Source organism: Mustela putorius, unplaced genomic scaffold (assembly GCF_011764305.1).
Source record: "Mustela putorius furo isolate JIRA1106 unplaced genomic scaffold, ASM1176430v1.1 tig00000450_pilon_pilon_pilon, whole genome shotgun sequence".
Taxonomy (NCBI): Eukaryota; Metazoa; Chordata; class Mammalia; order Carnivora; family Mustelidae; genus Mustela; species Mustela putorius.
In genome coordinates, this window is record NW_025421385.1 from 26,521,089 (window position 1) to 26,809,446 (window position 288,358).

At 37.7% G+C, this 288,358-nt stretch overlaps 1 protein-coding gene, 1 long non-coding RNA gene and 1 pseudogene across 7 annotated transcripts; all 3 read left to right on the forward strand.

Annotated features, from left to right (window-relative positions):
• The first annotated feature begins 37,060 nt into the window (after nt 1–37,060).
• Nucleotides 37,061–154,291, forward strand: HACE1 (HECT domain and ankyrin repeat containing E3 ubiquitin protein ligase 1). 6 transcript variants are annotated; one of them, XM_045080269.1, is made up of 24 exons: nt 37,061–37,286; nt 43,809–43,863; nt 45,088–45,177; nt 45,922–46,026; nt 51,376–51,451; nt 63,194–63,325; nt 73,975–74,057; nt 82,674–82,770; nt 83,769–83,870; nt 84,936–85,042; nt 91,182–91,332; nt 98,977–99,311; nt 99,967–100,035; nt 100,298–100,385; nt 122,306–122,417; nt 122,510–122,607; nt 122,788–122,875; nt 126,414–126,563; nt 127,083–127,279; nt 136,302–136,433; nt 144,009–144,107; nt 144,386–144,456; nt 145,901–145,964; nt 152,641–152,754. In XM_045080269.1, exons 1-23 carry the CDS (start codon nt 37,211–37,213, stop codon nt 145,941–145,943), a joined length of 2,556 nt encoding a protein of 851 aa, XP_044936204.1. In that variant the 5' UTR covers nt 37,061–37,210; the 3' UTR covers nt 145,944–145,964; nt 152,641–152,754. The 6 variants fall into 6 exon arrangements, with proteins under 6 accessions (XP_044936204.1, XP_044936203.1, XP_044936202.1 ...); XM_045080265.1 differs by lacking the exon at nt 145,901–145,964 and adding an exon at nt 153,309–154,291 and having other exon boundaries at nt 37,064–37,286; XM_045080266.1 differs by lacking the exons at nt 37,061–37,286; nt 145,901–145,964 and adding exons at nt 43,620–43,640; nt 153,309–154,291.
• Nucleotides 154,292–154,900: 609 nt separating this feature from the next.
• Nucleotides 154,901–158,978, forward strand: LOC101688285 (annotated as a pseudogene).
• Nucleotides 158,979–169,759: 10,781 nt separating this feature from the next.
• On the forward strand, nt 169,760–240,439 carry LOC106004242. Its single transcript, XR_001177168.2, has 3 exons — nt 169,760–169,970; nt 238,421–238,594; nt 240,381–240,439. It is a non-coding gene; the product is annotated as an uncharacterized LOC106004242 (long non-coding RNA).
• The last annotated feature ends 47,919 nt before the right edge of the window (nt 240,440–288,358 follow it).

The window sequence follows — 288,358 nt, forward strand, 5'->3', positions numbered from 1 at the left end:
TCTCAGGAATTTTGTAGCCATGTAACCTACACAGCCATTATTAAATACTAAATTATATAAACTTATACTGAAATAAATTATACTAATAATGAAGGTAATCACTTTCGCTTCCCGCCAAGATGAAGTAATAGGAAACAGATTTACTTGTCCACCTGGGAAAAAAAATACGTGAAACAATTTTCTAGCCACTGGACATCAAGTAACAAAAGACAGTGATCTCTAAGAGATGAGAAACAGTTGCCCCCAGCTCACCTCCTTGAGAAAGGAGCAAAGGGGAAAAATGTGCGCAGAGCCCAAGATTCTCTAAGCTGAGGAGACAGAGCTAAGAGTCCCGAAAGACCAAGGCGGCTAAAGTTCTCAGGACAGTACCAGAAAGGAGAGAGCTGCAGAGAGAAAACATCTGAGAGTTCTGTTGGGTGTTCTGCAGAGTACTGTCAACACATGCAGTAAGGAAGTCTCTTGAGGCCTGCCAATTAACTATCTGAAAGGAGTAGAGGAAATGGTATTCTGGGCTCACAGATAATCTGAAAGAGTGTCTGTTCCCACAAGCTGGAAAAATTCATAATTTGGGTACAATACTCAGAGGGATCTTGCCTCAGGAGTGGGGAATAATTAATTCTAGACTAAATGCCGCTGTGACCCTACCCTAAGAAATCTGAAAATTGAGACCCCAAAGATAACAAACTGTTTTCAAGTAAAACCTACTTATCAGAAATAGCTCAAAAAAATTACAGAGGAGTATAAAAATATGCTGCACTCAACAAAGTAAAATTTCCAGCATCCAATCTAAGATTACCAGGAATGCAAAGCAGGAAAGAAGGAGCCATTAAAAGAGAAATCAATCCACTAAACCTACTCAGAACAGATACAAAGGTTACAATTAAGGAGTATTTATTTTAACTATATTATTTACTTATTTTTAGCTATATTGTTTAAACTATATTCCATGTATTCAACATATAAGTAGAAACTTGGGAGAACTAAAAAAACACCCATACACAATTTCTAGGGATGAGAACTACAATGTCAGAGAGGAAAAAACACTCTAGATTGTATTAACAGCTGATTAGACATGACAGAACACTGGCAAACTTCATTCAACATGTAGCAATAGAAACTCTATCACGAACCCCAAAGAGTAAAAAGACTTCCTTTCTTTTTCTTTGCAATAAAATATTTCTTTTATTCATGTTAGAGAAGGGGGCTTACAACAAGGAACTGAATAACCTGTATGATAATTAACCTCAGGTAATCTTTTATTTCAAATTCAGTATTTCTTTTTTTGGTTTCTTAGCATCCTAGAAGAGCATAATGGCCTCACATATTAAAGCTATGATTGGACTGATTTAACCTGGTTTAACTGTTTCTCCCCCCCCCCCCAGTTTTTATTTACATTTCAATTAACATACAGTGTAAATTTAGTTCTGGTGTACAATATAGTGACTCAACACTTCTACACATCACCTGCTGCTAATCACAGGTGCCCTCCTTAATCCCTATTCCCTATTTAACCCTTCTACACACCCACTTCTCCTCTGGTAACCCATCAATTTGTTCTCTGTCATTGAAAGTCTGTTTCTTGGTTTGCCTCTCTTTTTTCCCCTCCTGTTCATCTGTTTCATTTCTTAAATTTGACTTTGGAGTAAAATCATATGGTATTTTCTTTCTCTGACTTATTTCACTTAGCATAATACTCTCTAGCTCCATCCACATTGTTGCAAAAAGCAAGATTTTGTTCATTTTTATGGCTGAGTAATATTAATTTTGTGGACTGTTTCCTTCACTGTGCAGATTTTTTTTTTTTAATACAAAGAACATCACTGAACTTTGGGATAGAAACAACCCAAACACCCATCAACAGATGGGTGGAGGGGTGCCTGCCTGGGTGAGTCAGTTAATTGTCTGCCTTCAGCTCAGGTCATGATGCCAGGGTCCTGAGATCGAGTCCTACATCGGGCTCCTAGCTCAGCGGGGAGTCTGCATCTCCCTTTCCCCACTGCTTATATTCCCTCTCTCTCAAATAAATAAATAAAATCTAAAAAAAAAAATTGATGTGTGGATAAACAAATTATGGTATATTCATACAATGGAATACTGTTCAGCAATAAAAAGGAATAAACTATTGACATATACAACATGGATATATCTCCAAATATTCGGCCATAAAGGAAGCAAGATAACAAAAGACACATAGTTATGATTCTACTTAGATAAAGTTCTATAAAATCCAAATTAAGGGAACCTGGGTGGCTCAGTGGGTTAAGCCGCTGCCTTCCGCTCAGGTCATGATCTCAGGGTCCTGGGATTGAGTCCCGCATCGGGCTCTCCGCTCAGCAGAGAGCCTGCTTCCTCCTCTCTCTCTCTGCCTGCCTCTCTGCCTACTTGTGATCTCTCTGTCAAATAAATAAATAAAATCTTTAAAAAAGAAATCCAAATTAATCTGTAGTTGACAGAAAGCAGATAGTGGTTGCGTAGGGGATAGAGGACAAGAGGAATAGGAAAGGGATGATTACAAAAGGACACAAAGAAACTTGGAGATGATATGTTCTCCATCTTGATTTTGTTGATGGTTTCATGGATGGTTTCATGTTGAAAATTATCAGAGTGTACATTTTATTTTTTTAAGAGTTTTTTTTTTTTTTAAGTAATCTACACGGGGCTTGAACTTATACCCCCCAAGATCTAGAGTCACATGCTACACTGAATGTGCCAGCCAGGCACCCACCCCCACAGTGTACACTTCAAATAGTACTGGTTTTTTTTTTAAGATATTTATTTATTTATTTGAGAGAGAGGGCATGAGCCAATGGAGAGGCAGAGGGACAAGCAGACTCCACGCTGAGTGTGGAGCCTGACACAGTACTCAACGCAGGGCTCGATCCCAGGGCCCTAAGATCATGACCTGAGCCAAAATTAGACACGTAACTGATTGAGCCACCCAGGCACCCCTAAATATGTACTGTTTATTCTGTCAGTTATACCTCAATGGAGAAAAAAAAAAACAAAAACTGAATACCACCGGAAGAATATTTGAAATCTGGTTTTTACCAGAATATCCATATAAGCTAATTCCTCAGTCTTCACCATCCTGTGGGTACAAATGGACTTAAATAAATGATCGATCAAATTTCACATTCCTGACCCCATCTTCCCCCACCTCCGCTATCACAGGGCTTCCAGCCTCTCTCAAACTTCCCAGGGCATGCCTCGCATCAGCTTGGGAAGCCCTCTTATATGCTCTGAAACTCTGGTCACCTGGTTAATGTGCTGCCTAAGAAAGGAAGCCGCCAGAAGTGATGCTTTCCTTTGTTGCCCACACCCAATATAATACTGGATCTGTTTAGGGGTGCCTGGGTGGCTCAGTGGGTTAAGCCGCTGCCTTCGGCTCAGGTCATGATCTCAGGGTCCTGGGATCGAGCCCCGCATGGGGCTCTCTGCTCTGCAGGGAGCCTGCTTCCCTCTGTCTCTCTCTGCCTGCCTCTCCATCTACTTGTGATTTCTCTGTCAAATAAATAAATAAAATCTTAAAAAAAAAAAAAAATACTGGATCTGTTTAAAGTGCCATCTTTCTTTGTTTTCAGAGCTGCCAAATATGATGCCAGGTCACGCTGTACTGTGAGAAAACGTGGAAAATGCCCCCTTCCTTGCTTATATCCAGCTGTGTTCCCTTGGCATCTAGAGTGCCATATAAAGTATTCCTTGGGATTCTTTTTGTAACTTCTCTTTCTGGAGGGTTCCACTAGGAATTAATGGAGCTGAGCTAGAGGACAAGTATCCAAGGCATAATGTACTATTGGGGTGTGACTTGGATGACTGGGGGTGGGGTGGTGCTGAGCAGGGTGGGTTGTGCTGGTGTAGGAAATGACAGGGGAGAAAAGAAAAAAAGCAAGTTAAAAATCAGGTCAAGGGACACCTGGGTGGCTCAGTCAGTTAAGCATCTGCCTTCAGCTCAGGTCATGATCCCAAGGTCCTGGGATCAAGTCCCAAGTCGGGCTCCCTGCTCAACGAGGAGCCTGCTTCTCCCTCTGCGTGCTCTGCCTGCCACTCCCCCTTCTTGTGCTCTCCTTCTCTCTCTCTCTCTCTCTGATAAATAAAATCTTAAAAATTCAGGTCCAGACATGTCTAAATGGTTTTTTTTTTCTTAAGGATTTAACTTTATTTATTTAAGTAATCTCTACACTCAATGTAGGGCTCGAGCTCATGACCCCAAGATCAAGAGCTGCATGCTTTTCCAACTGAGCCAGCCAGGTGCCCCTACATGCTGGTTCTGACTCATTAAGTGCCTACTTCGTGCAGTCATGTGAGTAACCTTCAGTTATTCCTACAGTGGGAAAAACTGGCCTTATTTAAACTGTCTAATCTAATTCTTATTACAAAGATGAGATATAAGGCAGCACATACAGAGATGGTCTTTGGTTGCCTAAGAAAATTAAAACAAGTGTTGACCCATATTGCCCAATAGCATAACTTTATTTTTTTCTTTTCTTTTTTTGTTTTTTTAATATGGTCACTGATCTTTCTCATTCTATCACTGCATCTGGTATTTTTATTTTTGTGAAGATTGAGAAGGATGCATTTGAAAGGCAAGGAGTAGTGCAAAATAAAGAACGATGTCCTTTTCCTTCTTTAAGATAACTTTACCATTAACTGAGGCCTAGATGCTAGCATGTGAAATCCATTTCATAAAGAGAAAAATGAGGCACTGCGGGGTTAAATGTCTTATTTCACAAAGCTCCCCTTTTCTAAAAGTTTTTTTTTTTTTAATTTATTCGTCAGACAGAGAGCACACAAGGAGGGGGAGCCACAGGCAGAGGGAGAAGCAGGCCCCCCGCTGAGCAAAGAGCCAACACAGGAGACTCGATCCCAGGACCCCAGGATCATAGCTGAGGAAGGCAAACTCTCCACTGACTGAGCCACCCAGGTGTCCCTTCACAAAGACCCTAGAGGCAGAAATGAACTAAGGTCTGTGTCTTTTAACTCCTAGGTCAGAAATCCTCTGTGTTTGCTGCCTGTCACCTTATATTATCTACTAAAATTATAAAAAATTCCTACCTGCTGATAATGTTATGGAGGACCATCTTAATGCTACATTTTGATACTTGTTCATGACTGCACTGCATGTAGTTGTTGGAAGGTTTCATGTGCAGAGCATTTCTACAATGGGCATTAAGGAAATCATGAAAGCCTTACAGAATTGGGAGGGGGGTGTTCCTGGATGGCTTGGTCGTTAAGCATCTGCCTTCAGCTCAGGTCATGATCCAAGTGTCCTTGGATTGAGCCCCCCTCATTGGGCTCCCACCTCGGTGGGAAGCAGGTTACTCCCTTCCCCAGTCCCCCAACTTGTGTTCCCTCTCTTGCTGTCTTTTTCTCTTTCAAATAAATAAATAAAATCTTTTTTTTTTTTTTTTGTTAAAGCCTTACAGAATGGGAGGCTCTTTTGCCAAATTATAAACCTCTAGGAATGTAGTTTTGTTAGTGTGTTTTTATATCTCTTATAATTCTTCAGAACATGATTATATTTATATCTCTTAAAATTCTTGAAGAAGACTAGCAAATATATGAGCATTAAAAACTCTAAGTTTTGGGACGCCTGGGTGGCTCAGTTGGTTGGACAACTGCCTTCGGCTCAGGTCATGATCCTGGAGTCCCGGGATCGAGTCCCGCATCGGACTCCCAGCTCCATGGGGAGTCTGCTTCTCTCTCTGACCTTCTCCTCGTTCATGCTCTCTCTCACTGTCTCTCTCTCAAGTAAATAAATAAAATCTTAAAAAAAAAAAAAAAAAAAAAACTCTAAGTTTTTAAAACCACCCTTTAAGTTCCAAAACTGCAGAAGCAATTGGATGATTTAGTTCAGGCAGGGGGGTTGTAGGGCTTGGTTCTAATATTAGACAAATCAGTTCACTCATCTCTAGCTGACCTATTTGCTCATCCATCCAAGTCATTACCCTAATCTCTCTATAGCTTCCGTGTTCTGTAAGGTAATTAGCACATGAGAATCATTTGTAGCAGGCAGTGTCCCCTCCTTGACAATTTCTTTTCATTTTACGTTTTTTTTTTTTCACATGGGCTTGAACTCACAACCCTGAGGTCAGACCTCAGCTGAGATCAAGAGTTGGATGCTTAACTGACTGAGCCACCCAGGCGCCCCTCCTTGGCAGTAAATTTAATCTAAATACATACATGTATGAAAAACTTCCTCTTATAAGAGGAGCAGCTGATCAGTTAATGGAAATGGATGTGATGTACCTTGGCCATGGCTGTCAAGCAAGTGTATGTAGAGCCCTCATCACTCTAGATATGAGTACTGCTCTGTAAGATGAAAATGACACTGGAGGGGCGCCTGGGTGGCTCAGTCAGTTAAGCATCTACCTTCGGCTCTGGTCATGATCTCAGGGCCCTGGGATGGAGTCCTGTGTGGGGCTCCCTGCTCAATGCGGAGCCTATTTCTCCATCTCCCTCTGCCCCCCGACCCCCACTCCCACACCTCCACTCAAACTTGCTTGCTCACATTCTTTCCTGGACACTCTCTCTCTCTCAAATAAATAAAATCTTAAAAAAAAATAAAATGACACTGGAGACCTCTTTGCTATAGGAGGGTGTATATCCTGTACCTTATGGGCACTGGAGGCAATTATTGACAAAACTAGTTAACTAGATGGCTGAGCAAGGACCGCTCCTACTCACTCAATTATACTTTATTAGTTCCCTTACATACCTTTTGCAGTTATGAAAGCTGTGTTCTGCAAAAGTAGGACCTGTGAATTAGGTAAAATATAGAAATGTGTTTTATACATATGTATTTATTACATATGCATATTTTATAAATTCATTATTACATAATGAATTACTATGTTACATCTATTACATATGTAATACATACACACATTACATATTACATATGTAAACATGCACATACATTGTCTCTATTTCCTAAATATATACACACACATCACATACAGTTATTTTCTACATAATATGGAAAGAAAGTTTTCTTTCAAATTGTTGCGTAGGGGCACCTGGGTGGCTCAGTTGGTTAAACGTCTGGCTTCGGCTCATGTCCTGATCTCAGGGTCCTGGGATGGAGTTCCACATCGGGCTCCCTGCTCAGCAGGGGAGTGTGCTTCTTTTTTTCCCTCTGTCCCTCACCCCCATTCGTTCTCTCTCTCTCTCTCTCTCAAATAAATAAATAAATAAAATCTATAAAAACAAAACAAAGACAAATTGTTGCTTAAATAGCTGATATGCAGAAGAAAATCGCTGATATGAGGTAGTGAATATTCCACCTGAGTTTGTCAGAAGTGTGTCCTAGTTTACTCCTATGAACATCGTTGCTTATGTGGAATGGACAAACCATATCCTTTTCCAAGGGGCAGATTAGTTTTAGTTGTCCAAACCAAAACATAGATGGCATTCCTTTGAAAAAAAAATCACTTTTTTTCTTTTTTTTTTTTTTTGGAAAGTTATTTATGTTATTTATGTTCCATTGATGCACCTTCATCCTAGTCCCTTCTTTAGGTCAGGTAACTCTAATCTGCTCACCTTTTTCCTTGCAGAAGATGGTAAACTAGATCTTATGAGTCAAATCTAGTTTGAGGTCTGTTTAAACTAAGAATGTTTATATATACAAATAATTTTTTTTTTTTTGACACAGAGAGAGAGAGAGCACAAGTGGAAGAGTGGTAGGCCGAGGGAAAAGGAGAAGCAGGCCCTCTGCAGAACAAGGAGCCCAATGCAGGACTTGATTTCAGGACCTTGGGATAATGACCTGAGCCAAATGCAGATGCTTAACCAACTAAACTAAACAGGTGCCTTGTTTTTAATATTTTTTTAATTGTTAAGAAAGTTTATTTTTTAATTTTTATTTATTTATTTTTTTAAGATTTTATTTATTTATTTGACAGAGAAAGACACAATGAGAGAGGGAACACAAGCAGGGAGAGTGGGAGATGGAGAAGTAGGCTTTCTGCCAAGCAGCAAGCCTGATATGGGGCTCGATCCCAGGACCCTGAGACCATGTCCTGAGCTGATGGCAGACACTTGACAACTGAGCCACCCAGGCGCCCCTATTAAGAAAGTTTAAAAAAGGGGTGCCTGGGTAGCTCAGTGGGTTAAGCCTCTGCCTTTGGCTCAGGTCATGATCCCAGGGTGCTTGGGATCAAGCCCCGCATCGGGCTCTCTGCTCAGCAGGGAGCCTGCTTCATCCTCTCTCTCTGCCTGCCTCTCTGCCTACTTGTGATCTTGCTGTCCAATAAATAAATAAAATCTTAAAAAAAAGAAAGTTTAAAAAAGAAAAGATATTATGTGATCAAGAAAAATATGTGGCCCACAAAGGCCTAAAATATTTCCTATGTGGTCCTTTACAGAAAAAGTTTGCTGACCCCTATTCTAGAAGTTCACTCAAAGCCCCTAATCACAGTATCCACAGAAGAAAAACCATATGGTCCAAGTGTGGCCCTTGATCTTCCTAGATATTAGGCAAGACCTGAACATGCTTTAAGCAGAAATGTAGTTTTTTGTACATTTCTGAACAAAGAATAAGTCTCTTATCTAGGAAGTTATTCCATAACCAACAAAACATAAATTTGGAAAAAGTACATATGGAGCATTGAAGAAGTTTGAGAACATTCACATTGTCACATCGTATCAAATCTATTGCAAAGGCTGGTGAAGAGACTTACCTTAGTGCCAGGTGACGTTTGCACCCATGATAATGATGCAAGTGATGCAGCAAAATCAAGTAGATATGTGGTCTTCCACTACTTCTGCTTGCGTATTTGCCACTCTCGAACTTCTCTTTACAATTTCTTCCCACTGAGCAGCATTGTCAGTCTCTGAGAAAGGGATCTCTGATGTTAAGATCTTACCCACTGTATTCTTGGACAGATTCATTAGAATCTGTCCTTTATCTGTCATATATATGACAACTGCATTCCAGTTGTCATATATATATATATATATATATATATATATATATAAAAGATTTTATTTATTTATTTGACAGAGAGAGAGGTCACAAGTAGGCTGAGAGAGAGAAGGGGAAGCAGACTCCCTGCCAAGCAGAGAGCCCGATGTGGGCCTTGATCCCAGGACTCTGAGATCATGACCTGAGCCGAAAGCAGAGGCTTAACCCACTGAGCCACCCAGGCACTCTCCTTAGTATATTTAAAAAGAGAGTGTAAGGAGTCTCTTATTCTTAAGTAAGTGGCGCTTTTCTTCTTAACTTCTTACTTAGTTGTCTATTTTTCTCAGTTGTGTTGGTACCCCTTCATCTGTTTGGATAAAATCAAAACAAAATTTCTCAATTTTTACACACATGTACACATACACACAAACACACATGTGGTTTTCTTCCTAAAGGAGGTCTATATAAAGTCATTGTTTGTCTAGAGAAATTGAAAAAAAAAAGTGTTATGATGAAACACCTAATACGAGGGTGGGGATAATGGTGTCAGTACTCCTCAGTTTCCCCTTCCGCAATGACCTCATTCTTCTTTCATTCTGTTTTCTTTATCTTCTCTGAATTGGTGCTAAAGAATTGACAGTGAACTAAGGTACTGTTTCCAGATGTCAAGATCTTGAGGCTGCAGAAGATCTTGAGACTCCAGAAGACCTAGGCCAGAGGTATAATCAGTAGCATCTGTTCAATCTTGTTTATACCTCTGACCAGTGAAAATCTGTTAGCTCTTATCTCTCCACACCAAGATTACTGCGTAAAACCATTGTCTCACTATTGGTGTGCACTGAATGCTTGTGGATTTGAATTCATTTGAATTGAATTGAATTCAGATCCAAAGGCAAGAACACCTCAGTCTTGTATAGACCTTGTTGCCTGTTTCTATACTTGAAAGTGCTGTTTCTAGTCCTCATCTTTGAATGCTTTCCCTTTTCCATTATATTTGGCCTTAGCTTATACTCCAGTCCTTTTTTTTACCTCAAATTTGACTTTTCATTTCCCTGAGTGTGATTCCTGCATTTCTGTCTTCAGACTTTAAGGCCTTTACCATGCCTGGGCTCTGTTGATGCTAGACTGGCTTCTGCATTTGGTCTCTGAACCTTGTCTGTGCCCTAGCTCTAGCCACTCCGAATATACAGTAACAGATGCCTTCCTGGAGGAGCAAACTACCACAGGAATGATAAGGGAGGCGAGAACACCACTGTCCATGGTTCTGAATCACCATTGTACTGAAACACCATGTGATTACATTCCATTCAACTTGCTAACCAGCCTGATGCATGGTCTTGATCTCTGAGTTCTACTCTGCCTTGCATAAAAGAACACTATTTTAACTTGCAAAGCACTCCAGGAGGACGCTATATGGAGTCACTGAAATAGTGAACTGGGCTTACATCTGCCACCTGACTTGTTTTCATTTAACCAAAAGATGCTTAAGACCAAAGATCATGAAAGAAAATGTTAAATGTGGAAAAACTTTTAGGTCATTTCTTGAAATTATTTTCTTTTCTAATTCCCTCTATTTTACTCAACTCTTTGCCTGTCAGTGCATACTGATAGCTTTAAATACACAATTATCATTGTAGTTCTTTGCACAGGATTTTTATATTTTTGAATTGTCACAGGGACAGAGAAAATCTTAGGGGATTTAGGTTTTAAATAAGTTTGCCCCAGTTACTTGTGGAACTCTGATAAATAACCATGTTATTAATGGAAGTTGATTCTAAAGGTTAATTAAAGTCATAGAGAATGGTGAATGGACCAGAATCCAGATATTTATGAAATCTCTTCTTCATCTTTAGATAAAGATGATTACAAAGAAAAAGAAGTTATATGAGTGGAGAAAGCAAAGTTTTCACTTAAGAAAACCTGTCTGGCCATAAATTAATAATAATTGAAACTGGGTTATAGATACTTGGGGGTTTCTTATATATATGTTATCTAGTTTTGTTTTGGGGAAACTCCATAATAAAAAGTTTTTAGGACACATGGGTGGCTCAGTCAGTTAAGTGTCTGCCTTCAGCTCAGGTCATGATCCCAGGGTCCTGGGATCAAATCCTGAGTTGGGCTCCCTGCTCAGCAGGGAGTCTGCTTCTCCTTCTACCCCTCCCTACTTCTTGTGATCTCTCTCTCTTTCTGTCTCTCTCAAATAAATAAATAATTTTAAAAGTTTTAAAAATTGTTTTAAACAACTGGAAACAAAAGACTTATGAATAAAATTATACTGTATCTGTATAATAAAATACTAGAAACATTAAATTGTTTCTAGACTGTGTTATATAAACATGCTCATAATGTAATTGTTTCATAGTATCAGAGCTATTAAGGGCATAGGAAATTTTATCTTGCCTGAATCAAATTCTGCTCTACCAAGTCACAAGATTTTTGTTGTTATTTTAACTGGCAAAGTTAATAATACAACTTGGGATATTTTTGGCAAAACTTTAAAAAATACAGAGACATATAAAGTGTAAATTGCTGTGTGACCTTAATTTTTCTTCTCTCAATGTGATGTCTCTCCTCAAAAGTGATGCCATTATGAGGTTTATGGGTATTATCCTTGTGACTTTTAAAAAATGAATTAATGTTGATGTATGAAAGTATGAATATGTAATTATATTATGTACATATATGTTATGTTATACAATGTTTTTCTGCCAACTGATTTTTTTTTAAAGATTTTTTATTTATTTATCAGAGACAGAGGGAGAGAGAGTGAGCGAGCACAGGCAGACCGAGAGGCAGGCAGAGGCAGAGGGAGAAGCAGGCTCCCTGCCGAGCAAGGAGCCCGATGTGGGACTCGATCCCAGGACCCTGGGATCATGACCTGAGCCGAAGGCAGCTGCTTAACCAACTGAGCCACCCAGGCGTGCCCCCAACTGATTTTTTTTTAAAGATTTTTATTTATTTATTTGACAGAAGGAGAGAGATCACAGGTAGGCAGAGAGGCAGGCAGAGAAGGGGGGGAAGCAGGCTCCCTGCTGAACAAAGAGCCCGATTCAGGGCTCGATCCCAGGACCCTGAGATCATGACCTGAGCTGAAGGCAGAGGTTTAACCCACTGAGCCACCCAGGTGCCCCCTGCCAATTGATTTTTAAATTTAACTGCATATGAGACCTAGTAATAGTCATTAAGTAAGTATTTACTTCTCTATTTAAAATTTCTGTTATATCTGTTAAATAACAAAATTCAGTCAAGTAAATTTGAAGATTTAAGGCAAATCTAATTTGCTTTATTTTACTTTTTTTAAAGATTTTAATTATTTTTTTGACAGACAGAGATCACAAGTAGGCAGAGAGGCAGGCAGAGAGAGTGGGGGGAGCAGGCTCCCTGCTGAGCAGAGAACCTGATGCAGGGCTCGATCCCAGGACCCTGGGATCATGACCTGCGCCAAAGGCAGAGGCTTAACCCACTGAGCCACCCAGGTGCCACCTCTAATTTGCTTTATTAAGTGAATTTATGAATCAGGCAACACCCCATCTAGGAAGTAGAGAGGTGCTACAAGGAGTTGTACAAAATGGAAGGTTTGTATAGAAGGAGAATAGAGGCAAGAAAGTTATTAGCAAAAGAAAAGCATTGTCCCAGGTTAGGCCACTTTTAGGAGGGAAAGCAAAGTGTTAATTGTCTTATACAGATTACTTCATTTTTTCTGGGAAGTTATGAGGACCCAGGTGGCAGATTCATGGATGCAAGTTGAAAAATTCCAGATTGGCCAGTTAAGAGTACATTTCTGGAGGAAGTTGAAATTGCAATTAGATTATATGTTAAGCATTTGTTTGGGAACTTTGTCTAAGTGACACCATATTAAGTCTGTGTTTTTTTGGGGGGGGTGTTTGTTTAAACACATAAGGACTATGTGTTTTAGGACTATATCTGTTGTCTCATTCTAATGAGAAGCTTCTGAGTCTTCCTGGTATAGCGAACAAAGGATAAAATGCCAAAGATAAAAGAAAATATGTACAGCCTATTATAACTACAGTCCATGTAGATATGATAATCTGTTAACCTGAGGTTATAAAACCCCTGAGACACTAGCGATTTGGAAATACTTCTTTAATTTTCCAGGAGCTATGGTACTGAGGTATAATTAGACTTCCAGTCATGGTGGATTCTGCTCTGATCCTATCATTATAGCCTCACACAAAAAATCTAACAACTTTACTCTGGGTCATCTAAATGCTCATGGCTGCCTGTCAGTTGCTTTCTGTTACTTTTATTTTACTTATTTTATTTATTTATATACTTATTTATTTATCTATTAAGGTAATCTCTATACCCAATGTGGGGCTCACATTCAGAACCCCAAGATCAAGAACCTCATTCTCTACCAACTGAGCTGGCCAGGCACCACTCTGTTACTTTTACTGAACAACTACTACAATTACAGCATCTAAGCACTGGAGAGAATCAGTGATCTGATTTGCTTAATAAGAGTGATGGAACAAAGCCACACTATTTACTGACATGTCGATACTTTCAAACTTTACCTGCTTCCTTAAAACCCAGATTTTTTTCTTTGCATCAGCTTATTTCCTCTTTATTGAGATGTAATTGACACATAACATTGTGTAACTTTACAGGTGTTGATTTGAGGTTTTTCTAAATTACAAAATGATTACCACCATAGTATTAGCTACCACTTCCATTCCATCACATAGTTAACCATTTCTCTTTTGCGATGAGAATATTTAAGATCTACTCTCTCACCAGTGTTCAAGTATAGGATATAGTATTAGATCCACAAAGTTGTTAGTCTTATAACTGGAAGTTTGTACCCTTTGACAGGTGTCTTTTCAATTTCCCCACACTCCAATGTAATGTCTCTTCCAATCAGATGAGGACCCCCAAAATGTAGGGTGACCCTATCATGTGGAAGCTGGAGGCACGGGCAATGAAAGGATTCATGGAGGCAGAACAAAGGAGATAGTTTATTAAATACATTTTAAGGGAGCTGTGGGCAGGATGGCAAGGGAGAGACTGTCACAAGGCAGTAGGTAGGGGTTGTTTTTAAGCGGGAAGGTAAGGTGGTAGGTATGGAGATGAGTAGAATTTTCCCTTATTTGGAAACTGCCTGGTTTCCATTGGTTAGTTAGGATCTATGGGTATTTTGAGGTGGGCTGCCTGATGGGCCTGGCTGCATTCAGCCAGGGGGCCCACTGTTGGCTTTTTCTACTCTCCATTCTCAAGCCTGTTGCCTAAAAGAGGCATCTACATCCAAATTGGTAACCATCACTCTAGTCTCTGTCTCTCTGACTTTGTCTTTTTTAGATTACACTTAAGTGTTATACAGTACTTGCCTTTTTTGAAAACCCAGATTTTGCCTTAACATAAGCACCATCATTTCAAACATTTCTAAGGCACGTCAGCTGACTATGTTATAAGATAATGACTTTTAAGTACTTTATGTTGGAAAGAATTTCTATGTATACGAAATTAATACAATTTAGGCAACTTTTCCTGAGATGCTATATAGCCTCTTATTCGTAAGAGTTGCTTCTGGGGGGGGCGGTTGCGGGTGTATGGGTGGCTCAGTGGGTTAAAGCCTCTTTCTTCGGCTCAGGTCATGATCCCAGAGTCCTGGGATCAAGCCCCACATTGGGCTCTCTGCTCAGCGAGGAGCCTGCTTCCCTTCCTCTATCTCTGCCTGCCTCTCTGCCTACTTGTGATCTCTGTCAAATAAATAAATAAAATCTTAAAAAAAAAAAAAAGCAATATACCTTTTAGAAGAGAAGTTGTAGTAGAGTAGAATGAGTAATGTATTAAGAATTCTATTTTGGGGAAGGGTTGCCTGGCTGTCTCAGTCTGAAGAGCAGTTGACTCTTGTTCTTAGAGTCATGTGTTCTAGCCCCAAGGTGGGCATAGAGATTACTAAAAAAATAATAATAATAAAATTAGAAAAACAGAATTGGGGTGTCTGGGTGGCTCAGTTGTTTAAGCCTCTGACTATTGATTTCCACTCAGGTCATGATCTCAGGGTTGTGAGAAAAAGCTCCACACTGGGTATGGAGCCTGCTTAAGATTCTCTCTCTCCCTCCCCCACTGCCTCCCCCTTCTGCCCCCCCACAACTCTCTAAAAACAACAGCAGTAACAAAGAATTCTATTTGGGGCATCTGATTGGCACAGTTGGTAGAACATGAGACTCTTGATCTCAGGGTCATGAGTTCAAGGCTCATGTTGGGGTTAGAGATTATTTAAAAAAAAATCTGTTTTTAGTTTTGCTATAACTAGCTATATAGCTTTGGATAACTCATCTAATCCACTTAGATCTCAGTTTCATCTGCCCAATAGAAATTCTTTTCTGCTTCCAGTGATAATTTTTGTTCCATCACCAAATATTTATTGAATATTTAAGACAGTGAGGATATAAAGAGAGCAAGAATTTACCTCAAAGAAATCACTAGTAAGGGAGACAGTCAGTAAAGTAACCTATCACATAGTGATTAAGCTGATATATGTGTATAGAATAAGCTATGTGATCAGAGAGGGTGGGCCCCTCACTCATCTAGGGGAGGCATGAGCTGAGTCTTGAAGAAAAATAGTCCTTAAGCAAGTAAATGAGATTGGAAGGACATTCCAGGGAGAAACAATAGTATATGCATAGATATGTATGAAAACAAGTATTTTGTCATGATTGAAGTGAAGGATTCATATAGCAGAATGTTGAAAGAAGATGAAGCTGAAGATGGGGCCTCAAAAGGGCCTTGCGAGCCATACCAATAGTCTGAGCTTTATTCTGAATGTGATGAAGGCCACTTGACAGACTTTAACTAGGGGACTGATATGATTGAATATTAGAAAGACATTTGTGTAATAACAACATGAAAGACTGAACTGGAGTAAAGGCCTGGCTCAGGGTGACCAAGTAGGACACTATAGCAAATATCCAAGGAGGATATTGCAGAGGAAATGATGAAAGTTCAATTGCGGCCATGGTAATGGGGATAGAGGGAAAAGGCAGATAAAAGAAATGCTTGGTGGGGGGCAGGGAGATGGTGAAGATGGTCAAAAAGTACAAACTTCCTTTACTCGAAAAAAACTTCAAGGTTATAATGTATAGCAGGGTGACTATAGTAAACAATACTGTATTATATAGTTTAAAGTTGCTAAGACAGTAGATCTTTAAAGGTTTTCATCAGAAGTAAAACATTGTAACTATGTAAGATGATGGTTGTTTTAGTAATCGTTTTGCAATATGCATGTCTATCACATCATTATGTTGTACACTTTGTACTAGTGCATGCAATACATCTTTTTTTTGTTGTTTTTAAATTAACCTAGAGGGAAAGAAGAAAGGCTTAAGGGGTGGGTGTCAGGGACATGCAATGAGACCTACTGGTATAGAGGTGAACAACTCAAAGATGCTGCCATGATTTCTGGCTTATCCGTTTGGATGCATATAGATAAAGACTGAGATAAGGAACACAGCTAAATAGCCAAATAGTGGACATTTCTTGTGTTTGTGGCTTCCCATCATCAGAACTCCCTTCTTTGCGGGAGGTAATTCCCCATAATAAAGCCTCAGCTATAGTCAGAGCTCACTTTCCAACATAGAAGCAAAAATGACATACTCTCTTAGCCTTCTCTGCAGCTTGGGCAGGACCACATATCCTAGGCTCACCCAATGAGATGCTCCAGCCCCAGAGTTTAAACTGGAAACCTCTGATATTAAGGATTGATTCTCTAATCCTTTCTTATGGGTGTAGTGGCTGTAGCCAAAAATTCTGCTGTGGCAGCCAGTATTTGCTCGCAACTGCTAACAGCTGAGAGTAGTTATGTGGCCATGGTACCTGGCATTCATCAGCAGTCATGTCAGACTTGTTCTGTGGAATGATCCTGGTTGTAACTCTGGTTGCTGTTCAGAACTCCTTGCCTGGTTTTCAAGCCTGGCTGTATGCCTCCTAATGACTCTTCAGCATAAATCAGTGAGAGTAAGATTCTGAGGCTTGCAATTAAGGTCTTTGCTGGATACTAACAAATTTGGAGGTAAGATGATGGGGGGTGCAGAGAAAATATTTTTAGGTTTCTGCACAGCCAAGACTTGCTGAACAAATGTTACTGAAACATGGTTCCGGCAAGCACTGAAAGGTAACTTGACTAATTAGATAATGAGAGACTTCCAGAGAGATTTGCCTCACAGAGGCATGTTTTTATAATTGTGTGTTTATGGGGGTGTGAAAGCCAGAACCAGAGCCAGAACCAGAGGACCAGAGTTGAGGACAATGATCTTATCTTTCTCCTGAGAGATTATTTATAAGAGAATCCAGGATCATCTCCATCCCATCTCCAAGGATACTTCGGATAGGAAAAGAGACAGCTGCCTGTCTCTTTTATATAAATGTCCAGATTCTTTGTGTGGGGGGGGATTACTCTTCTATAATATAAGCCCCGTATTTGTAGAGCCATATCTGGCTTTTGTTGTATCATTGCAGGGGAAAGAATTGAGACATGGAACACTATAGGGGGTTATTTACTTTTAAGTGAGTAATAACAATCTGTGTCTATTCTAGGAACCTAGTGTATGTGCATTCAGGATAATATTAGTAAACACACAGAGAGAGGAAGAAATAGTCAATATGTTCATATATCTTGGGCACAACTGAAGTAGCAGTTTTCAGGATATCATTGAGGAAGGACAGGGGAGTATGAATTTAAAGTGGTGGCAACAGATAAGAAATTGGATCAAATTTGCATTAAGGAAAAAGTTGTGCTGGGGCACCTAGGTGGCTCAGTGGTTTAAGCCTCTGCCTTCAGCTCAGGTCATGATCTCAGGGTCCTGGGATCGAGCCCCACATTGGGCTCTCTGTTTAGGGGGGAGCCTGCTTCCCCTTCTCTCTCTGCCTGCCTCTCTGCCTACTTGTGATCTCTCTCTGTCTATCAAATAAATAAATAAAAATCTTTAAAAAAAAAAAGTTGTGCTGATCAAGAACTGGTGTTTGGGAAAAAATAGGAGCAAAGGACTAAGGGCTCAACATCTAGAAAATGGTACAGCCTCAGGGTCAGGGTCTAATCCATTAACGAGGAAATTAGAATAGGAGTGCTTTTCCCCTTGAAACTCATTCTTGCCAACAACGATTGTGCTCCTACACAATATTGCGCCAAGTGTTGTATAGGTTCTGAAGCTGAGGCTATAGCAAAGAACAAAAATAAACAAATCTCCTACCCTCGAGGAGCATACATTCCAATGGGGGAGGGAGTTAAATAAACAACTATATGGGTCAGGTGGAGATAAATATACTGAGAAAAAATGAAACAGGATAAAGGATCTAGAAAATGGTATGAGGGGTTGCATGGGTATTGTTAAAAGATAAACTGAAGTGTGTTATAATTTTAAGCTTTATTTGAGCAAAAATCTATTCAAATTGGGCAGCATCCAACTGGAGGTGACTAGTAGTGCTCCACTAACAGGAATTAGGGACAAGACTTTTATAGAGAAGATGTAGAAGCAAAGCAAGGAAATTTGATTGGCTATAGCTTAAATGGTTACCAAATTTGGGACAGCCTAGTTGGCTGTTGATGATTGGTTGTCCTTAAGTTTTGATTTCTTAAGTTAAGTTTTGATTTCTTAACCTTGAGACATTTACAGCCTTAGTATGTGATTTTCTTCCACAGGCTGCTAAGGCATAAGAACCACCTCAGTCTAATGGCCTTCTTGTTTAATTAATTTAACAATTAATTTTATATAAGATGGTGGTCCTAGAAACAGAAAGTAGAAGAGTGTTGCCAGGGGCCAGAGATAAGGGGGATGGGGAATTACCGTTTAATGGGTACTGAGTTTCAGTTTTGTAAGATGAAAAATGTTCTGGAAATGGACGGTGGTGATGGTTGCACAACAAGGTGGATATACTTAATTGCACTGAACCATTCACTTAAATATGGTTAGGGTGGTAAATTTTGTTACATAAATGTTACCATAATCATTAAAAACTACCTTTACATATCTACAGGATTAATTCCAAGTTGAATTGCTAGGTCAAAGACATCTGCACTTAAATTTGGCTAGCTATTGCCACACTGTCCTTTAAATGACTTATATGAACACCATCTTCAGCAATATATAGGACAGATGTTCTAGTTTCCATTAAACCCATTCCAGTCAGGTTTCCCACTAGTCACTCCAGGGAAACTACACTTACCGAGAACACAAACAACTTCTCTGCTGCCTCATTCAGTGGTCAATTTTCAGACTTTTTTCTCTCTCAGGTTCACTTGAAATACTTTCTTCATTTTGACTTCCAGTCTACCAACTCTCACTGCTGCTTCTTAGACTGCTTTGTTAGATCTATCTATACCTTCCTATCTGTACATGTTGTGTAGTTTATTACCTTAAATTTCTCTATCTACAGTCATTTCCTTTAGGGTCTCATTCAGTTCTGTGGTTTTGATACTACAATGCTGATGAGATAGGTAATATAAATATGGTAAAAAATGGAATGTATCTAGTATTGACCTCTTTCCTCAAGTCAGACTCATTTTCTTTCTTTATTTCTTTCTTTTTTTTTTTTTTAATTTATTTGACAGAGAGAGATCACAGGTAGGCAGAGAGGCAGGCATAGAGAGAGGGGTAAGCAGGCTCCCTGCTGAGAAGAGAGCCTGATGCAGGGCTTGATCCCAGGACCCTGAGATTATGACCTGAGCCGAAGGCAGAGGCTTTAACCCACTAAGCCACCCACATGCCCCATGTCAGACTCATCTATTTAGCCTTCTACTTGACATTTCCTCTTAGATGTCTAATAACCATCTCAAACATAAAGGACTCTTGATTCTTCTCCACCACAACTAGCTCCTTCTCTAGTGTCCTCCATATCAATAAATAGCAGTTTCAGTCACCCAGTAACTTGGGCCAAAGTCCTTGGACTCAAATATTAGACTCTGAACTTTGTTCTTTGTCTTAAACCTCTCATTCTATGCACCAGCAAAATCTCAAAAAAACATATATCTCACCACTTTCAACAAAATACTCTTGGTTCAAGCCACCACTGTTCCTCTGCTGAGTTATTACAACAGTCTCCTAACTGACCTCCTAGCCTGTGGTCTTGCATTTCTACACTTTGTTCTCTACTCAGTAGCTAGGCAAATATTTTAAAAATATACATGAGATTTTACCGCTTCATTTGTTCAAAGCATTTGGTTCATCAGACTATGTCTACCTACCCCAATATCTCTTTGACCTTATTTCCTACACTTTCTCCTAAACCCACTATATTCTAGTTAAACTGGGCTTTGTGCTATTCCTCAAACATCCCAAGCTCTTTTCCACTTAATGACTTTTTTACTTGTTCCTTCTGCCTTTTCCCCACAAAACTTTTATAGAGCCAATATCATACTATTTATTTTTATTTTCATATTTTAAGTTTCTTCTACTATAGTACTATAGTGTAAACCCAAAAGGATAGGACTATAATCTGTCTCGTTTATTGCTATATCCCCACTACCTTGAGCAGTACCCGAAATGGAACTGATACACAATAAAAATGTGTTCAGTGAATTAAAATGTGTATATCTTAATCTGTTTTCTGCCATGTATCTGACTTCTCTCCTATATCCACCACCAGTTCTCACTTGTTATTTTTTTTATAGATTAGGACAACACTTGTATTGATCATGATTTCTTTTAGTGTGAAACACAAGGCTCTGTACGCTGTTCATCTGTTGAATACATGATGAAATAGGGATTTGGAGAAATAAGGAGGTGTCAAAAGGACGAAAGGCTATATCTTTTAGCCTTACAGTCTGATGATATCTTCCAAAAGTGTTTGAAGTTATAATCAACCCAATTATAAAAAGCTATTCAGAATAGACTAGCTACAGCATGGAGGTTCCTCAAAATGTTGAAAATAGAACTGCCCTATGACCCAGCAATTGCACTACTGGGTATTTACCCTAAAGATACAAACGTAGTGATCCGAAGGGGCACGTGCACCCGAATGTTTATAGCAGCAATGTCCACAATAGCCAAACTATGGAAAGAACCTAGATGTCCATCAACAGATGAATGGATCAAGAAGATGTGGTATATATACACAACGGAATACTATGCAGCCATCAAAAGAAATGAAATCTTGCCATTTGCGATGACATGGATGGAACTAGAGGGTATTATGTTTAGCGAAATAAGTCAAGCGGAGAAAGACAACTATCATATGATCTCCCTGATATGAGGAAGTGGTGATGCAACATGGGGGCTTAAGTGGGTAAGAGAAGAATAAATGAAACAAGATGGGATTGGGAGGGAGACAAACCATAAGTGACTCTTAATCTCACAAAACAAACTGAGGGTTGCTGGGGGGGGCAGGGAGGTTGGGAGAAGGGGGGGTGGGGTTATGGACGTTGGGGAGGGTATGTGCTTTGGTGAGTGCTGTGAAGTGTGTAAACCTGGCAATTCACAGACCTGTACCCCTGGGGATAAAAATATATGTTTATTAAAAATAAAAAATTATTAAATTATTGCTTTTTAAATTAAATTTAAATTATTTTAATTTAAATTATCAAATTATAAAATTATTAAATTATTGCTACTATACTAACTATAGTATTATAGTATATAGTAGCTATAGTATTATATAGTATAGTAGCTATTTTAATAGCTATAACAGAATAGTGCCTGCCCAGTGGCACTTATCTGAGTATCACTGTAAGTAGCACATGGCCATGTAGGTCCCTCAGTGAGAATCAGACCTAGTTCCACCTTCAATGCTCTTGGGAACAACTCCTTCCCAAAATGAGGGAGTCGGGACCATGTAATCCTCTAACAGGAAGCTCTTCCAAGTATCACTGAGTCTGAACATAGGAATACAGATGATCTCCCGCTCCCCCCTCCCCACCACTATTTCTCAGGTACCTGATCTAGAGTACCCACTTCCCCCTTTACCTGCCTTCTGCCCCCATCCTACCAAACCTTTCTCTGTAATGACCCAGGAACTATAACTGGATCTAGTGTATTGAAATTCTGAAAGACTAAAGATTCTTCATAGATTTTTTTAGGAATATGAAAAAAAATCATCTGTCTCCAATTGATATAGTGATCAGCTAAGAAAGTACCATTAAGCATCAAAGATTTGCTACATTCTATTTCTACAGGTATCCACATTTTAGGCAATTATGAAGAAAAGATAGATCCAATTATCTTCATTTTTTTTCTGCCAGGATTTCCATATGAAGCCATGCCCTGCCTTTGTGAATGCTATAGGCATACTAAGTTATAGATATAATTTGAAGAACCAGTGCCTAAGATGTTGAAATGTAGGGGTAAAGGGACACCTGGATGGCTCACTCGTTAAGTGTCTACCTTCAGCTTAGATCATGATCCTGGGTCCTGGGACTGAGCCCTGCATCATGCTCCCTGTTTGGCAGGAAGCCTGCTTCTCCTGCTCCCACTCCCCCTGCTTGTGTTCCTTCTCTTGCTCTCTCTCTCTCTCTCTGTCAAATGAATAAAAATCTTAAAAAAGAAAAGAAAATAAAAGAAAAGAAATGTAGGGGTTAAACTGTAATTATGAGATTAGGTAGGAAGCAGGTTGGGACACAGAAGTCAGTAGTGAATTAGGTAGAGCTGAGGTTAGATAAGGACTTTGGAGCTGTGATATGTGTCCAGGTAAAATAAAGCTATAAAATCAAGTTTGTTCTTCCCTTAATAACATGAAATCTATCACCTCCAGGGCTCAGAGTGGAAAGGCAGATCGAGTATTCTTGACCCTGTCCCAAATGGCCAGTTGGTCAAGAGAATGATGACAGGGCACAGTCTTCCACAGTGGCTATTGTGAAGAAGAGATCTGTTAGATCAGTTTAGTGTATCTGTTTTCCTAAAGGCAACAAGTGCTAAGATACTAAATGAATCGAGAATTCCTGGGGTCATGATAATGCCAAAAATGAAGAAGCATTCAAGAGATAAATGCAAGGCTAGAAGTACAAAAACAAAACAAAACAAAACATTTACAGAATAGATGGAGAATAGATGTCAAGGATGTGCCAAAAAATGTCCTTAGACACAGACTTTTAGAGTTGAATAAATAAATCCACATCCTCTGTCTTGGCCAAATTATCTTGCATCTCTCTGCTCCTATTTTTGGGGGAACTATATCTTCCATGCATATGGTTCCTAAGAGAGTAGCCTATTAAAATAGCTTGACCCTGCACTCCGGTCCGAGACTGGGCCATCAAGGAAAGCTTTAAGATGTGAAACTATGTTTCCTACTATGAAATACAGAATGAAGTGAGTGAAATAAGACAGATACTGTAATAATTCCTATCTTGCAAATCATGAAAACGAAGTCTTCCCAGGGTTAGAGAGGTTTTTTCCAAGATACACAGTTAGTAGGGATTGGCCGAAGTGAGTGAAATAAGACAGATACTGTAATAATTCCTATCTTGCAAATCATGAAAACGAAGTCTTCCCAGGGTTAGAGAGGTTTTTTCCAAGATACACAGTTAGTAGGGATTGGCCCATGAATTCTTATCCCAGCTTGTTTCCTCTCTAGGACAAATCCTCGTTGCAATAAGTGCTCAATAAATGCAGACAATTACTAAAAGAAGACTGAAAAGGTGGTTTGAAAACAGATTGTGTCAGGTTTGCATAGCATGCTTAGGAGTTTAGACTTTAAATTATGGAGAATGGGGGAGACTGCATAGATTCTGGGGCAGAAAGCGAAATGTTTCAAGTTGTTCTCTAGAAAGATAAACCTGACAGAGACCAGAGAGAGTTCTAATGATACTTCCTCCCTTGGGTGTCCATAAGCCATCCTATTGTATTAATAAATTCTTTATTTAACATAAGCTGTCTGAAGTCATATTTCTGTCACTTGCAATTGAACAAGTCCTGATTAAGAAATCTCAACTTGCAGATGAAGATACTGGAACCCGGACAGTTTGAAGGAATCACCATGTTCTGGTGTCCGTGTCAGCACTAGAATGCCCACATCTCCAACCCCAGTCCTAAATCACTCTACTCTGGTGGCAAATTCGACCACTTACTTTTTCATGCCACGATGTGGCTTGAAGAAAAAGGAAACAAATCCAATTCTTATTCATGGTGATTTAAGGTGATTTTATGTAAATTAAACACAACTGACATGTGGATGTGGAAAACCAGTACTCAGATCACAGATGCACTTATTAAATGTGTTTTTAGAGCATCCTGTACTCAGACTCAGCCTTGAAAAGGCTCTTCAGAGTCTGCAATCTAATGATTTAGAGCTAGAGATACAGCATGTGCACATGAATAGTAAGAAACATGGTAACATGTGTTTGTCAATAAGTCCACTGCACCAAGTGGAATGGAGCCAGAACTGAACATATCTAATACTAACTTAGAATGCCGGAGACCTAGCTTTATGAGAAATGGATGACTGGAATTTAAAATAATTGTCACCTTTCATGAAAATCGGTTTAAAAGTTTTTAACAACTTTTTTTTAAAAAAGATTTTATTTTTAAGTAATCTCTACACCCAATGTGGAGCTTAAATTTACAACCTGGAGATCAAGAGTTGCACCCATTACCGTCTGTGCCCTACAGGTGCCCTACTTTTAACTTCTGAACAAGCTTTGCTCCCTCAGAAAGACTTACTCCTGATTCCTACTCACTTTGAAGTCATCTTTAACTCTTCCCCATCTAGTCTGCTGCCCCTCTGCATTCTAGATTCTGCCTCCTGTCAAGCCTCTGTATCCACATCCATCTTTTTTCCTTACCTAATAGTGTTTTATTTCCACTCACCTGTGTAATTAGGGCCTGTTAACTCGGTCACTTGTTGCCACTCTCTTCAAATACTAATTACGTTGCTCCTCACTTGCCGAACTGGCCTCAAACTCATACACACAGCATCAAGGCTAACTAAACTCTAACACAGGTTAGCCTTCATTCTCCAACTGCCCGTAAGCTTCAGCTCAATCAGCTATTAATGCTCAACAATTATCAGCTGTTATTATTTGTTAATCAGATTGTCCTGCTTGTTTTTATTCCCCATATGTTAATGTGACCTCCTTTGGGGCATGAAAATTTCCTTGATTCCATTCCCTCCCTGCTGTGAAGTGATCATTGCCTCCTCACATCTCCAGGGTTTTTGGCACAACTTGAAGTAATCTCCACAGTTTGTCATGTATTACCAATGTATTTGTACATGTCAGAACTTTGTTGAAGTTGAACTCCTTGCATAAAATAAAAAAGGTTTATTCTTTTTTGCATGTCCACCTTCATCTTGCTTTGTTTGCATCGAATTTGTGACTAAGTTGCTGATGATGACACGAACTCACCAACATCTTTTATCCAACCCAAACTGCATGTTTAAAAAAGGCAGAATTTTACTGAAATGGGAAAAAACAATATGTATAAAATTATATAAATATACTCAAATTCAATGATACTAGTTTTCTTGACACTATTATTTTTTGGTAGGAAACATGATCTTTCACACTCTCAAGTGATCATTAAGGCCATTAAACTTACTACAAAATTCATAAAATTCTTTCATAGGACTAATTACTGATTTCATTTATTTATGAAATTCAGAGACTTCTACAAATGCTTTGAAATTTTAAAATTCTCAGAATGAGTCTCATTTTGGAGGTTGCTTAATCTCTATTTACGTTATAATGTCCCACTTTGGAAGACATAAGACTGCTTTTAATATTAGCATAAACCACGACATTTTTGCTTTTAATATTAGCATAAACCATGAAATTTTACAACAGTTATATGAAGGTTTTAAACATCAAAATTATTTTTGCCATAGCCAAGAGCTTCTACTTTACACAGCCACAATTTATTTATGGGCTTTGTGGAAATCCCATGATTTACATCTCTCCCAAGAGTGAATACATTTCTTTAGGGGCGCCTGGGTGGCTCAGTGGGTTAAAGCCTCTGCCTTTGGCTCAGGTCATGATCCCAGGGTTCTGGAATCAAGCCCCACATCAGGCTCTCTGCTCCGGAGGAAGCCTGCTTCCTCCTCCCTCTTCTTACCTCTCTGCCTACTTGTGATCTCCGTCTGTCAAATAAATAAATAAAATCTTAAAAAAAAAAAAAAGAATGAATACATTTTTTTTTTAAAGATTTTTTTTTTTTTTTTTTAAAAAAACAGAAAGCACAGGAATACAGAGTGGCAGGCTAGAGGCTTAGAATTTGCCAAGCAAGGAGCCCGATGTGGGACTCGATCCCAGGACGCTGGGATCATGACCTGAGCCGAAGGCAGCCGCTTAACCAACTGAGCCACCCAGGCGTCCCATGAATACATTTTTTAATCTTAAATTTCATGTAGGCTTGTAATAATCTACTCCTGAGAAAGTTCTAGTGTTTTGCAATTTGTATCCAGGAGGAATTGCTATTGTTGGCATGTACTTAACATGTTTGATATGTGGAGAAGAGAATTGGTATCTATAGTGCTTTGAATTAATAGAATTAGGTATAGATTTTTAATATATATGTCCTCAATATTTGTAGTGTGTTATCTCAGAACTAAAAAAATTTTTTTTACTACATAGATTTTTACAGGACTAATTCTTTCCCACATATTAAGCACGAATGTTGTCTGGAAAGGAGAACATCTTCTACCCTATTCCTGTATTATTTCATTTTAGTCTTAGAGAAGAAGCCTCCTACTTTATTAATGAATACTAACTTTGTATGTCATAAAAGTATTAAACTGTGTTTCTTTCTCAGGGGTGACATATTTTCTGGAAATTCTATAGCCCAAATATCTCCAATTTATTAGGTCATTTTTTATTTCTTGATTAAAAAAAACAAAACAAAACAAAACAAAACATTTCTTTTAAGCAAACTCTATGCCCAAAATGGGGCTTGAACTCACCATCTGAGATCAGAAATTTTATGTTCTACTGCCTGAGCCAGGCAGGCATCCCTATTGGGTTGTCTTTTAAATGGTAGAAGTTTTTCAAATAGAAAAAAAATTTTAAAGCTTTTATTGATTTATTTGTGAGAGAGAGAAAGAGAGCATGGACGGCGTGGAGGGGCAGAGGGAGAGGAAGAAGCAGACTCCCTGCTGAGCTAGGGGCTTGATCCAGGACCTGGATATCATGATCTGAGCTGAGGCAGACATTTAACCATCTGAGCCACCCAGGGGCCCTGAAAAATATTATTTAAGATATATGGTACAGTGCTTGGATCATGGGACTTACTCAATACATACCTCTGAATGAATAAATGAATATATTTATTTTTAGTTTAAAAAAAATTTTTCAAGAGACTATTTATTTGAGAGAGACAGAGAGAGAGTAGGAGCAGAAGGAGGGACAGAGGCAGAGGGAGAGAGACAAGCAGACCCACTGTTGCATGCAGAGCCCGGGGCTCAGTTCAAAGACCCTGAGAGATCAGGACCTGAGCTAAAGGCAGACACTTAACTGACTGAGCCACCCAGACATCCCTGAATATATTTACTTTTACATCTTTGTCTTTACTTCAGGTAATTTCTTGAGCTATATTCCCAGAAGGTGAAATGAATGGATTAAAATGTGCACAACCTTTTTTTTTTTTTTTAATTGACTTAAAACAACATTTATTATCTCAGTTTCTCTAGGCTAGGAGTCAGGGTGGAACTTAAATGAGTCCTCTGCTTCAGTGTCTTTCACAAACCTGCAAAGTATCAACCAAGGCAGTGGTCAACAGAAAGCTTGACTGGAGAAGCATCTGCTCTTGAGCTCACTCAAGGGGTTGTTGGCAGGATTTTCCATTCCTTGCTGGCCTGAGGCTGGCCTCAGTTCCTTACCACACTGACCTCTTCATAGGGCTAAAACTATGCACAACCATTTTTATGTGGTTTTCAATAGATGGACAATCAGATGTATTCATAAATGATGAAACATTCTCCCCAAAAGATCCCATTAATGAATCACAGAGAATCTAGGAGAAGTTTTAAGTGGCAATTCTAAGTAAGTTTTTCTTCAATCGCCTCGTGTTTTTGCACTTCTTTTAGCTTAAATCTCTATAAAGGCAAGTTTGTCAAATCTGCACAGGATATACATCATGGGAGGATATTAAACACCTGTGTAGTAGATGCAGGATCCAAAAAGATCTTTGCAGGTATAATAATGGCTTCAGTATTCCAAGATGAAATCCAATAAGGCAAGTGCAGGATCCTAAAGTTTTTTGTTTGTTTGTTTGTTTGTTTGTTTGTTTTAAGATTTTTCATTTATTCATTGAGAGAGAGAGAAAGACAGAGTGAGAGCACAAGCAAATGGGAAAGCCAGAGGGAGAGGGAGAAGCGGACTCCCGGTTAAGCAGGGAGCCTGACTCAGGGCTTGACCCCAGGACCCTGAGATCATTACCTGAGCTGAAGGCAGACACTTCACTGATGAGCCACCCAGATGCCCCAGATCCCCAAATTTAAAAATTCTGGGGGTGTGCCTGGGTGGCTCAGATGGTGAGCCAGATTGTAAGTCAATCTTAAAAATAATAATATAAATAATAATAAGATAAAATAAAAATTCTGTTGCCTCTAGAGGTGACTCTTTTCCCTCTCTCAGATAGATAGAATCTTTAAAAAAATAAATAAAAATAAAAATGTGCTGCTTGTATATTGAATGAGAGAGTGGTTTAATGAGACCTGTAGCTGCGTCTTTCGGTTAAGCTCCAGTTAGTTCTTCTGGTTCCTATGTCCCCTGCCCTCCTTGACTCGCAGCCTTCTTTGTTTTCCTTTGATAGCTGCCTCTGTCCACTCCATTCCTTGGGGTTACTATCCTACCCTAGCCTGGCTTTTCTCATGGTCTCCTTAGTTGCCCCAGTTCACACTGCTTGGAAGACAAGTACTACTGCCCTTTGTGCTTTTGTAGATGTAACTTAGGTACTTCAAAAGAATGTGTACTCCTCTGTTAGGGGAGTGAGTGTTTCACACATGCCCTTGATGAGGCTTGTATTTCAATTTTCTAAATCTTTATTCTCCTTACCTTTTTTTTCTAGCTCTATCAGTTTCAGAGTGAAGGGTATTAAAAATCTACTGTTTGGGGAGTCTGCTTGGGATTCTCTCTCCCTCTCCCCCCATTAAAATAAAGAAATAAATCTTTAAAAAAAATCGTTTGTGGTGGGGAGGTGACTGGGTGGCTCAGTTGAGTGTCTGACTCTTGATTTCAGGGTCATGGGATGGAGCCTTGTGTTGGGCTCTGAGCTTGGCAGGGAGTCTGCTTGGGATTCTCTCTCTCCCTTTCCCTCTGCCCTTCCCCCCTCTCAAATAAATAAATGTCTTTTTTTTTTTTTAGACTTTTTATTTATTTATTTGAGAGAGAGAGAGAGAGAGAGTGAAAAGCGTATGAGCAGGGCAGAGGGAGAATCAGATTTCCTGCTGAGCAGGGAGCCCAATTCAGGGCTCAGGTCCCAGGACCTCAGGATCATGACCTGAGCTGAAACCAGATGCTTAGCCAACTGAGCCACCCAGGTGCCCCAATAAATAAATCTTTTAAAAAATCTACTCTTGGTGGTAGAACTTATTTTTGTGATTCTGTCAAGTGTAGATATATTTTTAGTCTGTGTTGTCAGGCATAGATTCAGGGCTATTACAAACTTCTTGGTGACTCTCTGACTCTAATAATGTTTTTTGCTCTAAAGTTTATTTTGCCAATATTAATAGTGTTTGTAATGGTTCACTTTATGTGTCCATTTGGAGGATCTTTGTGGATGAGATTAACATTTAAATCAGTGAACTCTGAGTAAAGCAGGCTACCCTTCATAATTTTTTTTGTATTTTAATATATATTTTTAATTTTTAAATTTTTTATAAACATATAATATATTTTTAACCCCCAGGGTACAGGTATGTGAATCGCCAGGTTTACACACTTCACAGCACTCACCAAAGCACATACCCTCCCCAATGTCCATAACCCCACCCCCCTTCTCCCAACCCCCCTCCCCCCCAGCAACCCTCAGTTTGTTTTGTGAGATTAAGAGTCACTTATGGATTGTCTCCCTCCCAATCCCATCTTGTTTCATTTATTCTTCTCTTACCCACTTAAGCCCCCATGTTGCATCACCACTTCCTCATATCAGGGAGATCATATGATAGTTGTCTTTCTCCGCTTGACTTATTTCGCTAAACATAATACCCTCTAGTTCCATCCATGTCATCGCAAATGGCAAGATTTCATTTCTTTTGATGGCTGCATAGTATTCCGTTGTGTATATATACCACATCTTCTTGATCCATTCATCTGTTGATGGACATCTAGGTTCTTTCCATAGTTTGGCTATTGTGGACATTGCTGCTATAAACATTCGGGTGCACGTGCCCCTTCGGATCACTACGTTTGTATCTTTAGGGTAAATACCCAGTAGTGCAATTGCTGGGTCATAGGGCAGTTCTATTTTCAACATTTTGAGGAACCTCCATGCTGTTTTCCAGAGTGGTTGCACCAGCTTGCATTCCCACCAACAGTGTAGGAGGGTTCCCCTTTCTCTGCATCCTAGCCACCAACTGTCATTTCCTGACTTGTTAATTTTAGCCATTTTGACTGGTGTGAGGTGGTATCTCATTGTGGTTTTGATTTGTATTTCCCTGATGCCAAGTGATATGAGCACTTTTTCATGTGTCTGTTGGCCATCTGGATGTCTTCTTTGCAGAAATGTCTGTTCATGTCCTCTGCCCATTTCTTGATTGGATTATTTGTTCTTTGGGTGTTGAGTTTGCTAAGTTCTTTATAGATTTTGGACACTAGCCCTTTATCTGATATGTCACTTGCAAATATCTTCTCCCATTCTGTCAGTTGTCTTTTGGTTTTGTTAACTGTTTCCTTTGCTGTGCAAAAGCTTTTGATCTTGATGAAATCCCAATAGTTCATTTTTGCCCTTGCTTCCCTTGCCTTTGGCGATGTTCCTAGGAAGATGTTGCTGCGGCTGAGGTCAAAGAGGTTGCTGCCTGTGTTCTCCTCAAGGATTTTGATGGATTCCTTTCTCACATTGAGCTCCTTCATCCATTTTGAGTCTATTTTGGGGTGTGGTGTAAGGAAATGGTCCAATTTCATTTTTCTGCATGTGGCTGTCCAATTTTCCCAGCACCATTTATTGAAGAGGCTGTCTTTTTTCCATTGGACATTCTTTCCTGCTTTGTCAAAGATTAGTTGATCATAGAGTTGAGGGTCTATTTCTGGGCTCTTATTCTGTTCCATTGATCTATGTGTCTGTTTTTGTTCCAGTACCATGCTGTCTTGATGATGACAGCTTTGTAACAGAGCTTGAAGTCTGGAATTGTGATGCCACCAACTTTGGCTTTCTTTTTCAATATTCCTTTGGCTGTTCGAGGTCTTTTCTGGTTCCATATAAATTTTAGGATTATTTGTTCATTTTCTTTGAAAAAGATGGATGGTACTTTGATAGGAATTGCATTAAATGTGTAGATTGCTTTAGGTAGCATAGACATTTTCACAATATTTATTCTTCCAATCCAGGAGCATGGAACATTTTTTCATTTCTTTGTGTCTTCCTCAATTTCTTTCATGAGTACTTTATAGTTTTCTGAGTATAGATTCTTAGCCTCTTTAGTTAGGTTTATTCCTAGGTATCTTATGGTTTTGGGTGCAATTGCAAATGGGACTGACTCCTTAATTTCTCTTTCTTCTGTATTGTTGGTGTAGAGAAATGCAACTGATTTCTGCACATTGATTTTATATCCTGATACTTTACTGAATTCCTGTACAAGTTCTAGCAGTTTTGGAGTGGAGTCTTTTGGGTTTTCCATATATAGTATCATATCAGTTTGACTTCTTTGCCGATTTGGATGCCTTTAATTTCCTTTTGTTGTCTGATTGCTGAGGCTAGGACTTCTAGTACTATGTTGAATAGCAGTGGTGATAATGGACATCCCTGCCGTGTTCCTGACCCTAGCGAAAAAGCTTTCAGTTTTTCTCCATTGAGAATGGTATTTGTGGTGGGTTTTTCATAGATGGCTTTGATGATATTGAGGTATGTGCCCTCTATCCCTACACTTTGAAGAGTTTTGATCAGGAAGGGATGCTGGACTTTGTCAAATGCTTTTTCAGCATCTATTGAGAGTATCATATGGCTCTTGTTCTTTCTTTTATTGATGTGTTGTATCACATTGATTAATTTGCGGATGTTGAACCAAACTTGCAGCCCTGGAATAAATCCCACGTGGTCGTGGTGAATAATCCTTTTAATGTACTGTTGAATCCTATTGGCTAGTATTTTGGTGAGAATTTTCGCATCTGTGTTCATCAAGGATATTGGTCTGTAGTTCTCTTTTTTGATGGGATCCTTTTCTGGTTTTGGGATCAAGGTGATGCTGGCCTCATAAAATGAGTTTGGAAGTTTTCCTTCCATTTCTATTTTTTGGAATAGTTTCAGGAGAATAGGAATTAGTTCTTCTTTAAGTGTTTGGTAGAATTCCCCCGGGAAGCCGTCTGGCCCTGGGCTTTTGTTGTTTGGAGATTTTTGATGACTGTTTCAATCTCCTTGCTGGTTATGGGCCTGTTCAGGCTTTCTATTTCTTCCTGGTTCAGTTGTGGTAGTTTACATGTCTCTAGGAATGCATCCATTTCTTCCAGATTGTCAAATTTGTTGGCGTAAAGTTGCTCATAGTATGTTCTTATAATGGTCCTTATTTCTTTGGTGTTAGTTGTGATCTCTCCTCTTTCATTCATGATTTTATTTATTTGGGTCCTTTCTCTTTTCTTTTTGATAAGTCTGGCCAGGGGTTTAGCAATCTTATTAATTCTTTCAAAGAACCAGCTCCTACTTTCGTTGATTTGTTCTATTTACCCTTCATAATTTGAGTGGACTTCATCCAGTCTCTTGAAAGCCTGAATAGAATGAAAAGACTGGCAAGAGGGAATTCTTTGGCAGGCTCCCTTTAGATTTGATTTGTACCATCTGCTCTGTTGGGTCTCCAGCCTCCCTGCCCACACTGCAGATTTTCAGTTGGACAGCTTCCATGATCACATGTGCCAATACATTATAATAGATCTCTTTCTATATATGTGTACACATCCTATGGGTTCTGTTTCTCTGGAGAACCTGGACTAATACATAACAATACCAGTTCTTTAAAACTTATTAGGTATATCTTTTTTCCCATTTACTCTTGGAAATGGTGGTCTCCTACAAATGGTGGGCTTTTGTTTTTTTATTTTTATTTTTTAAAGATTTTATTTATTTGAGAGAGAAAGAGAGATTGAGAGCACGAGCTGGGTGGAGAGGGGGAGGGGAGAGGGAGAGGGAGATGCAGACTTCCTTCTGAGCAGGGAGACCAATGTGAGGCTCAGAGGCTCAATCCCAGGACCCTGGGATCATGACCTGAGCCAAAGGCAGATGCTTAACTGACTGAGCTACCTGGGCACCCCAAATGGCTGTCTTTTAGAAATAGCAAATATGTATTTTGTGTTACATTTTCATGCAATCCAAGACTTCTGTCTTTTAACCATTAAATTTCCTCTGTTTATAGTTTCTGTGACTATGGCCATGGATATATTTCGATGGATTTCTACCGTCTTATTTTTGTGTTTTGTTTTTATAATGATGTTCCTTGTTCTTTTTTTTTCTTTTTCCGTTCCCCCTGCTCTCTGCTTTTTGTCAAATTGATTGTTTTCTTATTTCAAATGGAGAAACTTAAGCTTTGGTATCTCCAATAAAGCCAATTTCCAAGGAGAAAAAAATATTCAGAAATAGAAAACAGAAAGTTAAAATGGGGCCATAGAATATTCTTGCATTTTTTTTTCTTTTTTCTTTTTAAGAGAGAGTGTGGGGAGAAGAGTGGGGGAGAAGGAGAGGAAAAGAGAGAATCTTAAGCAGGCTCCGGATCCTTTGCAAAGCCTGATGCAGGATTCGATCCCACATGCCTGAGATCATGACCTGAGCCAAAATCTGATACCATGCTGACCAACTGAACCACCCAGTACCCCCCAAAATCTGGATTCTTTTTTAATTTTTTATTTTTTTGCCTCAAGAAAAAAAAAAACTGGACTCTTATAAGTGGAAAAACTCTATGCTTTAATAATAGAACTTTTGATAAAAATAACCTTTTAAACTTTTTCATTTATTATTCTTGGTATTGACTTCCACAGGACAAGTAAGAGAATTTTCAGTTCTTCAGCTAATTTGATTTTTCTGTTGTTGTTATCTGTTTTGTTCCTGGTGTGATAGCTGCCCTATTCAATATGGTAGCCACAAGGTAGATGTGGCTATTTAATTTCAATTAATTTAATTAATTACATTTAAATACATTTTTAAACAATTTTATTTATTTATTTGAGAGAGAGAGAGAGAACATGCACAAGAGCAGGTAGAGGTAAGGGGCAGAGGGGTAGGAAGAAGTAGACTACCTGCTGAGCAGGGAGTCCCATGCAGGGCTCAACCCCAGGACTCCGGGATCATGACCTGAGCCGAAAGCAAATGCTTTTACCAGCTGGGTCACCCAGGTGCCCCTTAAATATGTATTTAAAATTCACTTGCACTAGCCGTATTGCATGCATTCAGTACCTCCACTTGGTTAGTGGCTACTATTTGACCCTGCCAGGAATGGCCAGCAATCCCTGTACTGATGGATGAAAGATTAGTCCAAACTTTGCTGTGAAAGACAGAAGGCAAGGGGGTCATTGCTCAGTGATGAAGACCCTTTGCTCCTCTTTGCTTCTGCTTTTATCGGTCCTTCAGGATAATCACAAAACCTGATCGCCATTTCCCAAGCATGCGATGTGTGACAGGGGTCTTTCTGGAACTAGGAGAATCTGTTTAATGGGGAAAAAGACGATATGCTAATCTCCATCATCTATGAGCTCAGCTAAACACAGCCTGAGGAACAATGCACAGGTCTCAGATCACAGGGTGGCTGTTTGGGCTAAGAAAGCTTTAGGGAAGGCAATTTCCTGAGGCATTCCAACTGCAGAGTGGTCAAGCAGGCCTCAGCATTCCAAAGGCCTATGTCCTCTGAAACCTTCCGTCGCCCCCAGTGGCCTCTGTGTTACATTTTTGAACAAGCCAGGGATTATGGCTGATTTCATGCTCTACATTAACTCCAACATTAGACAATGCAGATTATAGAACATTTCAATCTTTGCTTTTTAAATTTATTTTTTTGGGGGAGGGGCAAAGGGATGGAGGAGAGAGAGAATCTTAAGCAGGATTCACACACAGCGTGGAACAACAACCCTGAGATCATGACCTGAGCCCAAGTCAAGAGTCAAATGCATAACTGACTGAGCCCCCCAAGCACCCTGAACATTTCTATCTCTGTAGAATGTTCTGTTGGATAGGAGGTGATAAGCCTGTGATAGTACTATAGCTTCATACCCCTTGGAGCTATTTAGGAGACTGCATCACATTGCAGAATTTAGACCTGACAATCTATAGCAGCATTCTTCCAGCATCTTCTGCTCCTATGTAGAGCAGTGACCGACATAGGGAGCAATGTTCCCTATGGAGACTACTGAGTAATCCTGCCCCTGTACTCAGACTTTCAGGCTTGATGCCCACAGGACACTGGAAATAATTTATATGGAGTAACAGCTTAGGGAGTGGTACTGATAACAGGGGCTGAGCTATTAACTTCTGTACAGTAGTGGTCTTGATCTAAATGGTAATGGGAAGGCCAAGAAAGGCTGAAGCATTTCTAGTTGAAACCAAGTTGCAAAGGGTGGGGCATGACCCAGACTGGGCTGTAGCATTTGGGTTTCCTTTGAAGCTTTGACTTCCCAATCCTGTTAGACTGGTTTAGGTCTCATCTGAACCAACTAGTTAGGAGGTCTGCCTTGAGCCTATTGCATCATTGACAAAAGTGATCAAGAGTTGCTGGGTTTTTTTGTTTTATTTATTTATATTTTATTTATTTACTTGAGAGAGAACAAGAGAGCGAGAGACAGAGAGAGAGAGCACGAGAGGGGAGAGGGTCAGAGGGAGAAGCAGACTCCCTGCTGAGAAGGGAGCCCGATGTGAGACTCCATCCTGGATCATAACCTGAGCTGAAGGCAGTCACTTAACCAACTGAGCCACCCGGGGGGCCCCCAACAGTTGCAGTTTGAAACTGATTTAGGCTGGATTTGGTAGGGAACACCACGCCTGCTACCATCTACCCCTGCATATCCTGGATGGGCAGGTGAGACTCAGTTGGTCAGCCAACAAACATCATCAACACACATGTGCCCCATTCATTGCAGGAACAGCTTTGCTGCCTTTTTTGGGGGAACAGCTTTGCTTCTTTGAAGGAGAAGTTGAGAAAGTCCAAGCTCTTTACTTCTTTATTACTTTAGCATCCAAGAAAATTCCTCCCATAACTTTTCATTGTCAGTTGTGTAGCCAGGTTTGTATTTACCTGGATTGGATTCTTTCAAGTTTCAGTGCTCAAATTCCTGTTTTTACCTTGGCTTGCGCTCAGCTTCTGGGCAGAGCTGACAAGTTGGATTTTTCCCTGCTGGTTTCCTCATAATTCATTTCTTCCACACTTTGTTCGTATTGTCAAATTTTTTTGCAACTCACAAAATCAAAGTCTGGATTCCCCACTGGGATTTGCCGTCACCTTGACGCTTCAGCACTGTACCAAAGAAACGAAAATTTTCTTTCATTATGTCATCATTGAGATTTTCCTTAAAGTTCCTTCTTTCTGTCAGGTGGTAAGTATAGGAGTATAAGACACAAGATAGAGTGGTGTTTCGCCCTCATGAAGTCGCCCCAAAGGGGAGACAAATAATTAAGCTACCTGCATTGATAGGAAACGTGTATTCTATTTTGCATTTGAGTTTATTCTAAGTTTGACACATAAAAATATACTATTTCAGCAGTTCATGCATCTGCAAAACAAACGTACCAAAACTAAAATGAGGAGGAGGATGGACTTAAGAACTGTGCAAAACTCCAATCCGCCATATAGGAGAGTGACAGAAATGAAAGAAGCGCTGCTCTCCCGTACAACTTTGGCTGGCCGGAGAGGGCGTGGGGCCACAGAGCAAGTCTCTCCAGGAACTTCGGGGTGCGCCCAGGGCCGGCCTCGCCTCCCGCACTCACCCCTGTACCACGGCGTCTGCGTAGTCTGGGCGTGGAGTCACCCGCGCACCCAGCGTGGCTCCGCCTCAGGCGCGCGAGGCGGTCGGCTCGGAACTACTGTTCCCAGAAGGCTGTGCGAAACCGGGAGGGAAGCGGCGGCCGTGGCAGGAAGGGCGCGAGCGGCCGCCTCGGTGTCCCGTCAGTGGCGGGTCCGGCAGTCCACGGGCCCCCGGCGGAGGAGGCGGCCTCTAGCGGCCCTGCAAACGGGCACCGGGGCGGGATGTAGGGCGCTGGGTGCGGAGGCCGCCGGCGCGGCGGGGTGGGCGCGGAGGGCGCGCCGAGGATGGAGAGAGCGATGGAGCAGCTCAACCGCCTGACGCGCTCGCTGCGCCGCGCGCGCACCGTCGAGCTACCCGACGGTGAGCGGGGCAGGGGGTTCGGGGTGTCCAGGGCAGCCGTGTGGTGGCGGGGGCGGGGCTCGCGCTGAGGCGAGGTCGGGTGGATAAACTAACCCAAAGCGGAGAAAACGCCCACATTTACTTTCCTTAGCTGGGAGGGGCCGGGCTGGAACCCCCGACTACCCCTCGACCGCTGCTCCCACCCAGGCAGGTGGGAGTTTGGGGGAGGGTCTGGGTTCTGTGGGCGCTGGTGCTGGAAGAAGCAAGACAGAAGTCTCCCGACCGTCGATTTGGGGTTTTGGCAAAGGGGCAAAAATATCAGTAGGATGGCCGAGACCCGGATTCAGAAAACATTACAGTTGTGGGTCATTTTAGTGTCGTTGCTAGCTGGGGGTAAAGAGATGCACCAAAATAGTATTTTTTTTTTTTTATTATTATTTTTTTTTATTTTAAGCTGCAGAGCGGGAATTAAGTAGCCTTTCTTTTCTTTTCGGAAATGGAGAGTACTGTATTTTGATCTTTTGGCAGACAAAAGCGTGTTAAATATCAAATATGTACCCTTAAAGTACTGTGCGCGTGTGTGTACACACTTTGAAACGATGCCTGCCTGTCTTCATTCTTCATTTATTCATCAGATGTTAAGTGTGTCTTGGGGACCTTTTACAAAGAGGAATAAGGCACGATCCTCGTAGTTGAGGAATTTTAGTTCATCGTGCCAGGGTTTCTTTAGGTAAAGAAAGCACTAGCAATAAGGAAGGTGAGGATTGAAGCTGTTGTGTTTGCAGCCTCACGAATTCCTACGTTTCAGTGGCAGTGGGAGGTGGCAGTCCTGCCTCTGTGGCCCAGGGAGAGGCGGGTTAGGAGGCAGGAGCTGGTGATTTTTTTTTTTTTAATGTATTAGTGTATCTTTCATTTTTCAAAACTTTCTTTGAATTGCTGCTGGAGAGGTGATTTGTAGGTTATAGGAGACATCGGGAGGGAGTCACGTAATAATAAATGTGGGACTGGGAACTTTGGGGATAATTTTCATGAAAAAAATCCCTCCCTAGGCTCTGTTTAAGATTAAGAATAGGGTTGATTTGTTTGACTTTCTGAAAAATAATTTTCTGCTTGGTGCTTTGCTAGTATGAAGTGTTTGACTGAAAATAATTATGATTTTAGTAACTGGACTTCCAGCTTGAGCTCCTACTTTCCATGTTTTCTTTCCAACTTTTACCTTCGAATCCATTTCTTAAGTGCTGTCCTCATTCATTTCCCACAAATTACTGGTATAGGTTAGTGAAGAACATAGCATGCAGAGTTTCACTGACTTGGCAATTCTGTTGCTTAGTTTATATCCCACTATATTTTACACAAATATGATTTAGAAGACTTTGATAATGTTTCCTGGTCTTAAAACTAAGTAATATATTTCCATTGTAGAACATCTCAAGAAAGAAAAATTCAAAAATTTGTTGTTCTGCCATTCAGTAATTAACGGTATTTTCTTTATTTCCTTCTATTATCTTTTCTGTCATTCTCTACCAAATTAAGATCATACTGTATATAGTCTTTTATTTTGCTTTTAGAAAACATCACTTTTTAAAATATCTTTAAATATGCCTAGTGACCTTGCAGCTTTTCATAGGATACATGTAACAAATACTGAATTTAATTTTTGTTTTGATAATAGCATTTATGAGGAGTAGCTTTGTAGTTTTTAAGTCTTAGTCTTCTTTTAAGTCTTTCCTTATGATTAGAAGTAGAAGAAGATTTGTAGATCTAATTAAATCAACATTTTTAAAGCTCTGAGTATCAGCCTCTGAGCTTACTTTTTAGAATGTTCCACCAACAGTCTTGAGAGCCCCTGGAAACTAGAGTAGTAGTAAAAATGAAACATTTTCCCGTGTTGCTAGGCAAAAGTGAAGTCTTGGCTTTCATTTTTTTTTTTCATTATGATGAATGGTGCTCATCTTGTTCCTTTAATTTGTCTTCGTCCTTAAGTTCTGATGGATCTTTCTTTTTGAATTCTCTGAGATTGGCTCTTTCAAGTACATATGTATATGTGTTATAAAAATCCGGATTGTTGTGTTTGCATTGTAAAGACTGGACAGAAGTTCTGAGATTGCTCTGTATTTGGAAAATATTCAGATACTTATTTTGCCTTGTTAGAGTTCAATGATTAATAAGCACCTAATTGGAACACATTACTAAGGTTGGAAAGTTTTTAATCAGCTTTTATTCTGAAATTAACTTTGTTGCATAGGGTTAAACTGCAGATTTGATTTACTGAACTGGATTCTGGTAGAGCACTTTTATTGTTTCTTTGGGATGATGAAAACCTGAGTATTACCTCTAAATATTATCACTAAATAATGGAGTGCAGGTTGTTGAGTCATCCTGGACAGGGCTAACATAAGAATATTCTTGCGAGAGGGGAAATGAAGAATAAGCTATTACTCTAGGGATATAAATTCTCAGTGGACTTTAAAAAATTGGTATATAGTGTTTGATTCTGTGGAAAAAATAGTCTTTACTGAATTTACAGTGACTATAGCTTGTTTTGTAAAATAATGGAACATGAGCCCATATTAGCATATATTTGAATGATGATTAGGATGATAATCAGTATTTTATAGAATTTATTATTTTTTTAAAAAGATTTTATTTATTTATTTAAAAGACAGAGATCACAAGTAGGCAGAAAGGCAGGCAGAGAGAGAGGAAGGGAAGCAGGTTCCCTGCTGAGCAGAGAGCCCGATGTGGGGTTCCATCCCAGGACACTGGGATCATGACCTGAGCTGAAGGCAGAGGCTTTAACCCACTGAGCCACTCATGCGCCCCTGATATTTTAAAAATTACTCCCATTTGGGCTGCCTGGGTAGCTCAGTCCTTAAGCGTCTGCCTTTGGCTCAGGTTATGGTCCTGGGGTCCTGGGTTGGAGCCCTGCATCGGGCTCCTTGCTCAGCGGGGAGCCTGCTTCTCCCTCTCCCCCTCCCCCTTCTTGTGTTTCCTCTCTCACTGTCTCTCTCTCTGTAAAATAAATAAATGAAATCTAAAAAATAAATAAATCAATCAATAAAAATTTCTCCGATTTGATAGTTTAAAGAGAAATAGTGTATAATGAATCTGAGCTCCCTGTTCTTTAAGGTTCTCCTTTTAGTTGTGGAGTTCTGGAACTTTATCAGCTAATCAGAATGGCCAACATATCTAAAAAAGTGAGAGATTTTTTTTTAATCAATCTGAAAACTTTAATTATATACCTATTTCTTAAGGTGTCTTCCTGAGCACGTGAGAACAAATTTTATTGTTCTTCCATAGTGTAGTATTTCCCGGGTAGGCTCCTTCTACCATCATAGTTGTGGTTATATTTATTTCCTCATACCATTTAGTGTATGTGAACTATACTTTTATAAGGTTATATGTGAATTAAAAAGTGAGATCTAGGGACGCCTGGGTGGCTCAGTTGGTTAAGCAGCTGCCTTCGGCTCAGGTCATGATTCCAGCATCCTGGGATCGAGTCCCACATCGGGCTCCTTGCTCAGCAGGGAGCCTGCTTCTGCCTCTGCCTGTGCCTGCCATTCTGTCTGCCTGTGTGCTCGCTCTCTCTCTCTCTCTCTGATAAATAAAAAAATTAAAAAAAAAAAGTGAGATCTATATATAAATTTTGTCTAAACAAACACCCTGTTAAATAAAACCCATGTGAACCTTATGAAGCTTATGCTTACTTAAAATTAGGTATGAACTTGATTTTTAAGTTTAAACATGAGGGTACTTCCTGTTTATGACTGTGCTTATTATGGAGAGACTTAATGAAATTGTCATGGTTTGGAAGTTCAGATGTTTATTGGGGCGTGTATCATATGAGAGATAAAGTATGTTGCCACGCCCAGGGAGGCGTAATGCAGTATTTTTCAGCTGCTGGTGGTGACTCACTAGTAGTTAATGAGAGCAATTTATTGCAGTCAGCATTTTAAAAAATGAAATAGAAGAGAATAAAACAATTTAGAATGTATTGCACATAAACAACTAAGTATTGTATTGTAGACCTTTTGGTTACTGTATGTAGTATACTGGGTATACTGTAAGATTTTTATTGTGTGTCCTCTGCAATCAGACAGGTTTGAATTCAAGCTTAATAACCTAATGTCATCATCACATGCTTATTACTTACTTTGGTGCTCAGTTTTTTTGTTTGTAAAATGGGGATAATAATAGTACCTACTTCATAAAAGTGGTTGTGACGAATAGAGAGATGATGTATGTAAAGTGTTTAGAACAGTGCCTTTAAGATAATGGTTTAAAACATGTGGGCTGTTAGGACTAGGATTTTTGGTATTATTATTTTTTTTGTAGTGAAAGAATTGTTGCATTTTCATGCTGAACTTGTGAATAGTCCTGACTAGGACCAAATTGCTTTTCATGGATATACTTAAAATTAGTGAAATAATGAACGAAGATGTGAAGAAATGGTGATATTTTTTTTCTTTCTCTGCGGTATACATTTCTTCAATATATATTTCTAAATATGTAAACAGCTTTATTTAAACATAATCACAATACTGTTGGTAGAGCCAACACAAATGACAATAATTTTTCTTATCATCAAGTCCCTATTAAGTTTTTTTCTCTCAGAAACATCCTCCTAGGGGCACCTGGGTAGCTCAGTGGGTTAAAGTCTCTGCCTTCGGCGCAGGTCATGATCCCAGAGTCCTGGGATCGAGCCCTGCATGGGGCTCTCTGTTTAGCGGGGAGCCTGCTTCCTTTCCTTTCTCTCTGCCTGCCTCCCTGCCTATTTGTAACCTCTGTCTGTCAAATAAATAAGAAAAATCTTAAAAAACAAAAAACAAAAACATCCTCTTACAGTTGGTTTTTTGGATCAATATCCAGAGTCCACATATTATATTTGGTTGATCATCTCTTAAGACTCTTTCAATGATAACAATTCCACTTTTTCCTTCTTTTGTTAAAACTTTATTTTTAAGTAATTTAAGACTTACAGAAAAGTTGCATAAATAGTACAGGTTCCCCTCTCTCCCAATTTCCCATAATGTTCACATCTTGTTACAACCGTAGTACACTTATCAAAACTAAGGAATTAACATTGGCACAATACGGTTAACGGCATTACAGACTTTATTAGAATTTCGTGAGTTTTATCAATATCAATGTCCTTTTTCTCACTTAGCATCCAATCAAAGATACTACCTTGCATTAAGTTGTCCATGTTTCCTTAGCCTCCCCAAACTGTAATAGCCTTCAAACTTCTCTTGTATTTAATGGCCTTGAGACTTTTTAAGAGGACTGCTTGGGTATTTTGTAGAATTCCCCTTAATTTGGGCTTGTCTGATCTTTATTTATACTGTGTTGTTTTTAGTGGATCATTGTATCAGTGGCTACATGATATTACATGATATCAATATGTATTATATCTGATGATATTACCCTTTATCAGTTGATCAAGGTGGTATCTGCTGGGCTCTCCAATGTAAATTTTCCTTCATAATTAGTCAGTATTTTGGGGAAATACTTTGATACTATGCAAAAACCCTTTTTCCTTCTGAAAGTTTAACTCTTTAATTTTAGTATTGGCATTAATGTTTTAAGAGTTGTCAGGATTACTTCTCTGTAAATAACTTAGAAAAAAACCATAAACCTCTAAAATGCATTGAATTGAGATGACCATTGGTAATATATAAAAATAAATCCAAACAAGGCTGAAATTTACATGAGTATAGTCTAATATCATAAATATTGTTGACTTTTAACCTTTTCTTTTGGATCTTATCTCTGTGAACTTATTCTATAAAAGTTATAAGTGAAAATGTGAAAAATCAGATTTTTAATGCTGTTTTGTAAAAGCTTCTAAAATAATTTCTTTTGTTATAATATTGGCATGAAGCAAGTACTATGTATATTTAATGTTTAAAAATTATTTTAGCATTTATATCTTTAATGCCCATGTATCTATAATACCCATATATGCTTAAAATTCCCCCAACCTACATATAAGTTTGATAAAACATGAAGTTGGTAAACACTTCTTTGGAAGTAAAAGAAATTTCTGTTGTTAAAGCTACAGAAAATATTAGGTCTTATTTTCCCCATCACATCCAGAAGCTAAGCACTTTGGTGGTGATGTAAAGAGGCGTAACATTAAGATAAGAAATTTTGCAAATTTTGAAATGCCTCTGGTATTCTATACTATCTTTATTTATTTATTTATTTTTAAAATTTTATTTATCTATTTGACAGAGAGAGATTACAAGTAGGCAGAGAGAGAGAGGAGGAAGCAGGCTCCCTGCTGAGCAGAGAGCCCGATGCGGGACTCTATCCCAGGACCCTGAGATCATGACCTGAGCCGAAGGCAGCAGCTTAACCCACTGAGCCACCCAGGTGCCCCTACACTATCTTTAATCTTCTTTCCTGTCTTCTCACTTTTTATATGGAATTAGGAAAACTCTGAGGCAATTTTAAGGATCACCCTTTGGAAAAAAATAGGACAAAAATTAATTCTTTCTCTGTTTTTTGTTTAGTTTTTGTTTTGTTTTGTTTTTTACTCAGATAATGAAACTGCTGTTTATACATTAATGCCAATGGTTATGGCTGATCAGCACAGGTGAGTGCCTATTTCAGATTTAATCTTTTTTGTATAAATATGCAAAAGAAGGGCGCCTGGGTGGCTTGGTTGATTAAGTGTCTAACTGTTGATCTCAGCTCAGAACTTGGTCTCAGGATCCTGAGACCCAATACCTGTATTGGGCTCCACACTGCACGTGGAGCCTACTTTAAAAAAGAAAGAAACAAACAAAACCCTCTAAAAACTTAAAAAATATAAATTTACCTGTGTTGTGTACACATACATGCATGCACACACAGTTTGGACATAGATGTTGTCTTGGGACGTGTTACTTAACCTCTGTCATAGGTTATTGTCTGTGAAATAAAAACCAAGATTTTCCAAGGTCCATCTCCGCTATAAAATTGTATAGTAAGAGATGTTCTGAATGAATTATCAAATATTAAGTCAGTTATTTATTTGGCTGGTCACTGACAATTAGAAAAACATTGTGATGGTTTCAACTAGAGATCACTACTGATATTTATTGCAAAAGGTTAGGGTTGATGGACAACTTAACTTTCTAATGTTCTACTTTCATGTTCTTTTAATTGATGTGTTGTGGACACTTTTTACAGGAGGCATATGAGATCTAGTTATCTGCCGGTGTGATAAGATGTTTATATTTGTAGCAGACAGCTCTGCTGTGCTTAGCCATTCGGTAGTTGATGTATAAAGGTGACAAGGAAACTATTTTGAAACAAATTTAAAATATAATTTTTTGCTTTAAACTCCTTTTGTGCTACAACTAAAACATATTTAAATCTGATTTTCTTATTTGGCCAAAATTAATATAGATAGGCTATGTCTTTTTTAGATGAGCAGATGAGGAAACCTTCAACACTAGTTTTTAGGTTACTGCAGTTGCCTTTTTTTTTTTTTTTTTTTAAGATTTTGTTTATTTAAGAGACACAAGCTGGGGGAGAGGTTGAGGGAGAGGGAGAAGTAAACCCTCCACTGAGCAGGAATTTTTCCCAGTGTGGGGCTCCATCCCAGGATCCTGGGATCATGACCTGAGCCACCCAGGTGCCCCAGTGCAGTTTTTTGGATGAAACTGCTGGCTACCATGCTATGCTTAGAGGATAGTGCTTTGTATTTTGGTTGATGTGGGACAGAACTTTTTGGATAATTGGTTAGAGTAACTAAAGGACTATTAACTTGCATTACTATGTTTTTAAACAGTTTTATTTTCAGCATCGACTCCTTTATTTTCTTTTGGCTTAGGTCTGTTTCTGAGCTACTATCAAATTCAAAGTTTGATGTCAATTACGCGTTTGGACGTGTGAAAAGAAGCTTGCTTCACATTGCGGCAAAGTAAGAAAGATATTTTGGATTAAAGTCTGGTCTAGCACAGTGATCAGTAAGCTTTGGATCAGTGTTGTCCCACAGTAGTTATGGGAAGAGATGAGAACAGACTGCTGAATGGTTCCTTATTGTGTTGAAAGCATAGTGTGCTGTGTTTGCATTCTTTTTCTTGATACCTTAAGATCAGACTCAAGTCTCCCATATACTGTCTTAGCTTGTTCTAGATCAGATCAGTAGGTTGTCTTTCCTGGATATACTTGAGAGGGTATATTCACTGAAATTTTTCTCTCATTCTACCAGTATGAAATTTTGTTAACTGCACATGAAGCCATTGGCTTTATATTTTTTACTGAGGTGTGCAAATGATTCTTATCCATAATCTTCAAGTATGTAATCAATTATCAGTTAGTTGATATCTAACTTCCTTTCAGTACTTAGATATGTTAAAATTAGTTTTTCATAATAAATTTGGCTTCTGAAAGGTCAAAGCATTGAGAGTACTATGTGTTTTTTTTATGTATTAATACTTTATTTTGCTTTATTTGAGTATCTCAAATACTTCATAGCTTTCATAGTAGAATGTACTTTCTTGAAAGTAATGGATATTTACTATTTGTGATGGAAGTTAAATTGTAGGTTATTAATGGACCTCAAAAATAATGTGTTTAATAGGGCTTTTTGTTTTTTTAATTGAGGTATGTCAGCTGTGACTGTTTGTTGAATGTATCTGAATTGTCTTTAATATTGTTTTAGTTGTGGATCGGTGGAATGCTTGGTCCTGCTATTAAAGAAAGGAGCGAATCCTAACTATCAAGATATTTCAGGCTGTACACCCCTTCATTTGGCAGCTAGAAATGGGTAAATATTTTGTCTCCTTGAGTAGCTTAAGCTGTACTATCTGTTAGGACTGACAGTATTCAAGGCACTCTTTGGTGATTTTTTTTGTCCAATATTTGCCTTGGGAAGAGGATCGTGGGTCATTATATTCAGTATTTAAATAACTGTCATATTTAACAATTTATTAAATTGTTTACTATTATTTTTTCTTGAGAATATACTTGAAGTTTATTTTTATTTGTATTATAATGATATTTTATTTTTAAAAAAGATTATTTATTTTTTTGACAGAGAGAGGTCACAAGTAGGCAGAGAGGCAGGCAGAGAAAGAGGAGGAAGCGGGCTCTCCGCACAGAGAACCCGATGCGGGTCTTGATCCCAGGACCCTGAGATCACGACCTCAGCCAAAGGCCGAGGCTTAACCCACTGAGCCACCCAGGCGCCCCTGATACTTTATTTTTTAAAAAGCATCATTGTTACCTCTTTGTTTTGGTGTCCTTTTTCCTGCTGATTCTTTTCTACATCTATTTCCATATCTTATTGTCCAAATCGCTTGTTCAGTTAATTTTATTAATGGAATTAAAGACAGAGTAAATATACCCAGCTTAGCTTATCTTTTTGAAAATGGGCTATACCATAGTAAGCTTTCTAAATTAGGGTAGCTTACTCCTCTCAGTGCCAAAACTTACTTTTCCTTTCTAAATGAATAATGTCTTTACTACCCTTCCTTTTGAAATTTTTTATTAAATAATTTTTCCCCTTATAAAAATAGTATTTCCAAAATGTAAATTTATTTTTCCTTTTCTTAATAATTCTGGTCTTCATTATGAACATGTTTATGTTATTGCATGCTGTTTTATTCCTTTAAAGATTTATTTGAGAGAGAGAAAGAGAGAAAGAGAGGTACTTGAGAGGTAGAGTGGGGGCAGGGGCAGAGAGAGAGAATATCAAGCAGACTCCCTGTTGAGCATGGGGCCCTACAATATGGGGCTCCATCTCAGGACCCTGAGATCATGACCTGAGTCAGAACCAAGAATCAGACACTTAACCAGCTGAGCCTCCCAGGTGCCCCCATTGTGTGCTACTTAAAACCCTACTATACTTTTTATGACTTTCTTTCTTCCTTTTCTGTGGAGAATTTCAGGTGTCATATATCTGTATCTGCCTCTGCTTACCACTATTTTTTATGTCTTAAAATTTGTTGGACTGAGGGGTGCCTGGGTACCCAGGCTTAGTTGGTTAAGCATCTGATTCTTGATTTCGGCTCAGATCATGATCTCAGAGTCCTGTGATTGAGCCTCACATTGGGCTCCACACTCATCAGGGAGCCTGCTTGAGATTATCTCTCTGTCTCCCCTCACCCCCTGTTAGCCCTCTCCCCCTCCGACCCCCGCTCTTGTGCAGGAATGTGTATGTGCATGCACACTGTCTCTAAAATAAGTAAATCTTTAAAAAAAAATTCTGTTGGACTGAGAAACCATACCAAATAGCTGGAATTATGTTTAAAATGAAAAAAAAAAAGCAGTTTTGATTCAGGGCTTGAAGAACTATGTTTATAAACATGCTCCAAATGATATAAAACTTCTGTATAAAAGTATATTCTTGGGACACTGGAGTGGCTCAGTTGGTTAAGCTTCAAATTCTTGATCTCAGCTCAGGTCATGGTTTCAGGGTCGTGAGATCTGGTTCTGTGTTGGGCTCTCTGCTGGATATGGAACCTGCTTAAGATTCGCTCTCTCCATCTCCCTTTGCCTCTACCCCGTCTTTCCTCCTCACCCCCCAAAAGAATAAAAGGCATATTCCTGTGCGTCCTTTTTTTGTTCTTTTTTTTTTTTCTTAAGGTTTTTATTTTTTTTTTTTACTTGTTTGAGAGAGAGAAAGCGAGCATGAGTGTCAGGGAGAGAAGGGCTGAGGGAGAGGGAGAAGCAGACTCTCTGCTGAGCAGGGAGCCTGATGGGGCTCAATCCTGGGACCCCAGGATCGTGGCCTGTCTTGAAGGCAGATGCTTAACTGAATGAGCCACCCAGACGTCCCTCTTTTTTTGATTACTCTTAAAATTATTTTTGTTTCCTGTTTTGACCTGGGATTCTAGGTAGTTGTGGTAGACGCCTAGCTGAGATACGGGGCTAAAATTGTGTACTGCATCATTCTGAGACCAAATTTTTGTATACAGGGATTAAAGTGGAACCAAAAATGTAAAAATTATAGTGATATCTAGGTTGGACAATGGAAAGGTATACTCCTTTGACCCTGTTTGGTCTGATCCAGTTCTTGATTTAGCATGTGAACCAGTTGTCCACTGTTGCAATATGTAAAAAGGTAAAAATGTTCTGATTACCAATCATTTTTATAGTAATTAGTAACACTGGTTATATTTGTAGTTTGTCACACCTAAGTTCATACATCTTGCTGAATTCACTCCTTGCTGAATTGTTCTCAGGTTAGGTACATTATCGGATAGTGACAAAGCTCTTTCAAAAAATTACACATAGAAAAATATCTCAGTACTCTAGATTAACAACTGTAAGTGAAAGGAGAGATTGGCGCACAGTGGGGTTAAAATGTCTATTGCCCTTGTAGTCAGAGACTTAAGATCATTACCTTTTTTTTTCCCTAGCTTTGTTGAAAGTATAACCAACAAAATTGTAAGATTGTTAAAGTGTACATCATTATGATTTGATAGACATATACACTGTGAAAGAATTCCTTTCATTTAGTTAGTAAACACATCCATCACTATCACCTTACATGTTTATCTTTTTTGGTTGGGGGTGTGAGAACATTTAAGTTGGAGACTGTTACATTTAAAGGTGAAGAAATATGACAGAACCCACTTGATTCACATGGCAAGTCAGTGAAAAGAGAAGGAGTAAGAATAGTTTATAACCCTACCATAACATCTAATTTGGATACCCTTTCTGTTTCTATAAAGATTAATTTTGATATTTGAAACTAGTTTTTATTACTTAATGGCTTGTACAACTTAAAGTTGCTCCATAACTATTTGCTGAGTGGTTTGAGTGCATGTTATTTCTGATGTTTTCAGAAATTGCTTTTTAGGGACACCTGAATGGCTCTGCCTGCTGCTTTCCCTGCTTGTGCACGTGCTCTCTCTCTCTCTCTGACAAATAAAAAAAGAAAGAAAGAAAGAAATAGCTTTTTATTATAATATCTTTATGAGTTTATATTTGTCTAGACTGAAGCAGAAGTCAGGGGGACTTCTGCCCCTTTTCCTTGTCCATCAGTTTTTGGGAGTTTATTTTTTGTTTTGTTCCCATAGTTATTGTTAGATGAGTATTACAATTCTTCTGGCCCGCTCTACATTCCTCTCATTAATGGTTAGTGCTGGGTACGTTGGTACTGAATTGCCCTCCTTTCCAGTAGAAGGCCTGTTAAGCTACCACAGAGCAGCACTAGGATGATTTGCCCTTGTGTCATTTAGGTTACCATAAGCTTCCCATAATTGTTGCAATATCTGAGCAGGAAAATAGTTACTTCCTGTACAGGAGGATCCAGTGTTCTTCATGATTATATGAGATTTAAAAAAAAAAAAAAAAAAAAAGACTTCAAAATTGTTGTGTGTTCTTAGGTTGCTTGTTGGTCACATTTGAAACATGAATTTTTTTTCTTAATTTTTTGGGCGAAGTTTTGACTTTGTAAAGGGAACAGCCCATATGTTAATTAATATTTTAGCTCTAATTCCTGGCAAAATAAGTGCTCATTTAGTGGATTGTTTTGACCTACTGAGATTCTATAAAGTATTAATAATGATTTTTAAATGAGAGAAAAAGGATACATTTCTCTAATATTGCTGTCTTTTACAATTCATTATTTGTTTGGGGAGCATTATGGATTTCTACTTTTTTTTTTTTTTAAAGATTTTATTTATTTACTTGAGAGAGAGACAGTGAGAGAGAGCATGAATGAGGAGAAGGTCAGAGAGAGAAGCAGACTCCCCATGGAGCCGGGAGTCCGATGCGGGACTCGATCCCGGGACTCCAGGATCATGACCCGAGCCGAAGGCAGTCGTCCAACCAACTGAGCCACCCAGGCGTCCCTCTACTTTTTTTTTAAGTTATTTATTTATGACAGAGATTACAAGTAGGCAGAGAGGCAGGTGTAGAGGGCAGAGGGCGGGGTGGGGGCAGGGTGGGGGGGAAGCAGGCACCCCACTGAGCAGAGAGCCCGATGTGGGGCCCGATCCCAGGACCCTGAGATCATGACCCGAGCTGAAGGCAGAGGTTTAATCCACTGAGCCACCCAGGTGCCCCAATTTCTGCTTTTCTTCAGCCACTCCCTAAACACCTCCTTAGGACTATTTTCCTGGCCCATTCCACCTAAGTGTTTATTTTGGCAATAGGCTAGTGGTCTAAAACAGGCTTTTGAAGATCTTTTCAAAATCCAGCAATATGGGTATAGGCACACATACACGTTTTAAACAATGTATTCAGGGCGCCTGGGTGGCTCAGTGGGTTAAGCCGCTGCCTTCGGCTCAGGTCATGATCTCAGGGTCGTGGGATCGAGTCCCGCATCGGGCTCTCTGCTCAGCAGGGAGCCTGCTTCTCTCTCTCTCTGCCTGCCTCTCCATCTACTTGTGATTTCTCTCTGTCAAATAAATAAATAAAATCTTTAAAAAAAAAAAAAATAAATAAATAAACAATGTATTCATTTTTTAATAGGGCTGTCTGTTCTGTTGTCTCAGGATTATTGAAGATTTATTTCCTATGGTTTTCAGAACAGTGTATTAGATGAGCTTTGTAAATGTTGAACTTACAAGTTTACTCATAACTTTTTCTTTCTTTTCTTTGATTATAATGCCAATTTTAAGTATTTAATTTCATTTCAGGTACAAAAACCAAAGGTAGAAAAGTAATTTGTTTCCTTTTAAAAAGATTTTTTCAGTTAATAAAAATTTTAGCTGTAAGTTAGAAGATTGAATAATTAATAATCAGTCAATAAAGTTTTATTGAGTTTCACTGAGAGTACCTAACTATGCTTAATACTAAGTTTATTAAAGAAATATACAGTTCATGGCATGAAGAAATTTAGGATCTGATTGAGTAAATGGTAACATGTACACATGTATACTATTTATTCTATATATTGCATATATAGTACTATATATGTATATCCATGTTAATACTGTATATGTTACATGGTACATAATATGGTATTATATATACACTGTTACATATTTTTATATGTCACAATTTTTCGATTTATTTCAAATGTTATAACGTTTGTTTAAAAAAACCTATAGATTGATACTTGCCATCAGCTAATGTTGAGTGTAGTCAATATTTCAGTAAAATAATTGTCATTTGCCTATTTTTCTCATGCCAGTTATCTGTGTCTCTTTTTTCTCTTCAGGCAGAAGAAATGCATGAGTAAATTATTAGAATACAGTGCTGATGTCAACATTTGTAATAATGAAGGCCTTACAGCAGTAAGTGCTAAGAATTCTATGTGAGTTTTAAAATACTTTTTTGAAAATCATATTGAAGGTGATAGTAATGCAAAGTGCAGTGCAAGTGTTTCTGCAGGTTACTTCTTTGTGTAGTTAAGAAGATGCAGAAAGATCTAGTTCTAGTTCTGTACTATATTTATTAAGAGAAGTTATGGGTTCACTTATGTTTCTCCTTTCTGCTTTTTGTTTGTGACCTTTCATTTATTTTGAAGGCTTATTCCTCTAGCTTTGTCATTGAATTTCAGGGGATGTTTTAGGAGCATGTCTGCTGTATTATGAGTTCATTATAGGAGAGCTACTTTTTTACTATGTTCTTTAAAACTATTTTAATACGTACATTTCAGAAAAATTGAATGGCTAGGCGGAAAGGAAAAAAGTAATGGAATGATCACTCACTGTATCCTCTGCACTCAGAGATAATCACTGTTAATATTTTGGTCTGTATCCTTCAGACTTGTTATATCTTACCTAAACTAGTATTTTTATCCATTTTGCTATGTCACTTTCTTTCAAAAACAAGTTAATATATTTTTGATCCATATTGATGTTATTTGTAGGTAGTGTGGGATATTTCTGAAAAGATTGTTGAAGTCCAAAGATTTTTTAAAATTTATTTTTATTTTAATTCTAATAAAGTTAATATACAGTATTACATTAGTTTCAGATGTACAATATATGATTCAACAGTTCTGTACATGAAATCTAAAAATTTTAATTGTTGTCACTATTTAATGGAACATTATTCACCTTAGAAGTAGAGATAAAATAGAATTATGTGATTATGGAGAAATTATTTATTTATTTATTTATTTATTTATTTTTAAAGATTTTATTTATTTGACAGAGAGAGATCACAAGCAGGCAGAGAGGCAGGCAGAGAGAGAGGAGGAAGCAGGCTCCCTGCCGAGCAGAGAGCCCGATGCGGGCCTCGATCCCAGGACCCTGAGATCATGACCTGAGCCGAAGGCAGCGGCTTAACCCACTGAGCCACCCAGGCGCCCTGGAGAAATTATTTAGAAGTTGGGACAGAAGATGTTAAATTTTATATATTAAATTTTATCTTCCCATATGTGAAATTATGCATGTATGAATTAAGTGGATGGTGAGGATCCTTTCAGATGTCTGTCAAATCAATATTGTATACTTTAAATATCCTACAGTTTTATTTGTCAATTATACCTCACTAAAGCTGAAAAAATTTATTAAAATTTTTAATCCTAATTCCAGTATAGTTAACATACAGTGTTTTATTAGTTTCAAGTGTATACTATAGTGATTCAGTGATTCTATAAATTGTTCAGTATTCATCATGATAAGTATACTCTTAATCCCCTACACCTATTTCACCCATCCCCCAACCGCCTTCCCTCTTATAACTGTTAGTTTGTCCTCTCTAGTTAAGATTCTTTTTCTAGGTTTAAAAAAAAAAATTTTTTTTTTTTACCTTTCTTGGTAGTATTTGTAGATTCTGAATCTTTTAACTTGTGGATGAAGAATATTATTTACTTACCATGCCAGTTTTCAAGACTTTCTGAATAAAAAATTTTTTGAAGGTGGGGTGCTGAGCATTAAAAAACAGCTTACCTAAGATTTGCTTTATTCTGTATGAATGACTTATTAAAGATAAAGAATAAGCTCCATCATGATTATTATATGGAACCTACAATTCCTGTGATAATCTAGATTTTGTTTATATATATGTATATTACATAGGCACACATAATATATTTTTTTGAAGATTTTATTTATTTATTTGAGACACTGAGAGAGAGCAAGAGCCAGGGTGCAGAGAGAGGGAGAAGCAGACTCCCTGCTGAGCAGGGAGCCGGGAGTCTCACTCGGGTCTCAATCCCAACACCTTGGGATCATGATTTGAGCTGAAAGCAGACGCTTAACCAACTAAGCCACCCAGGCTCCCCAATTTTCTCCTATATGTATATATTTTAAAAGACTTTACTTATTTGACACAGAGAAAGAGCACAAGCAGGGGGAGCAGCAAGTAAAGGGAGAAGGAGAGGTAGGCTTCCTGCCAAGCAGGGAGCGAGATGTGGGGCTCAATCCCAGGACCCTGAGATCATGACCTGAGCCCACGGCAGATGTTTAACTGACTGAGCCACCCAGGCGCCCAATTTTGTCCTGTATTAACAGCATACTGCTATCTACTCTCTAAAGAAGAACTGTGGAATGAATATCTGCAAGATGCCCAATGATGCTATAAAACTGTGCAACTGACAGACCCTATCTTTTGAACACTATCTAGTGTAGGCAAGATAAGATGTTCAGTATTAACATAAATTTTTACTGCTGATTACTCCCGTTCACTCCTGAACTTTAGGGGAAGTAGAGAAAAGTTTTAAAAATAAAATTTTTACTTAAAATGTTATTAATACATCTATTTAAAGAGTCAGATGATTCTACAAAACTTATTATAGAAAAACAGTCTATGCACTCTTTATGCTTGACCAACCTTGGTGTTTTTCTCCTTTGGCCTGAATGGTATAATGTGCCTCCTCCTCTTAGAAACTATTCTGGCAACCAACATGATTCTTCCTAGTCCCAGACCACCATGAAGGAATTAATTCAACAGCTGGGCCATTGACCCCATCAGCTGAAGGAAGCTGGGATTGTGAAAATGTGTTGCTGCAGAACTGAATAGTTGTCACCAAACATGTGGGACAGTAAAGCCAATGGCTCCTGAGTTGGAAGAAGCCTTCATTGAGGAGCCAAGAGTCCTAGGATTTTTCTTACAAAAAGAGAGAACTGTTGACTGCATGCTTTCTAGGCTGGTTATTCTCCCAAAGGACTCCTCGTATTTCTTCCTTCATTTGTTTCAACAGGACTTTCTTGTATACTTACTATGTGCTAGGCACTTTGCTGTTGTGGGATAGAGCCATGAATATGGTCCTTGTTGTGCCCAAACTTAAAAGGAAGACAGGAAAGTTTTTTTTTTCTTCCAAGTCTTTATTAAAGTTCAAGTTAGTTAACATTTAGTGCATTATTGGTTTCAGGAGTAGAATTTAGTGATTCATCACTTACATAAAACATCCAGTGTTCATCACAAGTGCTCTCCTTAAAGCCCATCACCCATATAGCATCTCCTCCCCACTCGCCCCCCTAGTTTGTTCTCTGTAGTTAAGAGTCTTTTCGATTTGCCTCCTGCCATGTTTTTATCTTACTTTTCCTTACAGGAAGACTGGTGGTTAATAGGCAGTAGTAACATGGTGTAATGAATGTCAGTATAGGAGGAGAGTCTGTGAAAGTCTAGCAGGGGACCCGTCCTCACCTAGGGCATTAGAAGAAGTATCCCAGGGATATAGCACATGGGCTGAGGCCAGAAGGACAAATGGAAGTTAGACTGGTGGGGCGCCTGGGTGGCTCAGTGGGTTAAAGCCTCTGCCTTCGGCTCAGGTCGTGATCCCAGGGTCCTGGGATTACGCCCCACATCTGGCTCTCTGCTCAGCGAGGAGCCTGCTTCCCTTCCTCTCTCTGCCCGCCTCTCTGCCTGCTTGTGATCCCTGTCTATCAAATAAATTAAAAAAAAAAAAAAAGGAAGTTTGACTGGTGAAAGTGGTGGTTGTGGGGTTGGGAGAGGGGTGGGGAATAGTTTTGGTTTTACGGAATAGATTTGTGAAGGCACAGAGGTGAAAGAGAGCATTTAACTGCTGTTTAGGTATCTCGGGGGTTCATGGAGACTTCCCAAAAGTCTTTGGCATGGATAGTTATGGGGATCACTTTCCAGATCTTTAGCTTCTGGATGTGCATTTTTTCTTCAAAATGATTCATGTGGTAGAGAGCCTGCCCTTCACACTTTCACCTTCAAAATCACTCTCCTCCCACTTTTTTTTCCTTAAAGATTTTTTTTTATTTGATGAGAGAGAGAGAGAGAAAGCACAAGCAGGGGGAGCAGCAGAAGGAGAGGGAGAAGCAGGCTCTCATTTGGGCAGGGAGTCTGACGTGGTGCTCGATCCCAGGACCCTGGGATTACAACCTGAGCCAAAGGCAGACGCTTAACCAACTGAACCACCCAGGTGCCTTCTCCTACTACTTTTTGAATGAAGTACATTTTATGCTCACCCATCCTGAGTATTACTAAGTAAAGGATGGCCTGGAGATAGTGACAAGCAGAAGAACAATTCAAAGTATTGGTGTCTGCAAAGGCTGTCATTTAGCACCATAAACCACAAAATCATGGTAGGATTTCATAGACTTTTCCCTGCCTTATACATACTGCTATCAAGGGTGAGATAATTAAACTTAAATTGGTTTGTTCTAAACTTAGCAAAATTATAAAAGTGAAGCAATAGGAGCGATGGAATATTTGTTTGATGATGCTGCCTATATCATTCCCCAACGACTGTTCGGAGAATTCATTGCCTCTAACAGAGATCTGTGAGAACAAAGAAAAAGAACATCAGTAATAAATACTGAAGGCAATGTTGACTTACATTATGCAGGTGTAAAATTAGGGTGAGACATGTGTCTTACCTATCCATCTCAGGACAAGGGAGAAAATAGGCAGTGACTGCTAATGGTACTGGGTTTCTTTTTGGGGAAATGAAAATGTTTTAAAATTGGTTGTGGTGATGATTGCACAACTGTAACTATACCAAAAGCCCTAAGGTGTCTACTTCAAATAGATGGATAGTAGCATGCTACTATTGCTCTTTTTTTGATTTTTTAGTTTTAGGCATCATCAATTGACTTTATGGAAGATATGGCTATTTGCTCTCTTTTTCAGCCCCACCTCCAGGTACAAGCACATTTCTCTCACACCTTTTCTTTTTTTCTTTCTTTCTTTCTTTTTTTTTTTTTTTTAAACATTTTATTTATTTATTTGACAGACAGAGATCACAAGTAGGCAGAGCAGCAGGCGGCGGGGCTCCCTGCTGAGCAGAGAGCCCAGTGTGGGGCTATATCCCAGGACCCTGAGATATTACCTGAGCCAAAGGCAGAGGCTTTAACCCACTGAGCCACCCAGGCACCCCACACCTTTTCAATATAGTTGTGATTTTAATTAGATCATTTTTTTCAGTATTTTGATTTTTAAAAATTATATACATACTATTCATATTTAGGCCAAATAGTTTGCTATAGTTATTTTTATTACATACCATTTTGATTTTCATAGAGTTATAATTGCATTCTAAAAGAATTGAGATAATTATACATTCATATATATCTGTAAGAAATAATACAGAAGAATGCTCTCTATATATTGCCCAGTTTCCTTCAGTGGTAACATTTTACAAAATGGTAGTATAATATCATCATATATACTGATAAAATTTTTCTTGTTGCTATTGCCCCAGTTTTACTTGTTTATTTGTACTCAGTTTTATCAGTGTGCGTGTATATTTATAGTAAGTTCTATACATTTTTATTACCTGTGTAGGTCCATTTGTTCATTACTAAAGTTAATATTCTGAACATTTCCAAGTCTACAAAGATGTTTTATGTTGCTCTTTTGTAACTACACCTTTCCTCCCCTTCATTCCATGCCTGACCCTTGGCAACCACTAATCTGTTCTCCATTTCTAAAATTAGGTCTTTCTGAGAATGTTACATAATTGGAATCATATTGTATAGAACCTTTTACGATTGGCTTTTGTAAGTTCATCATATTCTGTGGAGATTGACCTAGGTTGTTGTATTTATCAGTAGTTTGTTCCTTTATGTTGCTGACTGGTTTTCCTTGGTGTAGATGTACCATTGTTTGTTCAACCATATGCCTGTTGAAGGACATCTGGATCATTTCCTATTTGAGGCTATCTTGAATAAAGCTGCTATAAACATAAACATTAATGTACAAAAGTTTTGTGTGGACATAAAACTTTTCATTTCTCTAGAATAAATGTCCAAGAATGCAATTGCTGGGTTGTATGGTAGTTTCATGTTTAGTTTTTTTTTCTTTCTTTAAGATATTTTATTCATTTATTTGATAGAAATCACAAGTAGGCAGAGAGGTAGGCAGAGAGAGAGAGGGGGAAGCAGGCTCCCTGCTGAGCAGAGAGCCCAATGTGGGGCTCTATCCCAGGACCCTGGGATCATGACCTGAGCGGAAGGCAGAGGCTTTAACCCACTGAGCCACCCAGGCACCCCTCATGTTTAGTTTTAAAGTGCACTGCCTAACTTTTCCAGAGTGCCTGGAACATTTTGTACCCTCAGCTGCAATATATGAGTCATCTAGTTTTTCAGCATCCTCACCAGCATTTGATGTTGTCACTCTTTTTAATTTTAGCTATAATAATACATGTATAGTTGCTAACTCATTGTGGTTTTAATTTGCGTTTGCCTAGGTGACATCTTTTCATGTGTTTTTTTGCTATCTGTATATATTTTTTTCTTTTTTAAAGTTTTTATTTAAATTTCAGTTAGTTAATCTACAGTTTTATATTAGTTTCAGGTGTACAATGTAGTGATTCAGTGCTCATTACAACAAGTGCACTCCTTAATCCCCATCACCTGTTTAACTCATTCGCTTAGCCACCTCCCCTCTGGTTAACTTTCAGTTTGTTTCTGAGTCTGTTTCTTGGTTTGCCTCTCCCCTCTCCCTCCTCACCTTCCCCCCTTTATTTTTGTTTCTTAAATTCCACATATAAGTGAAATCATAAATATTTGTCTTTCTCTGAATGATTTATTTCACTTAGCATTGTACTTTCTAGTTCCATCTATGTCATTGCATATGGCAAGATTTCATTCTTTCTGGCTGAATAATATTCTCTCGTGTATATATATCACATCTTTATCCATTCATCAGTCGATGGACACTTAGGCTGTTTCCATAGTTTGGCTGTTGTAGATAATGCTGCTATAAATATTGTGGAGCATGTATCCCTTTGAATTAATATTTTTGTATTCTTCGAGTAATTTTGCTGTCTCTATATCTTTCTATGTGAAATGTTGTCGATTCATGTCATTTGCCCATTTTTAAATTGGATTACTTTTAAACCTTGAGCTGTGAGAGTGCTTTATAAACGAAGATACTGGTCCTTTATCAAGTATGTGATGTGTAAATATTTTCTCCTAATCTCTAGTTTGCCGTTTTAATTCTTTAAAAAAAAAAAAAGATTTTATTTATTTGAGATAGAGAGAGAGTGAGCAAGTGCAATGGGGAGCAGCAGGCAGAGGGAGAAGCAGACTCCCTGCTGAGCAGGGAGCCCAGTGTGTTGCTCAATCCCAGTACTCTGGGATCATGACCTGAGCTGAAGGCAGACACTCAACGGACTGAGCCATTCAGGTGCCCTTACTGTTTTAATTCTTAACAGATCTTTTATATAAAAGTTTGCAGTTTTGATGAAGGCCACTCTCAGTTTTTCCTTTTATGGATTATGCTTTTGTTACCAAGTTTAAGAACTCTCCCTAACTCCAGATCTTCAAGACTTCTTAGATCTTTTTTCTAAATTTTTATTATTTTATATTTTACATCTAAATCGGTGATATATTTTGAGCTAATATTCGTGTAAGATGTAATGCTTAAGTTGGGGTTCATTTTTTTTTTTAAGATTTTATTTATTTTATTGTCAGGGTGAAATGGAGAGAGCACAAACAGTGGGAGTGGCAGGCAGTAGCAGGCACAGACTCCTCAGCAAGGAGCCTGGTACAGCACTCAATCTCAGGACCATGGGATCATGACCTGAGCCAGAGGCAGACGCTTAAACCAGCTGAGTCACCCAAGCATCCTATTTTTTTTGCTCAAGTCCAATTACTTGAGCACTGTTTGTTGAAAAACTATTCTTCCTGCGTGAATTTCATTTTGCATCTTTCTCAAAATCTATGGGACATAATTATATGGACTTTTTTCTGGGTTTCATGGATCTATGTGGTTGTCCCTTTGCCAATACCACACTGTCTTGATTACTGTAGATACATACTAAATAGTAAGCCTTAATATCTGGTTGAGTAATGCCTCCCATTTTATTTTTCTATGTTAGGATTGTCTTAGTTATTCTGGTCTCTTTGCCAGAAATTTATAGATAGAATAAATGTATTTATATAATAAGCTTGACTATGACAAAAAAACCTTGCTGGGATATTTAATGAGATTATATTAAATGTATAGATCTGTTTGAGAATTGTTACCTTTATTGTAAACATGGTATGTTTCCTCATTTATTTAGGTCTTTGATTTCTTTTTGTAAATGAAATTTTACCTCTTGTACTGTTTACCATACAGATCTCGTGCATGTTTTAAGTATATACGTGTAACTAAGTTTCATTTTCTTTAAAGCAATACTAAATGGTATTGTTTTTAATATCAGTTTCTGCATGTTCACTGATAGTATGTAGAAATACAATTCCTTTTTTGTGTGTTGATATTGTATTCTTGTGACCTTGTTGAACTCACTTATTAGTTCTAGGAGTTTTTGGTAGATTCCTTGGGGTTTTCTATGTAGATGGTCATGTCATCTGCAAGTAGAGACAATTTTATCTTTTCCTTTCCAATCTCTTTGTCTTTGTTTTTTGTCTTATTGCAGCTTAAGATTAAAACACACACACACACACACACACACACACTTTTCTGAGTACTTATCAATTTGTTGTGAAGCTTTCCCTGAGTTTTGTAAATATCCTCATGATAAGTATTCAGTGTCTTTCATCTTCTTGATTAACTTTAAAGGAGTCTTTTATGGAGACTTCTGTCCTCTCTAAGCTGGTTTGGGAGATTTCTAGGCTTCCTTCACAGTTGTTTGGAATGTCTCTTCACCATCATTCTGGAGATTCCTTTTGCCTTTCTCTTGTTTCAGATTCTTTTTTTATATGGATTCTCTGTCTTTGCAGATAACTATTCTGTCACTTTGCTGAAACACATTTTCTAGTAGTTAACTGAGAAATAGTTAATGGAAAATAAATTTGTTGATACTTTGCATTACTTTAATTTTGAGTCTGATTAATATTCATCATTAATAATTAGTAATTGAGCTGGCATTAAAATTCTGGGCTGGACATTGTTTTCCCTTAGAATTTTGAAAGCACTGCTTCATTGTCTTCTAGCTTTCAAGTTTTGAAGTTTGATGCTGTTTGCTTGTTTAGATTCTCTCTCTCTCTCTTTTTTTTTTTAAGATTTATGAGAGAAAAGTTTGCATGGTGTGGGAGAAGGGCAGAGGAGTAGGGAGAGAGAGCCTTTTTTTTTTTTTTTTTAAGATTTTATTTATTTGACAGAGAGGGAGAGAGCATTAGCGGGGCTGGGGAAGCAGGCAGAGGGAGAGGGGGAAGCAGGATCCTAGATGAGCAGGGAGCCCAATGCCCAATGCAGGGCTCCATCTGAGGACCCTTGGGGTTATGACCTGGGCCACACAGGTGCCTGAAGGAGAGAGACTCTTATATGGACTCCTCACTGAGCACAGAGAATGATGTGGGGCTGGATCTCTCAACTCTGAGATCAGGACCCAAGCCAAAACCAAGAGTCAGACGTTTAACCAACGGTACCACCCAGGTACCCCACCATTTAAATTCTTGACTCTAGAAACTTAAGTGAACCACTTTGTCTTTAGAGTTTTAGAATTTCAGGATTATAGGTCTGGGTTTGGTTTAATTATATCCGTTTGGCTGGGTAATACTGAGGCATTATCATCCTGGAAACTTATGTAATGGGAACTCAGGAAAATTTTCATAAAATACTTTGATAATTTCACTCCTCTATTTTCCCTGTTCTCTCCTTTTTGGGTTCCTGTTATTTGAATATTGGACCTCTTGGGCTAATCTTTTAATTTTCTTAACTTTCTTGTTTTTCTACTTTTGTCTTTTTGTGCTTCTTGGGAGGCTTCCTCTATGTTATCTTCTAAGTCTGTTGAATTTGCATGTTTCTATCACAATATTAATTTCCAGAAGTTTGTTTTTCATTGTCCTTTAAAAAAAATCCTGTTCTTGTTTGAAGGATGCAGTCAGTATGTTTTTCTGAGAGTATTAAATACAGCTTCTTCTTCTTTTTTTTTTTTTTTTTTAGATTTTATTTATTTATTTGACAGAGACAAAGCAAGAGGGGAGGTAACAGGAAGGGAGAAACAGGTTTCCCGCTGAGGAGGGAGCCCAATGTGGAGCTCTATGTGGGGCTTGATCCAAGGACCCTGGGATCTTGACTGGAGCCTAAGGCAGATGCTTAATGACTAAGCCACCCAGGCGCCCTAGCTTTTTTTTTAAAGGTTTTTTTGTTTGTTTGTTTTGTTTTGTTTTTTAAAATATTAATGGTTCTTTGTCTGCTCTTTGTATGGTTTTGTTTTGTTTTTTGTATTTTTGTCTTTCAAACCCCCATTTGAATGAATGAGGTTTATTCACCATGCACTTCAGCATAGGGTAATCTCTAGGGCATTTGCCTTTAGGATCCTTCCTGATAGCAATTTCTTTCTTTCTTTTTTTTTTTTTTAAGATTTTATTTATTTATTTGACAGAGATCACAAGTAGGCAGAGAGGCAGGCAGAGAGAAGGGGGAAGTGGGGAGCAGGCTCCATGCTCTATGACCTGAGCGGAAGGCAGAGGCTTTAACCCGCTGAACCACCCAGGCGCCCCATGATAGCAATTTCTTTAGGCATTTATTCTCAAACTGGTTAGATTCTTCAGGGTAAACTCTAACAATTGCCCGGAGGGAGTTAGCATTCTGGATCTTAGGTAGGGGAGAATTCTTTGGGATTTCAGTATTTGGTATATAAAATTGACCTGCCTCCCTTTTTCAATGTGATATTCTTGCTTCATTGTGCTTGGTGTCACCTGTGTAGAGATTGTTTTCAAGTCTCTTGGGTTCTCTTAGATTGAGAAGGGGCAGTTATTGGCCTGGAAGAGTTGGGGAGGGTTGGGGATATAAGGGTCTAAATCCACCAGTTCATCCCTACTTAAAGATCCTTGGCTTTTTCTATTACTGGTTTAGGATTCAGCTTTTTGTTCTGACCAATCAGAACTTGGTCAGTTCTTTTACTGACTTTTTAACTTGCAAAACTTTTTGCTAGTTTTTTAGCAAAAGCTTTTAACTTGCAAAACTTTTTGCTTTTGCAAGTTAAAGCTTTTAACTTGCAAAACTTGTTGCTATTATAATCTTGTTTTTCTTTATTTTTTTCTTTATTGTAATGGGTCTGTCTTTGAAGAAAAGGTATTCTTTATTGTCCTTTCGGTGGTGTTTGGAGAAGAAATAGAAGTTGATGCATGTGTTTAAGCTGCCATTTTAAAACAAGTTTCATGACATATTTTTTAACAGAAAACAATCAATTGAAAAAATGCATGGGTAGCATAGTCCAAAGTTTTAACATTGATTATCTTTGAGTGGTAGAGTTTTAAGTATTTTATCCTCCCTATGTATTATTATTTATGTATGATAATGAGTTACTTGGAAAATGCAAGAAGAAGAGAATATGATGTCTATTGTGTTAATGACCTCTTTACTAATACTTGCTTCTGGGGAAGGAAAGGTATCCAGTACCTTTTCTTTAGAGACAAGCTGTGCTTAGAGTCCAGGATCATCTAAGAAGCAGGGTATTTGGTGATCCTAAGTATAGGATATTTAACTGTGTGATCCATGAAATGCTTGCTTTTGAAGTACATGGTGGTGTAACCTACATGTTGATGCATGTTTTTCCCCATATAAAAAATAGGAAAAATATAGGAAAATATATGGGCTTTTATTTTAATCTTTAGCCTGTGTATCATGCTCACATTTGAGAAATAAATGACATTATTTATCTGCTGTTTTTATGAAAAACTCCATGCATAAATGTTAAGTAACTAAATGCTGTACAGATTCACTGGCTGGCTGTGAATGGACGGACAGAACTACTCCATGACCTTGTACAACACGTCAGTGACGTCGATGTTGAGGATGCGATGGGACAGACAGCACTGCATGTGGCCTGCCAGAATGGTCACAAGACGGTAAATTCAGCCATGAGGACTTTCAATTGCATGTATTTGTTTTTGAAAATTTTGAATTCGTGAAAAGATTTTCACTGTGCGTAATTGGGAACATGAAGCATCGCAGCAAAATCTTAAAACATTTTCTGCATCATATGGACTTATTAAATATATATTCTTTGTGGATAAAAGGAATAGAAAATAGTGCTTTTAAATCTGTTTAAAGTATTTGGATTTCAAATTTATTTGTAATTCATAGATTTTGATAGCTGAATATACTAAAATTTTAAATGTATGTTCACATGTAATTCTAACTAGCAATGTTCTTTTTTTTTTTTTAAAGATTTTATTTATTTATTTGACAGAGATCACAAGCAGGTAGAGAGGCAGGCAGAGAGAGAGAGGAGGAAGCAGGCTCCCTGCCGAGCAGAGAGCCCGATGTGGGACTCGATCTCAGGACTCTGAGATCATGACCTGAGCCGAAGGCAGAGGCTTAACCCTTTGAGCCACCCAGGCGCCCCTAAGTAGCAGTGTTCTTATTCTCAATCTTATTGTCACATAACTTTTTTGTATTTTATTTTTTACCATTAAGCCTCAATTACTGGGATTAGATAGTAAGAAAGTGAGCACTGACATTGCTTAAATATTTCAGCTTGGATTATCATATTTTTCTTTTGTCTTAGAATATGATGTAAGACTAGAGTGCTGGGTTTTTTCTTCCTTACTTAGATATCTAAAATCATGCATTTGTTTTATGTTAGTACTTTCCTGTTACTTCCATGTACAAACATTTAACTTTAAAAGTTGCTAATAGGGGACGCCTGGGTGGCTCAGCTGGTTAAGCGGCTGCCTTCTGCTCAGGTCATGATCCCAGCATCCTGGGATCGAGTCCTGCATCAGGCTCCTTGCTCAGCCTGGGAGCCTGCTTCTCCCTCTGCCTCTGCTTACCACTCTGTCTGCTTGTGCTCACTCTCGCTCCTCTCTCTCTGACAAATAAATAAATAAAATCTTTAAAAAAAAAAAAAGTTGCTAATAGGAGACTGCTGTCTTATATAAAAATTGTTAGATTAAAATCTGCTTTGTTATAGTTTCCTATCCTGGTTACTTTTGAATTTTTTTTTCACATTTAACATTGTTGATAAGAGAAATTTATTTACTTGTTAACCATAACAGTAACAACAAAAAACAGCCAGAAACAAAAAATCATCACCAATAACTGCAAAGATAAAAAAATTTGTATTTAATATGTTTTTTTTTTTTAAGATTTTATTTATTTGACAGAGAGAGGGAGAGCACAAGCAGTTGGAGCAGCAGGCAAAGGGAGAGGGAAAAACAGGCTCTCCACTGAGCAGGGAGCACCAGGCAATGTCAGGGCTCAATGTAGGGCTTGAGCCTAGGACCTTGGGATCATGACCTGAACCAAAGGCAGAGCTTAACCTACTGAGCCATCCAGGCACTCAATATGTATTATTTGGACACACTCTCTCTGAGTCTTATCTTCCTGTTGTGAGAATTCCTACTGCAGTCTTGATTTTCATTTCTGCAAATACTTTTTTCCTAATCTGGGTTTAGGATGTAAGATGCTAGATGTTTAGTTGGCTTTATGTATGACTATAATTCACAGAGTATTGTACTTCTTTAGGATAGTGAGGCCAAGAGTAACATTGTCTTATGTTTAAGGTGTTGGATAAGAGGAGGGATATAGACTTTTTTTTCCTTTCCTGGAATTTCTTCTGAATACTAGTTCATTTTTTTTATTTTTATTTTTGTCTTTCATCATCTGAAAAGTAACCCAGTGTTTTGAAGGAGTATTTCCTTCTCACTAGTTTTTACTTTCCGAGAGTCAGCACTATTAATTTAAAAAGTATTCTGTGTGAAAAAAAATTTATCTGAAATGTCTTAATCTTGAATGGCCCAGGCTTTAAACAATGGTTTTGTATTAGCAATACTAATAACAATACTGCTTGTAGTTGTTATAGGACAGAAAAGCACACACTTCAATATAGAAGAGTAGAGTGTCCTATACTAAGATTATAAACCCTACCTGTTGCTAAAGAGCTATTGTACAAAAAGCTGGGATACAGATCAGAAGTGATCTACAAAAGCTATTTTTAGCTGCCTTGAGCCAATGAAGAAACAAGAATTACTAAGAAAACCCTATTTCAAAACATGTGCATTACAGGCTGCATTAAAAATTTAGAATTGCCTTCTGAAGTTATTGAAGAATAGTTAGTATGAGTATAATATAGTCCATATGGTTTACAACCCAAAGCAGGTGTGGTGAAGTAAGGGAGAATTCCTCATACTCAAATGCCTTTGAAGAATTATATTCTCAGAAGATTTATAAGGGGGCCTGACTTCACTGTGATGATGAGTTTCACAGAGATTTTGCAGATATAGTAGAGGAGGAAGCTAAATGTTGACTTGTGGTTGATTGTATTGGTGAGTGGGATTCCATTCTATTATAGTTGGTCAATTTTAGTTATCTGCAAGGATCATGAACAGATAAAGAGTATGTTTAGTGTTTTATGAATCATTTTATGCATCTTTAATTCTTCCTCAAGGCAAGAAGGAATCTTGAAAAAACTAGTCTTTTGGCTTCCAGGCTGAATTATACCCCTAAAAATCTTTGTTCGTAGTTGTGTTAATATCACCCATGTCTTACAATTACTTCTGTATTTCTGGGACATGTTCAAATCTCAGTGGATGAGCATATGATATAAATTATTACAGGGTAGGGATTATTGATTTTTGTTAACTCTTTGTATATCTTTCCATAAGTTGAACACTGAGTTCAAAATGCTTTGTCTGTTATCCTGCTGACTTAACTTTAGCAGCAAGTAAAAACGGCCTTTTCATTGTCTCAAAGTAGTCAGTTCATGTATAAATTCATTAAAAGGTGTTTAAAACTTGGCTCCATGTAGATATATAGCAGTGCATATAGGCTTCAAGGTTTATTTTTAAGCTTAAATCTTGCATATTGATTATATATTTTTTACAAAATAAAATAGGAAACTTTCAGGGGAGAAAAAAACTCCATTTAAAAAATATTTTTAAAAGAGGAGCGTGTGGGTGGCAGTCGGTTAAGCATCTGACTTTAGCTCAGGTCATGATCTCACCATCCTGGGATTAAGCCCAGTGTAGTTGGGCTCCCTGAACAGGAGGGAGTCTGCTTGTCCCTCTCCTCCCTCTGCTCCTGCCCTGCCCTTGTTCTTTCTGTCTCTCTGAAATAAATAAAAAATCTTAAAATATTTTTAAAAGGTATTAGTAGCACTTTTCAAATTAAAGAAATACGATAAATCCTCTGAAATTTACTTTCTAATCTCACTTCATAGTAAATCTAAGGACTGCATGAAAAGATTTTTGATCAACTGGCTAAGACCCCTAAAGCTTTGTAGAATTTGTAATTGAATTTTTGCTTTGATAGCAAGAGTGCTGTTCAGATTTACATTATTTTTTTAAAAGGCAAAGATTTAGAAGACAAATTCCATTTTGTTGTAACTAAGAAATTGAATAATCTTTGCTGATTTCATATAGATGTTCTCATATAGATTTCATATAGATGCCTTGGTTTTATTAGAGGTAAACCAAGATAAAGGCCTTATTTAAAGGAATTGTTTGGGTTGTTGAGAATGAATTTTGACCATTTCTTGTCCTTGCAGTGTAATAGTACTATGGGTTTTTTGGCTTTTGTTGGGAGTGGGGAGAGAGTTGGGAGGGGCAGAGGGAGAAGAGAGAGAATCTTGAGCAGCCTGCATGCCTAGTACAGAGCCCAACACTGGCTGGATCTAACAACCCTGAGATCATGACCTGAACCAAAGTTAAGAGTTGGACCCTTAACCAACTGGGCCATCCAGGTGCCCCAGTAGATTTTAAACTACTCTGTTCCTGTTTAAAAATGATCAGATGAAAGAAATGAGCTTAACAACTTCTCAGTAATTTAATTTTTTGTAATTTTCCTTAGGTCAGCTCTTATTAGCTTTCAATAGCAAAATAATGGTTTGTCTTGGGATATTGATTTTAAAAATCATTTCAGAGTTTGGTTATTCAGCTGGGCTATTATACAGTCTTTGGCAAATTTTTTCCCCCCTGCCCTTACCTCCCCCCTTTGGTATATTCTGTTCACTGTTTATGTAATTAAAGTGTTGTGAACACTCTGGAAGATACTTAAGAGCAATAATCATATTGGTACCCTTCCTTCCTTCCTTCCTTCCTTCCTTCTATCATTATTAAGGTGTATGATGTAATTCTGCAAGGAAAGTACAGAGAGCACTATCCTGGACCCTTAATTTGTTTAGCCTCTGCAGTGAACTAGGACCAGTGTGTTACTTGATTTTTTTTTTTAAATAAAAATTTGATTTATTAGCATATTTGCAATTTTTGTGTTACTTGACTTTTGATCTCATTTTTAGAAAGTATGGTAAAACCTAATATTATTCTACTTGGATATAATTGACTCCAATTTTTTTGGCCATAAACTGAGTTACTTTTTGGTGACTTTTTTCTTTTTTATTCGTTCTTTAAGATTTATTATTGTGTTAAATTGCCACAGACAGTTGGTTATTGTTTTTGTAGAATAACTTGGATTAAAAACCCTAGTGACTGTCAAATGGTTTTGTCACAATTTATATTTATGAGAGTACACAGCGGAATTAGTTTATGAACTAATTTCACTTCACTTAAAAAATAAATTTTATTTTTATCAGAATAAACTTTATGTTGCTGAATTTATATAGCTAACTATGAAGCTTCACAAACAATATAAAATGACAGTTGAATCCTGGTTAGAATAGATTTAAGCTTCTGAAACTTAAAAGCGTTGTTTGACACTGGTATTATATAGACTGTCTTTGATAGAACTGACTGCATGTTTTACTGAAGTTGTAGGCTTGGTAAGGAATAGTGCTTACCTACGTTCCGTCAGCTCTCCCTGGTACCTTTTAGCTAACTTTCAAGCTTTTCATTCAGAGAATTACGGGAGAACCATGCAAACTTAATTGAAAGCTTTTGCAAAAACATTCATTGGATTCAGCCTTGAGGCACAAAGGTAGATAGACTAACATTTTGGATTGTATTTTTAGGTTCAGAGTAATATTATTTATTCTAATGTTGGAATTCTTCTTTAATCACTTCTGGGAAATGTGACCTAAAATAGTTCTGTTACTACAATTTTCAAACACAATTGGATAATCATTTTTACTACATGTTACATAATCAAAGTTTTGAAAGGTTTAGGTGGACAGGTTTCTATTGAAAAATCTATATAAACCTGTCATTGGTTAGTGAGTTGGCCATGTTTCTTAGTGGATAAGTAATTTGTGCATTGCTGTCAAGTTGTATCATCAGAATTATTCTTACTAAGAGGTAAAGATGCTGTTTTGGTTGTTTTGTCTTTTAGGAAATAGAAATATCACAGCTCAGATTTTTACTTACAATTTTAATATTGAACATCTATTCCTTTTTTACTTTGATCAGTATTATTTAGAGTTGACATTGATAAAGTAGAGCTGCCTTGGATTTCTTGCTTTGTAATTTTTCAGTGTATTGGGCACAGGTGGTCTTGGTTAGTCACTGCCTTCAATTAAATGACTTTTGAGATTGACCCGAACATTAGCTTTGTGCATTAGTTTTCCACTCAGAATATTGTTTTATCACTTGAAAGGTCATGAAGTCTGTTGAAAGTGTGTTGTTTCTTCTCAAGGATTTCTTGAAGCCTTATGAAAATCTCCGTTCAATGCTTTTCTTTCAGGAATCTTTACTAGCAGTTTCTTATACTGTAAGAAGGAAAGAGCCTCCCCCCACTTGTAGATTATCTAGGAATAAGAGAATAGTTTATTTTTTGTTGTTTTTGTTTTTTTGCTGGGGGAGTATTGGACAGTTTCCTACTTTAAAAGTAGAATATCAGTTGCCTCCCAGGATTTATTAAATTTACTAGCATAGTGTCCAGGTACATGTTAAGGTTACTCGTATTATTATATCATTATGTATTTTAAACAACTATATAATATTTGTAAATGTATAGTATGTTTTGTTAATAATTTATTTCTGCTTCTGGGACAACTGGCTGGCTCGATCAGTGAAGTATGCTACTCTTTTTTTTTTATTTTTTTTTTAAGATTTTATTTATTTATTTGACAGAGAGAGATCACAAGTAGGCAGACAGAGAGAGAGAGGAGGAAGCAGGCTCCCTGCTGAGCAGAGCCCGATGCGGGACTCGATCCCAGGACCCTGAGATCATGACCTGAGCCGAAGGCAGCGGCTTAACCCACTGACTTTTTTTTTTTATTTTTATTTTTTAAATAAGATTTTTATATATTTCACAGAGAGAGAAACACAGCAAGAGAGGGAACACAAGCAGGGGGAGTGGGAGAGAGAGAAGCAGGTTTCCAGTTGAGCAGGGAGCCCGATGTGGGGCTCAATTCCAGGACCCTAGGATCATGACTGAATGGAAGTCAGACACTTAACGACTGAGCCACCCAGGCACCCCAGTATGCAACTCTTGATCTAGCTGTTGTGAGTTCAGGGCCCATGTTGTGTGTAGAGATTACTTAAAAAAACTAAAGTCTTTAAGATAATAATAGCAACAATAATAATAATTTATTTTGCTTCTTTGTGAATTGCTTGGTTTTAGTTGCATATTAATATATATTTTCAATGTATATATTGCTTTCATCTCTCCTGAGCCTTTTGAATTGTGGCTTTTTGTCTAATTTCTACAATAACTAATGAACGTTATTGCTGCTGTCCATCTCATTCTTGTTTTGGGCCATATAGACACAGCTTTTTTTTTTTTTTTAAGATTTTATTTATTTATTTGACAGAGACAGTGAGAGAGGGAACAAGGAGTAGGAGAAGTAGGAGAGGGAGAAGCAGGCTTCCCACTGAGCAGGGACCTGATGTGGGGTTTGATCCTGAACTGAAGGCAGATGCTTAACAACTGAGCCACCCAGGCAACTGTAAACACAGCTTCTAGGTCAAAACTCGGAAAGAAGATGAAAGAAAGAAAGAAGCCATGATCAAAAGGCTCAAGTAGGCCTTGTCTTATAAAATAATGACCTAAATGCTTATTTTTCTTATATTTGAAAGATGTGCTTGACCACTTGTTCCTCAGTTTAAAGGAGTTCTATAGCTGATAAAATTTTATGTAAATGTTTCTATTCCTCTTGGATTAGAAGTGAATTCCAATAGTAATGCATAAATACTCTATCTTAAAATATTTTACTTTTATCAGAATCTTTGCAGTAAACATGGTAGCCCCTTAAAACGACTTTTTTTGTCCAGTCATGAACACCAGGCAACAATTTTCAGCTCTTAGTTTTCCTTCTGGTATCTATTTCCAAATAATATGCTTTTGTTGCTCTTCCTCAACTTTCAGATGACACTGAATCATTTCTTGTCCTGCTGAGTGAGGACTTAACTCATTTAAATACTCTTCCCATGCCTTCTTCCCCATTTCTAAAATTGAATTGTAAATTTTGACAGAAAAGATTAGGTGTATATATAGTTAGGTAATTATTGTTTAATTATTGTTTACTGAGTCAAGTAATGAATTATAATAACATTTTCTGTCTAGGGTGACTGTTTTTCTTAAAGTTAATAATTGGCTGTGTTCCATTTTCTTTTTATGAATTAGTAATTCTTCCCATATGCTCCTACAGAATCAGAATATCACGGGACTATTTTCTACAAAGACAAATTGATTAGATAATATCAGGTCCAATTTTTTTTAACTTAGGAATTTCTTAGTTTCTCCTGTGTTCAATGCCCAATAATCTGGGTTCCATATCATCTATATTTTGATGTATTCCTTTGTTTAGTAGCTTCTTGAGAAAAGCTACACTGGATGTAATTTTTTTTTTTAGATTATTTATTTATTTATTTGACAGAGATCACAAGTAGTCAGAGAGGCAGGCAGAGAAAGGAAGGGAAGCAGGCTCCCCGCTGAGCAGAAAGCCCAATGCAGGGATCAATCCCAGGACCCCGGGTTCATGACCTGAGCAGAAGGCAGAGGCTTCAATCCACTGAGCCACACAGGCGCCCCTAATTTTTTTTTTAATATTACATAGCTAAGCATGTTTTTAATTTAAAACCATGTATTTGAATGATAGTGTGGTTGGCTATAGTTTTACATTGGAAGTCATTTACCTTACAATTTTGAAGGCATTTAATGTTTTAAATTTCACTGTGGTGTTGAGAAGTTTTGTGCTAATCCCATATATGTTTATCTGGAATCTTCTATTCCCAGTATTATGAAATTTCACTTCGATGTGCCTTGTTCAAAGCCTTTTAATTTATTATACCAGACAGTTTTTGAGCCTTTTCAGTCTGGCACTGCATGTCTTTCAGTTACAAAATTTTTTGGTATTATTTCTTGATTACTTCCCTTTGGTCTACCACCCCCTTCATTTTCTTTGTTCTTGATTTCTACAGTGTCTCCCTGGATTGATCTACTAACTTCCTGTTCTTCCTGTTTTCTTTGTCTCTTTGTTTTAGTTTCTTTCTTGTGGAGTTTTCAACATTGTCTTTCTAAACTTCTGTTGAATTTGTGGAGTGCCTCGCTGGCTCAGAAAGATACATGTGACTCTTTTTCTTGGGGTTGTGAGTTGAAGCCTCATGTTGGTTGTGGAGATTATTTAAATAAATAAATAAAAATAAACTTAAAAATATTTTTAAACTCATATTGAATTTTTGCTTCTTCCATCACATTTTTGATTTCTTATTCTTTGAATATTTTTCTCCCAGAATCTTATTCTTGTCCTATGGATATAATATCTTCTGTTTCAGGGTAATGTCTTTTCTAAGTTTTGTTTTTTTTCTTTAGTTCCCTTTATTATCTTTATTTTTCTGACTTCCATTTTCTTCTTGTTCTGGCTTTTGTTTTTCAGGTTAGAGACCTGCTTTTAGTCAAGTTAGTTGTCTCTTAAATATTGTCTGTCCATTTGTAATATAGTGATGAGGCACTAAAATGTTGGCTGAAAGTATCATGTACATGGGCTGGGTTTGTCTGACATCACAGAATGCTATGGTTTCTCAATCTTGCCACTATTGATGTTTTGGAACTGAAAATTCTTTCTTATGGGGGCTCTCTGTAGATTGTAGGATGTTTAGACCTATCCCTGACCTCTGCCCATTAGCTGCCAGTTGCACACGCTTCCCCAGTCATGGAAAAGAAAATCTCCCAGCATTGCCAGGTGTCCCCTAGGGGTGACTGGGCTATTTCATGGCCACTCTGTAATGCCAGTATTTGTAGGTATCTTCTCTGGTGCCAGTCTGCAGAGGAGGCTTTCAGTCTAGCCTGACTACTGGATTTCTGGGAGTCTAGTGGAATGTAGGGGCTGGAAGTTTTTACTTAATTGTGTTCTTCATGGCTCCTGTTCTCTGCTTTACCTATATGTATCTTGCCTGTCAGTCTTGAGCCTCCCTATTCACTTTGTCCAGACAATAAATCTCTCTATTTTGAGACAGTGTAGGGAGAGATAGTGGCTAACTGTATGTATGGGGAGGAAGGGTCCTGTGGTAAGGTCCAGGTGTTTCTTTTGTAGGATTTTGCTACAATTCCTGTTCAGAACTCTGTGTAACTGTTCCTATCTTCCAAGGTACTTGGTACTCCCAACTCCTGTGTTTTGTATGTGTGTTCGACAGGGAGAATTTGGTGGTTTGTTGGAATCCACGTTTGCAGGTGCTTAGACTTAAGCTGCCTTTGATCTGCTAAGTCGGCTTCTATTCCTCCACTTGCTTGCCACTTTCCCGAAACTTACTGACTTGTGTAGCATGCGGTTGTGTTCTTTCCTATTCTTCCTTGGGAGTTTATAGTCTTACTATTTTACTGACCTTGTACTAGGTCTTAGAGCTATAATGAACGTGTGTGTTCAGTCTAAAGGTAATATTAAATAAACAGTAATTCCAAAAACTTTTAGGTAGTGGCAGGAGAAACCCAAATGAAGATCAAAAGAATAAAACCAGAAGAGTTTCTTTTTTTTCTTTTTAAGTTTTCAGGCGATCCACATTCTATATCTAGTAACCGAATTATGTGTTTTTAAGATTTTACATTAACTTGCTCTTTCTTAGTATAACTCAGATGATTGCAGAAGTAGAGCTTAACAGAGTATGTATGAATGAGACTGGCAGAGAAAGAGTATTGGTTACTGTTAATAGCAAAAGGACTTCTTAGCTTTTTAACATTTTGAACTTTAATAATTATGTTTAGTAATTGTTTGAGTTTAAGAAAGTGATAATTCTGGTACCTATTTTTTGTTTTTAGAGGCAAAAATTCTGGTTTCTAAAACAAATATCTAGAGTAGCACTGTCAATTTCACTAACCATATGTGGCTATTTAAACTTAATTATTATTAAAAAAAATAAAAAATTCAGTTCCTCAGTTATTCTAGCCATTTTTCAAGTCTTTGGTAGCTACATGTGTCAGCAATGTTCTAGAGCCTTTCTGGGTTAACATAAGTTATATTGCATTGGTAATTCCACATATATTGTTTCAAAAGGACTAACCAAAAAGTTGAGGTAGTTAAGCTATCATAATTATCATGTTCCGACTTATTCTACTTTAAAATTTCAGGTAGTGGCAAGAGCATTTCTTATACCTGTTTAAATTGTGATAATTGTGTCTTTGTTTGACTTCTCTGGCTTTACTTTTTAATTGTTTCTTTTCCCTCCAGACAGTGCAGTGCTTGCTAGACAGCGGTGCTGATATTAACAGACCAAATGTATCTGGAGCTACTCCATTGTATTTTGCTTGCAGGTAGGATATTTTATATTTGCTGATGCTCTCATTAATGTACTTATTACATTTCCAAAGACAAGCATTTTTGTATATTTTCTGAAGTTCTCGTTTTCCCACAAATGCTGTGCTTACTGAACTGCACAAGTAAAAGCGTTTTCTATTATATTGCCAGTGTTTTTATGTGGTGTAGGTGGGAGCTTTTGATTTACTTGATTATTTAAATTTTAGACTAATTACTTAATAAATAATGAAAAAAGATTCCTCTATAATTCAGTAATTTCCATAGTTTTCTTTGTTAAGTACTAGATCTATTCCAGAGGGATGGCTATTAAAGTATGTGTTGGATCAGAGAGCCGTGTCTTTGCTTTCTATGGAGTTGTAACTTAAAAAAAAAAAATCTTTGAATTTGTCTTGTTAGATATTAAATTGTGCATTAAGTTATTTTTGTACTTCTATTTTGGTTCATTTTCTTGAAGCGTACATTTTGTTCATTTGTTCATTCATGTAATAAGCAAATGTTTAGTTAGCACTCATTGTGTGCCATATATTAGAGTATTAGTGATATAGTAATAAATCTAAGTCCTTAAGGAGCTAACAACATAACAATTACACACATATTCCACCCTGTACCTACATACCCACATACATACATACTATGTTATAAAAATGTAGTTTCTTTCTTTTTTTTTTTTTTTTTTTTTAAGATTTTATTTATTATTTGTTTGACAGAGAGAGACACAGGGAGAGAAGGAACACAAGCAGGGGGAGTGAGAGAGGGAGAACCAGGCTTCCTGCCGACCAGGGAGCCTGATGCGGGGCTTGATCCCAGGACCATGGGATCATGACCTGAGCCAAAGGCAGATGCTTAACGACTGAGCCACTCAGGCCCCCTAAATGGAGTTTCCAATTAGAACCAGTTTACAGTAAACCAGTGTTTCTTGTCTTTGGTTTATTTAGATTATATGAAGTACAGTATTTATTTAGGCTCTTAAATGCAGATATGGAGTTATCCAGAAAGTTCCTCTTTTCTTACCCTTTTTTCTGTTACATATCATTTTACTGGATGTTTGTTTTATTATTTTTTAAATTATTATTATTATTTTTTAAAAGATTTTATTTATTTATTTGACAGACAGAGTTTTCATGTAGACAGAGAGAGAGAGAGAGAGTGGGAAGCAGGCTCACTGCTGAGCAGAGAGCCCGATTCGGGGCTTGATCCCAGGACCCTGAGATCATGACCTGAGCCATAGGCAGAGGCTTTAACCCACCGAGCCACCCAGGCACCCCTGGATGTTTGTTTTAGACTGAAAGACCTACTTTTGTTCTTGTTTAGCTTTTCTTTAGAGTCTCTCATGTTGCTTTTATCAGACTGATTCAAATCATCATTGATGACCTTGAGTTAGAATACAAGGACTTTCAAATCTCTGGACTTCTATATGCTATCTGAATCCAGCCATTTTCTTAAAGTATATTTATGTTTTGGTTGCTTGGCTAGCAAACCAGTTCTTTCCATGGCATCCTGAATTTATGAACAATGTCATTGTTTAATTCCCTGAAATTATATCCTATCTTGAGGCGTTATCTCTAATCAGTCCTTTCTTTGAAGCTTCAGATTTGATGGCCACCTGCCTGATTTACATCATCACTCGCAAGTCATACAAAATCTCAGATGTCAACATGTCCAAAACAAAGCTTCTGATTTTCCTTCTCAAATCTTTCGTTTGCCTTTTCTCATCTCAGTCATTGGAACTGTTGTCCTTTCAGTTGTTTAAACAGAAACTAGATCATTATTTTTTATTACTCTCTCTGTCTCTCTTTGACCCTGAACTTGGAATTTATTAGTTAGTTCTATAAATTCTACCTTCAGAATATATTCTGAATCTCTTCTCCAGCTCACTGAAGTGACTTTAGTTAATGTTGTTAGCGCTTGTCTAGACTGCTGTAGTCGTCTCTTAACTGGTCTGTCTGATTTCTCTGTTGTTTCCTTCCCATCTGTCTTTTCCTCAGCAGCCAGAGGGATCTATAAAAAAAAAAAAAAAAAAAAAAAAAAAGGAATCGGCTTGGGGTGCTTGAGTGACTCAGCCAATTGATTTGACTCTTGATTTCAGCTCAGGTCATGGTCCCATGGTTGTGGGAAGGAGTCCTGAGCCAGGCTCCATGCTCAGCAGGGAGTCTGCATAGGATTCTTTCTTTCTCTCCATTTGCCTCCCCACCCTTTTCAAGATAAATCTTTAAAAAAAAGATCAGCTTTTGTCACTGTGTTTAAACTTTGTCTTTAAAACTTCTCAGTGTCTGTGCATCATTTCAAATAAAATACAGGCTCTTCCTTTGCCTATGAGACCTGCATGGTCTGACCCCAGCTTTCGTCACTGTGCTTCTGTCACATTGGCTCCTCTGAGTTCACCAACTGCAAGGGACTCTTTCCAGCCGGCTTTCTGCATACTGTTTTCCCTGAAATGCTCTTAACTTGGCTTTTTATGTGGCTGACTCTTTATGTTGCTGCTTAACTGTTACTTTTTAGGAAGGTAGTTCTTAACCAGTCTGAGTAGGCCTCCCCCCAAATTTTCTTTCACAGAAGCATCACAGTCTTTTTTTTTTTTTGAAGTAGTCTCACACCCATCCTGGAACCAGCACAGAGTTTGACCTTAGGACCCTGAAATCAAGACCTGAGCTTAAGATAAAGAGTCCCACACTTAAGCTTAATGGACTGAGCCACCCAGGTGCACAAGCACTTGTATTTTGTAATTGTTATTTACTTGTTTATAGTTATCTCTCCTACTAGACTGAAAGCTCAATAAAAGCAAGAATTTTATTCACCACTTTGTATTCAATGTGTGGTTACAGTGCTTTGCATTTAGATGCTTAGTAAATGTTTTTGAATGAATTAATTGCTATAATTACATGTTTGAGAAAAATCTTCTATAACAATGGCATGTTAAATATAGGTATATTAGTGTTATGCAGAACGTGGATAGTCTTATAGTTATGGCATAGAGGTATGATAAAAGAGTCTTTTAGAAGTACTTTCTGTTAGTATATGCCCATCATTAACTTTTATTTCTTTAATTTTAAAAAAAATTTCTTTATTTGATAGAGATCATAAGTAGGCAGAGATGTAGAGAGAGAGGGAGAAGCAGGCTCCCTACTGGGGAGAGCCTGATGTGGGGCTTGGTCCCAGGACCTTGAGATCATGCCCTGAGCTGAAGACAGAGTAACCCCCTGAGCCACCCAGGTGCCCATCTTTAATTTTTTTTAAGATTCAATTTTTAAGTGCTCTCTACACCCAACAGGGGGCTCAAATTCACAGCCTCAAGATCAAGTTGCTTGCTCTACCCACTTAGCCAGCCAAGTGCTCCTCCCATCATTAACTTTTATTCTAGCAAATACTAGACCATCTAGCCCATCTCCCACCCACCTCCCTCTGTGCACCCTGTTTGTTCTCCATCTTTAAGTCTCTTATGGTTTGTTTTCCTTTCTCACTTCCCTCCGCCATATGTTCATCTATATTGTCTCTTAAATTCCACGTATGAGTGAAATCATAAGGTGCTTGTAGGCATACTTTTAATTTTTTTTTTGCGATATCTAGATATAGGTATACATTAAACATATAAATTATTCCAGTGTATCCTCTCTGATAAATTAAAAGGGAAAGGAATGTGGGAAACAGAACAAGTTGACCTTTTAGACAAACTAAGTTAAAAAAAATTAATGCAAGTTTTTATTGGTTGAGAGGTATTACTAGGTATGTCATCATATGCTTTTTAAAAATTTTGAATTACATTTGAGAAGTATTGAGATATACAGGAGAAGGATCCGTGGAAGCAGGGTTCGAATCTTAGCCTCAAAACTGTGCAACTTCAGTCAGGTTTCTTGACCTCTGAAGCTTTTGTCTCTTTGTTTAGGAAATGGAAATGTTCTATCTGGCTTGTGGGACTAGAGTGAGAATTAAATGAGATGGCATATAGAAAGCGTTTGCCAGTGTATTTTGCACTTAGTAGTTAGTAAGTGCCCACTAAACTAGCACACTTCTCCACTCCTCAGCACAAAGTAGGGTTGTCCTCAGTCGGTTTTATTGCTGTATAAGATTTTCATTCTGAGAAATAGGATTCTTCTTTCACTAAAAAGACCTTTTCTTTTTTTTTTTTTTCTTTGTTATACTTAGGTTCTCATTCTGACCCATATTTAATTATGTAGTGCTTCTGTGAGTGAGTCATTTTCAAACTTATTTTGACCTAAAATTATGACAGGCACTGTTTCCCATCCATTTTTTTCCTCTAGTTATTTTGCACAAGACATAATTCATTACCTTTCTTTCTTGTGTACTGTAGGCACACAGTGATTCCTCCCCCATTCCACCCCCATTTTTAGACAACTTTGTTTTTAGGACTTTTTTTTAAGGGAGGCAGAGGGAGAGGGGGAGACAGTCTTTTTTTTTTTTTTTTTTTTTTTTTAAAGATTTTTAATTATTTGACAGTGAGAGAGAGCACGAGAGGAGAGAGGGAGAAGGAGAAACAGACTCCCCACTGAGGAGAGGGCCAGAAGCTAGGCTTGATCGATCCTAGGATGCTGGGATCATGACCAGACCCTAAGGCAGAAGCTTAATGCTTAACCGACTGAGCCACCCAGGTGCCCTGAGGGAGAAAGAGTCTTAACAGACTCCGCACTCAGTGCAGAGCTAGATTAGTACTTGATCCCTCAACCCTGAGATCAGGACCTGAGCCAAACCAAGAGTTGGTTGTGCAACCAGCTGTACCACCCAGCCATCCCTAGTACTTACATGTAGTACTTACAAGTGCCTCAAGTCCTTCAATTGCTAGATTGGTTTTATTTTCAGTTGTATGCTTCCCATTCCCTTAACTGAATTCTTTAAATAAAGCTTTGGATGTGTATCTTCTGTATCTGGGATAACTTTTTTCTATTAGGAAAAGTGAGGCTTAGCTGGGGTTGTATAGATAAAGTAAATTAGTGAGATGTTTATGTAATTATAGATGTGTGCAATAGAGAAATAGAAAAAGGTGTGATTCTGAACTTGGATTTGTAGCTACTACCAAGCGACTCTTTTCACTTCACAATCACAGCCATATAAAACAGGCCAAAGACTCAAAATTATAAACTTTAGAAAGACCTTTAGAAACTATGGTCTCTTTGTTTTATAAGTTATTCCAAAAAATACTGGAATATATGTACTATATGCACTTTAGCCAAGTTTTCAGATCAATTGCTTGAAAGCCTAAAATCAGGAGACTGAAAGTGCTTGAAAAATCAATTCTAAGTATGTTAGAAGTACTGTAGCTTGTTTTCTTTCTTTCTTTTTCTTTTTCTTTCTCTCTCTCTCTTTTTTTTTTTTAAGATTTTATTTATTACAGAGAGACCGAGAGAGAGGGAACACAAGCAGTGGGGAGTGTGAGAGGGAGAAACGGGCTTCTTGCTGAGAGGGAGCCCATGGAGGGCTTCGCTCCCAGGACCCTGGGATCATGACTTGAGCTGAAGGCAGATGCTTAATGACTCAGCCACCAAGGAGCCCCAGTACTAGCACTTTCTTATTAAACCTTTGCCAACTTAGTTTCCAGAAAATGCATTGGCATTTCCTTGAAGGGGCTATTATCTCAATCAATATTTTAAAAAAAATAGTTGAATTGTAAAGAATACTTGTTCATTGAGCACATTTTTGCAGTTATTTGAACTGAAAAATCTTTTATGCAACACTTTGAGGAGTTTGTTAGAGGTTAGTCTTAATGTCGTACAATATTATAGGTGAGGTACTTGAAAGCCCTAATTGGGTAAGGCAGATTTTGTATATTATTAGCTCTTGTTTCTTGCTTTTATTTTTGAAATGAAATGTTATGTGATTGTTGATGAGATTTTAATGTAGTTTTAGAAATTACTCCAGTTTTCTAAAAATGTCAAAATGGTATTTTTTTCTTCATGCTAATTATCCTTTTTGCTATATATGATGAATAAAATTTTTTGGAGACTTTCAAAACCACATATATTCAACAGTGTTGCATTTGTACATGCTGATCTTGTCTGTCCATTGTGTGAGATCCCCATTGTATTTTTCTCATAGCATATATCCCCTTGCACCTTGTACCACACTCCCTTGAGTACTAAATTGTTTACTCTTAAAGCTTACTCTTAAAACTCTTTAAACTTTGTTTATTCATCTTGGTGGAGTAATATATAGATGGAAGATTTTGGGATCAGACTGATCTAGATTCAGATTCTCTATGATGTAATTGTGATCTTGAGTAACTCCAGGGTTTTCTCAAGTCATGGTTTTTTTCAATTGAAAAATGGAATGAATTCTCTTTTTATGTTAGTGTCAGGATTAAGTCAGACTTTGTAAAAAGACCTGAGCATTATGCTTGTCACTTAGTAGAACCTAAATAAACTGTGATTTGGTTCTTTTTTTGTTACTTTCTATAGTACCACTACCTTATATAATACTTATTTGTCAAATGAGTGGTACCTGAAGTTAAAAACTATAATACAATTCAAGGGGTGCCTTGGGTGGCTCAGTGGGTTAAGGCCTCTGCCTTCAGCTCAGGTCATGATCCCAGGGTCCTGGGATCGAGCCCCACGTTGGGCTCTCTGCTTGGTGGGGAGCCTGCTTCTCCCTCTCTCTCTTTGCCTGGCTCTCTGCCTGCTTGTGATCTCTGTCGAATAAATAAATAAAATCCTTAAAAAAACCCAATAACACAATTCAGCATATGTATTGATACATATGTAAGCTAACTACTATGCTTGGTGCTCTGGAACAAATATATTGTGAAGAAGTTTATAGTTTAAATTGGAGTGATTGGACACATGAATATTAAATAATTATAGAAGAAATGTCATTAAAGTTGAACTTACTAGCATTGCAAAATTAGGTTTTTCAGAACCAAGGGTAGTAGCAAAGATACCACTATCTCTCTAAATAAATTAATGTTGAGTTAGTTTCTTTTCACTTAGCTTTCATTTTTAGGTATTACAAAGAACAGAATAGTGTCAATTGTAACCTCTTTGTTATTAGCTGTAATATATAATGTGTTGGCTAGTATACCCAGCTAAATGACAAATGATGCTTGATGAAGACTTTTCTTGATGTACAATAGTAAAACACGTATTGTTGCTTTTGGAGAGATTGCTGATTTATCGGGTTTCTTGGTTTTCTGGAATAAATTAGATATTATTCTTTTTTTTTCCTAGATTTTATTTATTTGACAGACAGAGATCACAAGTAGGCAGAGAGACAGGCAGAGAGAGGCGGGGCTCAGTCCCAGGACCCTGGGATCATGACCTGAGCCAGAGGCAGAGGCAGAGGCAGAGGCAGAGGCTTTAATCCATTGAGCTACTCAGGGCCCCCTAGATATTGTTATTCAGTCATTTTTGGCCTCCTGATACTTTTCTTAAGCTAAGTAATCAGTATTACAATAAAGTATTGAGAGAGTGATATATCTGTAGTATCTGCCATCAAATTCATAGTAGGGTTTATTAAATTTTAAAAAATTTTAAATTTTTTAATGCCATTTGATTTTAAAGTATACTTATGTGGTGTCATTTTGTGGAAAAGAATGAGGAAGGGTTTTTTGTTGTTATTGTTTTTTTTTTTTTTTTTTTTTTTTTTTTTAAACTTTCTGAGAAGTCTGTGTGTCTTTCTCTTTGGGAAATGACATACTGGTTTGGGTGTGATGGTATCATAGAAAGAGTCTTGTTTTGGAAGACAGGGTTCTGAGTTCTAGTGTCACCTATGCTTGAGTTAGTAGCTCTTGTCGTCTACAAAATAGAAATTTTTGATCAGATACTTTTCCAAACCAGATGACTTCCTTGGGCGTTTTATAAAATTATCTTTAAACTTTAATGTCTGTGAATTGTAAATTTATTTTTTATTGTCTTGAGTATCTTGGATCAGATTAGCTCACTAAATAATGAGACTTGGAGTCTAGTGGTTGCTGTCCCCAAATTAGCTTCTTCCTAGCTGAAAGAATGGTGGTTGCTAATTTTACTCCTACTGGAAAAGAGAACAAATAGAATGGCATGTGGATAAGAGTGTTGTTCATTTTAGATCATATTAAAGAGGTGTCAGCAGAAGCCAAACTGAGTGGGTTGATAAAATGAAGGTTGAAAGCTAGATAGTATTTTGGGGTAGTTAATCCCTGCCCTTCTCCCATTCTCTTATTTTGATATTTGTATTTTCTTCTTTCTTTCTTTTTATTTATTTATTTATTTTCCAAATATAAAGTGCCATAAAATGTAATCTTGTTTTGAATATTGAGGTTTTTTGACTTAAGAAGTCTCTAGACTTGAATGGGTGAGGTAGGAAGAGGGTTGGAAATGATTGAAAGAAAAAAATGGAGCATAAGCCTGAGTAGTAGCTGCTTACACCAAACACCAAAATATTATTATTTATTGTAGGTAATGTTTCCTAATTTAATTCTAAGATTTAATAGGTCAGTTTCTTATCTATGTGGTGAAGGTATGATTTAATACTGAGAAATGTTTTCCTGGATGTTGAGGATGTAATTCAGATCTTCCTCTTAGTTTTTAAAAATTGTTAGTCTTTTGTTGTTTCATATTGACTGTCTATAATTTATATAGAGAAAACTTTAAATTAAAAAGATTATTTTTTAACATGATTTTACTTCTGTACAGTCATGGTCAGAGAGACACAGCACAGATTCTTCTGTTACGAGGAGCTAAGTATCTGTCAGATAAAAATGGAGTAACACCTCTGGATTTATGTGTACAGGTATGTTGTTCATATATATTCCTAGCCCTTTACTTTATAATAGAAATTGAGACTGGTAAAATCACCTTTTTTTCCTCAAACGAGAGGCTGAATGCAAAAATTTTATTCTTTAAAGGATATGATTTTTTTTTTTTAAAGAATATGCTCATTAGAAGGAATTGTGGTATTGTAAGAAATGTATATTGGTCTTCATCTCAGTTCCTGACACAAGAGCTTCTCAGGCACTTGGAATCTCCAGAGTGATAAGAATGTCTTTTTGTACATTAATGAGATGTCTGGTGGCTTAAAGCCTCTGATAGCTTCTGGATGGGTGCTGATTGCCTAGAAAACTGAACATGTGACTCCTGGGGACGTGAGAGGGACTGGAGACTGAGTTCTGTCATCAATGACCAATAATTTAATCAATCATGCCTATGTAATGGAACTTCCATAAAAACCCTGTAAACAGTGGGGTTCTCAGGGAGCTTCAGGGTTGGCGAACACATCAAAGTTGTGAGATGGTAGCATGCCCAGAGAGGGCATGGAAGCTCTGTGTCCCTTCCCACATACCTTACCCTGTGCATCTCTTCCATTTGGCTGTTCCTGAGTTGTATCCTTTATAATAAAAGTTTTCCTGAATTCTGTGAGCTGTTATCAAACAGCAAATAGCAGATTATCAAATCTGAAGGGGGGTTTATGGGAACTCCCGACTTATAGCTGGTTAGTTGGAAGTATGGGTGGCCTGGACTTGTGAATGGTTTCTAAAGTGGGGGCACTTTCACTTTCATGAGGCTGAGCTTCTAACCTGTGTAGTCTGTGTTAACTCTGGACAGTTAGTGTCAGAATTGAATTAAATTGTCTTACACTTAAGTTGGTGTCCACAGAGAGCTGGAGAATTACTTGTGTGGAAAACCCACACATTTAGTATCAGACTGGTATGTAGAGGAAATAAGTTTTTCATTAGGAACATATTTTTTTAAACCTAGATAATTTTAGTTTTTTTCCTATTTTTTTTAAAGGGTGGCTATGGAGAGACTTGTGAAGTATTAATTCAGTATCACCCTAGGCTTTTCCAGACAATTATTCAAATGACACAGAATGAAGATCTCCGAGAAAACATGGTAATGTAGTTGTGCTAGTCACTTGTAAATGAACAAGATTTGTTCATGTTTAGCATATGTGGCGTTTTAAAATGTGCTTAGTGATTTTAGTATTACAGATATTTTAATGATTCAAATTTGCTTATTTGCATTATAGGAAAGTATAAATTATATATATAAACTTTGTGCTAATATTTAACCCTATGAGTCTTCTGCCATCTGGGTCTTTGTTTTGTTTTGTTTTTGAAGATTTTATTTATTTGGGGCACCTGGGTGGCTCAGGCATTAAGCATCTGCCTTCAGGTCAGGTCATAATCCCAGGGTTCTGGGATCAAGCCCCGAGCTGGGCTTCCCGCTCTACAAGAAGCCTGCTTCTTCCTCTCTCACTGCCCCTGCTTGTGTTCCCTCTCTTGCTGTGTCTCTCTCTGTCAAATAAATAAATAAAATCTTAAAAAAAAAAAAGATTGTTATTTATTTATGTATTTGAGTGTATACATATGCATGGTGGGGGCAGGGGGGGAGAGGGTGAGGGAAAGAATCTCAAGCAGAGTCCACAATGAGCCCAGAGCCAACCTGGGGCTTAATCCCACAACCCTGAGATCATGATCTGAGCCGAAACCAAGGGTCAGATGCTTAACCAACTGAACCACTCAGGTGGCCCTGGGTCTTTGGTTTTTGCTTAAAATAATTTGAATTTTCCACATAGGTAGGGGAAAATAATCTAAGGAGGAGTATCCTATCATTGGTAATCATTGGTTTATTGAGCTCTCTTTTGTAATAGCTTTACTCTGAAAAATTACTGAGTTTAAACTACTCATATTTTATAAATTTGGAATTAAGTTTTTGTAAATGAACTTGGTGATTTCTATTTGCATTTTTTTATTGCTTTTTTTACTGGGTGATTTTGAAAAGATTTTATGTCATCTCTATAGTAGCTTTTGAATTTATTCAAGGCAAAATAACTGTAAAGGACTTGATTTCAGCTCATTGGCTCTGGGATACTTTTTAAACTAATAGGTATGTAATTTCTTGATAAAGTTTAATGGATTATTGTATAATCACATTTTTTATTTGTAAAAAATTTAGTTACGGCAAGTTCTGGAACATTTGTCTCAGCAAAGTGAAAGCCAGTACCTAAAGATTCTAACAAGCCTTGCTGAAGTTGCCACAACAAATGGGCATAAACTGCTTAGGTAGGTGTTTCAAAGTATAAGTGAATCAATAGGTAACAGTATCTGTCAGCTTTGTCCTCTTTCAGGCTTTTCTGGGAATAGTTTATTCTGTTGGATGTTTTTGTCAGTGCTAAGATGTCCTAAAAATTTGCTGACTTACTATTGTTTCATTTTAAAGGACCAGGGCAATCAGCTATTACTGGGAGATTTTAGTCTCTCTAGAGAGACTGAAAATAGAGACTTACTTAAGTGGATTTGGACAGGTGTCTAAAATTTTTATAAAATGATAGCTTAGATTAGTCATCTAAGTAATACGTACATGAAGAATAACCAAGAAAGTTTAGGAGTGTTTTTTTTGTTTGTTTTTATCCTTCCCCCAAGAAAATAGTTTAGGAGTGTTGATTACTAATTTATAGAACTCTGTATATGGGCTGCTGTTCAGCCTGTATACCCTCATGTCCCTTATAAAATTTTTGCCCTAAACTGTCCCCTTCCATTCAGTTCTTTATTCTTTCCAGAAGATGCTATGGTTTTAATGGTTCATTGCTATATCCATGGAGATCATGCCTTTATATTACTTGCGTTTATATGTATTGTATTTTCCTGCAACTATACTTCACTGTATATGGTTAGCTACCCCAATTAGGAATAAATAGTCTGAATTAGGAATAAATAGCCATTTAAGGGCACCTGGGTGGCTCAGTTGGTTAAGCATCTGACTTTTGATTTCAGCTCAGGTTGTGATATCAGCATTGTGAGATCGAGCCCTGTGTCAGTCTCCATGCTCTGTGTGTAGTCCACTTCAGATTCCCACTCTTCCTCTCCCTCTGCTTTTCACCCCCACTTGTGCGCACACACACACATATTCTCTCTTTCAAATAAATCTTTAAAAAGGAGTAAAAATAAACTAAAAATCTAAAAAAAAAATCATTTAGAAATAGTAAATGTATTTTTTCTTGGCTTATAAATTTGGCCCACTTCTATTTGGATGCTTTCCCCTTAGCAGTTTTCTTTTCACTTCTCTTAATACACTGACAATCTTAGAATAGGTTTTGGTCTTCTCTCATCTCTGTGGTTGCAACTGGAGTTTCTTCCTTCCAACTCCATGCTTTTTCTAGAAATTGGCTACATTGTTGACTCCATTATGATAGCTGTTTGTTTCTGTCTTCCTTTGGGCTTCAGACCTACTTCAGACTAGAATCACACTCTGTACTGTTTATTTAGAAGGATCTTTGCTAGGCCCCTTACCCTTCATGATACCAAGGTCACCCCCTTGTGTTCTTTTATCCATTAAGTCTTTCTTCAACATTTCTAGTACTGTACAATTTACTAATTTTTTAAATTCAGTTTCTACCTCTGAGACTGCTTAGGTTCTGTTTATGGAATTCATTGAATTTTAGCTTTACATAATTCTCTTATTTAGTCAGTTCTATTAATCCATTTATTTGATCAGGATTTTCTACAGTTCAGACATACTAAATAAAGACTTGGCTTGGGGTTTAAGGTTGGTTTAGGTTTAAATCCAGATATCACTATTTACTGTGTGATCTCAGCAAGTAACAGTTTTGAGTTTCCCTTTATTATCTACCCATATATCTAATACATGTTTCTGAGTGCCTACTATTCACCAGACCATCTGGTAGGTGATTGTAAATAAAACAGATAAGATCTCTCCCTAAATTTAATTTACAATCAGTCAGGATTTTGTTTCCTTGTTGGAAAATGGTATTAAATATCTTCTTAATGAATTGTTGTAAAAATACAATGTTAAGGTACTATAAAGTGCCAGGCATGTTGTCTGGTACATAATAGAGATGATGATGATGATTATATAAATGGAAAATTGCCAGAGATAATAATTATGATTATTATAAATACTCTACATTTCTTTCCCCCCCCTAAGATTTTATTTATTTATTTGAGAGACGCAGAGAGAACACAGGTGGGGGAAAGGGACAGAGGGAGAAGACAGCTCCCCACTGAGCAGGGAGCCTGACGCAGGGCTCGATCCCAGGACCTAAAGGCAGATGCTTAACCAACTGAATCTCCCAGGCGCCCCCAGTACTCCACATTTCTTACATTAGAAAACTTAACCTGTTTTTTTCTTTTTAAATCTTTGTCCTACTTTTTGCTTTTCTACAGTAATGAGAAAGCCCATGTTTTTCTGTACTTATGTTTTTAAATTTACCTTTAACACTTATTAACCAGGCAGTAAGCTAAGGAACATTCAAATATATTATTTCATTTAAACCTCACAGTAAGTTATTTCCATTTGACATAGAAGAAAGCTTAAGTTTAACCATTTACCAAGCTAATACATAGAAGAGCCAGGATTCCTGGTCTCACTAATAGAGGGTAGATTATTGGTTACAATCTAGCTCTTAAAAGTAACAGGGAGATTAGTGGAATGGAAGTAGAGTGGGAAAAAGGGAGCCATGATCATAACAGGTTTTAAAACTGTTTTGCCAACCTGTACTGCCTCACCACTTACAGTGCTACTTTTCATATGCTTTATGAAATCTGTTAATTACGGCCATTTAGAGGGCTCTGAGTATCTTTTTCTTGAGGTTGATAGTGAGTATTGGTTATTAGTATTTTATTAGAATTTATTGTATTGTTTACTATTTTGGGAAATCCTGTGTTTCTCCTTCACTCTCAGACTTCTACCCTGCTGACCAGATATGTGGGTTTTTTTATTCCCCACACCAAGAAATTTTTTTAGACATCAGCTGCTGTACAGTTTAACTCAGCTTTGACAATTGTCCATCCAGAGATACATTAGATCTCACAGGTTAAGAGTTCATTCCTACAAGACTGTTCCCACTTTCAGATGCCAGTTGCAAGTAGTAGGTCCTCAGGTTACCCACACCTGTCTGACTTCACTTCGTTTCAGAGGTTCTCATGACCTCCTTCCTCTTAGATTCGGAAGCTCCCTGAACCCCAGTTTTTTTGGCTTTTTGTGGAGGCTTTATCTTGTAGGCATGTTGGTCATTAACTGCATTTTCAGGCCCTCTCCCCTTTTTGGAGAATGTGGGGTGATGCTGGAAATTCCAAGCTTCTAATCATGGCTTCATCTTTCTCATGACCAGCCTTCATTCAGGAGCCCGCTAAGAGTCACCTCAGTAGAACAAAAGACACTGCTGTCACCCAGGAAATTATAAGGGATTTAGGAACTCTATGTCAGGAAATGGGTCGAAGACCAAATATTAGAACAAAAGATGCTCCTAGTGCTCTTATCACTTAGGAAATTATGCGGGTTTTAGGAAGTCTACCAGCAACCAGGAACAGAGACTAATATATATATTTTCTATTATCTCACAACTGCCAGTATAGAGTCTTAAGAGGATCTCAAATACGAATTACTCCCCTCTGCCAGGTTATGTTTCATGGCACTTTTGCAAAATTGTCTCCCTTTTGTTTACTCATTTGTGAGTCATTTTATGTTTCTTAACCCACAATGTGATATAATTTTGGCTACATACTTTAATAGAAATTTTAATTAAGGAAACTGATTCAAATATGTATTTAATGACAACTGAGATGTTATTTAGCTTACTTTTGAGAAAATTGATAGCCTTTTGTCTAAATGATTCTAGGAATATTTACTAAAGATAAATACTGAAGGTCCTTTTGCATATAATGTGTTTCACTAATTAAGTGAGTTATCTTGCGTTCAGTGTACTTATGATTAAAGATAAAGATAGTTATCAGTGTGCAAATGAAGAGAGAAAGTATAGCTCTTTGCTTAGTGAAACACTGAATGAAAGTATACTCATATAAACCAAAGGTATTGATAGGGCTTTGCATTAAGAAACTAATGTTAAAACTTTTATATTAAGATACCACATGGCTTGGGAGGAAATTATCATTTTATGATCAAATGGAGAAGGATATGATGAAGTTTGGATTTTATGATCTTTTTATTTAATACTAAAGAGATACTTCACGGTTGTAGATTGAAAAATAACATTTTTTAGATCAGGTGAATCAGCTTGGAAGAAGTTTAAACTGGGTACAGTAAATAAAATTATTAGACTATTAATAGTATACTCAGATTCCACTGTGTAAGAAAATACTTCTTTTTTTTTTTTTTAAAGATTTTATTTACTTATTTGACAGATAGAGATCACAGGTAGGCAGAGAGGCAGGCAGAGAGATGGGGAAAGCAGGCTCCCCACTGAGTCGAGAGCCCAGGATTGGGCTCTATCCCAGGACCCTGAGATCATGACCTGAGCTGAAGGCAGAGGCTTAACCCACTGAGCCACCCAGGCGCCCCAAGAAAATACTTCTTAAGATAACTCATGATGTATTTCCTAGATTGGATACTTAAATCTTTATATATATGATAATTTTGCAGAGGAAAGTCAGATTCCCCTCTTTCTCATGGAAGAATTTGAGAGTCATCATAGTTAACTTTTCCGAAGTCATGACACAAAGAAGGAGATAGTTTCAGCCAAACTACATTTCTATTTTGTCAGTCTCAACAATCTTAGGATATAAAATTAGAACACTTCATAAAGACAAATATGTAAAACTCAGTACAAGCTAAAGTAGTAATTCTGTACACATTTGATTCAAAGTTACTAAAACAAAGAGTTTGGCTAATGTGATAGAGCTGTCCCAGTTCAATACAGTATGGGGAGCAGTAACTGTTACATTTTACTAATAACACTTGTAACTAATAGTTCATTTTTATTGACTTTTTAACAATTTAATAATTCTTAGAGTGAAAAACAATATGAATATTGAAGTAAAAATGTCAGAAAATTTTGGGTTCACATGTCACCAGGGTAGAAAATACCCTCTATTTGGCACTTAACACATTCGAAGACTTAGAAGTAGGCACTTGCTATTTCCATATTATTGTGGAATGATGTGTGTTTGACGTACAATGTTATATTGGTTTCAGATGTACAACATACATAGTGACTCAACAATTCTCATCATAAATATAGTCACATATGTATGTCACCATACAATGTTATTACAGTATTATTGAGTATATTCCCTATACTGTACTTTTCATCTCCTTGACTTATTTTTATAACTGGCAGTTTATACTTTCTAATCCCTTTTATCTATTTTGCTCATCTTCCCATCCACCTAATCCTTAACTTTTTTTTTAATGTTAAAGGATACCTAAAAATATAGAGGAAAATTTTAGTGATATGGGTAAAAATACACTTAGGGGAAGATGGGGTAAACTTTGATAATTAATATATATGCAAAGACAGTCATACCATTCTGCCCAAAAGTTTATGTAACTCTTTATTCTGCTTTTGTGCAACTCTTGTAATACAAGATAACTGATGTTAGAGATTTCAAAATAAAGCCACCCCCTGAACAATAGCAAATTTTTTTTATTAAGATCTGTCATTAGATTCAGTACAGATTTAGCCTAACTCCTGCTACGGTTTCTTTGTGGAAGGGTAGTTCATTGATATTTGTGATGATGAACAATCCCCAGGTATTATAAAATTCTGAAGTGCTTTTTGATTTATCAAAGAAGGTTTATATTATATTCAATATTGTGTTAATTGGTTTTGAGGTTTTTTTTCAGGGATGTATATCCTGTATTTATGTAGAGTCCTAACACTACCCATTTTGTAGAGAACCATGCTTGCTGATAGTAACTTTAAGATTATTCAATTTGTAAATTTTCTACTGTATGTTGACAATTGGTTACTATTCTGGGGAGAGATGTGAAAATCCTGTTATGGATAGAAGAGTAGAAGGTTCAGCTTCTGCAGCTGATTTATGGGTTGACTTAAGAGCATAACATTTCTATCATTGTTTCTCTGTGAAATGTTCTCAGAGTTCTAAGACTCAGTGTAATTTACATATATATTTTGAAAGTGAGAGTTTGAGATTGCCTTAAGTTGGTGCCCCAAGAAATTGTTTTACAGTGGTGCTTTTTTTCATATTTTTATGCTTTGATAATTAGTTTTATTCTTGTTGCTTAAACATTAATAATTCATTCATATGCAATTCAAATAATGTGTAGCAACTTCCTATTAAAACATTCCAACCCTGTCATGATAGGAATTTTGCTAGTTGTATTAGGAAACCCATGGTCAATGTGATAAAAAGGTCTTAAGTAATTTAAAATGTAATTTTTATTGTCCACCTAACCTGTTCATATTTTAATTTTTATTTTCAGCCTGTCTAGTAATTATGATGCTCAAATGAAGAGCCTTTTAAGGATTGTGAGGATATTTTGTCATGTCTTTCGAATTGGTCCATCCTCTCCCAGTAATGGAATCGATTTGGGCTACAATGGGAATAAAACTCCAAGAAGCCAGGTGTTCAAGGTCAGAAAAGTACATAATATTGTTAGGAGATAATTGAAAAAGAGATGAATTTGATAAAGCTTGCAGTCATTAGTCGGAAATATCACAAACTAAGTTTATTTATTTTTTACCACTTTCTAAGTTAGGCACACCTTTCTCCTTTAATTTCTGTCTAATCAACAGCAATCTTAAGTGGTGAGTTTTCTATATTTTTCTTACAAATAACATTTTAATTCCATTAGTGTTATATTCTAAAGGGTAAAGATATTTATTATTTAAATCTACATTTTTATTGGATTACAGGTTTTAAATGTGACAATATGCAACCATCATGCTTTTTTTAAAAAAAATTCTTACTCAGAAGGAAAGAAAATATCTAGTTTTTTTTTTTTTTCTTGTGTCCTTTTTTTTTTTAAAGTTTTTATGTTAATTCCAGTTAGTTAACATATGGTGTTAGTGTTAGTTTCAGGTATGCAGTATAGATTCAACAGTTCCATACATTACCCGGTGCTCCTCATGACAAGTGCACTCCTTAATTCCCATTACCTGTTTAACGCATCCCCTCACCCACCTCCCCTCTGAAAGTATCTAGTTTCTGTTTAGAGGTTATTATCTTATGTCTGTGTATGTGTTTTTGAAGTAAGATTACTTTCATTTCCTGCGTTTACTGCCAGTTTTTGAGATCATGTCAAGGAAAAATCATTGAGATATTTTCTTTCTCTCTCTCTCTCTCTCTCTCTTTTTCTTTCTTTAAGATTTTATTAATTTGAGAGGCAGCTGGGTGGTTCAGTGGGTTAAAGCCTCTGCCTTCTGCTCAGGTCAAGATCCCAGGGTCCTGGGATAGAGCCCCGCATTGGGCTCTCTTCTCAGCAGGAAGCCTGCTTCCCCCCCTTCTCTCTGTCTGCCTCTCTGCCTACCTGTGATCTCTGTCTGTCAAATAAATAAATAAAATCTTAAAAAAAAAAGATTTTATTAATTTGAGAGAGAAAGAGAGCATAGGTGGCGGGTGGTAGTGTAGTGGTGAGAGGGCAGAGGGAGAGGGGGAAGCAGGCTTCCCATTGAGCAGAGAGCCCGATGTGGGACTTCATCCCAGGACCCCGAGATCATGACCAGAGCCAAAGGCAGTTGCTTAACTGAGACACCCAGGCATCCCATATTTTCTTAAAATATTTTGTATTGCTTCAGCTGCTTCCTGTAAGACCCAAGACCATGTTGCTACCCAAATTAAATTACAGTTTTATGAATTAAGCAAAATGAACATGGCTGTAATTCTCTTGGTGGGGCTTTTTTGTGGCATTATATTTTTAAATAACTCAGATGTTGGACAAATGTGTAACTTTATAACTGTTTTCATGTTATTTTTTTAAAGGCAATTTTCTTAAGAGATTTTCATAGTATAAAATTTGCTTTTTGGTTCACCAAGGCTTATATTTCTTTAGTCTTTTGAGTACAAATATAGGTTATCAATCTAAAAAGTGATATAAATATTTTAAAGTGTCAGTTCCTCAAAAACTAGTTATGATTGACAGCTTTACTGTCTGTAAAATCTGAAGTAAAACTAATGACTTATGCTAAATGATTTTTTTCTTACATGGAAATTTTTTTTACAGACATTTAATAACTGCTTTGTTAGCATTGTGAGACTAGTAGGTTCTTTAATAATCTAAAATGGGTATGATAGGCTGCTTCACTGTTTTTTAAAGAATTAATGTCGGAAAGAATTTTTAGCTGTGTGTGTGTTCATGTATGTGAGAGAGAAAGAATTTCTTATTTTCCCTTTTTTTCTTTTTTTCCCCTATTGTGCCACCTCCTGGAAGGAGTCAGTTATACATCTTCTTGTAGTTCAGATTTTGGCTTTTCACATACTACTACTTCTTCAACAGTAGTTTGGAGTGATAACTTACTGTCTTTGCAAAATTTGAATCTAATCATTGAGCCACTGTTTTGTCATTGTTGTTTTAAGTGAGCTTTATTGCTTAAACATTCTCATTATATGCAGTTGTTCTTAATGTATTCTGGTATGGCCAGTGCTGTTAGTTTCTGAATCTAGGCTTGATTTGATTTTCTGTTTATTATTTCTGCTTACCTATAATGATGAATAGAAAATCAATTGAGGTGTAGATAGTCACTATTATCCAAATCGCATGTGGATTATATTCACTATTGTCTGATTTTTTTGTTGTTAAATTTTAAGTCAGCCATGTGTTTGCTAATGATATCAGAAAATAAGTAGTGTGTTAATTCATAGCCTCTGTATAGGAATTAAATGCTTGATTTAAAATAGATAGTTTATAGATAGATAGATAGTTTTCTATCTATCCCATCAGTCAGTACAGGTAGAAAAGGGTGTCACTGGTTTTCTTTGAACTTTTCTTTAATGAAATCTAAACTCTGTTTTGATTGTCATATACCAGTGAAGTATATAATAAAAAAGTTATTTTTTTCTATTTTATTTCACTTGCTAGTGTCTTCTTTTTTCTTAAGTTACTGTTTTCTGCATCATTGATAACTGCTTTGCCTCTGACCACTTTTTCTCTTAAATTTTGACCTTTCACTTTGTAAAATGTTTTTATTACAAAACTCACCTATTTTTTTAAACATTAGGTGTTACTATTAAAAACTTATAGTCTCTTTCATATAATTTTATGAATTAAATGTAGAATGAAGGATGAGAAAATGATGTCTTCCAACTTACAAGGATAAAAAATAGAAACTATATTGTCATCTATTTATATAAAGTCTTCTGTTCATTGTGGGGTGATTTACAGTTGTAAAGATCATAACCATTTCCTGAGTTCCTGCAGTGCTAGACTGGATATACCATTTTAATTTTTACCACATTTTTGTCTAAGGTAGCAATTGATCTTTACTTTCCATTTCATTAACTAGGTATCCTAACATGTCACTTTATTGTTAGGATTAACTAATGGGTTTTCCATTAAGAATGAGTGGGTTTTATAGGCCATTTGGTTTTAGGAGGTGAAATTGTTTAACATCCTGTTATTAGTTTTCTGATTTATCTTAGAAATCCTTTAAGTTAATCTTAACAGTTAGCTATTTTTTTTCAGTGTGAAGAGATTTTTATCTAGTGCCTTGGAAACTTTGGGGTATCTGAATGATAAGGTAGTTATGAATATTGAAGCAGTGTGAGCATGGAGTAGACAATTTAGGCTTCCTGAATCTTAATATGCGGGGTGATGTGTGTGTGTGTGTGTGTGTGTGTGTGTGTGTGTAGTAAGATGTGACTATTAATGCTTTGTAGAGTTATAATTGGTAAAATTTGGAAGCCAGGAAAGATTGAGAAACTTCTAAATTTAAAATCTTAATCTTTTGAGTTATAACGTTTGACATTATCAAATTGAGACTAGTTAGACTAACAGAAAACTTCAAGATACTATTAAAGAACGTAAGTTACAATACTTTCCTGTCAAATTTGTGTCTCACTTTGGCAGATGGATCTTAAATTTTTAAAAATTGTCCAAGTTTGAGATTATATGTTATGGTTTTGAAATAGATCTTAAAATGTTTTGAGAACTATGTGTGGTTATCATAACATTGTTACTATGTGTATAATATATTTCTGTAGTGAAGACCATTCAGTAATATGAAATGAAGCACTATTTCACAATGCCAAGATGCCTACTAATGGCTTCTATAGTCATTGACTCATTTCTTTCTTTTTTTTGTTTTTCTTAAGATTTTATTTATTTATTTGACAGAGAGAGATCACAAGTAGACGGAGAGGCAGGCAGAGAGAGAGAGGGGGAAGCAGGCTCCCTGCTGAGCAGAGAGCCCGATGCAGGACTCAATCCCAGGGACCTCAGATCAAGACCTGAGCTGAAGGCAGTGGCTTAACCCACTGAGCCACCCAGGCGCCCAATTGACTCATTTTCTATAGTCATTGTTTTCCGTAGTCATTGACTTATGTTTCAGAAATAGGTGATATATATGTTGCTTTGTATCTTCTCTACAGTTTTCTATCATTATTATTTATGGATATAGAAAGCATCATAGATAAGCTTTGCAGTGGTTTATTTTTAATTTTAAAAATTTACTTTAACCCCTTTTTTAATTTGTGGCTGCTACCACAGTTAGAAATTAAAATTATTTTCACAGTATTTTGGTTATTGAGGCATGAACTTTCTGAACAAACCTTCAAAGGGACACCTCTTTAGGTAAAAATACCGTGAGGTTGAAATTTAGTTTTAATGCATGTGTGAATGAAGAAAGAAAAGAGGAAAAAGCCCAAGATGACTGACTAGTTCTTTTTCCCCCCTCATTCTCTTTTTAATTTTTGCTGTGTTCCTTTACTGACAAGTCTTTCTCGAACTATCATTTTTACACAGATCTGGGTTTAAAAAATTATTTCTGGATTACTCAAAATTTGCCTTTAATTTTTACACATTGTCAGTATTTAAAGATAGGATTGCTGTTGGTTCAGGCTCAGTGCTCTCATCTGTGTGAGCAGCAGGTTATCATTTCTTGCCTTAGGCTTCATCTCTATTCAGTGTGCTGATTTTCTAGGTTTTAGCCCTTCTCATTTGGAGGCCAGTTATTCCTCTTGTCTTTTGTTTCAAGAAGTTTTAAATTACCACACATTCTTTCTATTTTGGAAGTTCATTTTGTGATGTTAAACTGAAAGTTTCACTGACATAAGAAGTGCTTTTTCATCTTTTACAGCGTGTTTAATGTTTTGCTCATGAGAAGAATTAAGACATTTTTGGTGCACCTCAGTGTTTATGGCAGCTGGCGCTTCTTGCCCTTCCTTTAAGCAGCTCAGGGATCCTGAATCTTCCAACTGCTGTGCCTAACCATGGAAAAGCCCTCTTTGTAGGGGACAGGAGTGCTTATTTCAACCTCAGAGAGAGTATAATTAGTTTCTCACTCTGCTTACCTGTTACCTAGTCTTTACTAATTAAATATTTGTTGAATGAAGGAAGTGGGTTTTTGTTGGTGATAGCATGACTTTTTGCTTTTTCTTTTGGTTTAATATTACAATGGAGACTTAGGGTTAATTTAACTATTTTCAAGTTCAGTAAGTCAAATATTTCCAAAAAGTGGATGTTCTGGAAACTTGAAGAAAGACTGAACATATAGCAGAGGAATTTGTTAGAAAATAATTATAAAGAATTTCCTGGAAGAATAGGTTATTTAAATATTTCCTAAACTTTCAAATGTAGTTGATGAATCTGTTTCCACTAAGTAAGATTTTAGTATTTTAATTATTATTATTTTTTTGGTTGAAATATTGTAGGCATGGCTCTTTCTGAAACACATGGTCTAATTTGTAGCATTCTGTGATCCTAAAAGAAACAAAAAGTAAGAGTAACTTTTACATTCATTTGTAGAAAGGCAATTTATATTCTCAATAGGAATATTTCATACCTTGTGGCTCAGCTGGTGAAGCTTCTGCCTTTGGCTCAGGTTATGATCCTGGTGTTAATAGGAATATTTAAAATAGTGTAGAAATGAAGGAGCATTTAACTGCTATCTTTGGCTGTCCTCCCACCCCCTACTGATAACTGTTAATTTTTATTTGGGATTAAAAATGTCCTAGCAGGTCTCCCCCCCCCCCAGTTTTATTGAGATATAACTGACCTGTAACATTGCATAAGCTTAAGGTGTACAATGTGATAATTTGATACATGTGTGTTTTGCAAAATGTTTGTCACAATAAGGTCAGTTAGCATATCCTTCACTGACATTATTTCCATTTTCCTTTGTTACGGTGAGGACATCAAAGCTTTACTCACATAGCATCTTTCAAGTAAACAGTATAGGATTGATAATTTGTCATGGTATTGTATATTGGAGCCCTGGTAACATGTCTTTTATAGTATTTCTCCTTGTTAAAAATTACTAATTATTAGGGATGATACATATATTTCATCTTTAGTACTTAGTCATTTTGTAGCTTTTGTGATTACATAATATTTTGAAAGGGAAATTTTCATTTGCTGTTAATTTACAGAAGACATTTCATTATTCTTAAGAGGCATATTTTAAATAGTATAGAAATAAGAAGTAGTTTACTCTCTCCCCCCCTTTTTCTTTTGCTAGTCAGGGGCACCTGGGTGGCTCAATCAGTTAAGCATCTGCCTTTGGCTCAGGTCATGATCCCAGGGTTCCCGTCCATCTGGCTCCCTGCTCCTTGGGGAGCCTGCTTCTCCTCCTCCTAGTCCTCTGCCTCTGCTTGTGTGCTCTCTCTCTTGTCACTCTCTCTCTCTCTCTCTCTGCTCTTGCTCTTGCTCTGCTCTCTTAAAAAAAGAAAACTTAAAAAAAAATATTTGCTAGTTGGTATTTGATAGTTACTAGTTATTAGAGATGGATTTTGTGTTTTATGTGCATGAAAACTTATGCATGTTTTATATGTGTGTGTGTGTATATATATATATATATATATATATATATATACATTTCTTACCATAAATTTTCAAAATCTGTGAATTGCATGTAAAGAAAAGCACAGTAAACTTTTTTAAAAGTTTATTTTTTTTAATAATCTCTTCCCCTGGGTGCCTGGGTGGCTCAGTGGATTAAAGTCTCTGCCTTCAGCTCAGGTCATGATCCCAGGGTCCTGCAATCGAGGCCCTTGTCATTGGGCTCTCTGCTCAGAGGGGAGCCTCCTTCCCCCCCCTCTCTCTCTCTGCCTGGCTTTCTGCTTACTTGTGATCTCTGCCTGTCAAATAAATAAAGAAAATCTTAAAAAAAAAAAATCTCTACACCTAGTGTTGGACTCCAAACTCACAGCCCTGAGATCAAGTTGCATGTACCACTGACTGAGCCAGGCAGGCACCCCAAAACTATGCTGTTTATTATGCTTTTTAGGAATTCTGTCTTTCTTTTTAAAAAGATTTTATTTATTTATTTGGCAGACAGAGATTACAAGTAGGCAGATAGATAGGCAGAGAGAGAGGAGGAAGCAGACTCTCCGCTGAGCAGAGAGCCCAATGCAGGGCCCCATCCCAGGACCCTGGGATCATGACCGGAGCTAAAGACTGAGGCTTTAACCCACTGGGCCACCCAGGGTCCCCTAGGAATTCTCATTTTTTAAATTGTGAAAAGATTTATAATTGAAAATTGTTAACACATGAATATAGTAAATGTTGGGGGATTGCATATGTAAAAGTAGTATATGTTTGTTTTGTTTTATTTTTTAAAGGTTATTTATTTATTTATTTGACAGAAAGAGATCACAAGTAGGCAGAGGCAGGCAGAGGGAGAGGGGGAAGCAGGCTCCTTGCTGAGCAGAGAGCCCGATGAAGGGCTTGATCCCAGGACCCTGAGACCATGACCTGAGCTGAAGGCAGAGGCTTAACTCACTATGCCACCCAACTGCCCCATAAAAGTAGTATATGTTTTTAAATCTAAATTTTAAAAGATGAAAGATTGCTTATAATTTTTTGTTAGACTTTAGGTTTTACCTTTTTTTATTCCAAGGAATAATTACATGCAAATTAAACTTTGCTATAAACAAAGAAATTGTTATTTATGTGACATTCTTATGATTTTGTTATGACCTTTAGGCATTGCTATCACATTAATTTAGGAAAATAGAAGTATTTAGAATAAATTTTCTCTTTTATGTTATTTGTTTGGCTGTGTGAGTTTTTTTCCCCAGAATTTAAGAATAATGTTTAAAAAGCACTTCTGTTTTTCTCCTAGCCTCTTGAATTGCTTTGGCACTCCTTAGATGAATGGCTAGTTTTAATAGCTACAGAATTGATGAAAAACAAAAAGGACTCAACGGATATTGCTTCTATTTTACTGAAACAAAAAGGCCAAGATCAAGATGGTACTTCCATTCCTCCATTTGAACCTCCAGGACCTGGGAGCTATGAAAATCTATCCACTGGCACAGGGGAATCTAAACCAGATGCTTTTGGAGGAAAACAGGAAGCCAGTGCAGACTGTCAGGATGTTATTTCTATGACAGCTAACCGGCTAAGTGCTGTCATTCAAGCTTTTTACATGTGCTGTTCTTGTCAGATGCCTCCAGGGTAAGACGGTTTCTGCTTATTACTTCCTTTTCTGATAGATGAAGAAAAACTATGATTTTTTTGTAATTTCAGTAACAACAAATAATAATTTGTTAATTTTAGGTTCTGTTTTAATTTTGCTTTAGGATACTTACTGTACTTAATCTTAAAATACTTGAGTTTTAAGCAATATATAAGTTATTAACATGTAGAATAGTGAATGTCACTTTGTATAAGATTATTTAATTATGTATTATTTAAAATGTGTAGAGCAGAGACATTTAAAATTTCAAGGTTTTAAAAAATTCTCTGGGCATATCCTTAGTTAATGAAAAGCTATATATATATATACACACATATACACACACACACACATATATGTGTGTGTATATATATACACACACATATATTCTAATCTCATGTATTGACTGGGCATGCCTCAGTTTCTCAGTTTTTCAAGATTTTAAAACTTCTCTGGGCATATCCTCTGTTAATGAAAAGTTATATATATATATATATATATATATATATATATTCTAATCTTATGTATTGACTGGGCATGCTTCAGTTTCTCAAATTTAGTGCAAACCCAAATCTTGTTTTTTTTTAATAGTTACCAAATTTTACTGTATCGCCAATTTCTGTGTGTTCTCATTGTTTTTTTTAATCCCCACAGAATGACTTCACCTCGTTTCATTGAATTTGTCTGCAAACATGATGAAGTTTTAAAATGCTTTGTTAATAGGTAAGGTATTCTCAGATTCATATATTGTCCTCATAGACTTTTCTTTCTTATAGTTTTTATCTCAACAAAAATAATGTTATTTTTGTTGAGATAAAAATAATGTTATTTTTGTTACTATTCAAAAAATGTTACATGACAAGTAAAAGTATAGTAGGTGTGGATTAATATTTTTCTTTTGTTTCAGTATCTGTATATCTGAATTTGCTTTTCAGTTAGAACTCATTCTTCCTGTCCATTTAAACAAATTATATTTTTCTTTCAGAAATCCCAAAATTATATTTGACCACTTTCACTTTCTCCTTGAATGTCCTGAGTTGATGTCAAGATTCATGCATATCATAAAAGCACAGGTAGAGATTTCTTTTAACCTTGTTTTTATTCTGTCTAATGAAAATTAAGTCTTTTAGTTTGAATACAATTTAGTGAAGTAATTATTATACTTGAGACCTCCTGCTGCAAGAGGAGTGAAATTACTTTATTCTTTACTTTAGTTTGTGGAATTACATTAGTATGTTACTTTAATATGAAGAGCATTTTTTTTTTTTTTGGAAGAGCATTTTTTTTTAATTTTAAAGGAAGTATGTATCAAGTGCCCACTGTGTGCAAAGACAACAGAATACATTGACACATTTTCTGAAATGAGTTTACTGGAGCGTTGGTGCTATAAGGCTGATGGTCCTTGAGAAAAGCATTTTATCCCCAAATGCATTTAGAAAATATAATATCCCTGTTGGAGATTTATAATGCATATCAGCAGCTTGTTAAAAGGCATTGAGAAACCCTCTGCTAAAAATAGTGATTTAACTTTGTTAATCCTTCAAATTTATTTGACCTGAGAGCCTTTTCCCCAGTAAGGTTCATTCTTCATATCTCATGTTTCATGAAATGTGCTAGGGGAAAGCTTGTTTTGCTACATACAGTCTATGTAATTTGGGGCACATTTCCAACATCCTTCAGCCTTGGTTTCTTCATCTATAAAATAGGGATAATGACACCAATCTCACAAAACTACTGTGAAGAATAAATTTTAATTGTAACTGATGTATATGTTCAATAGATGGTAGTTATTTGGAGATAGAAAGCATATGTCTTCTCTCCGAAAAGATGTTGATTCATTCTAGCAGGGGAGATCATAAGTGTACCTATAAAATAGTAGTTACATTATTACGTGATTGTTTAGGAGTTTAAGGGAGGAAGACTTTGCTCCTGCCTGCTGTAGTCAAGGAAGATTTTGAAGGGGAAGTAGAGTTTATGCTGGATATTGAAAAGCATTGCAACATTTTGCTGGAAGTGAATGGGGAAGATAAACATTCTAGCCAAGATACGGGCCAGGGCTTATAAATGGAAAAGTGTGTAAAATTACAGTGGTTGAAGCAGAAATTTTGTGTAGGTGAAGAATGAGATATAATTCTGGAAAGGTAGGTTGGGGTCACACTGTGTTAAGCCTTGATTGCCAGATTGAAGAATCTTCTTTGTTTTTTTGACTATCAGCAACCCCTGGTAACTTGGGACAATGATAGGACCTTGGCAAAATTTTAGGGAATAATTTGTCAAAAGTGCAGGATAGACTGGAGGTTCTGGTTTGGTTAGTAGTCATAAGATAGATACTATAGGTGTTTTTAAAATGTCTCTAGGGACACTGACCCTTTTGGAAATTAAAGAAGCTAAGAACTAATTTTTATAAAATTCTGCACACATACATAAGTATCCTTTGGCATCTGTTAAAAAATAATGTAAAAGAGAAGATAATAATAGTAACTTACATATATTGAATGCTAACGTTAGGTCAGTTACCATATAGATGCTTTACATGGATTATTTCCACAACAATCTTGTGAGATAGGTACTCTTTTAACTGAAGAGATTAAGCAACTTGTCATTTAGGTACTAAGTGGGAGAACCAGAATTTAAGAGTTCTGGAGAGAGAGAGAGAGATCACAAGTGGGCAGAGAAGCAGGCAGAGAGAGAGGGGGAAGCAGCCCCCCCCCACCCAAGCAGAGAGCCCAGTGCGGGGCTCGATCCCAGAACCCCAGGATCATGACCCGAGCCGAAGGCAGAGGCTTTAACCCTCTGAGCCACCCAGGTGCCCCGAGTTTGTCTGTTTTTTAAATTCATTTTCTTAATCTAAACTATTTGACTCCATTCTAGGGCAAATAAGATTATATGTGAAAGAAGCTCTTAGATTTTGAAAGAGATAGTTTGTTATTCGTAATATTATCTCTGCTTTTCACTTGTTTTCCTCTTCCATTCCTGAACAGTTAGTCAAAAGCAATTGCATTAAGCTACCCACCCTTTTTTACCCACAGAGGTTTTGTTGCCTGACCCAGATCAGGAAGTGTTCACATGTGTAGTGGTGGCATAGTGTGGAGTTTGGAGCTTCGGTATGGTAAGGGGTTGCCCTTCGAGGGGGGCCCAGCATAGAGTATGTGAGTTGGAGCAGCATATGGAGGATGTCCAGTATAGAGGATGGTGACAGTTGCTCAGAGTAGACAGCCCAAGTAGGATAGAGGGCATCCATGCAGTAATGTGTCCATGTCAGTGACAGGAGATTGGTTATATACAATGTGGGGTAGTTCATCAAATAACTAAATGTACTTATTATGGGAGCCTGTTTTCTCACTATTGGAGGAAGGAGTTACAAAATGGAGGAGAATAGATTGACGCATGTGCTGTTGGATTGGAATTGGAGATAGCAGTGTGAACTTAAATTTTCAGGGTAGATCAATAGATAAAGCAAACCTGGCACCCAGTTCTCAGCCCCTACACACTGTTCTCAATTAACCGGGGCTCTTTGGATAAATGGCTAATTTCAGGGCTCTGTCAGGGAAAGTACAAATGAGCCTAGAACTTCTTATATGCAAGAAAGTTGTTCAAAGAGTGACAGGATTATGTCAGAATGACACAGAATCAGTTTGAATGAACTCTGCTGGCCAACGCTGAATAATTTGAACATTCAAATAAATTATGATGGCAGAATACTATAAATAAAATTGGAACTCATAAGCCTATACTGAAAAAATTAATAAATGTGAAGTTTGATGAAGGGTGGGGAGTGTTTATAGTCTTAAAGTATCTACTCACAGAATACTTAAGAATTACAAAGATTAAAAACTACAGTGGAAAACTTGGCAGTGATCAAAACAGACGTATCAGCATGCTAGCTGATAGGACATACTGAGGAGAATGTGGGCATCACTTCTAAGATATTCCTGCTAAAGATGTACACCCTGAATTTAATCATGAGAAAAAACATCAGACTAATTTCAGTGGAGGGACATTCTCCACAATAACTGACATACAGGTTTTAAAAGTATCAATCAAGGTCATGAAAATTAAGAACGCACTGAAGAACTGTACCAGAGTGAGAGAGACAGGACAGCTAAGTGCCATTCTCACACTGTGAAGGATAGTATTAGGACATGGGCAGAGCTTGACATGAGGGTCTAAGAATTAGCTGTGTAGAAATGTATCAAGGTTAGTTTCTTGATTTTGATGGTTGTTATTTAGTTATGTAGAATTCTCTTGATTATAAGAAATATACACTGAAGTACTTAAGGGTGACTAGACATCACGTTGGCAGCTTACTCTCATATCAAGGAAAAAATACTTAATTCTCTATTATACTTAGAAATTTTCTGTAACTTGGAAGCATTTTGCAAAAAATCAAGTAGAAAGTGTAAAAGAACAAAAACAATTACCTGTGGTAAGGGATTGACTTCTTCTATTGGTGGCTTTCAGAGGTGGCCTGTAGTTAAAGGGAGAGTCATTTTGCATTGCCGTGCAAATGCTATTAAGAGGAGCCTCTGATCAGTCTTGTTTTGTGAATTATTTAATGAGAAATGCGGTACTTAGAAAGTTTACATACAAAAACATGCCCTTTGACTTTTTAGGTGTATGTAAATATGTGTGGATGTTTTGATCTTACACATCTCTTACTGGCTTCTGAAGGTAACATTGTATATGGTTTAATGTTCCACTTGAATTACTTTAAAAATGCCATTTGCTTTTATTTATTGGTTCACATTTTATAGATAAAGGATATAGTTTAATATCTTAAAATGGTGAATAAGTTTTCTATCACTTTCTGTCATGTCAAACAATTTTAACATTGTTCTGAGTGACAATAAGAAAACTTACTTATTGAGCATTCTGGGTATTGATATTTCTGCATGTTACTTAACCATGGTACTGTTTTTCTCTTTTGTGAAGTAGGGATGATACGAGGCCCTTTTTCTCATAGTGTTTTGAGGATTACATGTGAAAATGCATGTAAAGTGCTGAAAAGAGCACCTGGCATATTTAGGTGCTTTAATAATTGTTAGCTAATTAATTATTATAATTATGATTATTATCTGGATTTGCATTATTTTATTTAATTCTCACAGTTAGCCCTTGAAATATTTCCCCTGTTTTACAGGTAGGAAAACTGAAGTTCTGCAAGGTTAAGTAATTTCCCAAAATCACAAACCTAGTAATTGACAGAGCCAGGATTCCAAGCCATGTTGATCAAACTTCAAAGCCCCTACTTTAATGTATTACTTCTTTTTTTTTTTTTTAAGATTTTATTTATTTATTTGATAGAGATGGCAAGAGAGGGAATACAAGCAGGGGGGAATGGCAGAGGGAGAAGCAGGCTTCCCGTTGAGCAGGGTGCCCAGTGCAGAGCTCAATTCCAGGACCCTGGGATCATGCATGACCTGAGCCGAAGGCAGATGCTTAACAACTGAGCCACCCAGGCACCCCAAAGGCATTACTTCTGCGTAATGGTTTTTTTTTTTTTCCCATCCTTTACCAAAGTTTTAGAAATAATCAGCGTTAAAACTGTAAGCACTTTATATTCTAGTTCACTTATTAAAGATTATATGCCCAGTAGTTATAACAGAAGTGCTTTATTCAGAACTCAAAAGACTATTAGAAGTATGGATAAAATTAGACACTTTTATTTTATTTTTAATTTTTTTTTAAAGTTTATTCAGGTCATCTCTACACCCAACTGGGGCTCTAACTCATTGCCTCAAGATCAAGAATTACATGCCTCTCTGACTGAGCCAGCCAGACATTCCAATACATTTAGCTTTTAAAAAAGAGAACATTTACTCTTTTCTTAACCGAAAGAGAAGATACTAAAAGACATAATTTAATCTCTCACAAGTTACTTTCAATAATAATAGTATTTTTATTAAGAACTAATAAAAAGTGATGTTTAAGCCGTTTGAAGCAAAACTAATATTTAACTCAGATGAATAAATTTACTGGTGTCCTACAAGCTGTCTGAAAGATAACCTCTTTGTGGTCTTGGATATTGATCATATTTATTTCTTGAAATTCCTGGCTTTGTGGAATTACACCATCCTGGTCCTTTGACTTTTATAGCTATGTGTATCATTTGCTATGCAGATTCTCAGTCCTGACCTGTGATCATGAACTCTGTTCTACGTGTTGTTCCCTGTATCTTTAATCTCTCGATCTTAACCTTGTGTCCAACTTCAGCTTTGTTCATGACTATATTTCCAGTGCTTCACCTGTGGCACTTTGTAATATTTATTTCCAAGTTCTTAGTAGTTGCATGCCAGGTAAGCTGAAATTCAGAATATATAAAACCTCATTCAGTATCTTTGGACCTCTGCCTTCTAGGACTGTGGGGGTAGGTTTTGAGGGGAGGGTTTTCTCCCTCTAAGCTGTTTCATTAGATTCTATCCCTAGAGATCTTCTCTTACTTTTCATCTTTGTCAATCTGTTTTTCAGATCTCCTTTTTTTTCCTCTTCATCCTGTGACCAACTCCTTATTATCCAGTACTTAATATTTTAACTGCTGCTTACATCGTCTCGCTTTATACTGGTCCTACTCTCATTTTAATTACTCCATTTATTATGTTATCCCTCTGACCAAACACCCACAATGGTCCCTGTATCCCTCACTTGATTCTCAGGATCCATAATTATGTTCTCAGTATACTTCTACAAACTTATTCCTTCGTTCTATGTAGGGATGGACTCTGATTATGGTGGTTACCTTCCCTGCATCTTCCACGGAGATACAGTTTTACCTCCTCTGCCTTTTTCCTTGACTCCCTTACTGTAGTATGCTCTCTTCTCTACATGCTTGAGCAGGTCTTACCCAGCTTAATGTTCTGGTTCAAACTGTGACCCCCTGAAAGCTTTGTACTCTTCTCATCTGCACAGTCTCTAAATTCTTAATGTGCTATACTTACAGCCCAGTCTGAGCCATCAGAGTGAATGGTGAGGACCTTAGCTGCCTGGCTAGCTGATCTGATAAAAGACCGTTGCAGGGCATGTTATAACCCATTTACATCTAAATGGAATTATAATAGCAAAACTTAATAATTATTTAGGGAGTAGTATGAAATCTGGTCTGTAGCCATTGTCCCAAACTTGAAAGATCCAGCCATGAAAATAGGTCAGTTAAACAGTTATGTCTCATTTCAGGAGACAGTCTTGCAAGTAGATTTCCAAAGTTAGGTCTGTATTTGCGAGAAATTAGGTATTTAATAAGAGGCATTTCTGTGGAAACAAAGGAAAAATAAAGGCTAATGGTCAGAATAAATTATAAACCAAATCTGAATTCTGAGGGCAGGATTTCTGGGTGATAGGCTCAAAGCAGCTTTGTAGTTTGAATTTTTCTAATGATGCTATCAGGTGTTAGGTGAACTTGCTATTGCCCATTCAGCAATAGGCACAAAGATGGTCTGTATGTGAGATGTTGTGATGATTTTTCTGAAGCTGGTTATACCAAGTTGTTCTGTCCTACATCTCATGGCTTTAGGAAAATGGCACTTTTAAGTTCTCAGTGATTCCAAGTCAGAAGGGTGAGAGAAAAAATGGAAGTGTTGGGCACCTGGGTGGCTCAGTGGGTTAAGCCGCTGCCTTCCGCTCAGGTTGTGATCTCAGGATCCTGGGATTGAGTCCTGCATGGGGCTCTCTGCTCAGCGGGGAGCCTGCTTCCTACTCTCTCTCTCTGCCTGCCTCTCTGCCTACTTGTAATCTCTCTCTGTCAAATAAATAAATAAAATCTTAAAAAAAAAAAAAAAAAAGGAAGTGTTAGGGGAGTTGTAGCCAGATACTTGAAGAAACTAATAGAATTCATGATATGGTTCAGTTTACAGGTAAAAAACAAAACCTCAACAACAATTAAAAGCACTAAAATCTGATATCCACAAAGGTGTATAACTGAAACATAATTTGTTTTCTATACAGTCATCCTCATTTCTATCAGAGATAAGGAAAATAAGGCTGAAGTGTTTGTAAAGTAAGTCCACTGTCTTTAAATTTGGCCTGCAGCATGAATAGTGATTGATCATGTAGAGTCTTATAACTCAGCTTTGCTGGAATTTTTCGTAAGGAGTTTCAAATTGAACTTTTGAAAGCTGCTCACGGCTAGGAAGCCAAGCCAAAGACTTGATGTCAGACTTCATCTATAATACCTATACATATGGGTGAATTCCTCATTTTTTGAGGTTCTTGATGTATTCTGATATTCCTGGGCCTGCCAGGCAGTGACCTTCCTTACTCATCTTGTAAGGCTACTGGGAATCCTATAAGGTACCAGACTGATTTTACTCAAGGGGCTTAATTGGTTACATAAAGTCAGCCTTGTTTTTTTTAAAGTTGTCTTGGCATATCTGAATCTATGCATATCTCTCTCAAATATTAATGACATTCCACTCAAAGTCTTGGTAATGTAACCACTGTTTCCAGTTGTGTCCTGGTACAGGGAGAACAGATTCACAATTGAAATTACATAAATAACTATACTGCTGCAAAAATATAAGAATACTCACTGAGAGTTCCCAAATTCTGGAGGGATCAGATGGGGGAAATAAGTGATTGTGTTTCATCTTCATTCAGAAAGGTATGCTTAACCAAAATGCTGTAAGTCATAGCTATCTTAACAGAAAAAAGTTTCCTTAAATCTGAAAAACAAAAAATTAAAGAACCAGCAATGTTTCAAACAAAACTCATAAAAAATTAAAATCATTCTCATCAGTTCATCCAGTCCTTGTGATACTTGATCTTGATCTTCTGTTAGTTTTGTGAATCTAGTTTTTCCTGAGAGTTCTGTCATTTCTTACTCAGTTCAGTATTTGATCTGAAAGTTATCAGAAACCTAGGCTTGTCAGAGTCCTTTCCAGGAATCTCCTTGAAGATGAAGCATTTGTGCAAAAGTGTAAGAGTGAAACACTGTCTCTAAATGATGAAAGACTTAAAAATGCCCATGTTTTAAATTATAACACAACTGAGAAGGAAATTTGACTATTTCTGTGACACTTTTAAAAATTTAATTTTTTTTCAGTGTTCCAAGATTCATTGTTTATGCATCACACTCAGTGCTCCATGTTTGACACACTTTTTTTTTTTTTAAGATTTTATTTATTTATTTGACAGACAGATCACAAGTAGGTGGAGAGGCAGGCAGAGAGAGAGGAGGAAGCAGCCTCCCCGCTGAGCAGAGAGCCTGATAAAGGGCTCCATCCTTGGACCCTGGGATCATGACCTGAGCCAAAGGCAGAGGCTTTAACCCACTGAGCCACCCAGGTGCCCCTGATGTACATTTTAAGATGATAACTGGAATGATGATTGATAATATTCTGTATCAGATTTAGTAATTTGATAGAATTTCTAGAATGCTTATATTAATAGCATATATCCATACAAGGATATTCATAAGGAAGGTTTAGCATTATTTCTTATTTGACAGTACTTCTCATAAAACTTTACCTATCAAATAAGCCTAGTTAATTCAATGTTTCTCTTTTTATAAGGAGAGTGAGCACATCTTTTGAGATGTTCCAGGGTTCTCTAGAAAATCCTAAAATTATTTCCAGGTCAAAAAGACTTTAATTAGAATTTGATTTTGGGAACTTAGTCAAAAACATCAAAAGGTTTTGGACACTTGACTAAGTAGAATCACAGATAATTATGAAACAATACTTAATTATCTACTTAGCTAGAATGACAAAAGATTTTAAAGGCATATACAGAAAATTACATAGTTCTGAGCAAAATTCAGCTCCTTTAATATTGAGAAGACTCAGTTTGCTTAAGTAATCAAAGACCTGATTAAAACCATATGAAACACAGGTTATTTTGATAAAACAGAGAATCTTTTCCTTCTAGCTAGATTACTTAAAAGGTAAAGCAAAACCTTCCATAATCTAGTATCAAGAGCTGACCAATACGCCCAAGAAAACTTTGTCCTTTTAGCAGATGAAAGAAAATTATATAAGCATAGTATTGATATTAAACTTTATAAACAAACAAACAACAAATCCTTATAAGTTTTAGCCAACTCAGCCACACAAGGTAAAATTCTTTCTCTTTCTTCTCAACTTTCTATACCATTTTGTTCTTTATTTTCCTCTTTCCCATTCTGAAATGGCCAGTTTTACTTTAGGACAAATTTACTTTCTTTTCTATTAACAAAAATACATCTTCATTCCTTATACCTTCTCTTAGCTAAAGACACATCCTACTTTCCTTGCATGCAGAAATGTTTCCTAGGTTATTTGTAGTAGTTATAATTACATATATTATTTAGAATTCTTAGCCCTTAGAAACCTTTTCTAACAAAAAGCAAGAAGTAAAATTTTGAAATGTTAAACCAACATTCTTCACACTGGCAAATTTATGAGTGTATTTCATAATTTCTATCAATATACATTTCCTCATAGTAAAGTTTTTCACAAGACATACTTACTACAGACCCAAATATCTTTAGTTCCTTTGTAACAAGAGGTCAAAAGTAGGTAAACTTCAACTTGTTTTGCAATTACTGTTTCAGTATTTTATCTTATTTGGAAATGGTTTAGACATTTGGTGAATTTCCTTCATTTAACTTAGCAAAATTCTAGGGCTGGAAATTAACAAAAATTTTAGAAACTAGTTTTAACTAGATACATCATAATGTATTTATTGCTGAAAAGTTCACCTAGAAACTCTTATACCATTTAACATTTATCTAAATCTCTTGATCACAGCAATCATGTTTGGATGACCCATGAAAAACTTTATTAGGTAGCATCATCCCAAGTTATTTTTCTTACTGACAGATTTTATAATAGAGGTAACATGAATTTGTTTGACTAGTAAATGCTGGTAGAATATGTTTTTTAATCTGCATTTTATTTAACATAATTAGTTATATTAATATGATCTGTTATATTTAGTATATAATATGTATTATATGTGTATAATATTATGTTAGTTATAGGTTATTACATATATATTAATTACATATAATCTGATATATATCTATATATCTGAAGACATACTTTTTTAAATTACACCAGATTTAAACAAGCTTTTACTTCCTAAAGATTATCCCAGATCATGTGAATTTGTTAATATTTGGGTTAGTTTTGGGGGCCTCTGGGGGTACCTGGATGGCTCAGTTGTTTAAACATTTGCCTTTGGCTCAGGTCATGATCCCAGGCCCTGCATCGGGCTTCCTGCTCAGTGGGGAGTCAGCCTTTCCTTCTGCCTACTGCTCCCCCTGCTTGTGCTTTCTCTATCAAATAAATAAATAAAATCTTTTAAAAAAATTTAGGTTAGTTTCAATATTTTTGAGTTTTAGGAATACTTAATTCATAAGTGCTTATTATTAAGCCAATTAAATAGAGTTCTTTTACAAATTTTGACAGTACCATCTGGAGTTTGAGAGAAGAAAATCACATATATTAACATATCCATAGACATACATAAACATGCAGACAGACACAAAGGCCTATAGCTTCAATTCCAGCATCCTCGTCATGAATCAGGTAAAATATAAAACTTACTAGTGTATAAATATCAGCTGAATCCAGATTGGCAGACAGAATAAGCTAAGGTTGCCTGCTCCAGTGGCTAAAAGCTTTTTACTAGTATCTGTGGAGAAGACTTTTAAGATTTGTATTTATCCTTAACAAATAATTCTTAAGGAAGCTGTGGACTAGAGTTTGGGCAAAAGAGCTGTTATAGCATTTTTTATATTTTAAATGGCCTCTTTACCCCTCTTTTTTTTCCCCTTTAGTCTCAGGCAATCATGGGTAGAGTTTTAATTACCTCTTAGGGTGTTTATCTTTCAAAGACATTGAGGATTAACATCTTCAGGGGGCAGAGAAAGGATGGAAGTTTTCTCCTAGGAGTTCTGGTGCTTTTTTCATGGCTTCCGAGGTCATAATAAAATGTAGTAGTGCCATTCTGTAATTATGGGGAGTGCCTTGTAAAAGTAATTCACTAGACTCAAGACCAAATGAGACCTCTTCAGGTTGGAAACGAAGAAGGGGTTATTTGGATTACTATGGTCATGGAAATGATGAATCCAATGGACTGGGAATTTTGAGCAGGAGGATATAGGCTTCCTCTGTGAGCCTTAGCAGTGATCACTGTTGGAAGGATGGGTACAGTGCTAGGCAGCATATATGCAAGTGAGGAAGGGGAGGGACTCCCCATGAGTATCAGTGGCTCTGGGGGCCTTTGTCTTCACAATTCCCTCTTCCTCCTCAGGAGAGGCCTCAATAACCCCCTCAGCTTTTCCCTTGGCAGTAGGAACACCTTGTGAGGTGTGCTTGTAGTTATGCCCCCATTCAGCAGAAAGCTTAGGGGGCTCAGAAAATGTGCTATCTCAGAAGGAATGAGCATTATGGTCCAGATGGATCTTTAAGAAAGTTATGGATTTGGCTGGAGAGAGGCAAGATGGCAGTAGAGTAGCAGACTGGTGTGATGGGTCCCAGGAGTTCAGCTAGATAATTATCAAACCATTCCAAACACCTACAGACTCAACAGAAGATAAAGGGAAGAGCAGGAATTCTAGGAACAGAAAATTGACCACTTTCTGAAAGTTAGGACATGCAGTGAAGTGAATCTGAAGGGACGGGAAGATAGACTGCTGGGGCAGGGGCCAGCTCCCAGCAAGTGGTGGAGCAGTGGAACACAAAATCACAACCTTTAGAAGTCTGCTCCACTGAGGGACATTGCTCCAGAGGCTAAGCAGGGGTGGAACCCTCATGCAGACAGTGTGGTCTCAGGTACTGTGGGGTCACAGAAAGATTGGGGGTGTCTGAGTTTGGCAGAACTCCCAGGTATCGGAGCAGGGAAGCCAATTACAGAGACAGAGCTGAGGAGTGAGCTTTCAGATCGGGGTTACTTAAACTGTGATCCAAGGCACAGTCGGACCACAGTTGTTCAAGCAGGGACCCCACAAGTAACAGATCCGGGGAGACTCACCTTCCTCCTCCTCTGGGAGGAGCAGTGCGGCAGGAATCTCCTGGGTTTGGAGACTCCAAATGGGGCTGTGCACCAGAGATAAAAACACTTGGTCACAGACTGGGTGAGTACAAAGCACGGCCGGAGACCCAGGGAGACAGAAGTGATCAACTGCCTATCTCTGAGGGCACACTGATGAGTGGGGCCCCGAGCTCTCGGCTCCTCTGGGCTGGAGATTGGGAGGCTGCCATTTTCATTCCCATCCTGTAGGGCTCTATGGAAAACATTCAGGGAACAAAAGCTCCTGAAAGCGAACTGGAGCAGATTTCTTAGCCTGACCCCTGGCAAGAGCGGTGCAGTTCTGCCTTGGGCAAAGACATTTGAGACTCACTGCAATAGGCCTCTCCCCAAGAAGATCCATGAGAACATCCAGCCAAGACCAAACTCACCAATCAAGGAGAACATTGGAACTCCAGAGACAGGGAAAAGCAATGCAAAGAACTCATGGCTTTTTCCCCAGGATCCTTTAGTCTTGCAAAGTTAAATTTTTAAAAATTTTATTATTTTTCTTATTCTGTTTTTTTAACTTTTTCTCTTTCCTGTCTTAACGTTTTTTAACTAGTTTATCTTAACAGTACATTTCTAAAAAAAAAAAAATATTTTTCAAGCTTCATTTTAATAGTCCATATTTTATCCTTCATTGTATTTAACCTTACTTTTTGTATACATATAGGTATTTTTTTTTTCTAAAAAATTTTGGGATACAGTTTCTTCTAATAGATCAAAATATACCCTAAATCTAGTACATGGCTTTGTTCTAGTCTCCAGCCTGAGTACATTCTCTCCTCTTTTTTTTTTCTTTTTCCAACCAACTTATCAATTCCTTTTTTAGAATTAAAAAAAAAATTTTTTTTATCTTTACAGTCATATTCCATCCCTTCATTGTGTTTACCCTTATTTTTTCTGTATGTATGTATGTGTGTGTATATATATATATATATGTTTTTCTTTAAAATTTTGGGAGGTAGTTTCTTCTAAGAGATTAAAATATACCCAAAATCAAGTGGGTGGCTTTGTTCTGTTCACCAGTCTAATATATATACACATTTTATTTTCTTTTTATCCCCCCCCCCCCCCAGTTTTGGGTCTCTTCTGATTTAGTTAGTGTACATTTTTTCTGAGGTCTTTGCCACCCTTTTAGTATTTTATTCTTTTGTTCATATATTCTTATCTGGATAAAAATGACAAGGTGGAAAAACTCACCACAAAAAAAACAAAAACAAAAACAAGAGACAATAATGATGGCTAGGGACCTAATCAATATGGACATTGGTAAGATGTCAGAACTAGAGTTCAGAATGATGATTATCAGGGTGCTAGCTAGGCTCAAAAAAGGCATGGAAGATAATGGAGAAACCTTTCTGGAGAAATAAAAACCCTTTCTGGAGAAATAAAAGAACTAAAATCTAACCAAGTTGAAATCAAAAAAGGTATTAATGAAGTGCAATAAAAAATGGAGGCTCTTACTGCCAGGATAAATGAGGCGAAAGAGAGAATTAGTGTATAGAAGACCAAATGATGGAGAATAAAGAAGTTGAGCAAAAGAGAGACAAACAACTACTAGACTATGAGAGGAAAATTAGATAAGTGATACCATAAGATGAAACAATATTAGAATAATTGGGATTCCAGAAGAAGAAGAAAGAGAGGGGCAGAAGGTATATTGAAGCGAAATTTAGTGGAGAATTTCCCTAATATGGCAAAGGGAAGAAGCATCAAAATCCAGGAGGTACAGAGAAACCCCTCTCAAAATCAATAAAAATAGGTCCACACCCCGTCATCTAATAGTAAAATTTACAATCTTAGGGACAAAGAGAAAATTCTGAAAGCAACTCGGGACAAAAGATTTGTAACATACAATGGTAGAAATATTAGATTGGCAGAAGACTTATCCACAGAGACCTGGCAGGCCAGAAAAGACTGGCATGATATATTCAGAGCACTAAATGAGAAAAATATGCAGCCAAGAATACTTATCCAGCTAGACTATTATTGAAAATAGAAGGAGAGATAAAAAGTGTCCAGGAAAAACAAAAATTGAAATAATTTGCAAACACCCAACTAGCCCTATAGGAAATATTAAAAGGGGTCCTCTAAGCAAAGAGAGCCTAGAAATAGTACACCAGAAAGGAACAGAGACAATATACAGTAACAGTCACCTTACAGGCAATACAATGGCACTAAATTCATATCTTTCAATACTTACCCTGAATGTAAATGGGCTAAATGCCCTAATCAAAATACACAGGGTATCAGAATGGATAAAAACCAAAACCCATCAATATGCTGTCTACAAGAAACTCATTTTAGACCCAAAGACACCTCCAGGTTTAAAGTGAGGGATGGAAAACAATTTACCATGCTAATGGGCATCAAAAGAAAGCTGGGGTGCCAATCCTTCTATCATATAAATTAGATTTTATGCCAAAGACGCTAATAAGAGATGAGGAAGTGCCATCTTCTGACGGCACGTGGGAGAAGAATGAGGCACAAACAAGTCAGCTGCAAGAGAATGGGAGTAGGGGGCGAGAATAGAAAAGACTGTTGCTCTGAACAACTTTTCAGTCATATTTATTAGAAAGTGAGTAACAACCAATGAAGAAGCCGGAGTAGATTACACAGTTATCATGAGTTTTGTAGATACATAAGAAGAGAGGCAAAGTATGTCTGGTCACATAGTACACGACCCATAGTGAGCAAGCCCAAACGAAAGGATTGTCTGACTAACTGCTTATGCTCTCCAGGAAAGGGGAGATAATGAAAAAATGAAGTAGGTGGCATTCTGCCCTAAGCAAGCCAGGCATCCCCAGCTGCTTGACTTCAAGAATATATGTCATCCTTGCCCCAAAAGGCCTGTTGCCAGTACATGTTTTTCTTAAAGCTATATCTAAGCATGCTTGGTAAATAATATAATTTCTCAAAGTTTATATTTTAAGCAGTACATTGCTCTGAGGGACAGTTATAAGGAAGGAACTATCATACTTAAAGGGTCGGTCCAACAAGAAGATCTAACAATTTAAATACATATACCTTTAGGGGCGCCTGGGTGGCTCAGTGAGTTAAGCCGCTGCCTTCGGCTCAGGTCATGATCCCAGGGTCCTGGGATCGAGCCCCGCATCGGGCTCTCTGCTCAGCAGGGAGCCTGCTTCCTCCCCTCTCTCTGCCTGCCTCTCTGCCTGCTTGTCATCTCTCTCTGTCAAATAAATAAATAAATAATCTTTAAAAAAAAATACCTATACCTTTAACATGGGAGCAGCCAACTATATAAACCAATTAACAAAATCAAAGAAAACATTGACATTAACAATAATAATACAATAATAATAGGGAACTTTAACACCCCCCTCACTGAAATAGACAGATCATCCAAGCAAAAGATCAACAAGGAAATAAAGGCCTTAAATGACACACTGGACCAGATGGACATCACAGATATATTATTCCACAGTACATTCCATCCCCAACAGAATACACATTCTTCTCTAGTGCACATGGAACATTCTCCAGAATAATCACAGTCTGGGTCACAAATCAGGTCTCAACCGGTACCAAAGATTGGGATCATTCCTTGCATATTTTCAGACCACAATGTTCTGAAGCTAAAACTCAATTACAAGAGGAAAGTTGGAAAGAACTAAAATTCATGGAGGCTAAAGAGCATCCTACTAAAGAATGAATGGGTCAACCAGGAAATTAAAGAATAATTGAAAAAAATCATGGGAACAAATGAAAATGAAAACACAACTATTCAAAATCTGTGGGACACAGCAAAGTTGGTCCTGAGAGGAAAGTATATAGTCATCCAACCTTTCTTAAGAAACAAGAAAGGTCTCAAATACACAACCTAACCTTATACCTAAAGGAGCTGGAGAAAGAACAGCAAAGAAAGCCTAAACCCAACAGATGAGAAATCATAAAGATCAGAGCAGAAATCAATGAAATAGAAAGCAAAAGAATGGTAGAACAAGTCAATCAAACTAGGAACTGTTGGTTCTTTGAAAGAATTAGTAAGATTGATAAACCCCTGGCCAGGACTTATCAAAAAGAAAAGAGAAAGGACTGAAATTAATAAAATCATGAATGAAAGAGGGGAGATCACAGCCAATACCAAAGAAATACAAACACCAGGTTCATATATAATAAGAATATATTATGAGCAACTATACACCAGCAAATTTGACAATCTGGAAGAAATGGATGCATTCCTAGAGACATATAAACTGCCAAAATTGAACCAGGAAGAAAGAGAAAACCTGAACAGACCCATAACCAGTAAGGAAATTGAAGTAGTCATCAAAAATCTCCCAACAAACAAGAGCCCAGGGCCAGATGGCTCCCCAGGGGAATTCTACCAAACATTTAAAGAAGAATTAATAGCTATACTCCTAAAACTGTTCCAAAAAATACAAATGGAAGGAAGACTTCCAAAATCATTTTATGAGGCCAACATTACCTTGGTTCCAAAATCAGACAAAGATTCCACCAAAAAGGAGATTTACAGACCAATATCCTTGATGACCACAGATGCAAAAATTCTCACCCAAATAGTAGCCATTAGGATCCAACAGTACATTAAAAGGATTATTTACCACGACCAAGTGGGATTTATTCCTGTGCTACCAGGTTGGTTCAGCATCCACAAATCAATCAATTGATACAATACATTAATAAAAGGAAGAACAAGAATCATGATACTCTAAATAGATGTTGAAAAAGCCTTTGACAAAGTACAGCATCCTTTCTTGATGAAAACTCATCAAAGTATAAGGGTAGAGGGTACATACCTCAATGTCATCAAAGCCATCTATGAAAAACCCACAGTGACTATCATTCTCAATGGGGAAAAACTGAGAGCTTTTCCCTTAAGGTCAGAAACACAGCTAGGATGTCCACTATCACCACTGTTATTAAACATAGTACTAGAAGTCCTAGCCTCGGCAATCAGACAACAAAAAGAAATAAAAGGCATCCGAATTGGCAAAGAAGTCAAACTCTCACTCTTTGCAGGTGATACAATACTTTATATGGAAAACCCAAAAGACTCCACTCCAAAACTGCTAGAACTCATACAGGAATTCAGTAACATGTCAGGATATAAAATCAATGCAGGGAAATCAGTTGCATTTCTATACAGCAACAGCAAAACAGAAAAAAGAGAAATTAAGGAGTCAGTCACATTTACAGTTGCATCCAAAACCATAAGATACCTAGGAATAAATTTAACCAAAGAGGCATAGAATTTGTGCTCAGAAAACTATAAAGTACTCATGAAAGAAATTGAGGAAAACACAAAGAAGTAGAAAAACGTTCCATGCTAATGGATTAGAAGAATAAATATTGTGAACATGTCTATACTACCTAAAGCAGTCTACACATTTAATGCAATCCCTATCAAAATACCATCAATTTTTTTTTCAAAGCATAGAACAAATAATCCTGAAATTTATATGGAACCAGAAAAGACCCTGAATAGCCAGAGGAATGTTGAAAAGGAAATCCAGAGTTGGTTGCATGACAATTCCAGACTTCAAGGTCTTTTACAAAGCTGTAACCATCAAGACAATATGGTACTGGCACAAAAACAGATCAATGAAACTGAATAGAGAGACCAGAAATAGATCATCAACTCTATGGTGAACTAAACTTTGACAAAGCAGGAAAGAATGTCCAATGGAAAACAGACAGTCTTTTCAACAATGGTGTTGGGAAAATTGGACAGCCACATGCAGAAGAATGAAACTGGACCATGTCCTTACACCACACACGAACATAGACTCAAATGGAAGAAAGACCTCATTGTGAGATAGGAATCCGTCAAAATCCTTGAGGAGAACACAGGCAGCAACCTCTTCAACCTCAGCCACAGCAACTTCTTCCTAGAAACATCGCCAAAGGCAAGGGAAGCAAGGGCAAAAGTGAACTATTGGGACTTCATCAAGATCAAAAGCTTTTACACAGCAAAGGAAATGGTCAACAAAACCAAAAGACAATTGACAGAATGGGAGAAGATATTTGCAAATAAATGATCAGATAAAGGACTAATATCTAAAATCTATAAAGAACTTAACACCCAAAGAACAAATAATCCAATTGATAAATGGGCAAATGATATCAACAGACATTTTTGCAAAGAAGGCATCCAGATGGCCAACAACACCTGAAAAAGTGCTCAACATCACTCGGCATCAGGGAAATACAAATCATAACCACAGTGAGATACCACCTCACACCAGTCAGAATGGCTAAAATTAACAAGACGGGAAGCCACAGATGTTGGAGAGGATGCGGAGAAAGGGGAACCGTCCTACACTGTTGGTGGGAATGTAAGCTGGGGCAGCCACCCTGGAAAATAGCATGGAGGTTCCTCAGAAAGTTGAAAATAGAGCTAACCTACCACCCAGCAATCACACTACTGGGTATTTACCCTAAAGATATAAATGTAGTGATCCGAAGGGGCATGTGCACCTGAATATTTATAGTAGCAATGTCCACAATAGCCAAACTGGATAGAACCTAGATATCCATCAACAGATGAATAGATAAAGAAGATTTGGTATATATATACAATGGAGTAGAATGCAGCCATGAAAAGAAATGAAATCTTGCCATTTGCAATGACATGGATGGAACTAGAGGGTATTATGCTGAGCAAAATAAGTCAATCAGAGAAAGACAATTATCATATGATCTCCCTGAGATGAGGAATTTTAGAGACAGAGTAGGGGGTTTGCAGTGTAGGGAAGGAAAAAATGAAACAAGTTGGGATCAGGAGGGAGACAAACCATAAGAGACCCTTAATCTCGTGAAACAAACTGAGGGTTGCTGAGGGGTGGGGGAGTTAGGGAGACTGAGTTATGAACATTGGGGAGGGTATGTGATATGGTAAGTGCTGTGAAGTGTGTAAGTCTGACGATTCATAGACCTGTACCCCTGGGGCAAATAATACATTATATGTTAAAAAAAAATTTAACGGCATCTGGGTGGTTCAGTGGCTTAAGATGCTGCCTTCTGCTCAGGTCATGATCTCAGGGTCCTGGGATCGAGTCCCACATCGGGCTCTCTGCTCAGCAGGGAGCCTGCTTCCCCTCTCTCTCTCTCTCTCTCTCTGCCTGCCTCTATGCCTACTTGTGATCTCTCTCTGTCAAATAAATAAATAAAATCTTAAAAAAAAAAACACTTAAAAAATTTTAAAAAATAAGTAATAAATAAATAACACAGCTATTTAAAAAGAAAAAAAGGAAGTTATGGATTGCAGGGTGTTTAGAGGTAGCAGCCAGTATAGCCACTATGAGTAATAGTTAAGAGCCAGTTCCAAACAAGAAAACCTGCAATAACCAATTAGTCCCCCTCTCTCCTTCCTGCTGCATAAAATACTTAAGAAACATTTGAATTTTAGTTAAGGAATGATTTTTAACCTCAGTTTCTACTTCTTTTTATCCTGTTACCTTAATCTTATGGAAAATTGTTGTTACCAACCCTCTTTGTAGGCTGTTTTCCTTTTCAGGGTGTCTCAGGAAACCTCTCCTGGATTGGAGTCTGCCTTCAGACTGATATGCACAGGGTCTTTGGGAAAGAAAAGTCCCTAGGCCTCTGGAGCATAAGCCAAAGCATTGGCATTTTGGTATGCATAATTGAGTAACACCTAGGAAGCACCCATGGGGTTTTACCAAGGAGCTGGTGTGCTTTGTCAGGTCCTTGTTCAGGACATTTATATTGGTCCATTAATTTTTTAAGCAATACTACACCAGGGATTGGACCCATAGTATCCTGTTGGGTCAGGGGACAAGTAGCAATGGTAGTAAGTAAAGTGGCAACACAGAGACTATAGGCCTTTGTGTGGGTTCCCTCTGTGTGGGTTCCCTCTTGCTATTGGCTTCCAGTTACAGGGCTTTGTTTTTCTTCTCGGTTAGGATATGTAATTTGGGCACAAGCCACTTGACTCAGTGGTTACACGTGGAAATTTCCAGTCCTCCTCACCTAACGGAATCATTCCATCTACCTTTGGCCCAGAATCCTCCTTGGCAGTGACAGTAGCCTTGCAGTCCAATCCACCCTCCCTTGCTTTCCTTGGCTATAGAGGTCCCTTATACACATTAATAATCAATTAAGACCTTTATAATTAGTAGTCTCATCATTTCATTGGAGCATATGGCCTTGCTTATGCTGCTCTGGGGAGATTCTTGAATTATTATGGCAGGCATGACATTTTAGGTTAGATATTGCAGGCAACACATGACAGAGGCAATGTGTAAAAGCACACAGCAGCATGACAGACCCCTAGCTAAAGGTGCTCCTTTCTCAGATGGTGAGTTTGGCAGTTAGTGGGCAAGTTGCAGGTAAAGTCATTCCCCTTGGTTAATTGCAAGGTCCTGCCCATCCTGCTAATTATGCCAGTTGTTCTGTGTTGGTCTTAGCCTTTCAATACCCAGTCTTGTGCCTAGACCAGCCCTTGTGGTTTTTATTATGATTGCAAGATGCCCTTCAGCAATAACCATTAGGAGACTGAAAAAAATAAAGATTTATTACTTACAGGACCTGGGTATTACACAGCACACATGGTAGACATGGGGGAGTGGGAGAGTGCATGATAATGCACATGGGCCTAAAGTTCTGCTTTTATTGGGGCTGAGGTGGGAGCCAAGGGTTTCATAGGCTCACTGTTGGTGAATTTAAAACATAAGAGCAGGAATTTAAAGCATGGGAAGAGGAAAAACTGGGGGCCAAATGGTCAGTTGTAGAAATCTAAACCAGAGGAGCCTTCCTTTGGGAAAGTGGTGTGGCTCCTTATCAAGTTATGTGCTGGCTTTCTGTTTATTTGAGATAGCCATCTTTGAAGTAGATGCCTCTTTGAAGTGGTTGCCTTGGCAATAAAAGCTCAAGTTAGGCACTTACATTAAAATAAGAAAAAATACCCTAATTGTCAAGGTTTACACTATGTATTCAAAGGATAGAAATAAGAATAAAGGTAGATAGTGGTGCCTGGGTGGCTCAATTCATTAAGTGTCTGACTCTTCTCTCTCTTTTTTTTTTAAAGATTTATTTATTTATTTATTTATTTGACAGAGAGAGAGAGAGATCACAAGTAGACAGAGAGGCAGGCAGAGAGAGAGAGAGAGAGGGAAGCTCTCTGCTGAGCAGAGAGCCCCATGCGGGACTCAATCCCACACCCTGAGATTATGACCTGAGCCGAAGGCAGCAGCTTCACCCACTGAGCCACCCAGGTGCCCCTAAGTGTCTGACTCTTGATTTCAGGTCAGGTTGTCATGATCTCAGCCCTGTGTCAGACTCTGGGCTCAGTGCAGAGCTGGCCTGAGATTCCCTCTCCTCCCTCTGCCCCTTCCCAAGCTCTCGTACATGCTTTCTCTCTCACACACAAAATAAATAAATAAATAAAAATAAAGTTAGATCTAGAATATTATTTTCATGAAAAATTGAATATAACATGCAGTGTAATTTTTCTGGTTTGGAAATTCATTCTTACAAGCATTGTTATGCTTAAGAGAAATTAGGAGAATGGTCTCGGTTGGTTAGGCAGCTGCCTTTGGCTCAGCTCATGATCCCAGCACCCTGGAATCAGGCCCACAGCAGGTTCCCTGCTCAGTGGGAAGCCTGCTTCTCTTTCTCCCTCTACCGCTCCCTCTGCTTTTATGCTTCTGCTCTCTCTCTGTCAAATAAATAAATAAAATTGTAAAAAGAAAGAAAGAAATTAGGAGTAAATCTCATCAATTACATATTTGATATTAAGTTTAGGTATAACCTAATTTATCAAGTCTTTTCTGTTAAAAATGGGAATTTAAAAAATATACTCTTTGTAATCAAAGTATTTCAGCTGAGATCTGCCTTTTTGTGAATAATTTTTGAAGTGTCAGAACATTGTCTAGAACTGTTTATTATAAATAAAGTTCAAGAATGATTATTTGTGGAAAGGACATTAGCAGGCTCATTAAGTAATCTGATAGGTAGCTGAAATACTGCTGACATATTTTACCTTTTTTTGTTGGGTTAGCCTTTTAAAGATCGCTGTGAATGGTTCTATGAGCATTTGCATTCAGGACAACCAGATTCAGACATGGTGCACAGGCCAGTGAATGAAAATGATATCCTGCTGGTTCACAGAGGTATGTTTAAAAAGAAGCTGATGTGGTTGAGGCATAAAATACCAGTTACTGTAAATTTTAATACATAAAATTAACCAATGCTACATATTTAGATTCTATTTTTAGGAGTAGCTGTGAAGTTGTGTCAAAAGCAAATTGTGCAAAGCTAAAGCAAGGAATTGCTGTACGGTTCCATGGAGAAGAAGGCATGGTGGGTATAAAAATAAGTGCTATTAATGTCACTAGATCTAAAAGATTGAAATGCACTTGAATAAAGTTTAGTATATAATTGATAATGGAAGAAATTTGAAATGATTCTAATTTGTTATTATTCAGAAAAAATTTCCACATATAATTCTGTTGATATTTAATTTTATTTTCTTGAACTCAGGGTCAAGGTGTTGTGCGTGAGTGGTTTGATATTCTGTCTAATGAGATAGTCAATCCTGATTATGCATTGTTTACCCAGTCAGCTGATGGTAAGTTGTACAGTCTACATTATTTTTTCCGTTACTTCTCATATTTTCAAACTATATCAGTGCTTTTTATCCTTTGATTCCCATAGTAATCCTGTGAGCTAGGAGTGGGATAGTCCCATTTCCTAGAAGAGAAAGTTGAATCCAGAGATTTTGTTAACTCGATTAATGAGTGGTAGGATCACGAGTGGAACATGGTTCAGTCTAGCATTCTTTCCTCTACGTAGATGGTTCTCAAGGGCCAGTGCTGGCTGTAAGGAAGTTTTCATCAATCTTTTGTAAAGTAAAACTAAATTTATGCAATTTAAGGATTGTCCTTAGACTGGTTTTCTGAGCTAAAATTTCCTTTTGTGAAATAGTGCCTTAGAAAAGATGGACTTAGAAAAATACTTACTTGGAAAAATTAAAATTTGTTAACCCTATTTGAGTTTCCAAGTCTTAAAATTTATCAGTCATAAAAAACAGTCTAGATTTCATGGTGTTAAATCTTAACTTATAATCTATTTATGTATAGTAACTTAGTTTTCGGTCCTTTTAAAAGATTAAACCTAAACAGCTCTTATTATCTTATAATTGAAATAGGTTATTTGTTGAAATGGTACTTTCGACCTGCACAATTCTAATTCGATATAGTAGGCTGAATGGAAATGGTTACTGCCTGATCTATGAGAAGAATACTTGGCAGTTCTCTGACTTAAGAAAGACATACACAAGTGAAGAGGGGATTTCAGTTTTTAAATGCTTTACGCAGTTGTTTTTATTTCCTGAAGATCTTTTCCTTCCCAATGTTTAATTTATTTTTTGTAAGGAGAGAGTGCATTTTTTTTTTTTTTAAGATTTTATTTATTTGTCAGAGAGAGGGAGAGCGAGCGAGCACAGGCAGACAGAGAGGCAGGCAGAGGCAGAGGGAGAAGCAGGCTCCCTGCCGAGCAAGGAGCCCGATGTGGGACTCGATCCCAGGACGCTGGGATCATGACCTGAGCCGAAGGCAGCTGCTTAACCAACTGAGCCACCCAGGCGTCCCGAGAGAGTGCATTATTAATTGTACTTCCTGATTGTCTCCAACTGAACCAGTAGGTAAACCTCCACTGAATAAGGATGACGACCAGGCAAGCGGGGGACGGTGGTGGGCTGCAGGGATACTAGGGAACTGCAGGTATTCTCTTCTGTGCTGGGCTCCTCAGACACACGGGGTGTATTTGAAGTTGTTTAGGAATATGTGACTGCTTTAATTGTATAACTTCTGATTATTTGCTCTGAGGTGAATTTGGTGCTTTTGTTGTTGTTATGACAAATTTGATGAGGTGGTGGGTTTAGTTAGGCCTGATCTTTGAAGCAAGATTTAGCATTAGAGCATTGTATTTTAGCTTTATTTCATTTCTTTATAGTCCCCTATTCTGAGGCTGTCTGTTTAGTTTCATAGCTGAAGAACAGATTTGGTGTGGAATTATGAGTCGAGGTAATTCCTCATACTATGAATATATTAGCAGAGCATATGCTAAAGCACAGAGATCATAAAGATTGTGATTTGTACTTTTTGTAAGCTGTAGAAGTCTTCTCTTTGGGATCATAGTATTTATAAATTAGAATCTCAGTGAAATATTTCTTTGTTCTTAGGTTTAGTTGACATGAAGGGAATTACATTTTGAATTTTGAATTAAAAATTCCTAAATGTGGGAAATGTTTGGGTAGGCTTCATGTCTATAATAATTTCTTTAAAACTTGCTTTCTAATTGAATTAAGATATTTACCGTAGAGTTTGGCCTTTGATGTTACACTGGATGTGAATACAGGCTCTGCTCCTCTTGTTATCATCTTAGGCCAATAAATGTAACCTTTTTGGACCTCAATTTCTCCATTTGAAAATGGTGATAATATGTGTTTTGTGATGTGGTCAAAGAGAAATCAATTAGCTATTACGTAAAAAATGTTTAGCCTAGTGCCTAAGACAGAAAGCACATAGAAAGTAGAAATAATTATTAGAAGCTATTTTTATGTGGGAAACGACATTTTCTTGTTCACTAGGATTTTTCTGAGGTGATGAAAATAGCTGTGTCACAGTTTCATTTTATTTATTTATTTAAAAAAAGATTTTATTTATTTATTTGATAGGCAGAGATCACAAGTAGTCAGAGAGGCAGGCAGAGAGAGGGGGAAGCAGGCTCCCCGCTGAGCAGAGAGCCCGATGTGGGGCTTGATCCCAGGTCCCTGAGATTATGACCCAAGCCAAAGGCAGAGGCCAGCCCACTGAGCCACCCAGGTACCCCAGTTCCATGTATATTTATTTATTTATTTTTAAAAAGATTTTATTTATTTATTTGACAGACAGTGATCACAAGTAGGCAGAGCAGTAGGCAGAGAGAGAGAGGACGAAGCAGGCTCCTTGCTAAGCAGAGAGCCCATGTGGGGCTTGAACCCAGGACCCTGGGATCGTGACCTGAGCTGAAGGCAGAGGCTTTAACCCATTGAACCACCCAGGTGCCCCTGCACTAGATATTTTTTTAGATTTTTGTTTTCATTGTGATCAAATATATAACATAGTATTTACTCTTTTAACCACGTTAAAGTGTACAATTCACTGGCATTAAGTACATTGACAGTGTTGTATAACCATCACCGTTTCCAGACGTTTTGTCATGTAAGTGGAGCCATACTAGGTTTTGACAGTAATTGGTAACTACTGCCTTTGCCATTTTTACTTATATACCTCTGTGGTACTTATTTAAAGTTGATTATTTGTGAGGTGCCTAGGTGACCGGTTGGTTAAGTGTCCAGACTCTCAAGTTTCAGCTCAGCTCATGATCTCAGGTTGTGAGATTGAGCCCTGAGTCGGCCTCTGTGCTCAGTGGGGAGTCTGCTAGAGATTCTGTCTTTCTCCCTCTACCCCTCCCCCTGCTTGGGTGTGCTCAGTTGCTCTCTCAAATAAAATCTTAAAAAAATAAAGTTGATTATTATGAGGAATAATTGGTTGACTTGTGGATTTTGGTGATTTTCCTGATAATTGGTAAAAGGCATCAAGTTCATTACTTAAGAACAGTTATATATTTAAAATTTTAGTTACTCTTCTTGTGCTCTATTCCAATTTTAGTATATGTGCTGCCGAAGTGAGCACTGTAGTGCTCTACTCCATAGGAAAAAAAAGTAGTGAAGATCTGCACTGGGCATGTATAGATGAATAAAACAATGCCTGTCCTAATTTATAACCTATTATTTATCCATTGCTGAGGAAAACGTGTATTATCTTTTAATGTATTATTTTCAGGATCTCTTTGACACATCTTCCAACCACTTTCAGTTAAAAGTATTTCTAAAATTTTCTCTTTGCAAAGACTTACCTGATAAGTATGTGTGAATTAATGATTATCTTCTGACAATTCCATTGTCTGTTACATATTCCATAAAGAACATTCTGGTGGAAGTTTATACATAATGTAACCTTGGTTTTGCTGAATTCTATATGAACTGATTTATTTGCATTGAAGTGATCTTTTTTTTGCATCTAGATTGTTAGAAGTAAATTATTTTGTATTTATTTTAATAGGAACAACTTTTCAGCCTAATAGTAACTCCTACGTAAATCCTGATCACTTAAACTATTTCCGGTTTGCTGGACAGATCTTGGGATTAGCTTTGAACCACAGGCAGCTGGTCAACATTTACTTCACAAGATCATTCTATAAGCACATTCTTGGTATGGCTCTATTGTTATTTCCAGAGACATTTATTTGAAGTGTTTTTCTTAGAATCTTTAGGGAAAAACTAAGTAGGTAAGTGATCGCATTTTGATTGAGGTAGTTTTTATTTCAATTAGAAACTGTCTGTGTTTGTAAGGCATTTGGGAGCCTGAGGGAGAGAAAAAAAATCGAATTTTTTGCTAAAAAATTGTTTTTCATTTTAGTGTGCATATGTTTATGCTAAGAATGCATTTTAATATGAATATGCTTAAGTGAATGGCACTTTTTGAAGTAATAATAATTTTTCTGTATAGCTATTTCAAAGAAAGATTACATTATAAAAATGTGGGAAAAAACACAAGTTTAAATTAACAGACTTCCAAATCTAGGAATTAGCCTCCACTTAAATCATGCTGTGAATTGGATTATATTTTGCAGTTTTATGGAATATCTGTAGAGGGCAGTATTTTACCATTAAACAAACAAGGAAAGGCAGAAACATTTAGAATATAACTGCTGTATGTTTGCATTTTTAGGTATTCCTGTAAATTACCAAGATGTGGCATCCATTGATCCAGAGTATGCCAAAAATTTGCAGTGGATTTTAGATAATGATATTAGTGATCTGGGTCTAGAGCTAACCTTTTCTGTTGAAACTGATGTGTTTGGAGCAATGGAAGAGGTGCCTTTGAAACCTGGGGGTGGAAGTATTCTTGTCACACAAAATAATAAAGTGAGTATTTGAATACTTATCGTAGCCATTGTTTGTAACTTGGCCCTGATACTTTGCTGATTACTCTAGCCTCCTGACACTAGCTAGAAAAACTTTTACTGTTTCAGTTTCATAACATTTTATAACAGAGAAAATATTTAAATTGACTAAACCTTCAAATACCAAATTTTTAGTTAGGAAGGATCATTTCACTAGTGTATTAGATAGCTGAGGCAGTTCCTGAGGCAGCCTAGAGCACAATTCAGTTGATTCTATAAATTGGGCATCTTTTTATTAAAAACTTCGATTAGCAATAGAAGTTTATACCAAAATCAAATTAGGATTTAGTCACTGTTTCATCTTTTGAAATACGATGTTAAGAGTTCCAGTAGAGAAAAGAAGAATTTCCCATGTTAAACTTTCTACATGCTTTTGGTATCCAGTAAGTCTGTTAGATCTCTCAACTTGATTGTTTTTTTAAGCTTTATAACTTGATTATTTTTATTTATTGTTCTGTCTTTTGTTTGTGGATATTTTTTCCAGTTTTATTTGAAAAATAATTGACAGCTGCACATAGTAGTTTTAAATTTTGTCATATGTTTTAAATTTCACTGTTGAAAAATATGATTCAGTTTTATGTTATATTTTGATATGTAGGAAATTGGGAGCCAGAAAATCTGGTTTGGGAACTCTACTTCTGTCATTTACTAGTAGCAACTTCTGGTTAAACAAGACTCAGTTCTTTTTCCTTTCCATTAGTTGTATTGTAATTCCAAGACAGCTTCAGAAGCAACTAACTTTAAGAAATTATGCCCATTGATTTAGTAAAATACGGATTCTTTTTTCTTTGAAAGACCAAAAGACTTGGCTACATTTTAACCTCTTTGAGCTTCAGTTTTCTATTTTGTAGACTTGAGATAATGATACCTCCCATACAGAATCGTTACTAGCATTTTGCAAGCTGAAAACCACAATACAAAATAGTGCTCTATAAAAAGAGGATAGTGCTCTATAAAAAGAGGTTTTTAGTTTGAGATATGTATAGGGTATTGGAAAGTTATATCATGGTATGCAGTTTTACTTTTGCAACTTAGATACTATATGTAGAAAATAGCCCATGAAGTTTAATTTTTGAAAATAAGATCAGAAGCTCAGTTTTTACACACATATGCTTAGATGTTTTTTAGTTTGCTCTCTCATTTGACACATAAGGACACTCACTGAAGCCTAAAGAGTTAATGGTAAAGCTGGGGATAAAACCCAGATTTCCTACTTTCAAGTCTGATGTTCTTCCTTTTGCAAAATTAATCATGTTAAGGAAGATCTTACTTGATTTTTAATATAATGAGTCATGTTAAGCTATAGATCATGAAAAGACTAAAATGCTTCTTTTTTTTTATTTTAAAGATTTTATTTATTTGACAGACAGAGACAGCAAGAGAGGGGAACATAAGCAGGGGGAGTGGGAGAAGGAGAAGCAGGCTTCCCACCAAGCAGGGAGCCTTATGCAGGGCTCTATTATAGGGCCCTGGGATCATGACCTGAGCCGAAGGCAGATGCTTAATGACGGAGCCACCCATGCGCCCCAAAATGCTTCATTTTCAAAATATGTATAAGCTTACCAGTGATTAAAAGTAATTTTAAAAATCTTATTATTAGATTGTCCACCCTGTAGTGCATTTATTATTTTATTTTACACTAGAGACCTATTCTCAATTAAGGTTAATGAAATTATACTATCTTTATTATAAGCAGGTGATTGTTTTTCACCAGAGAAACTCAAACATGATTCTTATCTGTGAATACTATGGTGAGTGGACTTGTCACCCTCTCAGATATATTTTATATGACAAAGTGGAAAGACTCATTAACAATTGCATGATGCATAGGTATATTTATACTTGTATCTCCTAAGAGTACCCCTCCCATTATGACATGATTTTTGTTTAGATTTTTAAAAAGACATTTTATTAATTCTTTGGCACTCGCGTCTTTTATGAATTCTAGAAAGAAGGAAGATATTGAGTAAGTAACAATAAGAGTATACACACATTGAGGGTGTACCTTTCATTGTAAGTCTAGTTAGACTGGAATACTTATTACTGTAATATTATGAGACCGATGCCTTACCACTTGGCAACTGCCTTACTATTGTAATATTAAAAAGGCTGAAACTTTTGCTTCTAAGTTAAATGCATTTTTATTTAACTATATTAACTAATTTTTGGTTGATTATAGGTGATTTTTTTTATTAGCTTTTGGTAATAAAGCAGGATCTCAATCACTAATATGTTAATTCTTCTCAGCTTTTATTTTTGTGATGTAAACATTTTCCAGAGTTTTCTAATGTTACCAGAAAGAGCCAAGTGTAATTGTTTTTTTTTTTGAGTCAAGCATAATTCTGTATCAAATTGTTAATGCTTAAACATTTAATGCTTACTCAGTAAGCAACCCAATTTTTTAAAATTAAAAATCTTTAGAAACATGCCTGCATTTTATTTATTTTTTTTTAATTAATTAATTATTTATTTTTTAAAAGATTATTTATTTATTTATTTATTTATTTGTCATAGAGAGAGAAGCTAGAGCAAGCACAGGCAGACAGAGTGGCAGGCAGAGGCAGAGGTAGAAGCAGGCTCCCCGCCAAGCAAGGAGCCCGATGTGGGACTCGATCCCAGGACACCAGGATCATGACCTGAGCCGAAGGCAGCCGCTTAACCAACTGAGCCACCCAGGCGTCCCCATGCCTGCATTTTAAATTGATTACTTGCTTTAAGATTGTTACTCAGTTTACAAATAACATTTTCAATTTTTAGAAATTTTGTTATTTTTTTAACATATGTTTCTTTTAAGAACTTTTTTTGTTACTCTAAGGTTAGACTTTTACTTACTTATCTCTATAGGTGTAAAGTTGTAACAGTCATCTTTGGAGTTCAGCTTCAAAATCTGTAAGCATGTTGCAGTTTAAATGAGTTACCAAGCTTGTTAGTATGAGAAAATCTGTGTAAGCTGATCTCCACATGGGGGAGTCATTTAGTCCTAAGTTTTATGGAAACGCTTTGATAATTGTGGAATGAAGTCAAATAAAGGAAAATACCTTTGTTTAAAAAGGAGTACATTAAATAAATACAAATGATATAGGCAGAAGAATACATATCCATTCCACATTTTATTTTTTTTAATTTTTTAAATTTTTTTTTTCCATATTTTAAATATGGTCATTTAAATTTAATTTTGTATCTATCAATTTGTTAAAAATCTTAAAAAAATAATGAAACTAAACTCTGGTTTCACTTTTAATAATGGATGAATTACCAGGAGCTGAGCATTTATTTATTTGTTTGTTTGTTTGTTTATTTTTAAGATTTTTATTTATTTGGCAGAGACAAGTATTTGACAAGTAGGCAGAGAGGCAGAGACTGAGGAAGGAAAGCAGGCTCCCTGCTGCGCAGAGAGCCCCATGCAGGACTTGATATCCGGAGCCTAGGATTGTGACCTGAACTGAAGGCCGAGGCTTTAACCCACTGAGCCACCTAGGTGCATTTAAATAGTATTTTCATCTTCTTTTTAAAAATTTTGCTTTTATTTTTCATTTTTTCTTCTCTCTCTCTCTCTTTTTTTTTTTTTTTTTTAAGGTTTTATTTATTTGTCAGAGAGAGAGAGAAAACACAAGCAGGGGGAGTGGCAGGCTGAGAGAGAAACAGGCCCCCTACTGAGTAGGGAGCCTGGATGTGGGACTCAATCCTAGGTATCTGGTATCTGAAGGTAGACACTTAACTGAGCCACCCAGGCATCCCCTCTTTTTTTTTTTTTTTAATTTATTTTATTATTTTTTTATTTTTGAGCAGAAGCTAGAATCATGGAACCATAAAATTTGAGTTAGAAGTGACAGGTTTTCTTATATCTTCAGTCTGTCTCCTAGAACTGAAGAGTAAGCTACATGAGTTTTAAATGCTAACACTTTTACAGTGTTAATCATGAAGTTCATTCAGGCTGGGAGGGAGAGAAATAGGGATGGGATAAGACAGGATATCAAGGAATAGAGGAGGTGGCATGGAAGTTGAATTACAGAAGCATTAAATGGTCAGATGGGGGTGGAAATGGTAAAATCTTCTGGGCTTCTAGGAAGTTAAGGGTGACAGAGCACGATGTATTCAAGGAACCACAGGTAGATCAGTGAGTTGTAGATCTTAGCTTAGATTGCAAAGCAAATGAGTGGTAAAAGATGAGCGGGATAGACGGACGGGCCAAATTCTGAAAGACTCTGCACCCACAATTAAGAATGTGAAAATTGTTCTAAAGACTGTAGGGATGATTGTAGATGTTATAGAGGCAAGTTTCATCAGTGGATTCTGTCTCTTAAAAACACAAAAACAGACTTAGCTTGGAATGTGAAGAATGAATTGAAATGGGGCAATATTGGAGTCAGGGCAACTGATAGGTGGTCGTGGTATTGGTCTGGGGAGCATGCATGAGGATTTTGTAAGACAATGGCAGTGAGGATGGAGATAATGAAGTAGTTTCTTGCCTTTTTGGCGTATCTGCTTATGCCTACAAAAGAAACCTGGTTATCCTTTTGCAGTTTTCAGTAGAGAAATTTCCAGTGAGAACTCTTATATACCAGAGCAGTAGTAAGTGGATAAACTCAGGAAAGAAGCTTTTATACACCAAAGGATATATATTGAAACCGTAAATTGAATTATTCCAACAATAATGCCATTTAAACTGTTAATTATGGAAAAAATAACTATTCCAAACTGTTTTACAAATGGGCCCAGTTTATTCCTCTGCTTAGAGGAGGCGGAATAAAGAACATTTTGTTTTCACTAGTAAAAGTTAATTATTATTTAAGTAAATATGGTTCATTTAGATATTTTTTGAGAAATAATGAAAAACAATTTTCAAGAGGAAAAATAGCTTAAATTTTGCTTTTTTTTTTTTTTTCAAAATCACCACCATTTCTCATAAGAAGACATAATTTAGGTTGAAAGCCTGAAGAGAAGTTAAAATTTTAAGGAAGATGTCTGAGAGAAGAATATTATTTATTCCACATATTCAGAAGACTAGGAGATTATTAAAACAAAAGGTTTCTATAAGTACAGACATATAATTTAACTGGAACATATTTGAAAGTTCAGTCTTCTTAATCTTAGTGTTTTTACATTTTTCACTTCAGTTTGTTTTTTGCTTACTGATTTTATATCACTTACCAGGATCAGAGGCTGAGCCAGAAAAAAGTTGCTAAGGCTCTTTTTGTTGCCGTTGTTGTTTCTATGCTATGCTGAAGCTTTTCGAGTTGAAAACCTTCTATGTATTTATGTAATTATTTCACCAGTACAAGTACTAAGATTCCTTAATATGATTAATTCTTCAATTTAATTCTTTGGCATCAGTATTATTTTATGCCTTCAAAGAATAGACAACAAAACTCAGGTGGGAGCAAACATGACTCCTATGATATGCAATCTGTTAGGGATGACAAAAGATCCTCTGCCCCCAAGTTTTATCAACTCTTATAATAGCTTAAAAGAAAATGATAGTTTAGGCTTGGTTTATAATTAATGTTTAATTATGCAACTCTTTATGCCAGTGTTTTGTGGACTGGTTGTCATCTACATATTCAGTGTTTCCTTATTAAAGCATTTAAGATATTTGATGTTGTTCAGGGCATTAACTGTGGGGAGTTGAGTCACTTGGATGCCTGTATAGATAATGGGAATGCAGTCAGTATATTTCTGCTCAGTATGAATAGTCAGAATGTTAGTGTGTAATGGTAGTGGATGTTCATAGTAATAATTGTATCATCAAGAAAACGTTAATTTGTGTTATTCTGTTTGAGGATGTACAGTGTTTAAGGAAGCAGGGAAACATTTTAGCTCAGTTGGATTTATATTTTCTTCTGTTAAACAGTGGTATTTCAGCTATGTGGAAAACTTTATTTTACTAAACATCTTAGCAGGATTTGTGATGGCTATGATTTTATTAGTCTTCTTTCTTTTTTTAAAAAAAGATTGTATTTTATTTATTTGACAGAGAGGGAGAGAGAAAGAGAGCACAAGTAGGGGGAGCAGAAGAGGGAGAAGCAAGCTCCCTGCTGAGCAGGGAGCCTGATGTGGGGCATGATCCCAGAACCCTGGGATCATGACCTGAGCCAAAGGCAGTCGCTTAACCAACTGAGACACCCAGGTGCCCAATTTTATTATTTTTCTGAGTAATAATTTAGACAAAAATTCATCCACATTTAAATTAACTTAATATGGAAACTGGTATTAGAAGGAGCTGATTTCCACAAATTGATACACAATGACTATGGGTCCAAGTTATAGAAATAAATGTGGAAAATATTTAAAATATTGGAATAATATTCCATGTTAGACGAATAGAAGGAAACAAGTAAGGAAAGAATAGTATACTTGTGAGAATTAATTTTTAAAAAGAGAATGTGTGAGGAAATAATAGGAATTAAGTAATTGAAAACAGAATTTGTACTACTCTGATGAATATGGACTGCAGTAATGGCCAGTTAAAATTGGTGAAGTGTACTTTGAACAGTTCACAAATATTTTCCCTTTTTTTTTTTTTAGCATGAGAGAACACGTGTGCACATCTGAATGGTGGGCGGAGGAATGAGGGGCGGAGGCAAAGGGAGAGAGAGAACCTTAAGCAGGCTCCATGTCCAGTATGGAGCCCAAAATGGGGCTAGATCTCAGGACCCTGATATTATGAGCTGAGCTGAAATCAAGGGTTGAATGCTTAACTGATTGAGCTCCACAGGAGCCCCACAAATCTTTTATGCTTCATAATTTAAGGTCTTGAACAATGATCATTAAATAGTACCATAAGATTCTAAGAGCAAAACATTTTGGGGAAAAGCTGGTCTTGATAAGGGAAGATAGGGTCAAATAAAGCACCTTAAACATTAATGAATGAGTGGAGCAGAAAAATTGTAGTAGTTGAGTAAGTTTATGTAGAGCATACGTAAACTAAAAGATAATCATGTGCTAATATTGAAATCATTGCTGGTTATCACTTGGAAGTGTGCTATATATATTATTTCTTGGATTGGATATAAAAATCTAGTTTATATTTCTGTTTGATTGTTTGGCACTCATTTTTGTCTCCTCCTCTCTGGTAACTACCTCAATGTAGTAACTGATTAAATCCTGTACAGTGGAAAAAAACTTATGGGTGGTAGGGAGTGTGATTTGGGGGCTATTCAGTAGGCTGAATAGCAGAAATGACAGCTTTCCCTGCGCTAGATTACACCAAGAGCTATGTGGGTTTGGGGAGAGCTATGGAGAATCCACCATGACACTTCTATAGCTTTGACACGTATGGAGAATTCATAGGCAGTGGTTATATATAACTTGCTAGCTCAGTCCTTGTGGATTTTTCCCCCCGCTGGGGTAGAGTTAGGAAGTGGGATGGGGCATAGCATTGGATTAGTGCCCCCTCAAATAAAGAAGGAACCTAAAATAGGCTTTCTCTACTCTCTTTAGAACATTCATACCTGGCAGGTAAGAACTATCTATAGCATATTGCTTTTTAGTCACAACGTTTCACTTAGAGGTAATTTAAAATACACAAATGATAACAATTGATAGAGTTGACTGATAAATATGTAATAGTTGATTCTTGTCTGAGCCAAAATATATTATTACCAGTTAAATTTTAAGTGACACTTGTTTTCTGTAATGATGTATTTTAAAATGAAATGTGTTAAAGTAGCTTACCTTAATTTAGAATCAAGTCAACTATGCTTATATGACCATTTTATCAAGTTCTTAGTATGTATTAAATGCACTTGTTGAATGTGTGCATTCTTTCAGTATTTGTTGAACATTTACAAAGTGGCAGCCACTTTTTAGGCGCTGGGAATATATACTAGAAAACAAACAAAACCCCTGCCTGCAGAGAGATTACATTCTAATGAGATACTTCAGTCAGAGACATGAGGAAGTATAGACACTAAGGCCTGAACAAGCTTATATTTGGGGAATAGAGAGAATCAACAAGGGAGAGAGTAGAAAGAAATGCGATGAGAGGGCACAACAGAGACTGGATCATTTAGGGTCTTAAAGGCTAGGAAAGTAATTTATATTTTACAAAGTTGTTTTGTTTTTAAGGTGGGTGAGAGGTGCTTGACTGAGCCACCTAGGCACCCATCACTGTAAGGCTTTGAGCAGGAGTGATGTGATCTAAATTATGTATGAAATTATATAGATAATATTTATTTATATATTTAAAAGATTAGTTGGTGGTATGGGAGAAGCAGTACAGAGGCAAAAATGGAAACTGGGACCCCACATATTACAGTAACCCAGATGAAGGTGATGATGATGGCTTGGACCAGGGTGCTGGATGTGGAGAGGGTGAGACAGGGTTGGTTTGAGAATGTTGTTTGGAGGTAGTTCTGATAGAACTTACTGATACAGCATGTGAGAGAAATCATAGGTGATTGATTCCTAGTATTTTAGCCAAAGTAACTCAGTGATTGGTAGATTATGGGTTTACTGAGAGACTTGAATAATGGTGTCTTTAAACCTTTTCCTCTTTTTTTTTTTTTAAAGATTTTATTTATTTATTTGACAGAGAGAGAGATCACACGTAGGCAGAGATGCAGGCAGAGAGAGAGAGAGAGAGAAAAAAAGTCTCCCTCCTAAGCAGAGAGCCTGACATGGGGCTCGATCCCAGGACCCTGAGATCATGACCTGAGCCGAAGGCAGAGGCTTCACCCACTAAGCCACCCAGGCACCCCTTTTTTTTCTTTCTTTTTTAATTTATTTATTTGACAGAGAGAGAAAGAGTAAGCACAAGCAGGGGGAATGGCAGGCAGGGGAGAAGCAGACTTAGCAAGAAGCCCAATGTGGGACTCTCTCCCAGGACCCCAGGATCACAACACAAGCTGAAGGCAGCGGCTTAACTGACTGAGCCTCTCAGGTGCCCCCAACCTCTTACCTCTTAAGTGAAGAATGATTATATCAACATTATATTAAGTATGTAAAATTGAAAAAAAAAAATCACCTTTTTTTTTTTTTTTTAGGCGGAGTATGTTCAGCTTGTTACTGAACTTCGAATGACAAGAGCCATTCAGCCTCAGATCAATGCTTTTTTGCAGGGCTTTCATATGTTCATTCCACCTTCTCTCATACAGCTTTTTGATGAATATGAATTGGTAAGGAAAAACATCAGTTCATTTTGGTTACGAAACAACACAAAACTCCAGTCGCTATAATTCAGAAATGATTTTGGAGTACTATGTTATAAAATAATGTATAATATGACATTATGGTTTGATGTTCTTGTTAAGAGATTTCTTACAAGATTTGTGGTTGTGCTTATCTTAGTGTGAAATGAAAACAAAAATGGAGTACATTTTCAAAGTATTTTACATGGGAGATGTTGAAGGCCATATATATATATGAATATATATATTCATATTATAGTTAACCCTTAAGCCTTGAACAACGCGTTTGAACTGTTGTGAGTTCAAACTTAAAAGTGGATGTTTTCCAGTATAACACTAAATTTTCTTACTTTTTTTTTTAAGATTGATTTATTTGAGAGCAAGAGAGAGTGTGTGTGAGTTGGGAAAGGAGCGAGGAGGAGGGAGAAAAGAGGACAAAGAGTCTTAAGCAGATTTCACACTAAGCATGGAGCCCAGTGTGGGGTTCAGCCTCAAAATCCTCAGATCATGACCTAAGCCCAAACCAAGAGCCAGACACTCAGCCAGCTGAGCCACCCTAGACACCTCTTCTTTCTGATTTTTCTTAATAATATTTTTTCTTCTGGTTTGCCTTGATCTAAGAATAGGATATGTGTAATTCATGTAACATACAAAATGTGCTTACTGTTTATGTTTTCTATAAGGCCTCTGGCCAGCAGTAGGCTATTAGTAGTTAAGTTTTGGGGGAATTCAAATGTTACATGTGGATTTTGACTGCATGGGGTCAGAGTCCGTAACACCTGCATCGTTCAAGCAAGAATCAACTATACTTCTAAATTTTTGGTTTGACCATATGAGGTACAAGATAATGATACTAACTTCTTGTCCTTCCGAAAAGAAGAATTAGAAGGTTTTTCTTACTGTATTTGTTTAATTTTCTCTAACTTCTTATTTTACCATATATAATTCTAAATTTTCCATTTTAAATCTGTGTGGAGTCCTTACTTTGTTGGTTTCTAGTTTCTAATGTTTGTTTTGCTTTTTTAGTTTCCTTGCCTTTTACTATGACCTAACAGGATTTCTAATTTTATATGCTTTATGTTTGCATTTGCCCTCATATCCTTTTTCTCTCTTATGATTGGTAATAAATTATTTTCAAACTCTTGGGGAGTTGTCTAACTCCGTAATTAAACATAGTTTTTTTTTTTAGATTTTATTTGAGAAAGAGTGAGTGAGAGAACACATGAGCAGAGGCAGAGGGAGAGGGAGAAGCAGACTCCCCACTGAGCCGGGAGCCCAATGCAGGGCTTGATCCCAGAACCCTGGGATCATGACCTGAGCCAAAGGCAGATGCTTAACTGACTGAGCCACCCAGGCACTCCTATAGTGTTTTGAATAGAGTATAGAGTATAGCTAATTTTTTATTTAAAAAATGTAATTTGGAATAGTAAATTTTAGATCAATGGAAAAGTATCCTTTGGTTTTTATTCTTTCCCATAAAATTAGTTTTACCCTGTGCTTTTCACTTTACTTTATGAGTAAGTACACTGATTTATACCTTTTAATTTTACATATATGCCAGTATTTTTTGTTTTATAAGTCATTATATCTTAGTATAATAGTGAATATAATTTTGAAGTCCATTGTGACTTAGTTTCATTAAATGTTAGTTTTGAGGTTGTTTTTGTTTTTTTTTTTTGTTTTTTTTTTTTTTTTGCTTGCATTTTAGGTTTAAGATTAATGGTTTTGTTTAGTATGGACTCATTACTTTTTACATGGCAGTAAGTTATTTTTAGCATTTAAAAATGGAGGAGTACTTATGAACTATTATTAAACATGATTGAAATCTGACTTTTTTCTGTACCGTACATACATTAAATTGGCTTTGTGAGTTCAAAACAGAGACTTCCACATTACCTTTTGGACCTCTGTGTAAAAAAGAACAAATAGCAACAATGTAAATAATTGACAAAAACTTTGCCTCCTGATTTACGGATATTGCTCAGTTTTATGAGATTTATTGATTTATAGTGTATGTAGAGAAAAGTATATGCATCGTAATGTACAGTTTGATGAATTTTTATAAACTGAATACACCCATAAAACCAGCACCTGGATCAAGAAACAGAGAAATCCTGGCACCCCTCATGTCCACTCCTGTTCTATTCCAGTCACTGTCTCTTCATGGGGAACTACTCTTCTGACCTTTTTTTTCCATTAACATTATTATTATTCTTGTTTTTACATTTATTTAAATTCAGTAAATTAACATATCATATATTATTAGTTTCAGAGGTAGAGTTCAGTGATTCACCACTCTTATATTTTTTCTTTAAGATTTTATTTATTTATTTTTTTAGAGAGAACCTGAGAATGGGGAGGGGCAGAGGCAGAGGGTGAGAGAGAATCTCCAGCAGACTCCCTGCTGAGCATGGAGCCCAATGTGGGGCTCCATCTTATGACCCAGAGATCTTGACCTGATCCAAAATCAACAGTCCCGGTGGTTAATGGAATGAGCCACCCTGTCTTCCCCTTCTGACTTCTAAAAATACCATAGATTAGGTTTCTCATTTTTGAACTTAATGTAAATGGAGAAGTCACCTAAATATATCTGCTTTCTTTAGCTCAACTTTTTATGAGAATTATACATATTGTTGCAGGAAGTTGCAATTTGTTCCTTTTTATTGCATTATAGCATTTCATTGTATCTCTGTGTGTGTGTGTGTGTGTGTGTGTGTGTGTGTGTGTTTAGAGAGAGGTCTATGCTTCATGAACATTTGGTAGGTACTTTTCAGTTTTGGGTTATTTGAAGTAGTGCTGTTACAAACATTCTAATACATGTCTTTAGGAGGGTGTATGTGTGCATCTTAAAATGTAATTGCTGGGACATAGGGTGTACATTTATTCTATTGTAGTAGATAATTTGCAGATAGTGCAAGTGGTGTGTCAGTTTGTATTCCCACCAATAGGTATGAGAGTTCTGGGTATTCCATGTCTTCACTAGCACTTGATGTTTTCTTTTTCATTTTTACCATTTTTATGGATCACTAGTGGTGTTTCATTTACCTAATGACTTATGAGATTGAGTGTGTTTATATGTTCATTGGCCACTTACACTCTGGTGCCAGGTGGCTCAGTGGGTTAAGCATCTGCCTTCAGCTCAGGTTGTGATCTCAGGGTCCTGGGATCAAGCCCTGCATTGGGCTCCCTGCTCAGCGGGAAATCTGATTTTCCCTTTCTCTCTGTCTGCTGTTCCCCTTGCTTGTGCTTTCTCTCTCTCTCTCTGTCAAATAAATAAATAAAATCTTTAAAAAAAAATAGTGTTTACTCAAGTAATTTGTCCATTTTTCTATTGTGTTTTCTGTTTTGTTTTGTTCTGTTTTTTTGTTACTGATTTATAGGATTCTTTATAGGAGTGTTTGTTACCTATATTGTGAATATCTTCTGTTTTGGTATCTTTAAGTGAATAAAATTTAAAACAGTTCAGTTTATCCTGTTTTTCCCTTTTTTAAATAAATGGATCTCTTTTGTCTCCTTTTAAGAACCTGTTTCTTATTCCCAGGTCATGAAAGTGTTTCCCCATGTTTTCTTCTAAAAGCTTTCTTTATTCCTTTATTTTTCATATTTTGGTCTGCTGCTGTTAAATTTTCAGTTGTGGTTTGTATTAGAAGTTAGGTCAGGATTCCTCATCGGGTCTTAGACTCTAGCTTTACTATGTTGAGCTGATTGAGATGGAGGGATTATTTGGAAAGAGCAGTGTTGTCAGCATGATCCTGATATATTCAGTGATGAAAATTATTATTAAAAATGTGGTATTTTCCAGGCACTTTATATTTATTAACTTTTTTTTTTAAGATTTTATTTATTTATTTGACAGACAGAGATCCAAGTAGGCAGAGAGGCAGGCAGAGAGAGAGAGGAGGAAGCAGGCTCCCCACTGAGCAGAGAACCCGATGCGGGGCTCGATCTCAGGACCCCGAGATCATGACCTGAGCTGAAGGCAGAGGCATTAACCCACTGAGCCACCCAGCGCCCCTATATTTATTAAATTTAAAAATTTTTACAATAGACCTCCCATTTTACAGAGAAGGAAAACTAATCCAAAGAAGGTACAGAATTTCCTCCTGTTCATAAAGTATGTGTTAGAGCCAGACTGGGAACCCATGTTCTGTGCTTTAGACCTGGTCTGTCTTCATCAGTATTGCCAGACTGTCTCTCAGAGGCATAAGTTATAAATGGGACTTGGTTTTAGAATGACTTTGTCTTTCATAGGAAAAGGAGTATGCTACATTTGGATAGGAAACTTTTTTTAAAAAAAGCTTGGCAAAGAAATCTAAGCTAGATGTGCATCTGGAATTAACACATTGAACCATATGAATACTAGATAAGCTAATGGCTATGAATATTTGCATGGCTCAATTGCTGGCCATTCATATGGGATATATATGTTATACCCATTTCCAGTAGACTAAATTCATTTATTTTGTCATGTTTTTAAAAAACAATAAATTACTGATTGGGACTTGAAATCTTCCTGCTATATATTCTTTTTATTGTGGAATTCCCATTTCATCTACTTGTTTTTACTCAGTGTAATTTTTTTTTTTTTTTTGCCTAGGTGTTACATGGGATAATAAAGATCTTCCTCTTCACAAAAGCTGTAATAATATATTCATGAAATGCTTTAAATTTCTTGAGAGAATATAGTCTCAATAATTTTTACTTATAATTATTAATAATGGAAGCATACTTAATATTATTAAAAGCTTATCTTTAGAAGGGAAGAGGATTAAACTCTCATGGCTTGTAAGAAATATATAAAATTCGTCCCTACTCACTTTTGGCAGATCTGTATCAGTGTCTTGCCAATTTCCCCAGATGGCTCAGATGGAAACTTTAACGAAGGAGCTATTACAGAGGTGTGGCAGTGGTAAGAATAACAAAAAACGATATCTTGCCATTTGCAAGGAGGTGGATGGACCTAGAGGGTATTATGCTCGGTGAAATAAGTCAATCAGAGAAAGACAATTATCATATGATCTCACTGACATGAGCAATTTGAAAAGACAGGATCATAGGGGAAGGGAGGGAAAAATGAAATGAGGGAGACAAACCATAAGAGACTCTTAATCTCAGGAAATAAACAGGGTTGCTGGAGGGGGAGGGTAGGTGGAGGGATGGGGTGGCTGGGTGATGGACATTGGGGAGGGGATGTACTATGGTGAGTGCTGGGAATCATGTAAGACTGATGAATCAGACCTGTAACCCCTGAAACAAATAATACATTATATGTTTAAAAAAAAAAAAAAAAAGGAATAACAAGAGTATGGTGAGGCATCCAGAAACTAGCAACAATGGAAAGCTTTATCATTTCTAGAATTGAAGAAACAGGTGGAGGAATTACAGTAGTCCCCCCTTATGAAGAGGGAATCTGTTCCAACACCCGCAGTAGATGCCTGAAACCATGGATAGTACTGAATCTTGTATATTTATGTTTTCTTTTAAATATACATACCTAGGGTAAAGTTTAATTTAAAATTTAGATACAGTAAGAGATTAACAACTACTAATAATTAATATTTATAACAATAATAATTATAACAGTATACAATAAAAGTTATATGAAGTGGTCTCTGAAAATATCTTATTGTGTGGTAATCACCCTTGTTCTTTTGATGATGTCAGATAAAATGTGATGAGATGAAGTGAGGGGAATGATGTAGGCATTGTGACTTAGCATTAGGCTGCTATTTACTTTCTGACAGTATGTCAGAAAGCAGATTATGGGCTTCTGGACCATAGTTACTGCGGTAGCTGAGACCACAGAAAGGGAGATTGTGGGTGAGAGTGGGGGGCTATTACGAGGACCCTGGGAGAGCCTGAAGTACCAGTGAGAGGCAGCCTGATAGTAGCTATAGTTGAGGAAACATGGCTCCTGCAAAGTTGTGCTGAAGCAAAGTGGGAGTAGAAAATATCCTCACCTCCAGAATCCTGCCTGTTTCCCAGTGATGGAGCTCAGCCTAAAGCTAATAGGCAAGAGAGCCAGTCTGCATGAATTGGTCTGATGGGGCTCAGAAGAGTGCAAAGAACGGTGGGGAATATATCTGGATTGTTAAAATGGAGACTAATCAGAATATCCATCTAGTAAAAGTATTTTATAATACTGTGGAAAGGAAGACTAAAATATACCCTAGACCAACAGTTCTCAAAGTTTTTGGTTTTAGGACACCCTTACAACAAAAGTTTTTGTTTATGTGGGTTTTATTAATTGATGTTTACTGTATTTGAAATTAAAAGATATAAAATATTTTCTTAATGTAGAAATAACAATCCATTACATATTAATATAAATAACATTTAAAAATTGAAAATCGCATTTTTTAGAATTAAGCTAAAAATAGCTTAAAGTGAGAAGAGTGGCATGTTTTACATTTTTGTAGGTTTTTTAAATATCTAGCTAATAGAAGACAATTAGGTTCTTATATCTGCATCTGCATATAATCAGTTGTAATACATTGTTTGCTTGAACTAGATGAAGAAAATCCAGCCTCAGATAGGTTGGAAAGGGGAGAAACTTTTAGACTCTGAGTAGATCTTAGAAGCCCCAAGAGTTGTCAGATCCCACCTCTTATTAGTCTTCATTAATTTTCTTCTGAGCACACTTCGGTACTAGTCAGGTATTGTATGGGTAGTTGTTATAGGAGACATGATTTTGAACCACACTGTATCTATGTCTGTGACAACAAACTGCTGATCTGGCTTGTCAGTATTTGGTTAAGTATAGTATAGTCATTGCCTTATCTGACTGTATAAACACATCCAGTTGTGACATATGGGCTCATTGAGCCATCTGGACAAGCTCTTTCCATGTTCAGTTTTCTCTTGGAAGACATAATGGTATTTTTTACATTCTTAATTTCACATTTGATTACTATTTTGTTTGATGATCTTCACATAAAAAAGGTGACTACCAAAAATCATTAGGAAATTGTATTTTTTTCTCATACTGGGAAATGTTGGCTTTAGAGTATCCAAAACATTCCAAAATAGAGTTCTTCCAAGGCCTGAATCTGTACTGTTTTTTAAAAAATAATGACTATTTTTATTATATTACCTTTTTTTATTATATTACTCCTTTTTCCTAGTGACTAGAGTTTCTTGATGATCTTTTCTTTTGTTTAACCCAGGACTTATTCAGGTCTTTGTTGTCACATTCATGTTGAGCATATAATTTAGAATTTAACAAGTTCATACATTAACATAAACATAAACCCCAAATAATAACATTCAAAAAAGTGTTGCAGATGTAAACTTGTTGTGTATGTGTTTATGTATTTGTCTCCTATGTTTTAATGAAGTTGTATGAATGTGGAGATATTTCCACATCTCAGCAATATTTGAGATTATCAGTATGAAGAGTTCTCTCTCATATAGTACTTGTTATTGATGACATGCAGAAACTGTCAAAAAAATAAATCAGTTTTACATGGGATTAATTTCTAATTAAGGCAAATTTACTATTTAAATGTAATAACTTTTTTTTCCCAGTGAAGATTAATGAAATACTTCTCTTCTTCCCCAAAGGAGCTACTGCTTTCTGGCATGCCAGAAATTGATGTGAGTGATTGGATAAGAAATACAGAATACACAAGTGGCTATGAAAGAGAGGATCCAGTTATTCAGGTAAAATCTCTCTAGAGCTCAGAATGAAGTTAAGTTTGCCATTTAATTTTATAAGCTTTTCAGCACTATTGGATGAAAACCTGCATTAATTAACAAAGTAAAAATTTTCCCTAAACTCTTCTCCTGGGAATATTGCATATGAAAGCTTTGTATGAAAGCATTTTTGATAAATGAGTTTTATAGAATAAAATATGCTTTATGAATATTACATATTTCTCGGGTATTAAGAAGTCTGCAATTACTCTGAAATGTGAGTTAAGTTTTTTTATTGTTGTTAGTGGTTCTGGGAAGTTGTGGAAGACATTACTCCAGAGGAGAGAGTTCTTCTCTTGCAGTTTGTTACTGGCAGGTAAGAAGTGTTTTTATGCTAATGTGGAAAGATTTTTAATGTGTTGCAGTTTTGGTGGCCTAACCAACCAAAATGCATTATTCCTTTGAATTGTCAGTTTCTATTTCCCTTTCCATTTTTTTAGGTATTAAACAAAGATTTATTTAGCTGTTAAGGATAAAATATGGTAGTGCTCAGTAAATGTTTATTTAATGTATACTAGTGTATAAACTGTTCCAGTCAGGACAATCATCATATATACTGTATTTTATAATTTGGTAATCTTTTCATTCTGTCGGTAAGTCAGTGGTAGTGCCAAATTCTTAATATTTGTCTGTTGTTGGACAACATACACATACATACACATGACACACATAATATCCATCCATACTCATACAGTTTTTCTCCAGTTCTTGCCAAATTTTTTGAAGATTTTATTCCACAAGCTGGGGAGGAGCAGAGGGAGAGGAAAAGAATCCCAAGCATACTCTGTGCTGAGTGCAGAGCCTGACATGGGACTTGCTCCCACAACCCTGACTAAGATCATGACCTGAGCAGAAACAGAGTCAGAAGCTTAACAACTAAGCCACGCAAGCATCCCTCAACAGATTTTAGTCTCAAGATTCATGGCCTAAAAAATAATTTGTGATAGCACAAATATATATATATATATATTTTTTTTTTAAGATTTTATTTATTTATTTGACAGACAGAGATCACAAGCAGACAGAGAGGCAGGCAGAGAGAGGGGGGAGAAAGCAGGCTCCCCGCTGAGCAGAGAGCCTGATGCGGGACTCGATCCCAGGACCCTGAGATCATGACCTGAGCCGAAGGCAGCGGCCCAACACACTGAGCCACCCAGGCGCCCCACACAAATATATTTGAAAAGTCTACTTTTGGACTGATTAAATATAGATACTGGAAAACTAGATGCTTTTAACCTCCTTTAAGTCACATTAATGAAAGATATTTTTAAAAAATCCAATTTTAATTCTTGGCATCTTAGAATTTTATTTGTGCCCTCCACTTTATGGAAATATAGTTCATTTGTTCCATCATAAATGTACATGGAAAGTTGGAGCACACATAAAATTAGAACAAATAATGAACACCATTCTCTGCCAGCAATAACTATTGTAAATAATTTGGTGTATTTACTTCTCTATTTTTTCTGTCTATCTTAAAAACGTAATTATGGGTGTATATCTCTCTAAAATATATATGTTATTTGAAATCTAGTATTTCCTTATTTCTTGTAATCTATAACCATTATAGTGGCACCTGGGTGGCTCAGTGGGTTAAAGCCTCTGCCTTGAGCTCAGGTCATGATCCCAGTGTCCTGGGATTGAGCCCCGCATCGGTCTCTCTGTTCAGCAGGGAGCCTGCTTCCTCCTCGCTCTCTGCCTGCTTCTCTACCTACTTGTGATCTCTGTCTGTCAAATAAATAAATAAAATCTTTTTTTAGATTTTTAGAAAAAGAAAATTTGGAAAATGAAGAATATAGATAGAAGACAATGAAAATCCATTAGGTAATTCCACTATGCAGAGATAATACTTTAATATTTTGCTTTATTTTCGAAGTCCTTTAGAAAAATAGTTGGGGGTTTACACTGTAATCTAATTTTAAACAATAAATAAAACAGAAATATTCATTCAGGGTCCCTGACTAGCTCAGTTGGGAAAGCATGAGACTCTTGATCTTAGGGTTTTAAGTTTGAGCCCCATGTTGGGTATAGAGATTACTTAAAAATAAAATCTTAAAAAAAAAAGAACATGAATATTCACAGATTATAGACTAAAGATATGAAAGAAAACCTTGTTTTAGTGTTCTGTTGTAGTTTTTTGGCTTCTTAATGCCAAGAAGTACCCAGAGATTTGAGTAATTTAATGAAAAGAATTAAAAATTATATATTCTAGGTGGGAGGATTAGACAGTTTCAATAAAAAGAATTACTTCTAATCTTAGTGTCTGAGATTTCAGAAATTTTCCCACATACATAAAGTTTTACTTTTCTTTTTTTTGTTAAGTTTTATTTAAGTAATCTCTACAACCAACCTGGGGATCAAACTTACAACCCCAATAAGAGTCTCTTGCTTCTCCCAACTAAGCCAGCCAGATGTCCCATAAATTTTTACTTTTTAAAAACATCGTTCCTCTTTTATAACTTCTGAATTTAGCAATATATTATTAAAATTTTTTCCATTTATAGATCTAATTTGTTCATGGCTACCTATTCTTCAGTTTATGGACCTTAATTGGTATTGTCCTTCATTGCTAAATTTTCCTGTTTATAGTAATGCTGAACAAATAAGGAATTCTTACATTTATACACTTTTGGGCCAGTTTGATTATTTATATAGAAAAGATTCTTAGAAGTTTTTGTACATGAAAGTATATAAATTTTTATAACCTGATACGTATGTATCAGGTTTTTTTACCCTTCAGAAAATTACCAGTATTCATATCAACAGGGAATGAGAGGACCTATTCCTTTTGTTCTATCAGTACAGAATGTAATTTTTTTTTTTAAGGTCTTATTTATTTGAGAGAGCATGAGAAAGAATGAGACCATGAGTAGGGGGGAGGGGCAGAGGGAGACGCAGACTCCCTGCTCAGCAGGGAGCCGGATGTAGACTCAGTCCCAGGACCCTAGGATCATGAGCTGAGCCAAAGGCAGATGCTAAACCGACTGAGCCACCCAGGCATCCTCATTTCTATTTTTATATAATTTTTTATTTATATAATTCTTATGTGAATTGACTGTCTTAATTATTACACATTCTATTATCATTTATTTTTTTATTTTTAAAGATTTATTTATTTGAGAGAAAGAGAGCTTATTGGGGGGTGGAGAGGGAAAGGGAGAAGGAGAGAATCCCAAGCCGACTCCCCGCTGAGCACAGAGCCAAACACAGGGTTTGATCTCATCACTTTGAGATCATGACCTGAGCTGAAATCAAGAGTCAGATGCTTAACCGACTGAGCCACACAGTTGCCCTGTCATTTTTAAAAATTCAGTTCTAAGTGTTCTTTATGTGGGACGTTAACCTTACAAATAACTTTTCCTAGGTTATCATTAAATACAGATTCCCATGTCATTTAAATTATAAATTTACTTTACAAAATTTATAAAATAGAAGTATTAATTTTGTAAGTTGATCATTGTACTTTTCTTTGTTGTTTTTATAACTCCTTCCCCACTCCCAAGATTATATGTTTATCTGCATTTTTTTCTATAACTTTTTATAGTTCCTATTTTTACTTTCCAATTTTTAAGCCATCTGGATTTTAGTTTATGTATTGACGTAGAGCTTTTACTGTTTTCTAAATGATTTATATCTAAACACCATTTAATGGATTATTATGTCCGCACCACCATGATTTGGTTGGTACGAGTCTTTAAAGTGCAGATAACAATTACAATTACTCAAGGTCTCTAGGACTAAAAATGTCAAGTTGCTGCTCTTGTAGAATAAAAAACTCTTGTATTAATAATACAGAATGCCTCTCCCACGTCAGACGTATAGTCATGGTTAGCAGTACTGAAAAGAATTGCACTTATTATTATTTACCTTGTCATGAAGTGTAGCTTATGAATCCATTTAAACTGAGGTGAGGGATTTGAGTAAAAAATAGAAGCCAAGGAAGCTGAGGGGAACAACACAGAGCTAAGCTTCACCATCATGCTGAAGAAGTCACCTTTCAACATTTAGTCTACAGAGTCCTTGTTTTGAATTCAGACTGAGTAATTTTTCAACTTTTTTAAACCTTAACTTTTATTTAATTAGACTTAAGTGTAGGTATAGAGCATTTACCATTCTAAACTTAGCATGTTTTTTTTATTCAGTAGCACTTTCTAGAAAATTCTGATTATCTGTTTATATTAGATATTAAAGTATCTTTCTCTGTGTCCGTAGTTTAGTTTAGTGCAACCTTCCTGAAAAGTCAAATGTGTTCTAATTATTAGAACCAAGAACCAATGCAAAAATTAATTTTTGAATATTATTATGGTGTAACATTATTTTGGTGGTCTATAAGACTGTCTTAATTAAATGACTTACTCAAGAATAATGGGATTCAGACTTGATGATTTCTTTGTGTATAAAATAGAAGTGTGTCATTTTTATTGACTGTAATTTTACATTGTATGATCCAAGTGTCATAATATTCAGCCAAGACCATTTCATTTATTTTTCTCATACATGCTTAAGCTTGATGAGCCATGATCTTAGGGTAGTATTCACTGATTATTCAATTATGGGGCCCAGTCATATTTGTTTGTAGTTTAGAAGAAGAGGAATAAAATTTCAGAAATTGTGAATAGCAGTTTATAATATAATTTTAGTTTTAGATCTTTAAATTGGAAAATCTTCTGATTTTTAAGCATGTTTTTCAAAATTTAGTTATATGAAAAACATTAGATTGATCATTCTGATGTTGAAATACTGTATATTAATTTTTCAAGTCTCATTTTCTTATCTTATTCTGATAAAGTGGTGTACTTTAAAATTCTACCTCTACAGGAAATTGAGAACAGCTTGGTTTTTCACCCCTTTTCATTTTTGGTTGTCCTTTTAATAGGCGTAGACTAATGTAGAATTTTATTTCCGTTTACACACTTGTCCAGGTCTTATCTTTAGCTATTCTTTTGCTATTCTTTTAGTGTTTATTAACAAGACTTTCAATATTCATTTGGTTTTCTAAGGTAAGGTCAGACATTTCATGAGTAAAGCATTTAATAGCAACCAAACAAGTTCCCAGCTATAAAAGAAAACTGCTCTTTTTTAGAGTTTTATTTATATTGGATTGTGGGATTGGATTTTTTTTCCCCGTTGGATGTATACATACCATTTATGATTTTAAACAAAATTCTGGTGCATTTTTCCACAGTTTTTGTAGTGTATAGGCAGAAAGTACAATAACATTTAACACTTTAACCATTTTTAAGTACAGTTCTGTGACATTAAGCACATTCACATTGTTGTGCAACCATCACCACCATCCAGCTCCCGAAGTCTTTTATCTTCTGCAGCTGAAACTGTACCAGTTAAACACTAACTCTTCATACTCCCTCCCTCTAGCCCTTTGGAACTACCATTCTGTTATCTCTCTCTCTGAATTTCACTACTATGGGTACTTCATATATGTGGAACTGTGTATCATTTGTCATTTTGTGATTAGCTTATTTTACTCAGCATAGTCCTCAATGTTCATCCACATTGTAGCATATGTCAGAATTTCCTTCCTTTTTAAGGCTAAATAATTATCCACTATAGGTATATACCACCTTTTGCTTATTTCATCCATGGATGATCACTTGAGTTGCTTCTACCTTTTTTGGCTTTTATAAGTAACACTGCTATGAACATGGATGTACATATAATCTCTTTCAGTCTCTGTTTTCAATTCTTTGGGCTATATACTGTAATTCTATGTTTGTTTTTTGAGAAACAGCCATACTGTTTTCCATAGCTGATATAAATTTTACATTCCCACCAGCAATGCAGAAGTGTTCCAATTTCTGCATATCCTTTCCAATACTTATTATTTTCTTTTTTTTAAAATTTTGTGTTTTTTCTTTAAAATGGTCATCCTGGGAGTCCCTCGGTGGCTCAGTCTACTCGGTTAAGCATCCAGCTCTTGATTTGGGCTCAGGTCATGATCATAGAGTTGTGAGATTGATTCCCATGTCAGACTCCATGCTTAGCAGGGAGTCTGCTTGAGATTCTCTCTCCCTCTCCTTTTGTCTCTCCCTGCACACACACTCTCTCTAAAATAAATAAATTAATCTTTACAGAAATTAAAAAAAATAAAATAAAAAGGTCATCCAGGCCATCGTGATGTGTATGAAGTGATATCTGATTGTGGTTTTGATTTATAGTTCCCCAATACTAGTGACGTTGATTGAACATCTTTCCTTTTTTTTTTTTAAAAGATTTTATTTATTTATTTGAGAGAGAGAGCATGAGCATGTTGATGGTGTCCTGTGGCAGACAAGTTTTTAATTTCGATGAAGTTCAATTTATGTATTTTTCTTTTGTTGCCTCTACTTTTGGTGTCATATCTAAGAAATCATTGCCAAATTCAGTGTCATGAAGCTCTTCCCCTCTATTTTCTTCTAAGAATTTTGTGGTTATAGTTCATGCTTTGATCTTTGATTTATTTTGAGTTAATTTTTGTTTATGGTTTCAGGTGAGAATTCAATTCCATTTTTTGGTAGTGTGGATATCCAGCAACACAATTGTTAAAAAGATTGTCCTTTGCCCATTGAGTCTTAGGATTCTAGTTGAAAATGATTTAACCATATATGCAAGAGTTTATTTGGGATAATCTATTCTACTTCTATATGTCTGTCTTTATGCTTCATGTTATTGCTACATTTTTCTGATAACCATAGATTTGTAATTTAAGTTTTGAAATCAGAAACTGTGAAACCTCCAACTTTATTCTTCTTTTTCAAGATGGTTTTGGCTAAAGTTTAACTTTTTTTTTAAATGAACTAAATTATGCTTTGTACTAAGAATCTCATGTTAGAAAACATTTCTAATACTGGTCAGACTTCTGTGTTTGAGTATACCTTTAGTACCTATACATTAATTTTGTTTTGTTTTGTTTTGTTATCATTCTTACTTATCTAGAAGGTATAATAGAATCTCAATATAAAACAAAATGTTGGGATGCCTGGGTGGCTTATTCGGTTAAGCGGCTGTCTTCGGCTCAGGTCATGATCTCAGGGTCTTGGGATGGAGTCCCTCATTGAGCTCCTTGCTTGGCGGGGAGACTGCATCTCCCTGTGCTTACTCTGCCTGCTGCTCCCCCTGCTTGTGCTCTCTCTCTCTGACAAATAAACAAATGAAATCTTAAAAAAAAATAAAATTAAAACAAAATGTTCTACAGGATTACTTTGTTTAATCATGATACATACAAAAGCTAATTTGAAATAATGTCTTTCAAATGTGAACAATAGAATTTAGGAAGTTGTGATTGTATTCTCTGTAGCCATGTACCCAAGATTAAATTTTCTAATACTGTATGCATTTTGTTAGGGTTTTCAAATTTGAATGAGGTCTTTTTATGTTTATGTTAGGTGACATTAAAAAAGAAATACATCTGATATTGTGACTCTTTGGAACAGAAATGTAAAGAATATTCTAGTTTTCCCACAGTGAAAAACAAAACAAAAATCCTTTGACCTGTTGGGGAGGAAAGATTTTTCTTTACCTGTTAAAGTTATTCGGCTTGGTCTAAGAAGTAAATTGACATGGACAGATTAATAGGAAGAAAACAAATTTAATTCATATGTTTTAGAGCTCATAGAAATACGAATCTCAGAGAAGTGACCAAAGTAAGCAAGCAGGACTTAACACCTTTTAGACAAAGAAACAATATATTTTTGAGGGATTGAAAAGACAAAGCAGTTAGTGCTTTGAGTAGTAAATTGGTGAAGAAGTAATGAGATTTGTTTCTATAGCCTTCCCAGCCCTGAATTGCCTATCTCTGGTCATAGGATGTTTCTTTACCTTCTGGTTCAGGGAGAGTACCTCTCCTATGGGAGATGTATTTCCTGCTTTCAGCCAGACAGAGGAAGGTTTAAGTGTCCTTTTTGCACTGGTTGTTTTTAAGTAACTTTAATTTGAAATAATCAGTATGCCTAAGTGGCATATTCGGGGATGGCCTGCCCTGAACCCCATCAGATCCTAGATATTGTTCACATATAGGGAAATTGTTTGGATTACATCTAAGAGCTTCTCTGTTGCTTGAATTAATCAAGCAAACATCCATGTATTTGGCAAGTATCTAATGAATGTCTGTTAGATGCCAGTCATTTTGCTAACCCCAAAGGTATAAATACAAATGTGACACATTTAGGTCCTCAAGTTAGTCTCAGTTGAGTAGGGAGAGACACATATGAGAAAATAATTGTACATGCAGTATGCTATGTGCAATAATAGAGGTATGTGCAATGGCCAATTGAAAGCATGGTATGGCTTACAGAAATGTGGACAGAGGTTCTCCATGGAAGCTTGCTAACTGGCCACAAAGCATCTTTTAATAATGAGCTGGAGTTTTGCAGAACCAAAAAATGTTACCTTGTCAGTGACCTAGAGTTGAATATATTCTAACTCTATAACTTATAATTTGAAATGTATCTATCACAAAGATTTTTGTTTCCTGATTACAACTTACTAAGCTCTGAACTTTTAGTTCCAGGGTCCCACATGGTGGATTTGCTAATATCATGGGTGGAAGTGGATTGCAAAACTTTACAATTGCTGCTGTGCCATATACTCCAAATCTCCTACCAACTTCAAGCACATGGTATGTTAAAATGTTTATTTAAATGCATTGTGAATTGTCTTGATTAATTTTGAATAATTAAAGGTCTGACTACTGTACTGCTTCATTGAGAGGAAAACCTCAACAGTAATCTGTTTTCAGCATTTTGGAATCACTGATAAATAAGTACCAGCATAATCCCTTGCTTTTCTCTTTTTTTGGTAGGGAAAATATTTGAGGAAACTACCTACCTATAATTTAATTAAATGTAGTTCAAGTATCACTGAAGTTACACTGTCACAAGTAACACTGAATTACACCATCACTTCAAACTAAATTTCCTTATTGCTTATTTATTTTAGGCTGAACGGAACTTATTTTCTTCTACTACATTTGCATACTAAAGGAAACTGCAATGCAGCAGTTTTTGTTTTTGTTTTTTTTCTTTTTAAATACTACTTCAGGGTTTTCCAATTTGAATGTAAATTTGAGAGGGTGATTTTATGTTAATTTTGAGTAGTGTTTTCACTGCTAGACAAAGCAATCAGAAATTTCATAGATTTCCTATTAAATGATGGTATATTTTTCTTTTTTAGCATCAACATGCTTAAGTTACCTGAATACCCAAGTAAAGAAATACTCAAGGACAGACTTCTTGTGGCATTACATTGTGGCAGCTATGGTTACACAATGGCGTAAAGAAGTCTGGAAAATTCATCTGATTACTGATGCGCAATTCAGAGTGGCAGAAATAATTTAGGAAACTGTCAACAGAAAAGGAGCCTAAATACAGCCCACAGGCAGGGCTGATGTTTAAAATTCATAAAGGATCACGCTTTCTACCCTCCCTTCCCGCTTCCCTTTTATGTTTGCTGTTTGTGATACGATTAGAAAATATAAAATCACAGTAGTCTTCAACTTAAAAAATGCTAATTGAAAGTAGTAGAAATTATCCTTTTTCATATTTCCTTACTCTAATTGAAGATTGTGTTAAGGCGAAACCTTATTCTACATTCCACCTCTACCATTTAACTGTCTTGTTGAAAGGGTGTTTTCTCTTTATTTTCCTATAAAATTGTATTGGGACACCCAACCTGGTATGTTCTGTTGCATGTAAAGTGCTGTTTATATTTTGGAAAACTGTTGTATAGAGTGAATTAATTTAGGTTGTGTATAAAGCCACAAATATGTATTTTCCCATATTGAATCTATATTGCAATGATGTTTTTTAGCTTTTTAATATTTTAATATATAGTGTAAAATTTAGAGTGATGTGACTAACAGCTGATGAAATGACATTTAATTTATATATTAAAGCTTATATTGTATGAATTATTTGAATCTTTCATTGGTCAGTTTCCCATATATATATATTGTGGTCTCAAAGTCTTATGTCCTATTTTAATTTATATTTTAGGTAAAATTAAATATAATATTTTAACACATTCTTTTTATTGCTTTTGTTTTATCTGTGAGTTCTGATAACATATTTGAAGAAGTAGTTCAATGTGCACAGTACAATTTAAATATGTAAGTTTTTATTCTTGTTTATTTTTCATGATTAAAATGATGAGATAAATGACATGCCTAACACAGAGCTTTGGCTTTTTAAATTTTAGAGTGATCTAATCTAGTTTTCTTTTGAAAGGATCCACCTCAGTTGTTACAGCATACCTTTTAAGGGGAAGTAGGAACACTCACATATTTTTTTTTTTTTTTTTAAAGATTTTATTTATTTGACAGACAGAGATCACAAGTAGGCAGAGAGGCAGGCAGAGAGAGAGAGGAGGAAGCAAGCTCGCCACTGAGCAGAGAGCTTGACACGGGGCTCGATCCCAGGACCCTGGGATCATGACCTGAGCCGAAGGCAGAGGCTTTAACCCAGTGAGCTACCCAGATGCCCCGGAACACTCACATAGTTAGACGTGCTAGCAGAGGAAACTAAAAGTATACTACCCAGTGGCATCAATGATTCATAATCATAAAATGATTCATGCAGATTTTTTTCCTATGAGTAGATGGTCATATTTTCAATATATATTAAAAACTTTATTACATTCTAAAGCTTCTTTAATATATGTCTTTTGATCTTCTTTTGTTTTTGCAGGTATATATATATATTTTTATATATTATATATTTACATATATAGAATATGTATATTTATTATTTATATTATATATTACATATAAAAAGAATTTCTGAGCAAATTAATATTAAAACTAGGAATTCTTTAAAAAGACAGCTTTAAAATTAAGACTAAATGCATATTTACAATAAATGAAGCTAAAAATTTTTAAAATTTGATTTTCAAAATTCATTTGTATAAGAGGTTGTTGCCTTCTGAGTTTTCAAAAAGGCAACTGACTTCTTTAATATTACATTGCTTATGATTTTAATGTTTAACAAACATTTGTTTCTTTATATAATCATTCAGTGCATTGGGCTTTGTCAGATTAGTCCTTTTGCAAGTATTTATGTAGGAGATAATAAAATATTTAAAATTTCATGGTATTTTACCCCTGAATTTGAGTATTTTTTGTACAGACTTAACAACTTCAGGGTTTTGTTTTTTTTATGTTGTCTTTATCTCTTAACCTTAAGAATGTAGTTAATATAAAGTATTTTATATGGATTAAAAATACTATTTAAGTGAGAGGCAGCAAGTCTTTTTAACATACCTTATTCCCACAGTTTCTTCCGTAAGTACATGCATATGTGGAATGCAAAGTAGCATAGAAAAATGACTAGAGATTTTTATCCCCTTTGGGTAAAAGATTACTCTCATAGGAAAATGACTCTGACCTTAAAGCATGTAGTGATTCCATGTAATGGAGAAAACAGAGGAACCAGCACTCTAAAGGAATAAAGGACCATAGTATAGGAAACGGATTAATAAAAGCATTTCAGCAAGAGTAGATTAAATTGTTCACATAGTTTGAGGGAATAGTTATGACATAGTTCATAAAATCTTCTAGTCTGTCCAGAAATTAAATGTAAGGAAATCTCAGCTTTAAAACAGTATGCTAAGTGCCGCCTGGAGGTATGACAGTCTTTGTGGGTTGGATATGGGGCCAGATATGAAAGCTTTAAAAGTGAAGGTCACAATTTGGAGGCCCAGTAGATGATTTCTACTCACAGTTTGTTTGTCATGCCAATTCTAAAATTCAAAATGAGTTGTCAACATTTAAAAAATCTGAAGGTTTCATGCAGAAGTCTAGATTTTAGGCTTTTGAGAGTGCAGGACACTAACAATATTGGGCATTGATTCCTCGAAGGCATAGTTGGCCACAATTAAGGAGAACCCACTTCTTCCATTGACTGAATATTCACACTCTTCAGTCTACCATCTTTTTACCCCATCCTGCCTCACTCATTTGTGTAACCTTCTTGGCCATTGACAGCATTGGAATTTGCTTTGATCAGAAATGTTCCCCTGGAGTATAAATTGGTACAAATTCTTTGGAAGGCAATTTGGCAATGTCAGATTTTTTTTTAAATGTACACATACTCCTTGACTCAACAATTCAAAGAATTTATCTCATGGATAATCTTGTTCATGTCATAAAGATATTTGTACAAGAATGTTACCTGAAGCCTCGTTATAGAGAGAAACAATTTAAATGCCTATCAGTAAGGGGTTACTAATAAATTAAAGCCATCAGTAGAATATTAAATAGTATTTGCAAAGAATAAAATGGATTTATACATATTGATACGTAAATGTCTCTAAAGTATGTTAAGTGAAATAAGGTATATGGAAGAGTGATTAGTGTATAAAGAAATAACATATGTGGGGCAGTTTCACACAAGAATGATTTCTGGGCCATGGATTACTGCTATATGTGGGAAAGCATTGTAAGATGCGATTAAAACTTTCTCATTAAAATAACCTTTTTTTCCTAGTTGTCTAAAGCACAAGCCTGAGTTATTTTCTATGTGATATTTGTAAAAAGAAACACTGGTCTCTTTACTTCCTTTGAGACCAGAAACACTGGTCTCAAGGGAAGTAAGCATTAATAATGGTTTTTATTTGATCTATAAAAATGCCATAACAGTAGCAATAAGCAATATCTTCATAACTACAAAACTTACTCTTTATAATGTGGTTAACTTAAAGTAAGTCTCTTTGAGTCGGATCCCAGCAGCAGCGGCAGTGGCCATCCTCTCTCCTGACTCTCCTTGTTATCTCCCTTTTGCTTACGGAAAATGGCCTCTGATACGACAGTCTCTGATGGCATCATCGAGGTGTTCAGTGACTTGAGGGTATGTGCATTAATCCTCAACACCAGAGGAGGTGAGAAGTGCAAGAAGGTATTCCTCTGCATAAGCCAGGGCAAGAACATCTTCATACCTGGAGGAGGGCAAGGAGATCTTGGTAGGGCATGTGGGCCAGACTATAGACCACCCCTCTGCCACCTTTGTCAGGATGCTACCAGACAAGGACTGCTGGTATGCCTCTGTGACACAACCTGTGAGAACAAAGAGAGCAAGAAGGAGGACCTAATGTTTATTTTCTGGGCACCTAAGTCTGTACCCCTAAGAGCAAAATGATCTATGCCAGCTCGATGGACGCCATCATGAAGAAGCTGATGGAGACCAAGCATGAATTATAAGCAAACTGCTGTGAGGATGTCATGGACTGATGTACCTTGGCTGAGAAGTTGGGGGGCAATGCCATTATTTCCCTGGAAGGCAAGCCTTTGTGAACCCCATTCAGCCCCCTGCCTGGAGCATCTGGCAGCCTGGGACCTGCCCATGAGGGTTGCAGGCTAACCTCTTCCTGCCAAACCCGAAGGGCTGGAGGGATACCAGCAAGGGGAGGGCAGTCCCTTCACCCTAGTTGCCAAACAGCCTCCGTGCCCCCTGGACCTTCCTCCTTCATCCATCCCTGACGGTTCTAGCCTTCCCAAGCCACTTTTGATCTGATTCCTCTTGGGTTGAAGCAGACCAAGTACTCCTATCCAGGCACCCCAGTTTGGTGGGTGGTACTATATTCTTTATGACACCCCAATTCCCTACCTGTTCTTTTTCCCATGCTGGTAACTTCTAACCTCCATAATGACTCTGTGCTTGTCTGTTTAGTTCTGTGTATAAATGGAATGTTGTGGAGATAACCCCTTCCTGCCCACTTGGTTCCCCTTCCCTTTATCTGGGTGCAGCCACTCATGGAAGCAGGACCAATAAGGACCTTCAATTTAAAAAAAATCACACACACACACATACACACACACACATACACTAAGTCTAATTAAAGTCTTTTGCGAACATAATTAAACGCACTTTTTTTCCCCACGAAGCTCTATTTCCACATTGCCTGATAATTAGCACTATTTATAGCTCTTTAAAATTCTACCTGTTATATATTTATTTGAATTTACACTTTTTTCTCTGATTTTCCTTTTAAAAAAATTTTTTTTAAAGATTGTGTTTATTTGAGAACATGAGAGAAAGAGGGGGGGGTGAAAGGCGAAGGGAGAAGGATACTCCCTGCTGAGCAAGGAGCCTGACGGACTCATGACCTGAGCCGGAGGCAGACGCGTAACCAACTGAGACATCCTTGTGTCTTTTTTTTTTTTTTTTAAATAAGCGCTTATTTGATACGGGAAAATCTGGAAAGCATGGATACATGTGTTAACTGGAAAAAAGCCATAAATTACAAGTCTACGACCCAAAAGTTCTGGTATTATTATTAGCTTCTGGTCTTAATGCATGTTTTCCATAATTGAGTTCATAAAGAACATAGCATTTAGTATCTTTTTTATTTATTCAGCATTATATTTTGTTTATTTCCCATGTCATTACAACTAACTTTTAAACATTTTTTTAAACTTTGGCATAATATTCTTTTGTATGAATGTATCAATCTATTTGACACTGTCTCTAAAGTTTTTAACATAGATTTCTAATATTTCTGCTTTTATAAATACCAGATGGTCTCTTTCAACACTAGTTACAGTTTAAAGGTGGTAACATTTTCCGGGTTATTTGTTGAAATGTCCATCAATTGCTTCACAGTTGTGGAATTACTATTTGAAGGTTCAAGGAAGGGCTGTTGAAATTTATGGTAGGTAGGACTAGATAGCATTTTTCCAGCAGCACAATTAGAGCTGTGTGACCTATCTGAGCATAAAAAAGATTAGAAAGAGACAGAAGGGTGTGACAAAGGTAAATCAATTTTAATCATTCTTTACTTGGGGACACCTGGGTGGCTCAGTGGGTTAAAGTCTCTGCCTTCAGTTCTGGTCATGATCCCAGGATCCTGGGATTGAGCCCCACATTGGGCTCTCTGCTTAGCAGGGAGCCTGCTTCCTCCTCTCTCTCTCTGCCTGCCTCTCTGCCTACTTATGATCTCTGTCTGTCAAATAAATAAATAATCTTTTAAAAAATAATTGTTTACTTGAGTCTTCTTTCTAAGAGCAGGGGAGGAAACTCACCTGCATGACACAAGCCCCCATTCTCAGGACCCAGAACTTGAGAATGTAATATTATGTTATATAGTACAGCCATGTCAACATTTATACTCCCATGGGTTAAACTACAAACCTAGCTTCCATTTACAAAGTTTTCAAAAAATGGACTTAGAAGCTTTTGGAATGCAATCCTTTCTTCAGTTGCAAAATGTATGTATAACAGCTGCCTCTATGAGTGGGCTTTTAACTAAAAGTAAAATTTTGGCTATTTTCAGCACAATTCAGGTCTATTAACATGTATCAGTGGTCACTATTTTTCTAATATGAAACATGCTCCTCTGTTCCTGTGCACATCCATAGTGGTTAGTTAACAAAATTTACATTCCAAGTTAACTAGTGACAAATCTCAACTTTACACTTCAGCTTAAGCTATTTTAATGTAGAAAGATTTCTGTTAGAATGTCCTTTGTGAAATTCTTTGGTCCTAGGTTATGGTTACCTGCCTACTGATCTGGTATAAATGGCACAAATGCATTTATTTAATATATAATAAGTCCTCTCATTTTACAGATGAGAAAATTGTGGCAATCAGAGAGGTGGTGACTTGCTTAAGGCTTCGGGGCTGCTTTAGTACTAGAATTTAAAACCTAGGTTTTCTCATTCTTAGCCCACCAGTTTTTCCTTTACTCCATGCTGTCTCTTTATGACATAACTGCATTATAAAAAGACTCTTTTAGAAAAACACCTGCAGCCTATTAACAGTCATGTAAGACAAGCCTGTTGGGAAACTATAACTTAATAAGCTGATAGTTAAGAGTGATTAATAGGACTATATTTCTTCTCTCCCACTGTGCCACAATAAGCTAGGGTGGATATTTTACCATTTGAAGATGAAAAAGAACAGATGTATCGTCAGATCATAGATCATGGGTAGTCATTAAGTTTTATTATCTTTAAAAAAATGTTCCATTTCAAGCATACTTGGTGTTTGGAAATATGTTGTGAATCTAATGTTGCAATACCATTAAAACCATAAACTGAGAATATGATGACTATTACTGTATACTTGTGCGACTGAATTGAATTGAGTGAAATGGAGGGTGAGTCATCCCAGGTGAGCGCTGGATATACAGTTAGTGGAAACAACTTTCCAGATGAATTTAACAATTTCCCCTTAAATGTATTCAGCACTGGTTTAGGGACTGGGTCACAGTCTTTGCCCTCAAAGGAAATAAAATTAGGTTGGGCAGATGGAAGGCATATTTGAAACATTTTGAAACTGTGCAGTATAGCAGATGATTTAAGTGTAAAAACCAGCACAGAAATGCATTAGTGTAGGGGAAGAAGGGTTTAACATAAACCGAATAGCTAAGGAACTTCAAATATTTGGCCTAACTGAATTATTAAATTGCTCTGTAGATTTGGAGACAAATAAATTGATTACCCTGTTGATTGAACAAATGACTGAAAATCAGGTTAAAAATTGTAAACTTTCGGGGCGCCTGGGTGGCTCAGTGGGTTTAATCCTCTGCCTTCGGCCCAGGTCGTGGGATCATGACCTGGGCCGAAGGCAGAGGCTTAAACCCACTGAGCCACCCAGGCGCCCCCAAAATTATAAACTTTCAAGGCTAATGTGTAGCAGTCACAGAGTTCTCAGATTTTTAGAGAATTATTTACTTGCTCAGTTCTAAATTCTGGTCATTCCTTGAGAATGCTGACCTAGTAGTTTTCATAACTTAGAGACTATTGTGTTCATATACCAACAATATTTGAAAATGGCTCTGTATTTTTCACGGAAGAGTGGCAATATCTGATTCTTTTTGAGAGCTTACTGGAGGAGCAGGGAGGAGGCGTGCTTAGCTTAAGGTTGTGTCTGTACAGTATCCTCTTATACAATATTTCTCTTTTCCTAATATCTAGGAATCGAGGGAAAAAAAAGTAAGCTTGATATTTAAATTCCAAAATTCCATATGAGTGGCCTACCTGACATCTTCACTTAGATATTAAAAATCTGAAACCTTAAATATATCCAAAGAGATCTCTTGTTTCTCCACTGTCTCCCTGTCACCCCATCCCAATCTTTCCTATCTCAGCAAATGGCACCACCACCTACTTTATCGTTCTAAGCTGAAGACCAAAAAGTTTTCCTTTTTCTTATTTTCTACATCCTACCCAACACCAAGTCTTGTTGAGTTTACCCATTCCGTATACTTTAGTCAAACTCTAGTGCCCTGTCCAAGTCACCATGATCAGTTCCGTAGACTAGAGTGGCCAACACAAAGGGAGGCAGTAGAGCATTATGGTTAGGAATAGAGGTTCAGAGCTGGATGTCCTGGATTTGAATTCGAGCTTTCCTACTATTATCTGTTGTTAGGAGTTCAGCTGAGCTGGGGAAGTGAGCTGAGGTTCAGATGTTAAGAGTAGCTGATTAATGCAACAAGCCAAAAATGAAAGAGTTAAGCCTTTATGTGCTGGAATGGTTATACGCAAGAGTCTAAAATGAGAAGGCACTGACTCCTCCTGTTACATTTCCGTCATGAAAAAGCATGCTAATCCAGGGTCGGGTGTGTCAACACAGACATGGGAGATGTCTCAACTGCTGTAGGAGCCTCAACCTAAAGGCTCCAGTAACTTTAAGGACTCTGTGGTTGAGGGGAGGGTGAAGGAGGTAGATTAGGAGTGGAAAAGTCAGTGGAACAGTGTTTTCAAAGTGTCTCCCACTGCTTCTTAAAGGGAGGACTCAGCAGAAGCATCTGAAGAAGGTTTATGCCTCCGGCCTCAGATGAAGAGACCCAGAAGTGAAGGCATGACTGGGAAGGGGAATCTGAGTTGTTTACTGCAACTGTCTTCAGAGACTGCAATGCATTGGGCTCTGTGCCAAGTGTAGGTTGAGGGGCAGCAGCCTTTTTCCCAAGAGGCCTGCCAGTAAAATCTTTGTAATTGCTCATAGACACATCTGAAAAATCACACACAGGTTTTTAACCAGGAGCCAGACTCTTCAGTTGTGTGAATTTGGGCAAGTTTCTTAACTGTTCTCTGCTACAGTTTATAAAGGAGATGTAGAATTATGAGAATCACATATTGTAGGTTAGTTTTCTATTGCTGATGTAACAAATTACCACAAATTTAGTAACTTAAAACCACAAACATTTATTATTTTAACAGTTCTTGAGGTCAGAACATTATTGGAATAAGGGCAAAAAATCATATGATTACATCAATAAATGTAGAGATAGGGTCCATTATCAAAGGAACGAGACTGAGACAAAGTGAAAGATTATGCAAAGCCTTATTCTATGCCAAGCATTAGAAGTCCCACTGACCGGCCAGGGCCGCCTCCAAAGAAAGTGACCCCTCCTTGGTCTTACAGGCTAATTTTTACAGGGTACAACCGCAGATTCCTACGTATGTGGCTTTGGCTGATTGGATGTCTTTTGCCTGTCTGGTCTTATTTTAGGTGTGTATTTCAGTAACAGTTACCCCGAACTGATATCAGTAACTGCTGAGGAATTTATTAAACAACAAAATGGCTACCTAGGCAACAAAATGGCTACCTAGGCAATATGGAGTCACTCTGGCTAAGCAGGCCCAGGCAGGCCCTAGGGGTTTAACAGGTTTTAATGTGGAATTGGCCCCAACAGTAGAAATGAGCACTTGATAAAGTTCAAGTTCCCCCCCCCACCTTTGAAGATTTTATGTCTTTAGAGAGAGAGAGAGAGAGTGAGAGCATGTGAGTGGAAGGAGGGGTAGAGGGAGAGGGAGAGAGAGAAACTGGAACAGACTCTATGCTGAGTGTGGAGCCCAATGTGGGGTTCAATCACAGGACCCTAAGATCATGACCCAAACTGAAATCAAGAGATGGACGCCCAATCGACTGAGATATCCAAGCACCACAAAGTTCAACCCCTTTTGACAAACACTGTCAAAATTCAAAATTTAGAAGAATTTACTTGATTTGAGAAAGACATATTGTATACCAAACATTCTACTGCAAATATCATGTTAATGGGGAGACTTTATTCTCATCAAGATCTGTTCTAAGACAGGAATATTCAATATTACTATTAATGTTTGACATAATACTGAAGGTTTAGCTAATGCTATGATGTAAAGAAAAGAATTAAAAGTTATCAGGATGGGAAAGATATAAAATTATTTGTAGCTATGATTGTGGACAAAAGAAATAAGTGTATTGAACAGAGTGACTATTAGGTCTAATAGGAGATAAGAATGATAGTATTTGTCTTTATCAGCAACAATCAGAAAATTTAAGTGGAAATTATACACTACCTACAATAGCCACTAAAACTATAAGGTAAGATATAATCTCTCAAAAATGCAAAAATGCAAAAAATTACAGGTAAAACATTAAGACTGTTTAAAGACTATGACCTGAGGGTGTGGAAAAACTTTTAAGACCCAAACAACTCAACTAAAGAATTGTTTGCTACAAAATTAAGAGGTTTTTTCATTTGGGGGACATCATAGAGAAAAACAGATGAGAGATTGGGAAAAGATATCCATAATGTCTAAGTCCAACAAGAAGTTCACATACAGAATATTCAAACAAATGCTGCTTATCAACAAGAAAAAAAAAAAAAAAAAAAAAAGAAAAAAAGAAACAAAGAGGAAACCCAGTGGGCAAAGGGGCAAAGGATATGGTTAGGCAATTCACAGATGGAGAAGCCCAACTGGCTAACCAGTATATGAACAGATGCAAATCAAAACAGGCAAATTTCAAGTAAAAATTAGTTCCACATCAGAATAGCAAATATTAGAATATACCAGATTTTAGTGACTATGTGAGAAGTCACTAAAGCCTTGGAAATTAAAGTGTTAACTGGTAGGGCCATTCTGGAAAAAATTCTTGAAGAATTTGGTTACACTAAATACGAGTGTGCCTGTGGCCCATTTGTCTTGTGCTTCATATTTCCTAGAAAAATTTCACACTTGTCCATGGGGGACATTATTATTTGCTTATTGTGGCCTTGTTCAGGTTTGACATTCATACTGTTTCCAATTTTTGTTTTAAAACAATACTGTTATGAATAGTCTTGAATGTCTATATGTGTGCCAGAGTTTTTCTGGTAGCATCACTAGATCACAGGGAATGCACATCTCCAAATTTAAGAGATGATCCTACTGGTTTTCCAAAGTGGTGATATCATTTCATATTTTCTTTAGCAGTATATAAGAGATGTGACTGCTCCTAGATTCTTGTCAATGCTTCGGATGTCAGATTTAAAAAATCCTGCCAATACCATCAGTGTGAAATATATCTTAGTGTGATTCTAATTTTCGTTTTCCTTTTCTTCCATTTCTTCATTTTTAATTTTTTTAAAAAAGATTTTATTTATCTATTTGACAGATCACAAGTAGGCAGAGAGGCAGGCAGAGAGAGAGGAGGAAGCAGGCTCCCCGCTGAGCAGAGAGCCCGATGCGGGCCTTAATTCCAGGACCCTGAGATCATGACCTGTGCCGGAGGCAGAGGCTTCAACCCACTGAGCCACCCAGGTGCCCCTTTATTTCTAATTTTCATTTCAATTGCTAAACTAAAAGTTAAGCAGCATTTTTATAATTTATTGGCCATTTGTGCTTGAGTCTTCTATGAAGCACATTGTGGCAAAGAAGATAATTTATACGATATCAATCATTTAAAATTAGTTGAGTCTTAAAACAATGGCCCAGAATGCTTTCAGTTCTTGTAAACTACTGTTTACTGTCTCCACTTTTTGGGTAAAATGTTCCATATATATTCATCAGGTAAAGCTTGTTAACTGTATTGTTCAAATCTTCCATATCCTTACTGATATTTTTCTTCTTGATTTTGTGAACTATCAATCACCAAGTTCTGAGGTATGTTAAAATCCTCAGCTCTACTGCTGTGCTTCTATATTTATTCATAATTCTTTTAAGTTTTGCGTTATATAGTTTCAAGCTATAATGTATAGAGTTCAGTTTGGAATTTTTGTATCTGATGGTGAATTAACCTTTTCTCATTATGTAGTTTGTCTCAATGCCTTTTGTCTTAAAAGTCTATTTTGTCTGATATTAATATAGTAACATCAGCTTTATTTTGGTTATCTGCACTGTGTATGTATTTTTTCATCCTTCTAATTTCAACTAATTGTTAACCTTAAGTCACAGGACTCCTTATAAAGCAACTTATAAGTGGATTTTATTTTTTTTTCCCAATTTAATAATGTTTACTTTTAAGCACATTTATTTGTGCATTTAAATTTACATAATAATTCATATTTTGTACTTATATCCATGTGCTATCCCCTTCAGGATTTCCCAATTTGATTTTTGTAGATGTACATATTTCCATCTCTTGTATATCTTCTATATGCTATGTCTCTGTTCTGCATTATGCAAAATATTCTGATTCATCTTCCAGCTTATTCTTTCTTATGCTGTATCTATTCTTTTGTTTAACCATCTTTTAAATTTGAAGTTAAAATTATTTTTTATTTCTAAAAGTTCTAGGTGGTTCTTTTTCTGTGTCTTCCTTTTCATGTTTTAGTCTTGTGTTCCTTATTTGTATTTAAAATTCTCAGGCAAGTAGCCAAGTAGTTTATTGGGGAAGCGAATGCAGGGAACAGGAGTGTAAGATTAGGGAAAGGGAAACAAGGAGGGAATGCCAATATAGGGGTGTCCTATGGATTGATCTTCACTGTAGGCAACTGGGACTCTGTTCCATCAGGACCTTTTGAAGAGCTGGTATCTCAAAATTGTCCACTAAAAGAGTGAAAGATGAGAGCATTTATCCATTAGCTTTCGTAGTCCCTTGGTCAAAAGTTGCCCCAGGGAGGGCAGTCTTCCATACTTCCAGATGTGCATGCATGTGCCTAGTCGATTTCTGAATAAACTGACATCAGAGAAGCCCAGGGACAGGGAGCAAGAGATAAATGGTACAGCTGAAGCAAAACATACCAGATCACACCTGTCATTTGCTATTGCATAATCGCACTATCTGGTGTCTTCTGGGGTTTAATTCTTAGGATTATAGTTTCCTATGGCCCTATACTCATGGTCCTTCATGTGTTTTGTGAAACTCTGCTCTGAGATTTTACTCTTTGGTAGTTTATCTGTGGGAATTCTTTGGGAATCGACTTGACAGTTCGTTCCTTTTGAGTGGGGCTGCTTTTGATTCTGTCAGGCATCTGAGTGCATTACCAACCCAGTACAATTTTAAACTATATTCTTAACCTGAAGTTTCTTTGGCACCACTCTAGTGGTGTAAATTTGGACTAGAAACCCAAATAAAGGTCTGTTTGTGGTTATGAATTCTTAGGAGAGATTTTTTTCTCCTCTACTAGCATCTAGGGATTGGGAAGTTTTTTTTTCTCTCTTCTCTTCTCTCTTCCTTCTCTTCCTTCCTTCCTTCCTTCCTTCCTTCCTTCCTTCCTTCCTTCCTTCCACCTTCCCTCCCTAGATTTTATTTATTTGAGAGAGAAAGAGAGAGATTGAGGATGAGCAGGGGTTGGGGGGTATGGACAGAGCAGACTCCCTGCTGAGTGGGGAGCCAGACTTGAGGCTCGATCCAAGAACACAAAGATCATGATCTGAGCCAAAGGCAGACACTTAACAGACTGAGCCATCCAGGTGCCCCAAGAAATTAGTTTTTCTTATTATCTCTAATGTAGGAAGTAGAACTGTCATTGAAGTCTCCTATTAGACTCCCTGCCTCAGTCAGGCCACTTGTGTCTCCATGCCCCGAGACCCTATGAGAAATCAAAGATCAAGGTCTACAGGATTACTGAATATTATCAGAGTGAAAACTGGGTCCACATTTTCATGGGACTTTAGGCACCTAAGTATTCCTCACTTTCTTGCCAGCTTATTAGCATGTTTTAAAAATATTTTCCCTTTAATATTATGCATCGATTTTGGGTGTTTTCAAATGGAAGGGTCAGACTCTTGAGGGTGAAATACTGCCTGGGATGGAAATATGCATTATTGTCCTTAGGTCAGGAAAGTAAGTGAAATTTCTCATAACTCACGAAGTCTTTTCAAATTTATCATGACGACCACACAATAATTAGAGCACAAGTTGGAGAATCTGTTTCCCTAAGTTACTACCTGTGTGGTCACAGATAAGTCAATCAACCTCCTACTGACTCAATTTTTCATCAGAGTAACCGTACCTACTCCACAGGGTTCTGATGAGGATTTCAAAATTAATACACAGCACTTACAATAATGGAAAATAGTAAGTACTCAATATACATTAGCAATTATATTACTACTATTATTCTTACTATTCTTACTATTACTATTTATTATTCTTCCAAGCTTATCTCCTAGCCAATCTCTTCTTTCATTGCCCTCTGATTTGAGTGTGTGCCATTACTTTTCTTAAAATTCTCTTCCAACTCTAAGAGGAGGTCATTCTCAAAAAACACCTGTGCCATCACTGAGGGAGAATTTTCAGCACAGCCCTCCAAGAGATGCGGCTCACTATTGCCACCTCCCCCATCTATTCTGTTTCCTTATTTTAAGTCTGGTAGGGTTCTCTGTGGGGAGCAGAGGGAACCTGACAGACTGCCCTATTTGGGAACAAGACTCTCAACAATGCTATCCTGTCTTATCCCACCTATCCTAGTAATCCTAACACTAGAACAAAAGCTCTAAAGACAAGATTTACAGTTTCAGGAAGACCTCAAAACATCAAGCTATCAGATTCAGGTTTGAGTCTCAGTTCTGTGACTTACTAATGATATAAATGATGTTACCATCTCTATTGACCTCTCAAATATTGTTGCAATATTTAAACAAGAAAAAGTACTTAAAAATCTTGGTAACAGGAAAGCCCTAAATTGGTAGGAGCATTTTTAAGAGGTTAGGAACCCTTGTTTAAAAGATAGGAAGTGATTTTTTAAAAATCACAACAACAAATCTTTATTTCCAGCTAGAGAAATTAAGCATACTGTTGATAAATGCTTGTGAACATTATGCAACATGAAGTCTAGGGGTGTAACATCATCATTAAACATGAACTGAGGGGCACCTGCGTAGCTCAGTCAGTTAAATGTCTGCCTTTGGCTCAGGTCATGGTCCGAGGGTCCTGGGATCGAGCCCCACGTGGGGCTCCCTGCTTAGGCAATAGCCTGCTTCTCCCTCTCCCGCTCCCTCTGCTTGTGTTCTTTTACTCTCTCTAAAATAAATAAATAAAATCTTTTAAAAAAAGGAAACATGAACCGACATCACCACACACATTACTCCTCCCTGGACTAAATGCAGTGATCATTAACTTATGCACAGAGGCTAGAGTTTGTGTGTCAACATAGAGTTCAGCTGTATGTACTAATTCCTCTAAGTACTTGTGACATTATGTCAAGAGTTCAGCAGCTGAGCTTCACATAGGGCAGTGTGATTCATCGGGATTATTAGGCTTCTCCTGGAATAACTTCCCTGAGTTGATTGCCTTTGACAGATCAGTTTGCTTAGATTAAAAAGCAATTGCTGCTGTCTGGTCGGATTTAAACACTTTGGCTAGAAGAAGCTGAACTCTAACTCTGTCCAGTCTGTGGAAACACCTTGATGTGAAAAATACACTGAATATAGCGATACAAAGAAAAAAACCGAGTTGGCAATACCCTGGGGTACAGTGTTGTGATCATGTGAAGGAGCATACATGCCAAACAAAAGTGACCACAGGTATATGGGAGGGAGGGAAGAGTATCTTGCTTTCAACAGCAACTATATCTGTACCCAAAATACTGCTAAGCCAGTAACAATATTTGAGATACCACTCTGTTCCACATTCATTCAACGTTCACTACTAACAGACTTGGGGTAAAATGGATCCATCTTCTGGGCTGAACAATGGAAAGTATCTGGGGATATAGACATCTCTCCCTCCCCACTTTCTGAATGGATTTAGTAATTTAATAGAAGAAACAATAGTATCAATAGTACTAAATTAGCTGTATGCTAAAGTTTAAACTATCTTTAAAAAAAAAATGAACGAAATATCTGATTTAAGTGAAATTTAAGGTTAATGCCTGACATTGCTTTCCCAGACCGCATGAGTTGTAGATAAAATGGTGGCTGAGATGACATTAAGCTGATTACTGCCCCACCCCACCCTGCCCCCCCATCTCTTGTGGACCAGCAAACAGAGTACTGAAACTAGTGTCAGAGGAAAGTCTCATCTACACCATTCTTTTCATCACAGCTTCCTTTGGTGTTTGGGCTTCTTGATATCTTGAGGAGGATGGAGGCTGACTGGGATGTTTTTAAAACGGAAGAGATGAGAACCCTGGCTCGATGGCTTTTCTCTTCTTAGGAATTTAAGTCCCCTGAGAATATAATCCTCACATGGCCCCGGGCTAGAGAAAACATCGGTTATACAGAGTTTTAATTTTAGTGAGTTTGTAGTGAATTTTTTTTTATCAACAAAGAACACCATGGCCATGTCATCTATTAGTATATTTGTAGAGTTGTGCAACCATCATGATGATCTAAGTTTAGACAATTTCTTATCACCCAAAAGAAACCCAGGAGTCCATTAGCAGTCTGTGAAGCAGAACACTGTGTACCAGTAATCAGTGCCATGGCAGGGCTCCAACAACATGGAGGAGAGGAAAAATCATCACTGGTGCCAGCCACCCAGCAGAGAGTCCAAACACTTGTGTCCACTGTATCTTGGTATCAGAGTCACCAAGGAAAACACAACATAACCAAGCACTGGATAGAATAATGCTTTTTACCCACAGAGAAGAGTCTGCTTAGAACTTCCAGAGGGACCTAGCCAAATGCAGCACCATGGAGTACACCATGGACCGGTTCCGGACTGTGCAATGACAGCTGGCCAGCTTGCTGGAGGGTATGTCAGACAGGTCAGTAATCATCCCCAATCTCCTCCCCAAGAATATTTCTGTACCCAACAGGTCTGAAGCCAACCCTGTGAAGCAGCTGTAGGCCTAAGAGGAGGCTGGCTACCACGATATGTACATCTAGCTTTGGAGGGAGTGTGTAGGTTCAGGGGTTGCTGGCTTCCTTGAGTAGTGGGTCATTGAGCTGCAAGCCCAGCTGCCATCTGCTGTGGATATACACTTAGGGCTGGGGACAGACAGAAGCAGCCCTGCGGGTGGAACCCTGCTGTCCTCACTGTCTCCTGGGGTAACTTCACCTCTTCCCTCTCACCAAGCAGCTGCCTCCCCGTGCTCCTGCAGGACCTCTGGGTTTTGGGCCCTCCCAAAGAGGGCCATGGGCTTCACCAGGTCAAACTGAAATAGCCGTCAGTCTTCTTCAGGCCCAGGATGCATGAAGAGAAGTCGGGCTTGTTCTCATAATGCTGCATCACTGAGGGACTGTTTCAGGGAAGTCAAACTGGAACAGGTACTTGTGTGACACTATGAGGACAATGGCCTTCATCCAGAAGCACCTTCTGGATGGACAGCATGGCCCATGGCATGGCAGGCATGGCCCATAGGATGGGCAGCACCACGAGGTGGTGACCACGTGGTCAGGGACGGCGAGGGCGTAGCAGGGTAGTTCCGAGTGGGGCAGCTGCACACTGGTACCCAGCCTGCAGCAGCCACAGGGCCCGGCCCTGCCGCTTTGGCCACCTCCAGCTTTAGGAAGCACAGGGGCTTGGTGAAGAGCAGCTCACTAGCCATGCGCGACCGAATACGCGTATTGACTGGAAGCTACCACAACTGCACAGGGAAGCCCTGGGCTCGGCAGGCACGTCGTCCTCGCTGCTGCTCTGGGGGTTGTGGCCGTTGCTGAGGGCGCTGCTTGTGCTGTTGGTTGTAGGCTCGGCGGCTTCCCTGAGGACCTGCTTGGCTCAGGGCGGGCCTGCGAGCGGCCCTGCAGCATGGCCTGGACTGCGCTCTCCTACAGCTGGCCCAGTACGCGCCAGTGACTGTCCTCCGAAGGAGCTCGGGGCCCCAGGGGGTGGGGAACGTGGCACCCGCGGCCCAGCACGTGGCTCGCTGCGCTCCTGCAGGCGTGTGTCAGCCCTTTCCGCCAGCGCAGAGCCCCTCCCCCACAGGAGCCTCGGGATCCGCGCTCGCTGCGTCACGTGGCTGCGTGGCTGCGTCACGTGGCCGCGTCACACGCCTTCCGCGGGCTCCGCTTCCGGACGCAGGCTGTCCTTGTGGGCAGCTGCTCTGCCGGCTCCTGCCACCGCCGCCTCAGCACTGCCAGGACTCTGGTCACCTATCCTATCCCTGCTCTGCCATCTGGAAGGCGTTCTGTGCTCACTGCCTGGGCTCTTTGGGCCAGGCCGCCTTCTTCTCCCCGTCGGACTCGAACAGTGGTCCCAGGCGGGAGTGAATGGCTGTGACGTGGTCTAGTCACAGCCAGCACCACTGTCACTGCAGCAGGGAGAAGCCCTCTGGTTTCTTGGGGGGGCCACTGCCCGTCGGGTCCTGCTTGTGCCTCTCAGGCTTGGCACAGCTGCGCCGGGGATTTCTCTGCTTTGTGGTGCAGGTCGATGCTTTTGAGGTCAGCAGCTTTGAAGAGGGCAAAACTCCTGGAGGCCTGCAGGGTGGTGGGCAGCAGGAAGATCTGGAGCTCGGCCTTGATGTGCAGGGAGTGGTGGCTGAGGAAGATGCAGTGCTGCAGCAGCGGGAACAGGGAGCAGAGACTGTCAGGCAGGATCTGGCCTCCTCCACCTGCAGCAGGCAGTCCTGGCATCTCCCTGGGGTTATGGTCACCCCTGATGCAGCACATGAGGCTGAGTAAAGGTTGGATGGCCCAGCTGAAGTTGCCCTGCATTTGCTCCACATACACACAGGACAGGAACAAGAGGATGTCCTTGGAGATGACCGTGAGCTTGCCGAGAATGAGGCAGCCCCTTGGCAGGAGGCAGGCTCATGTGTTCGTCTGCAGCTTGGTGCTGAAGAGCAGCAGGTAGAAGTGGGTCAGTGGGTAGCCCAGCTTGAAGATGCTGATGTGGGGAGCTGTCTTGACTAACACCAACCAGGAGAGGAAGCAAAAGGTGGCCATCTCCAGCATGCTAAGGTAGGACCCACAGGGGATAAAGTTGGGCATGGCATGGGGCTCCCCCTGACAGGTTCCAGGTGGTCAGTATTGATGCCAGCTGCTCCTTGTTGTACTTGGAAGAGAACACCTACCACAACAGAGCAACAGGAGGAAATCACTTATGAGGTTGGTAGAGTTGGAGGCCCTGAATAACTTGGGTTGGTACAGCCACTTAAGTGTGGAATTCACAAAGATGGTCTTGCTTCAGTGACACAGGTAGTTTATGCACAGGAATGCCAAGGTGTATCCGGTATTGGGAAAACAGTAAGAGTATCAGGAAGAGGTGGTAGTTGGGCCGGCCGGAGGCCAGCAATAGCCCAGAGTGCTGGTGGGTGAGGATAATCACTGCAGCATGACCATGAAGTTCCTGCACAGCCCAAACATGTTCATGGCCACCAGGAAGATCTCCAGTCCAAGTCTGTAGAAGAATTTGAAGTGGGAGTAGTCCCTGTTTCAGCCACTAGAGAGTATTGTCCCTTATAGACAGCTTGGGCAGCTGGTGGGGCCAGCAGGTACTATGGGTGTTGATGTTCCTGGCATTGGTACATGGTGGCCTCAAATGCCTATAGGTGGCATATGGGGGGCAGCAGCAGGGCCTGTAGGTGGTTCTGGATATAGCCCAGGTTCAGGAAGACCTTCCACACCCCCAAACCAGTTAGTAAGACTCGTGGGCCACCGGTACAGCAAGAATTGATTGGTCTCTGTCTTCTGTAAGTTGGTGCTATTGAGGAAGGGCTCAGTAATTTTTGGAATACTCAAGGGGGCTGATGATCTTGATAGACCATCTTGCACATAATGATAATACATATCCAGAAGGTGGACTGGCCTGAGGCCAGAAGTGGAAGTAGGGCAGGGTGAAGCCCCACAGCACAACCAGCAGGAGGTTCATCACTAACTCCTCCATGAGGGTCATGCAGACAGTGTGCAGGACCGCCTGCTTGAAGACAGGCAGTTCCAGCAGACATCAGAAGAACACCACACAAGCCAGAAGCCAGTGACCAAGTCCAGTGGCTGCATGGTCACCAGGACCCACCTGTTGGCTGTGGCTTCTGGGACTTACATGGCTTGATGGGAGCCAGCTGCGCTCAACCCCTTGTCCCTGGAAACCTACTCTTCCTCTTCCTGCTACTCCAGCAGTGGGGTCCCACACACCACAAATTTCCTGTGAACCCGACATGGGAGGTGGTGCCAGGTCAGAGGACCTGCTTGATGAACTGCATAAAGTGCTGGGTGCAGGGCAGGCAGGGTGCAGGGAAGCAGGAGAGGCCAGGGATGAGGATGCGAGAGAAGAACTTGGGCATGTGGAACCGCTCCAGGCTCGTGTCCTCCAGCTGCTCATTGGTGAAGCCCATCAGGTCGTTCCAGTGTATGGCAAGACTGTGCAACTGGAAATTATAGGCAGCAATGAGCCCCAATACAGTGTAAACCATGGCCAGCCACCAGAACATTTCAAACAGCTTCTGCCAAAGGCTGTTAAGATGTGGAAGAGGGTGAGGCAGAGCAAGAAGAGGAACATATAGATGATCTTGTAGATGGTGAGGCAGCTGGCAAAGCTGACCACGATGTATGTTTCAGCAGACGTATACATCCAGTAGTCTGGCTCCCCCGGACTCCGAAGAAGCATCGCGTGCACTCCGTGTCTGCCGTGGTGACCTCTGTTCGTGCAGGGGGGCCTTCACCTTCAGCAGCTTCTCCTTGACACACTGGTGTAGCAGCAGCTAGAAGGTCGAAGTGTTCAGCACCATGTCACTGAGGTTCAGGCAGAGGTAGTGGATGTTCTGTAGTCCCATATGGCCAGGCTGATAGAGCCCAGGGTGATGGGGAGCTCAGGACATGTGTGTCATGCTCTGTGGCCCGCATGTGGTGCAGGCTGCACAGTGCCAGCCTATAGAGCAGGAGGATGGAGGGTCCTCCACGCGTGGTCAGCTGGTGGCAGCTGCACATGGTCCAGCTGGGGCAAGCCCAGAGAAGCAGCATGAAGACATGAAAGTCAGCCAGCTGTAGTAGGGGATGTGCCGTATAATCCTGGTGATAGGGGCACAGCTGTACTGAGTGCTGGTCCATGATGAGGTGAGCCCACATCTCTCTAGGCTCAGCCAGCCTGGGGCTCAAATGGATGCTGCTGGGTGGGGCTGTGGCCAGTCAGGTTGTGCCTGATGTAGATGTCCACGTCTGTGTCAGGGCCTGTGAGCATTATGTGATGGGCAGCCTCCTCTTTCATGGCAGCAACAGCCCTGGCCTGCCCTGGGCCATAGCCCACCTTGGTCACCTCCACCTCTTGCTCTTCCTTGCCCCTCATGCTTCCTTGGACCCTTGGTCCAACTGGGTGGTATGTGCAGAGCTTCAAGAGTGACATTCAGAAGCTTGACTGTAAGTCCTCTGAGGCCCTAAAAGAGGTCTTTACGAGGCCGCAGTTTAAGGTTGGGGGTCTGGAGAGATGAACTGGGACAAAGATGGCCTTCTTCGCCTTCTTCACCATGGCTGAATACTCGGAGTGGGCCTCCCTTCTCAAATCTTTAACAAGCACATTGGCAGTGGGGGCTGGCAGGCTGCCACAAAGGCCTGGGGTGGTACATCTGTCGAACAGCAGTGCAGGTGTCCCAACATGAGCTCAGGAAGGTGAGTTCCCATGGAGCAGAAGGACAAACACTCACTCGGTCTTGATTTCAGCATGAATGCACATTATGAAAGCAGGCCCTCATCATCCTTCTGATCTTTTGGGTTTTAAGCAGGAGGTATCAGAAAAGTTACCACAAGGATAGCTGGCTTGTGGTGGCCAAGCGTTCATAACAATGTTGCTCTATGGTCCTTTGATGTTGTCTCTTCCTATCATGGTGAAGCGGAATTCACCAGGCATTGGATTGTTCGTTCACTAATAGAGAAGGTGAGCTGGGATTAGACGATCATAGGGTGGGTTAGTTTTACCTTACTGATAATGTGTTGTCGCCATGGTAATCCTGTTTAGTTCAAGAGGAACCTCCCTGTCATTTTTAATAATCATAATTCTGAAATTCACTTTTACTTCAAAAAGTGTTCCGAGCTTCACAGCTATGAATTCTTTTTTGTTAATGTATTTTTAAAAAATTTTATTTATTTATTTGACAGAGATCACAAGTAGGCAAAGAGGCAGGCAGAGAGGGAGGAAGCAGGCTCCCTGCTGAGCAGAGACCACCCCCCCCCGCCCCCAATGCGGGGCTTGATCCCAGGACCCTGAGATCATGACCTGAGCCGAATGCAGAGGCTTTAACCCACTGAGCCACCCAGGTGCCTATTAATGCTATTTGAATGAAAAATTTAACAACAAACTAAGTACAGTCTTATTTAGACACTCAGAATTTTGTTCCCAGAAGGATTTTGGAGATTATCTTGTTCATGGATTAAGCAGTAGCTACTCATTGCCAATCAGTTATTGCCAGACTGACATGAGGGCCCAGTGATGCTGGATCCTACAATTAAAAGGAAAAAAACCCCCACAAATTTGGATATTTATGGGAAATATCCAAATTTTAAAATGGCACAATGAATTTAAAATTCTGTTAAGGTGAGAGGCTCTGGTATTTTAGTTTCTTTGTATCCTGCTTTGCCCCGCCTTGTACTGTGGATTGGTGGCAGATATTGCTGAAGAATTTGGTTGAAGGAATTCTGGGATCTTGCTAGATCTCAGGACTAATACAGACAGAAAAAAGTTATTAGCTTAGCCTTTTAATATAGATGTTGGCTGTTTGGAACCAGATAGGTATTAAGAAGCCATGTCAATGAGCTTTCTTCCCTTCTTAAGCTTTCACTTTTGATTAACCAGTTGGTTATAAGGTTGGATCTCCAAAGATAACCCTAGGGAGGTGCCCCTTCTGTTCAGCTAGAATTTGACAAAATGCTTTACAATCAAGCATCTATTCTGTTCAGCTCAAGGTTTAAGGATTGTTTTTTCTGGAAGTAAGGCTTTCCTAAGGAAGATTCCTGGGCATTTTGACATTTGAGGAGAATGGCCTGGGAAACACACCATGGAGAATCCAGCACAATTATTCAAAGCCGAGCCCTTAATATATTTAAAACTATACTTGGGAGGGTTGCCTGGGTGACTCAGTGGGTTAAGCCTCTGCCTTCAGCTCAGGTCATGATCTCAGGGTCCTGGGATTGAGCCCCATGTCGTCGAGCTCTCTGCTCAGCAGGGAGCCTGCTTCCCCCCACTCTCTGTCTTTATCTCTGCCTACTTGTGATCTCTCTCTCTCTGTCAAATAAATAAATAAAAATCTTAAAAAAAACTATACTTGGGAAAATAAATAAAGCTATACTTGGAACCAACTAAAGATACGTTTAAAAAATTTAGAGTGGGGGGCACCTGGGTGGCTCAGTGGGTTAGGCCTCTGCCTTCGGCTCAGGTCATGATCTCAGGGTCCTGGGATCAAGCCCTGCATCAGGATCTCTGCTCAGCAGGGAGCCTGCTTTCCCCTCTCTCTCTTTCTGCCTGCCTCTCTGTCTGCTTGTGATCTCTGTCTCTCAAATAAATAAAAATCTTTAAAAAAAAAAATTGAGAGTGAGTACCATTTTTTTTTTTTTTTTGAGACGATAGAATATCTCTTGTGATGTTTTTCTCTTTGGCTGAATTTGGGATTTGATTTCTTTGTTTAAAAAAAGAACTTGGGGTGCCTTGGTGGCTCAGTGAGTTAAGCCTCTGCCTTTGGCTCAGGTTATGCTCTCGGGGTCCTGGGATCAAGCCCTGCATTGGGCTCTCTGCTCAGTGGGGAGCCTGCTTACCCCTCTAGCTCTGTCTGCCCCTCTGCCTACTTGTGATCTCTCTCTGTCAAATAAATAAAATCTTAAAAACATTTTAAAATAGGATAGAAAAAGAATTTTTGGGGCACCTGGGTGGCTCAGTTGTTTAAGTGACTGCCTTTGGCTCAGGTCATGATCCTGGAGTCTCAGGATTGAGTCCCGGATCTGGCTCCCAGCTCCACAGAGAGTCTGCTTCTCTCTCTGACCTTCTCCCCTCTCATGCTCTCTTGCTCTCTCTCTCTCTCTCAAATAAATAAATAAAATATTAAAAAAAAAAAAAGACCTTGGGGCGCCTGGGTGGCACAGTTAAGTGTCCAACTCAGTTTCAGCTCACTCAGGTTGTGAACTCAGGGTCATGAGATTGAGCCCCAAGTTGAGGTCTAAGCTTGTGTGGGGTCTGCTTAAGACTCTGTCTCCCTTAACCTCTGCCCCTCCCCCTGCTCTGTCTCTAAAATAAAAAATAAAATAGTAAAAGAACTTGGTTGAACATTTTGCTCTCGGAAGTATTTTTTTTTTTTTTAATTTATTTGACAGACAAAGATCACAAGTAGGCAGAGAGGCAGGCAGAGAGAGAGGAAGGAAAGCAGGCTCCTCTGTGGAGCAGGGAGCCCGATGTGGGGCTCGATCCCAGGACTCTGGGATCATGACCTGAGCCGAAAGCAAGGCTTTAACCCACTGAGCCACCCAGGCGCCCCATCTTGGAAGTATTTTGAGCTCTCTATAGATGACTGGCATAGTCCTTAGTTTCCTGATGACTTTCTTAAAATTTCCTTCCTGAGGAAACTTTGTTTCACAGCTGAAGAACAAAGCCTCTGGCCACATCCTGATGTTCTGGTGTGTGGTTGATCAGTCTTTTTCAAATCTTAGGAAAAGCCAAGGTGATCCTAAAACTTCTCTCTTCTATCTATAAGTATTTAGACTAGAAGCCTTTGAACCAGTACAACTGGGTATCTAAATATGTTTTGTCAAGTAAAGTGATCCTTTTAAAATGGGACCATTTAATGGCGAAAATGAAAATCGTGAACATTCAGCATGGGAGAATGTGTGTTGCTGGAAAACTCCAAGAAATGCAGTACAAGAATTTCTCTACTGCAAAATTGAAGTGCTTTTACACCCTTGTTTGTGGTTTCTGTTTTGCACTTTGTTTAAGCAATATAGATTATTTTCCTCTTTAATGAGTCACGATTGAACTATATATTTTATGTATCAGTAGGTGACTTAGGGACACTTCTGAAAATTAGTGACTAGCAAGTGCGTTTCATGTGTCAAGCAACATTTTGGCAGATGGATTTAGCCTGAAATTGAGACTGCCTGAATTGGCTTTCAGGACCACAAATTAATTCCATGTGGAACCCCACCAAACCTTTTGGCATTAAACAGAGCATGGTAGAAATACTTAAATTGTACATCACACTTGATGAGATGCGCTTTCTGATAAAGGGAGTCCAGAGGCTAGACATCTGGTGGTGTGGTTTATACAAAATACATTGTCGAATTGCAGCATATAGAAAAACAATGATTGTCATGCTCTTTTGCTGCCATTCTTCCCAGGAGCATATTATAATCTGCACTCTGGTCAAAATTATATTATTATTATTAGTAGTAGTAATAATAATAAATAAGCTTCAGAGTTTTTCAAACTTACCATTGCTACTGGTAATTCTTAAGGAATGTGACTTATGCACTCTTGTTTTTTCTTTCTCAGAGATGTAGGTAAGATCTGCTCTGACGGTAAATGAGGAGGATTTATGTTTTTCAAATGCTGACTTTTCTTTTTACTACCTGCTTTTATTTATGAAAAGAACATGTTGTATTTCTTCTTCTGAAAGTAATTTATTCTTATAGTTTGCTGTCTAGTTCTGGTTAATACTTATTTATTATTTTGAAGGTATTCTTTATAATTTTCATCAGATTCTTAGTTTTACTTTCATAAACTGTAAGTTCTATGTTACATTGTTATTCCTTTATGAATAACATTTACATGTCTAATGGAACTTCAAAAGTTGATGAAGATAGTATGTGTAACAGTGGTTTAAGCCACCATGGTAATTCTGCTTGAAGTATTCTAAATGTGAAGTTAGAGAAGTTATAGTGATTTGATCCATGTATCTTATCTCTTCAGGTTAAGATCTGTAGGTGATGGTGGGAAAGAAGTGCTAGTATCCATTCATCTCTCTTCTGTCTAGAAAAGTGCCCCCCCATTCCTTTTTACATTTGTCAGATTCTATTTACTTTTCAAGCATCTTGGTATAGGTAGCATTAATTACCACTTACAAGGATACACAATGAAAAGCTTCTTTCATGGAGTGTTTCTTTAAACATGGGAAGTTTTAATGGACCACCTTGGGGCCATGTTTTCAATAACAAGTTGAAGAGATTTTTCCCAAATTGTTACTGTCAAAGAGAATCTAGACCTGTATTAAGTGAGGCGGTACACGACAATTTATATCAATGGAAAAAACGAAACCTTATTGAAATCACTATTGTTCAACGACAAAAAGAGAGACTATAATTTTGAAATCCTTTTCCAGTGACTGAACTGCCATTTGGCTGAATTGTCCTGGCCTCCTATGAGTAGATTTCTAACCATAAAATGAAATATCTTTGTTACTTGTGGTTATAAGCTTTTGTTCTTTAATAATAAATCTAGCTCAGAGACATTTCTTTACTGTAAATTTGTCGCCACTGAAGTGCTCATAAACAGTATCTGCTTCCATTACCAGTGGTAGAACCAGGTTTGAGCATCTTGTAGAGTAAGCATATGCACTAAGAATCAATATGTGTTTTATTAGCACCAGGAGACTCATTGAATTGATTTTTTTTCTTTTTACCTTTATGGTCAATTGCTATAAAAAGGTAAATTAAAAAGTTAACCATCTGCTACCTCACTTTTCATTTAAAATCTTTTATTTGATTACTCTTTCCAGATAATCAATGCTTTCTATTTTGCTATTATGCTTGCTGGTGAATGAAGGTGGGTTTAATTTATAGTTTTTATTTATCTAACAGTATTGTCAGAGTCACAATCTTTATGCATCCTATTAGTAGTCTGGAAAATATTTCTTACTACATCGAAACAGAACAAAATTCAATTTAGAAATATAATTTCCTGCCATGGAGACACTTGATAACAGGGGGGAGATTAATGGAGCCCAGTGACAGAAACTTGATTTAAAGCAGGAGATTAATACTGCTTTATCAGCCTACACGGCAAGTGAATTGGCTCTGAAAGAAAAAAAAAATCTGTTTGAAGTTGCTGAGTTGTCGGCTTGTTGGTTGGAAAAAGGTCTCTGGACATTTATTTTGTTATTGCTGAGTATTTGCTGCGTGCTTGTCTATTTGACAACATAGGAACAAACCTGCGGCACAACACCAGACTTGCTTATTTTACAGTAGTAACATGTTTCTTATTATTCCTTTTGATCCCACAGGAAGCTTGAATGCTGTGGAGGTCAGCTTCTGACTTAAGGGGATTATACTCAATAAATCATGTCAAAATTAACGAATAGAATTGCGCTGACACTCCAGTTTGGTTGGATTTAAGTAAAATGTTTAAATGGTATTTTTAATTGCAAAACTCCTGCCCCTTAAATCCCATTATAAATACTTTTTCCTATCCTTTACAGAAGTCATTAATTTTTTCCCCCAACTATAAAAGTATGAATCTTCCAGAAGAATTTAAAGCAAATCTGAAGACTACCTCAAAGGGTTGAAATGCCACTAGAGCTGTTCTGAAACAAAATATGGAGCTGGGTAAACTGTTAGAATGCATGCTAAAGGGAGTAGATCTAGATTTTGATTTTTAAAAATTTTATTCCCAGGAAATTAAGGTATTCATAGTGCTGGAATTAAAGTTTTTGAACTTGTACTTGAGATATATGAATTTTTAAACTTGGCATTTGTTTAATAAATCCCTTCAGGGAAATAAAAAAGAAATAGAATGAATTCCTTACCCAGCCGCATCACAAAAAGGCTCTTTTTAAAAGCTTGAATTTTTGCATAATAAGTTACAAATTACTTAGTTATCTTATTTCTGAAGGAAAGGTACTTAACTTCCATTTGTTTTTATTAACTTTGAAATTTTGTAAAAGTGAAGTAAAAAATTCCTTGCATTTATTTTTATTAAGTTATGTAGTAGAAAAAGGATTTTGCTGGACATCATACTAGCTGGATTGTAGTTTAAGGTCATTTAACAACTTTCTGTTTTCTTATGGACATTATAAAATCACCATCTGTTTCTAAGACAGCTGAATAGTATAATAACCCTGTGTGTTACGACATCACAGGGTTATTGAGAATATTGAATGGGACAAGTTTTGCAAATGTTTAAATATGTAAAGGGCTATAGGAACATGTGCAGTTTTACTTAATATTAGTATGCATAGACAATGCATAGACAACCTTAAACATATTACGTGTAGAACTTTATTGGAGGGAGATTTATCGTTTCAAAGACATACACATTAATTTTATGTTGCTATAACTAAAACTGTCAATATTTCTTGGAATTGATCCACTGTAGGTTGTTTAGATGTTTTTGAATATATGGAGAGTAATGACCTGTAGCACACTTTTCTTTGGAACCAGTTGCATGGGATAAATTAAGTAAAAAAAGTTTAGGGTCAATTTGATTTGCTCAGCGTGGGCTCTAAGTGCATTGAAAAAAAATGAAAGATAACGGATCAAGGATAGTAAAGACGGCCATGAGTTCTAAGTGCCTTGAACCAGGTCTTTGGGGTGGTGCTCTGTCCGATATGACTTACATGGCCTCTTTAGGCTTCATTAGCATGTGGACTCTGGTGCTTGAAAAAATACGTATGCCTGAAGGGAGTATTAGACCCTCTTAAAACTCTTTTCCTGGCTTGAAGGCACGGACCAAACTCCCAGGTAAAGCACATTAAAGTAGCTAAACATTGATTTAGAGGGAAAGGAGTTGCTTTCAGGAATTTAAAATCATTTCAGGTCATAAGAATTTAGCAGAGAAGACAACCTAAAAGGGTTTTTAATTTCAGTAAGCATGCATATGCTTTTATTCCCTCTTGTTTCACAGATCCAGAGGGACCTTCTTGAATATGCCTCTTTGACCTTTGCCTAGTCATCAAATTACCCTTATTCTGCTTTTTCTCTTCTGCACTTCCTTTCCCAAATGGCCTTTCCTTGGTGATGGAGTTTAAATTGTGCAGTGCCTACTCCAGACATTGGCACTGGATTAATTTTAATCCTCTGCATTCTTATTTTGCTGGGATGTGACCATCAAGTGTGCTGACCTTTTGGGAGCCAGTCTGGGTTTTGCCTCGGGTTCATGGCATCCCCAAATATTTGCAAGCATTTTATTTTCCATCTTGGGGAACACAGTATTGGAGATTTTTCTTCTCTTTTGTTTTTTGTTTTTTAACTCCCCGGTTTTATGTGCTGAAAGTGACATTTGGGAGCAGGAGAGCCAGGTGTGAAGATTACTGAGTGAGACAGCTAGGTTGCCTTTATGAATCTGAGTTGGCAAATCAGACTCAGGAGACACAGACAGGCTTTAATCAATACTACTCTTACTGAACTTTCTGGAAGGAAGCAAGCAGGAGACCAGCAAGGAGACCCAGTATCATCAGCTCATTGGGAGGCCTAGCAGGTACCCTAGTAGCAGTTTTTCATTGCTCCCTCCCCCACACAGGGACAAGGTGTGAGAGTCAGGGTATGTGGGTCACCTTGTCACAGAGTGGCCACTACCCCCACCAATCTTGTATATGGTTTTCATCAAGTTTGAGGTCTGCATGCCAGCTTGCAGATCCCCAAGCTCAGGTTTTTGTTTCACACAATGTGGAGGGAGAGACAACTGTTCCCCCTTTATCTTAACTCTACTGTTTCCAAGGAAACAGGACCGTGGGGGACAGGAGGTCATTCTCAGGCTGGCCCGCCTCAGCCAGGCCTGATATTAACCCTTTATTCACACTCATATGTGCTGTTGTAGAAATGATAGTATCATGGGGGGCCTGGCTGGCTCAGATAGTGAAGCATGTGATTCTTCATCTTGGGGTTGTGAGTTCTAGTCTAACTTTGGGTGAAGAGATAAAAAAATGGTAGCATCACCATGTGCAATGCTAATGCTAAGCTTCATTGTGCTAGTAGAGTGTCTTTAATATCAATATTTACCACTATATGTTTCCTGGGGCAATAAATAGAAAAGGAAAGCATTAGATATTTATGCCTTTATCCAGCCCTTCACATTTTTTGAGTGTACACTGCATGCCTCACCTGATTTTAGGTACTGAGACTGCAAAAAAGGACAGGAGACTGACCTGGCTACTGAATACTTCAGGATCTGGAGGGCTGTTCTCTCAGCATTTGGATTACTACGACCCAGAACTCCCATGTTCCATGTAGAACTGAATGCTTTCTATGGGAGCTCTAAGAAGAGAACTCACTCTTTTGCTACTATTTTGTATCTTATAGACCTTATTCAGCCTTTCCTTATAAGGATGACCATATAGAAAATAACTGACATTCACTGTGATTACTCTGGAATGTTTAGGATCATAAAGTGCCCTCTGAATCACCGAAAAAGGACTTTGAAATTGTCCATAATTTATTATATTTTAGACTACCAATACTATGTTCGTCTTTGTACATCTCCCAGCACATTAACCCAGTATTGTATGTCTGGGAAGTGAGTGATCAAGGTTTCTTGAATTAAGTCTAAATAATATCTCTTTGGATATTATACAATATTCAAGACATTAAGTTATAGAAAAATAAACAAGATTACTTCAAATTCAAACTTACAAAGCTTATGCTTTTCAAGAGTTTATACATGCTGAAAAAAGAGTTACCCGAAGCACGTTGGATAAGTCCATTAACTGTATGTCTGTAATACGCTCGGGGAGAGTAGGGTGTTGAGACATGTTACATCCCCACCCTTGAAACAACAGATGTCTAGGGGCATAGTTGCTGCCTTATACAACATGGTTCTGGATGGCATCATCAGATATAATTCTAAGCAGTGAAAGCCGTGGATCTGACCCATTCATTCATTTTTTTAAAAAAGATTTTATTTATTTGTGTGACAGAGAGGTAGCACAAGTAGGGAGAGCAGCAGGCAGAGAGAGAAGCAGGTTCTCCACCAAACAGGGTTTGATCCCAGGACCCTGGAATGATGACCTGAGCTGAAGGCAGCCATCTAACTGACTGAGCCAGCCTGACACATTTGTTCTGATTTCATTACCTAGAATATTTGTAACATTTACAGATGGTATTTTTTTTGTTTTGTTTTGTTTTCTTATTATTGGACTAGAGAATTAATTCATGAGTCTTTTGCCCATTTGGGGAAGAATGCAAGTTAATGTACCTGAGAATGTGTTCAATATTTGGATTTAGTTTCAACAATTTTTGAGTACCTACTATGTGCCAGGTAACTTTCACATGAATCAACTAATTTTATTCTTGCTATAAGCCTTTTTAATTTTTCACTTTTCAACTGTCCTCAGTTTTGAGAAGTTGAAAAACTTGGCTGAGTCACATAGCTGGAAAGTGGCAGAACTAGAATTTGAAATCCTGTCTTTTGAGTCAAAAGGTAATGTCATTGTATCACCAATAACTATAAATTGAGAAGGAAAAACAAGAAAAAAATTTTGTGGTACAGTTTAAGTCAGAAGGTTGGAAGTTGTAAAGGTAGGAAGCCAGAAGATCATAGTAACATACTTTTAGTTCCTGAAACAAAGCGAGTTTAGCACAGTGCTTTGCTTGGTGGCTTCTAGGTCTTTTTCAAATCTCACCTCAAGTTTTACCTCATCAAAGAGGCCTTCTCTTGCCTCCTTATTTTCTAACCCAGTGTACTGTTTTATTTATTGCATGTTTCTTATTTTTTTATTGCATGGTTATCTCTTAAAAATGCATTTATTGTTTGTTTATTTCTTTGGGCTATGAGGTTGTTAAAGCCATTGTCTCTCCAGAGTCTGTCACAATGACTGCCGTGTAAACAGACATTTAACAGATACTTGCAGATTGAATGTATGAGTAAGTGAAAGATAACCAATGAAAGAACATAAAGTAGATGCCCATCATGTTTGATCCTGATTAAAAATTAGAATCGGTGAAACCAGTATTGTTTCAGAATGGGCAGATGGAGAACACTTACGTAACCACTCCCTCCAGAATCCCAATAATTAAGTTGTATTTAACAAGGAATACATCTTCAAGGAAATGGAGATCAGGGAAAGACAACAGCCATGGAATTCGGGAAAGTAGAGAACAGGTGGGTTATTTGCAAATGCCAGAGCAGATTGGAGAAACCTGAACCCAGGCCTATAGTTGGGAAAGTTAAAAAAGCAATCCTGTTAACACTATAAAACCCCAAGAAAGCTCTTGAATTGGCGTCTTAGGTTTCTTCTAGAAGGGGAAGTGGAGGTGAGATTAAAAACAGAAGGACTGATTGAAAATTTGTTTGAGAAGCTACGTCAGAGAAGGCTCCTGTCCCCAAATCCAATCTCCTTTTCTTTCTTTTGGAACCCCCTTGTCACCAAGTTTAGCTAGCTGCCCAGTTATCAATGACTTTTCTCAGTCTTTCTTGCAGGGAGAGATGGCTACATGAATAAATTCTTGCTAAATAGGATATGGTGCATCAGGCTCTTAGAAAATAAGTTAATTGCCCTTCAATTTCTCTCTCCTCCCTTCCTGTGAGCTGGGATATAGGTATCATGTGTTGAGTTAACTGGGACTATGGGAAGAGGACCTCCTAGAAGAAGGTGGAATAACAAATAGAACATGCCTAGATTTTTCCCCCCCTTCTCAAGGAGCAGAGTCCACCCATCTAGGACCCACTGCCTATTTTTGAACCATTTTGGGGAAAAGTAAACTATCTTCAAAATTGACATAGAAACAGATCTTAAGATTTACCCCCCCCCCCCTTTGCACAGCAGGGGACAGCCTCTCACCTACCCTGGCAGGAAGTTAGTGTTATTTTTGCAGGACCGTAGCAAAAACAGGGAGATTAAGTGAATGCTCACCTACTGACAATTTCAACTCCATTCCCCTTCTGTTTCTTCTGCTGGTTCCCGGAATACAAAGCCAGGCTACCTATATATGTAGGTGATTGGAAGAGTCTTGTCTGAAAGATGTGACCAGCCCAAGGAAAAGGCCTTCATTTCCTGGTAGTGAGTGTTAGCCAATGAGATACCTAGGCAGAGGACTGTACCAAAAAAAGTTGCCAAGCCAGACCATGAACACAAAGCTTTATAAATTTGTCAGTGCAATACTTTTATTTTATGTGTGTGTGGTTTTTTTTTAAGATTTTATTTATTTATTTGACAGATAGAGATCACAAGCAAGCAGAGACACAGGCAGAGAGAGAGAGAGGGGGAAGCAGGCTCCCTGCTGAGCAGAGATTTTCCCCCCCCTCCCAATTCAGGACCCAGGACCCTGAGATCATGACCCTAGCCGAAGGCAGAGGTTTTAACCCACTGAGCCTCCCAGGCGCCCCAGTGCAGTACTTTTAAAGATAGACAACCAGGAATTGTCAGACCTTTTAGGAAAGCATCCAGTAAGGCTGACAGAGACAGAAACAGCCTAAAAAAAGAATCTTGGAGGGAGTAGGCACTAGTAAGACAATAGGAAGAGGAAAATATGACCAAAGGAAATTATTAACCAGGGGGTGAAAGAAGATATGGCAGTCATAGACAAAACATACTGGCTATAAAAAAGTAACATTCAGAAAACTATAAGAGATCCTAAAAATTAAAGCTATGAAAGAAGAAATAAAAATTCAGCAGAAGGGGCACCTGGGTGGCTCAGGGCCTGGGATTGAGCCCCATATCCCCTTGGGCTCCCTGCTCATTGGGGAGCCTGCTTGTCCCTCTCTCTCTGCCCCCTGCTGTGCTCTCTTGTTCTCTCTTTCTCTGTCAAGTCTTTTTTAAAAAATGCAGCAGAGGGGTGAGAAGAAAAGTTGAATAAGCCACAATATAGACAAAAAAAAAAAAATGACTTTTGAAATATCTCAGTAGGGAAGGGTAGGAGTTTCCAGAATCAAAGAGCCCATGGACTCGTGGGAGTGTAAATGGATCTAACCAATTTAGAAAACAGTTTAACATTGAATTCCGAGTAGACAATAGGCATAATGTAAGGAGTAGTGTTTTTATGACAAGACTGATAGCCCTATTTGACCATGTAAAGTATGTGCCTGTGTAAGTTTGTTAAAAATAAAACTAACATTGAAAATAAAGCTATTATCCTAGTTTCTTTTCATAGCAATAATGGCTACTGTTTCCTGAGGACCTTCTATCTGTTAAGCATGAAAACAAGTTTTTTTTCAGACATTATTTCTAATTTTTACATGAACCTTGCAAGTGAGCTATTACTACCATTTACAGAAAATAAAACTACTCCCAAAAGAGGTTAAATGACTTTTCCAACACCACATCTATCTGGCTCCAAAGTCCACTCTCCATCCCCTGGATCTGCCTTTACTTCTCTGAGGATCGAGCTCAGGGCACGATATTCCTGACTTTATGGAGGTCCTGGAAAGAGGTTCACATAGCTTTGCTGTGTAACATACAGTCATGATGGTGACAGCAATAACAGGAAGGACTGATATTTGAACACAGATCTAAATTTCTGATCTGAATTTGACAACTTTCTTCTCTTCTCACAGCTGGAGGCATTTAGAAAGCTTTCTGGTGACCACAGAAGGAGAGAGAGCCCTCTGATGCCAGGCGCCTTTCCAGAAAAAACATGTTGAGTAGAACTGAGAGGGTGCATGAAATATGGCTGTTGATTCTCTGTCTTTTGTGAACTAGTTTAAGACTGTTAGGTTCTATAGAAGCAACTTCTAAGTAAACTAGTAGTGACAGATAATAAACATATAGCTAGGTCTGTAGCAACAGAAATCGATGCATTTCAAGTTCCACATAGAGGAAAACAGTCAAGATATTTCAGGTCCTTTTAGAGTGATAAATGCAATTTACACAATAAGCAAGAAGCAGTGATTGGGAATAGATAGTGTAAGATCCCATCTAGGAGATAGAAAAAAGGTGTTTGATGGGGGTGATGTTGCTAACCTTAGGAACTGCCAACAAAATTGGCTCTGAAGGTTATAAAAAAACTTGTGAATATAAGCCAAAAAGACAGGAAAAGTTTAGGTTCCCTGTTGCTTCACATCGCTTGCATAATGGTGATAGGGCCCCGTCAGGATAGCACAGCTGCCTTCCTTGTCCTAGGGAAGTGAAACCAAACAACACTCAGGTCTACAGACACACAAAGACAATTCATGCAATTAGAGGCAAGATGAACTCTTGTGTTTGTAGAGCGCTTTCCCCAGGCCACTGCCCAATTTTATGTTATACTATTGGCTTCTGTGAATTTGAACGGCACACTCCACTGGCAGAAGTCCTTGTAGAGCATAAAATGAACTTACTGAAGTTTTATAATGATATCTGTTATAAAATAAGTCTCATGCATCTCCCAACCTGTAAAGCCCATACATTTCAGTAGTCTCAACATGGCCATGAGAGTTGAGGGAAATGTACCCTTTCCCCCTCTGAAGACTGTAGTCGATGTTGAGGACACTGCCTCTCCTTCCCTGTTGTAAAGAGGAAACTTTACAAAGAGGCAACAAGCTGCCCTGTGGGCCAAGTGTGGCCTTTGGAGTTGGCAGAGAAGGGAGGGTGTGAGCAGGATTTTGAACCAGTGAAACCCCGCTTTCTTAAGGCCACTCTGTGTCCTCAAGTTAGTTAACCTCTCTGAAAAATATCATTTGTTGTAAAACAATGATGAAGTTATTCCTTTCTTTTTTTTTTTTTTTTAAAGATTTTATTTATTTTATTTGACAGAGATTACAAGTAGGCAGAGAGGCAGGCAGAGAGAGAGAGGAGGAGGCAGGCTCCCTGCTGAGCAGAGAGCCCGATGCAGGGCTCGATCCCAGGACCCTGGGATCATGACCTGAGCCAAAGGCAGAGGCTTTAACCCACTGAGCCACCCATGTTATACTGAGCACCCCATGTTATTCCTTTCTTTAGGGTGTAGCTGTGAGCATTTAGTGGGATAGTGCATATGGAACATACAGCAGAATCTGCACATGATTAATGCTCAGTAGACATCACCTTTCTAAAGTTATTTTATTACTCTAAGCTTCCTTTCCTAACTCCTAGAATGGGGGACAATGAAACCCTCTCCGTGGTGTTGTTTGTGGAATGAGAGCCAGGGTAGGTGGAGATTCTCGCTCATGATGAGTCCTTGATGAATGGTTGTCACTATTCCTTAGCCCTACAAACCCTGTGGGAGGCTGGAGTTTCAGAAGAACTTAGCAGTGTGAGGGTTGAGCCCAGAAGACACACAAACTGAGTGGGAATTACTTAGGTTAATAAGATATGGTCTCTTTTCACTCTTTTTATCTCATTCAGTTAAGGCTCTTGGAGTTGATGAACCCCTGGCTTACCAGGATCCAGGACGAGGCTCCAACCCAGACACTGAGTGGTCAGAACTTGCTTTGTTTCTTGGGTTCCAGACTCAGTCACTCTCCAGAACTGTCTCCTTTTCTTGTTTAATGGCTAATAGGTAGAGAAAGGGCTAAAGAAAATGTCTCTATTCTTCTTCCTTTTTTTTTTTTTTAAAGATTTTTTATTTATTTTGTCAGAGAGAGAGAGAGAGAGCGAGAGTGAGCATAGGCAGACAGAGTGGCAGGCAGAGTCAGAGGGAGAAGCAGACTCCCCACGGAGCAAGGAGCCCTTTCCCCACGGAGCAAGGAGCCCGATGTGGGACTCGATCCTAGGACGCCGGGATCATGACCTGAGCCCAAGGCAGCTGCTTAACCAACTGAGCCACCCAGGCGTCCCATGTCTCTATTATTCTTAATGCCTTTTTCTCCTTTATTCATAAAAAAGATTAAGAATTTATAGCTTAGGGGCACCTGGGTGGCTCAGTGGGTTAAAGCCTCTGCCTTTGGCTCAGGTCATGATCTCAGGGTCCTGGGATTGAGCCCCACATTGGGCTCTCTGCTCAGTGGGGAGCCTGCTTCCTCCTCTCTCTCTGCCTACTGTGATCTCTATCTGTCAAATTAATAGATAAAATCTTAAAAAAAAAGAATTTATAGCTTAAGGAATAAAATCTAGTCTGGCATAATCCAATGTTCCTGTTAACTGTTGTTTTATAAAAATAAAAAAAAAAATAAAAATAACTAAAATGTAAACTCCTAGGCTATTGACAACTATTATTTGATCTTTGATAGTTTCTGATTGGGAATTTGGAGGGCTTGGCTGGGCACTTCTGGCTCTGGGTCTCTCCAGTGATTTACAGTCTATGCTGTCTGGAACTGGAACATCAGTGGCCTAGGCCACCTCATTCGTCATGTAGACTCAGCACTTATGGTCTCCTTGGGTGGGATAGTTTGGTTTCACCATAGCATGGTAGCCTCATGCTAATTCAGAGTGATCATGTGGTGGCCTAGGCCTCCAGCACAAGTGTTCCAGAGAACCAAGTGCAAGCTGCATTGCCTTTTATGACCCAGATTCAGAAGGAGGACTGGCTCTATAATCTGTGGGGCCCAGTGCAAAAGGAAAACGTGGGTTCTTTGTTGCTAAGAATCTCAGGATTGCAGTAGCATACCATTAAACCAAGTAAGGAGCCCTTCTGAGCCTGGGGCCCTTTATGGCTTCTTAGGTCCCATGACTAGGAAAGTCACCCTTACCATACTGTAGGTGAACTGGTCAAGAAGGTCAACCCAGATTCAGGGGCGAGAACATAGGGAAACCTAACTTCTGAGGACAGGAAGTGTCAAAAAATTTGCAGATATGTATTAAATCCTCATATCTAGATTCATCTGATTCCTCCTTTTTTTCACTTTTCTGTGTTCTGTTGTTCATTCTGTTCATCCTTATTTTATGTATATTATCCTTTCCTTATCTTAGTTTCTTTAGTTTTATTTGCAAGAGTTTTTTTTTTCTTTCCAGTTTTTCTTTGAGGTTAGTCAAATTTAGATTTTAAATTACATATTTTTAACAATTGTTTGGAAATTTGACTTTCAAATTTACTTGGCCAAATGCTTCTGGTCCACCTGGAAATGGCTTGTCAGAGTTTTCTGCCTTTCCTTGAGCTCTGTGCTCTGTAGCCAGCTGCCTCTTGCTTGTGTCACTTTGTGTTCAGCATCTGCCAGGGCAGGAGGAGGGGCTGAATTCATTAAAATCCTTGAGGAGGAAGACATACTTCTTGATTAGGGTTCAAGCTGAAAGGAAAAAAATACATATGTTCCCCCACAACATGCAGACACCCCCCAACACATACACCCCCCCCCCCCCTCTTTGGACAAATGTGTGGCAGTGTCCTCTACTTGGGCACATGGAACATCTTTGCCTGCTGCAGCTGAGGGTTTTTAAATTTAATCCTCATTATCATATGACCTTCATCAAGACTTTCCAGGTTATTGTCTTCTATTCCCGCCACTGAGTTTCTTAATCCTTAAAAATTAATTACATACTAACTAACTTGTTTATGTCACTTTCAGTTTATATGGCACTAAATTCTCAGATAGGAATTAGATATTATCTAGCATGTTTATGTCACATTGGGCTGACATGGCACTTTAAGTTTTATCATTACTCAGTTGGAACCTCACAGGAAAACCCTAAACATTTGTTCCTACTGATAGTTGAGAAAACCAAGGTTCAAAATATAAGCTCCTTTTTCTAGATTTACGCAGGTTTTAAGATGTGGAGCTGAAGACTGAACCCTGGTCTTCCAGCTCCAGATGATTAGTGCATTTGTACTGCCTCACGCAGTGAGTTTCAGACTTCACTGAATTCAGTGTCCACTGAAAAGCAAGAGATTATTTACATTCAGTTTTTCCTTACGTGTATCAACAGCAAGGCTCAGTGGTGCTGGCAATGGTAAATCACACATGATTGCCCAAATATTCAGGGCCTGGCTTGAACATGGGTTTCCTTAATTTTTTGAATAGATATTATAGGAACATGATCAAAATTTTGATCCTTGACTCCACAATGAACACTTGTAACTGTATGTGTGTATACACATACCCCTAAAACACTCACAAATGTTAGCATATTGTTTGTTCTGTTCTGCACCTTCATTCGTTTCATATAGCAATGTTACTTGGAGCTCATTCACTTAGAGGCATCTCATTACCATTATTGGCTGCAGTGTATTTCATTGTGTGTATGTGCAATCACTTACTTAACCAGTCCTTCAACCAAAGGGCGTTGGTTTTTAACTGATTGTTTTCTGTTACCAAAAAAAAAAAAAAAAAAAGAAAAGTTACATTTTAATTCCCTTTTACATATTTGTTTGTATATATGTCAGAGTATTTTTATAAGATATATTAGGGTTAGAGTATGCATTTTTTAAAAAAGATTTTATTTATTTATTTGTCAGAGAGAGAGGAGCTAGAGCGAGCACAGGCAGACAGAGTGGCAGGCAGAGGCCAAGCAAGGAGCCCGATGTGGGACTCAATCCCAGGACCCCGGGATCATGGCCTGAGCTGAAAGCAGCTGCTTAACCAACTGAGCCACCCAGGCATCCTTTTCATAGATACTTTTCATAGATAACTTAATTTTTTAAAGATTTTATTTATTTGTTTGAGAGAGAGTGAGAACAAGAGAGAGAGCACACATACAGAGAAAAAGGGAGAGAGAGGAGCCGACTCCCACAGAGCAGGGAGCCCGAGGCGGGGCTCGAGATCATGACTTGAGCCAGAGGCAGATGCTTAACTGACTGAGCCACCCGGGTATCTCATAGATATTTAATTTTTATATGACTAGAATTTATGTGTCAGGATTTGTACATTTACATTTTAGTAGACACTCCCAGATTTCTCTGTAAAGATGTTGTTGGAGGAGATCATGGAGAGGATGTGACCACTAGTTGACCTGTAAGTTGGACCTGGGCAATTGGCTTCTTCATCCCCTACCTTGTCTTTAGAATATATGTTCTATCCACTGTGCCACAGCTGGAGCCATTTTCAAGGACACAGCCTTGAGAGAGTAATGTGTTCTTCAGACCATCTGGATGGTATGCTTGACTGGACCCCCTTAAGGCCTATATGCCTATATATAAAATTCTACAATTCTGATGGGTGGGTGTAGAGATCTGCTTGTCTTGTAGCCACTTAGGCCACGCCTTTATGTAAGTTCCCTTACTTGTTAAACCTCCCCCCACCAGTCTGAAGTGAGTGGTCTGCCCCTTTTTGGGTCTCTCCTTGCCCTTCATTTACTGGAGCTCATTTCAGATTTCACTGGGGCATTCCCGAGGTTGTAAACCAACGATTGTTCTAATTACCTTCCTACCAACATTATTTTAAGCGTATTTGCTTCCCCTCTCCAATATAATATGCAATCAAATTTTGTTTTTCTCCATTCTGACTGTTAAAAAATGGAATCATAGTGTTCAGTTTCACTTAATTTGAATAAGGTCAACTAATTTCTAATATCATTTTTTGTGATGTGCTGTTTTTGTACACTTTTTCCTTGTTGATATTTTCTGACTGATATGTTGGAATCCTTAAATGTATTGCAGATAGGTTGCCCTGTTTGTTATTTGCAAACTGGAGAAAGAACACTTTCAGGAGGACGGAATAGCAAGTGAAAATACCCTGAGGCATGCAAGAATAGAAACAACAGTGGGGCTAATTGTCTCCACTTTGTGATTTCTTTTCTTTCTCTCTCTGTTTTTAAGATTTTTCTTTTCTTTCCTTTTCTTTCTCTCTTTCTTTCTTTTAAGATTTTGTTTATTTATTTGACCAAGAGAAACACATGGAGCTCTATCCCAGGACCCTCCGATCATGACCCGAGCTGAAGGCAGACACTTAAAGACTGAGCCACCCAGGCGTCCCTTGTGATTTCTTTTCAAGCAGAAATAAAAAATTGTTATGGAGTCAAATTCATTATTTTTTATGTTATAGTTGTAATGTAAATTTAAAACCATCCTAATCTGAAATTATAAGAATGTCTCCCATACTTTTTTTTAGCGATTAAAATGCTTCTCTTTTGTATGTTGAAATCATATATCCATCCATAATTTATTTTTGTGAAAGGTAAGAATTAGAAATGTATTTTCCCCTAGATAGTTGCTCAGTTGTTCTGACAACATTTACTGGACGATTCATTTTTTTGCCCACTGATCTGTAAGGATACTTTTATCATATCTTAAATGCCTGAATGTATTCGAGTCCATTTCAGGACTCTGTTCTGTCCTACTGTTCTGTCCTTTTCAGGCATAATATCATACTGCTTTAATTAGTGTAGCTTTATTATATCTTCTCTGGTTGAGCTTATCTTCTAATTACTTTCCTTTCTCAGAATATTCTTGCAAGATTATTATTTTTTTAAATGATTATTTATTTATTTATTTGTCTGACGGAGATCACAAGTAGGCAGAGAGGCAGGCAGAGAGAGAGGAGGAAGCACACTCCCTGCTGAGCAGAGAGCCCAATGCAGGGCTTGATCCCAGGATCCTGGGATCATGACCTGAGCCGAAGGCAGAGGCTTTAACCCACTGAGCCACCCAGGCACCCCGCAAGATTATTTTTTAATATTTAACTTTAGAATTAGCTTGTTTCATTCCAGGTATTGCTGGTGGTGTCTTTATTGGGGTAGCATTAAATAGATATCTTTATTTTAATACTGAGTTTTCTAGCTACTTATCTGAATTTTAAGGTGAGTTTCCTTGGAGTCAACAAATGTATGAAGACAAGTGTTGATAACTCATTTTATTGGGAAGGAGAGATCTTTTTAGAGGTTCCAAACATCCTTATTGTTCAATGTCACAAAAATGACAAATCTTGAAAGAGGCCTAAGACCAGATTTTCTCCCTTTATACTCTTGATCTTTGTGGTTATATGGTCTACATATCCAGTCAGTCTCATCTATCCCTTTATGATGGGGAGAAGCAGGTTCTTGAGACCAAGGGTGCACCTGTCATGACACACAACACTAAGAAACATGATGTTGTAAAAGTAGCTGTGGAGTGGGCAAAATTCCAGTTCCTCCCTGATTTTGACATTTTCTACCTGTGAGATCCTGGGAAAATTATTCAACTTTTGTAGAAACTTAGCTGCTTCTTCAGCAAATTGTGGATAGTACTTAATTTGTAGAGGATTAGTGAGAATGGACCCTACCCTATTTGGATTTTGGAGGCATTCAATAAATGGTGCCTATTTCCCCCCTTCAGAATTATGAAATACCTTCCCATATGACATTGTGATTTTGTGATCATTTTGTAGTGTGAAGTTTACCAGGCCAGTGATTCCCCCCCACCCCTCCAGCTAAAGCTTCCGTCTGTACTAAGGGGAATACTTTTGGCCTAGATAGGGAAATGGGCTCTTTTTAAGGTTATAGTATGTGGCCTTGGTCTCTACAGCTTTCCCTATTCAGCTGTGCTGTGCCTTTGGGTCTTTTCCCTGCCCCTTTAGAGTACATTTTTGTCTTCATTGGTGGGTTCTCCCAATTCTCTCTTTTTTTCTAAGGTTAATTTTCACTAGAAAATAGCTATTTAAAATGAATCCACTTAGAACAGAGACCAAAACTTTATAGTAAAAAATAGAAAAGGTCTAAATTGGTCTCTTGCCTTGAACTAAAACTCTTGCCTTGAACTTAAAACTAAAAAATTAAAAATAATAATTATAATTATGAACTTAGAGGCAGTAAGGAATTAATCAAGAGGCAGTAAGGAATCAAATTAATTCCTTAGAGGCAGTAAGGAATTAATCAAGATTGATTTGCATTTAGCTGGTGCATCCATTTGGAAAACAGTATGGTGGTTCCTCAAAAAGTTGAAAATAGAACTACTTAAGACCCAGCAACCACATTACTAGGTATTTACCCTAAAGATACAAATCTAGTGATCTGAAGGGGCATATGTACACAAATGTTTATAGCAGCAATGTCCACAATAGCCAAACTATGGAAAGAACCTAGATGTCCATCAACAGATGAATGGATAAAGAAGATGTGGTATATATTTACAGTGGAATACTATGCAGCCACCAAAAGAAACAAAATCGTGCCATTTGAACAATGTGGATGGAACTAGAGCGTATTATGCTGAGCAAAGTAAGTCAGTCAGGGAAAGACAATTATCATATGGTCTTTCTGATATGAGGAATTTGAGAGACAGGGTGGGGGGTTTTGGGGTGTAGGGAAGAAAAAAATGAAACAAGATGGGATCGGGATGGATGGGATCAGGAGGGAGATAAACCATAAGGGACTCTTAATCTCACGAAACAAACTGAGGGTTGCTGGGGGGGTGGGGGAGTAGGGAGAGGGTGGCTGGGTTATGGACATTGGGGAGGGTATGTGCTATGGTGAGTGCTGTGAGATGTTTAAGACTGATGATACAAAGACCTGTACCCCTGGAGCAAATAATACATTATATGTTAATAAAAAAAAGATTGATTTGCTTTCAGTAAAAAATTTCCAAGACAAATGTATGATTATATATGATATCATTTCACCTTTTGCATCATAAGCCAAAAATGTGAGGACTTCATCAGTTTTCCAAGATTCTCTCTTAATCAGGTGGTATTTATATATTTTTTTCTTTGCTGTACCTAGCTGTTACTCTTCCTGATGATTTTCTATTTTTTTTCAATTGTAAGAGATTCTATCTCTGCTGAATCATCATTTGTCAATGGCTTTGCTCATAATTCCAGCAGTTCTCAACCATAACTTCTGTTGACTATGAATTCATTCATCTTTTGCAAGTCTGGCAATTTCTCTTGTGATTGTCTTGGTTTCATTTGTACTAGTTTTTTTTAAAATAAGGTTTGTGACATCTGCTAGTGTGGTAGACTGAAGGATGGCTTCCCCAATCATGTCCATATCCTAATCTACTGAATTTGTGAATGTTACCTTATATGAAAGGGACTTTGTGGATATAATTAGGTTAGGGCTCTTAAGACCGTAAGGATCTTATCCTGGATGGTTCAGGTAGGTCTAGGTCTGATGTAATCACAAAGGTCATCATAAGAGGAAGAAAGGAGATCAGGGTGAGAAGTGGATTGAGGCTGGAAACAAGAGATTATACTGATGCATCCACTGGCCACTGAAAGCCTGCTGCCTCTAGAAGTTAGAAGAGGCCAGGAACACATTCTGCCTTGGAACCTCCAGATAGAGCAACCCTGCCAGTGCTGTGGTATTAATCCCTCAAGACTCATTTCAGACTTCTGACTTCTAGAACTATAGAAGGATAAATTTGTGCTATTTTAAGTCACTTATTTTGTACTATAAAATTAATATAGCCAGATGCTAGCCAAAATGCTGACCTGAGAGAGTATAGGAGCGGATAGATGCTGTTTTGAAGAATGTGAGGTAAACAGAGTTAGTTCATTAGTGAATATTTGACTTTAGCTTCTCCATATAGTCCATCACTGTGCTATTTGAGTGTCTCTCTCTCTCTCTCTCTCTGTGTGTGTACCTGTGCGTGTTTGTGCAAGTATGCAAAGAAATGAATCATCAGGGGCGCCTGGGTGGCTCAGTGGGTTAAGCCGCTGCCTTCGGCTCAGGTCATGATCTAGGGGTCCTGGGATCGAGTCCCACATCGGGCTCTCTGCTCAGCAGGGAGCCTGCTTCTCTCTCTCTCTCTCTCTCTCTCTCTCTGCCTGCCTCTCTGCCTACTTGTGATCTCTGTCAAATAAATAAATAAAATCTTAAAAAGAAAAGAAAAGAAAAGAATAATCAAAGAACAATTTATACATTTATCCTTTTCCTTCTGTATTACTGGTAATGCGGGATTCTTCCTTACAAAGCTACTGGATCTAGTTGGAAAATGGTCAGAGATAAAAACTGAAGACCCTGTAGGACAGTGATGACTGAACAAAAGAAAGAGCCTGTAACTATCTGAGGAATAAAGGAAAATTGCTGACAGGCTAGTGAGAAGTAGAGCCTAGTGATTCTGGAACATTTTAAGAAACACAGAATGAGAATCAGGACAACTGTGCCAAGAAGTAGGACTTTCAGGAGCAGAGATGAGGAAGGAGGATTTTTAGAAAGTATTAGTGTGTATTGTATATTATAATTTATACCTCTTTTGCTTCCTAGCCAGCTCTCCTTAAAAGAAAATCTCTGGTCCTGATCTAGAGTTAGGGTTTTGTTTTCTGTTTTTAAGTACATTGTAGTGAGGCTGGTCCCAGAGTAGGAGCCAGCACAGCTTTATTTGAATTGCACATTATCAGATAAACTATTAGTATTTCTTATCAGAGGCTTCTAAGCCAGCTCTTTCTGACCTGTAATGTTCTAGGCTGGAACCAAGATGTCTGCGGCTTTCTGATCTTCAGCCTTTTGGGTAAAGCTTCTTGTTGACTGTCTTCTTAGAGGTGCCTTAATGGCAGTCTGAGAAGTTGTTGTTGGGTGAGGCCTTCAAGAGAGAAACCTTTCAAACCTCAGCTCCATGCTTCTGTTTCTCATTTTCTTTGCTTTTTTGAACTTATAACAGTCAAACATCTGTCATGTTGGAATTCCTTTCTCTGGCTGCACTGTCCTTGACCTATCTTTAAACGGACTGTTTTGGATAGATATTCCTCTCTGGGGCAGCTCCTCTGTTCTTTCGACGAGCGCGGTGTAGGAGTTGGAGAGTAAAGTCAATGAGCTGTGTACATTTGCACATGAGAGCGCACATCCTGATACCACTTCATATACCATCAGCCGAAGTCGGGTCTGATCACTAACAGCCATGATTATTACCAGATCCCTAGGATGTAGCACAAAGGAAATGCAGACTGTCCACCTAATTTTCACATCGTGGTTGGTAACTTTCAGCCTGAAGCACTTGGAGGATTCTGAGCAGTTTCAATTAGATGTCTCCTTTACTGTGTCCTCTGTCCTAGCCCCTGGGAGAATCAAAGACAGTTTTCAACTTTGAAATACCCCTCCATGTTACTGGGCTTGTGGGTGCTGCATGCAATGATCCTACCGTGTGCTATGATAGGTGAATGTTTTAGTTTTAGTGTTGTTACTTTTCCCTGAATTTAAGGTTAGCTGAATGATCAGCTTTTGGTCAGTGAGGTCATTCTGGGGGCACAGACCTAAGCTGATAAATTCAGAGAGAATCTAATAGGCTGTATTTTCCTTTAGGCTCTGAAAGTCCTGTATTGCTGTGCCCATATGGACTATCTTGTTCTGCCAGTGCTTCATGAAACATGGCTGAGTCCATGGAGCCAGGGCCTTCAACTGGCTTGTGCAACTGACAGGCAGGCATGTGATTGTGACTAGGAGATGCGTCTTTTCCGGTTTTGAAGGTATAATTAAGTCCTGAGTGATTACTGAAGAGAACTAATAGCATTGGAAGTGCAAAATAAGGAAAGGAGTTCTTAGCCCAAGTGAGAAGCAAGAACTAGTGTCAGCAAATTTTTGATGAAAGTGAAACAAATGGACGGGCCTGGATTATCCATTTTTTTCCCCCCCTTCCTATCTGGATTTGGTGAGCAGAAGGAATCTGTTATAGACAGAATCATTTACTAAACAAAGATGAAAATTCTTAGATAAAAATCTATGTTTTGCTTGGTGGCTGGCATGCTAGGATTATTTTGACAGAAAGTAAATAGCAAGGCCATATGTGAGATGCAAGAGAAAAAAATTTGGATCAACCCCCTGTGTTATTTTGTGAAAAGATCCAATCAATTTTACTCCCATTGCCAGAGGAAGAAGTTATGTAGCCATGTTGGGTAAGGTTCTCAAATTGCTCTCCAATCAAGAAGTAAATAATATCTAAACCCTGCAAATTGAATTTTTATTAAGAAATTCATCTCTGGTTACCCCAGGGTTTATGAAATCTTTTGGAGCTTGTGGAGGAAGGCAGTATATCTCAATGTACAAAACCAGATTGATTGGGGTTAGGAGTTTTAATTTTTAGGGTCAGGAATATACCTCACCTTTTAAAACAGGCTTAATGAGAAAGGAGCAGACAAATGTTGCTTTAAAAGCCATTCTAATTCTTCTTGTGTTGTCCTTTATCTATATTACCACTCGTATTGCTAGTTTCGTGTACTTTACAAATTGGGATTAATGGCTTTTTTGCATAAGACTTTCAAGGTCACAAATTCATAAATTGGGTAAATAAATAAATCCCTCTCCAGATCAACTTGCTATGTACTTAACATCTATATATTCATTATTTTCTGCATTCATAAGATGCCAGTACTACTATTAGTAAAATTTGTATTTCCTATACAGAGCTTGTTTAGAAAATGTCAGTGTCAGTGCTTAACGTAACGTTTTTTAAGGATGGACACTTGGAAATGTTTATTTTGCTCTGGCAAGTCCATTTTCAGATACTCTTCTTTAAGAACAAGTGATAATAATAGCAGTTATTCTTAAACTATATTGAAATTTTACTGTGTGAAAGGTACTTTACACATAGGTTCTTATTTAGGAAAGATATTATTATCCTCATTTTTGTGGTGGAGGGAACTGAGGCTCAGAACTTGTATGAAAGAACTCGCCTATGTCATCAAGGGTAGGTAGGTATCAGAATCAGGTTTTAAACCAGGCCTGTCTCAGATTTTTTTTTTTTTTTTAATTTGACAGATAGAGATCCCAAGTAGGCAGACAGGCAGGCAGAGAGAGAGGAGGAAGCAGGATCCCCGCTGAGCAGAGAGCCCGATAAGGGGCTCTATCCCAGAACCCTGAGATCATGACCTGAGCCGAAGGCAGAGGCTTAACCCACTGAGCCACCCAGGTGCCCCACCTGTCTCAGTTTTGAAAGGCTCGCTCTTTCTTTGGTTCCTACCTCTCTTGCCTTGCCCAGTGATAACCTCCCTGACCTCTGCTTGCTACAAAGCCCGTGTCCTGGTGCATTATTACGGTATGATTTTCTGATAGGGCACCAGTCAGGATATGCTCGATTATGCTGTGGTATATGAAGAACCCCTAAATCTCAGTGGCTTAAAGCAGCAAATATTTATTGCCCATTGGTTGTGGGTACCACAGTTTGTCTCCAAGGAGCCTCTGATTCATGATTTTCTCACTCAGAGCACAGGGTACAGAGTTGGACATGGTGGCTGGGCAAGGGAATAGTCCAGTCAGGCATTGGCTCTTATGATGTTCTGCTGGAAGGGATGTGTGCACTTACTCTCTCACTCCATTGGGTGAAGCAATTCACTTAGCCCTGCCTAATTACATGAGGGCAGGGAAGTGTTAATACTACCAGGGAGCAGGAATGCAGGTGACAGGCAGTGTCAGTGAGTAATGTAAATACCATGTGTTTTCAAAAGAAACCTATGCTGGTCTTAAATATATTTTAGCTTAAAAAATTCTAATACATATTTACTTTAATTTTAAAACATCCTTAGATCTATTAGAAGGTTCAGAAAAGACATCATTATTCAGAGATTGTTCTGATTTTCAGTTACCTATGTTAATAACTTCCTTGTAGAAGAATTCAGTGGTGGTATCCTTCATTTCCCTAAAAAGGCACTGCTAATAATGATTTGTTTGTTAGCTGGATTTTAAAGAACAGGCTGAAGTAGATTTAAAAGCTAGATTTAAAAGACGAGCTTGGGGGCTCCTGAGTGGCTCAGTCAGTTAAACTGCATTCTGCTGGGGTCATGATTTCAGGGTCCTGGGAGAGGTCCCTGCTCAATGGGAAGCTGGCTTCTCCTTCTCCCTCTGTGATCTCTCTGGCTTTCCCTCTGCCTCTCCCCACTGCCTCCATGCTCTTCCTCTTTCTCAAGTAAATAAATAAAATCTTAAAAAAAAAAAGTAACCAGCTTGGGTATGTTGAGAAAATAATTTAAAGGATAGAAAAATTTTCCATATTCATCTGAGTGTCCTCCTCAAGGGTTCCCATTTACATAATATGTAGTAGAGACTGAAAATCAAAATTTAGACTTCTAATTCAAATGGGAGAGATCATTTGGTACCTTCTTCTGGGATTGTTTTTATAAAATAGGAAGGTGTAAATTAACTCTCAAGTGTCAATTTGATCAAACCTGTGAGGCAGACGACAGGAAAATTGGTTAGAGAAATTTCTCCAGCAGAGGGGACTGTGTTGGTTGGGACCTGAAGGCAAGAGAAATCTTAGCTGTCCTAAAATAAAAATTCTGTGCAGTGATTGCAATTAATAGCCTGTCACATAAAAATAGAATGAAATCATCTGGAACTCTGTCTTATAGTTTAGTCCAGAATTTGTGATTTTAACTTTGGCATTTGAATTTTGTGCTTCTTTTGACATTAACTAAGCATAGCAACCCCGCAAAGGAATAATATAACTACTGGAGCTCTTAGTGTCTAGCTCACAGTGCCCGGCAGTGCTCTTGTGTGCTCTGTGAAAGGTGCAATCACACAATCAAAATAATATTTTCCCTGAGGTGTCCTGGAGCGGGCTGGTTCCACAATTTTCCAGTAATTGTTTGGAAGAGACAGCCCTAGATTTGATCTTTCCCTTAATCTCCCCCAGCTCAATTCTCTGCCGCGTGTCTCCTGGTTTCTCTTTTGCCATAGTCACTTAAGTACCTGTGATTGCAGTGGATTGGTCTCTGCCATTAATTACTGAGTGGGATTTTGTGCCTTCGTGAATGAACTTGCAGGCCAGTGCCCAAAATAGCCTTGCACAGTAGCAGTAAGGTTAAAGAATTCGTGAGCATTGGAACCTGTGAAGAGCTGAGGTGGCCTTTGAGGTCAACATACTTCTTTTGTCTTGAGTTCACAGCCCAGATAGTTTCTGAGAGATAACTAAACTTTGTGCATATAGACTTTCTTTCCTTTTATTCATTAGCCTCAAGTGCAAAGCTGTGATGCTGAGGCACATGAGATTGCTATTTGGTTCTACTATTTTTTCCCTCCATTTCACTGGGGGAAAAAAAAAATGGAGGCTCTGGGTTGTTGACCATGTCAAATAGCTAGAAAATGCTGGAATCCAGCTTTTTAGACTTCAAGTCTTGGGCTCTTTTTCTACACATTGCTGACATTTTCCTGTTAGTATTCTAACCATGAGAAGTAACAACACAAAAGCAACAGTAATAGTCCAGCGTACTCCCTTCAGCAACACCGTAATTACCAGCCGCTGCACACCTGGACTCCTGTGAATTGCTGCTTGTGGATAGGGTCCTGCTTGTAATGTGGTCTGCTGCCCTCTGCTGGTGAAGTGGCTCACTTTTCTTGGTTTCCTCTGGCCTTAATCTTGATCTTCCTAGAGCAACCTCTTTTCTCAGTGTATGCCACTCTTGTTTGAAGGTGAGAAAACATTCTGGTTGGCACTTAACGTAAGGAAAATATCAGAGAACATCAAAGAAAGCAGGACTTGATATTTCTTCAACAATACACTCCTATGTGTGAAAGCTCCCTTTTCTCCTGCCATCTATTGAATTACCAAGTATGGGTCTTGCCTCACCTCAGCTTTGGCATGCTTCTAACTCCCTTTAGAAGAGAGTAAGCATTCTCCTCCAAATCATGTCAGTGGGAGGCAGCCGAGAGGACTGATGCCAGAGATTTGTCACATACCTGTGAGTTCTGCGAACCCTGGAAGGAGCTGGGCCAGAACTCCTCAGGGCCTCTAGGGAGCTAAGATGGAGAGGATCCATGATGAGATCGGAAAGGTAGGTTGGGTTCTAAGGGGGGCAGTGGGGAGGGGGTGGGTGCGAGATTCATGGTGGGAAGAGGCATGTAGGTCTTCATGTAGTGGGCCCCTGTCCAACAGACTCGCTAAGACTGCAGGCAGGCAAGTGGAAATTGAGTGTAAGTGCTTCCAGGGTGGGGAAGCTGAGAGACTTGGCTACTTAAGATTTGGTTAACAAGTAAAAGACTGGAGTTCTCATGTGCTAACTTGAGAGTTTTGTTGGAAAACAGCAACAAAAAAATTACTATATTGGGTGTTCTGATCACTCCACTATCAAAAAGAGTTGTCAGTTTGGATCATTTCTTTTTTTCTTTTTTTAAGATTTTTATTTTTAAGTAATCTCCATACCCAACATGAGGCTCATACTTAAAACCCTGAGATCAAGAGTCACTACCAACTGAGTCAGCCAGGCACCCCTAATTTGCATCATTCTAATAATACCATCTAGGGATTGTTAATTAGGATGCTCATTCTGATGAGTCTTAGAACAAATTACATAAATTACAACACTGGTCACTTTACTGGAACATATACCAGAGAAAAAGTGGCAAATTATCTTGTATTAGTGGTTCTCAGAGTGTGGCCCCTAAACTAGCAGCATCAGCATTACTTGTTAGAAATGTAAGTTCTCAGGGCACCTGGGTGGCTCTTTGGGTTAAGCCGCTGCCTTCGGCTCAGGTCATGATCTCAGGGTCCTGGGATTTAGGCCTGCATTGGGCTCTCTGCTCAGCAGGGAGCCTGCTTCCCTCTCTCTCTCTCTGCCTGCCTCTCTGTCTACTTGTGATCTCTCTCTGTCAAATAAATAAATAAAATCTTTAAAAAAAAAATGTAAGTTCTCAGACCCCATCCTAAACCTACTGAATCAGAAACTGTGGGGGTGGGGCCCAGCAATTGGGCTTTTGACAAGCCTTCCAGATGATCATGGCACACACTCCAATTTGAGCAGCACTGCCTTAGATGATAAATGTAAATGAGTACCATCAGATCATTTCTACTGAGGACGGATTGTAAATGATATGTTAAAGCAGCAGGAAGGGATGCAGAAAGGTGAGGCAAAGATTTGAAAGACCTGTATTTCTGCTGTGTTACGAATAGCAAAGATTTCTTGAGGTTTGACCACTGGATCAATCTGGGTCATAATACAATCTAGCTTAAAGGTGGATTGCTAAAATCACAAAAGGGCAAGGTGGAGAGTCTGAAAGAAATGATGACAGCTAGGATTGATCTGGCTCACTCTATCATTGTTCTGGGGCTTTGCTGTGAAGCATTGCCCTGTGTTCTGACTCTGTGACCTTCTTTGATATAGACACAGTAAAATTATATCTTCCTGAAAAGGTCAAGGCCAGAATTATTTCATAGAAATTAATTTTCTTGGGGAAAAAAAGGAATTGACAATGCCATTGGAAAATATTATTAAAAATATTTATTCAATTTAGGGAATAATAAATGATAAAGCATCAGCTTTTTCTTTAATCCTTTATTAAAACTATGATTCATAAAGCTTCAATTAAAAACATACAAGAGAACCATAAGCATCAGTCTAGTCTTCACCTTCTAGTTCTTTCTTTCTTGAAAAACCAGCATTTTAAAAAACAAGGTGTTATATGACAAAGTGCTTCTGGAGAATTTAGTCCTTATGGCTAGAATTCCTGAAATTGCAAAATAAGTCACTGATTGTCGTCTTGTGCCAGAGAGATGAAGGGAAACCTGTTCTCAATTACTGGGCAGCTGGTATGTTTTAATTGTTTGCTTTTTATAAGCAATAAAATAAAAGGAGTATTCCTTAAGTATCCTTATACACTATTAATGCAGTGCTTCCCACACTTACCATGCATCACAATCCCCAGGGAACTTGTTAAAAATGCAGATTGCCCACCCCTTGAGGCTCTGATTTAGTAGGGATATGATTTTTAACAAGCATCCAAATGATTTTGGTGCAGGTGTTTTGAAGACCACTCTTTTCCAAACTCTGCCCAGGGCCTACTCATAATTTATGTGCTCATTATTTTAGCATATCTAAAAGTGATTGACAATTCATAAAAATCCAGTTTAGTGTAGATAAAGACTTAACTATGAGCAGCACATGCTTATTCCAACAGAGCTTTGTTATTTGGTATGTGGGAAAAATGAGTCTTGCATAAAAAATAAAAAAAAATAGTAAATTTTATTCTTTTTCTTTTCTTTACTTTTTTTTTTAAAAGATTTTACTTATTTATTTGATAGAGAGAGTGCAAGTAGGCAGAGAGAGAGGGAAGCAGGCTCCCTGCTGAGCAGAAAGCCCGATGTGGGACTCGATCCCAGGACCCTGAGATCATGACCTGAGCCGAAGGCAGAGGCTTTAACCAACTGAGCCACCCAGGCACCCCTAAACTTGATTTTTTAAAGCAATTTAGGTTTACAGAAAATTGGGCAGTATATCCCATATACTCCCTCTCTCCCCTAATCAGTTTCCCTTCTTATTAACATCTTGTATTAATGTGGTATACAGTCTCATTAACTAAAATCTGTAGTTGATACATTATTATTAACTAAAATCCATACTTTATATTAGGGTTCACTCTTTGTGTTGTACAGTTGAATGGGTTTTGATAAGTGTATCACGTTCTGTATCTATCATTGTAGTATCCTACAGAATAGTTTTACTGGTCCAAGAAATCCCCTGTGCTCTGCCTATTCATCCCTCTTCTCCTCCCCTCCCTGAACTCTTGGCAACCACTGATGTTTTTATTGTCACTATAGTTTCGGCTCTTCCAGAATGTCATATAGTTGTAATCATGTATATAGCCTTTTCAGATTGGTTCCTTTCATTAAGCAATATGCATTTAAGATTTCTTTATGTCTTTTAGTGGCTTGGTAGCTCATTTCTTCCTGAATAATATTCCATTGTATGGATGTCCCACAGTTTGTTTATCCATTCGCTTTTTGAAAGACATCGTGGTTGCTTCTGGTTTGGGACAACTATTAAAAAAAAAAAAAGGCTGCTATAAACATTTGTGGGCAAGTTTTGGTGCAGATGTATGTTTTCAGTTCATTTAGGTAAATACCTAGGAGTGTGATGACTGGATTATATGGTAAAACTGTTTAGTTTTGTAAGTAACTGCTAAGCTGTCTTCCGAAATAGCTGAATCATTTTGAATTCCCACCAGGACTGAATCAAAGTTCTTGTTCCACATCCACGCCAGCATTTGATATTGATGATTTTTTTGAATTTTGCCATTCAAATGGGAATATAGTGATATCTTATTGATGTTTTAATTTACAATTCTCTGAAATATGATGTTGAACATCTTTATACGTGTTTGTTTACCATCTGTGTATCTTCTTTAGTGAGGTATCTGATTGACTCTTTTGCCCATTTTGTAAATGCGTTGCTTGTTTTCTTATTGTTGAGTTTTAAGGGTTCTTTATGTATTTTGGATACAAGTCTTTCATTAGATGTTTTGCATATATTTTCTCCCAGTCTATGCCTTTTTTTTTCTAATTCTTTGAACATTCTCTTTTTGCAGAGCTGAAATTTTTGAGTTTCATGAAGTCCAAGTTGTGGATTTTCCTTCATGAGTTGTGCTTTAGGTCGTCTATTTAAAAAACTCATCTCCAAACTCAAGGTCATCTGGATTTTCTTCTTTGTTCTAGAAGTCTTATAGTTTTGCTTTTTACATTTAGGTCTATGACCCCACTTAGTTTTGAGTTAATTTTTGGAAAGGTGTAAGGCCAGTGTCGATATTTTTTTCTTTCATTCCTCCTACTCTTCCTTCCTCATACCCATCTTCCCTCCTTTCCTTTCTTCCTTCTTTCTCTTTCTTCCCCTTTTCATTTTCTTTCTTTCTTTCTTTTTTTTTTGTAGGTGGATGTCCGGTTGCTAGTTTAACAAACTACCATTTGTTAAAAACACTACATTTTCTCCATTGAATTGACTTTGTTTCTTTGTCAAAGATTAGTTGACTATATTTATGTGGGTCTATTTTTTGGCTCTTAATTCTGTCCCCTTAATCTATTTGTCTACTCTTTCATCAATACAACTACAGTTATATAAGTATATAGTATACTTATATAGTATACACACACATATGTATAAGTATATATACATAAGTATATATATAAGTCAGGTAGTATCAGTCCTCAGACTTTGTTCTTTAATATTGTATTGGTTTTTCTGGGTCTTTTGTCTTTTCATATAAACTTTAGTTTGTGTATTTGTTGATACAAAAAGTAACTTTTGAGAATTTTGATTGGGATTGCACTGAATCAATAGATCAAGTTGGGGAGAATTGACATCTTAAGAATATTGAGATTTCCTACTGTATAAAGCCACTCCTACATTTTGCTACTTCAAAATATGTCACTTTGGCATTAAGGTTATTGTAGACAGATTATTTTTTAAGACAAAGAAGTCTTTTTTTTTTTTTCTAAAGATTTTATTTATTTATTTGACAGAGAGATCAAAAGCAGGCAGAGAGGCAGGCAGAGAGAAGGGGGGAAGCAGGCTCCCTGCTGAGCAGAGAGCCCGACTCGGGGCTCGATCCCAGCACCCTGAGACCATGACCTGAGCCAAAGGCAGAGGCTTTAACCCACTGAGCCACCCCGGCGCCCCAAGACACAGAAGTCTTAAGATGTCATTCTTTTTACCTCTCCCTTAATTGCTTAAAATAATTTAGATAGATAAGGAGTAGGTACCAGGAAAAGAGTTACCACCAAAGATAGCTTTGTTTTACGTAAGAAAGACTTCTCCACATAGCATGGCAAATATTTGATTACCCAAAATTTGTTCTTTTTGTCTCCTTGTGAATCACCTTCTTCTCTTTTGAAATCCCAAACCTCTGTCCCCTTCATCTGAGCTCAGGGAAACATATAGGCCTCATTTGCTTGACTACATGTGGGTCTTATATTTTTATGGGGCCCTGATAATGTACTTAAGTTTGTTTTTCTCCTGTTAATCTGTTTTATGTTAATTTGATTATTAGACCAACCAAAGAACCTAGAATAGTAAAAGGAAAATTTTTCCTATCCAACACTATCCAGGGAAATAAATTTTAGTAAGTAAAAAACATTTCTCTGGAAACGTTAAGTCTTTAGTTTATTAAAATATTTTTACAATAATATTTATAAAATAGAATGCTAATTACTCTAACTTTCTAAATGTATATGAAATGAAATTTGAACGTTTACTTTCTACTATGGGTCATCATTGTAAATTTCATTTCTCACTGGTTATCAGGATAGTTGTATCTACTATTTAATATTCTTTCTCTGTATTAGATATCTTAGTTATCATTGTGGTTCTTTGTTTGCATGTCTGTGTTGCCAGCTGGATCATGGGCTCCTTCAGGACCAGGATCAAATTTGGCCATTGCTGTTTCATAAGTCTGTAGATATTTTATAAATGTTTATCAGATGGATCATGACTGCTTGTAATACCCATTTCTCTCCTTTTAATTTTTGGCTTGTAATCTATTGTACTCAAGAAAACCCACTTTTTAAAGAATCTGCTTGCTCTAAACAAAGTTGTTAGTATTATCTTTGTGAGAGCTATTGTGTTTTTTCATGAAGTACAGTGCTATTCTGTATTTTCAACATACAGAAAATTTGAATGCCTTTGTGCTCTCCATATAAAAAATAATTCTTAATATTTTTTCATAATTTCTTTATCTTGCTCTCTCAATATGATAACACATGCACACATGTATTGACATACACAGATGCATATGCTATACCATTTGAAAATAACAATGAGTTCCAAAGTCGTAAGTACATCAAGCATCATCTAAGAATAAGGGTAATGCAAATATACTTATTTTTTATAAGTTATCATAATATAACTAAATATATTATTATATCTGTTTATTATATAAGTATATATTAAATATAAGTATAGTATATAATAGATACTTATTTGTATAACTTATATAATCATGTATTATTATCTTGAATAACATTATTATAAGTTATACTTAAGAAAATTAACAATAATTGTATAACACTATTTGGTAGCGATTCCATATTTAAATTTCCCCAATTGTTACAAGAATGTCTTTTATATGATCCAATGTATGTTCCCACATTGAAGTTAACTGATGTGTTATGTTGTGTAATGTGATGTATTAAGTTGTAGTGTGTGGCCTCAGGTAAGTCCCTTCACTCTCTGGTCCGTTTAGGATAATCTGTAATATTGCTCTGAGCTCTGAGAGTGTATAAACTATAATTATAGGTCATTTTAGGTTTATAATTTTATGATTTATTTTTAAGCAACATAAAGGTAGAAATGTTATGAAGTAATTTGAAAGGATCTGATAAACTACCAAATAAAAGAGCAATATATTTAAGTCAGATTTCAAATACTATCCAAACTCAGGCTTATAATGTTCATGGAGTTTTTAGTATTTCTTCTATGTAGAACTCTTCTGTATGAAAATAAAAATCTGTCTATTTATGGGAATTTATGTCTTTAAATACCACCAAGAACTAAGATAAGAATTGAGGCCATGGAATACAGATTGAAATTTTCCCAATACAATAACGTTCTAATCTAGTTTGAACCTGGTCAGAAAATAAAACCTTTTAGACAATTGAATTAATTTATGCCAAAATAGTAATAATTTTTAAGCATTTTAAAACATTTTTACATTTTCCAATTTGTAAAAGCTTTAGATTTTTATTTTTTTATCTTTTAAGATTTTATTTATTTATTTGACAGACAGATATCACAAGTAGGCAGAGAGGCAGGCAGAGAGAGAGGAGGAAGCAGGCTCCCTGTGGAGCAGAGAGCCTGATGCGTGGCTTGATCCCAGGACCCTGAGACCATGGCCTGAGCCAAAGGCAGAGGCTTTAACCCGCTGAACCACCCAGGTGCCCCTAGATTTTTAAAAAATTATAAAAACACGATCTCTATATACCCTCTGCCAGATCCCTTAGTTGTTTATATGTTTATTCTTAAAATTACTTTGAATTTCCCTTAAGGAAAAGAGTTGTTGTTGTTGTTTTTTTTTTTTTTTTACTTGTAGAATATCTCCATTTAGTTTCATATTAGACTTTCTAGTATTCTTGGACTTTAGAAATCCCATGTCCACTTTCCAGACTGGATAAGCTTGTTCTCACATCCTTATAGTTACGTAAAAGTTCTAATTCCATCTCCAATGTTTTTCCTTATGAGGAGCTAGAGAACTGCTAAAAATGTTGTCGGGTGGATTCTGAGTACTTTGTGATTTTAAACTTAAGACTTTGTTCTGGGAAACTCTTCTTAGAACAGAACACAGGAGTGAAAAAATATTAGTTAAGCACTTGTATGGCAAAATTGGCTGCGAACTCCAGAAATAAATGTTGGCATCTTTGCTTCATCCAGGTTAGAATTTTTAAAAAATTGTAATTGCTCAGAAGTGCTTCAGAGATTATGGCCTTTACATTTCCTTTTAAGAGCTAAAAAGCCCTGAGAATAATTTATATTCACACTGCTTATTTTTGTTACTTTTGAGATGAATATGTAATGTTTAAATAGTGCTGGGTAGGTGCTTCCTCCCCTATCCTACAGCTGTAGTAAACTCTTGTATTTTTCATACATAGCATTTTATTTTTAAAAAATACATTCTAGACTAAATAAGCTTAACATCCTCAAGCAAAACATTTAAAATCTAAGTGTAATTAACGATGACTTGTGTTATGATTTGTAATTAACGTAGGTCTTTCAATTGCTCTGGTTGATTTTATGAATTCTGACACTTGTCTTGATAAAGCTCACATAGAGGGACATTTGGAAATAGTGTTGGTGAAAAGATAGCTTAAACCCAGAAATGTGGGCAGGAAGTTATATAAATTCAGTGTGGATCCATATTTTATTTTTATGTTTACAATTTAATCATTTCAGAATTTAATAGAATATTTCTTATATGAAGTCACCATTATGTTCATCTTCCTCAGGGGATTAGTGAGATTAAGGGAATAATATTAACTCAAAGCTGAGAAACTAAACTGTGAAAGCCAAATAGTCAGGCTTCAAGGAGTTGCTGTAATGAAAGTCTATCCAAAAAAAGTTTGGGATAAGAATTAGCTTCTGTGTATAGCTAAATTTTTTCTTTTCTTTCTTTTATTTATTTTTTTAATAGGGGAAAGGACCTTTGTTCAAAATGGGTATGTTCGGCTATCAAAAAGCATTGTAGTCTCCTGCTATTTGCATGACCTTAAGAATAAAATCAGTACTCCATGGGTATGGTAACCAGATACATTTGATAAGATTCAGTTTCTTAAAGTAGATTGCCAAGGTAAAGTATAAAACATGAGGATAAATTTAAGTTTGTCGCTAAAGAAAGCCAAAATCTACCTACATGAAAATGTTAATACCAATTAAATTATGTTAAGAATGTTTAAAATGTTGGCTCAATGGAGGAAGAGAGGGATAACAGAGGGAACTAATTCATATGCGCCAATCTGGATGGATTTATCTGCTAAGTAACAGAAAACTGACTAAAGATGTCTTGAACAATGAGAAACATTTATTATCTCACATAACAGAAATGTGAATATGGAACAGCTCCAGATTGATTGATTCATTTGCTGTACAAGAATGAAAACCTAAGTTCTTTGCATCTTTCTATTCTGCCCTCTTGCATTTGTTGACTTAGATCCCCACCTGATTGTCAGATGACTGCCACAGCTCCAGAACCCTGGTAGACACACTGACCTCCAGCAGCAGGGGATGTTTATCCCCAAACTTTTTTTTTTTAGTGTTAATAAGGAGAGCGTTTCCCAGATTTCCTACACATCACAGTATTCAGAATTATACTACATGCCCTTTTCAATCTAATCCTTGGCCATGGGAACAGGAAATCCGGGGATGTGGAGAGGGCCTCTTTTCCTCTCCTTAGTAGACACCCAAAAAACATGGCATCCTTTTAGCAAGGGGGAAGAGAGGACTGGATTTCGGTCACTTCTACTATGGGTAGCATCATTTCCCCCATCTTTAATCAATCTTCACTAGGTAGTATGAAGGGATTGGGAGATACATTCAGCTGAATTTATGGCAAACCAATGTGCTAAATGAACTCAGCTTAAAGACAGAGGGAAAGAAGGAAATGGGAACTAACATTGTCAGTGACTGAAATTTCAGCCATGCTCTAAGGGCTGAAGCACTTCAGTGCTGTGACCCACAAAAGAGCAGTTAAATCTTTCCATCTTAACTTTTCTCTAGCTATCCCTAGAAGAGAATTTCTGCTTTAAGCTGAAGAGCCTTTTGCAAAATACCTGACCATGGAGCCTATGAAAAAGATTCAGAGAAAATAATGCATTTCATGTTATCTTAATAATATGTACAATCCTGGGGCACCTAGGTGGCTCAGTGGGTGAGCCTCTGCCTTTGGCTGGGATCGAGCCCTGCATCGGGCTTTCTGCTTGGTCGGGGGCCTGCATCCCCCCACTCACCCCTGCCTGCCTCTCTACCTGCTTGTGATCTCTCTGTCAAATAAATAAATAAAATCTTTAAAAAAAATCATATGTACTATCCTGAGGCTTGTTTGAAGTTGGTAAATAGAAGCATGTACATCCTGGGACACTTGGGTGGCTCAGTCGGTTAAGTGCCTTTGGCTTGGGCCATGATCCTGGGGGTCTTGGGATCGAGTCCCGTGTCAGGCTCCCTGCTTAGCAAGAAGCCTGCTTTCTTCTTCCTCTGCCTGGTTCTGCCTCTGCTTGTGCTCTATCTCTCTCTCTCTGACAAATAAATAAATAAAATCTTAAAAAATAAATTAAAAAAAAAAAGAAACATGTACTTCCCAAAGAGATTTTAGTATATATATCTATATGAGAAGTGTGACGATTTTAAGTACTTTTGAAATGTGAAAATATAATTCATATCTTAATCGAAGTATATTGAAGACAAGAAATATGATTGATTTTTTTAAAGATTTTATTTATTGTACAGAGAGAGAGAGAGAGGAACCAGAGAGGGAGAGGTAGATTCCCCGCTGAGCACAAGCGCCCGAATGTGGGACTCCATCCCAAGACCATGGGATCATGATTTGAGCTGAAGGTAAATGCTTAACTGACTGAGCCACCCAGGGGTCCCAAATATCTCTGGGGATATTAAGTGACCCTCTTCCAGATTAGGTCAGTTGTTTTCTTTGCTCATGTTGGTCCTTCTCTTCTGGATTGTTGCTGTTCCTTAGATACTGTTAATGCTGAATTGTCTGCTCAGATTTATGAAGAAAGAACAAGGTTAATTAATATACTTAGCTGAGGTAAGTTTTCTTTGTCTCATTGTGTTGAGACACTGATTTTTTAAAAACTGATTTTTGGGGGGGCACCAGTGTGGCTCAGTTGTTAAACAGCTGCCTTCAGCTCAGGTCATGATGCTAGGGTCCTGGGATCAAGCCCCACATCAGGCTCCCTGCTCTGTGGGAAGCCTGTTTCTCCCTCCCACTCCCCTTGCTTCTGTTCCCTCCCTTGCCATGTCTCTCTCTGTCAAATAAATAAAATATTTAAAAAAATCCATTTTAATTGAAAAATTAATGTACACCAAGTCTAAAAATTAAAAGCAAAGAGGGATCTACCTCAAACCATCAGTCTCTCAGAAACCCCCTTAACTGCTAACCACTGTTTGTAGTTTCCCTAGTCTCCTTCTATAAAGTCTCTAAGTATATACAGGAATATTTATATCTCTGTGATTTTATAGTCTCTATTTTTTTTACAAAAAATGGTAATAAGCTATACATGTTCTTCACTTTGCTGTTTTTTTGGAAAAAATTCTTTTTTCAGAGTATTTTGCATATGGTTATATTCTTCTTCTTCATCACTGTAGAGTGTGCACTGAATTCATGTGCTGGAATTTACCAAACCATTCTCTTGTTGATGCAAGTTAGTTTTCATCTGATCATTTGTATAATAAATACTACTGCACCAAACATCCTTGTACAGATTTCTTGGTGCTTATTTGTAAACATTTTTAAAAGAGGCATTTTTGGCTTACAGCTTAGGTGTATTTGAGGCATGAATTAAGAATAATCCTGTTAATTAATTTCATGTATATATAATAGGTATTCACTTGACAAAAGTGCAAGGGTACCAAAGGACACAGTAAAAATTAAATCTTTTTTCAGCTGTCCTTGTTTTTCAACTACTCTCATAGTCAACTACTGTTATCACGTATGTGTGAGTGACTCTGTGTGTGTGTATGTGTGTATATGTATCTGTGTATTTCTTCTTAGGTAGATTCCTAGAAGTAAGATAGCTAAGTCAAAGATTTGGAAAGTATTTATTTTTACAAGTGAATAAAATTTGTTTCTGTGAAAAATATTCATGTTAGACTACTTAAAAATTGAGCCATTTGAGCCCTCCAAGCAGGATGCCATGAGACAGGGCTCGAAAATTCATCCCATACCTCCTTTGTTCACTTCAGCTGTTCCCAGAACCTCCATCCCTCTTGGATACCAAGGGTTTTTCAAGGGACACATATTTATCTTCACCAGTATTAAAACAGAGTAGATTCTTATAGTTCTGTTTAATCTCTGCTCCTTCCTTCTAGCATTGGAATCCGTGGCAAATGACAGAAATAAAGAAATGGTGCTTGGCTCTTTTGTTCTCTCTATAGCACTGTGGGAGGTAAATGGTGCAATTAGATTTTTGCATGACAACATAAAGAGGCCAATATTTGATGATGGACAGCTTTCTTTGCGGAACAGTGTAATCACTGAAATGCTGCTTGTCTACTTACCTTTTCATTACTGTCTTTTTTGTTCAATTTCAGTGCCTTTTATAAGCTTTCAGTTCTCCATCTGTGGACAATCTTAGTTGAGGTTTCTAATGATGCAGATCTACAGAGAGGCATATTCTCCTTATTACGGCTTTGAAGGAGGAGTCAGAACGGTATCTAGAAAGCATTGAAATTCTCAAGGATAGGTAGTTTATCTTATTAATTTTCATTGTAAGTTTTGGTGAACAGTGGAGATTTATATCAGTAAATAAAGCAAGACTGGGTAGTAGAATGTTAATAGGATTTTAAAATCAGGACAAATGAGTTTGGGAACCATCTGTGCCACCTATAAACTGTGTGACCTTGGGAAAATCAAAATAATATCTCTGTGTGTCCATTTTCTCATCTGCAGGTGTTCGAAGGATTGTTGTGTGTATTAGAGAACATATGCAGAGTACTTTGTCAAGTGTTATCAAAGGTTATCTAAAACTATACTCATAATGTTGAAGTGAGAAATGGACAGAACTTCTTAAAATCAACAAGAATAATTTTGTGATGATCTCCAATATTTCTCATTATCCTGGAGTTTGTCTTCAGAACTGTGTTTTTATAGTTCAATAAGCGGAAAGTTTGAAAGGCTATACCCTTCTTAGGATGGGACATCTGAGTGATTCAGATTCTTACTGGCCTTAATGCATGTTGCAAACAGCCTACTGGGATCAGAGCAGAGGGTGGGAATAAAGGTGTAGTGGGAGATAAGGCCAGAAGGACTAGTGAAGCAGATTGGGAAGGACCTAGAATGACAGCTCCCAGGAGAATGGATCTTAATTGTTGAGTATTGGAGATCTGTGCAGCTGTCTTTTTGGGAGGATGATGTGAAATACAGAAAGATGCCAAGAGATGCAACAAGAGAATGAAAGTTCTTCAGTGTGAAAGGATCCAGAAACATACCCATCTGGAATTAACTACATAAAACAGGAAGCTGTTCGGCATGTTCTCAGGTGGAGGCATGGGTCCCCCAAAGTTCCTATAGAGGTCACTGCTGCTGTTGAATCCATTTCTGTGGGCGAAGATTTGGCCAGGGGTGAGAGGCTCAACTTTGCATTCCTGGAAGATTTTATAGCCACCTGCCTTACTATGCAATAGACTCTGGGTTGGGCCTGCCTGTTCACCAGGTACAAGAAACTATTCCAAAAGAGGCGTAGAACACTTCTGAGTCTTCAGTCAAGGGAGTGGGTGGAATAACATAGTTCCGCAGACCCAGGCTGTAGGCCTAAGTCTGTTCCTCCTGGGTGCAACAAGGTTTGTACGAAGTGAGAAACATAATCATGGAGTGCGATGGACAGTTTGAGGAATAGGCCGGGGGCAGTGAGAGTACTAAGGTCCATTGTCATATGTCAGACATGAAGTGTTACTCTCTTAAGTTGGAAGGTGTAGTGGGAATGGGGAGACACAGCCAAATGACAGTAACAGTGTGAGAGAAGAAACAGCATTAGCTGTGAAGGAAAAACTATAAAGAGTAGTCAAGGATTGTGTCAAGATTTTACAGTCTAGTGGGCTGGAGAATGGAAAAATTATAATGGAGAATTGGAAGGAGGAGAAGATTTAGGTGGGGGAGAAGAAATGTAATAACGTCCACCAAGTAGTTGGAAAAGCAGAAGTCAAGTCAATAAAGGTATTCAGAGTTGGAGAGAGAGAAAAAAGATTTGTAAGATTTCCATTTATAAGCCTAGGGAAAGGCCTTGTAATAAGAGTCTTTTTTTTTTTTTTTTTTACAAATTATATTCCAGTGGAACAAATAGTTTACTTTCACAAAAAAAGTTTACTCAGATTATACAGGATCTGTTCTGAGTGAGGATGTTCAGCAACCGGTGCTGGCTCTACCAGTTCCTTTGCCTTCCTTGAGGAGAATTAAATACCTATTAAATACCTTCCTTGAGGTGCAGGCACGCCTTAGCACCAAGTATACCAGTGTTCTATTTTGCTGCACTTTAGAATCACCTGGGGAGCTTCTTAAAAATCCCAAGGCCAGATTACAACCCAGGCCAATGAAATCAGGGTGATTTTAGTGTACATCCACGGGTCAGAAACACTGCCAAATATCCCCTTTGTGTGAGAAGCACAACTGATGCTTAGCCTGTGATACTGTCCTCTCAAAACCTGCCCTGTGGAGTTTGTTGTGTAGGCATTCTCTCCATATGAACCTCCCCATACCACCCTGCAAGTCCAGAAGGGTGTGGGAGGTGAAGAGAAGGAAGAGCGACTAGAGAAATCAGAGAGGGAAGAAGAGAACCAGGAAAACATGTCGTCATGGATGCCAAGAGAGGGGACTTCCAGGAATGTGAGTTGGTCATCAATATCAGTGACCGACGTCAATGCTATGGCCATTTAGGGATGAAAAGAACTGAGAAGAAGCCAGAGAGTGTCGTACTGAGTTTCAGTATAGAGATGTGGTTGGAAGCCAGACTGCAAAACAGGTAAGGAGTAGGACACTGGGGCCATGGAGGTAGCAGGTGTAGACAGACAACAGACCCACCGCACAGGTGTTTAACTGATTGCTGTGCTCCATGGTGTTCAAAGAAAAAAAAATTAGTTTCCAACACTTAAAAATTGGGAGGTTTCATATAAAATGTAAGTTTATATTTCTCTTGAAAAAACTGGAAGATCTGACAACAATGGCCTTTGCTTCCTTTTGGCAATAATTTGTTGTCTACTTCAGAAATAATGTGCTCTCTTGTGTCACCACACAGTCCCCATTCCTGATGGTTGTCCTTTCGACCTGCCCATTCCTTTCACTTGCATGACCTCTCTGGCCTCTGTTGGCCGGTGAGTTGGGGATTTGGATTTGATCCTGATCTGTCAGGTGGTTTGTCAGAGAGCCCTGTGCACTATTGGGGGAGGGCAGGGAAGACTGTGTTGAGGCTGTTATGGGGAAGCAGGAAGCTGGAACGTTCAGAGGTCAAGTGGAATAAAGGAGAGCTTCTCCGGGTTAGTCTGGAATAGGAAGAACACAAAAGTAAAGGGAAAGTAGGATGGTTGGCAGTAAAGATTTGGGGGAAGAGAAGAGAGAAGATGAGAGCGTGTTTGTTAGTCTCAGTCTCACAGGCTCTTCACTCCAAGTCTGGTGGAGGACACAGCATCAGGGTGTTGGCAATGTGGACACTGGGAGCAATTGTAATAGGAACTAAAGAAAAGACATGTCAACTTGGGGTGGGAGGTGGGAAACTGGCTCTGAAAACTACTGAGTACATAAAGATTTCTGGACTTATATTTTTTTTTATAAGTTTTTATTTATTTGAGAGAGAGAGTGAAAAAGAGCACAAGCAAGTGTAGAGGCAGAGGGAGAGGGAGAAGCAGACACCCCATTGAGCAGAGAACCCGATGTGAGGCTTGATCCCAGGAACTTTGACATCATGACTTGAGTCCAAGGCAGCCACTTAACTGACTGAGCCACCCAGGTGCCCCTGGACTTAGTTAGAAACAGCTTTTCCCTATTTATTGGGAGACACCAGTTTTAAAATAGAAAATTGTACTTTGTAACATTTGAAGTCATCTTATGTTATTTTTTTTTTTAAGATCTTATTTATTTATTTGACAGACAGAGATCACAAGTAGGCAGAGAGGCAGGCAGAGAGAGAGGAGGAAGCAGGCTCCCTGCCAAGCAGAGAGCCCAATGCCGGGCTCGATCACATGACCCTGGGATCATGACCTGAGCCAAAGGCAGAGGCTTTAACCCACTGAGCCACCCAGGTGCTCCCATCTTATGTTATTTTAAAATGCATCTTTTAAAAAATGTGGTTTCAGTGTGTGTGGTGGCTCAGTGAGTTGGGCCTCTGCCTCCGGCTTGGGTTGTAGTCTCAGAGTCCTGGGATCAAGCCCCTCATCCTGGCTCTCTGCTTGCAGGGAGCCTGCTTCCTGTTCACCCCCAACTGCTTCTCTGCTTACTTGTGATCTCTCTCTGTCAAATAAATAAATAAAATCTTAAAAAAAAAATGGTTTCAAGGGCATTAAAGAGTAAGTCCCACCTAAGCCATTAATAGCATAATAAAGCTTAACTGTTTTTATGATGTTCACATTTTATGGTAACTTTATTGTATGTTGCAGAGTTTTCTGTTCCGTTATTTTCCAATGGTACTGCCATTTTTATTAAATTATGTAAAGGAATGGTTTAAAAACACCTCTGCCAAAATATTCAAATGTTGTGGTTCAATGCCAATATTTCTGTTTGACTAAACCCTTTCAGATAACATAAAAGCAATTTGTTCTTATTGAATGGAACAAATGTTTGTTTGTTTCTTAGGGATTTTTTTTTTTTTTGTTATTCAGGTCTGCTTATTTTTAGAGATGGAAGGCATTGTATAAACTGAAATGGTGTTGCATCAAAATTATCCTTCATCAATTTGTTATACACCACTTATTTTTAATTGATGCTGGCAGCTCCTAGGTTGCTCATGGGTAAATTTGTTTTGCTGATTTAAGTATTTGGAGATTGTTGCATGGAGTCTGGAGAGCATTACAAATCCTGAGTCTGTATTTGAGGAGGCTATGGCTTATAGAAAAACAGGAGGGTAAAAAAATCACATTGTTTTATTGAAGACTTTATGAGCTAGGGATAAGATTAATTTTCATAGTTAGAGTTTACATCTCTATCCTTTTTTTTTAAACTCCTCAGAACTGAGTTATATATTCATTTGTACTTGTATTTGTATTCATAAATAGTTAACTAAATTATATAAGTTGAGGGATGTTGTGTGTTGGGGTTTCAAGGGGCCAATCAGTTCTTTCCATCTTCCCTCTGAGTTCTAAACCAATTGAGAAATAGATACAGGAAATGGACAATGAGAAATAAACATGGGAATTTTATATGCATAAAACTGGAGAATGTGGCTTAGATGTGGTGCTAAATGGGCTTCCTGCTCCCTCTCCAATAAGTTTAGGACATGAATGGGAGATGGAGTTGGGTCTGCAGAGTGATAGTTCCTCTGCCATCTTCTTGAAGGTCTATGGACCAACTCATACCCACTGGGCCCAGAGAACCTGAGTAAGAGGCCACTCAGGTATAGCAGCCGTGAATCCATTGATCCACCCAGCAGTGCAAAGTGGACTAGTGGGTATCAGACTTTCATCACAAAACAGAAAAAAATGTTCCTCTACTAGTATTCAGGTAGCTACAGTGTTTACAGCTAGAGCAGAAGTTCTCATTATGTGAGCCAGCAAGAATGTGAAGATGTAAAAGGAAGGTTTCACTTATACTGGGAAGCTTTGTTCCTATGGATCTCTAACTCAGTACTATACTGCACCACGTTTTACAATTAGGGATTATTTCCTTGGGCTAACTATTCCTTCTTTTATTCCTGTGATTCATTAAAATGAATTTGATAGAAGGAGAAGGACAATTCTATGTAAAGTCATGAGAAATACCATAACGTGTGTCAGGTTGCTTTTTTATGTGTTGGGAGAGGATAACATAGGATGAAACACAGAATTCCTTGTTCTTTCCTTTCCTTCCTTCCTCATGTTCTTCTTTTCTACTTCCCTTCCTGGCATCACTGGTGAGTCGGGTAGCAGATCCACTACCCTCAGTGCCCTCACCTCAAACCCAAAGCTCATTTCTGTGCTTGAATAACTGGGTCATGGTATATTAAGGTGTTGGTATTTCATCTTGCTCTGATTAAATAGTTGCCCATGGCTAAAAAAAAAAAAAAGCAGTATGCTTTTTCTCCTTTTAAAATACATAATTTTATAAATTAATCTGTTGCCTGAATTTTATTTGATGAAACATGATCTGGTGGTTACATAAAGCACTCACAAATAAAGATCAGGTGAGCTTAGACTTATGCTATCTCCTGCCTGGACTAACGTACAGACTAGCCTCCTCCAGTTCTTCTCCATTTCTCTGGAAAAAATACCCAAATTATATGGAAAAGCAAGAAAAGGCTATTTGCAAAGTTCACAGTGGTTACCTTTGAGGTGGGTGGGTGAAAATGGTCAGGGGAGTAATTGAGGAAAATCTTATGGGCCATCAAAGGCACTGGTAGATACTTTTAAATTGCGTAGTAAGTACATGCATATTTATATTGGTATATTCAACCTTTCACAAATATTATTTATATCTTTTATAAATATTTTCTCATTCAAAATTATAAAACTGATTTTAAGAAGAACCCGAATCACCTGTCTTCTTGACTCTCTAAAGCTTCTACTAAGCTTCTAGGAGTATGAATTTGAGAACTCCATATATGCTTAGCATACAAGGCTATGTTAGTTAATATTCTGGATGCAAGTGAAAGAAATCCAGTTCAGATTATTTAAGCACTCACCTACTCCCCCACCAAAAGAAAAAGAATTTGTTGGCTTATATGACAAAGAAGGATAAATGTGCCCTTAACTTTGGTCTCTCCATGCCCACAAGTTAAAATGACAGTATGGGTTCTTTCTTTTTGTCTTTCTCATCTATGTTATGCTTGCATTTGGGCTGCTGTATCTCTTACTGTAGCTCACTTCACACACTTGGCTATGGATGAGAGTCTTGTGAAAGTCCAGCTCACACTGCCCTTCTAACTTGGGATCCTAGGGAAAAATAAACGTCTTTCTTAATAGGGAGGGCTAGTTATGTAATTTGTGGGGTCTCTTGTTCAAATACCAGGAACAAGTGTCATTAAAGGCACTAAAATATAAAGTGCTTTCAAAAAAATATTCTGTATGCTATCTTTCAACTTGTCATTGTGTTTTTTATGTATTTAAAAAAATCTCTTATGTAATGTTGTTCCAAGTAAAGAAAAACTAAAATTTTAAGAATGAGTATGACTCTCACCATTTGTCATTATATTGTGCAACACCAGTTTTTCAGCATAAATATAAAAGCATTTAACTCATATATGGAAGCACTAAAATTATACAATTTATAATACATATAATTAATATATATTTTTTCTTACTAAACCAATGGAAATGTGCAAAATGAACTCAACTGTTTTTATTTCACTTCTTGATACTCCCACATTCTGCCATTTCTTCCTTCAGCTTAACAATGAGTAAGGAATAACTGAAAAGAAAAGATCTATGGGTTGCCCTATCTCTCCTTTCCTTCAGTGTCATCATTTTTAGTGAGTTTGTCTAATAAAGGGAAGTGACACAAGTAAGAAAAGATATGATGAAGTTATTTGGTCTTGTTTCTTAAAATGCCATTGCATTCTTTCTGCTTTCTTCATTGGAAGAAAGTTCTGGTTCAAATGGAAAGTACGGTCTCATGGATCTCTCAGCAACCCCATTTATTCAGTTTTAAATGTAACGTACTTACCTTGTCCTTTGAGTCTTACAGAACTGCTCTACTTTGTGGGTCCACTGGAAGGCTGTGCTTACGGGCATCATAAATGCTATCCTGCAAACAGAGTATGTATTTTCTTTGTTCATGTGTATGCCCATTGTTCAGTGGGACTTCACTTACAAAACATAAGTTCAAGGTAAAATTACTGAGAATTTCAAAGCAGCAACAGCAGAGCATTAAACCAAGTGCAGGACACTCTTGAACTTACTAAAGAGGCCTTTGTCACTGAGCAGGTCATAGACCCCAAGCTGGATCTGCTGACAAGGATTATGATTGGCCAAGTTTGGGTTATACATCTGTTCTTTTTTTTTTTTTTTTTTTTTTTTTTTTTGAGGAGTAAGGAGAGGGGTTATTCTTGAACCTATCCCTTGTCCAGTGTATGGAGCTCTCCAGTGGTTCAGGGTTGGCTTACTTGTCCACAGCTAGGGCCAAAACCAAGGTGTTGTCAGCTTCCTCAGCTAGAAGGAGTAGGGGAGTGCTTCGTCAAAAGATCCAATAATAGGCAGACAATGTATGTTTACTTTAAGGGGCTTTATATCCGTCTGCCTCACTTTCATCTCCTACCAGGGCTTTAATCCTCAACACCCCCTTTTTAAATCATTCCTAGGATATACCAGCTTCTTGCGTGACTATGCTTTTGCACATGGTCTTCCTTCTTGGAACACATTTCCTCTTCTGGAAAACTTTTACTCATTCTTTAACAGTTCCAATTCGCTTCCTCTCGGGTTGGCTCTGACATCCTCGGCAGATTAGTTGCTCAGACCTTAAACACTTATAGTTCCTTATTTGTTTCTGAGTCACAGCACTATTGCTTTTATTCCAAAGTATTTATTTTCTTGTCTACTTATCTCACTAGATTTTGTGCTCCTTGAGAGCAGGAATAGTCATTCTTTTTCTTTCTTTCTTTCTTTCCTTTCTTTTTTTTTTTTTTTCCCAATGCTCAGTGTAATGCAAAAGCCTGTTATGTAACTGGTCCTAGTTAAGTGTCTGTTGAATGAAACACAGTAAAAAGCTGGTGTTATAAAATAGTGTTTTCAAACTGTCTTCTCTGATATTAACCTTGTACCCCAAAAGGATGCTTCCATAAATGATTCTTACATTTTAGATATCATTGGGAGGCATCTGAGACTTTTCAGATTCTTTTTTTCTGAAGCACTGGGCTGTTTTTTGAGTAAAGTAAAAAACATCTCTTGGTTAAAACTCTCAGCGGGAACCAACTGAATGCAAAACTCAGAGACGTATTGTTTTGAATTCAGATAAATTTCCAGATAAATTCAGTCTATTTCCTAAGATCAAGCACACTGTCTAGGGGTTGGTCCTGGGGTACTATTTGTGGGCAGGTGGTGGGCACTGTTTTCCACCTTGCCCACTGAGCTGATCAACCTGGACTCCAGAAACTCAGGAGTTCCACATATCATGGATGTGAAACTGGTCATATATCACCATTGTCATGGTATTTGTTCTCACATAATTATGCTCTTCTGTAGTGGCGCTGTCCTGGGGGTACTGGAAAACAAATGAGATGATCCTTTGCTTACCTTGAGATCCCCTTTCCAGTTATGCATATTTAGAAGCTCTATTTTAGCACATGTCAAGAGGAGAGGATCCCTGCTCAGAACTCTACCTTTGAGAAATTTGCTCCAGAGAAGGAGCACCCATTAGAACAATGTTAGAAACAGGACTAAGCTGAGAGTCCTGAAGGTCCTCTGAAACTGAATGTGTGTAGTGACTGTGTTCCAACAAGAAGGACAAAAATGAAGGACAAACAAGATGAAAGTGGCAACAAACAAAATCACATAGAAGTAAATTAAAAAAATTAATCAGTTATCCATAAAATGATGGTGTGAATGTGTGAATTCGTCTAAAGAGTAAAAAATAACAGAAGTATTATAATCATTCAAAATTGTCAGAGGAAACCTTTATTGTTACAAGCTCTCAGTTCTGCTTAGCAAAATCTTGATCTATTTCTTTTGACCATACTTTAGATATAATCTTTAAATCTTGATTGTTCTCCAAAGAAATAAAACATACACAGACGGTTTTATATAGTTCTACGTAAAATATTGTTTCCTCTGGATAGTTCATATAGCTAACTGTTATTTGCAGTTTGACATTGAATAAAGTGCAGAAACAGCTCCACGTTTTGAATTTGTTTTTCCATTACCCCACAATGATAAAAACAAGCTAATGAAAGAAACCCTTAAATATAAGCCAAAATGAGTTTATAATTAAGAGACTGCTGGAATTTTGAAAACAGATACAAATTGAACAGGTCGTGTGTTTGCTCCCTTATTTCCTGCAAATAGTTTTTTGCATCTATTGATTCAAAAAACCTTCGCTATCCATCATACCTCTAAGAAAACTATAAACTATGATTAATACACCTTGTAAACATTATATTTGATAGGTCACGATGCTGTATCATCATAGAAAAATTTATCACTTAAATCAATATTGAATTGAGATATATGATTAGGATATTTAAAAGCCCTCTGTCTCTAATCGTTATTTGGTCATTTTTCTAATCTTGAAAGAAGATGAATGTTGTATCAGCTAATGACATCTGATTCAGGGCATCTTGTAACTGACAGCCCCCAAGGAGGGAAAGTCTACTACTAGAGGTTCTTATAAAGGGTAAAGGAAAAATGTGACAAAAAAAAAATATTAGAAGTGCCAGAAAAAAGAGGCTGTAAATTGGTAGTAATGAATGTGAAGTTTTCTTCTTACATGGCAACAATAATCTGTCACCTCCCACACTCTTTTCAGATGAAAAAACCTAATTGGCCTCAGAGATAACATCTGCTAAATGTAGTGTTGAATAACAGGTGGTTAAAAATGTGTTAAATAGCACATTAATTAAATTGGTACCCATGCATTTTTAGACTTTAAAACTTCTTATTAAATGATGGCATATATTTGAAGAAATGTGTAGCTGTTTTTTTGTAAAGTAGATACTGTAAATCCAGATAAAATAAAAAAAAAACTGTCATTGACTTAAATTGAAAATAAAAAAAAAGTAAGCTCATTTTTTTTAACCTTTTGATACTACATAACCAGAAGAAGAAAGAGAATTCTTGAGGGGTGGGGACGGTTGAGGCAAACCGTAAATATGCATGGACTTCGTATGAACTCACCTGCACATGGATATACAATCAATGAAATGTTCAATATTGTTCCACTATTATTAAATTTTATACAGACATGAACCCCAGTGATGCAAGAGGGTGTCTACATTCAATATTGGTCGCCAGTTAGCCTTGCCTTTATATTTTGGAATTCTGTAATTCAAGTCATTTGTTTATATATAAATCAAGTGTTATTTAAGTGTAGGACTTTTCGACTCTTCTATTTCAGAAAATATGTTTAAGAGGAAGTCTGAATTCCTTAATTCCATTTGGTTCTAAATGCAGAATGCTGGCCCACATATGCATTCATACTAATAGGTCCTCTGTGGAAAAAGGGTTCTCTGCCTTACTGATTTTGCAGAAATACCTGGTAAAACAAAGTCAAACATGTTTCATCACCACAGGACTCTTTAGAACCTATGCTATGATTACCGTGCATTGTGACTCTCTGAGAGGTGGGCATAGTACTTAGCTTTGACCTTAGTGTTGTGACCATGAAACCCCAGACAGTAGATTCCATCGTAGGATGGAGGAATGTATTGCTTGAAGTCAGTTTCCCTAGTTGTGAAGGTCATCATCTACCTCTGATGAGGGTTAGAATCTGAGATGTGAGTGCAGAAAGGGACCTGCTCAGTAGGCCAGGTCATGGGACCTCCACCCAGGAGTCTAAAGTGTCCTCCCTGCCACACAGGATGGACCTTAGAAGCAATGGATGACCTGGACAGGCATCCAGAACACCACAAAATCAGGAACGGAAGAGGCTGGGTGACGTGCGTGAGGACTCTCCCTTCATCACACTTTGAGTTGTTGTTTCAGCTTCATAGAATTTATTATGTAGTCTTTATATTCACTGTCTATTTCTCTCTCTCTTTTTTTACATTAACCTATCAATTAATAATACATCAGTGAATGGAGGTGAGGGCAAACCAGGCCTGATCCTAATGGAGGAACTGAGGCTAATTCCTTTGGTCTGGGGAGGTTGAACAACCTAGAACAGTCTTTCATTTGGTCTGTGGAGCTTTCCTGTGCCATGTACTCAGAGCTTTTTCATCCAACATATCACCTAGACATACTTTAAACTGCTTTTCACTCACTGCTGCTTATGTTTATACTCTTCACTAAGATCCTAAATGTTTTCCAGTGTTTCTCTGATATTAGTTCTACCCCTGGTGACAATATTTGTGGCAGTGATTTGTGTCCTTGGGTTATCTCTAATCACAGCTTCCACTAGGCCCACTGCAGGAGCCTACTAAGGGCAGTTAGGGGGTGCATTATCTGTAGAGAATTTAAAAAGAGTAATAGAGCCAGGTTGCTCTGCTTTCTATCATTATGCTTCAGTGATTTTAAACAATGCCAGTAATAAAAATACTCCTCCTACCTGCAGGGGCAAATGCCACTGCATCTCTAACCCCCACCCCACTGCCATGCTCTCTTAAAAAGCCCTATTGGAGAAACTAAGCAAACTTTATTTATATATTTTATGCTTTCCCCTCCTTATTTGTCTCAAGGACAATTTAATTTCACTTATTTGGTTAAATGGAATTATTTAAAATCTGGAATCTTACCCACATAAATTTAAAACTGGTTTCTCACTGAGTTGCTTCTTGATTGCTGAAGGAAAAATGCCTATGTAATAAAAAGCACTAGACTTAAAATACATGAACTCCTAGGCTTTTCTTTGTTTTAAGAGAAGCAGCATCTCACCTGTAGAATTTACTCTTGAATGCAGAGACCTTGTTGTAGTGGTAGCTTTGACACTGATAAACCTTAGGCATGGCATCAACGCTCTGGGCCTCCGTTTCCCTCTTTTAAAGTCTGGCTGATGTTACCAGAGGTCATTAATGAAGAAACTAGACAGATTACTTCACAGTGTGGTCATTTTAGCTAAGTGTGCCAAATTAAAATGATTTAAAAAAAATCTGAATTAAAGGAATAACAGTTGATTGTATAGCAATCACAGTTTTGTTCAATTTCAGAAAAAAAAAAAAAACGAAAACAAAAACATGTAAGATCTACTAACTCCTAAATACTAAACCCTGAATTTCTAGAATTCTCAAATATTAAACTCAGATTTCTGGAATTCAAATGGGAAGAGGAGGAATTCCTTCATGAACCAGAAGTTCTCCTGCAGACCTGAGGGAGTAAAAACCCCCATGACACATCCGGAAAGTTATGATGTTTGTAGATGGCAGATGCTTTATAATCAGGCTGAAATCGACTGTGGCGATGTTGCTACTCTTACTGCCTCTGTACCTCAACATTGTTTTTAAAAAGGGTTTTCCCAGGTCTCTTCCCAATGTTAGAACCCACAGAGTATACCAAAGTACTCAATGTGTATGGTGGACTGAATTCTCCTGGTTTTCACCTGGGAATGGGTATTTTAGACATGGTTCCAAAGATTTGTGAATGGCTGCTGCTTTTTCTAGCAGTTGAAAAGACTTGTTTTTCTTTATTCACTTAAGAATTCATAAAAAAAAAAGATTGCTTGTCAAGTCTGTGTTACTGCCATTGTTAGGGCTAGGATAGAACAGGAAGTAAATTCTCTGACTTGAGGAGCTTTCCTTCTTCTCCTCATGGGATGGCAGTAGGAGAAAACAGATGGAGTCAAGATGTGTAGATGTAATTTTTTGATTCATTTGGAGTCCTTGCATACTAAACCTTTTATTCTAAACATTGAGCCCAGCAGTGTGAGAGTAATGTACTTTTGGGGGTCAAAAGTTCCTACGAATATTACCAGATGCCAATTAAACCTTGGAGTTTTGACTTAAGACTGAGTGGTCTTTCTGTCTTTCAAGTCAGGCCAGTCCACACTCCCTAGGCCTGGTCCTTGTCACTTTCCCTAAGCCAGCACAGTCATTTCAGCTTCTATGGCAATGCTTTCCATGCAGGTTGTGCCTCAGAATCACATAAGAAATCATTTAAAGTACTAGTTAAAAAAAACTGTATATTTTTTATTACACATATAATAAAAAAGTTATATTCATTCTCTTAGATATACTCTAAGTCACTAGGAATGTGGGACTTGGGGTCTGTGGGATTCATAAAGTGCTCCAGGTGATTCTAATTAGGCCAGCTGGCCCCATTTTTCAAATCAGATCTTAGGCGCTACAACCAGTTTAGTCTCTCTAATGCAAGAATTTCTTCAAGGTTCTCTTCTGAATGCTGAGGACTCTATAGTATAAGGTATAAGATATTTGAGGAGTCTTCCCACCTTTCCAACCCCGTTGCTTCATTCTGGTACCCTCTGCATCAGTCCAACCAGCCTACTGACTTCTCCTTGGATGCCATCAACACTCCTGGGTCCATGTCTTCTCTGTGCCTTTCCTCAGGTCCTCAGAGTCCTCTTCACTTTTCTCCAGGTCTTCATTTTTCCAAAGCTCAGCTCTAGTCCTATGTTGGACATGAAATCTCCATTTTTGGACTCACCTAGACTTTATCATTTGGGTCACTCATTTGTCTCTTGTAGTCATTTGTGACTGCAAAGTCTAGTTCAATTCTTGGGAAGGTTTCTAAGTGACTGATAACACATGACAGGCCATATATAGCATTTCATTAATGATGAACAAATAAAAAACATTTACCAATATTCTTTAGATACTGTGCTTCTGTGTTAGTATTTCATAAGACATTGTGTAAATACAGTGAAAGACATGCATTGTACCTGTGTTAATCACTAAAATCATGCTCAGTTGCTGGCATATAAATTATTTGTTGAACAAAGTTAGGAAAAAGCATGTATTATTGTCTCAAAATCTTTGGTGTTGCTTTTTGTTGTTTGGTGCCTTCTTTAATGAGGGTTTGAAGCTTTGCTTTTCACTCTTGTGTTCTCATTATTTCTTTTTTAACACACAGTGGGAGTTTAAGCTACCCACTTGACACCTTGCCTAGTTCCTGTTCCAGAATGAAACTTTATCACGACTTCAGAAGGCAAGTAGAGTAACCTGAATTACCCTGTTATTAAAGTAATGTATAAACCTAGAGGCCACTCCACAGTGAACATTCCAACAGCTCAAAAAAACTCACTGTACTCCATAAAACTGATCCTGTTGGTTATGTGGGGTTGTTTATTATTAGAGAGTTTAGAGCAACTTTGAGGACCTGACCCTGGTTCACTAAAGAAATTTCTGTTTTATATTCTTTCCAAGCATACTAACTTAAATTCTTCTGATTTGAATTTTGTTCATACCTTATAATATACTCTTTTTTCACTGGATATCATCTTTCTGATAACTATCAGAAATAGCCCTTGTTATATCTCAAAGCAGACATTTCATTGATTCTCATAGTAAATCTTCCAGGAAAAAGGTACCTGATAAATCAGTAGCCTATACGTATCTGAATTTAGAAAACATCTTTTGCTGTCAACTCTGTGGTTGTAAATATTCTTTGGTAACACAAATGCCTGAGTGAATGACAGCCAGACTTTGCTTATTTTGGTGTAGATATTTACTAGAAGCTGAAAAATGGTTCTTTGACATATTTTACTAAACTACACAATGAATATAGTATGATTCTAAATGGACTGTTGAGATTCAGACTGTTTTGCTGAGATGAAAGCATAACCCTGGATATTTTTACTGGCAACAAGTTTTGGTTTTGTATGTTCATTTATTCAATAATTACTCATTGAACATCTTTTCTAGGTCAGATACCACAGGAGGATGGGGTAAAATGTAGGTACATCTTTGTCCCATGGAAGTCATAGTTTACTCAGACAGATAGATATTAAGCAGAATATTATATTAGTAATGACTTTATTGTTGTGATAACGGTATAAAGTAAAAATCTAGTGTGTAATGAGAGAATGTAATTAAAGCCTCCGATCTAATCTGAGGTGGTAAGTTGGGTGAAAAGGTAGGAGTGGGAAGTGTTCAGAAAAGTCTTTCCAGAATTTGTCTTATTTAATATGAGATCTGAAAAAAATAAGTGGGAATTAGCAAGACAGAGAGAGGAGTTGCCAACTTCACAAATACAAGAATATTGAATGCTAATAGAAATGACATACTTATGATAAAACCTCAATTATGCTCATCTAATCCTATTTTATATTTGTTCTGTCACTGATACTAAGTAAAAAGGACTGTATGATCTATAAAACCTGGTTAAAATAACTATATTATAAAGGACTAGAATGCTTTTAAGGAAACTTTGAAGGTCAGTAGATGAGACAGAGACTGAATGTTCACAAGGAGAAAATGCCCAACTAGAAACATCACAGGAGGATTCTAACCCATTTTAATAATCATTTACACTAAACAAAAGAAAATCTTTCTTTGATGTACTTCTTGGTATATGAGGGTTATAATATATTTTAGCATTATACAGATCAAATTGTACCTGATAAATTATCCAGCTGTAAGAATATAGTTAGCATTTTGGGTGTTTAATAAAACTGTTGCATTGTCTTTATGTCCAAAATAACATAAGAAAGAAACAGAGACACTAGGAAGGCAAATCAGACTGACAGAAAGAAAAGAAACAAGATGTGTTAAATTTAACACAAGGTATGTTGTAAAAAGTATATTTAGAAATCAGGTAACCCTATTTTTTATTTTTGTTGCAGAAAGTTAAATGGTCATTAAGAACTGAAATTATTCCACATCGACCAGAACAATAAACAGTGTTGACTGGAAAATACTACCGAATTTTCTCTATCCCCTAGTCTGTAGCCACTGGTATTTTAGATGAATCTAAAATATTGATTGGGATTCAGTTGTGTTTCCTCCCAGTTAGGGACACGGTGGTGGGATCCAGTGCTTAGCATGAGGTAAAGGAACTAGCACTGCAATTGCCATCAGGTGTTGGGTGGCGCCGCAGTCGCCCGAGCTGGCCACTTGACTTATGCTACTGAATTTAATTCTGATAGCAGCTTTTTTTTTTTTTTTTTAAACATGTGGGAAAACGTAGGCTCAGGGAGCTTAACTAATTTGCTGAAGTATTTGAACCATGATTCAGATGTAGTACAAAGCCCATTTTATTTCTTCTCAATTAGAGAAGAAATGTTTTTTCCCCTTTACAGAAAGAATGCCTGATTTCCCTTATTACTCTGGATTAGTGGTTGTCTATAAAATGCTGAAAGGTCTCATAAAGGTAAACTTACATCTGGTGTGTGGTTCAAAGAGAATTTTCTTAAGTAGATGGTAAAATGTTCCTTTAAAGAGCTGAGTGTAGAAACAGAACTTGGATTGCTAATGGCTTTCTTGTTCATATTTAAAGTTTTGCTTTTTTTATTACAACTGTAAAGATGTAAAGAGCATGAAGAAAAAAAATCACAACATGCCATCACCTAAAGACAACGATTTTATTAATATTAACAACTTCTACTAGCCTATTTTTTATGAATATGTATGCCCAGTGATGTAGTCATATTAAATATAAAATCTTGGGGCGCCTGGGTGGCTCAGTGGGTTAAGCCGCTGCCTTCGGCTCAGGTCATGATCTCAGAGTCCCGGGATCGAGTCCCGCATCGGGCTCTCTGCTCAGCAGAAAGCCTGCTTCCCTCTCTCTCTCTCTGCCTGCCTCTCCATCTACTTGTGATTTCTCTCTGTCAAATAAATAAATAAAATCTTTAAAAAAAAATAAATATAAAATCTTGTCATTTTCACTTGACACTCTAGGATAAGGCTTTTTATTCCTTGCTAAAAACTACTCACAGAACTAATTTTTAATAGATCCTTATTATTCCATTGTGTAATGTAGAATCAAGCCAGTGAAATATTCACTTTGTATATATACAGCAATTATGACGCGTGTTCAGAACTATTAAGGTAAATATAAAGTTCAATAAAATTTAAATTTTTTCTTTCAACGAAAACTCTTCTAATAATGAGCTTCTTTAGATTAAGACATTTGCCAAATGGGATAAATTCATAGTCAACCTTGTAGGTCAAGCTGTGTATCTTTTAGATAGACAGACTTTAAGAGAAAATTTTAATTCAGTTCTTTAAACTTAAGTAGAATCTAGGAAGAGGCATTGCTCATTTTTCCTGTATTCGAAGATATATTTGGTAGGAAGCCTTTTTATTCTTTGCATTTTGATTTGATAAAAACAAAGAATTCAGCAATTATAGAAAATAACAAACATATCCTTTTTCTTGACGTTTAATCAGTAAATATTTTATCTCAGAAAACCTGAAACATTAAGACTCACTTCATATATAGTTCTACCTGTAGTCTGACATTTTTCTACCTGGCTACTAAGTCAAGAGCATATATTCCAGAATCAGCGAGTCTGAGGTCAAATTCTGATTTTCTACTTAAGCTCTGTGTGAATTTGAGCAAATGACTCAAAGTCTGACTTCATTTTTCTCACCTCTAATGTGGGCATAATAAACATTACCTACCCCAGAGCATTCCTGTGAGGATTAAGTGAATCAGTCCATGTAAAGCATTAAGAATGGTGCTGGTACACTGCAAGTTCTCAATAAATATCAGCTATTCTTTTTGTTATTTTTATGCCTTTATCTTTCATTTGGTAACAAAGATTTTGTTAACCAGAGTTTTGGTTAACTTGCCATTTTCGGATTAGAGCCTGATCTGTTCTGTAATGCCTTTAGGGGCACAGAAACTAGATCCCTCAGGAGGGCTACCTGTTCTTTTAGTTTATTACCTAGGTCAGGAGTCTATTTCTAGATGTTTATTTCTGAGGTTACTCGGTTCAGTTACTAATTTGATTATCGATAATATAATTTGGGATGTTCAAATTCACTGAAGGTTGTGTTATGGAGCTCATTCTGTAGCATAGCTGTGCCTGCCCCCATCTCTACTTGGAGGGAAAGAGGAAAGCATGAACTAAGGACAGTGATTATGCTAGTCTGGAACAAAGGGCTTTTGTAGGGAAGGTGATATACGAGTTGGCGAACATAGGCTGACATTAGATTGGAGAAGGCCTTAAGTGCATGGGTAAAGCTTTGGATTCTGTTCTTTGGGTTATAAAGAATGATAGGATGGAAGAAGTTCTTTTATCCAGAGAATCGAGAGTAGGAGTCAGCTGTCTTTTACCACATGTCCCCCAATTCTTGTGTTTTTTTTTTTTTTTAAGATTTTATCCATTTATTGAGAGAGAGAGAGAGAGAGAGACAGAAAGAGAGCGAGCATACATGCACATGAGCACAAGCAGAGAGAGGGGAATAGGCAGGGAGAGAGAGAATCTCAAGCAGACTCTACCTTGAACTTGAAGCCCAATGCTGGACTCAATCCCGTGATCCTGAGATCATGACATGAGCTGAAATCAAGAGTTGGATGCTTAACAGACTGAACCACTCAGGTGCCCGTAATTCTTGTGTTCTGAGATTCATTTCTTTCTCAGAGAATGTAAGATGGCATTGTTTTTACATCTCTACCAATGATCAAGTAGTCTAGTCTTTGAGGAACATATTTTGGGTCAGGTAGGTTTTCCACAGTCCTTAATTCTCTAGCAGATAACTGCCTCTTCTTTTCCTATAGTATTGGCCCTGGGACCCAGAGATTTTTTTTTTTTTAAGATTTTATTTATTTATTTGACAGAGAGACACAACAAGAGAGGGAACACAGAGACACAACAAGAGAGGGAGAAGCAGGCTTCCCAAGGAGGAGGGAGCCCCATGCAGGGCTTAATCCCAGGACCTTGGGATCACGACCTGAGCTGAAGGCAGATGCTTAATGACTGAGCCACACAGGCACCTTTAGTGACATTTCTATTCTTTGGAGGCTAAAAAAATTAAGATTTGACAGTCTTAGAAGCATGATTTGCTAAAAAAAATTTTAAGATTTGACTGTTTTAGAAGCATGATTTGAAGATTATCATTCTTTAATCTCCTAGCTATAATTAATTTTACTCTTATGAGTAGTTATTTGCTAGGGTATACTACATACACATGCAAAACAGATGCTATGTATTTTCCAAGTAATCAGAATCCTTTTGAGTTGTGCCCAGCAGCAAGTGGTGCCTTAGTCTAAAAGGTTAATTGTTTTATCAGCTAAAGAAGTTCTCAAGCATCTTCCAGAACATAATTGTCTATGTAACAAAGTTGCTGGATAATGAGGGGAAACATTTCCATTAATAATATAGTGCAGGAACTATAAGGCAATTGCAGTCAGGTTAAAGGGTAAGAACAAAATGCCAGAAGGAAGTTGTTAATCGAAAGGCTATCTAATGTTTATTGTGTTTTGCAACAAATTCTGTGGAGATTTTATGTACCGCCCCAGACAGAAATTAATTATATCCAGCTCTGGATTTCTGTAATTTATTCATGCCCTCATTTTTGCACTTCCATATCATGTGATTAGTCAGTTTATACTGTCTTCCCTACTAGACTGCTGATACTTGACACTGGGAATGGGGCACTCATCTTCTGGTGTCCTGCACCTGACATAAGCATGCCACATAGTATATGTTCAATAAATATTAGATTCTTATTGAGTGAGAATCTGTTTATAGAAATCAGTGTAACGCAATAGATGATTGCCACAATCAGTGGCAGCTTAAAAGAAAACCAATTTCATCACAGAGAGTCAGACTTAGTAACAGTATTCCAGAGGTACATGTCAGTGATGACAGGGGCTGAAACTGACACTTGACCTGTTGTCTGTGACCAAGACAGAGACCTACCAGATAATGTCCACAAGTTGTATTTTGTAGTGTTTTGGCAAAAAGTGGGCATAAATAACAAAGAAGATTGATGAATACTGTTTGGATTTATCACAGACATAGACCTAGGAGTGGATCTTAGCTGTTTTCTTTGCCAGGTGGCAAGAAGCAGCAGTGGGAACAGAAAGCAGCTTCAGCCTTGCCCCATGTCGAGCGCTACTCTAGTCCCCAGAACTCCTGGGTGGTAGTGTGGCCTTTGCTCTGGCTGGACTGAGATTAGTCTGAGTAGCCCAGGTGAAAGCTCGCCCTCAGGAGAGCTTGCCTCAGCTCACTGTGTCCTGATCCAGATCATCAGTAGGTCAAGTCCCACTACATGGTGAAAATACATGTCTATCTCTAGCTGTGCCCTCAGCGTAGGCTTAGAAAACCTTAGAAAACCACCACCATAGCCTTCTAACTGGTCTCCCAGGCATATAGTTGTGTCTGTGTCCAAAACATATGAGCCGGAAAATCGCAGGATGCAAATCTGATTGTTACCACCAACTTCCCTTGCCTTCCAGTGCTTAAATTCCCATAAAGTTTCCTATTCTCCTAGGATAAAATCTCTAATCCTCACTCTGGTCTCCAAGCCCTGCATGGTGTGACACTTGCATACCTTGCCAGCTTCTTCTCCTATTATGCTCACCCTTTCTCCGGTCTCCAGTCACTTCCTCTGACGCAACATGCTCTCTCTCACCACAAGGCCTTTGCATATACGGCTCCTTTCCCCCCTGTCCTTATTACTTACTTAACTTCTCATTCTTTAGCTGTCAGTTCAAATGCCTCTTCCCCAAAGATTCACCTGTTTAGTTATGTTTTCATAAAACTGTTCCCTTTTTTCAATGCATATATCTCAGTTTATAAGTATACATTTATCTTTTTTGGTTGTTAGATTAATGTTTATCTTCCCATCAGACTCTAAATTTTATGAGTGCAGGGATTATACTGTTTTTGTGTCCTCAGTGACTAGCACAGTGATGGATTATTTAGTAGTTGCTCAATAAATACCTTATTACTAAATAAAAAAATGGCAATTATCATCATAACTGACACTTGCTGCCTTCTAGAGACTCTTCTGGAAGTAATTTATAACTTATTCAGTCCTCACAATGCCATATTAGGCCTATTCACCATTATTATTCCCATTTTATAGATAAGGAAACTGAGGCACAGATAAAGAACTCAAGGTTGCACAGTAATTGGCAGCATGAGTATTTGTGCCCACACAATTTGTGCCAGTTGCTGTGCAATCTTGAGTTCTTTCTGTATGCCTCATTTCCTCATTCTATCACTGTCTGCTGTCCTGCCTTTTAGAGTGAGGAGCTTTATTATTTAATCCAGACACCAAACCTATGAACTAAGTATTACCATGTCCATTGCATGGATAGGTTACCTGAAGTTAAGTGAGTTAAAGTAAATTACCCAAAGTCATGTTAAGCAGCAAAGCCAAAATATGAGTACAGGTCCCCTAAAAATCATGCAGTTTCCTTTGTAGCAGTTCTTCTCTGGGGGTTATTAAATACTGAGTGAGAAATTCTGGTCTAGAGAAAATAGCTAGAAAATCACTAATTATAATAATACCAAATATGACTCATGATTTAATGCATACTTGCTGTGCGTGAGGTGCTGTGTGATGTTCTTTCTAGGGATTGCTGCACTGAATCCTGACCGAGACCCTGTGAAGGAGAAGCACCCCAATACTTTCAGGGGCTTGGTAAAATTGGACTGCGTGGGCCAGGGAGCAAATAGTCCCCCAAAGAATAAGAAAATAAAAAGCTAGAACGGCTTGCAATTTGTGTGGCTGGATGCTGATGGCTGGATTCATTTTTGAAGCTCACCTGAGGTTACAGAGAATGAAATACCAGTAAGGGATGTTTAAGCGGGAGAAAAAGCTTATGATTTATGTGTTATCCTCTTTGCATTTAAACAGTGCAGACACTGATCAGGATAGAAACCACACAGGGAAACCCTGGTCTGCGATGTCATTTCACTCTAGTCTCTTCCGTGGTATGCAGTGTGGTTGCGAGATATGCTGAAATGGAAATTTCGGGCAGCTGTATTCTGAAATGTGTTTACACTGTGTTTTTGTAGTCTGTGCATGTACCTTCTGTTTATTACTAAATAAGCTCTATATTCATCGTTGTTGGTTCAATCGAAGACTGACATACTGACATTGAAAAGATGAAGCAAGATTATATCTCAGAGTAAAACATGCAGCCTAGAAAATGAAAGCTCAGAAGTAAATACGGATATCTGAATAAAGAAGCAATTTTCAGAGTTTACTTTACATGGTTCTTAAGGAGCCTATCACATTTATATCTGTGTATGTTATTTCTCACGACAAAACCAGTGAATGCTTGTTTAATACTTTCAGATAAGGGTGAGGTTTTGCTGAGGATTTGATTCTTCCAGAAAAGCCAAAAATCATGAAAAAAATACAAAACAAAGGTAACAAATTATTGCCTGCATTGATTACAATACGTTTTCCCCCCCAAAGAAGGTTCTGGTTGTTGTAATCCTAGTAGCAAAGAAGTGATTTGTGTAGAGCTGTCATTTACATTACTTGCCTCTAAATTGTGGGCTAACGATATATCAGGACATGAATGGAAATCTCTCTTTTTGTGAAATGCACATTCATGTTCCATATATGATATGAAACATGCCTATTATCCCACAGGTTCTTTTTCTCCATTAACCTCTTCTCTTTGCTTCAGAATTACCTGTAAAGAAATGAAATGGAACTGCATTTTCTTTCTTTTTTTTTTTTTCCTTTTACAGAATCAAAAGATTTTTTTTTCCACCCCAGACAGAAAGATTTGCTGCTACCTGTATCTTTGGGCTTTACCTAGCTGATAAACAGCCCATGGATTATACAAACATAACTGCATTTCCGTTATCTGTCTCAGACAAATTACAGCCTGCCAATAGAACTGCCATAGCAGAGAGCAGGCATTTGGTTTTAAACTGTCTTCTTTTGCTGAAATCCTTAAAACAAGGCCATGATTCTTCATATTTAGTTGAAATAGAAAATGCTCAGGCTCAATGCACACCAGGAAATTGCAACCTCCCTCTCTCCCTCCCCCTCTCCCATCTCCTTTCATTTATGGAGCCCCTTTACTGCATTGCAGTCCTGCAAAGCTCTCAGGGAGCTGGAACGCTGGTGGGGTGTGGGACTACATGCCAAGCACCATGGCCTCTTTTATAGCCAAACCACAGAGCCTCACTTGAAGTCATCTTTACATTGTATTTCTATTGTATAGACCTGCTTTCAAAATAGAGAAGACAGACACGTTGCTGAGATGTGTGCAGCATGACAGTTTTATAAGAAGAAAAGAAAAACCCAATGGTTATTCAGTTGCCTACCACTCTTATCCAATGCTGCAGTTTTGGAAGAATTGGTGGAGAAAGAAAAGTTCTCACTTTAGTATGTGATGGTAGGTACAGGATGCTCCTTTGGCCTGGTTAATTTTGTTATTTTTCCTTGAAAAATATTAAAAGGGAGAGAATGTACTCACCATCCTGTTTTTTTCTAAATTTTTTTGTGTTATTATGAAATAAATATCATATTTTGAAATGATTTTACTTGGTCTCTTTTGATAAAGTACATTTGTAAGAGGTTCTTCTGTTTTGCTGGGTGTCTACGACTGTGACGTGGGATATTTTCTTTTTGTGGGTCCCAGGAGAAAGATGCTTGCTCTCACACTTACTGAAGGTTATTTAAGGAGGAAAATCCTGTGCTTAGGGTGTTTCTTAGGTATGGCCTCTGCTCTACACCTGTTGCCCAGCAAGGCAGCAAACTCCTCTCATTGTGAGGTTAATATGTATGGTCTCTGCTGGGTTCACCCCAGTGAAGACTAGCCGCAGGGTGTTCATAGCCTGGGTGGTGGCACTTTAGGTCAGTGCCCTTACTCTCTGAGGCTTCAGTTTCCTGGTCAGAATATTCAGGACAATAAAATCTGCGCTCTCCCTCCCCCACAGGGCTGTGAAAATTCAGTAGGATAATGCATGGGAAACTGGCCGCAGAGAACACTCACTGTGTTAGAAGCTGTTTCTGGTTTCATTGTTATTGCTGTTTTTATTTAAGGACATGGATGTTCCTCTCCTTACTTGCCCCATCTCCCTAGATGTATTCGAACTTTCTATCTAGTTTGGAGAACTTCTTTCTCAAATTCTTCCTTCCCACATTCTTCCTAGCCATTATCACACGGGTGACTCAAATACTTGGTTTGTTGTCTGCCTCTTCTACTCGGTGACAAGTCCAGGAGGAAGGTGCCGCATCCTTTGGTTCATCAGCGTTTGTTGCCTGGTGCTAGGCATACATGCAGTCAGCAAGTATTTGCTGAAGAACCATGAAGTATGCTTCAAAAGTTCATGAGTCCACTGTTTGGACTTCTTTTGTTCTTCTACTGGTCTCCTCCGGTAGAGGCTGCCCTCCTCAGGGAAGGTGAAGATGTGGAGATATTTTGGGCAAGTTCGAGCTTTAGTCTGGAATAGTCTAATGAATTCACATCGTATTAAAATATCCCCCATTTCCATTATAGTTTGATTTTTCTTGGCACCTATAATCCTTTTAGGAAAGCAGGCCAAATGCCTTTACTAAATCATTTGATTAAAAAAAATGCTTCAAGGAATTAAATAGTAAGTGTTTTTATACTTGTTCATTGAAACCAGACCTCTAGCTAAAAACATTTGCTTATTTCATTGCTGACCTCTCATTTGAAGCTAGTTCAAGTGAAGTCTAGATTGTTTTTAGAAGCTTACAATTAACCTGAAGTTGTGAAAGTGAGGAGAAAATGACATGAACATTTATTTTATTTCAGTGCATACTCAAAACTCCTGGAGACCTGTGTAATGGACTATAGTCCATAAATGTAATACATTTATAATTTAATAGATTTAAAAAATAATAGAGCTTGAAGTTCGGAATTGTGATGCCACCAACTTTGGCTTTCTTTTTCAATATCACTTTGGCTATTCGAGGTCTTTTCTGGTTCCATATAAATTTTAGAATTATTTGTTCCATGTCTTTGAAAAAGATGGATGGTACTTTGATAGGAATTGCATTAAATGTGTAGATTGCTTTAGGTAGCATAGACATTTTCACAATATTTATTCTTCCAATCCAGGAGCATGGAACATTTTTCCATTTCTTTGCGTCTTCCTCAATTTCTTTCATGAGTACTTTATAGTTTTCTGAGTATAGATTCTGTTTATTCCTAGGAATAAACCTAACCAAAAAAGACCTCGAACCAGAAAAGACCTCGAATAGCCAAAGGGATATTGAAAAAGAAAGCCAAAGTTGGTGGTATCACAATTCCAGACTTCAAGCTCTTCACATGAAAAAGTGCTCCATATCACTCGGCATCAGGGAAATACAAATCAAAACCACAATGAGATATCACCTCACACCAGTCAGAATGGCTAAAATCAACAAGTCAGGAAATGACAGATGCTGGCGAGGATGCGGAGAAAGGGGAACCCTCCTACACTGTTGGTGGGAATGCAAGCTGGTGCAACCAGTCTGGAAAACAGCATGGAGGTTCCTCAAAATGTTGAAAATAGAACTGCCCTGTGACCCAGCAATTGCACTACTGGGTATTTACCCTAAAGATACAAACGTGGTGATCCAAAGGGGCGCATGCACCTGAATGTTTATAACAGCAATGTCCACAATAGCCAAACTATGGAAAGAACCTAGATGTCCATCAACAGATAAATGGATCAAGAAGATGTGGTATATATACACAATGGAATACTATGCAGCCATCAAAAGAAATGAAATCTTGCCATTTGCGACAACATGGATGGAACTAGAGCATATCATGCTTAGCGAAATAAGTCAAGCAGAGAAAGACAACTATCATATGATCTCCCTGATATGAGGAAGTGGTGATGCAACATGGGGGCTTAAGTGGGTGGAGAAGAATCAATGAAACAAGATGGGATTTGGGAGGGAGACAATCCATAAGTGACTCTTAATCTCACAAAACAAACTGAGGGTTGCTGGGGGTAGGGGGGTTGGGAGAAGGGGTGTGGGGTTATGGACATTGGGAAGGGTATGTGCTTTGGTGAGTGCTGTGAAGTGTGTAAACCTGGCCATTCACAGACCTGTACCCCTGGAGATAAAAACATATGTTTATAAAAAATAAAAAATTAAAAAAAATAAGTATCTTTACTAATATTAAATTATTTATGTTGAAACCTTAATAAGGTGTACAACTTTTATGAACTGTGGAATTAGTCATGTTTTGAAAGTTGTTCCTTGTTCTGTCTCTTCACTGATTCAGTGTGTGATACTGCAGAGGGTTTGTGACTTCTGCATTGAGTATTTAAAACTAAGATAATATACAGTACTTTTATCTGCCTCTTTGGAGGATTGCAGGGTAAAAATGAAATATTTCCTGAAAAAGTTTTGGAAGAGCAAATATAAAGGCTAACATATACGTTTTGTATCGTGTAAATGTTTATGTACACATACATATGTATGGAAATGTCATTTTAGAACTTTCAGCAGTCCTTTCTCTTTTGAATTATGAAATATTTATATAAAATAACATCTGTAACATTTTCAGTATTACTGATATAATAACAAACAAGCAGTTCTTAACATGGATAAATGTCAAATATTCTTTTTATTTTTTATTTTATTTTAAAGATTTTATTTACTTATTTGAGAGATAGAACACAAGCAGAAGGAGCAGCAGGCAGAAGGAGAGAGAGAGAGAAGCAGGCTCCCCGTTGAGCAAGGAGCTCAATGTGGGACTTGATCCCAGGACCCTGGGATCATGATCTCACCTGGGTGGAGCCACCCAGGTGTTCCTCAGATATATATATATATTTAAATAAACGCTTCTTTATGCTCCTTTGAGTCTGCTGACAATTGCTACTTTTATTTTATTTTAATTAATTAAATTTTTAGAGGGGTGGGGAGGGACAGAGAGAGAGGGAGATAGAGGATCCCGAGTAGGCATCACACCCAGCATGAAGCCTGATGTGGGGCGTGATCCCAATACCCGGAAATCATGACCTGAGCTGAAATCAAGATCTGGTGCTTAACTGACTGAGACACCCAGGCACCTCTGCTACTTCATTTTAAATGTGAAACATAGTCAAATGATGATGTTTTAGTTTGGAGCACCCAGAAACAAGGTTTCATAGAGTAGCATTCTGCATTGGAGGGTGAATGGTGGGTCAACCTATAACCCCCTGCCCTCCTGGGCCCCTTTAGGCACAGAATGAATGCCATTGTCAGTGTGGTCATTCGGTCTGGTGACCAGGAAGAATCATGAAGACCTGAAAAGTTTCTTTAAATCAAGTTTAAGACAATAAATGTATCGAGAATGAATGAATGCATGTTGTGGGGTGTGAGTTGCACTTTATTATTATTATATATATTATTTTATATTATCATACTATTGTTTTAAGTGTAATTGTATTAAACAGAAATATCAAATGGTATGCCAAAGAACTCAGCTCTTCATTTCTGGCCTCTCCTGACGAGGCATTGATGACCTGTAATTTTGTATCTCTGCTCACCATGGAAACTATTTCTGTTCTGGTCTGGTTCCCATTTCTCCTGTTTGTTAGTTGTTCAGGCTTTCCATGTCCTCTTTTTTCCATGCTGTTCTGTCTTGTCCCATTCATTTGTGCTGGAATCAGAACTCTCCTGGTAAAAGGATGCTTTTTATTACTTGCAGATTTGAGTAACATGGGTTGCTTTCTCTGGTACCCTGCAAGATATTTGTGTCCACTACTATTTCAATATAACTTTTAAAATTTTCTCAGCTATGAATTTTTTAAAAGATTTTATTTATTTATTTGAGAGAGAGAGAGAGAAAGAGGGAGAGGGAGATTGTGGAGCATGAGCAGGGGGAGGGGTAGAGGGAGAAGAAGACTCTTCCCTAAGCTAGGAGCCTGACGTGGGGCTTGGTCCTAGGTCCCTGCTCAAGGCAGATACTTCACTGAAGGAGCCAAGGAAGGCACCGCTGTCAGCTTTGCATTTTCACCATTTCCATCTGAGTAATTTCTTGTTTAGCTCTGTGGTAAAGTGAAGAGGTTTATGGGTTCCTTTGGCTTTTTGCCAGGAAGAATAATTTCAGTGCTGGGTTTGAGCTGACAGTGGGATTCTTCATTGGACAGATGTATAGACACGATCACTCTTTGGTGTTAGTGGGATTTCACTATTTATTAATGGATTAAATAATGTGCCTGCTGAACATAAAGACTTCAACATTCTCATGAGTCAAGGTAGATATTAGTTCTACATGGAATATTTCCATGTAAATAATGAACATATACAGATAAGCTCAATATTGTGCTTTGTTCTATGAATAGAATTTTTCATAATACCTGCTTTAAAAAATGCTTTCCTCATTAGGAGAATTTTAATCTAGAAATAACTGCTTCCTCTATTTTCTATGACTGAAAATAGATGTTGATTTATAGAGACTTTGAAAGGCTGTGGTCTGAGTGAGAATACAAATATATTGTGCTCATGTTGGTCATAACCCTGTTGCCTTAGTGTGGTCTCTAGATCTATAAAATAGTCTTAATGTCAGAAGTCAATTGAGAACACATGTTGTCTGTTAATTGCATGTTTATGAATAGGTTCCATATAAAATGTTAGGAGTTTTTCTTCTCCAAATGCCTATCATACTGAAATTCCAAATAAGATTTTTTTTCTTTAAAAATATTTTTATTTTTAAATAATCTAAAATTTACAGAGGACTTGCAAAGACATTAAAGAGAGGTTCTGTGTATTGTTCACGCTGCTTCCCCTAATACTATCATCTTACATAACCATGGTACATTTATCAAAGTAAGAAATTCACATTGCTATAATACTATTAAACTACAGACTTTATTTGGATTTCACAAGTTTTTTTTTTTTTCCTGTGAAGATAGACTTTTAAATCATTTTATTTATAGAGTGCAGAATTACTTTACTAAAAAAGCTTAATTCAATTATACCTTGAAGGGATTGGGAAGTCTAATGTAGATATAGTTTTGGGAACTTCTCAGGAAAGTTAATGAAGGATGTTAAATAATTTTATAAGATGAAAACATGAAAACATTTGGCATTTTAATTTCGATGCACAGAATTATTCTGACCAATATGCTTATTATTCTATATAATGAATATAGTATTTTTTACATGAATGCTTCTTTCAAATGAATGTAGTTTTGCTTTTCTTAAAGGTCAGGAGTGTGAATATAAGGAAATTTCTACAACAGTCTCTTTTTTTGTCCTATAGTCTTTAAAGTTAGTGACTCTCTCACAGTTTTTCTCCTGTAAACATGATGAATTTTGTATGTTTTGGAAAATACTGCCAGTTTAGATGAAAGCTAGCATGATTTTTATTTTTAAAAGAATGCGTAAAAAAGCACCACAAACAATCTGGTGAATAAAGAGGTAAATTCACTGGTATATAGGGAAATAATATAAGTAATTTTGTTTTCTTCATAGAAAGATGTTACATTAACCCTTCTTTTTTTTTTCAATTTCATCTAATAGCTTAGCAAATTAATACACTTTATTTTATTTTTTAAATTAATACATTAAAAAATTTTTTTTCTTTGTCCCACTTTGCTCTTTTGTCCTCCTTGTACTTGGTGTAGGTATGATACTTTTAATCTCTTGCTTTTCAAACATTTGTTTTCATAAATGCCTGAGAACTAGTGTAAATGTACATAAATACCTGAGAACTAGTGTAAATGTAAGGGAAATAGATTTTTTTTAAATTTTTAATTAATTTTTTATTTTCTATAAATATATATTTTTATCCCCCGGGGTACAGGTCTGTGAATCACCAGGTTTACACACTTCACAGCACTCACCAAAGCACATACCCTCCCCAATGTCCATAATCCCACCCCCTTCTCCCAAACCCCCTCCCCCCAGCAACCCTCAGTTTGTTTTGTGAGATTAAGAGTCACTTATGGTTTGTCTCCCTCCCAATCCCATCTTGTTTCATTGATTCTTCTTCTACCCACTTAAGCCCCCATGTTGCATCACCACTTCCTCATATCAGGGAGATCATACAAACAAAAACTGAAAGAATTTGCAAATACCAAACCAGCTCTACAGGAAATATTGAAAGGGGTCCTCTAAGCAAAGAGAGAGCCTACAAGTGGTAGATCAGAAAGGAACAGAGACCATATACAGTAACAGTCACCTTACAGGCACTACAATGGCACTAAATTCATATCTCTCAATAGTTACCCTGAATGTTAATGGGCTAAATGCCCCTGTCAAAAGACACAGGGTATCAGAATGGATAAAAAAACAAAACTCATCTATATGTTGCCTCTGGGAAATAGATTTTTTTAAAAAAAAACATTTTATTTGGGGCGCCTGGGTGGCTCAGTGGGTTAAGCCTCTCCCTTCGGCTCAGGTCATGATCCCAGGGTCCTGGGATCGAGCCCCACATGGGGCTTTCTGCTGGGTGGGGAGCCTGTTTCCTCCTGCCTCTCTGCCTGCTTGTGATCTCTGTCTGTCAAATAAATTTAAAAAAAATCTTAAAAAAAAAAAGATTTTATTTGAGAGAGAGTGCACTCAGCGGGGAGGGGCAGAGGGAGAGGGAAAGAGAATCTCAAACACATTCTGTGCTGGGAGCCTGACCCAGGACCCTATCTCGGGACCCCGAGATCATGACTTGAGTGGAAATCAAGAGTCAGATGCTTAACCAACAGCTACCCAGGCACCCTGTGTAAGGGACATAGATTAAAAAATGTATGCTTGGGTAGTGGTGGGGGTGGTGGTGTCACAGACAGTTCCTGACTTTGCTTCCCTCACAAGAAAAACAACTAACAAGTATTAAAGAACAAGATACCACTGAGAGCATCCTAAAATATATAGGTGAAGTTGAAGCATCTCCTATACCAAAGAGACCAAGAGACCTTGCATCAGAAGGGTAAGAGAAGTGGCTACAACTAACTGCAGTGCTCCTCACCCAGGCCAGTGCAGGACCACATGAACAGAGCTCTGCTGAGCCTCCAGTCCTTCCATGGGAAGAGAGAACATTGTGGGGACAACCAAGTCTTCCCCAGCATTGTGGGTTGTTTTGTGGGATCCCTACTCAGATCTCACACCTCCAGGGATTGCAAGGGATCTGTGGTGCTCAACATGGGAATATGACTGTGATGGGGAGATGGGGAGGGGCTTGCAACAAACAGGACATGGATCTGGGCAGGCTGAGTTCATACCTATGGTGCCCAAGGAGTAATCTCAACCAGAGGTTTTGCTCTCTGATTAGGGAATCAAATTGGGTTGCCCTCTGACTAGGGAACTCAGCAGGGTGCATATATGTTTGATCTAGGTCCTCAAATGAGTTTTTAGGTCCCTAGAGCCCTGTTTACTCACACACAGGTGATGAACTAAATCATAGCCCCAACTGCTGGGGAGTGTCTTCCAACCCTATCTGACCAGAACAGCTGGAGAAGACTCCTAAAAGATGGAGGGTCCAGCAGCACTTGAGCCAAGAGGTGGGTAGGTAGAGCCAATAGTCTGCAGAGAAAAGCCAGTGACTCTGCTTAGGTCAGGAACCCTGGGGTGCAGGTCAGCATAAGTTAAGTCCACAAAGAACTTTACCAGCATTAGAGCTGCTTCTCCCACTGTGCTCAGGTAGGGAACATAATGGGTAGTCCTGTCCATTGCTGAATATAGCCTTTAGGCTGTCACACCCAGGAAACTACCAGAGCACATGGGAAGCTATGTAGCTCACCAATAGTCCTATGCACAGCTCTCTATGAATAGAGAGCACAGCCACGCCTTACCCTGTCTAAAGAGCAAGACTGTTGGCCTCCTCTGACTAGCAAATTTAGTGTACACTTTGGCCTGATTCAGGTTCACAAACAATGAGCTGTTTAGGCCCTGGGTTCCATTCTGCTGCCCTACAAGGGCAGGGAAGCTAATTCATAGTACTGTTTACTACTGAATCTAATACCCAGTCCTAACTATCTAGTGAGCGTGACCAGAAAATCCAGGCAACCATGGAGTCCATCCTACAGCCTCTCAGGTAGGGAACCAAGCCAGAAGTCTTATCCAGTTATTATCAGCTGGTGGTACAACCCCCATCCTTGTTCTCAGAGCTTGAATAGTTACCTTGCCCTTAAATAGACCATGATAGCAGGCTCCACTTGCCCAAAGATATAACCCAGAAACCCAAACTGAGTGGAGTGGTGAACTGCCACTGCCAGAGCAAACCGGTAAAGTCTGGAAGAGGAGCCAGATTACTCAAATGTGCAGATACCAACAAAAGGAATCAAGGATCATGAAAAATCAGGTAAATGACACCACCAAGGAAACTAGTAAAGCTCCAATAACTAACTCTAAACAAATGGAGATCTATGAACTGTCAAAGAATTCAGAATGATCTTCATAAGGAAGTTTAGTGAACTATAAGAAAACACAGACAACTAAATGAAATTAGGAAAACAATGCATGAACAAAATGAGAAATTTCAGAAGGAAATGGTAACCATAAAAAACCTCAGATAGCCTATGGTTGAAAAACACAGTAGCTGAACTGAAGAATTTAGTGGAGTCTCAAAAGTAGACTAGATCATATAGAAGAAAGAATCAGTTAGTTGGAGGATAGAATATTTGGAATCACCCAGTCAGGAGCAAAAGAGAAAAAAAGAATGAAAAAGAGTGAAGAAAGCTTATAGAGATTATGGAGTACAATGAAAAGAAATGGTAGTCACATTATAGGTATTCCAGAAAGAGAAGAGAAAGAGAAAGGGACAGAAACTATATTTCAAGCAACATTGGCTGAAAATATTTTAAACTTAGGGAGAAAAATGAACATCCTGATCCATGTGGTATAAAAGACCTCAGATAGGTTGAACCCAAATAAAGCTACACTGAGACACATTATAATTAAATTGCCAAAGACGAAGAAAGAATTTTAGGAGCAGCAAGAGAGGGATGCCTGGGTGGCTCAGTGGGTTAAGCCACTGCCTTTGGCTCAGGTCATGATCCCAGGGTCCTGGAATCGAGTTCTGAATCAGGCTCCTTGCTCAGCAGGGAGCCTGCTTTTCTCTCTCCGCCTCTGCCTGCCTCTCTGCATGCTTGTGTGTGTGTTTCTCTCTCTCTTCCTCTCTGACAAATAAATAAATAAATAAAATCTTAAAACAAAACAGCAAGAGAAAAGAGAGAAGTTACATAGAAGGGAGCCCTCGTAAGATTATAGACAGATTTCTCAACAGAAACTTTTCAGGCCAGGGGAAAATGAGATGATGTATTCAAAATATTGATGGAAAATAACTGTCAGTCAATAATTCTGTACCTGGTGAAGTCTTCCTTCAGTAGAGAAGGAAGGATAAAGACTTTTCTGCACAAACAAAAGCTGAGTGAGTTCATTATGCCAAACCTGCCTTATAAGAGATGCTAAAGGGCATTCCACTTAATAAAGTTAGTGGAAGTAAAAGAATGTTAGTTAATATAAGAACATACAAAGGTAGTGTAAATCTCACTGGTAATGTTAAATATATAGTCATAATTACATTCTGTAATATGGTAATAGTGATGTATAATTCATTTATAATGCTAGTTTTAAAGTTTAAAAAAATGAATGTATTAAAAATAACTACAGTAACCTGTTATTAGTTACATAATATAAAAATGTAAATTATAACAACAGTAATCTAAAATATGAGAAAGAAAAAACTATATGGTTTATAAATGCTGTTGAAGTTAAGTTGCTATTATGCTTAAGTTGCTTAAGCTTAAGTTGCTTAAGTTGCTTCAATGCTGTTGAAGTTAAGTTGCTATTAGTTTAAAATAGGGTGCTGTAAGTTTAAGATATTTTATGTAAGCTTTATGGTAACCAGAAGGAAAAATTTTATAGTAATTACAGAAAAGAACATGATAATGAAGTCAAACAAACTGATATTAAAAGACAGCAAAACACAAAAAAGACAATAGGATAAGAAGGATAAGAAACAAGGGTCTAGAAAACAAATAACAAATGGCAATAGTAAGTCCTTACCTATCAACAATTACTTTAAGTGTACTGGATAAGACAAAATAGGTGGATGGATAAAAAACTCCCCGAGATCCAAATATGCTGGCTACAAAGGGGCTCCCTTTAGCCATAAAGACACACAATGACTGAGAGTGAAGGGATGGAAAAAGATATTTCAAGCAAATGTTCACCAAAACAAGCAGGGTAGCTCTCCTCATATCAGACAAAATAAAGTTTAAACTAAAAATCATAAAAAGAGACAAAGAAGGTAATTACATAATGATAAAGGGGTCAATACTTCAAGAAGATATGACAGTTGTAAATATTTGTGTACCCAACATTAGAGCACTTAAACATAGACCAAAATATAGCAGAGCTGAAAGGAGAAATAGATAGTAATACAACAATAGTTGGAAACTTTATTACCCCACTCTTAACAATAGGTAGATCATCCAGGCAGAGAATCAGTGGATTTGAACAGTGCTATAGGCCAAATGGATCTTACAGACATCTATAGAACATTCTATTCAACAACAACAGAATACACTTTTTTCCTCAAGTGCAAATGGAATGTTTTCTAGGAAAGACCATATGTTGGGATACAAATCTTAGCGAATTCAAGAAGACTTAATACATACTGAATATATCCTCAGACCACAATGGCATGAAACCAAAGATTAATAATAAGAGGAAGACTGCAAAATTCGTGAACACATGGAGATTAGACAATATTTTCCTCAAAGACCAATGGACAAAAAAGAAATTAAAGGGGAAATCAGAAATTCCTTGAGGTAAACAAAAATGGAAACACAGCATACCAGAACTTGTAGGTTGCAGGAAAAGCAGTTCTAAGGGTGACATTTATAGCAGTAAATGCCTACATTAAGAAGCAAGAAAGATTCCAATTAAGCAGCCTAACTTCATACCTTAAAGAACTACAAAAAGAAGAACAGAGTCCAGAGTCAGCAGAAGAAAGGAAATAATGAAAATTAGAAACAAAAACAATAGAAAAGATTAACCAAAATAAGAGTTGTTTTTCTGAAATGATAAAATTAACACAACCTTAGCTAGACTAACCAAGGAAAAAGACAGGATCAAGTCAACAAGATTATAAATGGAAAAGGAGGCATAACAACTGATAGAAGAACCTGATGTTACAACCTACAAGAAACAGGGAAATTCTTAGAGATATACAACTTAAACCATGACTGAATCAGAAAGAAATAAAAAATCTGAATAGACCAATTACCACTAAGTAGACTGAGTCAGTAATCAAAAATCTCCCAGTGAAGAAAATCTTAGAACCAGATGGCTTCATTGGTGAATTTTACCAAACATTCAAAGAAAAATTAACACCAATCCTTTTCACACTTTTTCAAAATAATGAAGAGGAGGGACCACCCCCAAACTCATTTTACAAATTCAGCATTATCCTGATGCCAAATACAGAAAAAGGCACTACTAGAAAAGAACATTATAGACTAATATCCCTGATGAATATAGATGCCAAAATTTTCAATAAAATATAAACTGAATGTTGCAGCACATTTAAAGAATCGTACAGCATGATCAAGTGTGATTTATGCCTGGGAAGCAAGGATAGTTGAACATATATCAGTCAGTGTGACAGATCACATTAATGGAATGAAAGAATATCATTTGAGCATCTCAATAGATGTAGAAAAATCATCCTGATATAATTCAACATATATTCATGATAACAACCCACATATTAGGCATAGAAAAAACATACCTCAACATAATAAAGGACACATATGGGAAGCCTATGGCTAACATCATACTCAATGGTGAATGGTGAGATGTTGAAGATTTTGTCTAAGATCAGGAATAAAATAAGGGTGCTCACTCTCATCATTTTTACTCAAAATAGTACTCGAAGTCCCAGCTAGAGCAATCAGGCAAGAAAAAGAACTGAAAGATATTAAAGTTGAAAATGAAGTAAAATTGGCCCTATTTGCAAATGATATGGTGTTATATATAGGAAATCCTAAAGGCTCAACCAAAAAACTCTTAGATCTAATCAATGAATTCAATAAAGTTGCAGGATACAAAGTTGACATACAAAAATCAGTGACATGTTTATACATAAACAGTGAAATTCCTGAAAAGGAAATAAATCAATCCCTTATAATAGCATCTAAAACAATAAAATACTTAGGAATGAATTTAACTAAGGAGGTGAAAGATCTCCACTCTGAAAACTGTAAGACACTGATGAAAAAGGAAAAGACACAAATAAATGGAAAGTTATCCTGTGTTCATGGATTAGCAGAAATAATATTAGAAGAATGCCAGTACTATCAAAAGCCATCTATAAACTTAATGCAATCTTTATCCAGAGTCCAATGTCATTTTTTACAGAAATAGAAAAAAACAATCCTAAAATTTATATAGAGTCATGAAAGACTTTGAATAGGCATCGCACTTTCTGATTTTAGCTTTATTATAAAGCTGTAGTCATCAAAACAGTATAATACTGGCATAAAAACAGACAAATGGACCAGTGGAGCAGAATTGAGAGCCTAGAAATAAATCCAACCATATACAGTCAACTAATATTGACAAGGGAGCCAAGAATACTCAGTAATAGTGTTTAGGAGAAAAGATAGTGGTTTCAATAAAAAGAGCTTGGATAATTGGACGTTTACAAGTAAAAGAATATAAAGTTGGATCAATATCTTACCCCACTCAGAAAAATTAACTCAAAGTGGATTAAATACTTAAATGTAAGACTTCAAACCATGAATGTTCTAGAAGAAAACATATGAACAAGACTCCTTGACATGGGTCTTGGTAACAAATTTTTGGACGTGATGCCTGAAGTACAAGCATCAAAATTAAAAAAAAAAACGAGCCTGCCTATATCAAATTAAGAAGCTTTTACACAGCAAAAAAAGCCATCAACAAAGTGAAAAGACTCTACGGAATGGGAAAAAATATGTGCAAACCATCTATCTGATAAGGGGTTAGTATCCAATATATATAAAGAGCTCATATAACTCAGTTATATGAAAAATCTAAATAACCCAATAAAAGCATGGGCAAAGGATCTGAATAGACATTTATCCCAAACTATGTGAAAGGCCAATAGGTACATGATAAGATGCTCAACATCACTAGTCATTAGGGAAATGGAAATTAAAACCATAATGAGATAGCCCTTCATGCCTGTTAGAATGGCTGTCATTATAAAGATAAGAGATAACAAGTGGTTCTGTGGATGTAGAGAAAAGGGAATCCTGTGTCCTATTAGTGGGATTTTAAATTGTTACAGCCATTATGGAATACAATATGGAGGATCCTTAAAATAGTAAAAATAGAACTACTATATGATCTAACAGTTCTACTTCTGGCAATATATCCAAAGGAAATGAAGACACTAACTAGAAAAGATATTTGCACCCCCATGTTCATAGCAGAATTATTTACAATAGACTAGACACCAAAATAACCTAAGTGTCCTTTGATGGATGAATGGGTAAAGAAGTTGTGAGATATTTAGATAGATACACAAACACACAAACACACACAGAAACACTGGAATACCATTCAGTCATTGAAAACAAATAAACAAGGAAATCTTACCATTTGTGACAACATGGATGGACCTTGAAGGCGTTATGCTAGGTGAAATGAGTCTGACAAAGTAAAAAACTATATTATCTCACTTATATGTGGAATCTAAAACAAAGAAGGAAGGAAGGAAGGAAGGAGGGGAAGAAGAAAGGAAAGGAAGGGAGGGAGGGAGAAAGAGAACAAGAGCAAGCAAAGAAAGGAAGGAAGGGAAGAAAGGAGGGAGGGAAAGAAGGAAAGAAGAAAAAAACCACAACCAAACTCATAGAAAAAGAGATCAGACTTGGGCAGAGAGTGAGGGGAAGGGAGAGTTGGAGGAAGATAGTCAAATGTTATAAACTTCCATTTTAAGACAAATAAGTAGTAGGCATGTAGTGTATGGCATGAGGACTATAATTAGTGTGATATATAGAGAAGTTCTTAAGAGAGTAAATCCCGAGTTCTTAACATAAGGAGAATTTTTTTCCTTTTCTTCTTTTTATCGTATCTAAAGATATGAGAAGGTGGATGTTAGCAGAACCTATTGAGGTAATTATTTAACAATATATATTAGAAATATATAAATATATGTATATATAAATCAAGCTGTCTTGCTGCATGCCTTAAACTTACACAGTGATATATGTCAATTATTACTCAATACAAGTAGGGAGAAAAAGACACATTAATAAACAACATGTGTTGAAGAGGATGAGGAGAAAGGGGAACCCTCTTACACTGTTGGTGGGAATACAAGTTGGTACAGCCACTTTGGAGAACAGTGTGGAGATTCCTCAAGAAGTTAAATATAGACCTTCCCTATGATCCTGCAATTGCACTCCTGGGTGTTTACCCCAAAGATACAGATGTAGTGAAAAGAAGGGCCATCTGTACCCCAATGTTTATAGCCGCAATGGCCACGGTCGCCAAACTGGAAAGAACCAAGATGCCCTTCAACGGACAAATGGATAAGGAAGATGTGGTCCATATACACTATGGAGTATTATGCCTCCATCAGAAAGGACAAATACCCAACCTTTGTAGCAACATGGACGGGACTGGAAGAGATTATGCTGAGTGAAATAAGTCAAGCAGAGAGAGTCAATTATCATATGGTTTCACCTATTTGTGGAGCATAACAAATAGCATGGAGGACAAGGGGAGAGGGAGAGGAGAAAGGAGTTGAGGGAAATTGGAAGGGGAGGTGAACCATGAGAGACTATGGACTCTGAAAAACAATCTGAGGGTTTTGAAGGGGTGGGGGGTAGGAGGCTGGGGGAACCAGGTGGTGGGTATTAGAGAGGACACGGATTGCATGGAGCACTGGGTGTGGTGCAAAAATAATGAATACTGTTATGCTGAAAAGAAATAAAAAATTAAAAAAAGAAAGTGTAGGCTTGAAATTTTATTGAATCTGGCAAAGAAAACCTTAAAATCGAAATTGGATTTCTTTGTATATGAACTATATCAGGAGTGGTTTACAGGAAAAGCATGTTTTCCCACTGCTTCCCATAAAGCAGATTTTAAATGGCAGTGGGGAGGATCAGTGTTGTTATGGCCAAATTCTATTTTAGGTATTCCTATTTGGCATTTAGTGGTGCCACAGCGGAGAGTTTGGCCTTAAATCTGTGGCTATTCCCGGAATGGAAGCCTATTTAAAAGAACTGCTGATGATAAAATGTTGACAAATGTATTGATTTTTATGTAGGCCAATGCTGTGGAAAGATTAAAACAAAGAGGTGGAAATAGGGAAATTTTCTTAGCCTTTCTTCCTTTGGATTGTCCCGGTTAGACTGGTTCCCCTCAGGGTGAGGTCACGGGGCAAGGGAATAATGCTTTCCAAGGTCTATTAAGTGTATTTTTTGTCTTCATATTTGGAAGATCTCTGCAGTCCAGAACTGCCTCTTTGAATTTGGAAAACCTAGTATCACTGTAGTTGCTGTGCTCAAGAAGACCTACTGTGTAGTGTCTTATAGCTAATAGCCAGTGGCAGTACTCTAAGGGGCTGTCTGTTTTGATTAGTATTATATTTATTTGGGGATGATAGGAGCAACCTTACAGTGTTCTGGAGAAATTCCTTAGCTTTTCAAAGATAAGCAAGGAGAGCATTATTCATTTAGACATAATAAAAGCTCCTCTTTGGTTCAGCTAAATAAATGAGTTTATATTAGAGAAATGATAGTATTTAATCCAAAAGTAATTCAATTTGAATTATAAACTCTTAATGATCTTAATTAATTTAATTTTCTTTGCTGGTATTAGTTGGGAGTTTATCACATTTTATTTGGTTCTCTGAGTGGTTAAGTCAAGCTGAGAACTTCAGGGGGCTACCCGAGAAGAGTGGATCAAGTTGAAACTGGCTCTGATACTTCCAGTTGGTGGGGGCCTAGGGATGTGCTTCTCTTCTTCAGGTGGAGAGGGTATGGTATCCCTTGGTTACCTGAGTTTAAGGATGCTCCAGACTAACCCCAGGAAAGAAAATCATCAAGTTCTGATGGCTTGAGCAAACTATTAAAATTATAGGCAACAGACACTTTAGTAGGGTTTGTTACTATCCCATGTCATATATTTATGGATTTATATTCAGAATGAAAAGGAATTTAGTGGCTGTTATTATTGTCCTTTAACTTGCCACCTTTGTAGGTAGCCTCATTGCATGCCCAACTTTCAGCTTCTCTTTTGCTCAAGAAGGCATCGAGAGATAGAATTTTACTATATAAGCAGTTTTGGGTAAAATACAAGATCTTCAAAGGGAGGTGGGACACAATTTTAACGTGCTTTCTTGGTGTATAAGTTAGTTATCTATTGCTTTGTAACACATAACTCCCAAAACTTAGCAGTCTAAAACAACAAACATCTATTACGTCAAAGTTTCGGTGGGTCAGAATCCAGACGTGGCTTGGCTAGAAACTTCTGCCTCAGTTTCTCTCACAAGGCTGCGATTACAGTGCTGCCTGGAAATGCAGTATTTTTTGAAGGCTAATCTGGGAGACAGTCATTTATGTCATTTATGTGCTTGTTGGCAGGATTCAGTCCTTCAGCTTCTTCTTGCCCCATGGGCTCCTCCACGGCAGCTCACAGCATAACCTTTCACTTGTCTCAGAGTGAGTGAATGAGTAAGAAGGAAGCCATGGTCTCTTTGCAACTTCATCTCAGAAGTGACATCTCATCACTTTTCCTGAATTCTGTTTATAGAAGTGAAAGTCAAGGTCCAACCCACACTCAACAGGGAAGACTATATAGGGCATGAATACCAGGTGGCAGGGAACATGGAAGATCACGGAGAGGCTCCCCCCAAGCATCCTACGGCTTTTTCTATTTCAAAAGAAAATTGAACTACTATTTGTTTATATAAGATATGTCTGTAGAAGTCACCGATTAGGTGAAAAAACTGCCTTCTCTGTAGTAAGGATATTATTGGGGAAAATGTGGCTAAATCTGGTGGAGTGTGGTCTAATAGTTGTGTTTCAAAACCTATCCCTTCAGTTTCTTGTCACTGTCAGGAAGTGTTTTCCCTTGCTTCCTTCTTTACCAAGGTCTAGGACCCGCTCATTAGTCCAAATCCTGTGTTCCTAACCCATTGTATCCTTCCTTCATATGAAGCAGAATTTATTCTCTCTTCTTCTTCTTTTTTTACATAGTTCTATGAATTGATTGGATTAAAAATCTGAGAAATCAATTCAGAATGAGATTTGAGTAAATGATTATCCTTTTAATACCTTAACCTGTCCAGGGCATAATTCTAATTCCCTATGGACTCCTCATTAAGTCCTTAAATGTCACCTTCTCAGAATTGTCTTTCTTGATCATTTTCCTTACGTAGTCTCTGCACCCCTTGCTGGTTTTCCTCCATCTCATCCAGTTAATTATTTTTCTGATGCTTTCCATTACCTGAGACTGTCTGCCTCATTTCTGTGTTTATTGGTTTATTGTCTCTCTCCCCTTCCTAAAGCTTAGGCTCAGTGAAGGTAGGGATATTATCTCTTTTGTTTACTGTTATATCACCAGTACTTAGAACAATACCTAGTCCAAAGTAGGGACTCAAGAAATACTTGTTGAATGAATGAATATAGGATTTCAGGAACCAAAACTAGAAAAGGGAGAACTATTTTTGGCCAGGGAAGCCTTTGGGTATGCCTTCCACCACCCCAGTCTCCTTCAGCTGTGTGCTAAGTTTGACTTGGGTCTAGAGTAGACCGTAATGTGGTCAGTTGATATTATCCTAAATAGATTGTGCACTTCATGAGGGCAAGCAGCCCTTGTCTTGTTCACTGTTGTGTTCCTTAGTGCACCCTCTACCATTGTAGAAAGTCTCAATGGTTCAGACTTTTGAATCTGAAAAATTCAGCTGTAACATTGTGTTAGTAATAGTTAGTAGGTACTTAGAATGTCTTCTAGCTTTAAAAGCTATGAATCTGTTTCTTCTTTCTTTCTTTCTTTCTTTTTTTTTTTTACCAATGAAGAAAATATAAGGCTTTGGCAGAAGAAGCACTCAACCTTTGTAATCCAAGTGTCTTCTAATTTTTATAGTGATAGATGCTGCTATCAGGTATGATGGCTGTTTTCTGGGGACCCTTAAATAACTGTAGGATGGCATAGAAAATGGCAGAGAATACAAGCAAATCATAAGAAACCACATTCCAATAATCTGGAGAAGACAGTTACTTAAGGTCAAGATTAAAAAAAAAATCATTAAGGATGGTTTGGCCTGAATAGAATGACAGTTTAAATTAAAAAAAAAAAAATCTTACTCTTTCCTTGCTGTGGTTTCATTTTCACCCAATGTGGAGCGTGACTTGATAGTTGTGTATTGTGGTTTTTTTTTTTTTTTTTTTTTTTTTTTTTTAATTTTTTTATTTTTATAAACATATATTTTTATCCCCAGGGGTACAGGTCTGTGAATCACCAGGTTTACACACTTCACAGCACTCACCAAATCACATACCCTCCCCAATGTCCATAATCCCACCCCCTTCTCCCAAACCCCCTCCCCCCGGCAACCCTCAGTTTGTTTTGTGAGATTAAGAGTCACTTATGGTTTGTCTCCCTCCCAATCCCATCTTGTTTCATTTATTCTTCTACCCACTTAAGCCTCCATGTTGCATCACCACTTCCTCATATCAGGGAGATCATATGATAGTTGTCTTTCTCTGCTTCCAGCCGAGACCAAGTTCACCTACCAAGGAGTGCGGTTTCAATACCAAGGAGAGCAGCAGAATTCCAGAGGAGGAGAAAGTGTATTGTGGTTTAATACAGCTCATCGTCATGTTTCTTTTCCATTGCAGCAAACTGGGATGAAAGCTTGAGGGATTTCTTCTGCAATAATTCCCCAGATCTCATTCCTGGTCAGCACCGTGCAGCTCATTTCCATTAAGCAGATAGTCCTTCTTTTTCTTCTTTGCTTCCAGACTCATAATTCTGTGCTTATCTGCACTGAACTTCATTTGCATTTATTAGCTGGGTAGGTACTTGAAATATCTAAAACCCTTTTATCTGCCTCCTTTGTTTCTCATTATTTGCTGTCTCTTCCAATTTAATATTAACTGCAAACTTGAAATGTTTCCTCTGAAACTGTTGTACAAATTCTTTGCATACCAATGTAGGGCCTGGAACTGATGTTTACTGGGATCCTAGTCAATAATGTGGTTCTGCCTTAAAAAGTTGTTCTTCTCACATTTTACTTTTCTTTCTTGATTCACTGAGGTATTGACTGTTTATATGGATTAATTCATTCAGTTTTTTATTGAACATTTTGAACCATGGAAACTTTACAAATGTAGAGGGTGCACTAAGGAACACAATAGTGAACAAGACAAGGGCTGCTTGCCCTCATGAAGTGCACAACTATTTTAGGAAGGGAAATATATATGTAAATTTCACATCATTTTGCCTTCTACCAAATCCCTCCAATTTTCCTGAACTGCTCTTTTTGAGGCTTTGGGCCTTTATTGAATAATACTATACAGGTGATATTATGAAACTCAGAATTATTTTAAAGACATTGTTTATTCTCTTTCACATTTTTGTTCTTCATAAAGACCTCTGGGAGAAATTCCTTTCAGATCAGCATCAGGAATGTTTCTCCTGAAGTACTGGTTTGTTTTTATCTTCCACTCTGATTCAAGAATATATTCTACCTACTTTGCTGTGTTGGCTGCTAAGTAACTTGCAGGCAAATTTGTAATCTACTTTCAGAAAATGGACCAGCTCTTACAGCAGGGCTTTAAATTTTAATCTCACTTGGGATTTCAGCCTACCTCTCTTCGGCTTTCATAGTCCTGTCCACTTCACAGCTGCTGTTTTCCAGCACTGTACGACTTTTTCATTAGCCGTAAGAAAACTGAAGTCTTATGTTCTTTTAAGTACTTCTCCACAATGTCCAAGACCTTTTCTGTAACATGACCGATTATAAGTAAATACATTATTTATGTGAGTTTGGAGAATGATTATGTTCCAGTTTGAGACACAGGTTCAGATAATTTAACCTTTTCTAAACTGGTGTTCTAGGATGAGTCTAGACAAGAATAAGTTCTCACATGTAAGTTAAAACAATTGGATTAGACTTGCAAAGTTGTTGTCAGCACTACAATTTTATATTTGCACAAACAGATTTGTAATTGTACTGTCAACATGACTGCTTTTTAAGTTAGAACTTAGTTGGCTTTCTAGTATAGTTTTCCTTGTCAGGTGCCTCTTGGATACCATCTGGATCTGGTTATAGAACTGATAAACTCAACTCAGGAATCTCAGAGTCTAGTAAGTAAGACTGAGGAGCAACCAGCAGCAAGGGCTGTCTGTGAACCAGCTAAGGGCAGGCTGTGAGTGCTACCAGGAGGGGCCTAATAGACTTCAGGAGCTGTCAAAGATGTGGAAAGAGGAGGGCATGAGCAGCATTTAGAAGGGCAGGAAGGGTTAGCGAGGAGGGTAATTTTGACTCCTGGAAACTGTGTTAGCCAGCATACAACAGAAACAAATGACTAGTTTCTGTTCGGGGCAGCAGTAGTAAATTTGTGCCTTTGGAGAATGGAAAGGTAGATGGTCAGACTGGAGAATCAGCAAAGACTGATGTTGAAGGGCTGTGCCTGCTCTGTTTAACCACTTGGATTGCATTCTAAAGATCTTGGTGATCTACTGAGGGAGTTTAAATGAGGTGAGCAGGTATGAACAGATTTGGAATTTTGAAAGAGATCCCTCTTATGCAAGTACAGATGATATATTCTGGACGTTAGCTAAAAATTCCATCCTCTAGGGGAGTACATGTCTTAGGGGTAGGGATTAACCTAGATTTCTGATTTGAATGAATTGGTGAAGAGTGGCAGTGCCATTCACCATAAAAGAAAACAGAGGAGGAGCAGGCTTACAAGAGGAAATGAAGCCTTTGTTGTAGACAAAGGTTGAGTTTGAAGGGCTACTGGGCTCCAAATCCCACTTTTAACTACAACAATTTTCTGCCATGAGCTCAGGGAGAGTTCTGAAATAGCCATGTAGAACTGTTGTTACTATATTTGTCAGAGACATAGGTGAAGATGGAAGTCTGGGAACATACTGAGGTCCAGCAGAAGAAGAGGGGCCTGTGAAAGAGGCTAAGTAGAGGAAACAGAAGAAGAAGAGCACTGAGAGAGATGGTACCACCACATGCTAACAGGGTCATTGATGGCAATCTACTTATTGTCTCTGAGCTTCATTTGTTTTTCTCTGTAAAATGGGGATAATATTACTTTCCAAGCTTCTCTCATATATTAATCAAGATAACATTTACCAAGCACTTAATCTGCTGTGTAGCACATAGCAAGGGCTCAGGAAATGTTGGCTGCTGTTATTACTTCAAAGCAGAAAGCCACAAAAGGGTTTTAAGAGAGAGTAGCCACCACTCTTAAATGCTACAGTGAATTAAATTAGTAAGGGGGACAACATAGCATCTGGGATATAAACAGAGTAGAGTCCAAGAGTTTTGAAAGCCATAAAAACAGCAGGAAAAAATTTTCCTCAGTCATGCATCTGCTATTAATTTTACATTACAGAGAATAAGTACTTTGGTATCAGTTTTCTACAAAATCAATCACAGTGAATTCTGTGAATTATGAATGCCAACAAAAATGAAATGAAATGTCGATCATTTATAATTACCTGAAAATAAAATTGCATTCAAAATGTTTAAAGGTAGTCTTATATAGAGTATTAAAACCTGCTGTACATCAAGATAAATGAGAGGATTTGGCTAAAAACAAAGACAAATATAGTTCGAGATGTAAATTTTCCTCTGTTATAGCACTTTCCCCCAACCCCGCTTCCTGGTATCATTTTACAGAAGCAGGGAGGTTCAGGAACCCCAAAACCAAAAGAGGTATTCATAGTTCATTAACCATTTTCCTCTTGATGGAGTCGTTGACGTTGGACAGTTTCCCTTGCCTCTTCATCCTAAATTTTCTCATCTGTGAAATTTGAAGGTTGCATTTTGGATTTGTGTATAACATTTCCCAGTTTTAAAAATCACGGCAACTAGTTAATAAAAATTCGTTGTGGCCCAAACAAGTCATGTTTATGGGCAATATTTGGTTTCCAGCCCACTAATTTGCAACTTCTGGTTCACACAGATTTTCAATATAATTCTGAGGTTTTAGTTAGAAGAGGTTTAGAGAGCTCTCACTGTGTGCATAGCCCACAAAACTGTGCCAGGCATCCTAAGGATAAGAGTGGGATGGAGGCATGCTAAAGTTAGTTTCAGGCAAAGCTTTTGGCCTTAAGGAGGTTATAATCTTATATCTTGGAAAGACAGTATTTACCAGTAAAAAACAGAGTACAGAGTTCTAAAAGAATGCAGTTATAACAGGACTGAGAGATTAGTTAATCCAACTTTCTCTCTTTTATAGGGGAGAAATCTGAATCCCAGAAAGACCCAAATTTATAGGACTAGTGACTAGCAGAGTCCTGGGTCAAGGTCCCTTTCTAGTCTTCCTGTATATATCTTCCTGAGTATATCTCAGTATCTGAATATATCTTCCTAAGTATATCTTACTGTGATAACCATACTGTTGGAGTTCAGAGGGAGAGAAGGGTTGGGGTAGAAGCCTTCATCAAGGATACATGACTAGAGTCAAGTCCTGGAGGATGAGAGAGGGGTGACCATTCATTTGACTTGAGGGGGAAACATGGAATGAAATCTAAACCAAAACCAAATCAAGAGTTAAGAGTAAGGTTGCTACATTAGGCTGTATCAGTTGGGGTCCAGTCAGATAGCAGAATCCATACCACTTATTTAGCAGGGGAATTTCCTATAAAGAATTACTGACCAGGAGTTGGAGAACTGAAAAAGCAAAAGGGGATGAAGAGGTATCATGAGAGGCAGTGACTGCAGGAAACCACAGTCATCTTTAGGGTTGGTGGGACAAAGAGAAGAAGCTGATATTATTAGAATGTAGACATTTGGAGGAGTGATCCCAAGAAGGTAGGACTCAAACCACAGAAGAGGGACCAGTGCTGATATCTGTGAAGGGGCATGCTAAAGTTGGTGCTGGAATTCTGGGGGAAAAAAGGCTAACTAAAATTGCCACTGCAACTAGAACCAAACTAACTGCCCCTTTTGGGTCAAAGAACGCTTCCTTATGCTGACCCAAGCAGGGAGCAAATAGGAAAGAAAAAAAAAAATCCCTTCCCATTCTCAGTCCTTTCTCCATATGCCCCTTATTGCCAGAGCCTACCTGGCAAAAAACAGAGATATGATTTGCAGAGCCCAATGCCAGCACCACAAAGCCAAGTTGAGAAGTCTGAGTATGAAGCTGAGAGACAAAAGCTACCTTGGAAGGAGCACAGTGGGCACATTGGGCCAGCAGTGAGGAAGTTGACTGGAGTGGAATGCTCATGTTGGGTGTGGTAGGAGGTAAGGCTCTAGGGGTTGGCTGGGACAGGCGACCGACAACTTTGAATGTTGGCAAGAGCTGTGTAGATTTTGAAAATGTTAAGAAAATCACAAGAGAAAATAAATTTACAGTATCACATTCACTGAAAAAAATCTGCATAAGTGGACCCATGCAGTTCAAACCTGTGTTGTTCAAGGGTTAATTGTGTAATGCACTAGAAGGAAAGATGGGGTTCTGAGTCGCAGTTGTGTCTGTCATTCAATTTTGTTCTCTTAACAAAACCATTTTTCTATTTAGGTGAAAGGATGGACTATATAGATGTTTGTTTTAAGGCAATGGATCTTTCTCAGGAGCCAATAGAAGAAAATCATAACAAGTTGGGTCTTAAGGCATAGGAGGAAGGCTTTGGTCAGAAGGCCTTAGCAGAGAGGTGAGGCCATAACTCATGAAGTTTACTTTAATGAAGTATACTTTAATATACTTTAAAGTATACTTTAAAGCGCTTGTCATTCTATACGTTGACATGTATGATTTTCCTCTCTAGTCTGTTGGCTTTTAAATGGAGAAACTGTGTCACATTCATCTTTGTACATGCTGAGCTCAGATTGTCTGAAACACAGTGAGTCCTAAATAAATTTTATATAGCTCCACTTACATTACGTTTTGTAAAACACAATATCCACCATAGAGGCCATGCTGTGCACTATCTAGTTAAAAATGAGATTCATACAACTAATGTATATTTATCATTGGTAGCATAAAAGGATTGGATATGATGCATTACACATGGGTCCACTTATGCAGATTTTTTCAGTGAATGTGATACTGTAAATTTATTTTCTCTTATGATTTTCTTAACATTTTCTTTTCTCTAGCTTACTTTATTGTAAGACTACAATATCCATTACATATGATGTACAAATTATGTATTGACTGACTGTTTATGTTGTCAACATAAACAGTCTAATAATAGCCTAACTAATAGCCTAACTAATAGTCAATAGGAGGCTATTAGTAGGTAACTTTTTGGGGAGTCAAAAATTATAGATGGATTTTTGACTGTGCAGGGGTTACTCCTAACTCATGTATTGTTCAAGGATCAGCTGTACTATCAAATGTGGCAGGCTTCACCAAAGTATTTGTATTATTTAACTTTTGCTAGTGATTTTTCTGTGTAATAACCCTCAAATCGCAATAGTTTGTGAAATAAATAAGGATTTATTTTTCTTCATGTTCTTTGTTAGTGGTGGCGGGTTTATGTTGGTGGCTTTTCTTATTTTTCAGCTCTGGTCCAGACTGGTGGTTAGATTTTGATCTGCTTTATAAACTGTCTTAATTCCAGGGTCTAAAATAAAAGAAAGTCCTTTTGTGGAACAAACCCATTTTCATGATACTAGGAAATAGTCAGAATGAGCTATTCAAGCCATAAAATCAAAAATTTGTCTCAGGATGAGCTCCTATTCCATTTGCCAAACCAAGTAATGTCAATTCATAGAGCAGGGAATTTATATTCCTCTCACTGGGGATAGGAAGGAATGAATACAAATCTATCAGAGTCCTTGTGATGGTTAATTTGATGTGTCAACTTGGATAGACTGTGTTATCTAATGTTATTGTGAAGGTATGTTTGTAGATGGGATTTATAATCAGATGATTCTTTTTTTAAAAAATATTTTTTTAATATAATTTTTTATTTTTTATAAACATATATTTTTATCCCCAGGGGTACAGGTCTGTGAATCACCAGGTTTACACACTTCACAGCACTCACCAAAACACATACCCTCCCCAATGTCCATAATCCCACCCCCTTCTCCCAAACCCCCTCCCCCCAGCAACCCTCAGTTTGTTTTGTGAGATTAAGAGTCACTTATGGTTTGTCTCCCTCCCAATCCCATCTTCTTTCATTTATTCTTCTCGTACCCGCTTAAGCCCCCATGTTGCATCTCCACTTCCTCATATCAGGGAGATCATATGATAGTTGTCTTTCTCCGCTTGACTTATTTCGCTAAGCATGATACGCTCTAGTTCCATCCATGTTGTCGCAAATGGCAAGATTTTATTTGACAGAGAGAGAGAGAGATCACAAGTAGGCAGAGAGGCAGGCAGAAAGGGAGGAAGCAGGCTCCCTGCTGAGCAGAGAGCCCCATGCAGGGCTTGATATCAGGAGCCTGAGATCATGACCTGAGCCAACAGCAGAGGGTTAACCAACTGAGCCACCCAGGCACCCCTATAATCAGTTGATTCTAAGTGAAAGAGATACCCTCCATAATGTGAGTGGGATGCATTCAATCAGTGGAAAACTTAAAGATTAAAAATTGAGGTTTTTTTGGGAGGAGACGGAATTATATTTCAAGATCGTAACATAAAAATCCTGTTTGATTTTCCTGCTTGCTGATTTGCCCTTTGAATTTTGAACTTGCTAGCCCCCACAATTGAAAGGCCAAGTGACCTTTTAAAATGATTAAAAATTGATTAAAATAATAAATAATTAAAATAAATGAGCTCTCTTTTTAAACCTCTCTCTTGTTCTCTTTCTTTCCTTTTAAAAAAGGTTTTATTTATTTATTTGACAGAGAGAGATCACACGTAGGCAGAGAGGCAGGCAGAGAGAGAGGGGGAAGCAGTCTCCTTGCTGAGCAGAAAGCCAGATGTGGGACTCAATCCCAGGACCCTGGGATCACGACCTGAGTGGAAGGCAGAGGCTTTAACCCCTTTAACTGAGCCAAACAGGCTCCCCTCTCTTTCAACAGATAAATATGGATAGGTACATAGATATTTTGGTTCTGTTTGTCTGGAGGTCTCTGACTGGTACAATCTTATTACTCTTGTCATGCTGTTCTCTTGTTTGTTATCTCACCCAGCATAAAGGAGAGGTATAATATACAAGAATATTTCTTTTGCACATTTAGGACTTATCGTTAGAGAGTGCAATTTTAGTTATTAATAGAACCAAGGACAGAGAAATGAGGCCAGATCATGAACCAGGATCTATCTCAATTAACAAATGAGTGAGTTGGGTGAAAATATTATAGGTTCTGAGTTGCAATCTGCTGGCAGGAACATTTTATAAAGCCTAAAAAACACCAAATGTTTGAACTTGTGAATAATATTCTGATTATAACAGTTGGCATCTATAAAACCAAACTTAGATTTAATGAACTAATGTTGGGTTCTACCTTGTTCCTCTGTTCTTGGTAACTGACACAATGTCTGTGAGTGGGCTTTTTATTTATATATCCATCAATTTATAATAAATTAATCTTATTTGAACATTATTATGTTCAAGACACTGTCCCAAGGCTGGAGACTATTAAGGTATAAAAGATTCACAGTCCCTTTCCTCATGGAGATTACATTCTAGGAGAGTTAAATGTGAGACAACATATAGACACCATTAATTATTTAGTGATGATTGTGCCAAGGGACTAATTAAAGAAGGAGAGAGTACCATGAGATCCTCATAGGAGAGCCTGACCTAGCTTGTGGAAGGAGCTGAGCTCTGAAGCACGAATAGGGCTTCTGGGGCAGGAGAGGTGTTTCAGGCAGAGAGAATATATGTGAAACACCTGAGACAAGAACAAGACTTATTTTGAGGCCTCAAGACAGGTGCGGCTGGAGCTTGGAGAGCCAGAATGGAGTTATGAGGTTGCGGGGGTGGACGGGAGCTCTGTCACACTCTACAGGCCCTGTAGGGACTGTTGTCTGTTTCCTGTGGTAACCAGGAGGTTATCGCAGGGTGTTAGGCAGAGATGTGAAGTGTTTGTTGAAGGAACGAAGGGCCTGTGAAGTATAGATTTGGTAATTGTACTGAACAATACAGATAGACTGGAATTTTTGATGATTCCATACGATTGTCTTAATTCTAGAGAATATATTCTTTCCTGGTAGAATTGTTTGAGTGTGTGTGTATGATATAATTCGTTGTTGTTTTGGCCCATTTGTTATAAGCAGAAAGTCTTATATGAACAAAAACAGAGGTCAAATTTATGATTTATAAAAAATGAAAACAGTACCACTAAACACAAATAAGGACCATTTATTAAAGAAATGCAATTTAAAATTCTTAGGAAAGTATGGCAAACAAAAGAAGATTTCTTTTCCAAAGTAACAATACTTATTTAATTATTGAAAGTTACTAAGGATTCTTAAAAAATTTCTTCAAGCCTGCCATTTTATTCTAAATATTATAAGCCATCATAATATCTGCACACTATTCATAAGGGATGGTTGAATCATATATAGTTATAGCTAATCAGAAACCATTACAAATGTATTTACTCTCTTTAAACACTTTCATATTTCATTATAAATGGCCGATTGAACACTTTCACATCCAGTACCGTATTATATTTCCATTCAATTTACTATTAAGATTTCTTGAACAGCTACAATGTAATAGTAGCTATTGTGAATTATAAATATTTCATCACCTCTCTATAGTAATCCATTTCTCATTTGCTTGCCAAAACTTATGAAGTGCTTATTAAACATTGATATATAATATTACAGCACATGATATGAAATATTGTTGTCTTGCATATCAGCTTATTGGTAAACCTTGAAGTTGGCAATACTTTAATCTGCATTATCCAGTCTTTATACCTCATTATAAGCAATGAATATTGCTTTGTCATTGGATTGGGGGAAAATGGATCATTTCCAGGGAAATCTTTACCAACTTAAACAATTTTCTTGTTTTACGGAGTTATTTACGTGTTCGTCTCTTAGTCTCTGAGGGAGGGCAAGTTGGAGTTAACAGTGCTCTTTTCCATCCAGAAACTTCTCAGACTCATAGGGAAGCCTCAGACCCACCGTCCCCAACTTTCCTTTTATTTTTCTTTCTTTTGAATCCCTCTTTTGCCAAATTGGTCATCATGTAGTTCAATAATTCCAAAGATAGTAACTTGATCTTTCTGCTATGATTTGAGATGAACATTTATTTGTGGCAAGTAAAAATACTGGACAAGAAAAAAAATTCTTCTAGGTTATGGTTTAATAGAATCAAAGAATGTTAGAATTTGAAAGAAAATTTTAAAAATCCTTTAATCTGGTGATAGTAGATTTGTGCTCATATGCCCCACCTTTTCCTCCCATGGCAGACATTACTAATTGAACACAACATTCTTCCTGTTGAGCCTGGATTCAGTCTGGTCCTCCAGGCTGCTCTGGCTAGATTATAATTTATGGGACTTCAGATTATATCTACTTGCTGTCCCTGATCATGTCTAACAATTTCATTTTACAGACAAAGAAATAAAAGCTTTTAGAAGTGAAATGATTTGGCGAAAGTCACTCTTCTGATTAGGGTCTTCAAGCCCAGGTATTTTGAATCCAAAACTAACATTTATCTTATCATCCCCAATATAACTTTTCTTTGCCTATACTTTTACTTTCCAGAGACCCTTCCAAATGATGATTTTGATTTTCTCATGCAATTTCAGTGATGGAAATTATTCTTAGTTTTCTGACTTAGTTATTTGAATTGTGTTGTCATTTTTAAAATTCTTCTTAGCTTTGATGTTTTCCAGAGGAAGCTATAGATGAAACATGGATATTTAGCAACACATATGGTAGAAAACATTTTTATGTATTACCATATATATAAAATTATATAAAATGTCAATTTTATGTTACTGATTTTCACAGTAAATTTTCACACTGATTTTCACTTACTTTGATTCCCAATTCAAATTAATTTTCTAATGAGCAATGGAATAAGAGTTTTTAATTAGTAAAAACAATATTCAGGAAAGACAAGGATGAATGTCTTGTTTATTTATAAGAAAAGAGATGGCAGGGCTTATATAATTCCCTGAGAAGAACCTGAGACCATAGGGAGGATGATAATGGAATCACTGATTATATTTAAATAGATGCCCAGTATGGTACCAACTTTATGGGTCCTGAGAATTGTAATGGATCTCCTATTAAAAATCACATTAACCCTCCATTGACTCTAATGACTGCTGTCTTTTGGGAGTTGAATTTCTTTCTTTATTCCATATGGGACTTATTATCCTGAGGGAAAGTTAATAAGATTTCTTCCAGACCTGCTTTGCCATGAAACCTTGTTAAATTCCAAGACTAATAGGAAATGGATTGAACTAATAAAATGTACCTTAACAGTTAAAAAATCTTGAGGAAAAAATTGAAAAGACAATTGGTAATAGCATTAAGGGACAACCTTAAACATTAACTACAGAACTCATAATGGTCTTTCTTTCTTTCTTTTTTTTTTTTTAATAATTTGCTTGTCCTGATGATGCATGCATACTTCTACCTTATCTGTATTAGTTTCATGATTAACTATTTGGGATAGCATTCATGGAGCTAAGAAGTTGCTTGTCAGTTAGCACAAAGTGCTGGTAATTAACTTCCTGAGGCACCTCCACCATTGGGCAAAAATAGGCTCGATAAATTTATACCATGTCATACTCTATGACAGAAGCTCATCCATCCTCTGATTTCAAACAAGGTATTAGAAACAGGTTGAGTTTCTTGACAAATATAACCCATGATTGACATTTATATAAGACCAATTCATTTTATAACAGTGATAACTCACTTTGAGAAGGATGTATAGTAACAAACTTAGCAGGTATTTTGAGCTGACTAGGAGTGCAAATTCTTATAATTTGACATTATTTCCAGGGACTCTTGAAAAAGTGAAGTCTAAGTCACAGGAAGGCTAGAGACTTTCAGTTGCTGCTTGTGAATGCCTAGGGAGTTGAGCTCAGGGAGGGATGTCATTTCAACAATTTGTAATGGGTTGGTTGGCACAAATAACATGATAGGAATCTGAGGAAAATGAGAAAACAGTGTTTCCCATCTTTTGAGCTAAAAAGAAAAAAAAAGTATGATGCTGCAATTTTTTAAAAAAGAAAAGTGAACAAAAAAACACAACAAAATTCCACCCATATCTCTTCTCAGAGTGATATATTCTTTAAAAGCAAACAATTAAGTCAAAGTTGATGTTCTTCTTTAAAAAGTAGCCTTCACTAGTCCATTTCTATGGATATTTAGACCAAATCACATTTTCCTCTGAATAGAGATGGCAGGGGTTTTAAGTTGTGAAGTGTTCTGCACCAATGTGAGGTGTAAACATTGGATTTGGAGTCAGACGACCTTGATTCAAGCCTCAAATTTGCCACTTACCACTTATATAGTTTTGGGCATGTCACATAACCTTCCCTATCCTTGGTTTTTCTCATCCTTAAAAGGGACTCAATAATACCTGCCTTGGCTGCTGTGTCACATGAGTTGAGATCTATCAAAGGAATTGGTGACCCATAAAGAACTAGACAATCTTAAATGGAAAGGGAATCTTAAATGGAAGAAGGAAGGAAGATAAAGAAAGGAAAGAGGGAAGAAAGAAAGATAAGCTCACTTAGGTTAAATCCATTTTTGAGGGTTTTAGTTCTTATTTCTTGACAGGATGATATACTTCTGTTTTTAAAAATTATCCTTATTTTATTCCTTATTTTTATTTGAGGAAGTGTGGTGAATTCCTCTCTCCATTTCTTTTCTTCTTATCTGTATTTGTGAGACCCATTAGACTTCTTAAAATATTGCCTTGAAGAAGGGCTTAACGACTGTGAGATCTGAGAAGCTAAGTGAGCCCACTGTCTACTCCAGATGTGATTTCATACATTCCTCCTTGGTTCACTGGTATTTCTTTGTTATTTATTACTCATTATAAACCATGTTTTAGATGGACCCACAAGCATAAAAGAATCAGTGTTTCAGTACCTTAGGTGAAGTGGATGCTTTGATAACATCTGTAACAATGAAAGCGTTATGCAGAAGGTATATTCCAGTTTTAAGGTCAGTTATATATTGCAAGCTTGCAATCATTACAAATAACATAAATCAGGAGAAAGAGAGAACTCCATCTCCAAAGCCCATTTCAAATGCAGTATTTGTGACACTGGAGTTATTTTGGTAGAGGTAAGGGACCTGCCCTGGAAGATTTTTTACACCCTTTCATTTACTTTTATTGAGTACACATTGATGACAGTGGCAGTAACAGTGAGCAGTCCCTGCAGCAATGTCACATGCCCCTCGCTGAGGATATTCTAGAGACCAGATCCAGCGCTAGGTGTTTATACGCATTTCATACTTGCTTCTCATAACAACCTCGTCAGACACTCCTTATAGATTCCCTCTCTTACAGACAAGGGAACGAAGCTTGAGGAGGTTAAATAACTCACCGAAACACACATTGCTGGCACGTAGAGATGGCAGGAGATGAAGCCAGGTTGGTCTGATTCCAAAGTCAAAGCAATTCAAAGCTCTACACTCCAGTGCCACTCCCTAAATACTGTGAGTGCTTTTATTTATATTCTGAGATGCTAACTTTTATGCAGCTCAGTGGAGTCTAAAACTTCTATGTTTCATATTTATTTCCTTTTATTTTCTTGATAGGAATAACAGAAAGGGAAGAAGGAAGGAAGATAAAGAAAGGAAAGAGGGAAGAAAGAAAGATAAGCTCACTTAGGTTAAATCCATTTTTGAGGGTTTTAGTTCTTATTTCTTGACAGGATGATATACTTCTGTTTTTAAAAATTATCTGTTCTCCTTCTGTAACCAATTTGTTAATCATGTTTTGGTGACTGACTTTTGGGCACATTTCCCAGAAACTTTAAGGCAACCCTTAATAAACACTAATAAGTCTGCATGCAGAAGAAGCCTATTATTATTCATGGACAGTATTACATAGAATTAAACTTTTGGAAACTGCACCAAACACATTCAGCTAGACATGAAAGTAAGCTGAATTTCCATTTGGTTTGCTTCTTGCTGAGCCTTCAAATTATAAAGTGAAGCAAAGCCAAAAGATTAATACAATGAAAACAAAGATTGGGAAATTAAATGACACGATGCAATTTTCTGCCTCATCGGGCTGGCACCAATAATATGCAAAGGAAAGTGTGCTTAGTGTTGGTTAGCTGCTGTATAAATGCAGGACAATCAGTCTCCTTCTCGAGGGAGACTATTTTCTTGAATCATATGGCCATTGACTCTTCCAATTACCAGAGCCCCCACACACAGTTATGCTCTATCTATTTTTTTAACTTTCTGCTCTGCTCTGCCATGGTAATATTATTATTAGCATTTACACAGGTACATGCTTTTATATTATCTGAAATATTTTAGTGATAGCTTCAGTGTATGCATAAAGACTTGGAGCCTACTGCCACATTCATAACTAAATAATAATAATATTATATAAAATGGATCTTTGTGGGTAGTTGAAGGGCATAATTCTCTCTCTTTATATCATGCCTATCAGAGAAACATTAGCTCATTGTTGATGTCTCACATTTGGGCTTCTGTGGGCATGCCACCCATAATGTATCATTGCTGATCATTGTCAAGATTCATTTTACAGTGATTTGGGTGATAAGAAATGGCTCTAAGGTACCCTCAGTGTTACTTGAAATTACTTATATCACAGCTGTATTCAAAAGCTGTCATGTCTATACTACCAAAATTCTCCAGATGATGCAGACATCCTCTAGAGAATTAAATTGTTCATTAACTTTCAAATTTCCCTCTAACTCTGCCAGACAGTATAAACCAGTCAACAGTAATCAATCTCCTGTAAAGTGCAGAGCATCATACTTGATTGGAAGAAAGTAAAATAAAGAATAGACTGCTGCAGGCCTCCCGCACCTTGGAGAGGGATGGATCCTTCAGTATCACTTCTGGATCATCTTAAGACACTGGACAGAAGCCAAATCAGGGCCACCCACCTACTTCCCTCATGATCCAAGACCTTCAATAGGATCCTTGGTCTTTTCTGCCAAAGGAAAATCCTTTGAAAAGGAAAGAATGTGCGTGTGAGTGCATACACACATGCATGTGCATTTGTTTCATTCTTTGGAGTAATAATAGAGGGCAAAATGTTAGAAGAAATCTATATTTACTATAGAGGATGATCATATCTCTACTTGTTTGGTGGGCTTGATTTAGTTATTCCACTCTGGAATTTCTTATCAATACTTGTTTTTAGAAATCAATTTTAAGTTTCATCCCCCTTCGGATTTCTCAAGAGTTTCTGGAGCTATTGATTTCAAATTTTCCATTTAAACAATCAGAATGTTTAGAAGATGTGTAAAGTCCTTTCAAATCATGGCAAATGGAAATCAAAACTGCTGGATGGTCAAACATCCAGAAATGGGAGGGGAAATCATAAAGAGTACAGCAGAGGGAGCAAGAGGATCCATATTCCTGCCAAATTTTATTTTGTTTCCTTTTCTGGTGTCATTTAGAGGTAGACATTTGAATTTTAAAACGATTAGATTGGGATTTACTTAGTTTTTGCAGAAGAACATGACTTGTTTTGATTTTCTGTTTGCTAGACTTCTAATCTGTATGTTAGATATCCCAATATGATTGGGATGGAGAGAGTTAAAACCTGCTTTGGGGCCATCTGCTTTGAGACTCTGATGTGGGGATTTTGAAACAGGAAACTAAACCCTAAAAATAATGAAGCTCTAAGAGTGAACATCTCAGCCTGGCTCTTCTCATTATGATGTTTTTTTCTTAACAGAAAGTAACCACCTTTGCCCTGTAAAAAGAATACTTTGTATTTTGTATGAAATTTTGAAATAAATTGAGGATCCACATTATTTCACTTGAGAGAAATTCACTGAGATGTGTAATCTTACCTTTTGGGACCTTAATAAGAATACACAGAAACTCAATGACTTTTTTGGGGGGGGTTCATTATTAAAATGAAAACTTCGAGTTGTCCTTTCTACTTTTCTGAAGATAATATGATGTGAATTAAGTGCATGGGCTCTGGAGAATGGCTGTCTTGATTTGAATCTGGTCTCCACCACTGATAGCTACTGACCTTGGATAAATTATTTTGCCTCTCTCTGCCTTGGTTTCTTCAGTTTTAAGATCGGAATAATAATAGAATCTTTATTATAACATTGTTTTGAGTGCAAATTGAGTTAATACACATAAAGTGCTTAGAATAGTTTCTATCATCCCAGATATTTTTTCCTGATCTAAAACATCTTAAAAGGTAAAGTACTTAAAGAAAAATTAAAATTAGTAACAAACTCTTAATGATTACTAACAGTTTCCTGGGCTGTGAATGCTCCTTTTGATTTTCTTTGTCCAATATTTCAGAGGCTCTTGATACTTTCATTACCTTGGTGGGAGAAAAAGAAGGTATGAAATGCAAAAGCACAATGGGCAGATTTTTAATATGAAGGAACATTACAAGTGCTATAGTCTTCGTTATAATCTATGGCTGCTGAACTTAATAATAAATGCATTTTGGCTTCATCCACTTTTTTGGTTTAAAGAGAAACATTATCTTTGGTGCATTGTCAGGAAAGAAAAAAGCTTTATAAGACTTCAAGGCACCTAAACAATTCCTACAGTGGTATGAATTTGTTCTCCTGAAAAATGGCTGTATACTGTAAAGAGAAATAAAATAAGGAAGGATTTTGGGAGGCTTCTTAACTTCTTAGATTCTATCTAACTATATATTTTTGACTATTACTAAAAAGCTTCTATAGGGGACTGATGGTAGAAATTGCTGTGATTTCCTTGACTTCAGCTGAATTTTTGCTAAAATCATTTATCTCCAGTGGTCTAAAATGGAAGTGGATGTCCCCGTTCTCAGCCCTGCATGGTTCACTCCTATTGAAACATCATCCTGTAATGCACTGATTTTTCTGTTTCTATGACAATGATGGGGTTAGCAGCATTTTTTTTTTCTCTTGAAAATATAGAGCTGTTGGGCAGAGCCTAAAGCCTATAGGATTCTTTTTATTTTTTTTAAATTAAAATATATTTTGATAATGACTCTGTAAATGCTGCTAGTAAAATCAACGCTGGCTTTTGGCATATGGACACATACTTTGACCTATAGTTTCAAGATGCCAGTCGTGGTTCAAAACAGAGAATGCCTCCTTTCCACTTAATTCATACTCCACTGAATTACAGAAACAGGCGTTAACTCTGCCAGAGTAGTAATTTTCAAGTAAGTGACCTCAGGAACCACAAGGTCAGGCTACCCTAAGGTTATTTAGTATAGTTTATAAAGTTTAAACTTTTACTTCAATCAGTCCATCAGTCCCTGAAGGGTTAAAGATGAGCTTGGGAAAAGGACAAGGGGACTTTGGAGGTGATTTCCTCAAGCTTTCAGCATTTGTGGCAGGTTGAGTCACACCAGTCTTTATTAAATGATGCATAATTCAGTGATAAATTGGTTTAGCTCTGCCTGTTACAAGTCGGGCCTGAGGTTTTACAGGGGTCAGTCTAGAGGCACTGTGGCTGTTTCATGTCATTAGTTTTCATTCAGTTGCAATGTGTAGCCACTCTAGCACATGTCTTTCATTAGTGGGTACAATGCATGCTTTGTGTGTGAACATCCTTAGATGGTAAAAGCCAATTTAGAGCTTTCTCACCTTCCTTTTATGTCCTTGGATTCCATCAGACCCACATGTGTATGGAGCTAAAGTTTTTTGTGATGGGGTCAGGCTCATTTCCCATTTGCTTTGCATCCTGCCCATCTGATCCAGGCTAGAAGCTTTCTCTGAAGTTAATGGGTGTTGAGCACTGAGTAAGACCAGAGTGTCAACTTGCCAAACTTCCTCCTTTCTGGAGTTTAGAAAGCTCGTGTAATCCTACTTCCTTTATAAAGCTTTCTTTTGCTAAGTGGGAGAAAGAGAGTTATTTTTTTCCGTTAACTCAGATATAAAGCCCAGACTTGTTTTCTATCAACACTTGCATCCCTTGCCCGCCCCCTACTGTTCCAAACACTACTAACAATGTAATTAGCTTTGGGGAAGGTTTTGGTGTGTGCAAGAAATTATCTGCATGTTAATTAATCTTTCGTAGACATATGTAACAGCAATTACTACAAAGCTAGGAATTTTAAATATTTTGTGGGACATCTCTAGTAACCGTGAACACATGGACATTTTAGGGGCACCTGGGTGGCTCAGTTGGTTGGGCAGCTGCCTTTGGCTAGGGTCATGATCCAGGGTCCTGGGATCCAGCCCTGCATTGAGCTTCCTGCTTAATAGGGAGCCGGCTTCTCCCTCTCCCTCTACTGCTCCCCCTGCTTGTGCTTTTTTTCTCTCTCTCTCAAATAAAGAAAATCTTAAAAAAACAAAAAACCCCCCCAAAATACATGCACATTTTATAAAATGAAATTGTTTTTTAGAATTGTCTTTTCAGTTAAGATTACATTTGTTTGGGAAGAGAGTAATGTAACTGTAGTGGGACAGATACTCTCTTCGTGAGTCAGATAGTCATCCTTATACATCCTTATGTTCTCAAATTGTGTACCTGAATACCTAGTATAGTGGAAAGAATGCGGCTTCGTGTTTAGACCAATAGATGTTCACATCTGGCATTTATCACTTCTGTATGTGGTATTCTGGTGTGATTATCGGAGACTGTTTTCTCATCTGAAACATGTATATCATAATACTTCTCTCTCAAGGTTGTTGAAGGTATGAAATGAGATAATATATGCAAATAAGCCTAGAAAGGTGTCTGGTACACAATTGGCCCTCATTCATTCATTCAACAAGTATTCTGAGGACTTACCATATGCCAGGCACTGTTTGAAGCATAGAAGAACAACAGTGAAAGAAAGGGACACACACACACAAAAGGCTTCATAGTGAGATAAGCAAGATAATACATATAGCAAACCATGTATTACAGCATATGTTTGGGTGAGTGCTATGGAAAAAAAAGTAGGGTATGAAGTATGGGAGCGCAGGGCAATTCTAGTATCATGATTAAGAAAGTCTTCTTGAGCAAAGTGTCATTTCAGTAAAGACTTGAAAGAAGTGAGTAAACAGGATGTATATGTGGAGGAAGAGCATTCCAGAAAAGGGAACAGCCAGTGGAAGGGGTATGCTTGCCTGTGGTTGGGTAGTGTGGTAGGGACAAGAGTGGTAGGAGATGAGGCAACTGGGCCATTTCACTTGAGATGTTTAGGCCATTATAAGGACAGTGGGTTTTATATGAAAAGGAAAGTAATTGGAAGTTTTTGACTAGAAAAGGGATGTGACCTTGGTTGTCTTAAGTCCAGTTCTCCTGGAAATAGGCTCTGAGTAGGCTCTTGGTTGTGTGTGGTAGGTTTATTTTGGAAATATTCTCAGAAGCAACCCCTCTGAGTGAGTTGGAGAGCAGAACTGGCAGGGGAAGGAGCTGAAACGGATGCAGTTGCAACAGAGGCCTCTGCTGACCCTCCGCAGGGAGCCCTGCAGCTGAGGTGGCTCCCACTGAGAAAAAAGGCTGGAGCTTTTGTATCTCCACACTGATCAGTCATTGTTTATGCTTTAAGGGAAAGGCAACACTTCAGTGAGGCAGCTCCCATTAGATGAGGGCAATTCCAAGAGGAGACTCGGATATAAGCCATTGACAGCCAGTGTTCCAGTCTGTTGGCATAGCAAGTAGTTCAGTTCTGAAGAGGCCATATTGGTGGTACCCCATAACATACACCACACTCAGGTTACGTTGAGCATATGCCATGGGGGAAAGAGTAAAAGGAAGGTGACCAGTTAATAGGTTATTGAAAGAACACTGGAGAGGGATGGTTATGGTTTGGGTCAGGGTGTGGAGATGAGAAGGTACAGGATTCTGGATATGTTTTGAATGAAATACTGACAGAGGTTGCTGATGGATTGGATGTAGGCTGTGAAAATAATAAAGGAGTCAAGGATAATTTTAAGGTTTTTGCTTGAACAAGGGGAAGGAGAAATTTGCTCTTACTGGAGGTAGGGAAGACTGTAAGAGAAGCAGGTTTGGGAGAGGGGGAGTAAGGAGCTCAGTTTTAGATGTACAAGTCAGGGGTACCTACTAGACATTCAAGTGGGTGTACTGAGTAAGTAGTTGGTTATAGAATCTGATTGGGAGAGGTAATTTTGGAATCCTTGGCATGTACATGGTATTTAAGACAAACTGGATGGGATTACCAAGTGCAGTAAATATATAAGAGAAGTTCTGGGGATGACCCCTTAGGGCTAAACTTCCTTTGGCCACCTTTATGATTAGTAGTAAATTAGTTCCTTAGGTAAAAAAGATCCTAGCTCCCCTCCTTCCTCCAGTGAGTTGTGATAGTTGTCTAACAGAGAATTTGTGGTAGACAGAATCATAGCTCCCTAGAGATATCCCATGTCCCAATCCTCAGACTTTGTAAATATGTTACCTTATATGGCAAAGGAGCTTTGTAGATGGGTTAAGGATCTTGAGATGGGAAGAGTAGCCCAGATTACCCAGGTAGACCCAATGTAATCATGTGGATTCTTATAAGAAGAAGGCAGGAGGGTCAGAGTTAGAAAAGGAGATGTGATGTTGGAAGCAGATGTTGAAGTAATGTTCACTGAATATGGAGGAAAGAGCCATAATGTAGGGTTGCAGGTAGTCTCCATAAGCAGGGAAAGGCAAGGAAGTGGACTGTCTCCCAGAATGCAGTTCTGCCAACAGCTATCTCATAAAACCCATTTTGGACCTTTGATCTCTAGAACTGTAAGATAATACATTTGTTTTGTTCTTATGTGGTAATTTGTTACAGCCGCTATAGGAAACTTTTAAGCTAAATATTGTCTTCTTTGTCCTGTAGGGGCTAAATTGTGTTTTGGAAATTAGGAATAGATAAACTTTAAGGGTCTAAAACACTGATGTTTGCTTATAAATGAATATTCCTTTCAGTTGTTCTGTCTGCCTGTCTATCCGTCCATCCATCCATCCATCCATCCATCTTCTCTTTCTGGTAAATAAAGGAAGTTACAAAATTGTTACAAATTGCTTACTTCTCTAGGGTAATTTTACCATTTTGTGAACATGAGACTTATTCTGTGTTGGCTGAAGGTCTCTGTTCTCTTTTATTTTTAAAAAAGATTTTATTTATTCACCTGACAGATCACAAGTAGGCAGAGAGGCAGGCAGAGAGAGAGGGAAGCAGGCTCCCTGTGGAGCAGAGAGCCCAATGTGGGGCTTGATCCCAGCACCCTGGGATCATGAACCGAGCTGAAGGCAGAGGCTTAACCCACTGAGCGAGCCAGGCTCATCTCTATTTTCTTTTAAATAAATTATTTTTTTCACTATTAAGGGTACAGATAGATAAATGTAATATTTACAAAAATATAATAATTTATTTTGTGTTTCTGTTAGATGTGCTTTGCGTTGTTTTACATTGTCTATGAAATGCTTTGAAAGATAGCTGATCATCTCATGCTTGCCAACATTAATGGTGCTAAAAGTATAATATGAAATTCACAAAAATTATTTTATGTTGCATTTTAGCTTAAGTTAGTGAAGTTTGTTCTATGAATAGGTTTCTTTTCTCTTTTGGGTGATTTTAAAAAATGGAATTAAGTGCCTCCTGTTGTTTCTTAATAGTTTTTTTTTTAAGATTTATTTATTTATTTGAGAGAGAGCATGAGTGGGGAGGGAGAGGATGGGGGAGAGAATATCAAGGAGACAGAGAGAGAGACAGAGAGAGAGAGAGAGAATCTCAAGCATATTCCCCCTGAGTACAAAGCCTGACATGAGTTTGAATTTCATGACCCTGAGATCATGACCTGAGCTGAAATCAAGAGTCAGATGTCTAACCAGCTGAGCCATCTAGGCATTCTAATTGTTTTTTTTTTTTTTTTTAACATCTCTATTGATAATTACAAATCCTTGCCTCCTAAGAAAACTAATTTTATATTCCAAGATATTCTGAATATCAGACTCAGTAGAGCAAAGTGGTTAGGAGTATGGGTTTTATCTATTAAATAATATCTTCTTCACAGGAGTATTCCTCATAGATTAAGTAAGAGGATGTATGTGTATTAGGGTTTTGTAGAAATACAGAACCAGTAGGATATATCTAGGAAAAGATTTATTATAAGGAATTGGCTCATACAATTACAGAGGCTTAGAAGTCCCATGATCTGCCATCTGTAAGCTAGAGAACTAGGAAAGCCAGGGTTAGAACTTAGCCCAATTCTGAAGGCTTGAGAGACAGGAACATTGAAGCCAGGAGAAGATCCATGTTCCAACTCAAACAACCAGACAGGAAGGGCCAAATTCTTCTTCTACTTTCTTCATCTGTTTTTTTAAACAGGTTTTTAATTCCAATTCACATATATTTCACATTCAGTATTATATTAGATTAAGGTGTACAATATAGTGAATCAGTAATTCTGTACATTACTCAGTAGTGCTCATCATAAGTGTACTCTTTAATCCCCATCACCTCTTTCATCTGTCCTCCCACCCCCTACCAACTCTCCTCTGGTCACGATCAGTTTGTTTTCTATAGTTAAGAGTCTGTTTCTTGGTTTCTCTCTCTCTTTCTCTTTTCCTTTCTTCATTTGTGAGTAAAACCATAAGGAATTTGCTTTCTCTGACTGACTTATTTAACAGCATTATACTCTCTAGCTCTATTCATGTCATTGTAAACAGCAAGATTTCATTCTTTTTTATGGCTGAGTAATATTCCATTGTAAATACATGAATATATGTATACACACACACACACACACACATACACCACATATTCTACCTATTTATCAATACATGGACCCTTGAACTGCTTCCATATCTTGGCTATTGTAAATAATGCTGCTATAAACCTAGGGCTGCATGTATCTCTTTGAATTAGGGTTTTTATATTCTTGGGTAAATACCCAGTAATGTAATCGCTAGGTCATAGGGTAGTTCTATTTTTAGCTTCATGAGGAAACTCCATGCTGTTGTCCACAGTGGCTGCACCAGTTTTTATTCTCATTAACAGTACGCGCGTATTCCTTTTTCTCCACATCCTCACTAACACCTGTTATTTCTTGTGTTTTTGATTTTAGCCATCTGACAGGTGTGAGGTAATACATCTCATTGTAGATTTATTTATTCATTTATTTATATTAACATATAATGTATTATTAGCCCAGGGATACAGGTCTGTGAATCTCCAGGTTTACACACTTCACAGCACTCACCATAGCAAATACCCTCCCGAATGTCCATAACCCAACCACTCTCTCCCTACCTACCTCCCCCTGGCAACCCTGTTTGTTTTGTGAGATTAAGAGTCTCTTATGGTGTCTCCCTCCTGATCCCTCTTGTTTCATTTATTCTTTTCCTACCCCCCAAGCCCCCATGTTGCTTCTCGACTTCCTCATATCAGGGAGATTGTATGATAGTTGTCTTTCTCCGATTGACTTATTTTGCTAAGCATAATACCCTCTAGTTTCATCCACATTGTCGCAAATGGCAAGATTTCATTTCTTTTGATGGCTGCATAGTATTCCATTGTATATATATACCACTGCTTCTTTATCCATTCATCTGTTGATGGACATCTAGGTTCTTTTCTCATTGTAGCTTTGATTTTCATTTCCCTTATGATCAGTGATGTTGAGCATCTTTTCATGTGTCTGTTGGTCATCCATATGTCTTCTTTGGAGAAATGTCCATTCATGTCTTCTGCCCATTTTTAAATTGGGTTATCTGTTTTTTTGGGTGTTGTACCTTCTTGATCTGTTGGGGCCCTCAGTGGATTGGATGATGCCGACACATATTGGGGAGGGCCACCTGCTTTAGTGAGCCCACTGATTTAAATGCTAATTTCTTCTGGAAGCACCCTTAACGAAATAATGCTTAACCAAATATTGGGGGTCTCATTAATTTCTTCTGGAAGCACCCTTAACAAAATAATGCTTAACCAAATATTGGGGGTCTCATATCCAGTCAAGTTGATGCATAAAATTAATAATCATAATATGTAAATCCAGTACTTGGAACATGACAAGTACTCAAGAAATGGTGACTCTAATGATAGTTATTCTTATTCTTCCATAACAGCTGAGTTAGGAATTAGAAACCTCAACACCTTTCTGAGAATTTTCCTTGTTATGCCCTTGTGCTCCTTCATTTTAATAATCTGTGTATCAAGCCATCAGTATTCTGCTGCCAAAAGAATTTATAAGCCAATTAACCCTGGTGGCTGGACACTTCCAGCAGCATAACATTGTCCTGCATGTCATAGTCAGTGCAGGGGAAGAAGAGTGCATGGTCTCCAGAGGCATATTATTCATCAGCCCCTTTGCCGTAAAATGTGCTATATTTGTGAAGCATTCCTTGGTTATATTTTTATTTTACAGCATCCTGCATTGACCATTTTGTAAAATAATGATGCTCTTTCCTTATCAGCTCATCTGTTGCCAGTCAGTAATTTATCTGAATGGATTCTTTCAGCATCAATATACAGTACAAGTCTAGGTGAGGCATTGGCTGTAATAACAGTGGGCCATGGTGCAGCAGACAGGATTTAAAGTGCCCATTGCTTACACTGGCAAAATGGATGCTAAGTAGTGTTTGTTGTTTTCTGGAAGGGAAAGCATCTGGACCTATGTACAAATTGTTCCCAGAAGAAAATGCACCTCTGAATGTGTGTAAAAATCTGAATGCTGGTGTTCATTCGGAAGTCTGGCTTTTATGTGTATTTAATATTATGCTTTCTGCTTGTTTTATGTCTGAGGAATAAAGCTTCATAGCGAGGGAGACTGGCATAATATAATCAGGTGTGTTTAGTAACTTTTGGGGAAAATACCCAATCCTAGACTATAATTCTCTTCTATCTCCATCTTTTTATTTTCATTCTGAGAGCAGTAATTACTTCCAAAATTTCTTCAAGGAAAGTTTGAGTTTCTATCTGTTGACCCTAGTTCCCTTTCCAATTTGAAACGATTTTTGAAGTCGTTTAGAAAGATGCTGAGTAAGTGCAAAGCAAGTGCAATGAAGTGCTTGCTTCATTAGAAAGCTGTACTGTCCACTACTGTTCTTGGGGTGGGAGGGCCATGGAAGCTGTAGGGAGAGAAGGAATGCACTTCCTTATAGGGGTGCAGCTTGTCATTTCCCCCAATTCCTCCATCTTCCCTCCTCAAAGCATAATTTTGCTGTAGATGATGAATTGAACTTTATTTCTTGCCTCTACTTCCCCCCCACTCCCCATAACTTTTATGTCAGCTAACTGCTAACATGAAAAATTGAGTGGGATTTTTCCTTGTAAGCTTGAAATATTTGACTGCCTGTTGTCAACTATGATTTTGTGTGAGGCCATGCTTGCCATGTCATAGCTGATGGAAGCCATTTGGCTTCCAAATAGTTCCACAACGGAACTTTTAGTGTGGTTTATATTCATAAATTTAAATTATCCTTAAGCCAATCCAGTGGTTGATTTCCCCCAAGTTTAATAGAGCAATGGATTCATGAATTACCCCTGTGAAATTTTAAGAATGGTCTTGTACTGTCAAAGCAAAGGGTAGTGACTCAAAGCATTTGCCATTGTTTGGTTATGAATTACACAACGATACCCATGCACTTGGAAGCTTCAGTGCAGCTGCAGTGAACAATGATGCTGGGTTTCTTGAGGAACAAGGTATCATGGCTGTATTTACCATCTGACTGGAGACTGTGACTTTGTTCTTAAGTCCTATCTGTATGATTCCTATGGTGAAAAGAAATTTTCCAGAAATGGGAGTCTAGAGAAATAAGAATTATCTCTTTTATGCTGCCAAGACTTGAGTGGATGTTCAGCAGTCCTGTTTAAATTCATAACTTGTGAGGAGTTTTAGGGCAGCTTTTGTTCAGTTGTGAATATAATTATGTATTCAACTAGCGATGGAGGTATAAATAATTCACTTTTGAACATTTTGTAATTAGCTGAGACATAAATACTGGATCAAGGGTTTTACTGACAGAATTTCCATTGGAGTTCATGACTTTTATTAATTATTTTCCTCTGATACATTTAAAATACTCCTAAATATACTTGAGCATATGTGCATGTGTAAACACAAATGCTCACATAGGTAGGAGTATCATATGCTATGCCCAACCTCAAAAAAGGCTAAAAAATTTAATGAATAGGGCAGCCCTGTCATGAATCCTAACTGTTTCCTGATGAGATAAACAATGACTCTTAATTAGAAGCTAAAATTTTTAATTAAGATGATTCTGCAGTAATTATCTCAGTTGTCTGCTTCACTGGATTTTAATGAAAAAGATTGATTAGGTATAAAACTAGTAGCATAATTAAACATTCAGAGTTGCACTGGCCACTGAGGTGAAAGTAATGTGATTAAACCCTAAAGTACATTAAAAAAAAAAATACACCACCCAACCCCTATAGTATATTCCTTAACAAAGTTATTTTAGACAGTCAGATCTAGTGCTATGTCAGTAAGCTTCATTTTTATGAATAGCTTCAACATCTTAGGGTAAAGACAAGTTCAGCCACAGTTGGCTTATTTATACAAAAATATTGAGCACTTACTATGTGCCATAGTGATGCGGTAGCATAAAGAATGCTCCTTAGAATTAGATATACTAGTTCAAAGTCAAGTTCTTTTACTTAGCAGACTTGGGATATTGAGAAAGCCATATAACCTCTTAGAGCATTTGTTATCCCATATATAAAGGGGGACAAATAATGCTTCTCTTTGTGGTTTTTGAGTTCATAAATGAGTCAACAAATACTTAGCCTTTATTAAAGTGCCTGGTACAGAGTAGATTCTCTATAAATAAGGAGTTATTATAAGTATAGCTTTTATTTGAAAAATGTTCTATAATTTCTTTTGAATTGGTATATGTAGTGTGCAGACTCCTACTACTTTACAAAAAACTTAAGCAAAGAGAGAAAAAAATGGTGCCAGTGGGCGATACTGATGATTTCATAGGTTGAAGATATTACTAATTTTCTTTGTGACAGTAATGAGCAGTTGTTAGGAGTTAAGAAAATATTTTCAAAAGCTGGAGCAAATTCTCCCTTTTTGCCATAGTAACACTTTCTTCCTGGATATGCAGAGTTAATAGGCTTCTAGAATTGCTTCATTTTCATATTTGCCTTAAAATGTAGGGTTCAGTGAACAAGTTTCTGGATCTGCCAGGATCCCTTCACATTATCTTAACTAACCTCTGTCAGCCTTGGATTTTTTGTTTGCTAGTAGGTTGGTATAAGTTAAGAAGATGTGCATAGTGCTGGATGAATTAATCCAAGCTAACTTCATAGACACGTCCTAACCTTATAATTCTTCTCTCCTTAGCACTGTGCTATAATCATCTGACCTAGCCACTTAAGACAGAACCAGCATAGGGCTGACTAGGGATGAGTGAAGAAGAAATTCAGAATAATTCAGGTAGGTTGAGGTTAATAACCAGATACTTTATAGAGCACAGGACAAGTTTTAGGCAATTTGACTTAGGAAGTGGTTAAATTTCTCTGCTGAGGAGCTGCTAAGGCATCCTTGAATACTGCCATTATAAACATTATATTTGAAGCCAGAGGGACATGAATTTGAAACTTACATCCTTGGGAACACCTGGCTGGCTCAGTTGTAGAGCATGCAACTCTTGATCTCAGTGTTGTGAGTTTGAGCCCCACGATGGGTGTACAGATTACTTAAAAAAAAAAAATCTAAAAAAAAGAAAAGAAAAGAAAAGAAACAAGATCCTTGATTCACTAGTGGCATAATCTTGTGGTAGATACCCCTTTTGTCTTCTTACTAGCATAACTGAGACTCTGGTAGATTTAATATCATGGGACTAAAGTGAGAATCAAACAAAACAGTGGATGTGGAAATAACAAATTTATCAAGGTGTGATTTATTTATTCCTATATTCATTTGTCAGTTTTTTTAAACAACTGATATATATATCCAAACACCATGGCAGGCAGCAAAAATTCAAACATGAATGAGATACACTCAAGCCTTCAAGGAGTTTTCAGTCTAAGTGGGGAGATGTATGAGTCAACAGAAAATTAATATTCAGTGTGAAAATTTTTGTGCTAAAACTATGCATGGAGTGTTTTGAAAGCCCAGAGAAGCATCTAATCCAGATGGAAGACTGGACTTGCTTCCTGGAGTGACTGACACTTGATCTGAATTCTGAAGGATGAAGATGTTTGTTTGGGCAATCAAGGTAGCAGGGGCATCCTAGACAGAGGGAACTGCTTGAATGAAGTCTTGGAGATGTGCGAGAGAGAGCACGGGAGGTAGGTAACTGTTTTAGTAGGGATGGAGTTTAATGAGATTTCCCTCGGGGCAGCATAGGCAAGACAAGTGGTTGGCATGAATACAAGGCAAGTATTTGGCATGTTATCCTGAAGCCTTTTAGGTATCGTAAAGGGATTTTAGCCAGGCACATGGCACGATTTGTATTTCAAGAAGATTATTTTGGTAGCCTTGTGGAAGGTACATTAGAGGGAAGAGACTTGTGAGAGGAAGAAAAGCCAAAAGATGCGTTCGTTCTACAAACATTTTTTTTTCTTTGACTATCTAATATATGCCCAGTAGTTTATAATGTGCTGGCAGAAAAGGTCATGTAGGATATGATACCTGCTTACAGGGAATTATAAAATACTGTCTCATAGAAATATAGGTGAATCATCACCCATAGGGCTGTGTGATAAGCACAGCATATCCCCGGTGAGAAGTAATGAAGTGCTGAACTAAAGCTGTAGCAGTGGAGGTGGGAGGAGGGGATGGATTTAAGAGAGAGAAAATAAAGAGGTATCATTGTCAGGACTGGTTTACAAATGGGCAAGTAACTCTCTATCTAATTAGTTTTGTGAGTCTAGACCAGAGGATGGATGCACACCCCATTAGAACTTTGTAACTGTCCCAATCAACTTGAACCTGAGATGGCTACCTGGGGATTCAGGGCCTCCTTGAACCATTAGGGAACTACATGGAGATAAGGACTGTGTTGGCCAGTTTATTCAATCATACCAAGGAGAGTTAGTGCTTCCTGCTTTTTACAAAAAAGTGAACAAAAAGGAATTGCAACCTTAAGCAACTAGTGAGGGCTCAGTTCCATTGGGTTGGCTTGTCTCAGGAGACCATGGTCCTATGAGGCACTGGCTGAAGGCAAGAGGAACATAGAACAGATTGTAGAAGAGGAAGGACCTACGTTTAAGCCCCAACTTTGTGTTCATTTGCAGAGATGAAAGGTGGCTTCCTCTACCCATTCTCTTTTTCTTTTTCACTGCCTGGGTATTTGGAAATTAAAAAATTACCAACTCCTCACTCCTACTCATTCCAGCCCTTTCCTTCCTTTTCTTTTTCCCCTTTCCAATACAAGTCATAGTGGTCATGTCACAGTTGTATATCCGGTGTGGTGGTAGTGGTTAGATAACCATTTAGTCTATAGGCTACAGAATGACAAAAAATAGGTGTGGATAATTTCACAAGAGGCCTAGGAGAGAAAAGGATGTCACCTAGAGACCAAGAAACTAAGGTTTCTAAGACTGGCAGCCAGCTTCTCAAGTGACCTGAAAAATATATCTTGGATATAGTTGATAAACTTGACATCAGGTTGCTCTCTACTTGAATTCTAGTAGAATTCTAGTTGATTCTAGTAGAATATTTGAGATTGGGCAAGTGGTGGTTGGATTATATTAGAGGGGAGACTCTCTTAATCTTCAGTTGCAAGCTGAAGTTTCCTGTGCCAGGCATATTGTGTGTACAACACAAAGTACATCAAGCCATTTCTAATGAGCTAGAAGTCCATGAGGAAATTTGGCTCTGAGGAGAATACTCTGGTCACTATGAATTACTAAGAGGACAGGGACAGCCATGCTGTAAGGAAGTTCTGCTCAGCCTCTCCCTGACCTGGCAGTTGGCATCTGAACAAACAAGGATGCTGCCAATTCCATTTTTGTGTCCAGTTATTCAGTATAGACTCCTTTTGAGGGAAGACCATGGTACACATCCATTCTTAGGAGAATATTAGCTAATGTTGTCTGCAGAAGAAGATACTCATAGTCATTAATGTTACCATCTTTGATGAACTTTTTTGGAGTGGGCGATAGTTCATTATTTAAATATATGAGACATGGGAGACATAATTGAGGAGACCTGCTGGGGATAAGAAAATAGCAGACACAGAAGATTCTCTGTAATTTGTTAGTTTATGAATCCAGTTAATTTCTGTTATGTTAGTATGGAATGAATGAAAGTTCATCACCTGTTTATTTCTTCTAACCAAAATATTTTATAAGCATTTCATAATACTTATTTTCCAAAACTGAATATCCATTTTGTGACACCCAGAAGTTGTGTCCTTTTCCTGTGTGCATTAGTAAGTGGGATGGCAGGTGGGAAGTGAGTGGCTGTTTTACATTAGTGCCTGATTGGAATGGACGTTTTTATTTATTAATATAAAGATATCACTTGTTTGTAATTATAAATTACAGAAGCACATGTGTCTTTTATTAATGGGAAGAATTGGGAATTTATTAAAAAATGTATCTAACATCAGAATTTGTCTTTATTTTCCATTAGTCTGTGAATTCCTTAAGGCAAAGTATAGCATCTTTTTCACTATGCATTAGTTAGCATTCAACAATTTGTGTAGAAATGGATTATTTTATGATACAGTGTTATGTTTATCATCATAGAATCACACATAGGAGGGGTGCCTGCGTGGCTTAGTTGGTTAAATGCCTGCTTCTCAGGTCATGATCTCAGGGTCCTGGGATCTAGCCTTGTATTGGGCTCTCAGCTCAGCAGGGGGTCTGCTCCTCCCTCTCCCTCTTTCCTGCTCCTGCTCTCTCTCTCACTCTCAAAAAAAAAAAAAAAGTCTTTTTAGGAAAAAGAGAAAAGAATCACACATAAGAGTCTAAGAATTGACATTCAAATTCTTCACATAGTTTGTAGCCAATCTGTTGTTCCCTAGGTGGTTGGGTAATATTATGAGATATGAATTTATGTTTTTTGTATCTGACTTTTCCTTTTTTATTTCTTCCTGTACTTAAACAT

Excerpts from the sequence above, each read along its gene's own strand:
- HACE1 (XM_045080265.1), top strand. The coding sequence starts at position 37,211 with ATGGAGAGAGCGATGGAGCAGCTCAACCGCCTGACGCGCTCGCTGCGC. Across the intron at positions 51,452-63,193 it reads ATAATGAAGGCCTTACAGCA|ATTCACTGGCTGGCTGTGAA; the intron begins GTAAGTGCTAAG and ends AATGCTGTACAG. Across the intron at positions 122,608-122,787 it reads TCCATGGAGAAGAAGGCATG|GGTCAAGGTGTTGTGCGTGA; the intron begins GTGGGTATAAAA and ends TCTTGAACTCAG.